Here is a 288,358-nt window from a genome sequence, read left to right as displayed (position 1 = left end):
TTCTGCAGCTCTACAGAGCTGACAGGGGCATGCGGTATCCCTGCAGGGGTGTGCAGTGTCCTTGATTATGCATGGTGCCAGCCCAACCTAGCCCCAGCTGGCGCCTATGGCATCCCAGGGAATACAGAAGATTCCATGTTCCTTTACCATGGGCCTTCTGGGGCACTGTTCCAGGTTAGGGCTAGGGCTAGGGCTAGGGCTAGGGCTAGGGCTAGGGCTAGGGCTAGGGCTAGGGCTAGGGCTAGGGCTAGGGCTAGGGCTAGGGCTAGGGCTAGGGCTAGGGCTAGGGCTAGGGCTAGGGCTAGGGCTAGGGCTAGGGCTAGGGCTAGGGCTAGGATGGTGGCAGCTATTAAGCCTGCAGGTTCAATGAACACAGACTCCAATTCTTCAGAATGGCTCTTTTTATTTTGCAATTCCAGCAACAAACTCCAAATACTGAACAGAGAAAAACAGGTAAACTCATGCACTTTTATACCTTCAGGCAGCCCACTACTACCTCTGATTGGCCCTAAGCAGAGCAATCAGATTGGACCTGAGCGATCTGATTGGACCTTAATAGGTTCCTTTGGTTAGTTCCTTGGCTAGCAGAAGCCCTCATTTGCATCAGTGGCCAAATGCCCACAGACATAATACCAGCGTTGCGTACAGTTGGGGCTGCCCTGCTGCCACCACCCTGGATTACCTGCCCCATGCATAATTGGTCCTATTGGACTAGCTGTCTCAGTCCTTTCCCAGCCTTGTGTCCAAAGCTTCTTTCATCAGAGATGAAGGACATCAAACTTGGTTCTTTCTGGGCTAGTTCAGAAACTTGCATCGGCAAACATCTCAGGAGCATCCAGCAATGTCAAGTCCTGGAAGACAGAGGCCAAAGGAATGCAGCCGGATCAGGTATTTGCAGAGTGGTTGGATTATTGCCTGGCCAGCTGACACAGCCCCTTTGCCTTTCCCTTCTCTGTTACTCTATGGTTTCTTATTTAGCCGACAGAGCACTGACTTGTAAACTCTTTAGCCGATTCAGCATACTTCTGCTGGGGCAATCTCCTTGGCTGCAAGTCCAGCGCACAAAGTTGTCTCTTCAGAGAACGTTATCTGTTTCCCCAATGGTCCCAGTCAGAAGCTGTTTCCGCAACAATAGATCTTGGATCCGGTTCAGCTGCCAGCCAAGGAGTGTTGAAAGCTGAGCCTGATCCATTTCTCTCAGTGCTTTCCAAATCCATCCTTCTTTCGCCTGCTGCTCCAGCAATGTGCAATGACCCTGCGGCAATTCTTTCATGTTTATAGCTCTTACTCCCTTCCCTGCTTTTCAAACAAAGTCAGCAATAAAAATATAGGGTCCCGCCTGTGTTTGGTTCATTGCATGGATGTAAATCAGTGGTTGCAGTTTCTTGACATTGTGGTGTCTCGTAGACTTGAAACCCTCATAAAATACAACAGAGCCTCAGAAATACATACCTCAGGGCTTATGTGCACATTTCATTTCACCTGTTGGTTGCAGTAGCAAAAGGCAGACACTGCTTTCTACTTCCATAAGAACTTAAGGACCGTCTGGCTAGATCACACTGCTGTCTGATCTTGAGAGAGTGCATTTCTTTTATTAAACATGGGCTCTTTGAAATAATACTTCCTTTTGTCTCTTCTGAACTTACTCCTATGATACACTTTGGGAACAGGGTGCTCAGATCTGCACACAGTATTCCAGTTGTGGCTGCCCCAGACATTTATATAAAGTCACTAGGAGTTTATTTTCTTTTCCTCCTGACCTGGATAGCCCAATCTCATAGTGATGTAAAGGCAGGCAATGGCAAACCACCTCTGAATATCTCTTGCCTTGAAAATCCTCACAAATTCCCCCATGGCTTTAAAATTTCCAGAAATTTTACATATCTAATGATTGGTCTACCCCTGATTGGAATAACCAAGACTAGTCTTATCTCATCAGATCTCAGCAGCTAAGCAGGGCTAGCCCTGGTCAGTCTTTGGATCGGAGACTTCCAAGGAAGCCTAGGCTCATGATGTTGAGGCAGGCAGTGGCAAACCACCTCTTACTTCCATTGTAGAAAATCTCCATTTATCATAGAATCATAGAGTTGGAAGGGGCCATACAGGCCATGTAGTCCAACCCCCTGCTCAATGCAGGATCAGCCCAAAGCATCCTAAAGCATCCAAGAAAAGTGTGTATCCAACCTTTGCTTGAAGACTGCCAGTGAGGGGGAGCTCACCACCTCCTTAGGCAGCCTATTCCACTGCTGAACTACTCTGACTGTGAACATTTTTTTCCTGATATCTAGCCTATATCGTTGTACTTGAAGTTTAAACCCATTACTGCATGTCCTCTCCTACCCTTTGCTTCCTGCTCTTTAATCAATTGTCAGCCCATAAGATAAGGTGACCAGATTTTAACATTGGTAGGCCGGGACACCATTGATTAAAAATTTAGTCTACATGGAGCAACAAAAAGTTTCATAGAACCCATAGAATGCAAAAATAGTATTGGAATATTTATATTTTTAAATTCAACATGAGTACAATTTGCCAGGTGCCCCCAGATGTCCCTCCAAAAGTAGGACAATCTGGTCACCTTACCATAAGAGGACCTACCCTTGTCTCTCATGAATGCTCAGTAAGTGGAACTGTAAAGTCTACAATGTATCTTGTCCATTTTCTTGAGACTGAAATTAGGCTGTTATGTCTATAAATTCTTGAATCCACATTAATGCAAGCTGCGCTCTAAGAAAGAGCAGGTCAACTGCCATTATTCCAGGTATTTAGGGCGTCTGCTAATGACCACCATGATGTGTCCCTATCTTCTGAAGCACCATTGGTGACCTCAACAGAGAGGGCCTTCTCGGTTGCAGCACCATATTTCTGGAATGCCTCCCAAGAGAAAGACTCTAAAGGAAACAGTTTTTTCAAGGGATATGGGTTTGTTATTTTTTTGCTGAACTATAACATTGCTGTTGTTGATTAATGTTTAGATGCTGGTGACTGTAATTAATTTTATTGTGTTTTGTTCTCCTGGAGTCTGACAGTTTTTAAAATTTTACAGCTTTTAGGGTTTTGAAGATGTTATCTGTTGGTTTCCCCCACTACTGTTGCTGTTGAGTTTTGGGGTGTTTTTTTTTTACTATAGTATCTCATCTTAAAAAAGCAAGAAAAGAAGAGAAAAGCTTCCCTATGCCTCTCTATGTATTATGGTGGCTTGTAAAAAAAAAAAAAGAAAGAAAGAACAGGGAGACTTTCTCCTCTCCATCCTGCAATTTGGAGCTGAAGATACATTTGGCAAGGGCTACCATGCCATTCCCACTAGAAGAGAGATAAAAATATATATCTGCCTGATTTGGGGGTATGTGGATCCTTCTGTGAGGGGTATAAACCCTTAGAATTCCATCCAGATTGGATGCATGAGAGAAGGACAAGAGTTTAGAGGTGAAAGTGTTTTCCATTGAGACTAAAGGAAATGACAACCAAACCACATACATGCTACTAAAGAGTATTATCCTTCTTTAAAGATTTCAGATCGAACTATTAATAAGCAATTAAGTAAATTCAGACTTTCAAAAACTGTGAACCCCTGTAGCCTGGCCACAAAAAAAAGCAATGCATGCTTTTTTCCAAATAGTACTTTTAGCCCATCAGAATGTACACAAACATAGCTCCATTATTCACATTAATTTACCTTTCTGTTTCATATAAGCAGGGGGAATTTACAGACCTCAAAGAGCTGCGGGTCCCTTAACAAAGTAAACAAACTGTAACTCACTGTTGCATTCTTGCTTTGAACCGAGCACATTAAAAAATATAAAACATCTTTCTTTTTCTTTCTCTTTTAAAAAGACAGGATCCCCAGTTGTTTCTGAGGCTTACAACAGTGAGGTATAGAGAAGTGGTCCAGAGACTGAGCTGAGATCTAGGTGGTTTCCAGATTGAATATCATTTCTGCCATAAACTTCCTTAAACATCTTAGACAATCCAGATACTCTCAGCCTCAGTCTGCCCTCTGTAGAATGGGAATAATAATATTGGCTTACTCCATAGAACTAAACATTTATCAAACTCAAGCAAACCCAAAAGTTCATAAACACAGTGGGGTCCATACAAGTTCGTGGTTCGTGACATCCCCCCGATCCATGACCACCCATAAATCCAGTGAGCTTCCATATTCCAGGTTTGTGCCCACCTATATATACTACCATCAGCACCTCGAAGGAGGGCTTGGATCAAAAATATAGTACAAGATCCATTTGTTGTGACTGGGCTGTACCATTTCAAATAGGAGGTGGGGGACTATTTCCTGATGTACTTCCCAGGAAACAATGAATATTTATTTATATGCCTGCTTTCCTTCTGAGTGTCTCAGGATCCTACATAGGTAACAATAGTATTGTAGAACAAATATGAATGGCAACAAATGCAAATTCTCTTTCTATTTTCTTGCCGCTGGAGTATTATATTAATATGGATTTGGAATTTTTAATGGTATGTATTTGGGAGGAATATTGTCATTGACTGACAATATTGGACATTTACTGAGAGCGGCGGGTGAATGAATGAATGAATGAATGAATGAATGAAGGAAGGAAGGAAGGAAGGAAGGAAGGAAGGAAGGAAGGAAGGAAGGAAGGAAGGAAGGAAGGAAGGAAGGAAGGAAGGAACAAACAAAAAAACAAAAAAACAAACAAATTAACGATCAAAACCAGTCTAAATTCATCTTACGCTACCCACCTGTGGGTATTCTCCCCCCTGCCTAGGCTCAAACTACCCCCAAAGCTGTATGAAATATTTCTGCTTTACAGACTCTTCAGAAAGCCAGGTGACTGTTTCACAGGCATGAGACTGCCACTGAAAAGGCAGATCCTTAGACTAATAATACCATGCCTTGTTTAAGGGGGATACAGACTGAATATCTTCCTGGGAATTCAAAGCTGCCACACAGGGGAGTGCCATCATGTCACTTCCATTTTTAAAAAAATGACATAGGGAAGCTCTAGGAATCACTAGAAAATCTATGGTTTATTCATAGAGTGCTCAGTTATTCGTAGAACTAGCTATATATCTTCTGGTATTTTACTGGAAGAGATGTGGTGCTGCAACTGGTGGCTCTCTCCTCATATTCCCACTCATAGAGCTCCCACCCTACCAAAAACTGATTCATGGCCAGTAGAGACCTCAGGAGTAACATGGTCCCAACAGCCCCAGATAACAAATGGACCGGCACATTGTGCACCATTTGCTGTTTCCAGTTTGCCTAGAAAGTTTGGATCAGCATGCTCATCTATGGCAGGAGATGATCCAGGAAGAAGATTGTCCTGCAGATGGTATGGGATTTAATGTGCATTCTGAAACTTTTGTTACTGGGTTTGATCAAGCCAGCTTTTGAACTCAGTGTTCTGCCATTCCCTTTCTTAATATAGCTGTTACCCCACATGGCTTTCTTCCATGCAGGTCCCACAGTTCTCCAGAATACCTTTTGGGGGTCATCAACAGGGACCCTTTCTTCTAACTTTACTGCCAAAAAGCTGGTTGGATTCAACCTAACGTCTCACAAGCATCAGTCACCCTGTTAGTCTAGATTTAAGATGTTGTCTTGGAGTCACAAAACAAAGCCTTATGCAAGAGGGAGTTTTTAGTTACCTCAACATACGGCAGCATTTTGTTCGTTTCTCCAAGGCTGATTTAATTGCATTGGCCTTTCCAAAATGGATCCCTCCTACACTCATGACATCTTTTGGCACTGGTCTTGTAGGGCTTTTGGGGCAACAGATGGGAAACTGAGCTGGACATAAGTCATTTTAGGATAATTACCCTCTCCAATAAAATTACAGCATATATGTCAGAAACGTAACCTGTTAGTTTATTGCAGCATCCCTAAACTGAAATCCTTATCATACAGGCATAATTCCAATAATTTGAGGTCTTATTCTACTCCCCTCATTAGAGAGAATAAATTATCACAGTAGGTGGGAGTGGAGGAATGAATGCATTCTTAAAAGAATGGAGCAGGAAAAAAACATATGCCCAAGGAGTAATATATCAGACCAGCATGTAGAACATCCAGCCGAGGAACAATTTTAATGAAGGGGTGATTCTGGAATCCATGCTGAACAAGCCCAGAGTAGGAAGGTTCCTATTTCCAGCGCCTTAGGTAATGTAGGAGAATCTGAGTTATACTGTTAACAAACTCCTGGAGACTATAAATCAAGAAAAGAGATGATACAAGAATTTTCATAAGGAGCACAAATGTACACCAGACAGGGAAATCCAGCTGACGCTGGTTGTTTTTTAATTCTACCCACCTCTTAGAAAATTCTGATGCTTTGGTGGAAGCATAACATAAACAGCGGCTTGTGCTGCAACAGCTAAAAAACTGTGATTCTCGTATTATGAGAAAATTCAGCATGTAAGAAGTGTTCTAATACACCTGCTTGCATTGAGCTGAAAAGGCCTTTAGGATTATGCATATGGAATAATTCCACCTGTTTCCTCTCTTTCCTGTCATCCATTGACTGTTGTTATAGCTTCCTTACGTGTGGGACAGCAGTTCCTTATACTGGAGAAATCAGGCCCAAATGATGGCGGCAAAGCTATCAGAGTAGAGTTGAAGCAGAAAATGGAGCTACTTGCTGTTGCCCAGATAATAAACCTGACCTAGAAGTCTATACAGGGGTCATGTCTTACCACGTGACCTGGTCCAATGTATTTCCACTCATGAGATTTTTGACAGCTGGTTCGGCTGCTTCTCATGCAGAACCCTAACTTGGCAACAGCTTGCCAGTGGAAACCACAGGATGAATATTGGACTGATAGTACAGTCATTCAGGACACCCTGTGGATCTCATTTCTGACAACACTGCTGTGAGACTTACCCCTGCTCAGAGCTCTAAGGGTTCCATACTAGATGTAATACAAGGTGTGTGCTTGTATAAAGTGCCACCAAGTAACAGCTGACTTATGGAAACCCAAGCAAGGGGCTTTCAAGGCTAGCAAGAAGTGCAGGGGAGTTGCCATTACCTTCCTCTGTCATCTTCCTTTGGTGGTCTCTCACCAAAGTATCAACCCAGCTTAACTTCCAAGATCTGAAGGTATTGGGCTATGCCACGCCACCTACCCTCCAATACATGATACATGGGGGATCATTTCAGAGGGTAGCCAAGTTAGTCTGCAGTGCAACAGCTATATACAAGACCAGTATCACCATAGAGAGTAGCAAGATGTTCAAAGTACAAGTTTCTGAGAGTCAAAGCTAAGCAGTCAGATCTATGATACATTGGGTATGTCACCCGTGGAGCTGTGGCCATAGGGAACCAGTTAGTAGAGCCTGCATTTTACATTTTGGGTAGGATTGTTTCCATATAGTCTGTGTTCACCAGTTCTGTACTGACTTTCTGTCCCCTTGCACAGGGTAACCTGAGGTGAATGTCTCATCATCATGGGTAATGTCAGAATTCAAACATGAACTAGTGGATCTCTTGACAGAAATATGCAAGGTGTTATGACCGCACCCATCAATCTGCCACCAAGGGGCACTCAGGAAGCTCTCCCACAGCCACCAAGAGACCCGTCAGTCTCCAAACTGGACCTGCCTGTTGCCCCCTAGGATGAGCAGCCTGGGCAGTCTTCAAGCAAAGGTTGGATACACACTTTTCTTGGATGCTTTGGGCTGATCCTGCGTTGATCAGGGGGTTGGACTAGATGGCCTGTGTGGCCCCTTCCAACTCTATGATTCTGTAATTCTGTGATTCTATGTTAAGCCAGTAGACAAGGCAGCTACCAGCCCAGAGGACTCACCAAAGGAGCACCTTCAGAGACCATTGGTAAAGGCCCCAGCAAGCCCTGAATGGCAGCGTCAGAAGAGTCAATCTTCTATGAAGCTCTGTTCCTGTGACACCCAGCTCTTTGAACACTGGCTTGTCTGACATTCCTGCTCTGGCTCTTTGATTCTTTTGGCTTGCAACTCCATTCCTTATTCCGGTTTGTGTTTTGCCTTTGTCCCACTCTCTTTGGTTTTGACTAAGACTCAGCCTGACTCCCTTCCCCAGCCCACATTCCTGTGAACTCTGTCTCTCCTGGTGCCTGACCTCCTGGATTAGACTCTGGACCTTGGGGCATGTCCTCTGTCCAGTACAACTACCTGGTCATGCAGGTGCAGCTTGGCAGAGTTGGAAGGGGCCATACAGGCCATCCAGTCCAACCCCCTGCTCAACGCAGGATCAGCCCAAAGCATCCTAAAGCAAATCCTAAAACAATCTTTCACTAAAATCTTTTTCCATTATTAAATATAGAATTAGTAGGTGGGGTGATGAACAAAAGATATTGAGGAAGAATCAGCATGGTTTCTATAAGAGAAGATCTTGTTTCACTGACCTTTTAGAGTTCTTTGAGGGGGTGAACAAACAGATAGACTTTGTCCAGTAGATTTTGTTTAGCTAGACTTTCAGAAAGCTTTTGAAGTTCCTCATCAAAGGCTCCTGAGTAAATTCAGCAGTTATGGGATAAATACTTTTAAACTTTTTCATTAATGATTTGGAATTGAGAGTAAGCAGTGTAGTCACTATGTTTGCAGATGACAGTAAATTGTTCAGGATGGTGAGAATCAGGGGGGATGATGAGGTGCTCCAGAGGGATCTGTTGAGGTTGAGCAAGTAGATGGCAACATGGCAAATGAGATTCAGTGTAGCCAAGCACAAAGTAATACACATTGGAAACAAAAATCCTAACTGTAAATGTACATTGATAGGGTCCAAAGTGGTAGTATTGACCAGGAGAGAGATCTTGGATTGTAATAAAAGGCAAATGCTAAACTAGGGATTATTAAGAAGAAGATTGAAAACAATCATAATGGCTATGATGCAGCATCCTTTGGAATACTGTGTATACTTCTGCTTACCACATCTCAAAAAGATAGTATAGCATTGGAAAAGGTGCAGAAACGGACAACTAAAATGATTGAAGGGATGAAGAGGTTAGGCCTCTTTTGCCTGGAGAAATGGCAATTTGGGTGTGACAGGTTTACAAAATTATGTATGGAATAGCTATGGTATTTTCTGGCAATATAAGATTTGTGGACACTCAATGAAATTAATGAACACATGGAGTACGCATCCATGAGTGGCTGTTAGCTACAATATATAAATGGACCACTATCTCTGGAGCAGTGATGCTCTTTATTCTTGGTGCTTGGGAGACAATAGTGGGAGGGCTTCAAGAGGTCTTGTACTGCTGGTGGACCTTCTGATGGCACCTGGGTTTGCCCACTGTGTGACACAAAGTATTGGATTCTATAGGCCATATGGCCTGATCCAACACGGCTTCTCTTATGTTTTTTCTTATGTCTCATTTGGAAGCACAAACATTTTCTTGGATTGAGTAGTATGACAATGACAGTGTTATCCAAAGCAGAGTTGCACCCTTATGAACCCATTGAAGTCAGGGGGCTTAGAAGGGTGGGGTTATGATGAGGATGACACTGTACATCTGTTTCTTTGGTTCTCTTTTGCAGTAGTAATAAATGGCTTGAATATTGAATCTGCACCATGAGGGGGTAACATTTTGAAAAAATCTAATTCTGCAGAAGGTGGCAACAATCAGTCTGAATTAGCGACAGTATAAGGAAATGAAAAGTCAAACTGCTGACCACAAGTATTTTACGGTATTTAATTAAAAGTAGATAAGGCAGCAGGAATGAATCACAAATCAGATAAAGGAGACGGCAGTAGATTCTCATATTTAACACAGATTTGACTTGTGGCTGCTTGACAGTATACCCGAACAGGACTATGGTGATCTCTAAATATGAAATTAAAGAGTAATTAAAAGACTGCAGGGGTGAAGAAACAGTATTAACTTTAAGTATGAACTGTGTTATTTCCAATCATAACTTTTAGTCCTTTCAGGAAGGTCATTTTAAGGATTTATGGAACCCTCATCCTGCTCTGAGAAATATTGCCATTATGCACATTTTGTTTCTCCCACCCAAAGTTGTCTCTCTCACCAAATCTCGCTTGAAATCTTGCTTCAAATGACATTCATTAGCAGCGCTAGTCTGAGGTCTTGTCAACTTTGTTCACAGCCTGGATAATTCCTTCATCGACCCTGGACAGCTCCCCCAAGCTGTTGAGAGGCCATCACACCAACAACACAGCGATGGCTGTCAACCTGCACACATTCACTCAGTGATGCAAAGTTGGCTCCCAAGCATCATCAGCTGATGGGTGAAAAGGTATACCACTAGGGCTGTGAAGTGCTAGCTGGGCTCAGGAATCAGAGGGACAGAGTTAATTAAGGCTATGGCTTAAAAGCCATAATGAGGCACACATAGGAGTGACTGATAGAGGGGAGCTAGACAGATACTGGACAGCATCATATGGGACCGGGTTCTGCTAACCACAGCTTCCATGAACACGGAGATAGTGTTTCCAATAAAGAAAGACATTTCAACACAGTATCACCTCTCAGCATCCTTCTTTCTCTCAGCATACTTCCTTGCTTGAGGGAGGGAGGAGTCTTGTTGCTACTTAGTGTAGTGTTTAAGAGTGATGGCCTCTCTAGAGAATTAGGTTTGATTCCCCACTCCTCCTCCACATGCAGCCAGCTGGGTAACCTTGAGCCAGTCACAGTTCTCAGAGTCCCCTCAGCTTCACATACCTCTGGGTAATAGGAGTGTAGTGGATCATCTTAGCTACAATTCGTAAATGTAATATCAGATTATCTGCATCAGGCCTTTACAGTTTGTGATCCGCAAGCAAAATGCAGGCTTTTTACTTGTATAATGGTGATCCACAAGGGATGCAATCAATTTCGTTTTGGTTGTCTCCCTGGGAATGCAAATGCAAATGCAAACGCAAGAGTTGTCATGTACCCAGCAACTGAAAATAAACTGCTTTTATTTTGGAGAATGCAATAGGTGACTTAATGTCCACTGGAAGTCCAACTGAGCTGAAAAGACCTGAAGAATGAAACATTGGAACCTACCTGAAGGTAGACTAGGGCAGAGTCTGCACTTATTTTTATTCCATTGTCAATCCTGTTGAATCCAGATCGCTTTGAACTCGGGTCTTCCTCTTCAACCCCCCCCCCTCCCCATTGAAACAGGAAAGTGTTCTGCACGTGGTTAGGGTAGTTCAGAAGGGAGGGGGGAGCCAAGTCTCTTTCTTTCTTTTCTTGAAGGGGGGGGGGGAAGAGGAGCCAGGCAGGGAGCCTCTTTCTTTTCTTGGATGGGGGGAAGAGGATCGAAAAAGTCAGAGAAGGGAGAAAAAATCCAGGACCAACAGAAGTTGAGAGAAATTAGGGGCTTCTCTTTTAAGGCAAGCTTGTCACATGACGAGGTGTGACCTATCAGAGGTTCTCTACCATGGAGCTTTCTTTCCCAATCCGGATTTGAAAAATATTGAGCATTAAAAGCACTCTAAAATATCGCACAATAAAGGTAGGGTCCCTCTGGATCAATCCTTCTTGCTGCAGAAGGAAAATTTAAATCGCCCAAAATCCAAATGGAAATCGCATTCTGTGTAGAGGGCAGGGACTGAATCGACCTGGGATTGGAATAAAAGCTCTGTACAGTTTATACCTCAGTCACATTTCGGCTTGCTAAGGGCTATGCAAATTTTGTGTGATTGATTCCTGGAGTAACTAAGGCTGACCCTCCTATCATGTCCAAGCACTGCTGGGAGTAGAATCATAGAATCATAGAATCATAGAGTTGGAAGGGGCCATACAGGCCATCTAGTCCAACCCCCTGCTCAACGTAGGATCAGCCCAAAGCATCCTGAAGCATCCAAGAAAAGTGTGTATCCAACCTTTGCTTGAAGACTGCCAGTGAGGGGGAGCTCACCACCTCCTTAGGCAGCCTATTCCACTGCTGAACTACTCTGACTGTGAAATTTTTTTTCCTGATATCTAGCCTATATCGTTGTACTTGTAGTTTAAACCCATTACTGCGTGTTTTTTCCTCTGCAGCCAATGGGAACAGCATCCTGCCTTCCTCTAAGTGACAACCTTTCAAATACTTAAAGAGGGCTATCATGTCCCCTCTTAACCTCCTTTTCTCCAGGCTGAACATTCCCAAGTCCCTCAACCTATCTTCATAGGGCTTGGTCCCTTGGCCCCAGATCATCTTCGTCGCTCGCCTCTGTACCCTTTCAATTTTATCGACGTCCTTCTTGAAGTGAGGCCTCCAGAACTGCACACAGTACTCCAGGTGTGGTCTGACCAGTGCCGTATACAATGGGACTATGACATCTTGTGATTTTGATGTGATGCCCCTGTTGATACAGCCCAAAATGGCATTCGCCTTTTTTACCGCTGCATCACACTGCCTGCTCATGTTTAGCTTACAATTCACAAGTACCCCAAGGTCTTGTTCACACACAGTGTTACCTAGAAGCGTATCCCCCATCCAGTAGGCATGCTTTTCATTTTTCTGACCCAGATGCAGAACTTTACACTTATTTTTATTAAATTGCATCTTGTTCCCATTTGCCCATTTTTCCATTGTGTTCAGATCTTGTTGAACTCTGTCTCTATCTTCTGGAGTATTTGCCAGCCCTCCCAATGTGGTGTCATCTGCAAACTTGATGAGTAGTCCCTCCACTCCCTCATCTAGATCATTAATAAATATGTTAAAAAGTTCCGGACCGAGCACCAAGCCCTAAGGTACTCACCTCTCTCCAGTCTGATGAACCACCATTGACAACAACTCTTTGAATACGGTTCTCTAACCAATTCCCTATCCACCTAACTTTCTGAAAATCCAGATTGCAGTCCTTCAATTTATCCATCAGAACATCATGGGGAACCTTATCAAAAGCTTTACTAAAATCCAAGTAAACGACATCAACCGAATTTCCACAATCCAGCAAACCTGTTACTTGGTCAAAAAAGGAAACCAGATTGGTTTGACAGGACGTGTTGGAGACAAATCCATGCTGACTTCCTTGGATCACCAAATTGTCCTCCAGATGTTTGCAGATCGCTCCCTTTAATATCTGCTCCATTATCTTCCCCACAACAGAGGTCAGACTCACTGGTCTGTAGTTTCCCAGATCATCCTTTCTCCCTTTTTTGAAGATCGGAATAACGTTTGCTCTCTTCCAGTCCTCTGGGACATCTCCAGTCCTTAAAGAGGTCCCAAAGATGATAGACAATGGTTGTGCAAGTTCTCCGGAAAGTTCTTTGAGCACTCTCTAAGAACTGTCCAGATTACAAAGCACCTATCATCTGCCATTGGTACATTTCAGTCTTAACCCATCATGTTGCTTTCATTCTGTTTATTTTGCTTTCATTCTGTTTATTGCTGTTCTCATGGCATGTGCTGTCACTCTGGTTGGTGGCATTAGCTCTTGCATCTCATAAGCCATTGCTTAACCTAGAAGATAATGGCCTATTTGGATGCCTTCTTGCTTAGGTTCTGGCCACTGTGCAAGGTAAATAGTGTGTCTGAGCACCTAAATCCTGCTGTTCTGTCCGAATTGGTGTTTAAAGCTGTGTGTGCATTCAGCTTGTACCAAGTTTTCTCCTTTGGAAGTTTAGGTCTGGGTCAGAAGGATGGTAAAACAAGTGACTAATTGATATTTTAAAAGCTGAGTTGACTTTAAGGGTAAGGGATGGATCTATACTCAAGATGATAGATTCCGTCTAGAAAATGGAGAATTCCTTCCTATAGGATAGTGCCACCAGATCTGGCAGATGCTATCACCATTCGAAATGCCACTTTCCAGGATAGGAGTCTAAACTTTGCTGATTTTAGTGGTTTGAATGAGGTCTTTGTGAGTGCTTGTAAGATCATAGGTAAGTTCCATGTGGGAAATCTATGTCTCACCAGGGCAACCTGTTGTTTAATGCTCCTGAGAAACTGCTTTATATGTTTGTTACTGGATAAGGCTGCCCTTCTCCTGACGTCCATTACTGAATTGAGTGCTGCAACCTACCTCCTTTGGAAGTTGGTCCTGAGACCCTACTTCCAGCCTTCATATTGGAATGCCAGTATCCTTGCAGAACAGTTGTAAGAGATCTAAGGCTTTGACTGTGATCCACTTTTTGAATGTCTGCCATGTGTGGTGGTATATCTGTCTTGTAGATGGCCTTCTTGACTGCCCCATGATGTTGATTGTTTCTTCAGGAAATCCATGGACAGCTAGATCTGGGTTTTCCATCTCCAAGTTGTCAGCTGCAGCAAAGGTCTGGACTGGACAGTAAAGTCCACATTGGCATGGTTAATAGTTGCATTAGGTCAGAGAACCAAGGCCATCTCAGCCAATGTTGGGCTAGGAAAATCACGTTGGCTCCTTCATTCCTAATTATGCTGAACTTCTGGCTGATGAGAGGCAAGGGTGGGAAGGCACAGAGCAGGCCTTGGAGGCTGGCAAGGCTACACTGGGGCAATTTATAGTAAGGGCAAATGGAACCCATGTAAACAAATAATCATGGAGCACCAACATTTTGCCAAACACAGTTAGTAGTTTGGGCAGCATCCTACATGCCTTTGCACCAGAGCTTCTTCTCTTGACCACTTCCTGATTCAACCTTTCTAAGATCTGATTTTCAAGTCAACGTCTCCGTCTTGGCAATGATGAGTAAAGCTCATTCCCATCCATGGTTCGAGCCTTCTCACATTCAGCCAGAAAATATTAAGTGTGCAGAAGACTCCACAACAATGGGGACCAATTACTGCTTTGTCTATCAAGGCCCCATTTATTAACGCAAAATAGCTGCCACTATCCCGCTTCCCCCTGGAGCTGTGTAATTCCAATGGATTTTTCCCCCTATGTAGCATATGGCATAATGCAATATTTCATGCCTGTTGTCTTGCGAAGCCAGCGATAGCTCTTATTAAATCGGGAGCCGAGCTATTGCTTATCACTTGCTGGGATCTGACTCTTTTTTTCTCCCTTTTCTTTTTTTTGCTTATGCCTGACTTTGCCATCTCGCCGCTTGAGAAAGTGCATCGCAACACAATGGACTCTGGGGTAATCGATAAAAAAGCTCTGGAGGTCAGAGTCATTCTTTGACAAACTTTAAGTTCAGGATTAAATATTCTCCAGAAGAAACTGCAGCTGGTATTTAAAAGTCAGGCTGCCCCTGTAGCCCCAAAGTTAGTTATCTGTGTGGCAGTGTCAGCAGATGGTTTAAGGAGGGTCTATACATCAGCAAGAGGTCACGGGGAAGGTCCCAGGTTCAACAGGACCTCAACTGAAAGACTAGAGACCTTGGAGAGCTGCTTCAGGCTGAGCAGTCAACATTATGATGGGCTTTTGGACAGCACTATCATAATGAACGGTGCATGCTGTGTGGTAGACAGCATGCAAAGCTAAACTCAAATGGGTTTAGAAGGGCATAAGTCTGCTTAAGATGGAACCATTAGACACTGAGTGCATTGAGCCCCATAGTAGCTTACCTGACTGTAGCAGGTCTATGGAGTTATAGGCAGAGGTCTTTCCTAACCACATTTGCTTAGAACCACCGTAGACTTCCCCTTGCTAAGTATGACATAGAACTATGGAGTCTACATATTGTCAAGGTTGAATGTTGAACTTTTCAGGTTCACTTTATAGCACCATCACTAGGGGAGGGGGGAATGCACGTAAGAATTCTCCATAGACTGCAGTGATCCAAGTAATTGCCTGGAGCCACCTGACCACTGGTAAAGGGGGCTCCAGAAATTTACTTAATGATCCAGGTTACTGCCATCATTCTGTTCTCCCAAATGTCCTGGCAGAAAAGAAACTCTGGACAATTTCTTAGATTCCATCAACCTATCAGTGGGAAGAGTACAGCTTCCCTTTCTCCTAGCAGTCCCTTTCAGCTTCCAGAAAGGGGATTCTTGGAGCTGTGGGACCTTGCACACTGAAACCTACAACTTCAGGAATTGCTTTAGGATGCTTTGGGCTGATCCTGCATTGAGCAGGGGGTTGGACTAGATGGCCTGTATGGCCCCTTCCAACTCTATGGTTCTATGATTCTGTGATTCTATGAATCCACAGGAGCCCCAGAAGTCCTTGCCAATATTTAATAAATTATGAATGTGAGTAAAGGTGCACTTTTTTCCTTAGCATACATTTGAAACCAACCTATTATTTCATCAGCAAATGTGACCTGTGGGTTCTGTGGGGCAGATTTGGAAATGAAATCTTGAAACACTTAAATATAATAAGACAAATTTACTCTTTACTTTATGTGATATGTTACAACATAACCCATGACTTTGTAATACATTAAACAATGCTCTTTAAGGCCTAACAATTAACACTTCCCTAATAATTAACACTTCTCTTTGGGTGGGTTGTCCCACCCAAAATCCCCATTTTCTTTCCTTCTTGGCTGGCTCAAGAAGATTTTCCTGGCTGGATGTGGCTTCTCAGATGGAGGTTCCTGAAAATTCTCCCACCAAACAACTCAGCCACGTAAAGAACAACTCCAACATTTACAATCCAGATCACAAACCTCCCCCCCCCTTAGTTTCCATCAGTAATTCATACCCACCTTAATTAAAGTGTTAAGAGCCCTTGAGGTTTGTGGTTTCCAGAACAAAGCAACCTCACCTTCCTCCATCTCTCCTTCACTGTCTGCACCCTCCCTAATCATAGGCTCCTCCCTCTTCCTGACATACTAATTAGAATTAGGGGTTACACTAAAATTTTGTCATCTCAACAGCATCCAGAATTTCAGGACTAATGGAAGCTCTGAAGAAAAGCATTGTTTGTTTCCTTGCCCCCCCCCTTCTTGTTTCCTGCTGTTATGGCTTAGAGCGGGTATCTGCTGCAGATCGTAGACTGGCATCTTCTTGTGTCTGGTGTATACTCTTTTGTTAATGGCTTATAGGCAGAACCTGTGAATCTGGGATGGGAAAGGGAGGTGTGGGGTGATGTGAGTTCTGGCTTTGCTCATCTAGGTGGTAACTGGTCCCAGGGGGGCAGCTGGTCATCCTGGGCCTTGGGAGAACTTAAAAGCTATCTAGACTTTCAAGCACTTGATGTCTTAGGATTGTCTAGCTGCACAGAGAATGTCCTAGGTAAGAGCTTGCTTTCTCAAAAGGCAAGTAAAAAGGAGCCACCTGGAGTGTTCCGGTAGTAAACCAATTTTATTGTTTTCCCCTGTTTTGTTTTTAATTAATTAATATCAAATTAAGATATTGCTAGCCCCTTTTTCTAAACCTATATAATAAACTGACTTTTTAAATTTTATACAGCATCTGGTTATTTGCATACACTACCCTGTGGCACTCAGGGAGTCTAGATAGCCAGCTCTGTGACAGAAGTATTAAGAAGTTACATATCACCATGTTGACTAACTGGTGGACCCCACCAAGAAGCCTAGAACATAGTCATCTAATCCAGTGGTCCCCAACCTTTTTATCACCGGGGACTACTCAACGCTTGACAATTTTACTGAGGCCTGGTGTGTGTGTGGGGGGGGGGGGTAGTTTACTCCTCTACTCTCAACTACTGCCCTAACGCTCTGACTCTGGTCACTATGGTAATGTTTAAACATCCCTTCAAAATAAGATACAGACACGCCACAACAATGAACATAAGGAACATTTTATTTTCATGGAAATTTTAACTCATGACAATGACAAATCAATGGGAACCCTGAGCTTGTTTCTCTGCAACGAGATAGTCCCATCTGGGAGTGATGGGAGACAATGACACCCGAAGTGTGTTGTAAAGGGCTGGGGGAGATGAAGTAAAGGGCCGGGGGGGGGGAGAAGGCGTCCTTCGTGGCCCACCTCCAATTAGTCGACGGACCACATGTGGTCTGCGGCCCACAGGTTGGGGATCGCTAATCTAATCTAACAGACCTGGTTCTAACTCACTTAGGCCTAGGATGTAGACCATTAATTTCCCCATAGGTCATTGCATTGGGAGGAATCGCAACTAGTCTCTCTGGCAGCACATTTTCTTTTCTTGCTTTGTATTACAAAGATTCAGAACTACATTCTGAACAAACTAATCCTTTGGAATAGGAGTCTGGGGTGAATTCCCTTGCAAGGGATTGAGGTCTGGAAAGGAGTTAGATTCTAATGTGGATTCTTCTCCTCCTACTGAGTCTATAAGACCAGTTGATTTCCACCTTGTCCTGCTGCTAATAGGATCCTCTGAAATGTCCATATCATTTGTGTTATAAGAAGAGAAAATGTTCCAAAGAAAGGACAGGATATAAAATAGTTTATTATTTAAATCCACAGCTTCTCAATATATCTTGGTGCAAGGTTCAAACAACACCCTTGCCATCTTCTGATTGCATCCTATATTCTGGAACATTGTTTTCAGTTTGGTGCTAGTTGTGTTTAATAAATTTTGATGAACCAATGTTGGAGTGGGCTAATTCATAGGTCCATTCCGCACGACTTCAAAGTAGCAGAAGGCTTGCAGATTGTAAACACTACTAATTTGCAGTTCTGCAAGACGTCGCACACAGTCTGCCACACTCCTGAAACAGGCCCGCAAAAAGCGATTCGTTGTAGCACTTAAAGGGAAATCGAGAAAAGTGGATTCACCATCTGAAAAGCGCTACACTCTGCAACAATCTGCAACACTAGCAAAAAAAGACCTGTGCATTCCCATTGTTGCGGTTCCAGCAAAGTCCCTCCCCCTGGCTCTCTCCTCCGAACTTCTGGCGAAGCGATCGCCATTTTATTTTTCTCGGAGTGAGCAGAAAGCAATGAACCGGTGAGCCTTCATTCACCCAGCGAGGCTTCTCTGGCTACAGTCCCTCCACAGAAGTACTTTAAAGCTCCCCTAAGTCCCCAAGCACAACTCAGCCCCGTTTGCTAGTCCCCTTTATTTTCAGCCAAAAATCACGCCCGTAATGGGGGGGGGGGATTTTTCTTTTCACTGTGGGAACGTGGCAATGATGAATCACCAGCTCACATGCCAGCTAGATGGGTCTCTACGTTAGGAGGAATCAAGGCATATTCGTTGCAACGTGTGTTTTTCTTTTTCTTTTTCTTTTTTTTAAAAACCCTGTTCTTAAAGGGAAAGGGGCTTTTCGGGAGCATGATAACAGCCGCCCATTGGCTGTTCGTTTGATTGACGGCCAGGGGCGGGACAAAGAACAGAAGGAATCACTTCCTTTCTAGTGATTTTTGTGAGACCGGAAACCTGTGGGAAACGATTGAAACGCTACTGGATTCCACTACATAGGCAGGTATGCGTAACACCAAGATTGCACTTTTAAAAATAGCGTTTCTGCTTTCTGGAACCAATTGGCAACATTGGTCCTTGTGCAGAATGGGCCATAGAGTCATATTTAAAATATCCTTTGAATTCACCATAATGCTTTATTACAGACTAGGGGGAAAGCCCATTTGTAAAAATGGGCGAAGCAAGGTAGGGGCAGGCAGGGCGCTTGGGGCTTACCTGGAGGGATGGGCGAAGTGTGTAGGGGCACGGCCGGTGGGTCCGACGGAGGCTAGTGGCATGGGTTGGGCTGGTGTGCGGCGGGTGCTATTTGGGGGGGGAGGTACGGAGACGTGAGGCAGGCAGGCACAAGGCAGGCAGGCGCGGAGTGGTGCATAGTCTCATAGTGGGGGGGGGGCGTGGCGAGGGTTGGCGATGGTGACCAGGCATGCACGGGAATCCGTGCATGCCTGGTGTCATTGGAGATCGTAGCGGCATGTGTGCAGGTGGCAGGGTCTGGCCGTGGTGTTGAACTCACCTTTAAAGATGAAATTGCTATAACCAGGGAATTATTAACCATAGGATAAATGAGCGTGCAATTCGGGAATGTGGCTGGAAAGGCAAAATTGGGTGAAAACACAAAATCTGGCAGTTTAATATGTGAAAAGCGAGGGATATCACTAGTGCTGAAGTGGTCCCTTCACTTCTGATGCAAATAGCAAGGTGTGGTGATTTGTCCTAACAGGGCTAGGATTTTCCCATGCCTTTCAATTTTGGCCATGGAACTCCCACAATCATACTGCAGCTTGTAGCCAATTTTGAGTTTCCTAGTTATATTCTCTGATGATGAGTTATGCCTGTCATTGTGGCATAGTGATTAAAGTGTTAGACGAGGATCTGGGAAACCCAGATTCAACCCCGCCCCCCTTTACCATGGAAACTTGCTGGGTGACCTTAGTCAGTCACATGCTCTAAACCTAACCTACCTCGCAGGGTCATTGTGAGGATAAAATGGAGGAGAGGCAAATGATGAAAACTGCTTTGGGTCCCCAAAGGGAAGAAAGGTGAGATATAAAAAAGTAAATAAATAAAGATGGGCAATTGTTTTATTGTAACAGCAAGCCAAGTGATTTGTTCATTTTGTTGTGCTGCTTAGTTTGGATCTGGGTCATACGGGGCAGATGGAATCTTTGTCCAGGGGCTCATGGTGGCTCTTGGCAGCTCTGACAGTTGCCTGTTTCTTTTACATTCTGCCTTCACCACTCTCCTCTGCAAATCCATAAGGGGCTGTTGGCCTTCTCATCCCTCTTGTAACTTCATAACTCATTAAGCACAACCATAGGCTCCTATTATCCAAAAGCACAATGCACACACACAGAGATACACCAACTGGTTGAGATCATAGTGCCGTTGCTTGGGCTCCAAAATACCTCAAGGGTAATTACAGGCCAGTGAGGTAACCCAAGCGGCTTTGAAGTGAGGAAAGAAAAAGATTAAGGCAGTGGAGAGACTAGCTGGGCATGTATGTTTGTCCTTGGTGACAAAAGACATCAAATGTTGCTTTGGCACAAAGTTGTGCTCTACCCTAAGCCCTCTAGTTTTCCCATACACACACACACAGACGGACAGACGGATGGAAAAATATGTACAGACGGATGGACGGAAAAATATGTACAGAGACACAGACACGCAAAGGCTTAACTGAGCCAGCCACCACAGTCTCCGCCTGCAGATGCTCTGAGAGGAGCTGCCCTGGTTGGTCATGGCCAGCTTCAGGGGTCACTTAGAAATTATGTCAGCTGGGATAGCTTTTCCTGTTCGGCTCTAATGAAACTTTCATGCCTGCTTTGCTTCTCTTTGCCTCGGATTTAGTATGCCTGGCTGCTTGTGACTGTGCTGTCCACTCAAGACGGGAGAGAAGTGTGCTTTCCTTTTTTCCTGACCAGCTAAATAATTTACCCTGGTAACAATTATATAACTCTACAGGCCACATTTCCAAGAGACCCTCTCTCGAGGCAGTTCAAGGAAAGTGCCTCAGACTGAATCTTGTTCACAAAACAGAGTGGCTCCCCCTCCCCTTCTTGAAAAATTATCATTGTTTTTAATAAATGACAAGTTGCAATGACATGTTAGCAGCCACTCATAATGGGCAAAGTCAAACTTGTGTTCTTTAGATGACCGTTTTAAGAAAACTATTAATGAACAGAACACAACACTGTCCTTAATCGTGGCTTTACAGAGACAAAGTGGAGCATTATCAAATGTGGTATATTTATTATGTCAGTGACCAGAGTTTGCCAGAGGGATTGAGGTGAGAATGGCAGTTCACCAACTCTTCTACTTGACTGCAAACGATGGATAGTCGAAGGAGGGAGAGGGAACCCTTATTAATTTTGTCTGGCTTAAATTGTGTACAGGCTACAAGGAGAGGAAACATTCCTCGTAAAAAAAAGTAGAATCAGTGTATGCACAGAGCCTAGCTCTCTGCACACATACTTAAAAGTAAGTCTTACTTAGTTCATTGTGTCAGGCTGCCAAGTAAATCTATAGGACTGAAGCACAGTGAAGTAGAGAGATTATATAAGGCCAACATGCTCAAGAGACAATATTTAATTAAGCCCAACAGGATAGAGCACTGTTGTTAGTGCAATCCTGTCTTTTCGCAAATTAAATAAATGTAGTCTAAGTGACTGGCCCAAGGCCACAAGGAGGATAAGTGTCAGAGCCACAATTGCAGAAACTGAATCCCCCCCCCATTCCAGCAATTTTTGCCCATATGCCTACTTCTATGCCCATCTCCAGTTTGTCAAAATGGCATTAGTGCCATGAGCATGTCTGTGCTGTTTGTGTCCATTGCTGTCACCATCAGAGACACTATCTTGGACTCATTCTCCTGCATCTGCATATTGTGATCTCGTTAGTAACAAGATACATGTATTAATTAGGGAGGTGTTTTATCAGGATAGAAAGCAAATGTCATGCTCTGCACATACAAATCTGAATTCAAAATGAGGGAAACAATATTCTATAAGCAATTTGTAATTTAGAAAATCAGTTTGATTCCTGCTTAGTGAGAATACAATGCTACTTCTAAATGCCTTAATCCATTGTAAGTGAAAACAGGCTGCTGCTTTTGGAATGCTTTCTGCATGTAATGATCCCCTGTCTAGAAAAGAATGTTGCACAGGGAGTGGGGCTAACCTGTATGCCTATAACATGGCTATAATAATGAGGCTTATGGTTCCGTTGTATGCCTTTTACAATGTTGTGAGCCATCCCAAACCCTGTGTTCTAAAAGAGGATATAAATATATAAACTTAATAAATAAACACATAAATGAATAAAAATAGAACAAAAGGTCAATTTGGAGTCAATGGTATAAGCCCTGATAGCACCGGTCAGTTGCTTAGGCTGTGCTAGTCCACCATTCCTAGGTGGGTGGATAGGGATGTTCAATCAGAAATTATCACATATATTCTCTTGAAGTGTGGCCTAATCTGTGGTTATCTAAACCTGCAGATCGGGACTTCGTACACAGAACATTTTCCTGCAAACCTAGGAAGGGGGGGGGGCTTTACCAGACTGATAGGACAAAAAGTCTAAAAGTTTTTAAAGGGTGTGAGTTACTACAGAATAACTTTGACTGCATTTGTCCCTAAATGTCACTCATGCAAGTCAAGCAGCCCCACTGTGGGGTGGAGGTGGGAGGGGAGAGACTGACCATTGTTGTTCTTGATGGCCAGCTGAAAGATGCCTGGGCTGGAAGGAACATTGTAAACAAAGGGCAGAAAACTTAAAAAGAGGAGGTTAAACTCAGATGGTTGGTAGATAGGGAGAAGAGAAGGAGGCAGGAAATGAGGAGAGGTTATAAAGTCTTTCAAGGAAGGGACATGTTACAATCTTTCTGGTTTTCTTATGGCTCAGGCCTCTACATTCTCTGTGGGCTAAGCAGCTATGTGTCCCGGAGGGTTTCTCCCAGCCACATCATAAATGCCCTGGTTACTGGTAGAGAGCTTTCAAATTATGGTGTTGGAGATGAATGCTGCGAATACCATGGATAGCCAAAGTTACCAACAAGATAGTTTTAGAGAAGAGCAAACCAACTATGCATTAGAAGGCAAGATATTATGGCTAAAGCTCACTTACTTTGGACACATCATGCGATCAAACTCATTGGAGAAATCATTAATGCTCAGCATGATCAGTGGTGAAAGGAAACATGGTCGCCAAAGGATCTCCTGGCTCAACATGATCAAAGTGATAGAGGAATGACCATGAGCCAGTTGAAAGAGGCAGTCATTGACAGAAACATGTGGTGAAAACTTTCCTATAGAAGGTCAGACACGACTGAACGGATATCATCATCATCATCATCATCAAGGAAGGGAAAGAGAAAATAGTAGGGGAGATGCCAGCAAGGTTTATTCCACAATTTCTTGTGAGTCCTGCTCGTATTTTCTAATAATTATCCAACCCTAGCAAGGTCAAGTAAATAGAACTATTTCAAAAATTCAAAAGGTTATAAAAGTTTTCTAATCTGATGTTATTCTGTTACTTTGCTGTCTGGTTTCAGTTTTCCAGAAAGTTAGAGGTGGAAGGAATGAAGGCAACAAATGGAAAGAGTGATTTGGCATCAGCAGATATGCTCATGACAGGGATGCATTCAGAAATACCTAGTGGTCTGCCTTACAAGTCTGCTGTAAGGGTTACTGAGATAGTCAAGATCAACTTGATGACATTTTTGTTATTGCTATTTCCACTTTCCACCAGTCATGTGACTATCTTCATGGATCTGATTCTATAGAAGCATGTTACTGTGGGTTTTTCTTTTTTTCTGAGACTGTGCCTGAGGTGGACAGCACTATAAAAGTCAAGTTCCAAGCGCTGAAGTAACATCAACAAGTAAGTGCAAGGTTAAAATTCCTTACTAAGAGAGAGCTTGAGTGACAGGGCAGCCCCAAGCCCTCTGATTGGCCAGCAACAGTTGAGAGGGAATTGATATAGTAGCTGTTTTCTGGAGGGAAAGTATTCTGATTCTGGATCAGAGAGAGAGAACATTCTGACAGAACCTGTCTGTGTCTTAGCTGAACATGTGTTTATTTATTTATGTCTGGATTTGTATCCCACCTCTCATGACTTTTGTTGTCTCGAGGAAGCTAACAATTCAAACCATAAACAATATCCCATAAAACCCCATTAAAACAGCAAAACAGTACGCATAGTGTCCCATAAGATGGCGGAAAACAATCTACCCCAATCCCGAATCCAGCCAGAATGTAACTCAACCCTCAGTTACAATTATAGTCCTGGGATGCTCAGATAGGGTGGGACTCCTGATTGAAACTCCGGACAACATTGCAGTCACACTGCAATATAGATCATGACATTAAAAAAAAAATATGGAGCAGGAAATGAGGAGGGGAGGGTGGGACAATGCTGTGGAGCCTTTCCCCTTCCATACAGGCTTGCCCCTGGTTGCTTACTGATGGGACATGCGACTGAGGTTTCTAAAGTTTTGATGATTTCTCTCATCACAAGTTTAAAATGGCCAAAACTCAACCCAGCTCCTTAACAGCCTCGGGATGCAGGCGACGTCATATAGAGGGGGCTCTAAAAGCCGCCAACATTCAAAGGCTGTCCAGGGACAGATTCCTCCTGCAGAAATGGTCTGTATATGTGAGGTGCCTGGGATACTTTAAAGTAATACAGAGTACATGGAAATGATTCTCCTTTGAATCTTTTCATCTACCTGATTCCTGAATTGAAAACTGAGCAAATATGATTGCAGCAATACAAAATAACAACAAAAATCGAAGTGGCAGATAATTCATGAACCAGGTAGCCATGAAATGGGTATCATTAAAAAATATTTACTATTCATGCAACACCACATGCTTTAATGATGGTGTATTTCTAGTCTCCACTTGACTCTTTCAGCAAGAGCACTCGCTGTATCCGTGGCTTCTTTTTAAAAAATATTAAAAACCATCTAATCTGGGACATCAAAGGTACTTTAAAATGATTCAGGAGGTCAGAAACAAACTGCAAATAAACATTGCCAGGGTTTTTATTTATTTCCCTAAGAATTCTGCCTTCAATCACAGCACCTGCTTTTGCTTGCAGTTTAACATCTCCCTGCTGAAATTATCTTCTAAACCCGTGAAATCATTATACCTGTCGTTCTGCTGAAAAAGAAACATATTTAGCACTCGGCAGCCATACCTAATTTTCCTTGAAAGCAAGGAAGAAACAGCTAGAATTAAGCAAATATGCTCGGTTCCCAGCAGCTTGGTTCTTCTAACTAATTCTCAGGATGGTTTAATAGCGTCTATCCCATAATTTAGATACAGCTTTCTTTATACACCCTCCATCCCTTCAGTGCTTTTACTTAAATACGAAACCTTATTTTTAAAAGGAGGGGGGACTGAAAGGATAAAATTTATTAGCTAAGACATGAAATTCCATGGTGCCTGGTCTAATTAAAGTGTTAACTTTCAATAGAGAGGCTACTGTTTGCTCAGAAGTGATGTAAAGTCATCATCTTTTCCAATAGCGTTTTTGTTTGTATTGCTTCTGGGGAGTTATTTTCATTTGTACGACGCTCAAATCCTCTTCGGCTCAGTGTAAAAAATAGATTAGCACTGTGGTAGCCTTGAAAATCATCTGCCTCAAAAGAAAATTAATAATGCATTGCAGCAGTATATAAATTAGAATAAAAGAAAATGAGAGGGAAGAGGATGCAGTGGTTGGAGGACCAGCCAAGTTCAAACCTATCATCCTTCCTTGGTGTGTGTAACATCTTCCACCTCTGACAGCCCAAAAGGCAGAGGTGAAATGATTTCTGACAAACAGAAGTTGGGCATAGATGTAATACAGGATTTTCAGAGTGGAGATGCAAAGAGATCAGGATCAGGAGAACTGAAAACAGACCATGGTATCGGCAGTACATAGATGTTGACGGCCCCACACAAAGTGCTAAGCAGGCTGCGTAGGAATGGATTTACTATCATTTCCATTTTCCTTCAGATTGACCCTCTGGGAGGTCAGAAGAGCCATTGGGGTGCAAAATGAGTCTGTAAAGTCCCATCAAGTCACAGCCAATGTATGGTCATCTCACATTGATTACTGGTAGAGTTCTAGAACAAGTTCTGGTGTTGATGCTAATCTTTAAGGCTTTACATGGCCTGGGCCCTGAGTACCTGCCTCTCCCAGTATGCCCTCAGAAGAGCTTTACACTCTGCTAATACCAACTTGTTGGTGATCTCTGGCCCCAGAGAAATCTGACTGGCCTCAATCAGAGCCGGGGCCTTTGGGGCCTTTCTGGTGGAATGAGTTGCCATTAGAGATCAGGGCCCTCACAGAACTAACAAAGTTCTGCAGGCCCTGCAAAATGGTACTTTTCCACCTGGTGTATGGTTGAGGTCAGGGCATATGATGAACTATGGGCCTCCCCCTCCCTGTCTGGAACTTTTTCCATGCCCTTCTTTCCATTTTCCATCTCCCATGTCAGTTTCCCTCACTCTTGTGAAATCCACCGAAGCTGTAAACAAAATGATTGGAGAAACATGGGGGCTGTGGAATTGGTGATGAAAGTTGAGAATGTTAAACTGTTATCATTTTAAGCCAGTTTTAATGCTGTTCATATCTTGTGAGCTGCCCTGAGCCTGCTCACAGGGAAGGGCAGCCTAGAGATTGAAATATAAATAAAACAAAAATAGGGTTTCCAAAGCAAGAGATATTTAAAGGCAGTTTTCCATTTCCTGACTGTGCATAGCAACCTTGAACATCTTCAGTGGCCCCCCATCCAAGTACTATGTAGGACTGACCCAGATTCATTTTCCATACCTGATGAGTTCAGGCTAGCCTGGGCTATCCAGGTCAGGGTACTTCCTAAATCAGGTTGATTTTTGGGAGGGGGAAGCCTTGATTGCAGTCATTTAGAGATCATCATTACCTTAAATCTCCAATTTGGATCTCTTCCCCATTATTCCCTGGTTCATGAACAAGATTTATTTATTTTGTTTTGGTGAAAGCTTATAATAGTAATACTATTTGTAACAGTGGGAGCTGTTATTAATAAAATTCTAAGGGCTAAGTGGGTGGATAATGGGTGTGGCCTGTCAGAGGCAGGGCCCAATGGGGATACGCCTTGCACATCCCGATGGGGCCCTGCCTCAGACAGGTCACATCCACTCAGGACTTTGGCCCAATTATTGGGCCAAAGTTCTGACAGGGCCCGCCCACCCAGGGCAATCTGGAGACATTACTGCCAGTCTGCTCCTGACCACCGCAGGGAGAGGAGGTCAGTAGGGCTGCAAAGGGGGATGAGAACAGAGGCTTGGACAGGCTGTGCCAGCCCTTTTCACCACAAAGCTGTCCTAACTGTCATGTCCAACTATAACTTGCCTCAGAACACTGACAGAGCTGGCAGGAGGCTGGTGGGTTCTCTCCCTCCCTCCCCCTTCCCTTCAGGCCTGCTGGGAAGGAGCATCTGACAGCCCCTGACTGATGGGAGGGAGGCATTTCTGAAAGCAACACAGGGGAGTCTGAGGGCATGGGTGTGGGCCTTCCTTTTGAGGGTGGGGAACTTTCCCCTTCTGCCAAACATTTGGCTGACAGGGAGGCCACATAAAAGTCTGATTTTCCCTTCACATATCTGAAGACATGGCTCTGGAAAGCTCATCTGTAACCACTATGCCACAACTCCCAAAGGTCAGTCCTCTCCCACACTCAAGGAACATTCCATCTCAGTGTACCAGTGTAATCTCCAGGTGTATCCTAGTTGCAGCATTTGTCGTGGGGGGTTTGCAGGTGAGGCCCATTTGATGTTATTGATCACTGGCCACAAACACAAGCTTGGTGGAAGAGCTCCATCTTACAGGCCCTGCAGAACTGAACCTTGGGTCTTCCTGTCCCAAAATAAATGTTTTCCTTCTATTGCTTTAAACTTCCCAACTTTATGGCATTAGGTGTGGCTTACTAGTAAGGGATATGATAGCAAGCTATTAGCATAACTGAGAATTTGATGGCCTCTTTCTCCAACCTCCTACCCATTTACCTCCCATCATTCTGTAGCAGTTTTAGCCCAGTGACAACCAGTTTTCCAGTCTATCATGATCATCTTGTATTCTGATTCTGTTTTCTGGTGTGTTTGCTGCCCTTCCCAGTTTAGTGTCATCTGCAAATTTAATTACCCCCTCTATTCCTTCATCCCCCCTTCAAGGATCGCTGCCTTGTTGTGGCAAGGGGGCTTGCGTAGCTCAGTGAAGCTATGAGCTATGCCGTGCAGGGCCACCCAAGACGGACAGGTCATAGCTGAGAGCTCTGACAAAAGGTGATCCACTGGAGAAGGAAATGGCAAACCACTCCAGTATCTTTGCCATGAAAACTCTATGGACAGTTCCAATAGGCATAACGATATGACGCTGGAAGATGAGCCCCTCAGGTCGGAAGGTGTCCAATATGCTACTGGGGATGAGCAGACGGCTAGTACGAGTAGCGCCAGAATGAATGAAGCGGCTGGGCCAAAGCCGAAAGGACGCTCAGTTGTGGAAGTAACTGGTGGCGAAAAGACAGTCCGATGCTGTAAAGATTTTTATTCCATAGGAACCTGGAACGTCAGATCCATGAATCAAGGCAAGCTGGACGTGGTTAAACAAGAAATGAGAAGACTGAACATCGACATTTTAGGAATCAGTGAACTAAAATGGACAGGAATGGGTGAATTTAATTCAGATGACCATCAGGTATACTACTGTGGACAAGAATCTCGCAGAAGAAATGGAGTAGCCTTCATAATCAATAAGAGAGTAGGAAAAGCAGTCTTGGGATACAATCCCCAAAATGACAGAATGATCTCAGTTCGAATCCAAGGCAAACCATTCAACATCACAGTGATCCAGGTCTATGCCCCAACCACTGCTGCTGAAGAGGATGAAGTTGATCAGTTCTATGAAGCCCTACAACACCTTATAGAAGCTACGCCAAAAAATGATGTGCTTATCATCATGGGGGATTGGAATGCTAAAGTAGGAAGCCAAAAGATAACTGGGATAACAGGCAAGTTTGGCCTTGGAGTACAAAATGAAGCAGGGTACAGGCTGGTAGAATTTTGTCAAGAGAATACAATGGTCATAGCAAACACTCTTTTCCAACAACCCAAGAGACGACTCTACACATGGACATCACCAGACGGTCAACACAGAAATCAGATTGACTATGTACTCTGCAGCCAAAGATGGAAAAGTTCTATACAGGCAATAAAAACAAGACCAGGAGCTGATTGTGGTTCAGATCATGAGCTTCTTGTTGCAAAATTTAGGCTTAAATTGAAGAAAGTAGGGAAAAGCACTAGGCCACTCAGGTACGAACTAAATCATATCCCCGACGAATATACAGTAGAGGTGACAAATAGATTTAAGGAATTAGATCTGATAGACAGAGTGCCTGAAGAACTATGGATGGAGGTTCGCGACATTGTACAAGAGGTAGCAACTAAAACCATCCCAAAGAAAAAGAAATGCAAGAAATCAAAATGGCTGTCTGAGGAAGCTTTACAAATAGCTAAGGAGAGAAGGGAAGTGAAAGGCAAGGGAGAAAGAGAAAGATACACCCAATTGAATGCAGAATTCCAGAGAAAAGCTAGAAGAGATAAGAATGCCTTCTTAAATGAACAGTGCAAACAAATAGAAGAAAACAATAGAATGGGGAGGACCAGAGATCTTTTCAAGAAAATTGGAGATATGAAGAGAACGTTTCATGCAAAGATGGGTATGATAAGGGACCAAAATGGTAGGGACCTCACAGAAGCAGAAGAGATTAAGCAAAGGTGGCAAAATTATACAGAAGAACTATACAAGAGCGAGCTTAACATCCCTGATGACCACAGTGGGGTAGTTACTGACCTGGAGCCAGACATCCTGGAATGTGAAGTCAAATGGGCCTTAGGAAGTCTGAGCAACAATAAAGCTAGTGGTGGTGACAGCATTCCAGTTGAACTATTCAAAATCTTAAAGGACGATGCAGTAAAAGTGCTACACTCAATATGCCAGCAAATTTGGAAAACTCAGCAATGGCCACAGGATTGGAAAAGGTCAGTTTACATTCCAATCCCAAAGAAGGGCAATGCCAAAGAATGTTCAAACTACCGCACCATTGCACTCATTTCTCATGCTAGCAAAGTTATGCTCAAAATCCTACAAGCTAGGCTCCAGCAATATGTGGACCGAGAACTTCCAGAAGTACAGGCAGGATTTCGAAGAGGTAGAGGAACTAGAGATCAAATTGCCAACATACGCTGGATCATGGAAAAAGCTAGGGAGTTCCAGAAGAACATCTACTTCTGCTTCATTGACTATGCTAAAGCCTTTGATTGTGTGGAGCACAACAAATTGTGGCAAGTTCTTAAAGAGATGGGAATACCAGAGCATCTTATTTGTCTCTTGAGAAATTTATATGCAGGTCAAGAAGCAACAGTGAGAACTGAACATGGAATCACGGATTGGTTCAAAATTGAGAAAGGAGTTCGGCAAGGCTGTATACTGTCGTCTTGCCTATTTAACTTGTATGCGGAGCACATCATGAGAAAGGCGGGATTAGAGGAGTCACAAATTGGGATCAAGATTGCAGGGAGAAATATCAACAACCTCAGATATGCAGATGATACCACTCTAATGGCAGAAAGTGAAGAGGAACTAAAGAGCCTGTTGATGCGGGTGAAGGAGGAGAGTGCAAAAGTTGGCTTGAAACTCAACATCAAGAAAACAAAGATCATGGCAGCCGGCCCTCTCAATTCCTGGCAAATAGATGGGGAAGAAATGGAGATAGTGACAGATTTTATTTTCCTCGGCTCCAAGATCACTGCAGATGGGGACTGCAGCAAAGAAATTAAAAGACGCTTGCTCCTAGGGAGGAAAGCGCTGGCAAATCTAGACAGCATCCTAAAAAGCAGAGACATCACCCTACCAACAAAAGTGCGTTTAGTCAAGGCTATGGTATTCCCAGTTGCAATGTATGGCTGCGAAAGTTGGACCATAAGGAAGGCCGAGCGTCAAAGAATTGAGGCTTTTGAACTCTGGTGCTGGAGAAGACTCTTGCGAGTCCCTTGGACTGTAAGGCGAACAAACCGGTCAGTCCTAGAGGAGATCAGCCCTGACTGCTCTTTAGAAGGCCAGATCCTGAAGATGAAACTCAAATACTTTGGCCACCTCATGAGAAGGAAGGACTCCCTGGAGAAGAGCCTAATGCTGGGAGTGATCGAGGGCAAAAGAAGAAGGGGACGACAGAGAATGAGGTGGATGGATGGAGTCACTGAAGCAGTAGGTGCAAACTTAAAAGGACTGCAGGGAATGGTAGAGGACAGGAAGGCCTGGAGGATCATTGTCCATGGGGTCGCGATGGGTCGGACACGACTTTGCACATAACAACAACAACAACAACAAAATTCCTTCATCCAACTCATTTATAAATATGTTGAACAACACAGGGCCCAGGACAGATCCCTGAGGCATTCCACTCGTCATTCCTCTCCAAGAAGATGATGAAACATTCACAAGGACCCTTTGGGTGCGATCTATCAACCAGTTCTCAATCCATCTAACAGTATTAGGATCCATACCGCATTTTACCAACTTGTCAATGAAACTTTCATGTGGAACCTTATCAAGGTACTGAAATCAAGTTTAACAGTGTCCACAGCATTCCCCTGATCTAGCAAGGTAGTAACTTTCTCAAAAGAGAGAGAGAGAGAGAGAGAGGGAGGGAGGGAGAGAGAGATAAGGTTAGTCTGTTTTCCAGATGCTAGCCCAGGAACAAATTGCTGCATAAACTGGCCTTCATGACTACCATCTCCAATCACAAATAGTTATTAGGTTAAATAAAGATAACATTGGCCCAGTCTAACAGGTGTATTCTAGAATAGGCCTGTATTCTTGAATACAATTCATGGAGACACTACAAACAAGTATGTACTCAGGTATATTGCAAACATCATATACATTACTTCTCAGTAAGGCTGTGGATATTCTGAGGCAGTGGATATTCTGATCTGATGTTTGGAGGTAGTAATGGAATGCATAAGAGCCAATAAATTGAAACTCATTCCACCCAATATGGTGACCGACAACATGACCATGAGGGAATCAGCCAGATCTTAACATACTATCACCCCTTTTTGAAGAGAAAACCAAAGAAAAAAAATCATCATATAAATATATATAAAAGGTAAAAAATCTAAATGAAACACAAATCTTATGTGTTAATTTTTAAATTTTTTCTCTTGCCCCTTGGAATCATATTTTTGTTTCTTTCCCCTACAATTGAACTGTGGGCAAACTTTCTCTTTAAAAAAGTTATTCAAATTTCATAGAGGTACAAGAATGATAAGAATCCATTCAGGCTCCCCAGTACCAGCTTTGTGCTCAAGATCTCTTCCCTCCCCCCCAACCCCCATACTTCTAGAAAAGAAAAAAGGGGGAAAGTGGGTTGTGCTTGAGGAACTTGATGGAGCCCTAAATGCTACCATGCAATCACGGATCTACCTCAGCACATCTTAGTCCCTACACATAAGGAAGTTTATATCTTTCTGATATGGTTTCCTGTAGTGATACAGAGGACCCTGATTCAGAAGAATCTTTCTTATAGGAATAGAGGACTACCACAGGAAAATGTATTCAGGTAGATTGCTGATAGGTAGTTCTCATCTGACATGGCCAGTCATTGCCTTGTTCAGTTTATAGAATCTGGTGCATACACGATTAATATTCATCTATTCATTCATAACATGTAATATGCTGCCTTAATATTCACACTCACCTAAGTTGTTTAATGCCTACAACAAACTCCTGGAAAAGATCATTCTAAGATTTAAAGTCAGCCATCAGTACTGTTTCTGTTTTTCAGCTGAATCAGGTAAAGCAATGGATGTCTTGAACTGATGTTTAGAGGTGGTAGTAAGAGTAGATGGAAGCCAAAAAAAAAAATGCTCATTGGCCAGCCAGGGATTAAAGACTCAGCTAGTTTGGGGCAGGGTATCACTCTCCTTGAAAGAACAATTAGGTGTTAGATTTGTAGATAAGGCTGACTGTTCCATTGTGGCACATGTTCCCTTTACCCAACTTCAGATGGTGTTCCAACAGAGGCCTTTTCTTGAGATGCAGTATTTAGCCATGATTATCCATGCTATGATCATATCCAGATTGGACTACTATAATGCTGTCTCTGAAGACTGTTTGGAAGTTCCCACTGCAAGTCCCCTGACTGCTGACCAGGAACTCACAGTGCTAAAACAACTGCATTCGTTGGCCACATGATGTGCGGCATGAGTACTTGTCACAACTGTTAATATTTAAAAATGTTAAGGCATAGAATCATAGAGTTGGAAGGGACCATACAGGCCATCTAGTCCAACCCCCTGCTCAACGCAGGATCAGTCCTAAGCAAATAAATAAATCTCCATATCTCATGAGTCACAGTTGATTTTCTGAGGGAAATTGTAGAAAGGAAACTATGTTTGAAGCCAGTGATTTGAAGAACCACAGATAGATAGTCTCCATTCTTTTAGGCCATTGGGAGTCAAGACACAGTGATCGGTTTCTTATTATTGTTACAAGGTTGACAGTACGCTAAAAGTGCTTATATCAAAAATAATTTAAGATAGTAGAATATTTACTGAAAGCACTTAATTGGCTTTGATATTTATTGATGAATGGCAACATTTTCTATAAGCTCCCTCTTAAAAACTGAAGAATTACCAGTCAGAATTCAGGCATTTACCATTGCATTTAAATTGGGGGATTCGTGTGTGCATGTATTAATGACAGGACATTTTGAAGAGCTTTAATTCATAAGGTTGCCATAAATGATCGTACATGATGCATACACGTATAACAATAATCAGCAGGGAGAAAGCCAAATGTTTTAAATTTTGAAACTTAAAAAATTGTAATGGAGAAATATTGATAAAGAACCAAAGCAATCAAGCATGGAACATAGAAAGGAAGACCAGATTTGCTAAACATGGAGGTGAGTGAATATTCCCTCTTATTATTTCTTTCCACATCTGCTTATGTGTGTGTGTTTTCTGTTGTTGTTGTTTTAGATTGGTTTCAGTTCTCTGTTTTTGGCTGCTGTTTTTGCACATTCATTTGTGTTTTCTAAATTTGTACCCAAGCTGTACTATTTTGATATGCAATGTATATGGACAGGCTAAGCATACATATATATGGTATACTTGTAATATACACTGTTGATGTACTAACACAAATTATAGCGAAAGATGTTTAGCTTTTACAGAGGAAAATTAGTGCAAGGAGATAGAAAATAATTAGAAAATAAAGAATCGTGGCTTCATTACCGCAAAGGAAAACCAAAATTGCAATAGGGAAACAGCAGGAATGACAAATTTGAAATCAACCCTAGCTCAACAGGGAAGATTTGCATTCCTTCTTGGCCTCCCCCTCCTTCTTTGCTATAGCTTCCCTTTGCAGGTGTATGGCTGGCTGCGAGTGAGCCCCAGAAATGCTGACTTCGAACCAAAAGCTGGGCACATCAATTATAAATTGTCAAAAGTGGATGAATATGTTGTATTGTAGTGTTGTTAATATTTCAGGAGGATAATTCGAAGACTGCTGTAAACTGTGAATACTCAATTTTTTTCCCTCTGTCCTTTCGAGGAATGCTTTATTCCTCCCCCCCCCTCCACAAAACAAAACAAAACAAAAAATGCTACTGTATCCCTCTGGCTTCATATTCTCTGGCTGTGCTCAGTGGCACTGCATTTCGAGCTGTCAAGCCAAGTGTTTTTCAGACCCCTCATTAACAAAACAGACAAACAATCTCAATATGCATTATCAAAATTAGATCTTTTCGGAACAGTTGACAATTATGTATTATACAGTTACATGCATATAAATCTGGGCCCTGGCTTTGTTAGGCTTCATTGCAGACTTTTAACAAAGTGCTACTGTGACAGCCCCATCCTTTCCCCTCCCTCAGAGACAAGATTTTCCCTCTGTTTTTCTTTCCTTTTATTGACTGAGCCGCCCTAGCAATGTGTTTTCTTCTTCGCTGAAGAACTAAGACTGTCCCGCCCTGTCGCGATATGATATTTTGGCTGTAGGCTCTGCTCAGGAATTTGAGGGAAGGATCAGAAGCCCACCGTAACTCAAATCACTTAAATGGCACTCAAGACATTCTGAAATTAAAAAAAAAACTAGTTATCTGAAACTTATTGGACCTCCACTCAGGATTTGTCATGTGATGGACACCTTTCCGTCTCAAAAATACAAATCATATTTATCTAAATAAATACTTCCTTTTTGTCTCTCATCAACTCCATTGGGTGCCACTGAGTTCTAGCATTAGACAAAAATGAGGTAAAGGGGTAGATCCAGCCAGCTTTCCCACCCAGTCTTGAACAATGATCCTCTTCACTATTATCCTTTTCTGCATTACCCAAAGTTTTTGTCCACAAAGATCCTATGACACCAAAAACAGTAGTTTGATGGTCTTTCCTTTTTCCTAGCAGAAGGGGCCTAGTCAGTAAGCTCAGGCCCAGATAGTGAGACAAGGATGGAGATAGAGTACTGAACTTAAATAGGATTGGAGGTAATCAGGCTTACCTGCACTATTGGCAGGTGTTGAAGCCCCTGCAGCTGTGCTGTGCTTTGTCCAGGATCCTGCAAAGAAGTATAACTCTCATTCAATGGCTCTAGGATGAGGATGAACACAGCTAGTCTGGCAATGAGCCTCTTTTTGAGCCACCTTGGTCTGTGCCATCTGCTGTTGCAGTTTCTATAGAGTGGGAATTGGTCCTGGAAACTATGGGCTTGGGTTGAAGATCTGTTCAGTGGAGGTTCCAAGATGGTGGCCTCTGGTGCTACTGGCATATCATCACCCAGCACCCCTACCATGTTGGGCTAGGGTTGCCAGGTCTGGGATGAGAAATATTTGGAGACTGAGAGTAGAGCCGGAAATGGGCTATGGAGCCCACTCTCCAAAGCAACCATTTTCTCCAAGGCAACTGATCTCTTTAGTCTGATCATGAGCTATAATTCCAGGGGATCCCCAGGTCCCACCTGGGGACTGGCATCCCTATGTTGGGCCCTCCTCAGTCCCTCTGGTCCTCTCAGCCAAAGGTCTTAGTTCCTCAGGATCTTCTGCTGAGGATTTCAATTCTGAATTGCTGAGATGGTCAGATGAGTTCATGACAGGATCTAATGCAATTTCTGTACACCATAATTCATTTTATAACTCTGTATTATTATAACCCCCTTTTTTATATTGAAAAACTCCGAACTCACCTTTTCTCACAGGGGCAGCATTACAACTCTACTCATTCTTTTTCTCAGTCCAAATTGGCCACCCTCTGACCTCATTCTTCTACTTCTCATTATTCCTGAATGCTCCCTGTTCAATATTCTTTCCCTAGACTATTCCTGGCAGTGCTAGCTCCAGGTTGTTAGAGCTTCCAGCCAAGATGGCCACACAAGAGTGTTGTGGCCAGGATGTTGATGGGAGTGCGTTATAGGGACCGTGTCATTCCAATCTTCTTCCAACCATCAACGCTGACTCCCCAATTACTTTTGGGCACAATTCAAGGTGCTTTTTTCTGTCTTGTAAGCCTCTATAAAGCTTAGCAAGCATACCCTATGAACCCCTCCACACACTCTTCTGAGGCCCTGCTTTGGTTGTCACCTCCATTTGAGGCTAGATGGACGGCAACCCAATAAAGGGACTTCTCAATCATGGTGCCAAAACTCCATTCCCAGGGAGATTCATCTCTCTGTGTTTCTCTCGTGCCATCATCAGCCAGCAAATGAAGACTTTCTTGTTTTGTTCAGCTTTTCCTTATTAGTCCTTATTATTGAATTGTTTTAAAGAATTTACATATATCTGTATTTTAAGTTTCTAAAATTTGAAATAGTTTAACTGTTCCAATAAATAGTAGTCATGAGTGGGCTGTCAGAAAGAGGGAGAAGAAGGCAAATTTGTCCTTCCTGCCACTTCAGCCAATGAGATGTGGTGAAGGGAAGAGAGGGAAATTCTGCCCCACCTCCTCCTCAGCACAGTTCCTGACCCGCATGGCTTTCCACAGCTCCATTAATCTGAAAGTGTCCAAAAGTGCTGCTGGGGGGAGGGGGGGAGATCTGCAGTCATCGCACACACAGATCACTAAGTCCAACTGAAAGTATTCAAATTATTTCAACCATGCTTTAGGATGGCTGATTTCATCCTGAAAATTTGAACAGAGTTCTGACTGCTCAGCCACTTTATGATGGAAAAATTTTACCTCAATCCAATATTATTAGATTCAGAAGGATCCTTCAGTGGAAGCAATTGGCTACCTGAAATGGATGGTGTTTCCTCTGAGCTGGATTTCATGATTTGTCATAGAATGGTTATTTTTTAATTTTAAAAATACTGGGTTTTGGTCAGGAGCAAGGAGTTAATTTGGGAATGCAAAGCCAGTATGGAATCGAGAATAAGACAAGTAGAATCTGACAGTTTATTGTAGTTTTTCAAAAGCTCACCGCATACCTGCTAGGATTTTGATCCAGGACAAGAAAGGGATACTGTTCTACCCCAACTCTCCCCCATTCTCCTACGTTGCTACAGGATTATCCTATGTTGCATTCTCCTTTGTTACTACACATGCCATCACTCGCCTCAATCTTATGTCTGTGTAATCCAGTTTACATCTCTCTCTCTCTCTCTCTCTCTCTCTCTCTCTCTCATGGTGCTTGGAGGAATTCATTCTGTTTGTTCAGATTGGCATGCCTTCCAGTTAGTTCAGTAGCTGACTGCCACAGAGTTTAGGATATAACAGTTCATAAATTAGAATTGTGCTGGGGGGGGGAGGATGGAAATTTCCCCATTTCATCCAGGCCTTCAAGCTTTTAATCTAGACTTCCCAACAAAGCTGAGAACTACCCAAATACTGCTCCATTCTGCAGCATTATCTCACCTACCTGGTGGTTCCATCTCTTCTCCAGAGCTGACTTTTTGTGCTCTTGGATGGAGCATCTAATTGCTGCTGGCTTAATGTCAGCCTGGCATGACTTGTGGCCCATGTATGTTTTGATCCAGTTGGTCTGGCTGTGCCACTGCAGCCAAAGATTTCATGGCAGAGTGGCTCAATGGATGTTGGGCTGTCTAAATGGGTTCCTTTTTCCTCAAAGTATTAAATAGTAGGGAGCACACTGGTGGCTGGATTCAAACCTCCCTGGCACTCCTAATTCAGGCCCTGACACATTCCTGGTACTGCAAAGCTGGGTGGAAATAGTGTAGAAAAATGGGGCACTTCCAGAAGAAGGGACGGACAGCTAGTGGGGACATACATTTCATAGGAATATACACATGTGCATTTTGTTGTTGTTTTTTCCTCTTTTTTCATACATTGGATTGGATATAAGCAGCTTCCCCACTATTTAAAAGGAGAGAAGAGGGGTCCCCTTTCACCTCCAAAGAAGACTGTACTGAAGATCATGTGACCTGAATGGACAAAAGCCAGAGCTGGTGGGGGCTGTAGTAAGAACTGGGTGTGATTAAATACTAAAGCTAGCTGGATCCAACCCACTGCCATCGTGAGTCTTTGGACCATGTTTGCATTAGTGCTTTTCACATGTGCTTTATGGTATTTTATATTATGTATGTGTTATATGCAAGTTAGTGCCAATAGATTGAACTGTGGGATACCTTGAAATGTGAAAATCATGAACGCCTGAGACACCAGCCATGGTTCAGAAGCCAGAAACCTAGTCTCTGGCCACAGATGGTCATGACACCCACTTTCCCCATTTTAATTCCTAATCCATCCCGTTCCACAAAAAAAAAAAAAATCTGGGAAGGATTAATGCTCACATTAATGCTGAGTTTAAGATGGGAGCAAATGAAATTGAAAAAAACACAGAAGCCCTGTGAAAAATGACAAAAGAAGCAGAAGCCCTGTAGTTAGTGTCTCAAACTTGGATTCAGGTTCAACTACCTACCCTACTATGGAAGTTCACGGGCTGACTTTGGGCCAATTCATAGAATCATAGAGTTGGAAGTGATCTCCAGGGTCATCTAGTCCAACCCCCTGAAGAATGCAGGAAATTCACAGCTACCTGCTCACCACAGTGACCCCAATTCCATGCCCAAATGATGACCCCCACCAAAAGAAAAGAAAAGAAAACCAGAATCCCTGGCCAGTCTGACCTGGAGGAAATTCACCTCCCGACCCTAAAGTGGCAGTCGGCATTTCCATAGGCATGCAAGAAAGGACACAATCCCTTCTGTCCACCCACTTACAATTTGCCTAATTTCACCAAATCAGCATTTATCTCAGATGGCTATCTAGCCTCTGCTTACAAACTTCCAAAGAAGGAGAACCCATCCCCCCCCCCCAAGGAAACCTGTTCTACTGTTGAACCGCTTTTTCAGAAACTTCTGGATTGTTTAGCTGAAAATTCTTTTGAATTAATTTGATCCCATTTGTTCTGGTCTGACCCTCTTGGGCCACAGAAACAGTTATTATCTCTCATTCCAGCCTTCCTCACACAGCTATTGTGAGGATAAATGGAACAGATGAGAACAGTGTCATAAGTTACATAGGATCCTGACTGGAGAGAAAAATGCAGTATAAATACCTGAATAAATAACAATAACTATATAATATATAAGTATAATGATAAATAATTTAAATAAATATGATCGGAGCTAAGGAAAATGGGCAGAATACCAAGTTCTTCTTTCTTCTTTCACTTGCCCACTAAACCCAGATTGTGCCTCACAAACTTCTGTATTTTCAGACTTTTCTCCAAAACCATGAGAGCTAGCAACTTTCTCTTTTTACATGAAACGAAATATCAGGTAATCAAGATGCAGCAGAAGCAACAGGCGTCCTCATTATTTCTGCCATTCGTACAGTCACATGATCTCTTAGATCACACAGCTATAGCCTCAAGATGTGCCAGCTGTACCTAAGACCAGGAGTGAATTCAAAACGCTTCCCAGATTAATAAATATTTCATATTTCATCATGAAATACCCAAGTCTTTGACAATGTGCCATGAAATATGTTATGTTTGTTACTGTGAAAAAACAATATTTTACCATAAAGCTTTCAGTCCTGGTCGTAACCCTTTAATTTAAGGTTCCTCATTGCCCATAAGGCCATGGGTTTAAAAAGATTTTTAGGAAAACAATTTATGCTGAATTTGGAAGGGGGAAGTACATCAGCAACGTAGCCAAAATAACTTCTTTACCCTGCCTAAATATGCCATATTTTCTTTCTCTAGTTATTATTCTTCAGTTGTCAAAGGAGGGGGGAGCTGCCTTTTCAGCAGTGGCCCAAAACATGTTGGTGCCTGAGGTGGTAATTTAATTAGCTGGTGCAGTTTGCTGGTCTTCAGTTCCACCCCCAAATCTGCTTCCTCAGGTAGGAGAAGAGGAAGAACAGTAGGTTTATATACCCCACTGTTCTCTACACTAAGAAGTCTCAAAGTGGCTTGTAATCACATTTCCTTTCCCCACAACAGGCACCATGTGAGGCTGAGAGAACTGGAACTGGCTCAAGGTCATCCAGAAGGCTTAATGTGAGTCTTCTCTACTTGCCAAGGCATCCAAACTGAATCAGATTGGATCAGATACTCAAACTGAAGTGGCTGTTACGATTCCAGCTAGGACTTATGGAGACTGAGTTGTTTTCTGTTATTCCAGAGGGTCAGACCAGAACCAATGGGTTGAAATTAATTCAAAAGAATTTTCGGCTAAACATCCAGAAGAAGTTCCTGACAGTTTGAGTCGTTCCTCAGTGGAACCATGGGAGGTGGTAGGTTCTCTTTCTTTGGAAGTTTTTAAGCAGAGGCAGAAATGCTGATTTTATGAACTTAGGCAGGTTGTGAGAGGGTGGGCAGGAAGGGATGTGCCAGTGTTTGTCGCTTGTGGCCCTTCCTTGCACACCCAGGGAATTGCTGATTGCCACTGTGGGATGGTAGGTGAATTTCCTCCAGGCCAGTCTGGATTCTGGAGCTTTTTGGAGGTGGGATCACTTGGACATGAAATTGGGGTTACTGTGGTTGGGCAGGTAGTTGCGAGTTTCTGCATTATGCAAGGAGTTGGACTAGATGACCTTGGAGGTACCTTCCAATTCTAGGATTCTTTGATTCTTTGAATTCCCACTCTGCTATCAAGCTTGCTAGGTGACTTGGGGCAAAGCAATCTCTGCCCGAACTGCCACACAGAGTTATGGTGTGGTTAAAACAGAGAAGCGGAGAACCACGTAAGCCGCCTTGAGCTGTTTTGAAGAAGGGTGGGTTTGTTTGTTGGCCACCATTCCTCGTCCTGTTCATGACAGTTTATATCAAACTTTAAAATAAAAGCCCACAATACCCCCTAGCCCACCCAACATTTCCCCCTCCTGTTAGATTCAATAGACCACACCAACCCCATGCCTGGGGGGGGAGGGGTATTGAGAAGAGGGACCCAATTGATATTCCTCTTCATCCCGGCATCAACCAGACACCTGAGGTAGAAAAGCTCTGTTTTATAGGCCGTGCAGAAGTGTGATAATTCCAACAGGGCCCTTAGCTCTTCTGGGATCTCATTCTACCAGGTAGGGGCCAGAACTGAAAAGGCTCTGACCCTGATCGAGGCCAGTGTGTACTTCCAATAGGATGGGGATTAAAATGTGATGAGATACATAATGATTTATCTCAAAACCAAGGATGAACAAATGTTTGCTATTTTCTTTCTTTTCACCTCTGAATACACTGTTGTACAGAACTTCAGTTTCCCTGTTGATTTATGTCTATTGTGTATGCATGTGTTGCTACTAAGTGTATACATATATATAAGTGTGTTTAATGCCCATTTATAGCTCAGTGAATCCCCTTGGAAAATGTGTATATTTTACAGGGGGCAAAATTCCATGCAATGAAACAAAAAATGGCAGAAAATTATAATAAAAATCACTTGCTTTGTTCACACAAGGAACACACGAAATTGAAATGAGGATGAGAAATTCAGACTCCTTCCCCTCTCAAAAGTGCACTCTTGGTTTGCTTCCCCACAAGCTAGCATAATGCTTTTAAACATTAGATCCATGTAAAAAGATCTAGAGGTTGCCGCTTTCGTCTGTCATATATTTTTATGGGCTTTTTCAGAATGCTGTTGTGTTTGACAGAGTAACTGACTACGGCTCGAAATGAAGTGTAAGTCAATTCCATGCTTCCATAATTCACTGCCCAGGATTGTTGAAAAAAAGATTTAGTGATGTCGGTGATAGACAGCAAAGCCTCTTGAAGTTTTCATTTTCACTTAGTGACTGTAATACCTCAAACTTGCTGACCCCCAGGGAACAAAATGGGAAAGGCCTCCAGAACTTCCCTGAAGGTGTTTGCTTGCCACAACATTTGCTTTTATTTCCAATATTTTTAGTAACTAAAGCAAACTGACTTGGGGAGGGGACAGACTGGAAGCAAAGATGTGTCTATTATTATTTTTCACTGTCAATGTATTGGCTTGGGTTTCTGGGCCCTAATAATGGTTTTGTAGCCTACCTACACACTGCTGCCACCTCTGAAAGTCAAGGGATTATGTACTATAAAGTCTAATTTTTGTGTTGTTAGTTGTGAAGTCATGTCCTACCCATCGCGACCCCATGGACAATGATCTTCCAGGCCTTCCTGTCCTCTATCATTCCCCGGAGTCCATTTAAGATCGCAACGACTGCTTCAGTGACTCCAGCCAGCCACCTTGTTCTTTGTTGTCCCCTTCTTCTTTTGCCCTCAATCGCTCCCAACATTAGGCTCTTCTCCAGGGAGTCCTTCCTTCTCATGAGGTGGCCAAAGTATTTGAGTTTCATCTTCAGGATCTGGCCTTCTAAGGAGCAGTCAGGGCTGATCTCCTCTAGGACTGACCGGTTTGTTTGCCTTGCAGTCCAAGGGACTCACAAGAGTCTTCTCCAGCACCAGAGTTCAAAAGCCTCAATTCTTTGATGCTCGGCCTTCCTTATGGTCCAACTTTCACAGCCATACATTGCAACTGGGAAGACCATAGCCTTGACTAGACGAACTTTAGTTGGCAGGGTGATGTCTCTGCTTTTTAGGATGCTGTCTAGATTTGCCATTGCTTTCCTCCCCAGGAGCAAGCGTCTTTTAATTTCCTTGCTGCAGTCCCCATCTGCAGTGATCTTGGAACCCAGGAAAATTTTTAAAAGTCTAATTTAGGGGTTCCCAAAGAGGCCAGTAGAAGGGTCCAGGGGGGCAGTGAGGAATTTGGGAACTGTATGGGAGCAGCAGTCTGTTTTCCTTGAGAGAGACAGTTGGATACTCTCTCTCCTATTTCGACTCTCTGACCCCAGAGGAAAGAGATCAACAATTTGAGGGCTGTCACCCATATTCCAATGCAGGCAAGGCGATGCGCTAGGAGCTTGTGAAGTCTAATTTTTTTTTAGCTTCCTTGACTTGTGTTGTTAACCACACAAGCCTTATTTTAGACTTGGCAGTGCCTTTCCTCACCTTTGTATTTGGGCTTCAATCAGTGTGATTTTAAATAACTTCCAAGTATCTTCTAGCTATTTGACTTTCTTGTGGTTCCTCTTCAGCTTTATCCATCAGCAGAGTGGAATGTAAAGGAGGAGAGGGAGATTTTACCCTCCTCCTACATTTCAGTGCAGCCTCCTGAGACATGTGATTATCTGTCCATTCAAATTCCTCAGGAATCAACTTCTCCAGGGTCAGAAAGGAATGCTGGAAAGGGGGAAGACAGGATCACTGGTTCTAATCTATTACACGGGATTATGAGGGAATAAAGAAACTTGGCACGCTGATGTTTTCAGTGGCAGTCTCATGTCCAGTGTAGTTCGGATTCTGGAGACTGCCAGAGGAGTCACTGCTATGAGGAGTGATTCAGGAAGTTTTAAATGATACTGAGAATTTACCAGAAATGAATGGACAGTTTAACGCTAAAAGGAACATGAACTTTATCTTTAAAGCCTACCATAACTATGATAATATGAAGTTTAACTAATGACATTGTAATGAAAGAAAAAATATTTATTTGATTTTTCCCCCCTTGCCTTTTAGGGACTATTGAAATAAAATGGTAAATCATGCTAGGTAATTATGACTGGCTCATATTGGCTGGCTTACATTAGAACTTTGCCAATGGTTTATTTCACAAGCCAATCTCCTTTTTTACAGGAGTAACAACTTGACCTGGTTTATTTACTGAGACCAAAGAAGCATTCTAATGATAAGGGGGAAATGCCACTGTAGTCAGCTGTAGCCAACATTTCAAAAGCCGAAAAACTGCAGAATATAAATTCAAAATTACTTCAAAAAATTCAAATATGAAGGATTTGAAAAGGGATTTCACCCAAGGTTCTAGGTTAAGAAGGAGGGAGGGATCATACCAATTTCCATTCTGACAAAATTTAATTGGTCCAATCACAATTTCATTTATTTAGGAAACTTATAGGCTACCTTTCTGCCATTTACTACAACTATAAAAATGCTCCGTTAACAAGAGAGCCATGGAAGCAACTGTAAATTTTGTAAAATATTGTATGAACCGAGAAGAGCTATTTTTATACCCCCCATAGTAACCTGGATTACCCTGTTTGTTTGTTTGCTTTATAGTCGGCCCTTCCCCAAGGTGCTCAGAGTGAATTACAACAATTAAAACATATACCAAAATATGCAAAACATGAAGATTAAATTATCTAGGTTTAAAAATTCTAAAAATTAAAACAGAAAACTAAGCTGTCCAAAGCCACCTTCCTCTCAAGGGAAAGAAGGGGCTAGTTATACAATATAACCCTTTGGTTGGATTTAATTAGGTAGATTTTGAAAAGGGGACCAGCAATTATTGATGCTATTTCAGGACCACAACCATTGGCTCTGTGGAACAGCTATGTCTTACAAGCCCTGTGGTAAGGTCCTGCAGAGCTCTGATCTCCTTGGGAAGAGTTTTTCACCCAGCCAGGGGCCTGGGCCTGGGCCTGGTTGAGGCCAATTTGATTTCCTGGGGGCTGGGAATCCTGAACACATTATGTTCACTAGATCTTAATGTTCTTTGAGGGACATTGTGGGAGAGGCAGTCCTGCAGTTACAACTGTCCCAGACCATTAAGAGCTTTTAAAGTTAGAACCAAAATCTTGAACCTGATCCAGTCTTCAATCTGGCGTCATTACAGCTGGGAGAGCACTGGTCATATGTGTACTCTCCACGGGATCGCAATAAGGATCCACGCTGCTACTTTCTGGACTAGCTGAAGTTTCTGGAGCAACATAAAAGGTAGCCTTGCATAGAGTGAGTTACAGTAATCTAGCTGGAGGTGACTGTTGCATGGATCACAGTGGCTAGGTTGGATGTTAACAGGTAGGGCACTAATTCTTGTACCTGGTGAAGATGGTAGGAAGCCTGGTAAGCGACATTTGTGACCTGGGCCACCATAGATAGTGTGGCATCCAGAATCATGACTAGACTCTTGGTTACCAAAACTGTTAGTTGGACCCCATCAAGGGTTGGGAGTTGTACTAACTTACCTGGGGCATGCTGACTGAGCCAGAGGACCTCCATCTTAGCTGGATTTAACTTCAGCCAACTTTGCTTGAGGCTGAGGTAAAAGAGCCAAGATTCTTCAGCACATCTGGACAATTTCTAGCCAGACAACAATTTTTTTTCCTTTAATGGGAAGAACGTTATTAGAAAGCAGGCAAGATTGGTTCAGCCCAATAAAGCTGCAGTCCATTTTGAGAAATGAGGAAGTAACATTAAAAATGGTGTCTCTTTGAGAAAAGAAAACTTTAAAATAAAACAATATTAGCAATTTTGTGCTTTCTCTTATATTTAGACCTTCTTTGGTCTGTTTTCAATTTCCTGCATCACTAAGATCTCTTTTCATTCATCATGGTCATCAACACGTTCGTTATTATTATCATTATTTGATTCCATTATTATTAAGGTATAGATTGTGAGGAAACTATTTTCTCCAATTGTCTGTTACATTCCAAAGTCTACTAATGGTTTTATTATTTTTGATGATCTCAAGCAAGGATCATTTAATCTGTGAAGAATGGAATACGCGGCCTCAGTATATTGTCAGTTATTATCTTCCATTTCCAAATTGAGTGTCTTCAATGTAAAAAAAATAGGTTGATTTAATGGGTTTGTTTAGTGAAGTCTCAGCATCAGAGGAGACTGCAAAGAAACAAAAAAGGTAATGAAATATATCCTAGTTGTATCATTCCATGCTCCCCGCTGCCCCAAGAACCAGGAAGCTTGTACAGGTCAAGTTTCCTCATGAAAATCGGTGTTCTTTCTAGATATTCTTATAGCATTGAAAAAAAACACGCTTGAAGGTAGAACAGGGTCACAGCAGAAAGTTCTGTCCTTGAAAGACACAGACTTTTCTATGTAAATACAAAGCCTATGCATACATGGACAGCTTTATTCAACTGTTTTTCATACATTATATCCACACATACCAGGAGGTCCCCAATCATGCATAAATCCTCCAGATATGTCAAGAACAGGAACAGTGGCAATATTCACATTTTGCTTGCATATCCAACTTTGGTACATGCATACCAACATTAGATTTTTCACTCTTCATATGGGCACCTAGCGCATATGGACTTAACATCTGAAAAGGGCTTTCACAAGGCTGGAAGCCTTCCATTTTCAGGATTCCAAATTACACATAAGGCATTTACATAGGCATTTACAGGGTAAGTATGTTTCTTCTCTGTTGGGACATCTGAAAAATGCAAAAAAAACCCATGTAGCTCCATGTCTTTTAAAATAGCATCTGGCAATTTATTAATGTACACATTGAGTAAGCAAGTTCTCAGACAGTGATAGTCTAAAGGAGTTCTGGTTCCTTTCGAAGTCCACAGCGTGCACCTGAAGCCCACAGACAGCTGAAAAACTCCAGCCTCTGTTTTCTTTGTGAGCTTTATTCCAACCATCGGACTGTTTCCTTCCCTTAATTCTAAGTAAAAGAAGGGTATCTGTAACTGGTAACTAACCACCCTATTGTAGAGTCCAATGCCTTTCAAGAGAAGCAAAATACGTAGACGTCCAATAAGATTAACAAAAGCACGCCAATACCAAGCTATTGCAACCTTTGAGACAAAATTGTAGGTTCCTGCTCAGGTGCTATATTCAAGGAAGTTCAAGGGAAAACAAAGAGTTGTGATAATGCTAGTGACCTCCCTTAGTCTGAGTTCTGCACATCTCATTTAATTTTGCTTCTTCCCACCAGCCCTTTTTGCTGCTTGTGGGTCAGACAGCCTAACCTATAATGAGCTCCCATGGAATAAATCAATCAATGAAATATTATGTTTATGAGATATGGTGGGTTAGAAACAAGGCTCCAGGAACATAGTGGCTTTGCAGAAGTATTGTTAGCTCCTTCCCCTGCCTGAGGTAGCCCCATGTCTTTGCCAGACAGTATTTGCCCCCACTAAGACCATTCCGAACATGAGGCTGCAGGAAAAGCAAAAACAGTTGAACTAAATTCTCCCACACACACACACACTCTTGAGTGATTGGAGCAAGCTCCATCCATGAATCAAAGCCTCCATTTAGGAATCAAAAGCTGGCAAGAGAGTAAAGGAGGGGGGATTATCTGGACCATTCCTCTCTTCTTTCTGCACCTCAGTGGGACCCATGGTATATTGTTCTGGAGGATCACTTGACTCTCAGCAATAGGTTTTAATGGTATGTAGAGGGATGGTGGGAAAATGAGCAGGGGATAACAAAATCTCTTCTACAAACTTATTCCATTCATAGACACAACTCAATGTTCTAAGGTCACACTTCACCTCTCTTAAATGAGCTTAAAACAACCCTCAAAAAACCCTAATGCCATCATTTTTTTAAAAGCTGTTTTTTATATCCCGCTTTTCACTGCCTGCCTACCTTTTCTGTCCCCACAACAGACACCCTGGGAGGTAGGTGGGGCTGAGAGAGCTCTGAAAGAAACTGAGAGAAACTGCTTCTAGCAGGCTTGTGAACAGCCCAAGGACACCCAGCTGGTTGTATGTGGAGGAGTGGGGAATCAAACACAGCTCACCAGCTTAGAAACTGCCACTCTTAACCACTGCACCAAGCTGGATAGCCACTGCATTGGAGACAGCCAGCTCCTTCACTCAATCTCCTCTAATCCCTCTCCTTGCTACAGATCTAATCACACATGGCTTTTGTCCATGCAGGTCCCCTGATGCCCAGTATACTATTTTTGGTGTTCAAAGGGGACATCCCCCTCACCTTCTCACTGGTAAAAAAAGCTGGCTTTTATCTAGCCTAGTGTTCTACACCCCTGGCACTCTGTTCTCACTAGCTTGCACTTGGAAATATTGAAATCCAAAGGAGTGAGGGACTCTGTACAGCACCTAGCACACAGAATCCCCACCTCAGCCTGCCCATGGCTCCTGCAGTCTCACTGATGCTCTGACTGTCAGCATTTAAACTTGCTTGAAATTAGAGCTGGCAACATTATTCTAACATCAAGGCTTTTTTAAAAAAAAAATTCTCCCCGCCTTTCCAAATGTCATTATTATTTAATTTTTCTTCCGATTCATGCCAAGGTCTTAATCTGTATTGCACCGGCAGTGGGAACATTTGAAAGAATCATTTCCCAAGGCACGTTTAATACATTTCCAGTAAATTGTACCTAAACCTGTCCAGCTGGCTGGGTCATTTAGCGAGTGACACACCCTCTCAGTGTTTGTTAGATGCCACCTGAGAGTTACCTCAATGCTTTCAAAACAAAACAAAGCCCAACAAAAAGCTGGATATGATGATGGGATAAAGCTTTGCTAATGTGCAAATGCGATGGGGAATACAATGATAACTGCCCACTGGGGAGCAGAAGGATCTTTTTAAGTTTTGTTATGGGAAAGCTTACAATGCAGGATTAGACAAAGGGGTTTGGAAGATCAGTGCTGAAATTACACCGGCTTTAAAGGGAAGCAGCATTCAAAAGCCACTTGATTATTTAAAACCATCTTTCTTGGCTTTTCAAATAAAAAAAGAACACTAGACGCTAAAGTTTATCAAGAGCTTTTTAGCTGAGCTTGTGGTACCTTTGAAAACCGCTCTTCAAAATGTAAACAACCTAATTGGGGGAGGGGGGGCTATGTTCACTGTAGAAGGAAAGGAGGGTCTTTTTGCTAAATGAGGACTAAAGGATGGCAGGAGCTCGGTTTAGATTAGGGATTTCCAAACAGAGCTCCCTGGAGTTTTGGGGCTCCACAAGAGCTGCACATTTCCCCTAATGGAATTGACCACAACTATTCCCAGCATTGCCACAAAAACAGGGAACTGGGTGCTTCCATTGACCCAGGGACAGCGTTCTCATGTGGATACCATGCCTGGGAAAGGGGACGGAGCCTCGATGCCTACTCCTGCCTCACACTGTCTCCTTTCTCCACTCCCAGTCCTCTTTGGGCTTGGTAGGAAGGCGTGGCCAGCTGACATCACTTCCAGCCCAGTTCTGGGACTCCTCGAAGCCTGGAAAATATTTCAGAGGCTCCTCTATGGACAAAAGGTTGAAAAAAGCTGGTTTAGATATAACACAAAACCATGGTTTATTTAACTATGGCTAATATGTGAAACAAGGACTTAGCCTGCAGGCAATTTTGGGGATCCTGATGTTCCCTGACAAATGTGAGCATCATAATTTTCACTTTCCGCCCTGCTCCCTGCGCAGAGACCAAGCTAGTATCCTGACTTACATTGTACCAAGAGAAATAAGCCAAGATGTGTGTGTTTGTACAATTTACAAAACCAAAGTGAGGTAACTTAGGGTTAATAACCCAACTTCTATCCATGGTTGCAAATTCTGTTTTGACTTACATTGACAGATCATAGCTAGTGGGGTTGGCCTGCCTTAGGACAATCACACAGTTTAATCCAATCTTGTTTTAGATGAGATCTCCAAACCTGTGCAGAAATTAGTGGAGAGTGGAGCAGTGAGAAGAGTCTCTGGCTGAGATGCTTTGGTCTATATGGAGCAACAAAAAGTTTCATAGAACACAAAAATAGTATTGTAATATATATTTTTTTAATTTCAACATAAGTACAATTTGCCAGTTGCCCCCAGATGGCCCTCCAAAAGTGGGACAATCTGGTCATCTTATGCTAGGGGGAATCAAGACAGGCAGAAGGCCCAAAGCCAGGTGCAGTAAGTTTCTAGGAAAGATGGAGGCCAAGGCCTGCGAAGGGAGCAAAATGAGAGAATCCAGGATGGCCTAGTACAAGTAGTAGTCCAGAGGTAGTCAAACTGCGGCCCTCCAAATGTCTATGGACTACAATTCCCACGAGCTGGCAGGGCTCATGGGAATTGTACTCCATGGACATCTGGAGGGCCGCAGTTTGACTACCCCTGTAGTAGTCCAATAGAAGAGGAGGAACACAAGGTCTGAAAGCTAGTAGAAGGAAATTCAGCAGGCAAAGAGGCAGACAGGGATGTAGCTAGGAGCAACAAAAGTGAGGAATCCCATACTGATTTGAATTAACCATTCACATCTTCCCTGCTCTCCTATATGTATTGTGGGTTGTGGCTTCTTAGCTTTTGTTCGTCACCACCATTTAAGTTAGTTTAATAAAATTATTTTCCCAAAAAAATGTTTTAGATGCCATATCTCCAAGCCATAAAATTTATTGTGCCTTTATGTGGAATTATACTGGAGTTGAACATATAAATCAATTTATAAGGTCTAATGACACACAAACGCTTAAAAACGAAAGGTGATGTAGTAAATTCAAATTACCATTACAAATGTAAGCTTTGTAGTCAGTGTGTGACCCGCTAAGGATTATATTTAACTCCCCTGAGAGTGGTTTATCATAAAACTTTATACTTTTATTACAGTGAATTATTAACTCCTCCATGATGTGAGTCATTCCATGCTCTGACTATAGCTTTTTTAATGACACTATAATAGACATCTTGCTAATAGCAGTGGGATTGCTACCTCTGAGGTAAAAAAAGGGGGAAAGAAGAATAAAACTAAAAGGAGAAGAAAAGAAATGGAGGGGACAAATAGCATATTTCCCGAGGGAACAAAAACAACTGTTCATACTAACTGTTTGAGACCGTGGAAGGCTGAACCCGGTACTTTCTACTCTTGTTGTAAAACAATAGCTTAACAGGGTGACATCTGAAAGGAACTAAATTTAAATGTCATACCTTTGGAGGGGGAAAAAGGAGGGTCATTATGAGTTCTTTTGCCTAAGGAATAAAAAAAGGAACAAAAGTTTTTTTCTCCCCGGCACTGAAACCTATCTGAATGATGGCAGAAATTGCTTTCGGAAATTATTCATGGCTAGGCAAGCAATATTGTACTTTAGGAATATGCCCCTAAAGATGGGTGGTAGTTGAGCCAGTATATGAAGACCAGACCCAATCTTCCCTTTTCTGCTCTCAGCTGACTTGCTTTGCATTCCTCTTGGCTATCAACCTTTTCTCTGGGAAGAGTCCTGTGCTTTTAAGAAATGCACAACTACCAGAAATGTACCTTCATTTCTGCATCTTTAATTGACGTCACAATTACCGCCCCCACCCCGCATGCATAGAGACAGAGGAAAGTGCATCAGTTCTTAGCTGCAAACATCAGAAGTGAAATAATGCCACTTAACCCTCTGATGGAATCATTTACTGTACTATTGAAGGAGATAGGACAGACTCAACCTCCAGGTGGTGGCTGGGGTTCTTTTGGAATTAAAACTGATTTCCAGAAGGAAATGATAATTTCCTCTGGAGAAAATCACAGCTTTGAAGGGTAGACTCTAGAATCAGATCCCTCCTGAGCTCCCTCCCCAAACTCCACCATCTCATGCTCAGCTCCAAATCTCCAGGTATTTCCCAACCCAGAGTTGGCAACTCCACTGACTTTCACACTTGTACCCACAGAGGTATCTGGTTTATTACAATTAAAGGTTGACCTTCACTCAGCAACTGCTGTAGAAGCAAGCCATGAGCATAAAGCCTCAGTCTGCCTGAATACAAACCTTGAAAATCCAGGGGTCACTTTGTACTTTCTGAGGCTGTACTCACATGGTAAATGCACACATTGTCCCTGTTCACCAAGTATGGCAGCCATGACTATTGGGTGGATCCCATGTAGCACACACTCCCATTACACACAGTTGGTAGGTTTCTAGAACATGTAATCATAATACCTATAAAGAAAAATATTAAATCAGTGGGTTCAGTGAAGACACGGACACTTCAGCTACAAACAACTGACAACAGAAATCACTAGAACCAGAAAATACTGGACACCGACAATCAAAACGGGGGACATATACATCCAAGGGTACTAAAAGAACTTGCAGATGTAATTCCTGAGCCTTTGTCCATTACTTTTGACAAGTCTTGGAGAACAGGTGAAGTGACAGAAAACTGGAGGTGGGCAAATGTTCCCCCTGTCTTCCAGAAGGGGGATAAGGAGGATCTGAACAACTACTGACCCATCAGCTTGATGCCTATAGCTGGCAAAATTTTAGAACAAATCATCAAACAGTTGGCCCTTGAGCAGCCAGAGCGCACGGCTGTAATTACTAAGAGTCAGCATTGCTTTATTCAGCATACGTCATGTCAGACAAACCTTATCTCTTTTTCTGAGACAGTTACTACCTTGCTAGATCATAAGAATGTTGTGGACATTGTTTATCTTGATTTCAGTAAGGCTTTCGATATGGTTCCCCAATATATTCTTATTGTCAAATGCGGTATGGATCCTATTACTGTTAGGTGGATCAAGAACTGGTTGACAGACCACACCCAAAGGTTCGTCATCTTAGAGAGAAGTGATGAGTAGAGTGCCTCAGGGATCTGTCCTGGGCCCTGTGTTGTTCAACTTATATTCTTAAATAATTAGGATGAAAGAACAAAAGGTGTGCTTATTGAATTGGCTGATGATACTAAACGGGGAGGGGTAACAAACACACCAGAAGACAGAATTAGGATACAGGATTATCTTGACATGCTGGAAAACTGGGCTAAAATGAAGAAGAAGGAAGAAGGAAGAAGAAAAAGAAGGAAGAAGAAGAAGAGTTGGTTCTTATATGCCGCTTTTCTCTATCTGAAGGAGGCTCAAAACATCTTATAGTCGCCTTCCCTTTCCTCTCCCCACAACAAACACCCTGTGAGGTAGGTGAGGCTGAGAGAGTCCTGGTATCAGAACAGTTTTATCTGCTAGGTCATAACAGTTTTATCAGTCCTCTGGTGAGCCCAAGGTCACCCAGCTGGCTGTATACGGGGGAGTGCAGAATCGAACCCGGCATGCCAGATTAGAAGTCCGCACTCCTAACCACTACACCAAGCTGGCTCCTGGAGGGAAAGTGGGCAGCTGAGGGTAATTTGTGTATCATCTCTGATAGACCACACTTGTTTGATGAACTTCTCCCAGTCCTGACAAAAGGCTAACTTTTAGGAGATGAAGGAGAAGAAGGCATAGTTGGAAGGCTTAAGTGAAGTACTGCCAAGACCAAGCAGGCAATGATTCCCAGGTGTTTTAGGAGTATTGCATGTATGAAGCACACAACTGCCAATTTCCTGGGATCAATACTTGTCACAGCAGGTTCTCTTTGTTCTTCATGGGGATCTTTTATTAACAAAGCATTCTATCCCTGTAGCTTGCTGCACTTGCTGCACAGCTGAACACATCAAGTGAGACTCCAAACAAACTTGCTCGTTGAAGATGTCGGGAGATTTAAGGAGAGCCATGGCCCACCGAATGCATTGTAAGACAATATCAATTTTTTGGATGTAAATGTAATGTGGAAAGAGACTCAGGGATTGCTAGCAATTGACTGATGCCACAAAATCTTTATCCCTGAGGACAAGAGGGGCCTAGAGCTATGAATGGCTGAGGTTTGGGAGACAGAAGATAAGGGAACAAAATGTGGGGAAAGCTCTGATCTTTTATGGCTGGAAAAATGGGTTCTCTGGAACCTGCTTCAGTGAACAAAACTCACTTCCACACTTTGCACTGGTCTCTTTGTCCATGAGAGCCTTGAAGCGGTTAAACTTCCTTTTACCTCTGTTGCAGCTCCTTTAAAAGAAATAGACATCTTTAAAAAGGTTGGAAGGTTGGCAGGCCAGTAACGTAAAAGTGTGTGCAATCACTCAGATACAAGTGGCACCAGTAAAAATTGCCTTCATATATCTGCTTATGGTTTATACACTGTGGCAGAAAGGACACTAAAAGGTCAGCAGGAAATGTGCGCATGTGTGTGTGTGTATGGGAAAGCCCAAGCTCGACTTCCAAACTTCTCACGGTCCGACAAGAAGATCAAGATGGGTAGCTGTGCTACTCTGTCTGTAGCAGCAGAAAAGTGCAAGAGTCCAGTAGCATGTTAAAGACTGACAAAATGTGTGGCAGGGTATGAGTTTTTGTGAGATGCTGTTCACGATGTGGCAGGATTGCTTGCAAACGTCAGCATGTGAGCCCAGGTATATTCTTGCTGTAACCTCTTGTTATGACCTCTGGTGACATGACAGATGGTTCTATTCATCTATGGGTGAACGGTGTGAGCTCGTTGTGATTTTTAAAAAAGAAGAAGCTTGCTATCCCTGGATGAATTTGTTTGTGAGGAAGTATGTCACTGTTGCAGTGTCCTGATCATTCACGGGCCCATGGTAGAGTCACAATAGGCAGAAGGGGAAACTGGAGGGAAAAAAAATCTAAGGCAAATGTTTGTCTCAGGGGCTTTGGGGATGCTAGCTCATAGCCAGCAAACAATCTCCCACTCAGTGCTAATGGAGAATGTGACTTCTAAACAGAGGGATCAGCAAATATGCTCTAAATTAATAATGTGCCCTTTTAGTAGCAATTGCCTTGTGAAAATTGCTGGGTATGTTTTTTCCCCCTCCCTCCTGTCTCCCTGCTCCCTTTTTCCCCTGCCCCCCCCCTAGAAGGGACTGAGAAATAAGTGGGTCTCGCTGGAGTTTTTGTTTAAGGCTGACCCCCCTCTTTTATTAACCTTGTAACATTTTTAAGGTAGTTCCTTCCTCCCTATCTCCTCCAGCAAAGTCTCTATTGATCACTGTTTACTGTTATAATCCCTTTCAAATTTATCTTCCATGACTAACACCCCATGTATTGATTAACGCTGACAGATGTCCCTGTATAGTATGTGCTCACAGTGATAGTGTGGCCAGCAAAATATACCTTCTCTCTCTCCCTACACACACACACACACAAATCCTCATTTGCTTTTTATAGCTCTTTAGTTCTCCCCCCCTCTTTTCGTTCTGTGCTCAAAACGGCTAACCTATTTCTCAAAAATACACACAACGGGATTAGCATATCTAAATTTAGGAAACTTTGGTTTGTTATTTCTGAAGAGTTTTGTTTTAATTCAGAGTCCTTTTTTGGACAGGCTTTGTAGGGGGTCAGATTTATGAAGGGGACCAAAAGTCTTAACCTGAGGCCTAAAGGAACAAGAAAGTGAAGGGCTAGATTTGTGTGTGTGTGTGTGTGTGTGTATCTGCGCATGTGCATGCTCCGCATGTATGCGTGCCTGTGCATGAAGGGACAAATTGGATGTCATTGGTGACTAAGGACAAGGTGTCCAAAATCTGGACTGTAAATGGATTCATTTGTCAACCTTGCATTTTTGCTTGCTTGTTGCAATGTTTCTTCTACTTCTTGCTGGCCAGAAATAGAGTTTAAGGTTAATCCTTGTGGTGGCTTATTCTTTTAAAAAAAAAACACACAGCTGCATTTCTATTCTTATTGCCTCAGATGACCTTAGAATTTTCAAAAATATAACAACACCACACAGCACTGTGCCTAGAAACTATTGTATGTGGAGGACGTCAGAAAGGAATTTTTCCTTCAGACAAGCTAGTGGAGGTATTTTTTAAAGACATGATCCTTCTGAAATCTAGCATCTCTAAGGACTCATTTAAATGGAATGCAGGCTGGTGGGCAAGAAGAACTTACCTACATGATGAAGAATTGTCCCAGCACCTCATTTAACCACTGAACCACTACATATGAAATCTTGTAATGTGTGTAATACTGTTGCCACGTGCTTTAGCACTCTGGCATATCACTCACCTGGACTACAGATCTTTGGTGCACATGTATAGCATAAACAAATATTATTTTATTTTATATTTTTATTATTAGATTTATTACCCACTGCTCCCAGCAAGCTGGGTTGTGGCAGGTTACATTTAAAAAACCCACAATAAAATATAACCATATTCAACTAAAACCAATGACCAATTAACCCTCTCCCCACCCCTTTGTTCAACAACACCCCATCCAACACCTCAGGGAAAAGATGCAATGAGAGGAGAGCCTGATGTCCTGGCTGCACTGAGGAAGGGCCCTCGATCTAATTGCCCCCCGGCCTCAACCTAATGCCTGGTGGAAGAGTTGTGTCTTGCAGGCCCTGTGGAAATTTACACGCTCCATCAGGGGCCTGATCACTAATCATGGCATCTCAGGGCTGCGCATTCCTGTTGTGTTGCATATAGGGTGTGATCTCTTGTGTGGTGTTTGGTTCTGGAGGGCAGCCCCAATCACCAGCTGTGGCATCTCAGGGTAGCCCAGTCCAGGTGTGTGTTGTGTGGCAGCAGTGTGGTCTGGGCTGCAGCAGATCTAAAGCGGAGGCCCAAAGCAGCAGTGGTGGAGGGCCTGAGGTGGGCCAAGGTGGCAATGGCTGGAGTGGGCTCTCAAAGTGGTCCAGATCCATGGCAGTAGTGGGCATGATCCAGGTAGCAGTGATTGCAGCAGGCTCTACAGTGAGCAACCAGGGCATTTTGGAGGGCGGCTGCTGCAGTGGTGTGTCTGGTGTGGTCCGAGCGACTGTGACCATGCTCGAGTTCTTGGCAGCAATGTTGGGCTCGGTGTGGTTTGGGGCAGCAGCAGCTGTTTTGGGGCTCTCAGCATAGCCTGGATCCGTGGTGGAGGTTATGGATCTGGAGCGAGCTCCCAATGGTGTCAGCTAGGCTGTGTTCAGAGGTTTCTGGGCTTTTTCTTCCTTTGTTTTCCCTTTGCTATTTTCTAGTCTTTTCCCAATTGTATTTCTTACTGTTTCTTTCCTCCTTCTTTCTTGCTGATACCAGTTGGTCTGGTTTGATGCTTTCATTGCTTGTTGTTTCGGTTCAGTTTCTGATCTTTTTTCTGTTTAAAGTTTTCTTCATGGCTTGGTTTGGAGTTTTGGGCATTTGTTGGTCATTTTTCCATTAATTGGGTCAGATTTCAATATTAATTGGTGGCTTCTTTGGGGGGGGGGTTAGGCTGATCTAATTTGGGGAGCAGTCTGGTTGTTTGACTGCTCCAGCCACCATCTTTTGCTTTGGTGACCACTTCATGCCTCAGATGAAATATTTTCTGCCAAGGGTTGTCCACTCTGGGTTAGGAAATTCCTGGATATTTTCGGGTAGAGCCTAAAGAGTGTGGAAGTGACATCATAGAATTCACCTATCAGTGAAGCTATTTTCTCTGTGGGACCTATGCTCTGTAGTTTGGAGTTTAGTTGTAATCAGGGAGATCTCCAAATTTGACTTGGAGGTTGGCGACCCAAACTATTAGAATCATAGAATCATAGAACCATAGAATCATAGAATCATAGAGTTGGAAGAGGCCATACAGGCCATCAAGTCCAACCCCCTGCTCAACGCAGGATTAGCCCTAAGCATCCTAAAGCATCCAAGAAAAGTGTGTATCCAGCCTGAAGACTGCCAGTGAGGGGGCGCTCACCACCTCCTTAGGCAGCCTATTCCACTGCTGAACTACTCTGACTGTGAAATTTTTTTCCCTGATATCTAGCCTATATCGTTGTACTTATAGTTTAAACCCATTACTGTGCGTCCACTCCTCTACAGCAAACGGAAACAGCATCCTGCCCTCCTCCAAGTGACAACCTTTCAAATACTTAAAGAGGGCTATCATGTCCCCTCTCAACCTCCTTTTCTCCAGGCTGAACATTCCCAAGTCCCTAAACCTATCTTCATAGGGCTTGGTCCCTTGGCCCCAGATCATCTTCGTCGCTCTCCTCTGTACCCTTTCAATTTATCTACATCCTTCTTGAAGTGAGGCCTCCAGAACTGCAAACAGTACTCCAGGTGTGGTCTGACCAGTGCCGTATACAATGGGACTATGACATCTTGTGATTTTGATGTGATGCCCCTGTTGATACAGCCCAAAATGGCATTTGCCTTTTTTACCGCTGCATCACACTGCCTGCTCATGTTTAGTTTACAATCCACAAGTACCCCAAGGTCTCGTTCACACACAGTGTTACCTAGAAGCATATCCCCAATCCAGTAGGCATGCTTTTCATTTTTCTGACCCAGATGCAGAACTTTACACTTATCTTTATTAAATTGCATCTTGTTCTCATTTGCCCATTTTTGTCCTCCCAATTTGGTGTCATCTGCAAACTTGATAAGTAGTCCCTCCACCCCCTCATCTAGATCATTAATAAATATGTTAAAAAGTACCGGGCCGAGCACCGAGCCCTGAGGTACCCTGCTACTCACCTCTCTCCAGTCTGATGAAACACCACTGACAACAATTCTTTGAGTGCGGTTCTCTAACCAATTCCCTATCTACCTAAATATCTGAAAATCCAGATTGCAGTCCTTCAACTTATCCATCAGAACATCATGGGGAACCTTATCAAAAACTTTACTAAAATTCAAGTAAACGACATCATCCAGTCTTTAAAGAAGTCCCGAAGATGATGGACAAGGGTTCTGCAAGTTCTCCAGTAACCACTGGTAACCATTGTAACCACTGGTCAGATTTAGAGAACCAAAGACAGGCAGATATCTTGGAGCAGACTGGCAAGGGGCAGCCTGGCAATCTATAAGAGGAAGAGTTGATCTTCCTCTTTAACAAGTTACTTAGAATCCAGGGAGAGCCATAGATCTCCGAGGCCCATTATGCACGGCCGCCGAAACGGCGATTTCGGGTCACATGGAAAACGCGGAGGGGGAAGACGCGACACATACCGGTTATGTACGGGGCGGGGCGCGACGGCGGCAAAACCCAGAGTAACCGATTATGCACGTGGCGATCCGGGCGCTGCTTCTGGTTGCGCCCCGGTCACCCGGAAGCTGTGCTTTCTTCCGCGTTTCACTGACGCGGCTTTTTCGGCGGCATGCACCGAAGCTGCGGCCGGTTGCAGCCGGCTCCGTGCGTTATCGGTGATTTTAGTCGCCGCCATTTCACCCCGAATGTGCGCTAAAACCCCCGTGCATAATGGGTCTGAGTGGTGCCTGACAAGGGGCCCGGGATTGGCCCTCTAGTCTCACCTGGTTTCTCAGGCCTAAGGGTTGCTGGCTGTTGTGAAATAACAGCTTAATAAGTCTGCTGTTACTCACCCTGGCACTCCCAGAAGAGCAGCAGATCGAGCAAAATAGGGCCTGCTTTGGGGCACATCTAGTTATTAGCTGACACTAATGATACTCCATCCACACAGACAAGCAACCCTGCTATACTTTCCTGTCCTGGTGTGGTACATCCTTTACGGACACTCTCCCAAAGTCTCAACCAACAGGGTTTTTTATGATTATGGACGAGTTAGCAAGGTGCAGAGATTTTAGCTGACTATTGTTGTGCCACAGCTTTGCTTCCTGTTGCAATCTGTGGAGACTGTGTTTTAAAAAGATTCCTGCTTCAATTACGCAAGCTGCCAAATTGCCTTTGTTATTTCTTTCTTTTCTAATACAATATTTGAAAAAGATCACTTTCAATGTTCCTGTGGCTTTTAACAGTCCATTTGTAACATATTTTCCCCCAAGAGTTTTGCCCTCTTTTTTTTGTTGTTGTTCATTCCACTTGTCACAAGTTCATTTTTATTCAGGTGTAATAAGGTGGCAACAACTGCATGAAATCGTTGTTAATCCTCAGTATAAAAAGATTCTTAATAATCACTTGGCATTTATTTGATATACAAGCCCTGTCTTATTAAATCAAACTCTTTAGATTTAATAGGATAGTTTATTGTATTATATAGCTTTGCAGCTGCAGTTCTGCTTGAAGAAGCATCTTTATTATAAACTGCTTGTTGCAAGTCTATAGAAGTTTCCCAAGTAACGATTTAGCGTGCTGCATTTTCTGTAGTCTTTCTCTTTTGCCGGTTTGCATTCATTGTGTTTTTATTGAAACAAAGATATTCACTTTTCTTTAATACAATGTTAAACCAAGGAAGTGAGCAAAAGGGAACATATTAGGGCCACCAGCCTCCTGGTAGGGTCTGGGGATCTCTGGGAACTACAGTTCATCTCCAGACTACAAAGATAAATTACCCCTGAGAAAATGGATGTTTTGGACGGTGCACTCTAGGACATTGTAACCCAGTGGTCCCCAACCTTTTTATCACCGGGGACCACTCAATGCAAGGAAACCACTCACTGGGGACCACTCAACGCCTTTTACTGAGGCCCGGTGTGTGTGGGGGGGTGTAGTTTACTCCTCTACTCTCAACCACTGCCCTAACATTCTCTGATCGCTATGGTAATGTTTAAACATCCCTTCAAAATAAGATACAGACACGCCACAACAATGAACATAAGGAATATTTTATTTTCATGGACATTTTAACTCATGACAATGACAAATCAATGGGAACCCTGAGCTTGTTTCTCTGCAACGAGATAGTCCCATCTGGGAGTGATGGGAGACAATGACACCCAAAGTGTGTTGTAAAGGGCCGGGGGGGTGAAGTAAAGGGCCAGGGGGGGGAGGCGTCCTTCGGGGCCCACCTCCAATTAGTTGAAGGACCACATGTGGTCTGCGGCCCACAGGTTGGGAATCGCTATTGTAACCCACTAATGTCCCTGTCCTCTTCAGAATCCATCCCAAATCTCCAGGAAATTCCCATCCTAGAGCTGGAAACCCACCCCCTTTCCCCCAGGGGGGATTTTATATCCTTCCTCGCAGGACTTCAAGATATCCTGCATGGGAGTTACCCTCACAGGAGACCCCTCGCGCATTTTCCCTCCACCTCTTCATGGCTTTTTGCCTCCTGATGATGTGGCAAGGGTAAACAAGTCAAACTTCTCCAACCATTCCTCAGCTTGTCAATCATAGCAAGCCACCATTGTGGGCCCTTTAAAACATAGAGAAAGATGGTTGCTCACTTCCGCCATTGCAAGCAGGCATGCGGAGTGCTAAGAAGTGCGAAAAGATGGCAGAGGAAAGCAAGAGAGCCAGAAGGTAAGGAATAGCCGGAGGCGCATTATTTTTTATCATTACGCCATTTTGCTGGCATAACACTATTTTTTTCAATGTGTGGAAGAGCCCTAAGAATCTCTGGGGCTTTCCGCACAAGGACCAATGTTGCCAAATGTTTTCAGAATGCAGAAACACTATATTAAATAGTGGAATTTCATCATTCCACATACCTTTAATTTTAGTGGAATATTAAAGTCCCAGTAGCGTTGTATTCATTCCCCACAGGTTTCCGATCTCGTTGGAATCGCAACAAAGGAAGCGAGATTTTTATGCGCTTCTTCCCACCCCAGCTGTCAATCAAACAGAACAGCCAATGGGCTGTTGTGTTCATGCTCCCGAAAAACCCCTTTCCCTTTAAGAACTGTTTTTTTTTTAACGCAAACACACCAGTTGCAACGAATCTGTGTTCAGTCGTTTCGGAAATACCTTTTTTGCTGGCGTAGGAGCTGGCGCTTAATCGTTTACACGCTCCTCAAGTAAACCCCCCCCCCATGGGCATGATTTGTGGCCGAAATTATGGGCAGTGTCGAACACGGGGCTGTATTGTGCTTGGGAACTTTAAAGACACTTGCAGTAGGGAGCTTTGTTTCACTGTTAAGCACTTCTGTGGAGGGACTTTAGCCGGAGAAACCTCGTTTGTTCATTGCTTTCCCCGGTCTAAGGGGAAAAAATGGTGATTGCTTCTCTGGACGTTCGGGGGCGAGAGCAGGGGAGGGACATTCTTTCTACCGTTACATTGAGAATGCCCATGTCTTTCGCTGATGTGTTGCAGCTTGTGCTCAGAAGTGTAGTGTTTTTTTCAGGGGGATTCCACTTTTCCCGAAAAGCGATTTTTGCGGGAGTGTTGCAGGAGTGTTGCAGATTTTGTGCGACGTCATGTGGAACGTTGAATTAGTAGCGTTTACCAAAGGTAAGACTTCTGCTACATTTAAGTCATCCGTAATGGCCATCTGAAAACTCTGTGATAAAACTGACTGGAGTGGCAGTGGGCACATGACAGCCCTATTTTAGTCAGAGCTCGGTGTTGTGTAGACGAGGCAGCAGAGGGCTGAGCATGGGGTTTGGAGCAGGATCCAAGCAGCCCCAAAGGACAGCCAATTAACTGCCAGGTCCCCAACTGCAGGGTCCAATGAGTTTAAATCAATCAGGCTCCACTAATCCAATCAAGGCTCAGCCAAGGGTGTGTCCACCTCTACCCCTGTGTATAAATTTGGGGGCTTGTCCAGGCAAGTCCCCAGTCAGCGTGATTACTTCCAACCTGGATTCACTTTAACAAATAAAGAGCTGAAATGCACGACTGCACCTTGTTTCTTCCCTACTGAACCCACTATACCAACGGTCCCCAACCTTTCTGTGGTCAGGGACTGCCTCCGGGGGTGAGGGGAGAGCCGACGGCCTGGGTGCTGTGCATGCGCAGTTGCCGTGCATGTGCGTTTTCGCCACCAGGGGGCACAAACACGCATGCACGGCACTGCGCATGCGCGTTTGTGTCCCCGGCGTGCCGGTGGCCACGCCTGCCTCTTCCCCTCCCTCTCGCAGCGAGAAGCTAGCTGGGCCTGGTGAGCTTCTTGCTGTGGTGGGGGAGGCAGGCGCGACTGCCGGCAACCCGGTACTGTGGCGTTCGCAGACCGGTACCGGGCCGCAGACCGGGGATTGACGACCCCCACACTATACAACACTTAGCTCTTCAGATGCTGTTCAGGTTTGCACATTTGTCTGTCATAATATTTAGAAGATATTTGAGGTATTTTAAGCCTTAAGAAAGAGCCTCTTGTGGCGCAGGGTGGTAAGGTAGCAGAAATGCAGTCTCAAGCTCTGCCCATGAGGCTGGGAGTTCAATCCCAGCAGCCAGCTCAAGGTTGACTCAGCCTTCCATCTTTCCGAGGTCGGTAAAATGAGTACCCAGCTTGCTGGGGGGGAAACGGTAATGACTGGGGAAGGCACTGGCAAACCACCCCGTGTTGAGTCTGCCATGAAAACGCTAGAGGGCGTCACCCCAAGGGCTTGACAGGGGATACCTTTACCTTTAAGCCTTAAGAAGATATCGGAGGCATTTTTAAAACTCCAAAGCTCTGGAAAAGTTGCTTCCCTCACCATGCTGCTTCACTGGACGCACTCAGTTGACAAAAAAATGGGTTGCCGAAAAGGAAACAGATCTGCAGATATGTAACCCCCATTTAAAAAAAAACTGTTAGGCTAAAATAAGGTCATTGTTTTGTTTTTGAAGAACTTTGTATAACTGCATTTTAAAAAAATAGTCTCTGTCAAGAAACTCTGGCAGTACTGACCTGTCAGCTGTGCAAACTGAGTACATTTGCATGATTTCCTTTGTTTTGCAGTTACTTCTGCAATTATTACTTTTCACCACTCGTTCTAAATTTACTAGCCAGAGGCTATGTAAGGCATTGACGCCCCACCTCCCACAGAATTTGGAATCTGGTTCAGCCTGCTTTTTGGTTTCTGAGACTTTCTTGAACATTGCCCATCTTCAAGCAATAGTCATGAGGGTTAGAAACTTTTTTATAAGTATAAAATTCTGAATCAGAGTGACCATTGCCCACATTTAAGTACTGAAGCCTTTGTCTCTTTTCCCCCTCAGACTGCAGGAACTGAGTCAAGGGGAACATGGTGAAGATGAGGGTGGGGATGGGGGTGGGGGAGAACTGCCCAAGCCATTTCCCCCTTCCAAATTTAAGTTGGCAGAGATCAGAGATCCCAGCAGGGCTGCTTTTTTTGGCTGATATGTTTCTGATAAACTCGGCAGATGGGAGATGAAAGTTCCAAAGCTCTGGCCGCTGTGAAGATTTCCACTGTCAGTAGAATCTGTGAAGATTAGCAACAGCTTGGTAAGGGAGGAATTCATTAGGCTTCTACCCTATATTCACACCCTGTTTTTTTGTGGAACGAGTAGAAGTTATATACCCAAAAGCTTACAAAATTACATGACAGCATCGGTCCTCCTTCAATAAAAGTAGGCTTCTTTCAAAAACTGTTTATCAATGATGTTTTCATCTCACATCCTAGCCCACAATAGGATTGCCTGCACATTATCAAGCAAGAGTCATAAGGCCTCGAAATCTACATTTATGAACCAGACCTCTGATGAAGCTGAAGTATGTATCCGCTATCATATTATGCTTGCTTTATGTTTCCCACCCAATTGTGGAACATGCACATCAAACACAGCTATAATTTGGCATTGTTAACAGTCTTCACTATCATTTGTAGGAAAAAGAATACTAATTGTTATCACAGAACATATATTTCCCTGGTAGTGGCCAGCCAGTGTACAGGATACAATAGTTATGTAGCCAACTCTATGATTCTATGATTCTATGCTCAGGCAAGCTAGATGCAGTGAAAAATTAAACATGCCCAGGACAAAGCACCCCACAAGTAGAAAATGTGCACACTAGACGTTTTGTATTTCTCCGGCAAGACAAGGAAAATGCTCAGCTTACTATCATATTTGTTAAGAAGCTAAAACTTGTTACTCATGTAGCCCAAGACATCCTGTGAGAAAACGTGCAAAAGGCAACATTGTAAGTTTCTCCTTATAAACCCGGCAAACATGTGTGCCTGTTTGCCTGCACATGCCAGCCTATAATTGGATCCTATGAACCATAGCCTGGAAAAATTAACCACGAGGGGTGAACATTTAGATAAGGCCATGGTTCTAATAAAAAGCTGTGAATCCTTTCCTCCTACATTGCTTCTCTAATCTAAACTAGGGTTTCCTAGGAGGTTTTTAGTAAGGAAAAGATCAGGCACCCTCCCTTTGGCTGTCCCCCCCCACCACCACCACACACACTGAGGTCAATAACAGCTAATGTGGGGAAGTGGGAATTAGTTTAGATCAAGGAAACAGCACAAGGGAAAGATTTAAACCCCCCTCCCTTCCATAGTGTTGTGTCCCAGTGTCCCAACACAACCACTCTCCCCTCCACATGGCTGCTTTTGAAATCTGAACTACATGTGAGGGGACCAGATTATGTCTCCCCAAAATAACATATCACATGGGCCACACTATACCATCATACTGTATGATCACTCTTAGCTGTGGTACACACAGAGGAGGGGGTGGGGTGGGGGTGGAAATCGCTTCTTACATTCTCTGAAGTGTAGTAATTGCCATTACCTCACTTGAGCACCTGGCAGCAACTCCCTTACCATTGCAACTGCTTCTCAGAAACAGTTGGCATCAAAACTCTCCCCAGCTGGCCCTAGAATGACATAATGGCCAACACCATGCCTTCCAGCCTGTTGTCATGTGTGGGAGCCATTTGATGAATCCATGTGCTGCTGGTATGCCCTTCCTGTCGAGACCAGATCACATAAACAGCGGAATGAACTAATAAAGCCTTTTCAGGTGGAGGGGGGGTTTACAAGTTTCAGTCTGCAAGCTTTCCCATCAAGACCAGAATCAGCATACCCTGGAAGTGACCGTTGATATCCAGGCCGGATGCCGATAGATAGGGTGCTAGCTGCTGGGCCTGGCATAGATGATAAAACGCCTGGCGGGCAGTCTTTGTGACCTGGACCTCCATAGATAATGAGGAGCCCAGAGTCATTCCCAGACTCTTGACAGTGGCTAAAGTTGTTAGTTGAACTCCTTTTTTATTGTTTTGGGAAGGCTTGGAAGCATTGCAGTCTCTTTTGGAGTACCCCTTTTTCCACATGAGTGGCAAATCATCTTGCATTTGCTAATTATATTTAAAGCTACTTGTGCATGATAAATTGCAGACCATTTTAAATTTTAAGTCACCTTTAGACCTAAATCATAGAATCATAGAATCATAGAGTTGGAAGGGGCCATAAAGGCCATACAGGCCATCTAGTCCAACCCCCTGCTCAACGCAGGATCAGCCCAAAGCATCCTAAAGCAAAAAACATGCTGTTAAGTGTATTACCCGCAGGTTTGCCAAAACAAGCTAGAATTCCCCCCCCCATGCTACCACTGTTGCAAGACTTCAAATGCATCAATGTGCAAACAACAAGAATTGCCTAATATGAACTTACTAGTAATCAAGCCCGCTGCAACTAATACAGCGGGCGCTAGGTTAGGGAGCCCCCAGCAGTCGGGCGGAGCGCGGCTGCCGGGGGCTCCCTGGGTCGGTGGCCTGACACGTCGGGAGGCGCTTTGCGCCTCCCAACGCGTCAGGCCGCCAGCAAAGAAGCAACTGCGAGCCGCGCTCTGCACGGCTCACAGTTGCTTCCTTGTCAGAAGGGTGGGAATCGGCCGGGCCAATCGGCAGGCGCAAAGCGCCTGCCGATTGGCCCGGCCGATGGTCTGTCTGGAGGAAGGGGCCAATCAGGCCCCTTCCTCATCACGGACTAAGCCCCCCCTAACTCCTCCCACAAAGCGCTTAGCACTTTATTTAGTCGGGCGCCGCGGGCGTGTTAGTTAGTTAGGCGGGCACCGCGGGCGTGTTAAGGATGGATCAGGAAAATTAGAAAATTTGCAGTTATGACAAAGTTAACCAATCTAATTAATACAAGTTCTTCAGAAGAATTTCAAGACTGTTGGGACTGTTATATGAGCATTTTGTAATCTCTGTAACCTTTTTCTGTAATTCTTTTCTTATAAGACATTCTTCTCTTTCCTTCCATTCAGGATATAGTATTTTTATAACTTTTTGTCAAACTAATTAATAACAGCACAACCTGATCCTACAGTAGAATTCTTTTGCCAGCACTTTGGAGATGTTCAGTTATACTAATTATCTGGTCTAAAGGATCACACAAATTCCCTTTCTCTGGCATTTTAATGCTAAAGAGTCTCTCTTGCAAGTCGAGCTGGCTTTTCGGAGATAAATTAATATACAGCTGTTCTAATTCTGACCAGACTGCTTTTGCTTTCTGTATTTGCATGACTCTCAAAATATCTCTATTAGTCAGCCCCTTAATTATGGCCCCTCATGCCTTTTATTGTTTGTAACCCAGGACTTTTGTCTTGCCTGCTGGTCATCTCCTGTTCATGGGTCTCTAGTAGCATGTTACAGTCACATCCCTAGCAAGTGGCTCTTCATTCTCTCCTTCCAGATCAGGCAGTTGCCTTCAGTACACCTACCCAGTAGGTAATTTGCTGAGTGATGCAGGAAACTGTGATTTTGTGTTTCTTCTTCTCTTTCCTCTTATTTCACAGCTTGAATACTCACTAAGGGGCTAAAACTCTGTTGGCAGAGTTTAGATATGTGAAGAGATGCAGAGCACCAGGCTGCAAAATAGTTTTATTATGAAGAGAAGCAACTTTGTATAGAAATAGAGAATAGAGTGAGTCCTACATTGTCTCTGAATAACATTCTGTTTATTCTGTCTGTTCTAGAGGCAAACAGGGGGGAAGTGTGCTCAAAGAAGCAAGAAATCTCCAATAAGCCAATCAGGGCACTAGAGGAGAAAATCTGAAAAATAACAGGACATTCCTGATCTAAATATGCTAACTATACATCTCCAATGCCCCCTTGTAGAATAGTCTTCATGTAAGCTACTGAATCATGCACACCACAAACCTTGCATATTCTAACAAATGCAACGCCCCTGTTTTTGGTTCCTTGAAATTTCTTGTTGCACTGTTAGCTGCCTCGGGCCTAAGAATATAAAGTGGGCTATAAATATTTTAAATAAATACAGTGTTTAAAATTTACTATCAAAGGCACAAAAGCATCAAGTCTGGCAGAACGCTGATAAAAATCTGGTTCAAAATAAATCCTAACTTCAAGTATAGGTTAATAGGGTCTAAAGTTGCTGAGACTGAGAGGGAACAAGTCCTTGGGGTCATAGTGGATAGTTCAATGAAAGTGTCAACCCAGTGTGCTGCAGGGGTGGAAAAAGCAAACTCCATGTAAGGGATTATTAGGAAAGGGATGGCAAATGAAATAGCCAATTCTGTAATGCTCCTGAATAGATCTATGGTGTGACCTTATTTGGAATATTGCATACAGTTCTGGGCATAGCTAGACTGGAAAAAATATGGAGGATGGTAGCCAAAATGATTAGGGGATTAGAGTAGCTATGAGGAAAGGCTGAAGTGTCTGTGTCTTCGCCATTTTGAAAAGAGACAACTAAGCAGGGACACGATAGAGATTTATAAAATTATACATGAGGTGGAGAAAGTTGACAAAAAGAACTTTTTCTCCCTTTTGCAAAATACTAGAACTTGAGGGCACCCAATGAAATTAATGAACACTAAGTTCAGGACAAGCAAAAGCAGCTGTATGGGAGGGAAGTATATAAATCAAAATAAGAAGAACAGGAAGCAGAAGAAGAAGAAGAAGCTGCTACTACTTCTACAGAGAGAGTGATTTCACTGCCAGAGAATGACCACAGGAATAAACAGCTTTAAAGGGGGATCCATGGAGGATACGTCTATCAATACGTCTATCAATGGCTACTACCCATGGTGACAAATTCAGAAGCACTAAGCCTCTTAGTCCCAAAGCCAAAAAGCAATATCAGGCAAAAATATAAATAAAAGCAAAAAGCCCCATTGTTGGCTGTCCAGAGAAACTGATTGACCACTGTGTGAGATAGGATGCTGGTCACTGTATCTCAAAAAGGACATTGCAAAGCTGGAAAAAGTATGGAGGATGGCAACCAAAATGATTAGGAGGCTGGAACATCTTCCCTATGAGGAGGGGCTGAAGGGGTTAAGAATAAGACAGCTGATATTGTAGTGCCACTGAGTAGATCTGATCCAGCAGGGCACTTCTTATGTTCTTATGATAAACTACCTCTTCATAAATTTGTCTGGCTTTTATAGCCATCTAAACTAGTAGTTCATCTTCTGTTGGCAAATGGTCTGCGTTAATTTTTCCTGCGAAAATGTCGTTTGCCTATCCTGAATCTGCTGCCATTAACGTCATTGTGTTCTAAAATATTTTTTGTTGAACATTTTATCTATTGTCCCCTGTTTAGTCCCCCCCAAAAAGTACACACACACATTTAAAATGAAAAGAACAAAAAGGAAAGGCCCTTGAAATACTGAGCTAGAGAGAAGGGGGCAGATGGAAGATTCAAAGTGGGGTGGGGGAGACAAGGCAATGGGAAGGAATGGGAAGGGAGGGAGGGAGGGAGGGAGAGAGAAAGAAAGAAAGAAAGAAAGAAAGAAAGAAAGAAAGAAAGAAAGAAAGAAAGAAAGAAAGAAAGAAAGAAAGAAAGAAAGAAAGAAAGAAAGAAAGAAAGGCCCTTAGGTGACTGCCCCAGCCCTTGCAGACAGACAGTATCCCTTCCTCCATCTGAGCTATCCTGGACCAGAGGGCAGACGAGCTCAATGATGAACTCCCCAGAGGGACCTGGCGGGAACAGAGCTTCTGCTTCTGTTGAAGGTTGCAGGAGCCGCACTAGTGGTCTACTGACCCTGATGATATTGATGACAATTAGTCGGCAGAGATTAAAATGGAAATGAGGGGAGGCTTTCGTCTGTCACTTGATCCATCAGCTGTAGCTTGCCCCAGGCAACGGACACATGCTGGGCTTTCTGTTTTGTTGTTATTCCCTTGTTTCAGGCTCAGTTGGTTTTCAGCCTTCGCTTCTTGCCATCACTAAATTCCTCCTCAAAGCCCCCTTCATAAAAGAGAGAGAGAGAGGTTTGTCAAATCCCCCTTGCCCACATATCATGGTTTTCACAGCACCCTTGGCAAGCTTGACAGGACAGCCTGCCTCCTGCAGGTCTGCAGGTTGCAGTCTCACTCCCCTCTCCATGCCACACCTCCAGTCATAATTGACTGCCTTGTAAATTTGTTTTTCTTCATTACATTTTGGAGCGGGAAGAAAACTGTTTCGTGGGCTGAGAAACTCAGGGCCAAGCTAGATGTCACACAAAATTGCAGCAACTGTCATTCGTCCTTCCCCAGCCCCCATATTGTGAAAAGGAGATACCACAGAAGACAGGTAACCAAAAAGGAATTTTATTTGACCCGTGGAAGATCATCAGAAGAAAACCTTGATCTGAAAGGGGCTGCTGCTAGCAAGAGTGAAACTGAACTGCAATTAGAAAGTGAAACTGCCATTGTGGACAGCTGGAATTCCAGCCCTCCTTAGTACTCAAGTGGAGCAGTCAATTGTGTACTTAGGCTGTCACGCATGCGCACACACCGCAACATGTAGTACAGTTTGGCCTGATTCTGGCATTACAATATTCTGCTTTCTTTGCCTTTGCTACTGGTGGAAGAAATGCAGGGTATTATAAGAGCGGGGGTAAGTTACACACCTGCATACAGTGCAGAGGGCTGTGGTTTGACTTCTGGGATGGCAGAATGAACTGTTTGAGTCCAGAATGCAGCTGAAGAGTCACCTTTTAAATGTTTCATTACATCAATCTGTTTTTTTTTTAAACTAGACTAGAACCTTTCCTCCTGCTGTGTTAATTTTCTCTTTGTTTGTATTATTCTGCAAGGAGGGCTGTTTCCCAAAGGCAAGCATCCAGAAGAACTCCATTTCCTCCTAATGTGATATAATCCATTCTGTGCCTAATACATCCACCACCACATTAGAGGGGGAAGAATCTGCCATTTTTATTTCTGTCTTTTGCCTGGCGTGCAGTATTGATATCTTTATGAATATGTGGACGCCTCATACTACAGTGGGGCCTCCGCCGACTTGTGTTGAAGGGTATTCTTCTTATCCAGAGGTTTCAGGTTCATTCTTCCATTAAAAATTCTTAGGTAATTGTAAGAAATTCCTTAGTGATCCCCCAGGCAGTGCTGGATTAAATGGATGTGTGGTTCATCCCAACAAGACAGAGAGAGTGATCTTAGAAGACATTAAATTAGTTTGAACATTGGGGGATGTTACAAAATTGAATTCTGCTTCATATCAAGAAAGAAAATTATTTGCCCAGTCTTCATCATTCGATAGCTTTGTGTGGATGAGGAGTCTTTTTATCTGGCACGTGATCCACCTGCATGACAAGTAGCATAGTCCCACAGCAAGGTTTACTGGGGGTTTTGGCTGTAGAAAAGAATGGGAGGAAGGAAGGAAGGAAGGAAGGAAGGAAGGAAGGAAGGAAGGAAGGAAGGAAGGAAGGAAGGAAGGAAGGAAGGAAGGAAGGAGGGGCACCTTCAGTGTTTTGAGCTGCCCTGAGTCCTCAGGGAAGGGCAACATTGACATTTAAAAATACATTAATTAAATTAAGACTGACAAAATTTGTGGCTTTGTAAGTCATTGCTAACCGTAGCTGAAGAAATAAGCAGTGACTTATATAAGCTCACCCCTTGCCACACATTTTGTTAGTCTTAAGGTGCTAGCAGACTCTTACTCCTTTCTACTGCTACAGACGGACTAATGTGGCAACCCGTCTTGATCCATTTCTTTGGTTGCTTGTGAGAACAGGGCCCCGAGGCAGCTGGTCTCATTCAGTACAAAGCAGCTTCCTGTATCAGTATAGTTTCAATCTTTATTCTAACATGACAAATGCAAGGGAGGGAAAGCAAATGCTTTTCCTAGATCCACTTATTTTTTTAAGGTCAACCATCTGGATCCAGATTTCATTAGAGGTTAAACCTGATTTTAAAACCAATGCGAAACTTTCCACATGATTAAGCTTAAAATTATCTGGGCTTTTTTGCTGCTGCTAATGTACATCTGACTAATCAAGGGGTCAGGAGTGCAAATTTCCAAGCTTGGCTACCAGCCAGGGTTGCAAACAAAAGGCCTCCAAATGGCTATATTGGATGCAGCAATAGAGATTTCTCTGCACAGCCCATGCTCCTTGGCACGGGGCTGTGCCCAGAGCCTTCAATGCCAGCCTAATAACAAAAAAACTTGCCCTAGTTCTAACTATTGCCATTGATGCTACTATTGCACAAGGATCGTGCTCAAAATCCCATCCTGAGAAAACCAGAGCCACCATAAGAAGGATAGCTTGGGATGAAAGGAAAACAATTGTGAATGAGAATACTACCCAGGGAGGGGGGGGGATAAATTATCCTGGTATACTTAATGGCAATCAGCTAGATTCTGACTATATCTGTTTTCATTTATAGCAAAACCACAAGTAGCCAGTACAATGAGTCACTGCAAGAAAAGAAAAGATTTGCCTCCGACCTGACAGCCGGGGGGGGGGGGGGTGGAAGCCTGGGGAGAGCAAGGTTTGGGGAGGAGAAAGGAAGTAACCATTTTCTCCAAGGGAACAGATCTCAAAGCCAAATGAACTGCTTTCTCGTACGTTGTTCTTTTTTTCTCTCTTATCCATCCAAAGATTGGCATCCTTGTCCCCATCTCCTTTTGCTTGAACATCTATTTTATATCTGCCTTCTAAGAGGTTTCCAGGTCCCTAGAAACAACAGCAAATTATGGGGAGTGTGGTTTTAGGGCTAGCCTGAGTTCCTTCTAACATCTAACCCTGCCCATATATGTAACAAAACCAGAGTTACTATCATAAGATGGACATAAGCCATCATATTAATTATAAACATTCAGTGAAGGCGTATTCCAAATGAAGCAGCCTTCTACTGAATCAGGACATTGTTCTGTCCACTCAGGGACCAGTTACTCTGACCGGTAGCAGCAAACAGTCATAGATCTTCTGCAACCCGGCTACCTGGAACCTTTCACAAATATAAGCTAGAATGTCCCACATAGAAACAGCTTTTCGAATCCCAGCCTAGCAACCAGTGGGAGATCAGGCGAAGTGGAGGCATAGGAAGGACAGTGATGGCACAACTGCTGGAAACTCTATGGTAAATACAGATAGCAAAATCATGGAGTTTGGAGACTAACAGGTCTCTCTGGAAATGATGTCAATCCTCTCTAAGAAATGCTGGAAACTCTGTGGTTTTACAATAGATTTTTCCATGACTCTTACGGAGGCGTGATATCATGTCTAGGTTTTCCAAAAGTGACAATACACCATCATGAACAGCCATGTTTAAAAAAAAAAACTCTTGTCTTTTGGCCACTGGAATGTCAGAAAGCAGGCACTTGGAAGCTCTGATAGCTCATGTGCTCTTCCACTGAGATACTAGAGTAGCTCATGATTTGTAACTAGGATACTAGTAAGAATGAACCACTTTGAAAAATGGTACAATGTTCAGATATATTCATCCTGCCAATCTGGGTTATCGCACTAAATCTCCACAGCATTTTACCATATTGGAACCAACTACATATGTGGGCATGTTCTTCCTTGCTTGAGGTCTGCACAGAGACAATGGATAGCCCATTGTTGGGGTGCTCAAACTAAAAGGATCAGCTAGTGGGCTGAGATCATGCAGACCCACTGCCAGTCAGAAGCAGCATGGCTTACGTAAACAAATGCCTATCAGCATATGACAGTTCATTTTCTTGAGGCCCTGTCTCACTTTATGATTCGGTAATTCTTTATTGCAAGTGGCATGGAGAAGACCTGCCAAGCTCCCTTTCCCCTACCTGTTGTGGCAAACAAGACTCCAGTGTTAGGAAAATTTGATATTGGAAGATAGAATTTAGCTAGAAAGAGGGGTAACAGCGGGATCTCCACCACTGTATACCAGGGTTATTCCAATAGAAACTTTTAAAGAATCCAGTCCAAAATAAATGAAAGTGGTTTTATTGAGGGGGAAATTAACAGGTACAAAGCAAGAACAAATGAAAAGCAAGAACAAATGAAACACACACATGAGAAGGAAGGTTAAAGGAAAGCAAGGTTGAACGGGAATAAAGTAAAGGAATAGAGGAGAATTATAGATACCCTCATGATGTGAAGAATTCTTTGGCTCCAATGAGAATGACCAGCATCTCTGTGAAGGAAAGTAGCCTCCACATAAGCAGGTGATATATGCAAGGTGCTAAGAAAACACACAGATTAAAGCTTTTTAAATATACGTTATACTAAGGAAAATAGAGTGGAACAGGAATAGGTTATGGAAGTGGGGGGGAGTGATAGTTATCTATCACAACGTATAGAGGTCCAAGGAAACAGCAGTAAAATGAACAGGAAGAGCAGACAGGCCCACACAAAGGTGATGGTCAAAGGTGGGGTATGTGTGAAGAATCCCAGAGAACACATACATAATGGTTCTAGGTGTTCTAATTAATCGAAAAATTGCATCCTCAGGCTATGGCTGGCTTGATAGCCCCTAAAACAATGCACTGATGTGATTACTTGTGTATGATAAAGAAACTTGAAGGCATGTGATGAGTATCTGGAGTGAGGCCAAATCCCCACCGCCAGATAAATGGAGGAGAACGAGGCGAGGACGCTTCCACTTTAAGATCTGAACTGGGAGTGAAGAGTTGGCTCCTTTGGACACCACCTAGTGGCGGCCGGAAGAACTACAAGGACTTGGTCCAGCTGAGAACCGCCTCTGCACCATCTGGTGGCCAAGCGAAGAACACCTGCCAACTGTATTTTTTTGTGGTTGCCTGGACTGGCCATTCTTCGATATTAGGGGGGGAGGGGTTAGTGGATAGGGATTTTTACCCAGAGAGAAATAGAAGTTAGGGCAAGACCAGTGGTGTTAAAGGAGCGAACTGGAAGGGCTAGAGAGAACCCCTTATAGGCGGGATCTCGCCCCTAGAGTGTAGCTCCTGCCTCGCCAGCTGCTACTTAGATTAGGGTGGACGGGAGGGGAGGGCTGGGTGGGAGTAGTACTAGGGAAGGGCGGGCTAGGGTGGGTTAGTGCAGCTAAGCGGGGGGAAGAAGTATGCAGGAGGTTAGTGGTTTGTTCTCTCTGGGGTGCGGGAACATGGAGAGAGAGGTCCAAATAAGGGGGGGGCTCGCACTGGGGTCGGGATTCCAACGATCACAGGCCAGGGGCGCTATGGCTGGGGGAGGAGGTTGGACAAAAGAAGAGGTGGAAGCACTGGTGTCCCATATAGGACCCGGCCGTGGAGACACGGCCGGCGCCCTGGGTGTGCTCGATCCCCTTCTAACCTCCGTCCCATCCCCAGGAATGTGAGGGTGGAGGCTAGGGTAAAGGGTCCAACATTCGTCTTGTGCAACGCAAGGTCGATTAAGAACAAGGCCTCGACTCTGCAACACTTCATCGCGGAGTTGAAGGCGGACCTTGCTTGCGTGACCGAGACCTGGGTGAGGGAAGGCGAGTCAGCGGCCCTGAAAGAACTAGCCCCACCAGGATACTCGGTCCTTCACCAATCTCGGACCCACAAGAGGGGAGGGGGGGTGGCAATTGTGGTCCGGGAGGTCCTCACCTGCAGGGCTCTCCCAGCGCCAGAAATCAGTGGAGTGGAGTGTGTCGGTATTGGATGGGACTCGGTCGAGAGTGTGGCTATCTGGTTGGTATACCGTCTGCCCAACGCGCCGCCAGATGTCCTGCCCCGCCTGCTGGAGGCGGCGGCCGCCTGGGCGTTGCAGTACCCCAGGCTTCTGATCCTGGGCGACTTCAACGTCCATGCGGACGCGCCCCCTTCATTCCATGGTGGAGACCTGGTGTCATCCATGGCGACACTAGGGCTTTCGCAATTTGTTGCCGGGCCCACCCATCACGCCGGCCACACACTCGACTTGATTTTCGGCGCTGGGATAGAGGTGGATCTGGATACAGCTTTAGCTGTGCCGTGGTCAGACCACTATGCCCTGCGGGCCCGGCTCAGGAAACCACCCCCCCCCCAGTTGGGCGGCGGGCGCATTCTAGCCCGCCCGCGGAGACTTATGGATCCAACTGGATTCCGGAATGCTCTGCGGGACCCGATGCCTCCTGGCGACTCACTAGCGGCTTTGGTGGCGGACTGGCAGTCCCGCCTGACAGCTGCTATAGATGAGATCGCCCCTAAACGTCCTCTCTGCCCTCGACTCAAACGGGCTCCCTGGTACACCGGGGAGCTACGGGAGAAGAAAAGGGAAGTGAGACGACTGGAGCGAGTGTGGCGGAAGACTCGCGACGAAGCTACGAGAACATCTTATCGCACGCTTATGAGGGCGTATGAGATGGCGGTGAAAGTGGCAAAACGTGAATTTTTTGCCACGGAAATCGCGTCCGCAAGCTCTCGCCCGGCCCAATTATTTAGGGTAGTTAGATCCCTTACCGCCCTTGAGGGGCGCCAAAATAATAGCAAATTGGAACTCGGCCGTGAGGCATTTGCGAGCTATTTTGAGGACAAAATCTCGTCTCTCCGCCACGATCTTCCTGCCACAGTTAATACAGTAAATGAACTGGAGGCCTGTTGGCCGCCTTTGGAGGTGACGTTTGATGGCTTCAGATGGCTCTCTTTATCCGAAGTGGACAAGTTGCTAGGCTCAGTTAGGGCGACCACTTGCCCCCTTGACCCCTGTCCATCATGGCTCCTCAAAGGAGGCGGCCAGAAGATAGGAGGCTAGCTCAGGGACATTATCAACCTCTCCCTGGAGTCCGGGGAGTTCCCTGAGCAGCTGAAGGGGGCAGTAGTTCACCCTCTCCTGAAGAAATCTACGCTGGATCCGCGGGACCCTGCCAGCTATCGCCCAGTGTCGCACTTGGCGTTCCTGGGCAAGATGGTTGAAAGGGCCGTAGCAGACCAGCTCCTGGCATTCTTGGAAGAAACTTCGGCATTCGATCCATATCAGTCTGGCTTTCGACCTGGCCACGGGGTGGAGACGGTGCTGGTCGCCCTGTTGGATGACCTCCGTCGCCAGCTGGATAAGGGCAGGTCGGCAGTGCTGGTTCTTCTGGACCTGTCGGCCGCTTTTGACATCGTGGACCACAAGCTGTTGGTCCACCGCCTTGCCGGCACGGGGATACGGGGCACAGCGTTACGCTGGATACGCTCCTTTCTCCAGGACCGGACCCAGAGGGTTGCAGTGGGAGATGAGTTCTCGCGTTCCTATAGACTCCCTTGTGGGGTCCCTCAGGGTGCGGTCCTCTCCCCCACATTATTCAACATCTTTATGCGCCCTCTGGCCCAGCTGGTACGGAGTTTTGGACTGGGTTGTCACCAGTACGCTGATGACACCCAGCTCTACCTCCTCATGGACGGCCGCCCGGACTCCCCCCCGGAACCATTCGCCAGATGTTTGGAAGCAGTGACAGAATGATTCGAGCAGAGTCGCCTGAAACTCAACCCCTCCAAGACGGAGGTCCTGTGGCTGGGACGTAGGGGGCAGGACCAGGAAGCGCGCTTACCCACCCTGGCAGGGACGCAACTCACCATCACGTCCCAGGCCAGGAACTTGGGTGTGGCCATTGATGCCTCCCTGACTTTGGAGGCGCAGGTCAAAAAAGTAGCGGGCCAGGCGTTTTTCCACCTTCGCCAGGCCCGACTATTAGCGCCCTATCTGTCCCCCGAACACTTAGCCACAGTGATCCATGCAACGATCACCTCCAGAATAGATTTCTGTAACTCGCTCTACGCGGGCCTTCCCTTGTCCTTGATTCGGAAACTTCAGCTAGTGCAAAACGCAGCTGCTAGGGTCCTTACTGGCACATCTTGGAGGGCCCACATCCAGCCAGTGCTGAGGCAGCTGCACTGGTTGCCAATTGCTGCCCGGATCCGGTTCAAGGTTCTGGTTCTAACCTTCAAGGCTTTACGCGAGTTGGGACCCACATACCTGAGGGACCGCCTATCGCCCTATGCCCCTCGCAGGGCCTTGCGCTCTGCGGGTGAAAACCTGTTGGTCGTTCCCGGCCCTAGGGAAGCACGCCTGGCCTCTACCAGGGCCAGGGCCTTTTCGGTCCTGGCCCCGACCTGGTGGAATGAGCTCCCGGGAGAGCTGCGGGCCCTGCGGGATCTTTCAACATTCCGCAGGGCCTGCAAGACGGAGCTCTTCCACCAGGTTTATGGTTGAGGCCGGGGCTGATAATAGATCTATGCCTCCCCCGGGGACTCGGGTTCTGGACCCGAAGCAAAACATCATCAGGACCTCCTCTCCACCCGCTAGTAGTGGGAGGGAGGGGGGGGAGTTGAGCTGCCATTCTTGCCATGCCGGCAATATTGGCAATGTTATTATTGTTTTATGGGGTTTTAATGGGGAATTGCGATATTGTTACCCGCCACGAGCCGCAAGGGAGTGGCGGGCTATAAATCTAATAATAATAATAATAATAATAATAATAATAATAATAATAATAACAACACAGAATGCACCCATGATGAGTTCCCAAGTCATAGACAATACTTGTGATTGCTAGTAGAACTAAAGAAGTTAATGTTGATGTTAATGTTAATGTTAGATTTCAGGTCATAATATTGCTAAAATGAGGCAGGATTATAGTGATCGCTAATTGAATTCCATGAGTGTGAGAGGAAGGTGAGATTGGAAGTTGATGTTAGTAGCACCTTTCCCAGAAGTCCTAGTTTGGAGGTCCTAGCCAGTTTGGTGTAGTGGTTAGGAGTGCGGACTTCTAATCTGGCACGCCAGGTTCGAATCTGCGCTCCCCCACATGCAACCAGCTGGGTGACCTTGGGCTCGCCACAGCACTGATAAAACTGTTCTGACCGGGCAGTGATATCAGTGCTCTCTCAGCCTCACCCACCCCACAGGGTGTCTGTTGTGGGGAGAGGAATGGGAAGGCGACTGTAAGCCGCTTTGAGCCTCCTTCAGGTAGGGAAAAGCGGCATATAAGGACCAACTCTTCTTCTTCTTCTTCTTCTTCTTCTTCTTCTTCTTCTTCTTCTTCTTCTTCTTCTTCTTCTTCTTCTTCTTCTTCTTCTTCTTCTTCTTCTTCTTCTTCTTCTTCTTCTTCTTCTTCTTCTTCTTCTTCTTCTTCTATTGTCCCAAAGATATGCATCTCTACTTTGGGTGGAAAGAGGAGTCCATTAGTGAGTCAGCCCCTGAATTCCCACTAATCTAATCTAAAGGGTCCAGAAAGGCTGAAGACCTGGTACCTGACTAGCATTCATGTTTTCTGCTTGGAAACAGATTGTGTATTCTTTTGCATATAGATGTGTTTGCCATCTATTCCAATGCCCATTTCTGCCTGACAGTGCACTGTGAATTTAATATCTGTAGTGTTTTGTGCTGTCTATAAACTACCCCTCAAAGTGAGGAAAAGTCTGGTTACCAACACCAAGTATGCTGCATCATATTTATTTATTAAGAATATTTCTATGCCACCTCTTTAGGGTACTGCTGGAGATGGCTTACAATTAATAACCACAATATAAAAAGAAGCCATTGCATATAAGCAGCAGAAAACCTATCCATAAAACAGGCAGACATTTAAAAACTGGTTAGATAATCCTTTTGTTGTTAGGAGAGGGCAGATGGAGGTCAGGGGAGGGGACATGAGGGAAGTATTACTGTGGTCTTATCTTCTGCTGCATCAAGGATTCCAAGGTTCTTGTTTAGCATTCAGGTTTCAAGATGGCAACCCAGAAAAAGCATGAGCTGCCACCTGCAATAGGGAATTCTTCTCTTGATGGAACATTTGATTAGTTAATTAGTGCCCCTAATAAGGATTATTCCAGTTGACCTTTTATGCTCTTTATCATTTTGAGGACTTTTGGTCTCATTTTAGAACCAGATTACTAAGAGCATTTGGTTCACACCAGGCCATGTATGCAACACCCATCTCTAAGGCACATGTCCAGCACTGCATTCTCTCCCATGCCATGCCTCAACTGCTGCCTGTCCAGACATAAACCAATGAAACAGCCAAGCTCCAAATTCCCTTAAAGGTATTTATAATTACTGTTATTAAAATGCAAGGCTTTCTACAGTTTGCAGCAACCACATCTCTGTTTTACAAGCCTGAGGAGGAGGAAGGCATCCCAATTTCTCCCCTTTGTGTACCCAATTTAATATAGCCTTTTAAACTACTACTCCTATTTCATTGATCTCAGTTTTTACTGGGCAGGTGTCACGTCTTTATATGTCTGAACTGATGCACATCTTCCATGCCAGATCTTAGCACGTGATTGCACATCTACTGAGTCTAAGAAAGAATTCAGTGGAATTCTGAAGAAACATCAACAGAACACCGTCATATTTTCTTATATTGTGAAGAAAAGAAGAAAGCTAACAGTGGTGCTCTGATATCTTGTTTTTAAACCTGTAGATTCAGCACCAGAGCAAGGGACTGGTTCTAGTCAGATGCGGTTCATCATTATGGCAACGAACCTTGGGTCTGAGCATTCAGCATGCCTCTCCCCGCTGCTTGCTTCTGCTTAGATGTGGAACACTTCTGTGTCTCCAACAAACCATAATTCATAATCTCCAAACTGGACAGTATCGCAAACTATATTCTGACATACACACCAGGATTCCAAACCAGGAAGAAACTGCGGTTTGAAATTCTGATTTGTTAATATGAAATCAAGACATGATTTGTTGCTTTGTCTCTCTTAGATAGCATGGTGAGCAATGGTTTAATGTGATGATGGCAGTGTTCAATAAGCAAACTGCACATCAGGAGGAGAAAAGAAGAGTATGCCGCTGCAAGGAATTTGAAGGATTATTCCCCTAATGACATACCGTGACTCTGTTGGAGCAAATGCTAGGTGGGGCATTCCCACAGCACACCTTGAAGCAGCAACATGGTCAGTAGTTCCTTGGAGGGCAAGGTGATCTCAGCAAAAGCAGGAGCAGTTCGGAGTATAAGGGGGGAAAGTGGCTGCAGGATCTGAAACAAAAGCTCACTTTGATGTTCAAAAATCATAGAATCAAAGAATCATAGATTTGGAAGGGACCATACAGGCTATCTAGTCCAACCCCCTGCTCTATGCAGGATCAGCCCTAACCATCCTAAAGCATCCAAGAAAAGTGTGTATCCAGCCTTGAATACTGCCAGTGAGGGGGAGCTCACCACCTCCTTAGGCAGCCTATTCCACTGCTGAACTACTCTGACTGTGAAAATTTTTTTCCTGATATCTAGCCTATATCGTTGTACTTGAAGTTTAAACCCATTACTGCGTGTCCTCTCCTCTGCAGCCAACAGAAACAGCATCCTGCCCTCCTCCAAGTGACAACCTTTCAAATATTTAAAGAGGGCTATCATGTCCCCTCTCAACCTCCTTTTCTCCAGGCTGAACATTCCCAAGTCCCTCAACCTATCTTCATAGGGCTTGGCTAAAATAGCCTGATTGTTTCTGGATAAGTTGTGGCCTGGTGCTAAGGTAGCAGAGCATGGTGGGGTTGGGAGGAATGGGCTATGTAACCAGTGTAGTGTGATGGTTAGAGTACTAGATTGGATTTCCCATGCAATCATGAAGCTCAATAGGTGACTTTGGACCAACCTCTCTCTCTCTCAGCTTACCCTACCTATCACATGGTTATGATGAGGATAAAATGTGGGAGGAAAAAGACCATGTATGCACTTCTGAGTGCATAGAGAGTGATACAAATATAACTGGTGATAGATTACACTCATGCAGGTACCCTCCATTTCTACTTTCCACACAAGCTGCTTTCCACACAAGCAACTCATCCATACAAACCCATCAGACAGGTCTACTGCCCAGGAAGCTATCCCTGAGCTGCTCTGATGGATCTCTTAGGCCTTGTTGAGAATACAGCTTGGAATCCATGCCTTGATTCATGACAAGCTCCAACCAGATTCATTCCCTCCATCATTTTATAGATGAAAAGAGGGACACTCTCATTGCTTGTGATACAGCAAGGATCGCTGCCCGCGCCCCAGTTACTCATTGTTGAGGACGTTTCTCCATATGCTATATTCTGTGTTTATTTAGAAGCCTGCTTTGAACAGGCTTCTAAAGCAAGATAGTGCTAGTGTGCTGGCTATAACCAGTGTCTTTCCTGTTTGAAATTTATGAATGTCTAATAGACTTTAATCTCACAACAGATGTGGTTATGTTATTAATTTATTAATTAATTAAAATATTCAGGACCACCACCCCCTCCTTACCAAACCTCCAAGGCAGGTTCCTACATTTGCAATAGCTGCAACTCAAACATATTCCACAACATTTAATATCTTGATAAGAAGTTATGCAAGTGGAGATCTGAAAGTAAGTTTTATATTAGACTTGTGCAGGTACATGCGTGCTTTTGCATGTGAGTTCCCTAGAATCAAGAGGGATCTTCTTACCCATAGACTGAAGGGGTTAAAACCTGATCTCAAACAAATCTCTATATGCACTGAGAATTTTTTCAAAAATACAGCCCCAACATTTAAAAAATACATATGGAGCAGAGGTTCATCCTTGGCTATTGGCCACAAAGTATAGCTAGAACATTAAGTCTGAGGTAGTGATGCTCTGCAGTCTTGGTGCTTGGGAGGCACCAGTGGGAGTGCTTTTGGAGTTCAGGTCCAGCTGGTAGACCTTCTGATAGCACCTGGGTTTCAGCCACTGTATGTCACAGAGTGTTGGACTGGATAGGCCATTAGCATGATACAACATGGTTTCTCTTAAGTTCTTATTTTCCCAAAAGGCAAAATGAGGACCAAAAAATGGAAACAGTTCTGGAAGAGATTTGTTTGTTTTATACCTCCCAAAGCAATTCAAATTCAGCTAAATAGCACTTAAAATCGAATAAAATACCAATGATAAAATGCATCTAAAAGAAGGTGTGCTGATCAAGCCCTGATCCCAAGCATGAGTGGGAGGTGCTGTGTGGGACATATCTCCTTTTCAGAAGGTCTCAGCAATGGCAATGGGAAAGTGGAGGGATTCTCAGCTGGAAGTATGATAAGGTTCTGACGCTTAGCAACTGGAAGCTGGGGGTAATAGGGGATCATATAGACCCTTTATGCACTGGGAACTTCACTGCCCCAGCTCCCGTGCAGGAGCACAAATCTGGGGCAGATGAGGTACACCAGGCCAAATGCTTCCCCATGTGGGTGCAGGAAGAAGTAGGGCAACCTGCCACAACTAAAACTCCAGCCTGCAGCTTGGCATGAAACCTCCAGTGCATAAACGGTCATAGAGATGCCTACCAAGATATGAAATATGGGAGACTGAATTCTGTCCACACAAAAAACTCCCTCCCTGAGACAAGAGACCCTTATAGGACTTGAGTCCAGGACAAGCAATCCATCTGTCCAGTGAAAGAACCATCCATTGGTCTAGGTGTTCCCCGTCCCAAGTAGCATGGAAAGGAAAGGAGGGGAGGAAATGCTGGTCACATAGAAATGTCACTTCAAGCTTGAACAAGTTTACAGGACTGGCTGTAGAGCTTGTCAGAACACAGTGAGAGAAGCTTACAGCTATAAATCAGGTTCAAGAACTCAGAATATACCACTGAACAAGGGCCCAATCACAGCTGCTTTATAGGGATACACTGCTTCTCTGACAACAGCCATCTAACACCCCACAACTCTCAAAATGCAGCAAAACACATCCTTGCCTTACATTTTTCCCCTTCTTGCCTTATATTTTCAGTGCTGGACCTTGTCCAAAATTTTCTTTCTTTTTCCTTCCGTGCTGAAAAAACTTTCTTCTCAATCCATGTTCTTCTTTGTCAAAACCAGCAGATAAGTGTTTTCTATTGATTTTCCTATTAAGCAGTTCTAGTAAACATTTTTACTAGCCCTGCTAACCTAATACAGATGTTCTGTTTGGATAGAGTGCTGTGAACAGGTGATAAGGTGTCTAAAAGCCACAACTGTGAACCTTAACTAGGGAAGAAGCTCAAGAAGCAGCTCTTAGCAACACAAGAAGAATCCTGCTGGACTGGATAAAGAATGGTTTGCCGCAATGGCTGGCCAAATACCCTTACGAAGTCCTTAATAATGATACCCTCCTGTGTTACTTATTCCCATCATTTGGGGCTCAGAGGCACATATCAGCTTAGATCCACCAGAGATTTCCACAGATGGAAGAGATCTGTCAGTAAATCACGATTTACCTCATTTCTCCCTTCCTGTAGCAACACAAAATGCCCCCTGAAGAACTCCTGGGCAAAAAGGGCACAGTTTGTTGGGGAAATAGTTGGTCTTCAGAGGAAGGAAATTTACTAAATCTCCCCTCCCCATTCTGGTCACAGAAATCTCTCCATTAGATCCAAGCCAATATCTGAACATGGCAGTTGAACTAATTATCATGGTTGGTACCCACTGACAGAGTTATCTACATGGATTGATCCAATCCCCTTTTAGAGGCATATGAGAGTCTAAACATTCCAAAAGTGGGCTTTGTGTTAGACTTCTTGTATTTGTCCTGAACTGACTACAAATCAGCATCATTGGGTAAGGTGACCCCAGGCTTTAATATTTGGAAAAGGGCGGGAAATTTGTATCTACGCTTTCTGTACCAATCATGTTTTTTTTAAGTCTTCCTGTGCTCTTCCTGTCATCTTTTCATTGTTGCTGAGGGAAGTGAAGTTTAAGAGTTTTGTGGCAAATGATTAACAAAGTCTCAAGATACTCTGCATTTGGATTAAGTGAGAACATATTAAAAGAATGACAAGACGTCAACAATTAAAGGCATTATGATACACTCGAGAGTATCACATGGAAACCTGACAAATCTGTAAACCGCTCCTGTGGAGTGGTAAAAATAAAACAGGGGCAGGGTGAGTCCATAATAAAAACTCGGAGGGGCCAATTGGGAGCCGCAAAACGGTTCCCGATTGGCCCATCCGAGTCTCACTCTGGGGCCAAGTGGCCAATTGGGAGCCGTGCACAGATGCGGCATCCCTGCTCTTTTCCCACCGGCGAGGCTGGGACCTTGGCCGGGGAGGGGGGTGGCAGGAAGGCTTTGATGTGCCCTGAAGAGCAGGCCTGCTCTTTTGGGCACGCCAACGCCGGGTCCTCGGGGGGAGGAGGGAGAGGGAGAAAGCCGACACCACTGTGAGAACAGCAGGCCCGATGTGTCAGAGAGGCATTGGGCCTGTTCCTTTCGCCGCACCCGGGGGGGAGAGCGGCAGGGAAGGCTTTGCTGCTCCTATCGCCGTGCTGAAGCCGGCAGATTGGGGGGAGGGGTTGGCTGGGACCCCCTGGCAGAGGGGCCCACAAGCAGCCCTGCGAGCCCCCACCCACCCCACCGGTGCCCATGCTAGCAGCCATTTTATTTAAGATACAATGGGCTTTGCCCCTAGTCCTTCTATAAATCAGTAATAGGCAACTTGTGGTATGAGGGCATAATTAAGCCTCTAATGGTTTCTCACGGCCTCCAGGAGGAGTCAAGAAAAAGCTTAAAGGTTGACAAACTGAAAACCATCACTATAGCTGATAATAGCATTTTTGTCTACACTGTTTTGATTAACTGGTTGGCCACCCAGCACGGGATTAAATCAAAGTTAATGTTGTGGTCCCAGCAATGCTTCTGATTGGCCACTGGAGATTTGATTGGCTTGTCACATTTGTTAAAATGTTGCTTTGGCAGCAGCTACCACCGCATCATAAGAATCTTCACTTTGTGTTGGAAAGCAAGCTGCAGCAGCCATTTTGTTCCTGGCTCCACCTCTTGAAGCAGCCATTTTGTGCCTACACCCACCTCTCTGTAACAGAATTCCAAACATGTTTGCAAGCTCAATAAGGTTATGGACTTGAGATAAGTTGTAAAACTAACAGTTTCTCAGGCTGCTCACTTCGGCAGCAAGTACATTGAAATTGGAAGTAAAAAATTTCACAAGAGGACTTTTGTAGTGCCATAGCCCAAGTTCCCCTGTGACATTCCTGACTGAGTAGGGAATCTGAATGGTGGGAATTTGAATGGTGACTTTTCATAGCCAAATTCCACATGATTTCCTTTCTTTTCTTAAAACTAATTTTAAAAAAATCAGTTTGCAAAAATCAAGAGCAGCATTTGTTCTTCCCAGCATTTCCAAAGGGAGTGGAAATTTGCCAAGTCTACAGTGTCCCCCACAATGTGGAACATGAGAGCTCATGCTGTCTATGAACTCCTGGCATGTCTCATATACCAACCTGAGAATCACTATTTTAGGGTTCTAATCCATTTGGGCCTCAGAACAATGTGAACCAGATCTGCAAGTCAAAACAAGAAAACTGCTGCTTCTAGATTTCTCACACACCACTTGTTCTGAGCTACACCCACCAGACTGCCAATGAACACAGTGACAAGTCCCAGCCTGTGACCGACCAGCAAAGTATCTCTTTCATATGAATGACATGGAGCAAACATTCTCTGAGAAAGATATTAGCAAACACAAAACAGCAGGAAGTACATTATACTATATATATATATTGTTAGAGTTGTTGCTGAATTTTGCATAAAAGTGAAATCTAAAGTGAATTTCCTGTTCAGAGAAAAGTTATGTCAGGCTTCTGAAGACTTGTGAGAGACCTCGGGGAGGGGGCACATATATATCTGTAGTAAATGCATACATTTAAGCTTTTTAAAAAAGAGGTCTAGAAGTACTCGAGGCAAAAACAGCTTAGCAGGAGGCCCCAAACATTATAGGAATCTGTCACTGAAAATAAATGTGATCCACCCTGCCCTTGATTTAAAAACAACAATAAACTGACCATTAGCTATTCAAAACCTGCTTTCAGTGTTAGCCACTTATGAGATACCTTTCCTTCCGTGAGAGCATCCTGATTTTATTATGTCTTTCATCTTCCACTATGGAAGTTAACACTGTACATAGGATATAGAGAAGCTTTGTCATCTGGGCACTGACCGGATCCAGGCCTGATTAACTTCACAAGGTTGCCATTTTGTATGCCTTATATCCATACTGTGGAGTCTTATCTGCTTGTTTTCAGGCTACGAAGAGCACACTGGAAAGTTTGTGGGTATTCAGTAGGACTCTCTATCTACCTGGTAGAGATTACATGATTATTTTTATAACATATTTTGAAAGATGGCAGAATTTTGCCTCTTTCCCCCCAAGTGACCAAGATGTCCCACAAAGGGATGCAGAAATTCACCTCTACCTCGTTAGTTAAATGAATATTCTGGGGATATTGATTGTTACATTCTCCAAGCTAAAGAAAGGATGTGATTGGCATCAATAATCAGAAATAGATCTTCTGAAATGGAGATGTGGGCTTTTCAGAACCTCCCATCATGCCATTGTCTGATGTGTCAGGGAAATCTTTACACTTGAAAGGTAATGACAGTCAGGGCTAGTGTATATATATCTTTGCAAACAAACATATACATATTTTGTTAGGTGAGAAGTCTTATGTAACCTCAGCTTGTGGCTTCTATGCAACAGAACTTGGAATGATTCTTGTTATAATTAAAAGAGAATACAACATTTTTACTTTTCAGTTAACATTGTATCATATAACAAAATCACTGGCCTTAAAGATGTTTGTCCCTGGCTCCAACCTTGTGGAATGAGCTGCAAGATGAAATCCAGGTCCTGACAGAGCTGTCAAAGTTCTACAGGGCCTGCAAAATGACACTCTTCCACCAGGCTTGTAGTTGAGGCCAGGGTTGTCTGAAAACTATATGAGCCTCCCTCCTATTCCTTGCCCCCCACCCCATTTTAGGCCAACCAAGTCTGGTTAGCTCAGCAGAAGGTATTTAAGGTGAGAGGAGCGGTACTGGTTTTAACTGTGTTTTTATTATTGTAAACCATCCTGAGCTTGCAGGGAGGAGCAATGTAGAAATTGCTAAATGTATATTTCCCCTCACCTACCCATCCCCCATGAAATTTGAAATGACTTTTTAACTACTTCAAAAATTCTGCTGGAGACAGATTGGGGCATCCCACTTCCTATGGGGTGATGAATTACCAAGGACCCATTACACAACCCCCTGGCATCAACATTCCACATGGATTTCCTATGTCCAATTTCTCCTCAGAAGTGTAAGAGTTTCCCTATCCAAAATCTTGAACAAAATTTCCCTCATTACTTCTGTTAGGAGTATCAGAATAAGTGTTATATACTAAAAATGCAAAATGAGCCTATGAAAGAGACAAGTGAAACTCTCCCAAAGACCAAGAACCAAGCACACCTGCTCAGTCTAGAGAGCCAAGAGGGGAGTGTGAGAGTACCTTTCACTCACAACACATTTTGGAGTGTGTGTGTACTATACTGTAAACATATCAGAATAGGAAGTAAAGTTATCTTGAAACTGACAGAACTTAAGCTGCTACCTGCTTGTTGTTTTCTGTACAATGTCTCTCCGTTTGAAGACTTGTAACCAAAGTTCCTTACTGTGAGGGAAATTTCCTTAGATCTACGAATATAATTCCCCCTATTAGTCTTTGGGGCACAATTCAAGGCACAGTTTTTGACCTAAAAGTGCTTGAAAAATCTCAGACATTCCATCGCCATCCTTAAGATTAGCTGAGAAGAACCCTCGAATTCAAGCATATCCAACAAACTAAGCCCAGGAAGATGGGGGTCTCTTAGCAGCCAACTGCAAATACAGAACTTGTTTTCCTCAGAATGTCTCAGAAGTCAGTGCTGCAAGATGTCCTTGATTGCATTCCTTTTTGCTCCAGGGGAACTAATCTCTGGAGACGAGCTGTAACAGACTTGTGAATTTTGTACAGGGGGAGATAGTGAGTTCTAGGAGAGCTAAGCAAGAGGGGTAACAAGCAGAATCTTCACCAGTGATTATGAGGGTGTCCCTGCCAGAAAACTCATACGGAGGCCAAATTTGAAATCAAACGAAGAGGATCTTTATTGAAAAACTAGGGACAAAGCCCATTGTACCCAGGAATACAACGGGCACTAGCTGACATGCCTGCCCTGTAGTTTTCCTGGATGCTGACGCACACACACACATCATTCCCCACTGGATCTTGAGATTGAGTGTGTTGGAGGTGATTAAACAGTAGGAGACTCTAATCTCAAGAGCCCAGATTGATCCCCCACTCCTCCTCCATGTGCAGCCAGCTGGGTTGCCAACCTCTAGGTGGGGGCTTGGAGATCATCAGGAATAACAACTGATCTCCAGGCACCAGTTCTTCTGGAGAAGAAAGCTAGGTGGGAAGGAAAGAGAGCAGAGGTCCTGCTGGGTCCCATGGGGCTGATGGGCGGCCTTTACTCCTTCACCCACCCCCCAGACTCTGGAGGCTACACCTCCAAACTTCAAGGAACATTCCTAACCCAGGGGTCACCACCCTCCAGGTGTGACCTGGAGACCTCCTGGGATTGGAGTTCATCTGCAGACTTCCAGAGGAAAATAGCTGTTTTGGAGGGGGAATTCTGCTAATCTCCAGACAACAGAGATCAGTCCCCCTTTAAAAAGGGGGGGACTGCAGCCTTGTGCCCCACAGAGGTCCAGGGATGCCAGCCTCCAGGGGGGACTTGGGGATCCCCCAGAATGATAGACCTTCATCAAACAGCAGAAATAGTTCCCCTGGAGAAACGGGCTGCTTGGAAGGGGGGACTGCAGCCTTGTGCCCCACAGAGGTCCAGGGATGCCAGCCTTCAGGGCTGCTTAGGAGGGGCTTCCCCATGCCCCACTTCTACACCAGGGCAACTCATTGGGGCAGGCTGTACTCCCCCTTCCAGCACCAAACTACTCACTTTGGCTGGCTTGTTTGCTGCTTCTCCTCTCCCTCCCTCCATGCCTAAGCTACTCAGTTGGTCCTCTGCTGCTGCTACTACTGCTACTGCTACTGCTGCTTCTCCTCTCCCTCCCTCCCTCCATGCCTGAGCTAACCACTGGGGCTTCTCCCCCTCCTTCTCCTTCCAGGGCCAACCTACTCACTGGGACCTCTTCTGATGCTGATGCGGCTTCTCTCCCTCCCTCCATGCCTGAGCTACTGTCTGGGAGCTCTTCTGCTGCTGCTGCTTCTACCCCCCTCTCCCTCCACAGCTGAGATACTCACTGCGGCCTCTTCTTCTTCTGCTGCTTCTCCTCTCCCTCCCTCCGCAGCTGACCTACTCACTGGAGCCTCTCTGCTGCTGTTGCTGCTGCTTCTCCCCCCTCCCTCTGGGCCAATCTACTCAGTGGGGCCTCTTCTGCTGCTGCTTTTTTCCCCTCCTCTCCTTCCCTCCATGACATGGCTACTCGCTGGGTTGCCTCATCTGCTCCTGTTGCTACTGCTTCTCCTCTCCATCCCTGCCTGAGCTACTCAGTGGGGCCAGCTCTGTTTCCACCCAGCACATTCCAAGGGCAGCAGGAAGCTGGGGGGCAGAGAGCTGACTCCTTATCAGCCCACCCTGGCTGTAGGCCCCCACCAAACAGGAGCTTAGACACAGGGGAGGGCTATTACTGGCTGAGGGCCAGTGACCTGTCATTGCCAAAAATATATGGTTTACTGATGATAGATTTTAAAAACCTAACAGACTTGCATATGATTTAAGCTAACACAAACCCACAAGAGGAAAGTAAAAGCAAAGATGGCATTGTGTGGGGTACAATGATATGGACGTGAAGAAATGAAAAGGGACATTTTGTGTTTTGGGTGCATGGTTTGGATCCAAGAACAACACATACACACAGCTCTGGCCATATGCATCTATTTAAATACCCAATTTCATGTCGGAAGGCTAAGGCCAGGCATTAGCCCTAAAGCAAAGGATTTAATGTGTTTGCCAGGGTGAGGCAAAGAAATGGAGACCAGATAATGGCTCTGTCATTGCTGAGACAAAAGCCTTTGATTGAATTACCAGCTGCTCCCAGGTCAGGGAGAACACCAATGATTTCTTCAGGATGGACCCTAATGGGTTTCCCAAGTGAAGACAAAAGAGTAACTAGTAAAGATGTCCAGGTGTTTGACTCTCTGGTAATTGAGGAAGGGAGATGGCTGAGGTGGGGATGAATTAATTAAGGAAAAGAATTACCACAGGTGTAAGAAAAGTACTTCAGGCAATCAAAGAAAAGAGCAAACTCACTGTGCCATTATCCCACCAATAAGCCTTATTGACATAGGGTGAGGGAAAGGTCAGTTGGGAAGGCCCCTCATGGTGACAACGTTGCTTTGCGTACTTTAGAATCTTCCCAGAGGGATGCAGCATCCAGCTAGAGAATGTGCATTTTGTTTGTAGTGAGAGTGCAAACATAACCTCTCTTGGTACATTTCTGGCCAAGTGATCATTTGCTAATGAGATGCAGCCAACACTGACCAAAAGGTGGTTTGCGAGCAAACTCCCCCTTTGCCCATGGACCTTCTTGGCTGTACAATGGCATATAATAATGGTACCATTGTTGGGGCAGTGAAACAGTTGCTGATTTGAGGGTCCTGGCAAATTGCTGATCACTCTGCCCCCTGGAAATATCCCTGAACAAATTTCAGCAGCAATTTATTCTGTATGCTGTAGGCTGATCCTGTATTAAGTAGCGGCTTGGACTAGATGGCCCGGATGGCCCCTTCCAACTCTAAGATTCTAACTCTAAACTATTTTTAACAGATCAATTCATATTTCATCTTCGTCATGTATTTCTTGGATTTGTTCCACATCTTGACACTCTGTCACAACCTTCCTCCAACCCTAGACACAGAAAGTAACCTGAAGGCCAGTTGGCTGTCTCTGGAGAGAACAGCGAGTGACTTCAGATGACTCACACTAACTGATGTTAACAGCAGCAGGCCAACCACATGCCCATTAGACCCCTGCCCATCATGGCTTCTAAAAACATCCAACATAAGAATAAGGGTCCCCCTACAGGAGATAATCAACCCTTCTCTCTCAACGGGAGAATTCCCAGAGGGACTAAAAGAGGCAGAGGTACGCCTGCTAGATTCACAAGAGCCCAACAACTATCGACTCATCTCACACCTAACATTCCTGGAGGAAATGGTGGAAAGGGCTATCATGGATCAAATCTCATCATTCCTGGAAGCAGCTTCAGTCCTAGACCCATCTCAGTCAGGTTTCTGACCTAGCCATGGGGTAGAGAAAGCGCTAGTCACCCTGACAGATTACCTCCATTGCCAGCTGGACTGAGGCAGGTCAGCACTGCTGGTACTACTAGATCTCTCAGCAGCATTTGACACAGTCAACCATAAGATTTAGCTTGCGGCCTCACTGTTGTTGGAATACGGGGGACAGCCCATCAGTGGCTGAGCTCCTTCCTCCGGGGTCAAGGCCCTTAGCCTTGATTCAGAAACTGTGGAGTCCTGTGTTCAGTTTTGGGCACCATAGTTGAAGTGGGATGTAGACAAACTGGAGTGTGTCCAGAGGAGGACAACAATGAGGGGTTTGGAGACTAAGATGTATGAGGAAAGGTTGGGGGAGCTTGATCTGTTTAGCCTGGAGAGGAGACGACTGAGAGGGGATCTGATAATCATCTTCAAGTATTTAAAAGGCTGCCATTTAGAGAAAGGAGCAGAGTTGTTCTCTCTTGCCACAGACGGACAGAGGAGATCCAATGGGATGAAATTAATGCAAAAGAAATTCCGTCTAGAAGAAGAAGAAGAGTTGGTTATTATATGTCGCTTTTCTCTACAGGAAGGACTCTCAAAGCAGCTTATAGTCGCCTTCCCTTTCCTCTCCCTGAAACAGACATCCTGTGAGGTAGGTGATAGTGAAAGAGCCCTGATATTACTGCTTGGTCAGAACAGCTTGTATCAGTGCTGTTGCAAGCCCAAGGTCATCCAGTTGGTTGCAGAATCAAACCCAGCTTGCAAGATTAGAAGTCTGGAAGAAGTTCTTGACAGTTAGAGCAGTTTCTCAGTGGAACAGGCTTCCACTCAGGAGGTGGTGGTGCTTCATCTTTGGAAATTCTTAAACAGGCTGCATAGCCATCTGATGGAGAGGCTGATTCTGTGAAGGTTCAAGGGGATGGCAGGTTACAGTGGATGAGCAATAGAATTGTGAGTGTTCTGCATAATGCAGGGGGTTGGACTAGATGACCCAGGAAGTCTCTTCCAACCCTATTATTCTACGATTCTAGGGCCCTAATGGAACTAAAACAGTTTTGCAGGGACTGCAAAAGGGAGCTCTTCCACCAAGCATTTGGTTGAGATCCACCGGAACCAGTAACACCACTGGCCCCTGAACTTCCTTCCTAGGAATCCATGTACCTGAATTGAACCATGGACCTGTTTGATTGTTATCCTGTTGAATAGTTATTCTCTCTTGTTATTATTATTATTACTTTTATTATTATGACTGTATTATGACTGTATTATTACTATTGCTGAAGCAGTAGGTACAAACTTAAATGGACTCTGGGGAATGGTAGAGGACAGGAAGGCCTAGATGATCATTGTCCATGGGGTCGCAATGGGTCGGACACGACCGCACCTAACAACAACAAATTACAATTGCTGTATTTTACTTGGCACAAATCCTTCCTTCTTATCCATGTAGGAACAAATAATACTGCCCGGCAGAGCATGGAATATATTAAGAAATATATTAAGAAATATATTTCTTAATACATAATAATACATAATAAGAAATGTATTTCTTAATACATGTAGTAGCATGTGTGAAAAGTTTCCAGGAGTCTTAGCAGACTATACATGAGTCAGCAGTGTGACTCGGTGGCTAAAAAGGCAAATGGGATTTGGGGCTGATGGTACCGCTTTACTCTGCTCTGGTTCAGGCTCACTTGGAGTACTGTGTTCAGTTTTGGGCACCCCAATTGAAGAGAGATGTTGGCAAACTAGAACGTTTCCAGAGGAGGGCAATAAAGATGGTGAGGGGTTTGGAGACCAAGACGTATGAAGAAAGGTTGGGGGAGCTTGTTCTGTTTAGCCTAGAGAGGAGATGACTGAGAGGGGATCTGATAACCATCAAGTATTTAAATGGGTGCCATATGGAGGATGGAGCAGAATTGTTCTCTCTTGCCCCAGAGGGACAGACCAGAATAAATGGGATGAAATTAATTCAAAAGAAATTCCATCTAATCATCTGGAAGAAGTTCCTGACAGAGTGGTTTCTCACTGGAACAGGCTTCCTCGGGAGGTGGTGAGTTCTCCATCTTTGGAAAATTTTAAACAAAGGCTAGATAGCCATCTGACAAAGAGTCTGATTCTGTGAAGGCTCAAGCGGATGGCAGGGTATGTGAGGGTCCTGCATAGTGCAGGGGGTTGGACTAGATTACCCAGGAGGTCCCTTCCAACTCTATTATTCTATGATTCTTTGAGTTCTACATATTGTTCTTTATGTTCCATGTGAAAGGCCCTGAACCTCAGGGGGGGAGCAGTATACAAATGCAATACGTTAAATTAAATTGTGGATTCAGCCAGTGATAGGAGAATGCTGGAAGTGCTCCTGAACTGCTGAAAGATTTTAACTAATAAGTGAGTGTTAATGTGCCCTTTTGTGGGGAGTGGTCTTATTTGGTTTTGTATCAGGACTCAGTGAATAATGAATTAAATATTCTAAAACAGGTTCCCTCAGCTGGTATACATGGAAAGTATTATCCTTTGCTTAGTATTTGCTTCTGGGTGGAAGGACTAATTGCACTTCCATTCAAAAATCAACCATGGGAATAAGGAATCCTGCTCATTGTATGCAGAACTGCCTGAAGACTTTATCCTTAAAACAAATTACAGCAACTTCTATGCAACTCACACTCAACTGCTAATTCTAACCCTGCAGCTAAACTCTAAAATTAAACTTTAATCTAGGATATAAACAATTTTGTGTTTGTGATCAGTTTTAGAGGGAGTTTTTAATGTTGCTGTTTAACTTTATCTGGGGGATTGAGTTTTTCCTGAAAAACATAAAATGGGAGGGAGGGGGACAGAGTTCATTTTGTGCTACAATGCACCCCTGGATAATATTAAGGTACAACAGATGGAGCAGCTTCTGAGTAGGCATAGAGTATACTTCCTCACCATAGAGTAACTCAGGCATGTTTTCTTGGTCACCTGTGGTGAATGAGCAATGTTTTCATTAAGGTAAAAAAACTTAATGAAAGGGAAGGTAGATATCTATCACATTTTTATTCTGTCATTCCTCTATGAAGCTCAACCCAGCATACATCATCCTTCTGTCCTGAAAAGTAGGCTAAGCTGAGACATAGCACCTGCCCCAAAATTATCCAATAAGCTAATGACAGAGGGGGACTTCAGCCAGAGTCTCATACTCTGTATGTAACAGTGCACTGGTTGCCTATCCAGAAGTGAGCAAGTACATATTATGAGGATTAGTAACTTGTGAAAGTCCAGTCTATAAGACTGGAACAACCGCACATTTCATCATTTATTCAACAGGGCTTTCAAAACAACAGTGTGTGTCTAAATGCTCTTGTGCTTTAGCATCCCCTTCTGTTGAGATCAAGGATGAAAGAAGTTAAGACAATTTTATAATTTAGTATTTTTATCTTTTCAATTTGTTGGTCACTGTTCTCAGCCAAACCAGCTCACGGCAGCTTACAAGTGTAATAAAAATTACAATATTCTAGAACAGAAGTTCTCAACCTTGGGATCCTGACCCCAAGTGGGGTCGCCAGGTTGGTGGCCACGGCGGCGGCAGCAGGTGGCAGCGGCAGGCAGTGGACGGCGGCGGTGGAGCCGTGGCACTGGCTGCCTCCACGCCGCCTCCAGATTGTTGTGCATCTGCGTGTGTGCCTGTGTGCCTACACACATGCATATACACTCTACCCCTGCATGTGCACAAGCCGCCACTGCACATGCGCTCACCGCCACTGCCCCCATTGCGGTTGGTGTCATGGTGTTACAGCATTGAGAACGCTGTTCTAGAACAATAAAACCCCAGCTTAAAAAAAACCCATTGATGGAATTATTTACACAAATTCCTTCCATGACGAGTCTCAAAACCTCTGTGCTGTAACTGAATGAGGGAGGATGCAATAGCTATGATGGAATATCCTCTAAAAGGAAGGGAGGGGGCTACCCAGAGATCTTCAAACCCTAGCCCCAATCAAAAGCCTTGCAGGCCCTTCAGAATTGTGATAGCTCTGACAGGGCCCTCAGGTTGTCTGGAAGCTCATTTCATCAGGTAGGGGCCAGGACTGAAAAGGCCCTGGCCAAGCCCAAGCATACTTCATGAGGGACACGGGTCACTACTTTACATTTAGCTCATGTCCAAACTACTTTCAGTGGTACTTCTTCCTTTTACCACTTACTCTTTTACCTTTTACCACATTGAAGTTTTCACCATTCCACATTCCACTGAATATGACACTTCTACATTACATTCACAATATTAATTCTTTTATTTATTTGTAAAATGCCCCCCAAAAAGAGAGATTGCTCTGGGGATCATAGGGCCTGCACAGACAGAAGCCATTTGTGGTAGGAGTAGGGCTGTCAGTTCTGGGTTGGGAAATTCCTAGAGGGTAGAACTTTGAGGGTAGAACCTGAGGAAATCCAGGTTCAGGGGGGCCTCTGTGGATTACAATACCCTAGAGTCCACACTCCAAAGCAGCCATTTTATGCAAAATGGGACTCAGCTGTCATTCCAGGAGATCTCCAAGGCCCACTTGGAGGATGGCAATTCTAGCCAGGAACTTATTAGTAAGGAAGAGAACTGGATAACATTATGTTGAAAAGCTGGTTAGTGCCAAGTTCTGCCTTTCAGTCCAACAGATATCAAAAGTAGCTTATGAGGATAAAAATAAAATTATAACAATTGAAATACCAATTCACTTCATATTGACTAACTGTTTTTAGCACATGTGACATATTTTCTACTTGGATGGGACTAACTTGAGAAGAACCATCTAACCAAACCCTTTGTTAGGTGGCAGGACAATCCATCTATCACATCCTCATAGGTCAGAAGAAGAGCCATGCTAGATAAAGACAATGTCTGGTCTTCTCTAACTCTGTGTCTTCAAAAGTGGACAGCCAAATGACCATGGGAACATATACCCAGGCCATGGAAACAGCCAATCTGTATCAGCATTTGGCACTCAGTATGTTGCTTCAGCATAAGATTTTCTATTGCTAGCTTTAATGGCCACAAACAGTCTTTTATACATTAACTGGTCTTACTATTAATTTTTAAAGTTTTAAAGCCTGTTCTCATCCTGGCATGTGAAGCTCATGCTTACTTTTAGCTGCCAATGGCATACACAGAAATGGAACAGTTGGTGTATATTGCTCAGTTTGTATGTATGTTCAGAGCAGAGCTGCACCAAACATTTGCTCATGAATGTTTGGCCGAACCCAAAATGCACCTTCATCTTTTTGGATTTGGCCAAATCATTGGACTGTATGACTGTTAAGAGCTTTGGCCAAATCAACTGTTGATGACATGCGCCCCGATGCCTCCCCGGTTGGGGAATCCTCAGTTCATATTTATTGCATATCTTTAAACCGCCCATGGCGCGGCGCTGTGGATTTAATAATCGAATAAGGGCTCTTGGGGAGGAGTTAGGGCGGGCTCTGTCCGGGATAAAAACTTGGAGAAGTGAATCAGGAGCCGCAAAGCGGCTCCTGATTCGCTACTCCGAGTGGCACTCCAGGGCCAAGTGTCCAATTGGGAGGCACGCAAAGCGCGCCTCCCTGTTGGACACTTGGCCCATCTCCCAGATGCCGCGCTGCCAACTCTTCATTCCTCCCGAGCCGCCATCCTTGCCGGATGGCCGCTGGGGAGGAACCATGCCCCAAACCGCTGGGCTCCGGGAAAATGGCTTTCCCTCCACCCAGAGACTGCCCTTGCCCGACGAAGGAACTGCCGACGAGTCCAACCCCCCTCCCCAAACGCCGCCGCCCGCCCATCTCTGCAGCCAATAGACCGCCACCCTCCGTCCCCGCCTGACCTGCCGCGCGCCCTCCGCACCCCCGACCTGATCGTCCGTACGCCTACGCCGCCTGACCGAACCCTTCGCACAACAACACTTGCCATGCGCCGCTTCCCCAGCTCTCCCCGCCACCGCCGGCCCAACGCCCGATGAGTGCCTGCCTACGGCACGCACATTCGACAACGCCAACGCTTGCCGCCATGACTGACGCTCATGATCCGCAGCCGCGATGCCACGCCACATGCCCGGCTGCCTCTGAGGTGGCGCCGATCCACTTTCCACGCTCCTCCTGGCCGCTCCCGGCCCGCCGACAGAGACCGCAGGTACGACTCCTTCCTCCCTTCACACACCCGCCTCCGAGCGTTTGACACTCTGTGTGTGTGGGGGGGCTTCTACGTCCTCACCGCCGCTGCAGCCTGCCTCGCTGGCCCGCCCCACCCCACCCATGCACAAGCCTCTTCAACTCGGCTGGGGGTGGAAAGGAGAGCCCTTCTAGCGCCCATTTTATTCCAAGATAAAATGGGCTTTTAATCTAGTCTTACACATAATGTGGAATGTCAGTTATGGGGCTTGCATTCTGGTCTGTACTGTTTTGAACTGTAAGAGAAGTCATATTATTAATGGACATCTCCCATTTCCCATATATAATAATTTTTGACTGAGAATTTGTGAGCAGGTTCCTGTCTTTTTTACTTTAAGGACAAAACTATGTTTATAACATAGGGTTTCCAGCTCTGGATTGGGAAATTTCTGGAAATTTGGGGATAAAGCATTGGGATGGTAGGAATGGGGAGATGAGGGACCACAGAGAGACACAATGCCACAGAATCCAATCTCCAAATCAGTCAGTTTGTTTAGGGCAACTGATCCAGGGATCATTTGTAATTCCAGGAAATCTCCCAGAGCCTGGGGAAGGAAGAGGAACCTCAGTGAGGTATGAGTGTCTACCTCCAAAGCAGCCATTTTCTCCAAGACAACTGATCTGTAGAGTCTGCAGATGACTCATAATTTTAGATGACCTTCAGGCTCCAGCTGGAGGCCAGCAACCCTATTTCAAAGCACTGTGTTGCTAGTGTGTACAAAGCCACTTGCATGTTGTGAACTACTAAATCAGGGAATCAGCAGTTTCAGGACTTTCTCTTGGATGTGCTAGTGTGGTTCTTTTCATGTGGGAAGTATATGAAATTTTGAGGGCCCACCTGCCATCTGAAGCTGACAGAAATTTGTCACCTCAACTGCCCAACTCATTTTTGCACGAGGAATAGTTTAGACTAAACACAGCTTGACCAATAGCAATTAGCACCTGAAGACTTATGTCCCCTCTTTAGCAGGAGCCAGTTGCAAAACAAACCCTCACACTGTTGATTTGTGAAGACACTCATGCCATCATTGAGGCTCATTCAGATCTGTTACTGAAATGATTTTTAAAAACACAATTAAAGAGCCACATGTAGAGATGTTTTGGGAAATCCATTTGCAAATTCAAAATTTAAGAATCCAAGTGTACAGTTCCCCACATACCTTTGAGGGTCCCTCCCTTTCCTCCCTCTTCCAACTCTTCAGTGTTTCAGCTGTAGCTGTATCCCACTGGGAGCTCTGGTTCTACCACCCGGATCACATTTGCAGTGTTCTGCTAGAGAAGTGGGCAGGCTGCCATACCATTAAAGCAATTATTCCTACTCTCTTCGATATGAAAGCATTAGATTCTGTCCCTTGGAACAGCGTGTCTCGAGGGACTGAAATGCAACAGCTCTATCCACAGAGAGAGAAGAAGGACAGTGAAGGAGAGAATGCTAGAGAAAGGCAGCCGGGACTGCAAAGAGTTAAAAGAGTTCAAAGTGCGTGGAACTGTCTCTTCCAAAGTTGATGCGGCAATTCGCCATCCTGCAGGAACCTGTTCAAGATGCTCTGATAAGTCAGACAGAATTCACGGGAGATTACCATACAGCTCCTGCCAAGCTGTGCTGCAGCACGGGTAATAGATACGCTCCAGCACTAAATCCTAAAAGGCCCCTGCTACATCTGTCAAGCATGCCCTGGAAAAGCACCTTCAGTTCAGATGTTATCACTGTTCTGCCTGCATCAGAAGATTTAGTGTCCACCCTGGAGGTTGCTTTTGCCGCACAGTTTTCAGGGGCAAAACAACAAGGAAGAAAGATGAGAGAGAGAGAGAGAGAGAGAGAGAGAGAGATGGTGACGGGAAGGAGGGAGGACTGGGGAAAAGGCAAATTATTCTTGCTTAAAGCAAATGGAATAAAAGTGAAGTGCTAGCAGACTAAAACAGCTCCCCACTTTCCATCAAGAAAATTCCCAAGCCCCACATTACGATGGTGCTGATGTTCTAAGATGATTAGCTAGGACATCTTTCGATTCCCTAGACTGTGACACCGGGAAGATGATCTTCTGTCGAGTGACTCTTCCTCTCAAAAAGAAGCAAAAACAACAAACCCAGCAGGAGATCAGGAGATGAGAGATGTAAGATGCTAGACCTTGATAATTAACTGGAAAACTGGTCTTGAAATGGCCCGTTTTGTCACGAAGGCAAACTGAGCTGAGGAGGGGAGAGGAGGCAAAGTGAAAAGGTGTGAGTTCAGTTGGAAATGCAGATACAAAGAAGTGTTATCAGGTGTTCAAATGCATCTAACAAAGAAGCTAGATAGATATCTGGAAGTTAAAGATTGCAAGGCTAGGGAACAGCAATTGGACAGGCAGAGGATAGCACCCCCTTTTCTCCATGACCATCTTTTCTGTTGATTTTACTTTGATGGTTGGCAACTGTGTTCCAAATGAAAGCTGTGCTGAAGCCTCTCATATTCCTACCTTCCACATGGCTTCTATACCTGAGGGTATCTTAAGGACACCTTGCTTCAATACAAATCTGCCTGCCAGTTAATATCTTTATCAGGGTTCCATCTGTACATGTTCTCACATTCAGAGGTTTCTGTGATGTGTATATCTCTTGCATGCCTACCTAACCAGTGTGGTCATCTTCCAAGGTTCTGATTTGGTTGCCCTCACCCTCTAAGATTAGTCAAGTGGCAATTCAGGAGAGGGCCTTCTCATTCAAGGTATCAAAACTTTGGAACTCTCTCCCCAGAGAGACTAAACTGTCCTCTTCTGATGCCATCTTCCACCAGGGGTGCAGACTTTTTTGTATCATTTGGCATTCCCTCAGTGATCCCTGCTTCCTACCAAAGGTTTTCATTGTTGCCTTTATATTCTTATATGTTTATTTTATATCTGGGTTTAATTGTATTGATGATGCTTTTATTGGTTTTAATGCTCTTGACACATATTATTATGTATGTTTTTAATTTGTTCGTCACCTTTGTGGCATATATGATGGCAGATAGAGGTATGGCAGACAAGGGTTAATGCCTCAGACTCTGAGAAACTTTGACTGTGGACCAAAGGAGTGAGTGGCTCACAGTGGGTCCCCATTTAAGCCAAAAGGGGCAGAGCTTCTAGCCCAATGAAAAGGGAAATAGCTCTAAAATTGGGAGAGATCCTTGGTCTGTGTATAGAGGAGGATTTAAGGAACTTGTTTATAAATCCCTGCCTTCTAAACCTTAAGGCTCAGTTAAATTCAGGACCCTATGTCTGAGTGTTAAAGCAGAAGCTAAAAAGAAATCCTCTCTCATCATAGTTTTAAAAACCATGTTGGATAGCAAAAACACTTACTTCTGGGCAACAGATGCTCTGGAGTTAGTGCGATTATAAAGTTAGCTCAGTTATTATCATTTGTTCACCTTTATTAATTTGATTTTATTTGTATTTATATATGTTCCTATATGTTCTCGGAATGACAGACTCTCTACCCCCACCACCACCATCACTTTTCATTATTGAGTGTATAGGCTTACTGGTATACATTTTGTATGGTTTTTATATACCAGTTACACAGTATTATATGTAGAATGTGCATGTTAGTTGTGTGTGTGTGTTTGTGTGTGTCAAATTAGTCTAAATAATTGTGCTGAGCAAGAGTTCACAGATGCTATGAAAGTTGTGTAGAAGTCTTTCTTTGCAGCTTTCACAGCCATCTCATAGGCTCTCATAAGCATCCTATGAGATGCTTTTGTCACCTCATCATGAGTCTTCATCCAAACTTTATCTAGCTATCTCAGATCCCATTTCTTTCCATGTCATTTCCTGGAGTACCAGGGGCCTAGCTTAAGGTGGGGTGTCAGGGAATGATCTTAATGATACAACTGACAGCTGGGTATGCCAGTCGTCAACTAGATCATCCAATGAGTCACTAGGAGGTATTGGGTTCTGCAGAGCATTCAGTAAACCTGTTGCATCCATAAGTTTCTGCGGGTGGACATAAATACGCCCCCCACCCATCTATACAAGGAGGAGGTGGGATGCAGAACTAGACCTTCAGGGCATAGTGATCTGACCATGGCACAGTGTTTGCTGATACCAGTTCAACCTCTAACCCCGCACCAAAGATCAAATCCAGGATGTGGCCTGCTTGGTGGTTAGGACTAGTAATAAACTGTGAGAACCACAGCACCACCATGGCTGACATTAGGTCCTGGTTTTGAATAAAGACAGGTTCATCAGCATGGACATGGAAGTCCCTAAAACCAAGATCCAAGGATACTGTAATGCCCAGGCTGCCAGCACCTCCAGGAGACCTGATAGGGTATTTGCTGATACATTAGGCAGATGGTAAACCAGCCAGATAGCTAAGTTCTTGACTATGTCTCACCTCAGACCAATCCACTCAATTCCTGGGATCATTGGAGCACGGAAAGCCCTGATGGAGAAAGCCACCACCCCTCCCAGGACTCCCACCACTCCTGAACCCTCTCACCCATCAAAAAGTCTGATCTACCTTCCTGATCTACCCATCAGAAAGACTGATCTACTTGTCCATGAATCTATCTAATCCCCTTTTAAAACTGTTTATTCCTGTGTCAATCACTACATCCTTTGGCACATTTTAATCACTCTCTGTGTAAAGTAGTTTGTTTTCACTTTTGAGCCATAAACCACTTTGCCCAACTTTGCAGCAGAAATATTATTTTGAAATGTACCAAATAATAACAATAATTCAATAATCTGTGTTGACCAGCACCTGATCCCCTGCAAACCACACTATAAATAAAAGGAATTGTGGTGGTCAGCAGAAGCTATAGAAACCACAGTTAAAAGATTTACATAATTAGTTCCATGCAGTTTGACACACACCAGTTCCGTTTTCTATGAGTGGAACACTGTGGCCACCATTTTGCCTGGGCATGCACATATGTGCAGATGGTGCTTGAAAGACAAAATTATGTAGGATCAAGCAGACTACTAAACTACTCCCAGCACTAGCACTATATCCGTGTATGGCCCTTTTACCAGGTATAGCCACCAAACTATATCCCCTGTTTTCCAGCTGCATCTTTTATCCCTCTGTAACTGGAGCCCTTCACTTACTGGCATCCATCTGGTTCCTTCCATTGGTGTGTTTCAATATCTAATTTAAAAACTCTCTTCCCCATCATTCTCTCTTATGTTGACCATGTTCACTTTCATTTTCATTTTTAAATCCAACCCACAACAAGAAAAATTCTGCAGCTGTATATTCTAGTAAGATCCAGCTTGGTGTAGCCTTTAGGAGCGTGGACTTCTGATCTGGCGAGCCAAGTTTGATTTCGCACTCCCCCACATGCAACTAGCTGAGTGACCTTGGGCTCACCGTGGCACTGATAAAGCTGTTTTGACCAAGAGTAATATCAGGGCTCTCTCAGCCTCACCTACCTCACAGGGTGTCTGTTGTGGGGAGAGGAAAGGGAAGGCGATTGTAAGGCACTTTGAGACTCCTTTGTGTAGAGAAAAGTGGCATATAAGAACCAACTTTTCTTCTTCTTCTTCTTCTTCTTCTTCTTCTTCTTCTAATAAGATGGGAGGGAGTTATCCTACATAGTACTTCAGAAAATAATCATCTTCTGGCCATAAGCACAGTACTAGCCATCATCCCATTCCTTGGGTCATTTTATAAAGCAAAATATTGATATCAGTTTTCTCAATTTTTCCTCCCCTTGAGACACAGCTTGGGGTAGTAGATAAGAGCAGCAGCCTCTAATCTGGAGAACCAGGTTTGATTCCCCACTCCTCCACATGCAACCAACTGGATGTCATAGAATCATAGAGTTGGAAGGGGTCATATGGGCCATCTAGTCCAACCTCCTGCTCAACGTAGGCAATTGTAAGCTGCTTTGAGAAAACCATCTTTTCTTTTTCTGTAACAGATTTAATAGAAGTCTTAATGGTGCTCTTTGGTGAGACTTGTACTACTTAAGGAACTTTCCCACATGTTGGATAATGCATTTCCAATGTACTTCACCAATTGTTTCCAAGTGGACTTGTGAATTATCACTCAAGTACATTTAAAGTGCATTGTCCATGTATGATAGCAATGACCTTAGGGCTCAATAAACATTCTGGTTTCAGCAAGCACCTGCACAACAGTACAAGGTCATGGGCCTTTACTGTACATTGTCCAACCACTGATCCTTCTAGCTTAGTAAAGTCCAGCCCAATGATTAGCTTCAGTTCTTCAGAATCTCATACAGGCAGGCCTTTCCCAGAACCTGATACCTGAACTACTTTAACTGAGGGTGTCAGGATCAGAATCTAGGACATTCTGCATACAAAACAGGGGCAGGCATCCTGCCATTGAGCCACAATTTATTCCGGTTCATCTTCAAGTGTCATCAACCTGTACTACATGTGGAAGAGGCAAAGCTGCCACATTTTCAGTGGTGGCCATGTGCACATCATTGTATCTAGTTCCAGCCTGCATATTTGCAATCAATGCATTTCAGTCTCTAAGAAGCCAAATACAATTTAAAAAAAATAGGATTTCTAACCTTCCACCCTTCGGAAAAGATACATAGACATTATCAGTAAGCAACTCAAACATTTCTCAGTGAGGGGTGGGACAAAGGCATTTTCTACATACACCCCTATGGCCCTTGCATTCATAAGTGATTTCTACATGTTTGCTCGGTTTGCCGCTGACATAAATCTTGAATAGTTCAAAAAAGAAAGGACTTTGACTCTGACCTTCTGCTGTCAAAAACAGCTACTGTCAAGAATAATCTAAAACAGCTTCATAAAGGCTGTTTTAACTGATTAATCTCTGAAGGTCACGCAATCTGTTTAGACTATCACACATTGGTGCCACTCGCGGAATATCTAAAGTTGTCAAGTCCTGGCAAGTTGGAGTTGGGCAGCTGAGCTCTGGAGGGCAGCTATAAATAATTAGCACTGTTAAAAGTGCAGTTAGTTTGGGAAGCTATGCTTTCCATGTCTTCCATGTATGAGCAATGAAGACAAGGATATGTAGCCATCTTCTTATCTCTTGAATAATCTAAAAGCAGTGGCCATAGTAACTATGATTTAACACGGGGATGATGAGCGACAAACGCATGATAATTCTACATATGCTGAGATGCCTCTTTGGGCTATGCAAGACTACCAAGCAGCATCACCATCAACAGTTCCTTAAGGGAAATTGGTACCAAAGAAGCAGCCAGGTGTCAACACAAGCCATTTGACAGCCCTAAGAGACTGAAGTATATGAATCACCATACTACACCCAAAGCAGCTCCCTGCCTCTCTAGCTGCTATGGTAATATTCCAAGAAATGTGTCCCAGAATGCCTCGCAATGTGCAAAAGATTCCTGGCATGCAGTTCCCAGCTTGTACACGTTGCTCATTTTAGTGCATGATTCATGCAGCTTATGCCCCTGTGTTCTCTGTAGCTTTGTGAGGGATTCTTGTGTCGAATTCTTGAGATGGCACACTACCTCCAGCATCATTTGCAGGGCATATTCACAGTGGTGTGTGCAGCATCTCCTGCCACCCTGCACAGGAAGTTGGGACACACTGCTCAGATTGTACACCCACTTCCAGTGCTGGGTGTAGCATTAGATACTAAGTTAAATGGCTTTAAGGGTAATGAAATGTATTTATTTATTTACAATTCCTGCCATTGTGTTCAAGGCAGTTTATATGTAACACCTTCTATATGATATACTCCAAACAAAGGAAAACAGGGACAAAAGGGGAAGGAGGAAATCAAAGGAAACTGAGACACTATCAGACAAATTAATTGTGTTATAACGACCAGATGCAATGACTGCAACAGGATACAGATCTGGCAGGGCCTGGAGCCAACAGTGGTCTGTCCCAGGCAGGCTGACAGAGGGGGTCTACTCTCTAGCAACCTCCCCCCATTTGATGCAGCCCTGAAGAACAGCTGCTGGTAGAGACCAATTCATAGAGGAAACATTAATCAATGGCTACTGTCTGTGATGTCAAAACAAATCCTCCATGTTCAGAGGCAGAATATTTCAGGATACCATTTTACTAGTGGCAATTTATGCTTCAACGTAAGTGGTAAGTCCTCCAGGAAGTAGCATGTGGCATGTATAAAAGTAGCATGTATAAAAGGTTCCCCTTTGGTTCCATATGTTGACACCATTCTTTGTTGTCCATTTCAACTGGGATAGATTCTAAAAGTCATTCCTCAATTAGAGTGTGCACATGTTGCTGAAGCTGTCAGTTCCTTTAGTCTATTTACCTCTTCCCACCACTCTGCATTACTGATGTATACAATAACAAAACACTGCAGAAAACCAACTTTGATTTGGGGGTACTTCCATTAATACATTTTTCTGCACTATTTACTGATATGCACCTGCATACTGGTTTTGCTAGAATGTTATCAATGTGAATGTGTGTATTGGTAATGAATGTGAGGGAGAAAAGAAGTATTTATCCACAGCACTCTCTACAAAAGTTTTAGAAATATTTATTTTACTAGCAGTAAAGCCCACTGTCCAAAAATGCAATGGGCTTTAGGATGTCCGCACTTCCTTTCAATACTCACTCTAATCTGCCAAGATATGTGGGGGGCATTGAGAGGGATTATGGGCTGCCTAACAAGTGATCATGACAACTGCAGGGCTGTCAGAGTCACCTGTAATGTGGGGTGGGGGCAGCCCCTTTAAAGGCTCCCAACCTTGGCTGGGAGTCTTTAAAGGCTGCTGGATCCCCACCCGGGTTACAGTTCATTGTGATAGATCCCACCGCTGTCATGATCAGCTGTAATGGGGCAGTGTGCTCCCTTTAAAAACTTCCAGGCATGGGCAGTTATCTGCCTGGAGGTTTTGGAAAGTTCAACACATCATCAGAAGTATATAACATAGTTCACCTTCCTTGCTAACACTCAAGATGTATTACAGAGCAATCGACAGTATAAAACAAATAACAAACAGTGCAATAGGAATAGTTTTATAGAATTAGACAACAATGCAAAAAAAACTATTTAAGGCAAGGTATTCTATAAAATCTCTTTTTTATAAAACTGTCTTGAACATTATGGTTTTGTGGATTCACAGAACAGTGGAAACCTTCTTGAAAATGGAATGTTCTTGGCACTCCAATCCCATTTGGAAATACAACCAATTTTTAAAAATTACACTTTACCTCACCTTTCCTCCAATAAGTTCATGGCAGCTACATAGAAGACCTCTCCTCCATTTTTTACCTCACAATGGCCTTTTAAATCAAGATCTTCTCACACCTGGGCCAACACTACCCAGTGTTCCATACTGGAATACAAAATAATTTATAATTCCAAAATCCAGTGAGAACTTTATCTGATGAGTGTTTCATAAGTATACTCAGCTGCAGATGAGCATGCAAAGAGATGGAATGAGAGGAAGAGATCTGGAGCCTGATAGAACACTGGATCAGTTTTGAGGTACAACTGATTTTCAATTCCAGGTCCAGGGAAACTAGATTTCCCACTTTGATGGGAGAATTTTCACCCCACCAGTTCTGTCCACCACCACTCAGTCAGATGCAGCAGAGGAAATGCTGGGTGACTGGCACCACACCAGTTGCATGATGCTACTTCCAGCATTACCCAGAAGTGACATCATGACACCCAGTGATGCTCTATGCTCAAACCCCAAGCACTATAAAATTGTCCCAGAACAATTACATCACTTCCATGTCATAAAAGAAATAATGTCATGGCATTGGTTTAACACTCCAAAAAGTAACAACACCCCCTTCAGTCTCTCACAGGCTGCTAATCATGGGTCAGCAACCCTATCCAGGACTTTATCAACCCCAAGAAAAGGGCAGGAATGTACAAGAATAACAAACAAACTGACATGGGAATAGCCCAGTCAGGAAGCCCATGACTGGACTGACAGGCTGAGGCCCCTGTAACATTATCCCCCCCCCCAAGTAATTTAGTCATTAAACTTTTTGTATTTAGAGGCCCTTCATAATCAGAATTATATTTGATTACATCTGTGCATAAATTCATCTCTGAGTAGTTGCCTAGACATGACTTGGAACTACATATAGCCAGACCAAATCACAAGAAAAGGTTGGGCTGTTTGGAAGAGGGGGCCATGCTGTGGGGAATAAAATTGTTCCTCCTCCCACTCTATACCCTGATCAACTCCCCTAAGAGAGCATCGGGCTACACTGTTCAGGAGGAGCATTCCCTTTTGAATCCTATTTGGTCTTCACAGCAGCTTTGTTGCCATCTTGCCATTTGAGCACATCATGTGACAGGAAGAGGTCCCAATCCTTCCCCAAAGCTTTCTTCCACTCATGAAGGTCTTCCCTCTGGACATCGGCAGTGAGCGCATATCAGCACTAACCTCATCTTGTACTTTCAGCAGAAGTGTTATTTGTGTAGATTTTTTTCCAAGGAAAACTAAAATGGCATAAAAGCTGAAACAGCATTTAGGAAAGGGGGTGGATAATACCGCTGCCACCCTGGCATATTAACGACATTAAAAGCTTTTGTCTGCATGACAGCCAAATGAACATATACCCTTGTGGACGGGAACAGTTATATTGTAATGGCTTACAACAATACCCCCCCTGTGAGGAAAGACTGTCGTTTTTAGAACTATTTGATTCACTTAATATATACAGGCTGATGCAAACTGTATATTAAAAAACATGTAAAATAGCTTCAATAAATTTCAAAGTGAACTGCTGATTTCTCTCCCCTCCTCCTCCTCCTCCTTTTTTTTTTAAACTTGTCTTTATGAAAGACTGGTTTTAAAAAATGAGCTATGTTAATGACACGTGTAAGCTTGGTGCATACAAAATATTTTTTCCCTTCTCTCTTTTTTTTAATGGCCCGCAGAATACATTTTAGCATCCGTACAATGCTTCACAAGCTTAACGCTGCTCAGTTGCTATGAATCATCATTGCTAATATATTCACAACAGACGCGGACCAACTGCTGCTATCAAAGGACCTGCTTGAATAACTGTAATAACTGGAAAATTATTTTGATAGCCTGAAACAATCTTATATATCACAGAACTTTATTAAAATAATATCAAATCAAATTAGCCTGTATCCCCATAATGAATTAAGTAACAGGTTATGCTGATATTAATCTTGGCTAGCTTGCAGGCATTGTAGCAGGAACACTTAATAAGTTGGTCCCCGTTGCTCGGAACGGGAAGAAATCCTCAAATACCCTGCGCTTATTCAGAGCACACACACACACACACACAAAACATCAAAAGGCTCTCTCTAAATAATGTGCCCATTTTGTGCCTTTGGTAAAATTATTCATAAGGCACAAAAAAAAAAAATCTTTGGCAAATCTCCTGAGAATTCTGATTAGCTGTTGACCTGTAGAGGAAGCTGTTTTTCATAATCCCCTAAACACTGTCTAATTCTTGCCTCAATCAGCTCTGGAAATGCTGGATTTACCTTAAAATAATGTGATAATATTTCCTTATCATCTTTAAGTGAAACAGGCAGTTACAAGATGGTTCTGTCTCTTATTTTGCAACATCCCATAGCCTGGCTCAGATTTAAGCCCCCCGATCTTTGATCCACAGGCAATTTATGGATGTGCTGGTATGCGGTGTAGGCAGAGCATGTTTGCCTGTGATGTTGTATATGTTTAATGAAAAATTTCTTGCGGGGGGACAATATCACAGAATAATGTCCCCTCCCTCCCCTGCGCTCCTTTATTTATTAATCATAAGCTCGAGGCGGCTTACAACTGCAAGAAGAAATTATCAATATAAAAACAAGTTCAGAAGCCTTAATCAAACAAAAGGCAAGATTTCTTTCTCTCTCTCTCTCTCTCTCTCTCTCTCTCTCTCTCACTCACTCACTCTCACTCTCACTCTCACTCTCACTCTCTTTTTTAAGGTATGACATGATGAGTGTTGCATGGCACTCATATCCATGTAAGAGAAGATGTGGTGGCCAAACTGTAGTAGGGGAACAGCAGGGGCCATTCCGCACCAGGATCTATGTAGCAAATTGGTTGCGGAACAAAAAAACGCCATTTTAAATAGTGGAATTCGTCGTTATGCATACCTGCCTTTGTAGTGGAATCCAGTTGTGTTTCTATCGTTTCCCACAGGTTTCCAGTCTCGGCAAAAATCGCTAGCCAGGAAGTGATATTGCCAAGCTTTGTCCCACCCCTGGCCGTCAATCAAACGAGCAGCCAATGAGCGGCCATTATCACGCTCCCGAAAAGCCCTTTTCCCTTTAAGGAAGGTTTAAAAAAAACCACGTTGCAACGAATCTGCGTTGATTCGTTGCAACGGAGAGACCCATCTAGCTAGCAGGTGATGTTTGAGCTTCCGTTTCATCGTTGCCACACTCCCCCCGAGTGAAAAAAAACATAACCACCACCACCCCCCGCACGGGAGCGATTTTCGGCCGAAAATAGAGTGAAAAATAAAGAGAAAATAAACCAGCAAACGGGGCTGTGTGGTGCTTGGTGCTTGGTGACTTAAAACAGCTCTGGGGAGGGACTGCATCTGGGGAAGCCTCGCTGGGTAAATGAAGGCTCGCTGGTGCGTTGATCTCCGCTCGCTCCGAGAAAAAAAAATGGTGATCGCTTCGCTGGAAGATCACAGGACAGAGCCAGGGGGAGGGACTTTGCAGAAACCGCAACAATGGTAACGCACAGAACTTTCCCGCTAGTGTTGCAGATTGGTTGCAAGAGTGTAGCGTTTTCCAGAGGGTGAATCCACTTTTTGGGATTTCCCTGAAAGCGGTACAGCAAAGCGCTTTTTGCACATCGGTTTCAGGAGTGTTGCAGATTGTCAACGACGTTGTGCATAACAGCAAATCAGTAGCGATTTCAATTTGCAACCATTGTGCAATTTTGAACGAGTGCGGAATGGCCCCAGGAGTTTAAGCTTTTAGGATTATCCCACCCCCCCAAAAAAAATTGTTTTAGAAAGCTTCAGCAAGATGCAAATTGATGGGACTTGGTGGGTGAGACTTGTGGACTTCTCTAACACCCCCTGCCTTTCTTGTGATATAGAAAGCTCTAAAAATGTGGCATGCAACTTCCAGGGGGGGGTGATATGGAACTGATAGACTCATTCAAGAACAGTAAGTCTTTTGGGAGGCAGGAGACATGGTAGAGAAGCTGACAACTTACAGTATTGAATGAGACCACTCGAAATTTGGCAGAAGAAAGAATAGTGTGCAATTGCTACATAGTGTTCTGGTTTATCAATTCAGATGAAAGCAACACTGAAATAGAGGTAATTGTGGCACATGAGCAGGTGGGGCCTCTCTTTATCATGCAGGTATGGTTAGTGAGAATGGGCCTTCCAGGTATACTCCTTTAATGGATAGAACCTGGGATTTTAAGCAGCTCAGAAAGCAAGAAAGAGTCATGCAAAATGGCATTGCGATAAAGTATTCACAAAAACAGTGTGGTACACGCTGGAGGCCGCTGTAGTGATACAGAGGTGTCGGTCTTCCACTGTGTTGTGTCCGCACCACCTCTAGTCACTTTATGAATCAAAGTGGAGCTTTATCATCCTTTCCGTCAGGGTCTCAAGGGGAGGGGGGGAAGTCACTTGATAAAGTAAAACAAAGTCTGTGTAGCAAAGCCACTAACACAGACTAGATGACCATACAGCTAAAGAGGTTCACTATTTATTATTTTACCCCAGCTCATCCCAAAGGATCGTGGTGGATTACGGCAGTTCTATGCAAAATATTGTCCCCAAACAGTTCATAAGCTGCATTATTAAAAATTTAAAATGTGGTCTGGAAAAAGAAAGAGGGGGGGAAACGGAGAGCTACCGATGCTGCTACTTCTTCCGTTAACAGTGATAGTAATGATAAGAATATAATGTATGGTATAATAAGAAAGCAATAATGATGATGATGTTATACTTTAAAGAGAATTGATAGGTGAGAGTAGCCGCGAATGTAAACCTTTCTCATGTCTGAATGGACAGAAAAATATTAGTGAGACAAAAACTATGAAATAATCAAGAAGAGTGTGGGCAGTAAATACTGCAGCAGGAATCATGCCCTTCGTGCTTACTTCCCATTGAATCTTTTCTTTTTTAAACAAACAAATTTTGTTCCTCCTAAAGACAGCCAATAGCACTGTGAGGTAAGTTAAAGGTATCCCCTGTGCAAGCACTGAGTCATGTCTGACCCTTGGGGTGACGCCCTCCAGCGTTTTCATGGCAGACTCAATACGGGGTGATTTGCCAGTGCCTTCCCCAGTCATTACCGTTTACCCCCCAGCAAGCTGGGTACTCATTTTACCGACCTCGGAAGGATGGAAGGCTGAGTCAACCTTCAGCTGGCTGCTGGGATTGAACTCCCAAGCCTCATGGGCAAAGCTTTCAGACGGCTGCCTTACCACTCTGCGCCACAAGAGGCTCATACCCTGTGAGGTAGGCTGGGCTAAAAAATAGTGAGTTTAACCATCTGAGAAGATATTCAAATCTGCATTTTCCCTATATACACCCAAAATTCTAGTTATGGACAGCAGGACTGTATCTACTGCTGTATTATCTTTTAATTCAAGGGCAAGTTAAGGTCTTAACATCTGTAGTCCTCCAGAGCATCCAAGAATTCCAGGGGCTATGGATGGAATCATAGAAGAATTTCCTTTATTGATCTCCAATCCAAGTCCTAAAGAATATGACAGATTAAACTAAGGTTATCTGTAGGGACACTGTAGCTAATACATCAAGTAATAGCCCAACAGCTTTTTAATTCAGCTGGGATTTGTCAGAGGAAAAGGGAAACAGTTTGGGATGAATGGTTTAAAAACAAGAAGAGGGGGTTCACAAATGGAGATCATGTAGAGCTAATTCACACAGTTCCATATATGGTCAGAAAAGCACCACAAGGGCCGATTCTGCACGGGTGGAAAAGGCCAAGAGGCCAGTCATATGGAAGCAGGGTTAATCCCCACTTCCAGATGATGCAGCCACTGGGTAGGCCTCCTCCCAGGACTGCCATGGATTGGGCCCTCAGTTGCCCCCGCTAAGGAAACACGGATTCCCTTAGCCCAAGGTGGGGGCCAACAGGGCTTGTCCCACGTCAGGCCTATGTAGACAAAGAAGAACTAGAACTTCCAGGCCCGGCTCCTCCCTGCCCTACAGTGGCCCAGAGGGGGCAAACAATGCCCTGCCTGGTTGGTTTCACAGCGTTTCACTGTGTCATGGGTCAGAATGGGGGTTTTTATTATTATTTTGCAGGAAGGAGGGTTTGCATTCCATGCAATCCCACTTTTCTGCAAAATTAAAATACCCCACAGCACTCCCTGTATCTAGGAGTTAGATTTTTTCCTATAATTATAAGCGTTTTCAGCAATTTATGAGACTTAACTCAAGGTACATGAAGACTCTATAAATGGAAAAGGATATTGCTACTGGTGAAAGAGTCATTTTGAAAACAGGCCACAAGTATCTGGACCCTGTTTTGGCATATTACTTATAATTAGTTATAATTTGAGTTTGGAAAAATAAAATAAAATTATCGGACACTTCAACATTAGTATTTGAAAGTTTCATTTTTGGAATCTTTATTGGATATTAAAACATACATAAAAACACATTTTGGAAGCCACACATCAATCTTTTCTATTTTCTCTGGATGTGGCAATCAACTAGCCTTCTCTATGTTTCCCGGGGGAGGGGGGAACACAGAAACACCACAGCACCGGTGGCCCGACATAGAATGGGCCAAGGTGACTTCTTGAGCATGGTGGCAGGCAAAATTATGACTTCTTTGGCATATCAGGATCATAATTCACTTTAGCCTGGAATAGCTGTGCATGGAATCTGAAGGAATAGGAAACCATGTAGTAAGAACCAGTGTGGGATAATCGGTTGTGTCAGACTGGAATCTGTGTGACCTTGCCAACTTCTAGGTAAAGTAGAAGTATCCCAGAATTAAAACTCATCTCCAGGCTACATTTCCCCCTTTGGAAGAAATGGCAGCTTTTGTGAGTGAATTTAATTGCATTATATCCCACTGAGGCCACTGTGCTCCCTAAACCTTACCACCCCTGAGTTTCACCCTCAGTCTCCAGAGGTTTCTCAGCCCAGAGGTGGCAAGCTAAGATCAAAGAGACTCATGCTCAAACCCCACATTGCCATGAACGCTCACTGGCAACCCAAAAATGAACCATACCTTTTCTGCACCTCAGTGTTGTCATTGTTTCCTGGTGAATTGAATCCCCAGCTGATGCTCAGACTGTGTGGCACCATTTCCACAAAAGGGCATTAATAATGTTTTCTTGCATTCAGATCCAGCCATCCCCATGTATTCCACACTTCCTTTGAAAAGGGGTTGTGCAGCCCAGTCATACACTGCCAGCAACAGAACCTCCTCTTTTTTTCTTTTATTTTCTTATTTTCTTTTTTTCCCTTTTTTGCACATATTCAGTAACATTATAACACCATAACATTGTTTGTTTAAAAGGCTGGGTGTATTTGGGGGTTATTTCTAAGGTCCTCTTCTTAGTCACTAGTTAGGAAACTGGTTGGCAATTGTCAGACTGGATGCACCAATAACTATGTCCTCATGTACTTCTTCAGGGATGGAAGCTCCCTTCTTTTGTATATTCAGTGATATTGTAACATCATAGCATTGTGGTTAAAAGTGCAGGATGTATTGTGAGGAACAGCATGGTTGCCGCTATTTCAGAGGCCTGTAAATGAAATTTGTAGGGTCTTTTTATATTCTATATTCTATATCATGTAATCGCTTTCTTTCCTTTGAATAAATAAAATGTATATATATAAAAAAGGAAATGGTTGGTGCTCATTGACCTGGCTGCACCATTTCCATAATTGTGAAGCATGCTAAATGTGTCCTCAAGGATGGAACCTCCTTTTTTAATATATAGTAGTGATATAACATCTCAGCATTGTTTTTAAATAAAGAAAACACACTGGGAGTAATAGGGGAAGAGAAGTGTGGGGGGGTACATGGCAGCAAAACTTACTCATCAAAAAAATGAAATGAATGGAATTTTGTGGAGGGTAATTTCATGGAGAAGGCTACATGAAACCTCACGGCCTGCTTTGGCCCAACAGTATAATGTTGCTAATTTTTAAATGTGATGTGGGAGGGGGGAGGAATATGTGTGGAAACACAATAAGCTTCATGTTTTTTTTAAAAAATTAATGGATTGCTCGAGGGACAACCAGGGGGGTGGGAGGGTAGTAGGCAGGGTGACCATCTTACACTGATGACACAAAATGGCAGCATGGTAGGAAATCGAAATGGAACATAGAATTTCCTCACTAGAAAACCACAAGTTAATATTCGAAAGGAGAGGAAACATTGCTGTAAAGGAGGATTCAGAAACCACTGTGACATGGCAAGAACTCACCAATCACCTTCCGGCACTATTTGAGTGCCCCCACCTGCAAGTCTGATTTTTTTTTAATTACCAAGATTGTGTTTTAACACAAAACTGTTACAATACACACAAGGGGTTTTAAAATGGGCTGTATCATCATGCCATTCTAAACACACAAACGCAGACTGTCCCCAATCTCACTGAAACCAACAAAACCAAATGTAGTCAGGGTTGCCATTTCATTATTTTGGAATCACATTGTAACACAAATTGACTAGAAAAGAAAAGAAAAGGCTGTGCGGGTATATGACAGAACTGACGCTCGGGGTAGGGAGGGTAGGGGCAATGCCCCAACTTGGGAGAGCCCAGATTTTCTACAGATGCACTATGCAGGCCAAACATAGGCTCCATTGAAGCCTGGGGCAAAAGATGGAACACGGATTGGCCATGGGGCAACTGAGGGTCTGAGTTGTGCCAGTCCTGGGACCACCTCATTATGAACCGGGAATTTGGCACAATCCCAAAAAAGCAGTGAGGCAGGTTGAATCCCTCATGTAGAAATGGTGTGTGTGTGTGTTGTGATCCAACAACATTTTTGATTGCATGATTAGGCCCAGGAGTGGCAGCGATCTTTAAAAAAAACATTCAAATAAATAAATGAAAACAATGTAATTGTGTACTCTGTGTACTAATCTGTAGCTTGAGAATGTTGCTTAAAATGTAGGCTTGCTTGTTTTAATTTCACCCCTTTCTGTTCTTTTGTTATGTATTACAGTCAGCCCTTATTAATTCACTCTTCTTTCTTTTTTTTTCCTAGAGAATTAGAGAACCTTATGAATTACTGAGGAAAATATTAAAGGATTGTGTCTCCCAGTCGGTGCTTTGCTTGTCTTTTCCATGTAGCTTATGCAGCTTCAATGACAACAATATTTCCTCCTCTGCATTATAACCACCGTACTGTGTACATAATGTACATCATTTTTGTGATAAGTGCCGTGTAGGAAAAGGGGGAAAAATATATTCATCCGGAGTCTAATTATAGTGTAACAACAGTGCGGCAGTTCCCTCCGTGAGGATGGCGGAGCCCAGGGTGAATCAGAATTTCAGCCTATTTGAGTGAGTTCAAAATTAAGTAAAATGAGTTTAGCCATCGCTGTTTCTCTAATAATACTTAGCACTTAACAGTTTTCATCTTCAAAGCACTTTACAAACATTAACTAATTAACTATTAATTGGCAAATTCTAAGAGGTCCGTAGGTGAGGGGAGAGCCAGAAAAGCCCCAGAAGTAAAGATGTTCCATTTATCTGCAAATTGCCTAATCATCAGAGAATCGTTGAAATTAGAAATGGAAGAGACCCAAAGGTCACTCTGTCCACCTTGTTACCATGACAGGATTCCCCCCCCCCCAATATATTTTTCCTAGTGCTTTGTCTAGTTTAATTATGCATCATCCACGTGGTTGGGCTTCTGCCGCCTCCCAAGAGGGATCTGATTAGACAAGCTGGGTTGTCTCTCTCAGGGCCTATATATTTATTTATTTGAAAGATTTATACCTCACCTCTCAATCCTGGGCTTCCAAAGCAGCTTCTAGAGAACATGCATCAAAACACCATTCATTAAAATTGTACTAGAATTTTTATAAACATAAAACAATAAAAATTCCAGCTCATGAGGACAGAAAAATATTAACTGGAGATCTAGTAAAAAAGAAAAGTCTTGGCCTGACATTTGAAACTGGCAAGATCAGGTGCCAGATGAATTTATTTTATTTATTTAGCAAACATACATGCTGCCTCTTGAGAGACCTATTGTGAACACACCCACTGCAAGAAACCCACCCACTGTTTCACAGATGGAGGGCTTCCACAGAAAAGGCCCTCCCTAACTAGATGTTGAAGAGCCTCTTGTAGCGCAGAGTGGTAAGGCAGCAGACATGCAGTCTGAAAGCTCTGCCCATGAGGTTGGGAGTTCGATCCCAGCAGCCGGCTCAAGGTTGACTCAGCCTTCCATCCTTCCGAGGTCGGTAAAATGAGTACCCAGCTTGCTGGGGGGTAAACGGTAATGACTGGGGAAGGCACTGGCAAACCACCCCGTATTGAGTCTGCCATGAAAACGCTAGAGGGCATCACCCTGGGGGTCAGACATGACTCGGTGCTTGCACAGGGGATACCTTTACCTTTTTTTAACTAGATGTTACTAACTGCACAGGTTCCCAGTAGGGTTGCCACCGGTGTCTGGCAGTCTCCCCAGCATACGGGTGAGACTGTCTACTTGCTCACCCCACTTTCACTGGGCCCTGAGCCCATAACAGCAGGAAGGGGTGAGGCACTGTTCTCCGTGGTCTCTCTGCCAATTGCCCCAGCTTCCAGGGCAGGAGCACCGATGGGGCATAGGACTTCATGGCAGTGACTCAGCTCGCCGCCACCCATCCGATTTGGCATCATCCACCACAGTGTTTCCTACTCAGCAGGAGGGGGCCTTGGCCTGCCATTAGCCATTGCATCTTTGGGTTTGTGGGTTGGCCTCTTCACCCTCCAGGGATGGGAGAGTCATGTCCAGGATCCTGGGCAGGGACCCCCAGGAGGGCAGGCTGCCTGGGAGCATCCAGATGCAACACCCCTGGGCACTCTGTGGGGTCATCGAACAAGCAGGACATGTAGTCAGCATTGATGTGCTGCTGGCTGTCCTGGTGTTGGATGGTAGACCTGAAAGGAAGTAGAGACATGCCACCTTAGCCAGTTTGGTGTAGTGGTCAGGTGTGCGGACTTCTAATCTGGCATGCCGGGTTCAGTTCTACACTCCCCCACATGCAGCCAGCTGGGTGACCTTGGGCTCACCACAGCACTGATAAAGCTGTTCTGACCGAACAGTGATATCAGGGCTCTCTCAGCCTCATCCACCTCACAGGGTGTCTGTTGTGGGGAGAGGAAAGGGAAGGCGACTGTAAGCCGCTTTGAGCCGCCTTTGGGTAGAGAAAAGCAGCATATAAGAACGAACTCCTCCTCCCCCTTCTTCTTCTTCTTCTTCTTCTTCTTCTTCTTCTTCTTCTTCTTCTTCTTCTTCTTCTTCTTCTTCTTCTTCTTCTTCTTCTTCTTCTTCTTCTCCTTCGTGGGTTATGGTTCTTCATCATGTGGAGCCAGACTAGGGGCATGTGGTCAGCTATGAGAGTGATGAGGTTGTTCATAAGATAATTTTATAGGGTGCCCATGGCCCACGGCCCACTTGATCACTAAGGTTTCTTTTTCTACTGTGGCGTATTGTCTCTCTGCTTCTTTCTGACTGATGAATATTACCAGGTGTTCTTGTCCATCAGTCAATTGGGACAGAACTGCTCCCAACCCAGTATCTGAGGTGTCTGTTTGCAGGAGGAAAGTCCATTCAGAAGCACAGCTGTCTAGCTTGGGCACCAGTAAGATGGGGCTTCACCAGTCACTATAGGAGGGTTCAACGATCCCATCTTAAACATTTTCTTGACCTCCTCATTCACCTCTTCCCAGCGTTTACTAGGTAAGGGTCACCAGGGAGTACATACCACAGTTCCCAGCAGGGTGTGGATTTTGTGTGTCGGCAGAAAGGTATCTCCCAGAGTAGATGAGAACAGCTTTGGAATTGTCACTTAGAGGAGGGCAGGATGCTGTTTCTGTTGGCTGCAGAGAAAAGGACGTGCAGTAATGGGTTTAAACTACAAGTACAACGATATAGGCTAGATATCGGGGGGGGGGATTCATAGTCAGAGTAGTTCAGCAGTGGAATAGGCTGCCTAAGGAGGTGGTGACCTCCCCCTCACTGGCAGTCTTCAAACAAAGGTTGGATACACACTTTTCTTGGATGCTTTAGGATGCTTTGGGCTGATTCTGCGTTGAGCAGGGAGTTGGACTAGATGGCCTGTATGGCCCCTTCCAACTCAATGATTCTGTGATTCTGTGATTCTGGAATCCGCATCAGGAGCCACTGCATCTCAACTTTCTGCGCAAGTGCTAAGGCATTGTTGAACTGGGGGACCTCACTGTCATCTTCTGAGCTCTCCTGCCACAGCATCTCCCCATCCCCCAACTCCTTGGGATCCCTTGCCAGGTGGCAGTCATTCTCTCCATCCCCGTGTGATGTGTAACTGCAGTCATGACAAATGCCATTCTCTGCACTGTACCACATACATTAGGGTCCCCATAACCAGACAATTTTTAAAGGGGTCTTGCCATGGATCACTTTGGTGGGATGCCAGTGCGTTGTGGTTTACAAAGACATTGTCTCCTGTTTTGAAGATGTAGGGGTTGGGCCTTCTTGTCATAATAGGACTTTTGTACTTCTTGCACCCCACTCAGATTAGCTCATGCCACCTCACAGATATTGGTCAAGCAGTCTTGCAATTATTTCATATACTTTGTTGGTGAGCAGCCAGGAAACAGAGGCTTGGCCACCCACTGTTTGCAGGCCACTTCTAGTATTCACTTTGGCTTACGGCCATACAGCAGCTTGAAAAGGGCAAAGCCAGTGGACACTTGGAGGGTTTCTTGATTCATGAACAGGAAGTCCATGTCCAGATCACAGTTGCCCAGGAGGTCATGTGCCACCTTCTGCAGCATCGTCTTGAGGGTTCTTAGACAACTGGTACAGAAGTTTGGGCTGGGCTGTCGTCAATAAGCAGATGACACCCAGCTCTTCCTCCTGATGGATGGCTGCCCTGACTCTCCCCCAGAAACATTAGTCAGCTACCTGGAAACAGTGACAAGATGGCTCAAGCAGAATCGTGTGAAGCTCAGTCCTTCAAAGACGGAGGTCCTGTGGCTGGGTAAGAAGGGCCCATATGAGGAAGCATGCCTGCCCACCCTGGATGGTGTAGAGCTTTCTATGGCTCACTCCACTAGGAACCTAGGCGTGATCCTGGATGCTTCCTGCACAATAGAAGCCCAGGTCACAAAGGTAGCTCATCTGGCATTTTACCATCTCCGCCAAGCCAAGCTACAAGCACCCTACCTGGCCCCAGAACACCTAGCCACAGTGATCCACGCAACAGTCACCTTCAGACTGGATTTCTGTAACTCGCTCTACACAGGCCTGCCCTTAGCCTTGACCCGGAAACTACAGCTGGTCCAAAACACAATGGCCACAATCCCCACAGCAACACGGTGGAGATCCTACATCCTGCCCATCCTCCATCAACTGCAATGATTGCCAGTTGAATTCCGGATCAGGCTAAAGTTTCTGGTAATTAACTTCAAGGCCATATGCGGTCAGGGCCCAGTGTTCCTGAGGGATCGCCTCCCTGCCTATGCCTCCAAAAGAGATCTACGCTCTGCCACCACCAACCAGCTAATGGTCCCTTGCCCTAAGGAAGTCTGCCTGGCCTCAACCAGGGCCAGAGCCTTCTCTGTCCTGGACCAACCTGGTGGCATGAGCTCCCAAAAGAAATCAGGGCCCTGACGAAGATAAAGCAGTTCCACAGGTCCTGCCAAAGGGAGCTCCTCCACCAGGCATTTGGCTGAGGCCAGGCACAATCAGCCAACAACTTCAGGAGGGCCCCTACCCCCTCTCCCTCTCCCCCTCCCTCCCCCCAGAAATCCACCAAGACTCCTGGACCTGTTGTATTATTATTGTTTATACGGTTATACGGTTACTCTGTTATTATCAGTTAATGATATTAATGTTATAATTAGTTATATGTAATGTTTCCTGTATAGTTTTCAGTTCTATGTAAACCACGCTGAGCCTTCGGGAAGGATGGTATATAAATGTGAATAAAATAAATAAATAATTTTATACCCCTGTTGTAAGAATGTGAAACAAGCAACACTTCTCTGCTTAAATTTTAATTATTTGGAGTGCTTTTCTGCATCAGGTAGAAGTGGCACAGAGAAGCAATGTGGGTGCCAACCCAAACATTTTATTTTGATTCTTTCAGTTCTGAAATGGTGAGTTATTTCCTGTAGGCAGATGGATGGATGCAGCCTACAGCACCTTGCTTGCTGGAGAAAACGGTGAGCATTTGGTTTGATCAGCCGCTGGCATGGTAATGTGCCAGTTTCTGTTGAAATAGGCTCCTGACTATTCATTTTTTTCTGGCTCCTGACTAACTCATGACCTACTGCTTTGCTTTTCAGGGAGGAGAAAACTATGAGGAGTTTGTCCCAACCCCTCCAAAACTGACAGGACAATGCTGAGAATTCTTGTCTGTCAAACCTATTCACAGTCTCTCACGCTAATATAAGTAAACCTTCTGCTCTTAATCTGAGCACCTTCCTGATTTACAGGTGCTATGTTGGAAATGAGCCCCTCTTTTCCCATTCAGAGCCCCAGTAGTGTGACAGTATCCCATGGGCAACTTCAGACCTTTTAAGATGGGGGAGAACTTTCCTTGTTTTCATTTGGTGTCTCATTGGGCATGCAAATTCTCATTCCTTTCTTTCCTTTTTTCACTCACTTTCTCATATTTCTAACCTGCCATTTCTTTATTTCTTTCCATTTTCCCCTTTCATCACCATACATTTTTGTTAGATCTAGGGAAAAGTTGTGGATTAATGTTGTACGTAAGATAAGCTATTATGATGGCATTTTTATTGTGTCATTTAAAAAGCAATACATATTTGTCAATGGTGATTAATACCTGTAAAATCCAGGAATAATTTTTAGAAGATCTATATAGATAACATAGTGAAGTAACTTGGTCACAAGGCACTGTATAGGGAAGACATTTTAAAATTATATTTGAGATTATTAGACTGTAACACAAAGATATTTGAATCATTCAAAAAACCACCATTTCCAGCTAGAATTTGGAACAACCAGTAACCTCAGTTCCTTTAAAACAATCTCCAGATTCTTGATTCCTGCTTTTCTTGACCTGAGATATTTGAACAGCTCTTTGGACTCACGGCCTACACCAGACACGATCATAGACAAGACCTTTTAATGGAAGCTTGTAAAACCTTTCATTAGCTTTTATTGGGTCATAACGTAATTAAAGTGACCCGACCTGACCTCTTAGAGGAGCGCCTTGGGTCAAGTATATTTACTTCTGTCTACATGAATTTAAGACTTTAAATACTCTACTGTCTACTCATCCCAATAAAAACTGGCCAGAAGTGAACTGTTATCTTAGACTTATGTTGGGTTGTTCCTTTGCCAGCTGGTTTCCTTTATACATTAAATCACCAGGGCTTATTTAAAAGTTGAAGTTATAAAGCTCTTGGATTAGAGTGGAGAACTGTCCAAAACCTCAACCCAACCTCTCCATGTTTGGATGAGTTTGGCCCAACCTATCATGTTCTCTTGCCCCCGTAGCTGCACCGTTAAATCACTGCTGGAACATAAACAGTCTGACAGTTTTGGCTTCGTCCACTGAAGGAAGAGGCCAAGCACTCTGCTGGGAGGTAGATTCCATCAGAATCATGGAGTCTTTCCTTACTACAGCCTTCCTGTTTGGCTCTGACCAGGTCTTTAAGGAAGCTTTTCAAAGACAAAAAGCCACAGATTTGGACCACGTGAATGCAAAGTGAGATGCGAGAGCACATGGCCTTGGAGGCTCCTTGGTGCTATTCCTGGAAATAAGCCAAACCAAGGATATAAGTCACTGGCTTTAACATTAAGTTTCTGTATGCCACTCAAGTTGCTGGCTTTGACCTTTAAAGTCCATATTGATTTGGGTCCCAGAAAGCTTATTCATAGATTGCACTTATATCCTGCATTTATTCTACAGAATTAAAGCTGGCATATATATATTGCTTCCATCCAGGTACTGATCATATCCAGCAAAGATTTTCTGTCTTTAGGTCATAATCTGGGACCATGTCTAAAAGCAGTGTGGTTTTGGGGTGATGGTGTACTTAAGGAAAAGACAGATTCAAGTCCCCTTCAGCCAGCCTTGGATATCATGAGCTAGTTCCTGTCTCTCAGGTTAACCTACCTAAATGGTTCTTGTCACAATAAAATACAGGATGAGGCAAAACTATGAATCCAGTTTATAGTTTCTTGGAGCAAGGGCTAAAATTTGAGTCAGATGAATAGATTAGTGTCATGTATCACATGATCCTTCCAACCATCTCAAGAAGACATTCATCTGTATGTGTTGACTAGGGCCTAGTCTGCACACAATAGATAATGCACTTTCAATGCACTTTAGAAGTAGATTTTCCTGTTCTGCACTGGAAAATCCAGCTGCCAAAGCACATTGAAAGTGCATTATCCTTTGTGTGCAGACTAGGCCTAGGTCTCAAGAACTGCTTGGAACAAGTGTAACAGGGTCGTGCCAGGAGAAAAAGAATGAGCTTTCTTATATGAGGGGACTCTGAGCCAAAAAAACACTGATCAGCTGCACCCCGGCAAGTCTTAGCATAAGAAGTATGTAATACATTTCCTTGTCTCTTCTCAATATAGAGGAAATAATGAATGCAGTGTTCTCTTACACTGCTCATTTGTTTTATATGAAGTTTCTAGGGAGATGTATGGTGGGTGGATCATGGAGTGTCCAACTTGGATCTCGGAGACTAAAGTTGGAATCCCATTCCCTACTGTACCCGTGAAACTTGGTGGATAATCTAGGGTTAGTTACTTGGTCTCAGTTTAATCTCACAGAGTGATTGTTGTGAAGATAAAATGGAGGAGGGGAGAACAAAGTTATGAGCCCACCTTGGGATACCCATTAGAGAGAAAAGGCAAGGCATAAATAAATGGCATTTCATTTTAAGATAGTTTGTGACCAGCACACTTATAAAACCACCTATTCCCATATATGTGCCTAGTTAGGGTTGCCTCTACTTTGGGTCTGGAGATCTTCTAGAATTTGAACTAATCTCCGGACAACAAAGATCAGTTCCCTTGGTGAAAAATGGCTGCCTTGGAGGATGGATTCTGTAATGTTACGCCCCACTGAGAACCCTCCCTTTCCCTACTTCACCCGGCTCTACCCCCCAAATCTCCAACAGTTTGCCAACCCATAGTTGGCAGCCCTGCTTCTGCCACAATCTCTCTTCTTACCACAGTAATTGCAGCACATAACCATTGTATGAAGTTTGTCATCCACCCCAAATTAAGGTTAATTTTCTTCAGAATAGCTGCATAGTGTCAGTTCACTCAGCAGTAAAATGGGGATAATAATACCGGTCTACACCCACTAATGTTTAGCCGATTAAGGAGAATTAGAGTGACCACCAGGAGGCCTGTGCATTGTTCATTCACACATGCATTTGTGCAGGCCTACCTTTATACTTGTGTATTTGTGTATGTGAAATGGACTCTGGAATCTCTGGTGGGATTAAAAGTTTATTAACACTAATAGAAAACAGACAGTGCACTTAAATTTCCCAAGCAGTTTTGCTTAAGAAAGCTCAGCAGTTTCCTCAGCATGCCTTTCAACTCCTCCAAATTGTCTCAAATTAGGCTAATATATTCCAAAAAAGAACTCAGATTCTTTACGCTGGAACAACCTGGTTCTGAAAAGTGTAGGAAATTATTCCAAAGTCCTCTTGCTTCCAAGAAAGGAAGGAAAGGCTTTGCGCTCTGTGAGCACTAACAGGCTGAAGATCCCTGGCCCTCATGTGGTTCACCTGGCAGTAACCATTTCAGCCCTGGCCCCTGCCTGATGGAATGAGCTCCCAGAAGAGCTGACAGAACTTCTCCACTTCTACGTGGCCTGCAAGACGAAGCTCTTCCACCAAGCATTTGGTTGAGGCCAGGATATGGAAGATCTGGCCCCTCCTCAAGTGCCTTTAGTGCCTTGACATCTGTCCTTACATTCTTCTGGGCCCCTACAGCGTATGGTAGTCCTTAACAGCTTGATGGGTAGGGATGATTAGGGTGTGCGGGAAGATACTGTTATATCTAGAAGTGGCAGCATAGAAATCATCAAATAACTAAATAATACAGGCACTTCCTTCTCTTTTGCTTATTTTATTTGATCCAGAAAGAGAAGGGTAAAATTAAGTAATTCCATATATAGTGCTCTGAACTTTTCTGGCTCGGGGTAGGCGATGGTCAAGACACAATGAAGCAACTACATGTACACACAATTTAAATAGCCATAAATTTAAAATAAAAGAGCCTCTTGTGGCACAGAGTGGTAAGGCAGCTGTCTGAAAGCTTTGCCCATGAGGCTGGGAGTTCAATCCCAGCAGCCGGCTCAAGGTTGACTCAGCCTTCCATCCTTCCAAGGTCGGTAAAATGAGTACCCAGCTTGCTCTTGCTGGGGGGTAAACGGTAATGACTGGGGAAGGCACTGGCAAACCACCCCGTATTGAGTCTGCCATGAAAACGCTAGAGGGCATCACCCCAAGGGTCAGACATGACGGTGCTTGCACAGGGGATACCTTTACCTTTACATTTAAAATAAAAGTAAAAACCAACAAAAAGTCCATAAGCTTGGAAAAATCTATGTTTGGAAGATGCCAGTCTCATGACTGCCAACTGGGCCCTGAATCTTGTTGTTCAACAAACCTTTTAAAAGTACAAATATTATAGAAGAGGGCCCAGGGGCCTAGCACACAGGTACTATGGTCAGTTTTCCCACATCTGCAGCTCTCCCTTTGATTCTTTACTATTTAAATTCCACCACACCTAGATTCAAGTCTAGTAGTGCCGCTGTGACCAATAAGAATTTTGGGGAATATGTTTTTGAGAGTCAAAGCTACCTTCATCAGATATCAAGAGAGTTTTGACTCTCAAAAGGTTATACCCTAAAAAAATTGTTGGTATCTAAGAAGTCCCTGGACTCAAATCTTGCAGTTCTATTCCAGACCACGATGGCTACCCTGTGAAATTAAATTCATTCACAGAATATCTTCCTATTTGTAGGTCTGTATTTAATGATGATTAGAGCTGCGCTGAATACTTTCCCTTTTCAGTTTTGGATATAAACTAGTCACTTCCAGACAACTTTTGATAGGTACTTTTCCTTGGCCATTCCTAATCAGGTGGCTGATTCTAAATGATCAATAGTCATGTAAAGAACAAGACAGCATTGGCAGCAAGATACAACATGTTGTTATTGTTGTTGTTGTTGTTGTTATGTGCAAAGTCGTGTCCGACCCATCGCGACCCCATGGACAATGATCCTCCAGGCCTTCCTGTCCTCTACCATTCCCCGGAGTCCATTTAATTTTGCACCTACTGCTTCAGTGACTCCATCCAGCCACCTCATTCTCTGTCGTCCCCTTCTTCTTTTGCCCTCGATCGCTCCCAGCATTAGGCTCTTCTCCAAGGAGTCCTTCCTTCTCATGAGGTGGCCAAAGTATTTGAGTTTCATCTTCAGGATCTGGCCTTCTAAAGAGCAGTCAGGGTTGATCTCCTCTAGGACTGACCGGTTTGTTCGCCTTGCAGTCCAAGGGACTCGCAAGAGTCTTCTCCAGCACCAGAGTTCAAAAGCCTCAATTCTTTGACGCTCGGCCTTCCTTATGGTCCAACTTTCGCAGCCATACATTGCAACTGGGAAGACCATAGCCTTGACTAAACGCACTTTTGTTGGCAGGGTGATGTCTCTGCTTTTTAGGATGCTGTCTAGATTTGCCATAGCTTTCCTCCCCAGGAGCAAGCGTCTTTTAATTTCTTTGCTGCAGTCCCCATCTGCAGTGATCTTGGAGCCCAGGAAAATAAAATCTGTCACTATCTCCATTTCTTCCCCATCTATTTGCCAGGAAAGATACAACATAACCAATCTCATTTTCCTATGACTCTATGTCTGTGCCTCTGAGAGCAAGTGAGGCCAGCTTCAATAAACAAGCAAACATTTTCTCAAAGTGGACCACTGAAAATGTCTGAGAAGAGAGTCGGTTTTTGGCAACACTGAAAATATCCACAGAAAATTGTGAGTCATTTCAGCTCTGCTCTAAATGAGACAGACATCTGTCAGCAAAAATGTCACACTCCCATTGTTAGAGCTGTGCTGAATAGCGGACCATAAAGGGCACTATTTTTACATGCTAAGGATAATTGCCTTGTAACTCTTCTGCAAACCCAAGCCCAGCCCTTTTCAAGGAAAGATGAGTCATGAGAAAAGGAATGGGTCAATGGCCCGTCCTCAAGGTCAGGAGCCTACAAACACCTGCTTGTTCTCACATAACACCTGCTCTGAGGAACAACAAAACAGGTAGGGCTTTTTTGACCTAAGGAGACTCACAACCCTCATTCACAATTTTAGTAAAAAGGCAATGAAAGGAAGGTTTTTCTCTGACAGGCCCTGAAAGGTCAAGTTTCCTTCCCCCTCCCCAACATTGTACTTCTGAAAAGACTAATTGGGGCCTTCAAGAATCCCAGGTGTCCCTACAGTGTTTGTGCTCTGGCACTAATTGAAAGCTAACGAAATGACGCCAAGAGAAAAGTTGGTCCTTTGCAAAGAAACCAATAGCCCTTCTTCATCTGCCTCCTTTTTTACATCTTTCTATTGTGGCTCCCTCCACCAAAGGAATGAAATAATACATAGATCAATAGACTTCCTTTCATTCTTTCTTTCTGTCACACACATACACACACAGGGACACAAATAAATACTTTAAATTTTGTTGAAATGTCATTTTCAGATGTGTTTTTTAAAGTATTATCTATGTAGGACCATCAAATAGATGCTGTTTTACAGAGCAGAAGAAAGATCCTGAAATTTCAAATAAGGGAAACAACAAAGGAGAGGAGTGGCAATGGAAAGAAGAATGTGTTCATTCTAGTTAACTTTGCTTAGAATTTGTTTCAGTAGGAAGTTGTGAAAAAGGCTTCACAAAAGAGGTAGGTTTCCAGGAGGCATGTGAAAAAAAATTGATAGATGCCTCATATGGGTGCCTTGGAGTCAATTCTGGGCAAAAGGGACAAGAAGAGAGAAAGGGTGCAATCATTTAAAGAAGTAAAGGAGAATGGTGGAGCTGAAGGAGGGACATTCAAAGCCAAGGGGCATCAGGTCGATTCTGGTGGGTCGCCATGTTGGTCTTAAGTAGCACAACAAAAATTGCGTCCAATAGCACCTGTAAGACTAACAAAGATTTAGTCAAGGTGTGAGCTTTTGTGTGCATGCACATTTCCTCAGACAAAATGGAACTCTTATGCACTTGAAAGCTCATGCCTTGAACAAATCTTTGTTGGTCTATTGCACTCAAAAAAGGAGTATCAGGATTCTAAATTGGGACCAGTCAGCCACACTAATTTTCACATTGCCACAATCTTTTTCAGTGGATTCTGTTGCAGAAGCCAGCTTTATGATCAAGGTAGATTATCTTAACCAATCAACTGGCATGAAGGGAGTGTCAGTGGCTTCTGATACAGGCCTAAGCTTCCTTCAGAACTCTCTGACCAAAACTAGTCCTGAGAATACAATGCCACATTGACTGCAGTTATTCTTGGAGGGTACCTTACCAGAAGGGTGATTGGTTGGAATCTACAGACAGGCTCTTTCAAAATTTGCAACTCTCTCACCTTGAAGATCAAACTGCACGAGTGCATCCTTCTCTCACAGAAGTGAAAGGTTGTAAGCACTGGGTTTAAGATACTGGTTTCATTGATTAGAAGCCCCTTTAAATGCATTGCACAAGGGAGCCTTTGCCTCTTTTTGTTCCACCATTCAGTTTTATCCTCAACACAAACTCAGTCACAGGTTCTCCTCTTTCCTCACCTGGGAAAAGCAGGGAAGGTCCTAAAATCAAAAGTGCTTTTGGGAGGGTGCACTAATTGGCTTTCATTGGGAGTAGTATACAGTTTATATTGCTCGACTATTCCTGATATTGTAAAACAAAAAAAATGAAATTCAGTGAAGGGGGGAGGCATGGGGATTTAACTCTCTGCTAAAATAGGTACACAACGGTACATACAGCCTGAAGAATCTCAACTTCCAGTTTCAAAAATAGGCCCACTGTGAAATTGACCAATAAAGAATGACCTATCCTGCTGCACAATGTGGGTGACAGTGGAGAGTTGCCTCTGAGGGGTTGGAAAAAAGAGCAGAGTGGGGAAAATCTGAGGGAATAACTATGCTTTTGAATTAACTTTAGTTTGGGGGCAAAGAAAGGAGAAACATTGTGGCAAAAGCACCTTTAAAAAAAAACCCAGAGAAACAATGAATGGAATGCAGATACTTATCCTGGATGCTTTAGGCTGATCCTGCACTGAGCAGGGGGTTGGACTAGATGGTCTGTATGGTCCCTTCCAATTCTATGATTCTATCCTTCTTGATATATCCAACATTGCTCTTTCCTTAACATGCCAAACTGCCAACCGGCTGGTGTGGGGAGAATGCCCAGTCTCTTTAATAGAGGTGTATTATGCAGAGGTTGCAGCTTTTCATGGCATGGAGCTAAATAACATCATCTGATAATTTCTGCAGATCAAACACATTAAAGGAACAGCTGGAGAGACCAGTTTAAAAGTTGGTGACACAAATGCACACTGTGTTAAAATATAAAAAGAAGTTTTAATATAAAATATTTAAGCTGCTTCTCCCCCCGCCATCATTTCCATATTTGCAAGAACGACTGCCTTTGTATTCCCCTTAATTATGTTGCACGGTGGTTCAGCATATTTCTAGAGATGCTTAGAGGATGCTGGCAGTCCTGATGTGAAATGCTGTTGACCTCTGCTTCACCCATTGTAACAGGCAACTATCACCTGCCACTCAGTCCTGTCCTACCTGGTTATGCTCAAGGCAGATCAACAGTTTGCCTAATGTGGTGCTAACTGCCACTTGCAGAGGGAGATGGCGGAAGGTTTAAGGATGCGGAGAATTGGGAGCGACAGTACAACTCCTCCACAAAAAAGCTGATTCACAGCAACCTCACTGCCACTGTGTATTCAAAGAGAGAGAGAGCTGTGCATTACAAGGAAAGTTGTCTGGAGAACATCCAGTCCTTATTTTTTAATTCCTGTTAAGACCACTTGTAGCTTGAGTCACAAGCTAACTCATCCTGAAACAAAATTCAAGATGAGTTTAAAGAGTCTTATTTTCCTAAAATAGGGATTTCAAAGGATACTCATGGGCTAATTGTTGGGACTTGGCACAGAAGTAGGGTCAGTTTTGAAATGTACTTACTACTTTTTGAGATCCCAGTGCCAGCCTGACATGACATCAGTTTACTGGCACCACAGGGCTCGAACTGATAGCAGTTCATGTGTTCTGGGAACCACAGGCAAGAGGCGAATTGTAGGTAGTACTTTCTGAGATGACCTCAAGTCAGACTCAGAATCCTCTACTTTTAGCAGTCAGCTGATCCATGAAAATTAATCATGGACCAAATTTAGAGTCCAGGGGTGCCTTTAAGACCAACACAATTTTATTCAAGGTATGAGCTTTCATGTACATGCACCATAACTGAGGAAGTGTGAGTGCACATGAAAGCTCATACCCTGAATAAAACCTTGTTGGTCTTAAAGGCGCCCCTAAATTTGTTCTGCTGCTTCAGATCCACACAGCTTCCCACTTGAATCTATAATCATGGGCCACTTCCTGCAAGATACTCTTAGGCCTCTATCCCGACTGAACCAAAAAGGTTCCCCTATTGTGATCACAAAGCCACTTAACCCAGCCAGTGAAACGTAATGCAAGTGAGTGATATTAACAGAGGTGAGTTCAAGACAGGGGAGAAAAATATCCCTGTGGCCTGCTCTCAGCCATTTCCCTTGCCTTTGCCCTTTCACACTGAAAAGTATGCAATGACTGTTTTATATAGACAACAGTCTAGCCTCTCCCAGGTGTCTCCATTTTACTCAGACTTGCAGATCAAGTCTTTGACATGTCTCAGCTGGCCCATCTCACCAGACATGTCGATCAATTAATGAAAAATCCCCCCACCCCACCTTATGCCCTTCCTAGAACCTTTTTAGCCTCTGGTAGATTTCCTTTGTCCAAGATACTTCCAGCCTCATTGTGCTGCATTTTACAGGGTAATTGTACAGGGTGTATGTCTTCCGAGATATAATAACATAGCAAAACCACGCCAGGAAAGGAGCAGTTCTGTACTACTATATCTCTTCCTATTAGCTCTTGTCGGATATCTGTAGCCCCAAAATTTGGACAGTTAGTTCTGATTGACATATAAAATTCTCCCCCTCTGCCCTCTTTGTCTCCTGGGTCTACAATACCCTGGCTAAGATTAGCAGCTTGTGGCTTTCAAAAATTCACATAGAGTGGCAGCTCTATTTGACTCGTACATTTTAGTGGATCAGGGGACTGATGGAGTCGGGTAAGGTTTGGTCCAAGTTTGGAGGTGGGCAGATTTTGATGGGTCCGATGGTTGAAACTGGAAGAACTTGGCATGTCCAGGAGCAAAATTTTATGGATTAAGGGATGGGCAGAAAAATGTTTCTTCCACCACCACACTACTCAAAATACTGGGCTTGCTAACCAAGTAGAAGAAGAAGAAGAAGAAGAGTTGGTTCTTATATGCCACATTTCCCTACCCGAAGGAGGTACAAAGCGGCTTACAGTCGCCTTCCCATTCCTCTCCCCACAACAGACACCCTGTGGGGTGGGTGAAGCTGAGAGAGCGCTGATATCACTGCCTGGTCAGAACAGCTTTATCAGTGCCATGGCGAGCCCAAGGTCACCCAGCTGGCTGCATGTGGGGGAGCGCAGAATCGAACCTGGCATGCCAGATTAGAAGTCCGCACTCCTAACCACTACACCTAACTGGTAGTCAAAACACTATGGTGAGACACCTCCTGACAGCCCCCCCCCCATTGTTGCCCTTGGCCATTCCAAGGGGCAACAGGACAATGGCTTTTTTAATTTAAAAAGTTGTGGTATCTGCATTGTGACATTACCAGACGTGACATCAGATAAATTTAGGAAGCTCTTGAAGCTCTTTTCTTGAAGCTCTTTTCTGGAAGTGACATCATGGTGCAGATGATGATGCCCCCTTGTCCAAAGCCCCTCAAACCTCTTTCCAGTTGCTGAGCCTAAAAATATCCACACTAAGTTAATGGGGAAATACTGAAATGGTCAATAAAATACTTGATGGTTGGCAGCCCTAGCCCCTTCTTCTCCAGCTTTGTCATTTCTCCATTTCCTTCCTGAGAACAGGCCAAACTGTTACTGGCCCTGGGCCGAGGTTTTTCTTAGAGTCTAACAAGACGTTTCCCCCACAGCAGATGCAGGAACTACCTTTTAAAAATGAAGGAGAGCCCAGCTGAGCTATGTAGAGGGAGGAGAGCTTTCTACTATTTACCTTTTCTTGACTTGAAGCTGTACTGGGGGGTGGGGATTATTTCCCCATTTCTGGCTTCTCCATGTTCTGATGGTGAGGGCTGTTTGTAGATGGTATATGCTGGTGGGGTCTCCTTCACTGGATGTTTTAGGAAGAGATTGGATGAGCACCTGACAGGTGTGTGTGTGTTTTAAGGTCCCTCAGAGGCTGGGGGGGGGGGGGAACTAGATGGGCCTTTGTGGTCTCAACCAGCTCTGTTTGATTCTGCTTAAGTATCCTCATTCTTTCTGATCACTTTTCTCATTCACATCTAGAGCCAAAACACATTCCTTGCCTGCCCTGCCCCATGTTACCAACATATACATGTCTCCCACCCCCAGATTCTGTTGCCCAGCTAACTGCTGTTTTCCTTCCAGAAACTGGCTTCCCATTTTACAGTTAGAATGTTCATGGTGTCACAGCAGTTCAGCCAATCACTAGCAAGCTTGTTGTGCAGTAGACCTGTGCTTCTCAACCTGACAAAGTATTGGAAATAATATGGGGTAAAAACCCTGACTCTGAGCTCCTTGGAGAGAAATATGACAGACAATTGACCAGATGGACAAGCACATCCTCCATTAGTTGATGTAGTCATCTTGGAAAGTGCTATTCGGCTTTTTGTTGCAAGCAGAGAGCCACTTCCAGAGCTGTCCCTTTGGCTTCACTCTGTCAGTTAGGAAGGGCCCATGCTGCTTGTGGGAATATGTCCCTCAAGCTGATGGCTGTGCAAGAGATGCTTTAGAACCAGGTCTTTGAGATACTTCCCTCTCCTTTATTTCAGAAAGAAAGAAAGAAAGAAAGAAAGAAAGAAAGAAAGAAAGAAAGAAAGAAAGAAAGAAAGAAAGAAAGAAAGAAAGAAAGAAAGAAAGAAAGAAAGAAAGAAATCTTTTCAATATACATTCCATGTGAAACGAATCAACTTGGGTTATCTGACACCCAAAGCTTTTGACTTATAGACAGAGATAACAAGAGCTGTAACGGAATAGGCCAGTTCATCTCAGCTAAAATCACAGCATAATGAGGGCTCTAGTGGATAAAGATGCTGTTTTGTCCTCTGCTTATGACATTTGTAAGGCGTCAGCCTTCTGGGTTTCTTTAAGATAGTATTAAATTAGGAATGAAAATGTTTTTGCACAAATCCATTGCCTGTTCAGAGTGAAAGAGGAGTGTTGTACTGGTAGTGCAGTAATATTACACCAACGTGGGAATCAGATGTAGAATGATGTACGCTGTGTGAGTAAAATGCCACCAAGTCGCAGCCAGCATAAGCTGAGCCTATAGGGTTTTCAAGGCAAGAGACTAACAGAGGTGGTTTGACATTGCCTTCCTCTACAAAGCAACTCTGGACTGCCTTGTTGAAGTAACAGGGCCACTCAGCCAGAGAACAACATGAACCGAGGTACCAAAAAGACAAAAAGACAGTGTTGTGGCAAGCCCAAGATCACCCAGCCAGCTGCATGTGGAGAAGGAGCATGGAATCAAACCCAGTTTGTCAGATTAGAAGTCCACACTCCTAACCACTACACCAACTGGCTCTCTACACCAAGCTGAATGGGTGGGAGTTCATTATTTTTTTTTAATGGTAAACATTTATCAGGGTATATGACCATATATGGTTATGTTGATCTCCCTCCCTCCCAAAATGGCTAATGATGGGCCTGGAGGGGGTGGGGAAGGGGAAAGAGCCTGGGTGTGTGTGTACACAGCTATGCTTCCCAACCAGATTCTGCATGATTGCTCCACTTCTGGGGGTTTCGAAGCCTGGAAAATGTTTCAAGGGTTTCTCGTTGGTAAAAAAGTTGAGAAAGGCTGAGCTAAGTTTGCTCAGGGGCTTAGTAGGAACAGCAGTCCAGGCCCTATAATATTGTTACAGTAATATGTCACACTGTAATATGATTTTTCTACATAATGACTTATGAGCGGGAACACCTCTGTATGAATTTGCGGGTTTTAGTAGCAACTATTCTAAATTCAATCAATAAATGGTTTTCTGGGAGAGGTAAAACTGGGAGCCAGTATAGAAATTATTGTCAGTGCTTTTCAGAAATATAGGACTGGTTGAAATCCAAAGACAGAATATGGATGCACAGTGAACAGGGTACCTGGAGACTTTGGGGGTGGGCGGGATTTGGGGTGGGGGGAACCACAGAGGAGTACAATGCTATGGAATCTGCCGTTCAAAGCAGCCATTTTGTCCAAGGGAACTGATCTCTTTCACCTGAAGATAAGCTGTTAAACTAGGGGGTCCCTAGGTCCCACCTGGAGGCTGGCATCCCTGACATGAAACAGCACTCCACCTGGCATGCTGCTCTCTCTAAGTCTCCTAGCAAGTTGTTCTTTGCACACTCTCCCAGAACTTCTTACCAAAGGGATAAAATCGCTTTTTAATCTGAACTGTGCCCTATCTTTTCAGCTGCAGGAAGTGCTAAACAAAAGCTTTGCCCAAAGACCTGTTTTTGTGAGGTTCTGTGTCTCATATGTCCATGTTACTTCTTCAGATCCCTCCAGCCATTGGTTCTGCTCATAACTCATTTTCATACACAACAGGTATCATTGCTCATTTCCAGTATCTGGAGTCTCAAAGGGAAAGTGGAGTTTATTTGCTTTGTCTGGTTTTAATAGCATTGTCATTTCTTTGCTTGCTTAATGATAGCTTCAGCAGAAATCTATAGAATGCCTTTAAAAAAAAAACCAACATGTTAAAAAATATATATGTCTATATGTCTTGGCTAAACCAACAGGCATTTTCCATATTTAATAATTTGATTTTTGAAGTCTAGCCATATCAAAGAGCAAAATATTCAATATTGTTAATTCAGTTTTGCAAAATATATTCTTAATTTAAAAATGATTTTGCTCCTAGTGGTAGTATAGTAATAAAGTAGTTATTGACCAGCTCTTATTGATTGTGCAGCCCTCGGGCAAAGTACAGTGACCTTCCTCACACTCTTATTGCTTACACTTTCCCTGGCCTTCTTCATCTACACTCGCTCAATAATATTATTATGAATGTATATTTTTAGCAAAAACTCTTCGTTATGAGGTTAGGGCTTTGTAGTGATTTTGCTTTTTGTGTCATTTTCTATTATCTATAGCCAAGCTGCAGGAGACATTCCTAGGGCAGGGGAGTATAGCCTCCAACGTAAAATCTAGACACTTCAGTGAAATCCACAGGAACACACCTGTCATTTAAGATGAAAGACAAGTTTCTAGTCATCTGTAAAACTGCAATTAAAACCCTTCTGCCTCCATTTCCCATCAGTACTGGATTAAGACCTTAAACCAGGCTTTCTCACTCCAGGTTTCGTGAAACCCTGGGGTTTCTTGACAACCCTGGAACGGTGTCCTGAATAGACAGGAGTTAATTATTTTTAATATATTTTAAAATTTTGTTAAATATTTATCAGGTGATATGACCGTATATGGCCATGTCAACCCACCCACACTATCCTAAAATGGCCAATGATGGGCCTGGACGGGGTGGGAAGGGGAGGGGCCCTGTGGGTGTATACACAGCTATGCTTCCTAACCATATTCTGCACAATAGTGCCACTTCTGGGGTTTCTCGAAACCTGAAGAATGTTTCAGGGGTTTTTCAATGGTAAAAAAGTTGAGAAAGGCTGGCTTAAACTGTTGATACTATTGGGGTTACCTAGCAATGGCCACTGGGGTTTCTTAAAGTTACAGGTTTAGCTTCTGTTATTGGGAAGGTTCCCTTCACGTGATTTGGATTTTTTTTTTAAGATTTCAAATTATTCTGTAAATGTAGGCTGTTGATCTGTCTTGTCTATTCATGGCTCTAGTCTCTGGTAAATTGATCCTGCTTACTTTCTGATGGCAGGCTAGCCTTGGCCATCCCAGTCAGGGCACAGTAAGAATATTTACCTAAACTACAGGATGTTTTTTTGATTATGTAGATGTAGTGCTTTGAATGCTCTGAAATATGATCATCACTCATATCCACGGCTGCTAACTCTTGCACCCGTCTCTTTGCTTGCAGCTAAGGACTAGATTAGCCTGTCTCATTTCCCTATTTCACGTTGAGGCATTGTGGGATTTTTCCTCCTTAAACTACATGTTATTGGCTCCTCTGAACAAAAGGTTGCATCGTTCCTCCCTCCTAACTATCCAAAAGTGGGTCTCCAACATACCTGTAGGCCTTGCCATACTGCAGTTGATACATACCTATGATGATGATGATGCCGGCTGGTATTTGTATGGAAAACGGACTGCTGAACACTCACAGATGATTTTGCCTGAGTGACACTATGAAGAAATAATTGTGTTGCATTGTTGTTACTGGCCACGGAGGGATCCTGGCTGATGATATTACATGTTTAATAAAACAGTGTCGAATTTTGATTGCATCGTTTGAGCGCAGTCTTTTATCCTGTCGCCAGCTGGCTGATAACAAAAGCTTATTTTTGTTTAAAAGACGTTTTAATTCCCAGTCTCTGGATGTCCCTCTTTCTTTCCCCAAACAAGAAGGGGCAGGGAGTGCCAGAGCAGCAGTACGAAGTGAGCAGGTCAATTTATTGGGGTACTTTTCAGTCTGTATTCCACAGTTCTTTGGAAGCTCAATGAGGAGATCATCAGCAATAGTAGATGAGTTTTCCTGGAGGAAACCTTGCACACTGGTATCACTCCCCCCCCCCACTCTCCCCCCCCCCACTCCCCAAATTTGTTTGTCAGGAAAAGATGCCTGCCAAATGAGGTGGTGGGCTCAGAATGAGGTGTTGGGCTGAGCTGGTAGAATCCTGGACTGGACAGCGTCAGATTGTGGGTGGGAAGGGACATAGCATTTTTTAAAATCTCCATTAACAAATAAAAGCTCCTTACATGTTATAATCCAGTGCATAACAGGACAATTGTATGATGATGCTATTACTCCAGCATCTGCTGCATGGTATCGCAGGACCATAAGAACACCTGAACAACACTAAAGTCCAGATTCAGGAGGAAAAATGTTTATTATGCTTAAATCCCAGTGGAATTTGACTAACTATTTTTGGATCAGGCACTCACCACATAACCCTGCAGAAATTTCTCTTCTTTGGTCTAAGAGGAAGTTAAAGCAGAAGTCTTACGCATGCCTCCCAGGAAGTAAGTCCTATTGAATTCCTTGGAATATTGAAGTAATTCTGCCAAGAATCCAACTGCAAGGGATACTTTATGCAATGTGTTCAGGGAAACTGAATTGAGAAAGATAACATCAGAGCACAGAAGAAATGATGCCAGCATAGACCAACAGCAGCACAGGTGCACTGAATGCATGGGGAGTGAGAGCAGGTGTGAGAGCATTGGCCAGCCCCCTGTCTCCACACAGTCACCTGGTCATCTGCAGGGTGCAATCACATGGGAGATGTAGCTGCATGAAGGCTCCTTTCCTGCAATCAGTGAAATTCAGAAAGTAGCATTTTTTATCACGGGAAGGGTATGTACACCCAGCCAATTCCTCCACCTGGCTGCACCCTGCAGACAACCAGATGATCACATGGAGGCAGAGTGTGAAGCCGGCCTTCTTGCGCCTGCTCTCCCTCCAAACATGTTCTGTCAAGACACTGGTGCTTTGGTTTGTACAGAGCTATAAAGAGGACATTTAAACCACTTTCTTTGGTATTTTCATTTAATTTCTTGGGTTCTTCTCCCAGCTAAAAAGATTCTGTAAATATTAGCAGGGAGTGGGGAAGGAATCCAAAGTGGGAGAAGAATCCTTCTGCTTTCCTTTGTATAATGAAAAGTTGTTTGTGGTCGGCAGAGTTTTGTGGTCAAAGAGGACTCTGGGAGCTGTTCTTTGTAGCTGAGTTATAACAGAAAGTTAATGTGGTTACCCTTTGTTAAAAATATTTAGTAAGGCAAATGGAACACTCTAGAATCTTTATTTTGGTAGCATTTTAGTAAGGAGACCTGAAGACACAGATGGGATGGATGGATTGATTTGATTGTTAGACCACCCACCTGGCAAGCCAGATGTGGTAGGGCAGGGGTAGTCAACCTGTGGTCCTCCAGATGTCCATGGACTACAATTCCCATGAGCCAGCTGCCTGCAAATGCTGGCAGGGGCTCATGGGAATTGTAGTCCATAGACATCTGGAGGACCACAGGTTGACCACCCCTTTGGTAGGGCATGGGCTGAAGCAAATATGTTTGTATGAAGAGTCTCTTCCTTGCAGTGGGCCTTGAATAGGAGTCTCAACAGCTGAACTGCACCCCTCAGTATAAATTAGCTGAGCCCATTGGTTGTCTTCAGCTTCCAGAAAGTCAACCAGTGGGCTCAGCTATTTTATACTGAGGGGTGCAGTTCTGCTGCTGAGACTCCTATTCAAGGCCCACTGCAAGGCAGAGAGTCTACATACAAACAGCCTTTCAGTGGCCCCAGAGAAGGAAGGGGAGGACCTACTTCAGCTGGTTTCCCTCAAGATCTCGGTGGGTCCAGCTGTCTGAATTGGACTCCTCCACTCTTGCCTTTTCCTCCAAACACGTAGGTTTTTCAGTAGCAAGGAAATTACATTGTGCGATATTTTGATCTTATATCCTACAATTCTCAAACAGCCTAGACACGTGTGTGCGTGTGTGTGTGTTTCTGAAGGCAAATAGGAGGCCCACTTGACTGTTGAAACTGAAAAAAGTTGACTTTTGGAATATTCTTTTTGTTCATTACTTTATATCCTGCCTTTTCTTGTGGTTCAAAGTGGGCAAGCAGAGTTACAGACAGAGGTCCATTAAAGAAGGGTGTGAGACTGTATAAGTTAGCCTATGTACATAGTGGCTTGTTCTTTGAGCATTGTTTCTCAATGCGCTGGTGACCATAGCATATGAGCACATCTCAGCTGGTAAAAACGAGGCAGTAGATGCTACAGCCATTGGGCTAACCTGTCCTCCCCACCCATTTGCAGGGCAATGAGGCTTCCTACAGCTGGTTGACTGAGCTGCTTCTTCCTCAAGTGCCTGGGTGCAATAATCAGCAGTTCCTAGTGGAGTCAGATAAGGTAGGTTGGGAAGCAGAGGCAGAAAAACAATGTGGGAAAAGAAGCTACACAGAATTAACTGCAGTTTCTAAGAAGTCGTAAAAATCATGGAAGAAGCCTGAGGTGGAAACTCTTTGCTTCCTCAGCAACCCATCCTGTTTTTGAAAGAGCCTTTTGGTGCTGGTGATTAGATTTTTTTTTAATAATGAAAGATCCTGATGACAGATCCTTCACCTCTTGTCTCATTTAAACTTCAGGCAATCAGCTGAGGGACACCTCAACAGAAGAGAAAGGAGGAAGTGGTGGTATCAACAGCTTGACCAGAATCTGAGGCATATTTCAGTACAGGATTAATTCATATACTAACATCATATCATTCCAAATAAAGAGCATCCTCCACCTCCCCTGCACATTGCTACATGAGTCTCTGTTCTGAGTATACCTCCTCATGTTGGAAATTAATGTTGCTACTTCTCTGCACCGAAAGGGATTGAAGAAAATAATCACACCATGACGCCACAACATTTCTGTCTCCCTGCCAAAAAAGAAATGATTGCAAGACCAGAGCAGTGAATCATTCAGAGACACAGGGAACAGCCTCCTTTGTGGGGTGGGCTGACAAAGCCTTTTAATTATTTAATTAAGCCCTTGCTTGCAGCATGCCAGCCATTCTCTTGCGGCCAACCAGTGTGCCCCTGCACACAGTTAAGGAATTAGCGCTTCATCCCAATGAGAAATAGAGATATGTGGATCACATTGGCACGATTTCCCCAGTAATACATTTCAAATCCTGCAAGTGGAAATACGCATCTTGTGCATTGTAGGGGGAAATTTGCATTTCTAATTCCATTTTGGCTCTAATTTGCGTTCAGCTTTACCCCCCCCCCTTTTTTCATTTACATTTTATTTCTCCCATCTGAATGGCTCCAAAGGGCTTATAAGGTGATGGAAAACACAGATATGCTCGTCAGGGAGCTATGTATGTGCAGCGTTGCATGTGTATGTGAGCGCGTGTGTTTGTTGATATACTCTCTTAAAACCCTGATCTGTTTTCTGCTTTCAGTTAGAGAGGGTAGCGGTAGCCTTTAGCGGCTGTGTCAGTTTGGTCCATATTATTATGTCCAGATGTGCCAGCTGTAGCTGAGCATTATCTCTTTGATAGTGCTAAGCACTTTACAGTGGGTCATGGAGGTGCAGCTCTCAACCAATAGATCTAATTGCAATCCTTTTATGTTCTCCATGATTGCAGGTTTCTCCCGTATTGCAAACAAATAGTAATCAACTAAACCTGCTACCTCTAGGCAGCGGTGTTACGATATGAAATATTAACTATTCCGTAAGGATGGTTTTTTTAAAAAAATGGTTATTGTTATTTATCTGTTCTTCTCGGAAGGGAACAAAAAGAAATGCACTGTTTTGCTAAATGCCAAGGGAGGGTTAGGGAATCGGGAGATTGCATGCGGCAGAATAAGAATCTTTTTGCTCTCTTCCATGAAATGAAGAATTGTTTGTGGGTGACATAGTTTATGTGGTCAAATACAGTGTAAATATTGTGTGCCTCTTTGACTCGAGCAACACTGTATAAGCCATGTCGCCAATAATTCCCACCTCCAAATCTACATTTTTATGACACTGTTATGCTAATACAAACCAAACTTATCTCATGCCCTGTGTCTAATGCAACCTACAAATTAACCCATTTGTATTCCAGGGGATCGAGCAGCCTCCCCACCATGCACAAACATACACTCACACCTAATTCACCCAGCCTTCAAGCCAAGAAATATAGGAGAGAAGAATCCTAAATATTCCACAGAAAAGGTGCAGTAGACCTGAAAGTAAATAAAAGGAGGAGGGAATTAAGGTCAGCCCCAGTCCTACCATTAAGTAAAATGAGGCAAGACACTTCATGCTGCAGATCTGGGGCCGGTGTTGGAAAAAATAGGAAATGCTTGCTTATATGTAATATCCACAGTCCAGTTTGTCCCCCGTACAAGGTAACTGCAAACACACAGCACAGCACAAACCTCAGAGCATAAGAGCGGGTGTGCAATGGGAGGGAAGGGTCAGTAGCAAGGAAAATCCTGGGTAGGACTGAAGGAAGTGACTGGATTACCTGCTGGATTTTGACAGGGGTAGTGGGAAGCATTTGTATTGAACACATGCAATTGCTTTGGAGCCTTCACTGTGACTCAAAATTCCTGCCCCAACAAAAGATCACTTTGGTGAGGCTCATAATGAATATTATGATGCAGATTTATGTCTGCATTGGGTACATATGTGGAAGACTGTGTGGCTATGCTGGTTTCTTGCTAATCAAGGGGAAAGGATGGGAATAGGTTTTTGTATGGATGCCGCCACTCAACCATCTTTCTGTCAATAGTAAAGAAGTTTGTACTATTTCTCGCCAGCCTTTCTCCTTGTCCTCTCTTCTTTCACCTGGGTAAAAGATACTGAGACAACTCCATTCTGTCTTCCAGGGATTCATTCCAGAGATTTCAGTAACTGTGTTCACATACTTCATGAGAATATGGAGGGGGAGTAGTCATCATTCCTGCTATCATTCCTACTATCCATGTGCCATGTGTATAATTGTACACGCAATCCATGTGGATGAAAATAACTGCAAATAGTAGCCTCTCTAACTTTGTGAATAGGTATATATAACTTTGCCCACACCTTCAGCAGACTCCCAGATGGCCAGAGATACCACCACTGTCCTGTTTTCCCTCTTCCACACATTGAGTGTATTTATGATTTTGTGTGTGTGAACACAGTGCACCAGGATTTTTTCCTTGTAGAAGCCATGAAGGAAAAACCAACACTGTTGGCTGAAAAGGCGGGGAAACTGTGATGGGCAGGTCTCATTAGCACCATTAAGCTCCATCACACAACTGGGCTTCTGGCTAATATCAGCAATTTAAACAGATTTCATGGAGATGACTGTGAAATGGCAAATGAATCTACAGCCATGTGCTAAAGGAAATAAGGGAGAGATAGGGGATAAGGTATGACTTTGCAATTAGGGGTGATAAATGAGCACTGGGGAAATCTTACCAATGATTTGAATTTCACACTTTTGGGGGACTGGTGACTGGATGGTCTTAGATTCTGATTGTGGTATTCAAATGCCTAGAACTTTGCATGGAAATAAAAGGAGCTCTTTGTCTCATAATACTCCTATATCCTATTCTCACACTAAGGATCACTACTCCCACTTTACACCATAGCACAGGTAGGGTTGCCTGCCAGCTGGCTGCCAGAGTGGTGACGGGCAACAGGAACTGGGAACAGGAGATCTCTGGCTCCCAGCAGGTAACTGGCAGGAGAAGATATTCCTTGAACAATGAATCTTCCAGTACTGCTAAAGTCACTTTCTTGTCCTTCACATTTAGGCTAGGATGGCAGCTTCTTTCCTCTTTCTCCTCTGAGCAAAGGAGAAGGCAGCACACTCACTCAAGCAACTTTGCTTTGGAGGGGCAAACTACACAGCACCTGCACCTGTTTGTATCTACTGCTTTTCCTTCTCCAGATGCTTGTGCACTCACACACCCTTGCTCCGTACAGGGAAAGCACATGCTGTTAACTCGCTCCCCTTGCATCAAAGCTACAACTTGCATCACAGAGGTAAATGTACTTTTGGGGTGGTGCTTGTGGATTTATTTATGAAAGCAGTAGACGAAATGTTCCTAATCCAATGACACTGTTTCTTTTTTTTAAGTTTTTGGAATTTTTATGCAGACCAATTGGCTTCCAACAATCTACAAGAGAAAAGGCCAATCATAGGGGAGGGCAAGGGAAAACAGGACCCCTTTACAAGAAGATAAGGACTGTCCCCAGCAAACAGGATCTATTGGAATGTGTAATCTATCAGCATCTGCAAAACAAAAATGCCACCTTTGATTTCTTTGACCAAAGCATTACCACTAGATATTAGATGTTTATTAGAACCAGTCAATGAAGCATTATAAAACAAAGACCTCCATTGTGGAAAATAGAATACCTTCAAGTTTATTGTTGTTTTTATGTTGAACATATATAGCAGTGGTTCTCAACCTGGGGGTCGGGACCCCTTTGGGGGTTGAACAACCATTTCACAGGGGTTACGGCAGGTCGAGCAGGTTGGGGGGGGGGGTCCGGCACTGTTGCAGCTTCTCCTGAAGGTGCCCGCCAATTTATATACAATTTATAACCAATTTATATACAATCATGAACAATGGATCTTCACGCCATTGGTCACTTTCGGTTTGATTTCTGTGAAAGGACACTTGCATAATTTTATGGTTGGGGGTCACCACAACATGAAGAACTGTATTAAAGGGCCGCGGCACTGGGAAGGTTGAGAACCGCTGTTCTATAGGTTTATTTTCCCAATCAGTTCATACACTAGAAGACCTTCTCAGAAAAGCTCCTGTCAGCATAATACCTCAGGAAAGCCAGCTGGCTGGCTGGTCGAACAGCCATTCTTGATTCCCTCTGGAAAAAAATTGATCAGCTAATGTTTCCTCAGTAAGATTATTTTAAAGAACATCAAAAGGTCCTCATGGTCCTGCATCCAGTCTTCTAAAGGGGACATTTCTCCAGCTAAAAAAGGGCGGAGTACGGAAGCATGAGATGAAGCACCCTTGGCTTTTTGAAATCTCTATGAATGTCATGCACAATTAACAAGTACAAAGTTGTTCAAGGCATAAATTACCCTCTGTATATTCATACGGAAAACTAATATAACAAAGAGTACTTTCTCATTTCCGTTCTAACCTGTTCTTTTCCACTGCTTTTTGGATTCTGTCTAAAGAGAGGTAGGAACAGATGTTTTATGCAGCATTTGAATCCATTTATGAATGGTACAAGAATTGCTGTTTGAGTTTCAAACCATGCCACATATCCCAATGCTGTGAATTCTTTTTTAATGGAGCTTCCTCCCAAATAATCCAATAAATGAAGAGATTCTCTCTCTCACCAAGACATGCCATGAACCGCACTCTGCATCCCAACACGTGACATGTTTGTTCTTTGTGACAGAACACCTGACTGAAACAAATTCCACAGTTTATTTGGAGCGGTGTGCAGTTTTCACTCAACTGTTCTGATGGCTTTATTCCACTGAGGTGGGATGAATAATCTGATTGGTTAAATTTCTAGAATAACCTGAAATTATGTTTCTTTAGTTTTGACTGATTTTTCTGCCCACAGTACTATTTTTCAAATTACGCAATTAAACCACAGTGCTTCGTATTTTTGGATTAGGGTTAAAAAGTCTGTGGCAGTTTTTAAAGTGTTTGATAGGCTTCCTTCATTTGCTCTGTGGTGCCTATTCAGAAACTGGTATCATGTTCTAAAGATATATTGCTATATTGGCATGTAAAGTATTAAAAATAAAAGGGGGTTCCCAACCACTTCCTTTCACATTAGGAAGGAGGCAATTCCACATTGAACAGAAAAATCACTTTGAACATTATTTCAAAAGCCACACACAAAACCAAACTGGAAAAAAAACAGAAGGAAAATGGATTACCCATCATGCATATGAGGAGAAGAAGAAGAAGAAGAAGAAGAAGAAGAAGAAGAAGAAGAAGAAGAAGAAGAAGAAGAAGAAGAAGAAGAAGAAGAAGAAGAAGAAGAAGAAGAAGAAGAGTTAGTTCTTATATGCCACTTTTCTCTACCCGAAGGAGTCTCAAAGTGGCTTACAGTTGCCTTCCCTTTCCCCACAACAGAGAGAACCCTGATATTACTGCTTGGTCAGAAAAGCTTTATCAATGCTATGGTGAGCTCAAGGTCACCCAGGGGAGCACAGAATCGAACCTGGCTCGCCAGATTAGAAGTCCGCATTCCTAACCACTACACCAAACTGGCTCTGTGTAGCAGTGAAACTGTCCTAAACAGCCTGTGTGAAATAGCTTGATGTCCCCTCAGTGTTCAGTGTGCTTGATTCTCTCTCTCTCATCTACAGGTAAGTGAATTCACTACTTGTCAAACATCTCACCATTAGGAAGTGGTGATCACAAGACCAAATGAGGTTCTAATTCATTGACTAGTGCTTTGGCTGTTTGGTTGACTGTCAAGTGGACAGAGGAATGTTGCTGCTAAGAACTTAGTTTTGCTTCTTTTTTGGCTAACCCTATTTTATTTATTTTTTTAAGAACGTGATTGGAAGATAGTTACTTGAATCAAAGAGAAACCTTGACTTTTTTCCCCCTGTTGGCAAGCTGGATCATGTGTTCCTTACAACTGAGCATTTTTAGAAGGGTCTGACTGTCTGGGTTAATTGTTTAATGCTTTTAGTTAGAATTAAACTTTGCACCTGCTCTGACAGTGATAAATTAAATGTGCTCTTTTTCCAATACCGCTGCCCTCTTTAAGTAGAGACCAAAGAGTGTATCTTTCCCTTTTCTTTCCCAGCGTTTAAATCTGTGCTATACTTGAGTGTAAACCGGCATAATCTGTCACCGTAGCTAGCGCCAATTAAATTGATTGCGTTGGACTGAACTTCAAGACCTCTAATGTAAGCGCTAAGGGAAAAAATGGGCTGTTTTCAGCCCATTTCCCCATGTGGCACTTAGACATAGCTCGACAGTGGAAGGCTTTCAAGGTTCAAAAGGGTTTATTTTCAAAAGAAAATGGGCATTGATCAGTCGCATTTAAAGGCAAAGATAATTCCCAAGCTTGAAGGGTTGGTTTTGTGTTTAAGGTCTAAATCTCTTTCTTTAACCTTGGGGGGCCAGTGTAACATAAAAGCAACAAAGATTACAAAGGAGTTGCTTGCATCAAAGATGCAGTGGCATCCTTCAAAGAAGGAACGGCCTGGTCCACAACCCACCAGGGCCCTGGTCAGCCTTTGACATGTTGGTTTTACCACCTGTGACAACAATCCCAGTGTTTGTTTGTCACTTTGGTGTTATCTCGGCAAACGTTTAAGGTGAAAATGCCAGGCAGAGTGTCTCAACTTGCTTACACCGAGCGAAAGTCAACTGTGCCGATTGGAAAGTAAACACTTGAAAGGTCAAGGCGCCGGAGACAAGATAGACAGACCTGTTTCTCTGTCAACCAAACACAGTCAATGAGAACAGAACCTCGTACCACAGTAACAGTGATGAGTCAGGAATTGGACAGAGGGGATCCTGAGAGGTCTATAGCATTCCTTCAGTTATGTGAGCTGTCGCTGTTGAATTCATAAATAGGAACAATTTTGAATTTCTCATCCCTGCCGTTCCTACTTTAACATCCCTGTTGTGATTTTGAAACTCCCTTGTTTCAAAACACGTAATTATTTGTTATTATTTCTTTCCATGTCATCTTCTGTTTTCCTCACATCATATTTTGTACACGTTTTCCAGTATCATTTGTGCCGCAATAAAAGCTGCATCATCTCTTAGATGTATATTATTTATATCTATAAATTATTATTTGTGCACATTGAAATGTACAATATGCCTACACAATGCAAACGAATCTACAAAAACTATAACAAAAAGCAGAGAACAATTTTGAAAAAAAAACGAAGGGGAAAATTCTTTTCTGGGTATAAATTTGATTTAAGCAAATATTTTTTTAGCTGGTGTAGTGGTTAAGAGCAGCAGAGTCTAATCTAAGCAATGATTCCCCACTACCCACATGCAGCCAGCCTTTGAGCCACTCAAGTTCTCTCAGAGCTCTCTCATACTCATCTACATCACAAGGTGCCTGTTGTGGGGAGAGGGAGGGAAGGTAGTTGTAAGCCACTTTGAGACTCCTTAAGGTAAAGAGGTATGAGCCTCTTGTGGCACAGAGTGGTAAGGCAGCGACACACTGTCTGAAGCTGTCTGCCCATGAGGCTGGGGGTTCAATCCCAGCAGCCGGCTCAAGGTTGACTCAGCCTTCCATCCTTCCGAGGTCGGTAATATGAGTACCCAGCTTGCTGGGGGGTAAACGGTAATGACTGGGGAAGGCACTGGCAAACCACCCCGTATTGAGTCTGCCATGAAAACGCTGGAGGGCGTCACCCCAAGGGTCAGACATGACCCGATGCTTGCACAGGGGATACCTTTAAAGGTAAAGTAAAGGTAAAGGTATCCCCTGTGCAAGCACCGAGTCATGTCTGACCCTTGGGGTGACGCCCTCCAGCATTTTCATGGCAGACTCAATACGGGGTGGTTTGCCAGTGCCTTCCCCAGTCATTACCGTTTACCCCCCAACAAGCTGGGCACTCATTTTACCGACCTCGGAAGGATGGAAGGCTGTCAACCTTGAGCCGGCTGCTGGGACTGAACTCCCAGCCTCATGGGCAAAGCTTTCAGACGGCTGCCTTACCACTCTGCGCCACAAGAGGCTCTTGGGGATACCTTTACCTTTACCTTTTTAAGGTAAAGAGAAGGGGAAGGCACTGGCAAAGCACTCTGTATTGAGTCTGCCATGAAAACGCTAGAGGGCGTCACCCCAAGGGTCAGACATGACTCGGTGCTTGCACAGGGGATACCTTTACCTTTACCTTTTAAGGTAAATAGAAGTAAAGTATTAACAACAATATTTCTACTTGTGGTGAAATACCAGGATTTTTTTTAAAAAACCTTCATTTCAATTGAAAGTGCCCCAAGACTCCTTACTGTAAAACATCACAATTTGGTAAAGATTACTCAGCAACCAAAACACAGGAGCTTTTTTCAGCCTGCACCCATGTATATAAAACAAACTTGATAATAATCTTGTATACAGTCCTTTGGCCAGCTGCACAGGCTGTGCATTGGGTTACAATAGGAAATAAGAGTGACAGAGCCTTCTTAGTGACAGCACTAAGAGTTTGAAAGTCCTTCCGTGGTAATATTTATTTGCAAATTTTACATCCCATATTTTTGCCTTTATTTTGAAAATCTTTCCAAAAATAATACCTGGCTGGCAGCTTGGACAACACTCTGACTTAAAATTTGCCCTGATTGGCATTCAGTGGGTATATGACCCTAACGGGGAGAGGGCCTCCCCCTCTGAGGGCCAATCATGTGTCTTCCCACTCCCCTCCTTCCTGTCCTCCTCCTTTTCCATGCCATTTCCAGGCACTTGGCAGTGAGGAGGAAGAGCTGACCCAATTCCGTGGCAGAATGGTAAACCAGGACGTGGGGGGGGGGGGAGGCTGGCTGGCCTCACTCCATGGTGCCATGGTTGTAGCATTATCCCTGGCAGCTGGCTTACCTGGCCATACTCCAAGGCCTCCTAATCACAGGGAGTAGGAACAGGCTGGGCAGTATTTTTCAAGGCCTCCTGGTTACCTTCCAGTGTTCTCCAGGAGAACTGAGGCCTGGAGATTAGTTGTAATCCTGAAGATTTCTAGGCCCCCACCTGGAGGTTGGCAACCCAGCTGGATGCACATGGAGGAGGAGTAGGGAATCAAAACTGGCTCCTGAGATTAGAGTTTTCCCCACTCTTTAACCACTAGACCACACTGCCTCCCAAGATCGGGGGGCAGCACTTAGGAAGAGCACAGTGCAGGCATGCATGTTAGAACCCTTTGCCTTCCTTGGTACAACAGGCTTTGCCTCTGGTAAATAAATTAGACTCTTTTGTTCATATCTCCACTTCCCCCTAAATTCTGTTTGATAAATGGTAATTCCTCTCTGATTTTATTTCATCTTTTCGATGCCACATTCTAGTTCTTATTAGTGATGGGCTCTCTTGCCATGGTGGTTGTCCCTTGCCTGGTACTAAACATTATATTTTATTGTTATTATATTGATAATATAATAGATTTTTTTCTGGATAAAGGTAAAGGTAAAGGTATCCCCTGTGCAAGCACCGAGTCATGTCTGACCCTTGGGGTGACGCCCTCCAGCGTTTTCATGGCAGACTCAATACGGGGTGGTTTGCCAGTGCCTTCCCCAGTCATTACCGTTTACCCCCCAGCAAGCTGGGTACTCATTTTACCGACCTCGGAAGGATGGAAGGCTGAGTCAACCTTGAGCCGGCTGCTGGGATTGAACTCCCAGCCTCATGGGCAAAGCTTTCAGACGGCTGCCTTACCACTCTGCACCACAAGAGGCTCATTTTTTCTGGATAGATGGGATATAAATCTTCAAAATATGAAAATAACTACCTGTGGCAAAGCTTAATACAATCTAATGACCATGTAAAGTAGTGTTTATCAGTCACTCCTTCTTGCTACCTTCAGTAGCTAACCTCCAGATGGGGCCTAGAGATATCCTGGAATTACTACTGACCTTCAGGTAACAGAGATCAGCTCCCCTGTACCAAGTAGATATTTGGGAGGGTGGAATCTCTGGCATTATACCCCACTGATGAAGTCTCTCCCCTACCCAACCCCCACTCTTCCCAGGTATCACCCCCAAAATCTCCAAGTATTTCTCAACCGGGAACTGGGAAGTCTATTCCTATTTCAAGCAAGCTACAGAATCAGGAGGTTGATTGAGTACCAGAAGTCAGCCATACATGGGTGTCTTGGTAGGTCATGAGTTGGGTAATGCAAATGTAGTAGTAGTTTAACAAATGATGTTGACTGAGCCCCCCCCCCCCCAGCTATAACAGGTCCACTTTCTTTCCCACCGCTTTTGCCGAGAGCAGCTAATTCTCCTTGTTCTTCAGACTTTGTGGGGGAGGGGGGAGGCCAGACCTAGTTTGGTGAAATCCTGCTGATTTAGGATTGGCACCTACAGAGGACCTCAGTGGGGTAAAATGGAGGCCAGCATCCCTAGTTAGAATCATAGAATCATAGAATCATAGAGTTGGAAGGGGCCATACAGGCCATCTAGTCCAACCCCCTGCTCAACACAGGATCAGCCCTAAGCATCCTAAAGCATCCAAGAGAAGTGTGTATCCAACCTTTGCTTGAAGACTGCCAGTGATTAAGCTAGTCCTGGCCTAATAATGAATCTCATGCCTGAAGTGGTCCAAGGCAGTATAGTGGCACCTTCCAGGCGCACCAAACGAACTGCAAAATGCTGTGAGGAAATACAATCCTTATTCTGAAATACTGGCAAGACCCTCTGTCCCTGCAGCCCTGGTTTCTTCATTCCTTGCAATACAACTGAAACAGTTTCTGCACCAGCGATATCGCTCAGATCTGCATTTTTAAAGGGCTAACTTGTCCATCCATTTCCATATTAAAATATCCCCATCCAGGCACAAACTCAAATCACCCTCTCATTCATTGCATGGTTAAGAAATTCCGGATTACAGCAATTTCATTTTTGAAGGTGGCATCTAATTCGGGGTTGCCCAATGGAGAAATGCTTGCATTGGGGGTTGTCTTGTGGCTGCCATTTTTAGTTGTTTGTGCACACCCCTTTCTTCATCACCATTCTCACTCCCCCTTCCTTACTCCCCCTCCCTCCCCATGTTCCAAAAATCTGATTTAAAAAGAATTAAATAGTGGTTGCAATACAATGCTTTTTATAACTATTTTAAAAAGCAGCAGTCTGGTTCATTATGCTGCAGCAGAACTGTAACACAATAACCTACACTTAAAAAAAATCACATCCAGTATACTTGGAGAAAGGGGGAGAAGATTGAGGGCACAGAATGGTGGAATCAAGGGGTCCAAGGAAAAGAAAGGTGCAAGCAGGCACCATTTTGCAAACAAAAAAAATGGAAAAGCGGAAGGGAGCAGAGTATCATGGGAGGCTGCCTCCTTCCAGCTCTCAAAATAGAAAACATATGGTGAATTTCAGCCTGGGAAATGGGAGGAGGAAATTCCAAATTTGGAAAGCCAACTTGCAGCACCCAATGGAAATTCAAAGCAAGGCTGAAATAAGGTATGTCTCAAATGCGGAAACGGTCTGAGTGAAGTCAAAGCATTTTCCCTTTGGGATAAAGGGAAAGTGGTGCTTGGGGAAAGAAAAACAGCCCTGGGGGAGACAACGCAGCTGAGTGGTAGAGACCAGACTTCAGTTATACAGGCTCCCAGCTTCTGTCCTTAGTATCTTCTGTTAAAACAATCTCAGGTATCAGGTGATAGGAAAGGCATTTCTTTGCCACAAACTCTACAGAGCTGCTGACAGTCCAATTATATATTGACTTACGTGTAACTGGGATAGGATATCTTTATATATTCCACCCTTTATATATTCTCCTTTCTTCATAAAGCGAAATATGGGACTGCAAATATTCATCTCCACCAGGACACAAAAACACAGCACAAAGAGCCTGAGCCAGTCCCAAGTGGCCTTAAAGCTAACCAACTCCTGAAAGGATTTTGGCAATTCAGTTTTTCATTTACCAGAATCCTCACAGCTCACGCCAAGAAATGCTTCCAAGGCTCTGTCAAGTCCATTTGGCTATAGAAAATGTCTTTTTTCTAGGGGGAAAAAAGAGAGACATTAAAAAAAAAACAAAGGGAGAAAACCAATGGTAGATACTATTTTAGGGCTCAGTTCAAATAAATCAATGTTTCTGCTTTTTTTTTTTAAAAAAAATCTTTTAACTAAAATGAAGTACAAAAAAAGGGAAACGAAAAAACACCACCTTGTATCCCCTCCCTGTTCTGATATATACATTCAAAACAAAAACCCCCTACCATATATCTAAGAAAATAATTTTGTCCCACATGGCTGTTGATTTTCAAATAAAGCCAAACTCAATTGCAAGGTATCGCACACACTTTCCCGTGGCAGCTGTGTGGACAGAGGACAGATTTATGCAGAATAATATTAATAGGCCCAGGGAAGGTGTCCAGTTTTTAATTAGAAAAGGGCACTGCACAGACATTGGCTGAGGATGAAATATACAGGGAGAGAGGTATGCCAAACTATGCCTTATTGATTCATGTAGCAAAGAGAAAGAGAGAGAGAGAGAGAGAAGCCAACCTGCTAACTGGCTGATGCAGAGGGAGCCAAGGGCCAATTAAAAAAAAACATGGCTTATTGTTACTTTCACATGAGTGTGTTTGTGGGGCAAAATCAAGCTTAGCTGACAGAAAGGGAGAGAGGAAACTATAGGCTTGCCCGGTCCTGCTGCCACCCCTCTTCTCTAGCTTAACAAGAAGGGAGGGATACTGAGGTTTTTTCCATCAACGTAAGCAGCCCAACTCCCACCCATCAGTCGCTCATCAGCAGCCTGCTACCCGGCAGAAGGAGAATGAGGGAGAACTAAATCCATCTGTTGGGCTGCCTGGCCCAGATATCCTGGAGCTTCTCCACTCTCTCATTCCACCCAGCAGCCCAAAACCATGGTGAGTGAGGAGGACAGAGAATGAGGCTGCCAGGTCCCCCCTGGCCACTGGTGGAGGATGGGGGGGGGGGGGGAGTTGCCAGATACAGATTGGGAAACTCCTGAAGATTAGAGGATGGAGCCTGGGGAAGACAGAGTTGTCTATGTCTATGCACAATGCCATAGAGGCAACGCTCCAAAGCAGGCTTTCTCAAGCAGGGTTTTGTGAAACCCTGAGGTTTCTTGGTAGCCCTGGAAGGGTTTCCTGAAAGAGTGGATGTTAATTATATACATATTTAAAATTTGTTAAACATTTATCGGGTGATATGACCATATCTGATCATGTCAACCAACCCCCCCCCCCCGGGCAATGATGGGTCTGGAGGGGGGGGGGTAGGAAGGGAAGGGGCCTTGAGTGGGTGCGTACATGGCTGTGCCTCCCATCCATATTCTGCATGATTACACCATTTCTGGGATTTCTTAAAATCTGCAGAATGTTTCAGGGAGTTCTCAATGGTAAAAAAAGTTGAGAAAGGCTGCTCCAAAGCAACTGATCTCTTTAGTCTGCAGATGAGCTGTAATTCCAGGGGCTATTATGCATTTACTGTTTTTCCCCCCCCCTCCACAGCCAGTTTGGCAACCCTTTTAAATCATCCTTTTAAAAAAATGTTTTTAAAACATGCTAATTTATGCATACTGCATTGATTTTTTGAGCACCGATTATGCATTTGAAAGGGGAGACTTCCTCCGTTGTGCTGCAATGTCACCTGACTACCACTCTGGCAAATGATGCTGGCAGGGCCTCATGGGAATTGTATTTCATGGACATTGAGACTTTAGAACAAGGAATTTCCATGGAGACACACAAACTTTTGAATGCCCAAACTAATACCTTTACCCCTCTGCGGCATACTGTTCCTCGTAGAGAATGCGCAGAATGGACCACAGCAGACCACCTGTCCCGATGCAAAATTAAAGCCCCCAACCATACCACCCCCTCCCCCATGAAGTTTTTTTTTTAATCATATGCAAAAATAACAACAAAGTCTTTTGGGTCAGATTTTAGCAAGGTTTCCTGCCATGCATAATACACCCAGGTCCAACTTGGAGGCTGGCATCCCTAAATGAGGCCATTCCCACCAGCCTACCTGACCCAACTGTCACTCTGTTTTTCATACACAGCCACCCATTCTGCAGCAGCATGAAGGCCAGACTGCGAGCCCCTTATTTGGGCCTGCTTTCACCCATCCTGTTCACACTGATTAGCCACCTGGGCTTGGTTGTAAGTAACATTGTCTGAAAATGTGCTATAGGGCTGACAACTCTGAGTTGAGAAATTCCTAGAGATCAGAAGGAGGAGCCTAGGATGGGTGGAATTTGGGGATGGGAGTGAGTGACCTCAGCAGGGCAGAGAGCCCACCTTCTAGAGCAGCCATTTTCTTCATGGGGATTTATCTGTAAGCCCACATGGAGGTTGGTAACCCAGTGATCAGCAGGTACAGGTTGTAATGATGCACCAGAGTCAAGTCAAATGCTGTGGACTGCACAGAAGCAAAAGCAGCACCTATACATAAAATGCTGCTCATTTTCAAAGTCAACCAATCATCTGTGTAGAGTTTCAGATGATGAACTCACGCAAGTGGACATTGTGAGCAGGCCAAGTGCAAGTTCTGAGCACGTGCATTTTACACAGTTCATATGAATTACTCTGGTATCCCGCTCCCCTGTTGGGAACACAGAGCCATTCAGCCAGCAAGCTGCTTGGTGGATCTGAACTTGGATGTGCCCGTTTTCTTGACGATTCCTGCTTTCTCATACAATTTGATGTCTTTCTCTCAGCAGCCACCGGCATACTGTTACTTACCTACTGGCACTGCCTCCTCCCATTTTCAAAATCACACTATAAAAAGGGGGAGGAGGAAATTCAGTGTGAGATCTTGGGGTTGAGACTTACTATTTAATGTTTCTATATTCCTTCAGTATCTGCCCATGATCAATTCTCGCAATCTCATCTGACCGTTCAACTGCACCAGCACAAAATGCAGGTGAATGGAAAGTGATTCAATCCTTCTTAAAAAAAATCAGTCAGTTGAATGAACCAATCAACCAGGTGATAAAGGGAACGATTTTGTTTGTGGGCTGGGCAAGAGTGGCTATCTGCTGCAATAGTCCAACGGAGCCTGCCCAAATGGAAAGAAGCTTAGCATGGTGCTCTCCTCAACAAACTTGGCCAGGGAACATCAAGGCAATCTGAGCAGGAGCTTCTCATGCGTGAAGTTGTGGGAGTTCAAACCAAATATATTCACCTGGCAAGCATGTTCGGCGTGAAGTTCTCAGCATGCCTAATCAGCATCCTTAGAAACAAGAGAGGATGTAATTGCAGTATCATTCTTGCCTTGTTATGAGCATCTCAGCACCCTCTGGCCAGCCACTCTTAGAAAGAGAAAACCGGACAACGGGAACAGCAAGGCAGTTTTTTATTGTTTGACTATCGGTCTCAAAACCTGAGAAATTTGTCACCTGGCTAATTGTGCGCTAAATGAAGGGACTCGCCTGGAGATATGTCTGTTACCTTCCGCCCGCCAAGATGAGAAAGCGGTTTCAGAGGCTTTCTGCTTTCTTTTTCTGCATGTGTGTTTGAGAGAGGAAGGGAGAGAGGGAAACTGGCTTTTCTCAAGGTACAAAAGAAGGCAAACGCTGAACTGAGATAACCCAGCATTTGCAGCCCACACGCAAGACTACTTGGCAAGGTCACCCAGCACTGCAACCCTACAGCAGAGATCAAGGGGATACAGTGAAGAGGAAAAAAACAAGCTGGGAGCTGATAACATCAGCCGAACTCACCAGCTGAAAAAAGGCTTGCGTGGTGGTTGAGAATGAGAGTGGTAGACGTCATCTGGGGGGGGGGGGGGGGGAAAGAAGGCCAAGAGGCCAGCATTGCCAAAAAAATGTTAGGTACATGCAAAAAGCAACAGCTATTTTGAAAAAGTACATGTTGCATCAACATGACCTCCTAATCTGGGTATGGCTGGAATAGAAATGACTGGATTAACCGTTCAGACTCTCGGAGATCAGGGGAAAGGATCACTGACCCAAGAAGATTCTGCACTGAGAAACTCATTTCTTCTTATTCAAGCATTCCCCTCCCCCCACTCCTAGATTCAAGATGCAGCATGTTGAGGACATGAAAGTGCATTAAAGTAGCCTTTTTCGAGCAACAGAACAAGGTTTCCTAAACTATGTGGGAGTAAGAAGGTAGGCTCCTCATGGCAGCTATAGCCCAACACCAACTATGGGCACTGAGCAGGATTCTAGATTGTGCAAGCTATATGTGTCTATTTAATACAGTTTATACTTTTAGTTCACTTAAGGTCCCAGAGCACTTATTGCAGGCCCAGTTTATCCACGTAGCACCTTGTCTGGGCCCCATGCTTCTAGGTGCCCCACATAGCACCTTCCCCCCATGGATCAGGGCCACAGCCTCTCCCCCACACACACAGTTTGGCTGCACCCACCACAATTGAGCCCTGCAAACCCTTAAACTGGCTCTGCTGCTATGGGCCCCACCAATTCTTAAACTTGTTGTCGTTAGGTGCGAAGTCATGTCCGACCCATCGTGACCCCATGGTCAATGATCCTCCAGGCCTTCCAGTTCTCTACCGTTCCCTGGAGTCCATTTAAGTTCGCACCGACTGCTTCAGTGATTTTTAAACTACTCCTGATTTATTGGGGCAGAATTTACCACTATGATCCAGCTTCCCATGCAAGGTTAGAAATTCCCCCTCTGCTGCTGTCAAAAGGGAATAGTGAATACACCGACTGCTCTCCCCCAGGCTTCTTCTTGAACACCGTTGACCTCCTTCTCCTCCACCCCCCTTTTTTTAGGAAGGGGGGTAGGAAGGGGATCTTATTATTGTGCCACCATGCTGTGACATTTTAAAGTCTTTTAATGGGAGTTTTAATGGGGATTTAAGACACTGTAACCCGCCACGAGCCATTTGGGAGTGGCGGGAAATAATAATAATAATAATAATAATAATAATAATAATAATAATAATAATAATAATAATAATAATAATAATAAAAGTCTGTTCAACACTGTGCCATCTTCTCTGACTGGCAATAGTTCTCCAGGCTTTATGAGTGCCCTACTTCCCAAGATTCTTTAACCATGAGAACCACAAGGGCTATGAATCCTAGCTGATAAAAGGATGGACCTAGAGTTCCTCACTTTTCTCTCTCCTGAAATCTTCAGACAACATCATTTCCCCTGGGGGAAAATGGCTTGTTTACTCTATGGCATTACAACCCAGTGGCTGAATGGCTTGAGCAGAGTCGTCTGAAACTCAACCCCTCCAAGATAGAGGTCCTGTGGCTGGGAAATAGGAGGCCAAACATGAAGTGCGCTTATCCATCCTAGCAGGGACGCAACTTACAACCCCAGACGAGGAATTTGGAAGCGACCATAGATGCCTCATTATGCTTAGAGGCACAGATCAAGAGGGTAGCCTGCCAAGCATTTTTCTACCTTTGCCAGGCTCAACTACTAGTGCCCTACCTGTCCTCTGAACACCTGGCCATGGTGATCTATGTGAAGGTCACATCCAGAATAGATTCCAGTAACTCGCTCTATGTGGGCCTGCCCGTGTCCTTGACCTGGAAATTGCAGCTGGTGCAAAATGCGGCTGCTAGGGTCCTCACAGGAACACCTTGGAGGGCCCACATCCAGCCTGTTTTGAGGCAGCTGCATTCATTGCCAGTTGCTGCCTGGATCTAGTTGAAGGTTTTGGTTTTCACCTTTAAGGCCCTTTGCAGTCAGGGACCCACATATTTGAGGGACCATCTGTCTCCCTATACCCCATGTAGGGCCTTGTGCTCTGTGGGTACTAACTTGTTGGTTGGTCCCAGCCCTAGAGAAGCTCGCTTGGCCTCAACCTGGTGAAATGAGCTCCCGGAAGAGCTGCGGGTCCTGCAGGAGCTTTCTTCATTCTGCAGGTCCTGCAAGATGGAGCTCTTCCGCCAGGCTTATGGTTGAGGCTGGGGTCCGAGTGGAAGATCTGATTGCCCCCTGCTTTTGCCGCTAATGCAGCCGCATGCCAGGGTCATCTATTGGCAGCAGTTTATGGCTCCCTCTTGCCACACTTCCTCTTTTGGATGTTATCATGGGGGGATGGGTAGTTGATTTATATCGCCATGTTCCTTATTCATATGTTGTAATTTTTATGTCCCGCTTTTTGATATTTGTAATGGGGTTTTATTAATGGACTATTTGTAACCTGCCACAAGCCTGCTCCAGGAGTGGTGGGAAATAAAAATCTAAATGATGATGATGATGATAGATGACCCTGGAGGTCCCTTCCAACTCTATGATTCTCAGAAGGGAATTAAAAGTATATATAAAAGAGGCATCACAACTATCATTTGGCCAAACAAGAATAATTTGATTATTCTTTGAGCCTCTTGTGGCACAGAATGGTAAGGCAGCAGACATGCAGTCTGAAAGCTCTGCCCATGAGGCTGGGAGTTCAATCCCAGCAGCCGGCTCAAGGTTGACTCAGCCTTCCATCCTTCCGAGGTCGGTAAAATGAGTACCCAGCTTGCTGCTGGGGGGTAAATGGTAATATGACTGGGGAAGACACTGGCAAACCACCCCATATTGAGTCTGCCATGAAAACGCTAGAGGGCATCACCCCAAGGGTCAGGCATGACCCGGTGCTTGCACAGGGGATACCTTTACCTTTACCTTAATCACTACTGCATTCTTTCTGGGGTGAGTGGAGGGGAAGCAGCTTTCCTCCTTTCCAGTTAAAACTTTCTTGGAGGATTGTTTTCAGCTGTAAGCCTCTGGGATGTATAGAGATCTCAACTGCCTGAAGGACTGTGTTGTCGCAACCAAAAATGCTGAATGATAGAAGTTGCTGGAGTCATGCTCACCTTTCCCAATGTACCCAAGACATGACCTTTCACTGGTAATGTGCCGAATATGCCCATGCAAAGTTCTGAGCATCCTTGTGGTGCAGAGGGCAGCCGTCTTGCAGGATGTCGTGAGCGCTTCATTGGGCAACAGAGCTTATTTTAATATGCACTTCAGCCACTCCAACTCTCCAAGGGGTCAGTCGCTGGTGAACAATCCCCTTAAGGCTTGAGAGTACATACTGTCTCTTAGCAAGAGGCTGAAAGCTCAAATAAATACAGAGCAAGTGAAAATGGACAGAAGTTTTGTTTCAAGGCCTCAGTTTGAATGAAGAAGAATGCTCTGCGAGGTCTGAAACAGCAGCCTTGACTTAGCATAGCTGTTGCTGAAGGGTGGGGTGAGCAGATTTTTTTCCATTCCATTCTTCTCCCCATCCCCGGAGTTTTCCTCCCTGCAGCATTTCACTTTCTTGGAAATTCAGATTAACTGGAAGAGCACCTAAATTAATTGCAAAATCTGAGCATGCATTATGACAGTTTCAGGAGGGTCACCTTTTGGTCAGCAGATTCCCAGGGTCTGAGCTTCCAAGTCAAATCTCCCTCCACCAGATACAAGTTGGAATAGAGATGTCTTATTGCCCAGTCAGAAGGTGGGAGGGGTACTGGAAAAAAGGGAGGCAGGATGCAAAGCAAAACATTAGTCTCATGGGCATGTCCCACCTCCCTACAATTAATTGATGCCCTCCTGTGCATTAAGAACACACCACAAAACATAAAACCAGTCTTGATGTGACCTTATTATGGGTGATCTCTTTTAAGTTGTGTTGGATCAGTGCATAAAAATACTACTAGCCATTATAACTACAGGAATTTACTTTGGACCAGAAGAGCTGAATAACTACTGTCCAGTCTCCAATGTATCAACCTTGAGTAAGGTGACTGAACAAGCAATCACTGGCTGCCTTCATAGATTCCTGAAGGAAGCAGATAGTTTAGATCCATTCCAATCTGCTTTCAGGCCTCGTGACAGGACAGAAATGGCCTTGGTTGCCCTGGTAGATGACATGCACAGGGGAGCACAACCCTGTTAATTGTCCTTGTCCTCTAAGTAGCTTTTGAGAACACAGGTCATATTATCTTTCTAGATCACATTTCAGGACTGGGGCTGGGAGGCAGTGTTCTGCAGTGGTTCTGGTCCTACTGGAGGGTACTTCTCAGAGGGTGCTAGGGGATTGCTGCTCTGCCCCTTGGTCTTTGGCCCATGGACTTTCCCCCAAAGTTCTATTCTGCCCCCCAATATTTGTGTAAAGCGACTGGAAGAGGTAATCCTTGGGCTCAGTCGCCCCGATATGCAGATGACACTCAGCTCTATCTCATGCTGTCAACAGATCCCAGGGAGGCTGTAACTTCCCCACCAACTCCTCGAGGAGCCAGGCTTGGCCTGTCAGCAAAAACAGTCCATTGATCAAGCAAAATAGACTTCATGATACTTCTTGTTGAAACTGATTTGTTAGGTACATACAGATCAATATATTTCCCAGTCATCCCACCTCGGAACCACCTCGACTTGAAAAAGGCAGGTTCACTACTTTCCCAAGAGAACAAATGGCTCAGTTACACTCAGGTGCCACTTTCAGCACTGAAGGCTGAGCTACAGATAACTTCAGCTTCTTCCATCTCCCAGTGCCATCCTCACAAAATCACACAATGCAGAGGAGCACAGGAATGTATCCTTTCCAGACCAGAGCAACAAAGCCCTTGCCACCACACACACACACACACACACACACACTGAACCCATGGTGGGATGCTGCTTTACTAGAAGATCCTGACCGAGGATTCAGAAACAATGACTGGTTAGCCAGCTGTGGCACTTCCAGAGCAGAAAAGATCTTGCCACTATGGTGCATGCCCTGGTAAGATATAGAAGATTTCTGCACTGTGCAATGGGGCTGCTACTGAAAACTGGAAGCTACCGTTGGTTCAGAATAATGTGACCTGAATGTTGCATGGTGTAAGTTGTAAGCAGCATACCACTTCTATCTAGACTGGTTCCATCTAGACTGGTTTCCAATTCACTTCCAGACTCAATTCAGGATGCTGGTATTGACCTTTGAAGCCCTTTAGAGCCCAAGACCAATGTATCTGAAGTACTGCCTTCCTCCATATGAACATGCCTCCATTGCATCCTGAAGACCTGCATAATTTCACTTTAGTCCTGAAATGGGTAGCAGAAGGATTCCTCTTTCTTCATTTTCTCAAAAGAATGCCATATAGTCACCATGGCCATGGAAGCCTTGCCTCCTGCTGCACCAGTAATAAATAGGTGCACTTGCATGCTCCCTCAAACATAGAGCAAAGTAGTGATTTTTTTCATCTGAAGACTGCTGCTTCTCAGTTGCCAGAGATGACACTGAGCAGTCATATTTCAAGAGAACCAGCAGTATTTTCCTTATTCATATTCTTCACCTTCTATAAGCCTACTGATATTGTAGAGATGTTTCATGCTACATATAAAAGTCTGCTTGACACTTGAGTCCACCAATGGGAAATGTTGGCATAAATAGGTACTCTAATGAGAAATGGTAGAATTTTGGAGACAGTAAGTTGATAGTGGTTCAAGATAGACACCAAAGGCCTGGACTTGGAAACTAGTAGTATAACTCAGACGATGAATTGGTGGGGATTGCCAGATTCTTTATGTGTCCCCATAGTTCCTCATGAGCCCTCATTGTGTCACTCCATAAATTAGTAAAATGGTAATACTCCATGCGAGTCATGAAAGCAGCACAACTGGAGATGCCCACAAACAAAGCAGGGGCAGATCACTTTTCAATTAATAAATGAAATGTATTATGAGCTTATCTGTGATTTCTGTACCTACATGGCCAGCATTCTTCAATCTAGTGCATGTTCCCCAATGCCTTTGGAGCTACAGATCACAAAATGGCAACTTGGTGGGTAGAGGAAGTAAAAAAAATGAAAGCTGATTTGAATGGATCAAGGTTGCCATGTGCTAGCTGGCACTCCAGTGGTGATAGCTTTACTCTGCCCTGGTTCGACCTCACTTGGAATACTATGTTCAGTTTTGGGCACCCCAAATGAAGAAGGGTGTAGATAAACTGGAGAGTTTCCAGAGGTGGGCAACAAAGATGGTGAGGGGTTTGGAGACCAAAAAGTATGAGGAAAAGTTGGGGGAGCTTGGTCTGTTTAGCCTGGAGAGGAGATGACTGAGAGGGGATCTGATAACCATCTTCAAGTATTTAAAAGGTTGCCATGTAGAGGATGGAGCAGAGTTGTTCTCTCTTGCCTCAGAGGGACTGACCAGAACCAATGGGATGAAATTAATTCAAAAGAAATTCTGTCTAAACATCCAGAAGAAGTTCCTGATAGTTCAAATGGTTTCTCAGTGGAACAGGCTTCCTTGGGAGGTGGTGGGTTTTCCATCTTTGGACATTTTTTGACAGAGGCTGATTCTGTCAAAGGCTGATTCTGATTCTCTGATTTTTTGACAGAGGGCTGATTCTGTGAAGGTTCAAGGGGTTGGCAGGTTACAGTGGATAAGCAATAGGGTTGTGAGTGTCCTGAATAGTGCAGGGGGTTAGACTAGATGACCCATGAGGTCCCTTCCAATATTATTCTATGATTCTATGATTTTATGATCCTAGCTGCTGCAGTGAAGGATACAGAATTACAGTATTGTTAGAGGAAGGGTGCAAAGCAGCTTTAATGATTTGGAGAGTGACCAGTCACTCCTAAGGAGTGTTCCTGGATTTCCACTGACTGTGAGGGATCCTCTGCCACCAGATCTTGTTTCTCACCACCACTCTAGTAGCTAGGAGGTAGGGGGTGGATAACCATCAGGCAATGGTGTGATATAACTTCCAGGGAAAACCCAAAAATGACATCACTTCACTATAGGAATAGCTGAAAATGCTAGAAGGAAGGAAGGAAGGAAGGAAGGAAGGAAGGAAGGAAGGAAGGAAGGAAGGAAGGAAGGAAGGAAGGAAGGAAGAAAGAAAGAAAGAAAGAAAGAAAGAAAGAAAGAAAGAAAGAAAGAAAGAAAGAAAGAAAGAAAGAAAGAAAGAAAGAAAGAAAGAAAGAAAGAAAGAAAGAAAGAAAGAAAGAAAGAAAGAAAGAAAGAAAGAAAGAAAGAAATGATTGGTGGAGCTTACATCAGACAATAAATATGCCTAGGATCGTTCCTTCCATAGTTGATCATGCTAGGTAATGTCCCATTTCAAATCTACATGCAAATAAGGGAATTAATTTAAGTAAATGAGCGGTGGTCATTGTTTTTCCTGCTTTTGAAGAAGTGGTAATTTCACTTAAAGCCATCTGTCTGAGCCCATGTGGTGCAAATTACATCAGGGGTTTAGGTTACCACCTTGCTGCCAAATCTAGCTTTGCTAATAATTCCCAGAACTGACAGCCACCTATTTCCTCAAAATGTCAGGTTGAAGCCATTTCTTGTTTCCTTCTCAGGTTTTCAGGGGGCAAAGGGATGGCCCAGGATGAAGTTATTTCCATGCATGCCTCATAAGTAATAGCTGCAAGAGACCAGTATGGAGAGCACTGATGCACTGAGGAAAGATTCATGTGGTGTTTGCCATGAATATCAGGGCTGTCTCCAGGATCTGGGAGGGCCTCCAGTGATTTCCCCCCACATACAGACCCAAACTAAAAGAGGGATTCCTTCATTACAAGAACTTGCTGCTCACTCCAACAATCCTTTACCTCATCATCTCCAGAGCATTAGGACAGCAGTGGAATCAGCTTATACCAGAAATGAATAGGGAGGGACCATGGCTCAATTGACTGCGTGCTTATTTGGCATGAAGAAGGTCTCAGATAAGTTCTAGATGTAGAGAAAGAGGATGTATTTTTACATCTTTGATTGCCCTGCGTTCAGGTGGTTATCTTTTCAGTTCAACTGTATTTGTTCATATATCCAGTACTTGCTTATTTTCTTAGAAACAAACCTTCTCTTTTTTCCTGAAATTGAGCCCAGTTCAGTCTGTCTGTAGTAGGAATATGAAAGGGTTAGGGCAGCTGTTAAGCCCCACTCTCCTAGAAAGCTCATGTAAGAGAAATTGGTCAGAGGAAGAACCCAAGTGGGAGCTAAAGTCTTTTAGGATAGTGGTCCCCAACCACCGGGCTGCGGCCCGGTGCCAGGCCGCGAAAGCTCTGGCACCCGGCCGCAGCTTCCTCTCCCTGCCCCCCCCCCCGCAGTAAAAAACTTCCCAGGCCACAAGCTTGCGGCCCGGGAAGCAACTTACTGCGAGAGGGGGGGAGAGGGAAGCAGGGCTCCGCACGCGCATTGCGCATACGCGGCTGGACCGCGCATTGCACATATGCGGCTGGGCCATGCGTGAGCATGTGCGCGCATGCGCCATGCGTGGCCGAAATCGCGCATTCGTGGCACTTTCTCACATGTGTGCATGCGGGAAAGTGCCACGCACGAGCTAGTTCCACGCATGCGTGGCATGTGTGGCCGGGCAATTGGCCTCCCTGCTGCTGCCGGTCTCCAGTCTCAAAAAGGTTGGGGACCACTGTTTTAGGAGACTGAGGTTGAGAAGCACCTAGGTGCAGATACTCAGACCAGACAAAATGTCTGCGGGGGGGGGGGGAGGACATCTAGCTATGACTGCTATGGGCTGGAAACTGCAGTTGGCTGATTGCCTTCCCCATTCCCCAGTGGCACAGAAAGAGACACCGGCAAGGTCTGTCACAGCACACATGAGACTGTGCTTCTCTTGAACTCACCTGCTGTAATATAGGCTATAATAAACATTATATATATATATAATATACATCTTTAAACAGCCCCGCAGCGCGGAGCACCGCAGACTGAATAATGGAGTAAGGGCTGTGTGGGAGGAGTTAGGGCCGGCCCTGTCCAGGATAAAAACTCAGAGGGGCCAATCAGGAGCCGCTTCGCGGCTCCTGATTGGCTCCTCCGTGTCCATCCTGCCCCAAGCAGCCAATTGGCTGCTTCACACACCCAGGGAATCTGCCCGGCTGCTCCACACAGCCACGGGTGAGGGGTGGGCCGTGCCGCCTTCTCCCGGCCGCCAGAGCGGCCTCCAGAGAGCTACGGGTGGGGAGAAGGCTCCAGAGAGCCACGGGTGGGGGGTAGGCCTTCTCCCAAGCCATCTAGCGCCCATTTCATTTGCATGTGAAATGGGCTTTAAATCTAGTTATGTATATAATAGGCTATAATAAACAATTTCACAATAAATGTAACTAAAAGTGTCTTATCTCTTCTTTTAATAGAACAACCAAAACGGCCTCCAGATTAAAACCGTTTTCAAGTGAGTTTTCATCAGTGGTTGTTTTTCAACTTTGCTAGTGAAGTCCTTCGAGAGGATCAATTCTTCTAGGCAGAATTTAAATAATATATATATGGGCTTTGGCTCACAGTGTCTTTCGACTAAACTTCCCTGTACCTGTATACTGATGAAAACTCACTTGAAAACGGTTTTAATCTGGAGGCCGTTTTGGTTGTTCAGGTAAAAGAAGAGATAAGACACTTTTAGTTACATTTATTGTGAAATTGTTTATTATAGCCTAGGATAGGTTCTTTCTTCTGTTATTATACTCAATTCGATCCGTCCTTTTTTCGTGGTGTACTCTCACGTGGTGGCTGGCAGGGGCAGGGGGCTATTTAATTTGCAAGGGAACTTCGTAAAGGGCTACTGCTCCAGAACACCTGGGGTGCCAAGCGCCAGAAGCACCTCCAGAATTGTTGACATCACTAGGCTCAAAGTCCCTCAATAGTAATAATTCTTGGGGGTCAATTCACCCCTTGCCACCTTAAACTCCGCCTCTGGCCTCAAGGGGTGGACCAATGCCCATTCTAGGTGTTCCCACAGAGTGTATTTTGAGAAGCATGCTACATTCTGTCCAGAATTGTGTTGCAATGGAATTTTGGAATTTTCCTAGCCTAGTTAAAACTATTTACTTTAGTGATTTTGTTACCAAAAGATGCAGTAAACAACATGCTGGAAGATCCCGGTCTGTGTCTTCTCAGTGTGTTTTGAACGGAGGTTGCTGCCACACAGGACCATGGTGGATCAGGACCATGGTGCACGAGAAACTGGAACACACATACTCCAGGAGTGTTATTAGGCATCAGCGAGAAAATGACAGGTGCATTTTTGTTACTAGTAGTGGGGTCTGCTATGAATAGAGGGGGCTAGGCAACAACATCCCTCCTAGTTCTTCAGCTAGAGGAATTTCTGATCTCTCCACACAAAAGGGAAATGTGGGTCTGGGTCATCTGATTCTGCTCGTCATGACGTGTGGTTTCAAGGCATCTGGCCAGTGGTGCTCCTGTAACTTTGAGCATCATCCATTCCAAGATTGCAGGAAGAGAAATGGGAAAGACGAACAACCAACTGTGCCTTCTGCCTGGGGTTCATAACAACCAGGCAATGGCTTGCATTCAATTTGGGCAAAGCACAATTGGCACTAATCAGAGATGGCCTCCAACCCATGGTTTGAAGGCAGTTCATCCCAGTTTTGAGGCAATCCCAGTTAGCAATCACCATTACTTGCTCTGTCAAGCTATGATTATGCAAACCAAGAAAGAGAAGAGTGAATTCTTCTCTCAGCAAACACGTTTGCTGGATCGTGGAAATTCAGTTGATGTCGTTTACTTGGATTTTAGTAAAGCTTTTGATAAGGTTCCCCATGATGTTCTGATGGATAAATTGAAGGACTGCAATCTGGATTTTCAGATAGTTAGGTGGTTAGGGAATTGGTTAGAGAACCGCACTCAAAGAGTTGTTGTCAATGGTGTTTCATCAGACTGGAGAGAGGTGAGTAGCGGGGTACCTGAGGGCTCGGTGATCAGTCCGGTACTTTTTATCATATTTATTAATGATCTAGATGAGGGGGTGGAGGGACTAATCATCAAGTTTGCAGATGACACCAAATTGGAAGGACTGGCAAATACTCCAGAAGATAGAGACAGAGTTCAACGAGATCTGAACACAATGGAAAAATGGGCAAATGAGAACAAGATGCAATTTAATAAAGATAAGTGTAAAGTTCTGCATCTGGGTCAGAAAAATGAAAAGCATGCCTACTGGATGGGGGATACGCTTCTAGGTAACACTGTGTGTGAACGAGACCTTGGGGTACTTGTGGATTGTAAACTAAACATGAGCAGGCAGTGTGATGCAGCGGTAAAAAAGGCAAATGCCATTTTGGGCTGTATAAACAGGGGTATCACATCAAAATCACAAGATGTCATAGTCCCATTGTATGCGGCACTGGTCAGACCACACCTGGAGTACTGTGTGCAGTTCTGGAGGCCTCACTTCAAGAAGGACGTAGATAAAATTGAAAGGGTACAGAGGACAGTGACGAGGATGATCTGGGGCCAAGGGACCAAGCCCTATGAAGATAGGTTGAGGGACTTGGGAATGTTCATCCTGGAGAAAAGGAGGTTGAGAGGGGACATGGTAGCCCTCTTTAAGTATTTGAAAGGTTGTCACTTGGAGGAGGGCAGGATGCTGTTTCCGTTGACTGCAGAGGAGAGGACAAGCAGTAATGGGTTTAAATTACAAATACAACGATATAGGCTAGATATCCGGAAAAAAAAATTCATAGTCAGAGTAGTTGAACAGTGGAATAGGCTGCCTAAGGAGATGATGAGCTCCTCCTTACTGGCAGTCTTCCAGCAAAGGTTGGATACACACTTTTCTTGGATGCTTTAGGATGCTTAGGGCTGATCCTGCGTTGAGCAGGGGGTTGGACTAGATGGCCTGTATGGCCCCTTCCAACTTTATGATTCTGTGATTCTAATTCACATAACATAGATGGCAGGACAAAAGGAGAGAGAGGAGGGCACAGAGAAGGGTGGAACTGGCACAAAGAGTGGAACTGGTCCTTCAAACCAGAGGATCTCTTCCTTTATTTATTATTATTAAGAAAAAAAATATGAGGGAAAGTGATGGCTGTATAGAGCCTCAGACTCTGCAAGTGTTTGGCACGGAGGAAGGCTTCTCTGACTGTTGTTGTGTTAGCACAGTTTTTTCCCACCTCCTCCAGTCAGCCAGACAGGTGATCCCATGAAACCAAGGATTAAATCCTATTTACTCAGCATGGCACAATTCTGCGCAAAATCAGATTTTTGCAATGTAATGACATTTCTGACGGCAAGTGAGGGCAACCACAAATGGAGAACATACATATTTATCTTGAAAATTCTGTGCCCCTCCCACAAAAAGAGAAGGGTATTTTTTAATACACGGATGGAGAAAGTTCACATAAAAAAAAACTAAGCAGTTTAAGGTCTGTTCTAATGGAAGCACATGAGCCCTGCCAGGAAAAAACAACAACAACCCACTGCATGAAAATCGGATACTGGTGATCCTCCTATATTTAGCATATGGTTCTGAAGAGCAAAGGTTCGTTTCCACATCAACTTGAAACTCTTGCGTCTTCACTCTGCAGATTGTTCTAAGGGGCAAATACGTGAATCGTATTCTCATTCCGCATTCCTACTCTCCCTTCCTTTTCTCCAGGAACCCTCCATTTGTTTTCTTTTTCATCACATGCCTCCTCCCCCTCCCCCCCGCCTCACCTCATCCATTTGAATCAGTATTGCTTGCCCCATTTTACCATGGGCAGGAAACCATATAAATGTAACATCCTCCCGGGAGGTGAAATAAACATAAACATCTGCTCTGTGAATTCCCATGCCGTGCAGAGTGTGCGTGGCATTAGAATGGACCCCAGGCTGCAAGGCTGCAAGGAGGAGAGCCAGCCTCCATGCACAAACACGCACACACAAATGGAGAGACGAGACATTCTGCTTCCTTGGACTCGCTATCCAAAATATTGGGTCGCCATTTTTATTTCTGTGCCCCGTAAAACAACCCACTTACGTTCTAGCAGCCCCATCCAATTTGCCTTAATTAGTGGTGAAATCAACGTTTTCTTTGATATACAAATCTTCACAGCTAAAAGCTAGCTGGGAGTTTTAACCTGTGCTATTTCTTACAGAATTTTAGAGGGAGGGACTCAAGCACAGAGGGTGGTTTTTTGGAACAGAGAATTAGTTCATATTGTCCTTAACACAGCCTTTCTCAACCAGGGTTTCAAGATGGCCCCAGGCAAGTTTCCCCAGCTGGTGGGAGTTAATTAATTTTTAATATATATTTTTAAATACAAAATTATCAGATGCTATGACTATACATGGCAGGCTTTCTCAACCAGGGTTTCGTGAAACCATGAGGTTTCTTGACAGCCCTGGAAGGGTTTCCCAAATGGGTGGGAATATATTTTTCAAATTTGTTAGATATTTATCAAGCGATATGACCATAAATGGTTAGGTTGTCCTAGCCACAAGAGACAAACACTGGCACATCTCTTCTTACCCACCAAGTCACAATCTGCCTAAGTTCATAAAATCAGATCAGGGGAACTGATCTCTGTAGCTTGGAGATAGTAATAATTCTTGGAGAACTCTTGGTCCTGTCTGGGAGAAGTCCAAGCCCCATACTGCCAGACAGCTCCCTTGCATCTGAGGAAGTTATGTCTGAGAAAGTAAGACCAGACTCACAGAAGTTTGTGCTGGAATAATTTTTAAGTCCTTTAAGGAGCCAGGGGACTTCTGTTTAATTTTTCTGTAACAGACCATCACCGCTACCTCTTTGGAATGGTAATCTGCCAAAAGAGTTAAAGAAGCTTCATTGTCCTTTGTAGTTCTGAAGGGGTACAAATGCTTTGTATTAAATTAGCCTTCAGCTGACAGTTGCTGAGATATCTGAAGATGATTTCTTTATCTATTCTGATGTTATCATTTTTACTATGTACGTGATCATGCATGTTTATATTTTTGCCACCATGTAACCATCGTTTGATTGTCATTGTAAATCGCTTTGAGCGGCTGGAAAGCCAATTTAGCAATGTTTAAAAGAAATAAATTTCTTAGCCTAACCTCCCTCACAAGGCTGTTAATGAGGACAAATGTGAGGGAGAAAATAAATATGCATATCTCTGTGAGGGCCTTGCAAGAAGATTGCAATGAAAATGACCTAAATACATAACACTCTAGAGCAGGGGTAGTCAACCTGTGGTCCTCCAGATGTCCGTGGACTACAATTCCCATGAGCCCCTGCCAGCATATGCTGGCAGGGGCTCATGGGAATTGTAGTCCACGGACATCTGGAGGACCACAGGTTGACTACCCCTGCTCTAGACCACTTGGTTCAGAAACCTCAAAACATCACTCAAATAACATTACTTAATTTAAATGAATCAAAAACAACCCCATACCTGTAATATGCAGCTATTAAAATCCATCCCAAGCTAGAAGGCTTTGCTGAAATTGGTCATACTCAAGCTTTGGTAAAGTTCCAGGGAGGAAATTCCTCAAAAGCTATAATAGTTTGCATAAACTCATGGTGATTTCTCACGGAATGAATATGAACCAATCCCTAACTTCAAGAAATCTCACTCACTCAATGCCGTGCCTAAACATTTAGTGGACATTCTCTGCATGTTTTATATTATTATTCTCCATCGTTATGAGATCTTGAAACTTGCTTTTAAAGTAGAAAAGTCCAGCAGTTCCACAGCAGATACTATCTGAGTGGCAGTTATCCTTAAATTTACTACCGCCATGCAAGCAGCAGGGTTCCCCGTGAGCTGGGTTAGATTCTAAAGACTGTTTGTACTAAGAGCCAAACTATACATCACATCTACCATATTATCGCTGCCAGGGCCTGAGCCCACATGCGGCTGTTAGTTCCCCTTGGGAACTCAGTTTCAGAGTGCTGCAGGAGGGCAACACAAAGGGGAGGGTTGCCTGCATGTTGTCGTCCCCCCAACACACACACACACACACACACACACTCCGGGCACCATTTCCCTGACTACTGCGGATTCTCAATGGCTAAAAAAACATCCCCTGGAGACATTCCATGTTGGGAAAACAGCACAGGGGAGAAAGCAGCAGTTCTTCTTCCCCCTCCTCCATGGTTCTGGGGGGCTCAACTGAGAACAAGAAAGTTACAAAAGAAAAAGAAGAAAAGCAGCAAAGCATAAAAGTGCTATGGAATGACTTCACCGGTGGAAAACTTGGATTTCTCACTCACAGTAAAGAGCTAGGGATGCCAGTCCCCAGGCGGGATCTGGGGAACCCCTAGAATTACAGCTCATCTCCAGAGTAGAGAGATCAAGTTCTCTGGGAGAAGATGGCTACTTTGGAAGGTGGACTCCATAGCATCATACTCCACTGAGGTCCCTCCAAAACCCCAAATCCCATCTACTCCCAGCTCCACCCCCAAAGTCTCCATGTATTTCCCAACTCAGAGCTGGTACCCCTATAAAGGACATTTCCAAGGAGCCAACTGATGCCTAAATAATTATATCTTGTCAAGACCAATGCTATGAGTTGTGGGGGCATCCCCAAAATGGGGGCACTTATGACATTTTGCAGAAATTGTATCCAGGATAAATATTGGAAGTAGGGGTGAGCATGGGAAAGAAAATCCGGACTGCTTCAGGTTCGTAAGAAGCCACCTCAGACCAGTGTAGCCTCGACCAAAGCACCTCAGATGTCTCTGAAGTGCTTTGGCCATTGAAATCGCCCTGGGCCTCTCATTCGCCTGCCCTGAAGGAAGGAGAGCGAGAGCCCCACTCTTGCCTGCTCCCTGCCCGGGCCACTGCCACTGCTGCCACACACTTACCTGTGGCTGGCTGGTCCCCCAACCCCTGTCTGGATTCGGAGGGAAGCGCTCCATGGCTGCCACCTCCCCCCCCCCCGTGCACCACAAAGTAAGTGCATCATGGGGGCAGGCCCTCTCCGGTCCCCAGCAGGATGCTTCCCCCCCCCCCACGGCACACTTACTTTTCACCAATTTATTTAGGTGATATGACCATATATAGTCACATCAACCGCCCCGCCCCCTCCCAAAATAGCCAATGATCGACCTGGAGGGGGTTGGAAGGGGAGGAGACCTGAGTGAGCGTGTACACAGTTCTGCTTCCCAACCATATTCTGCGTGATCATTCCACTTCTAAGATTTCTTGAAGCCTGAAGAATGCTTCAGGGTTTTCTCAACTTATACAAAGGTTGAGAAAGGCTGCTTTGGACATACAAATTAGAATCCACATTTCTCAGGTGGAGTCTTGAACTGATAGGGCAAGCTAATGAAAAGTAACTAGGGTTGCCCACATCTGGGTTGGGAAACACCTGGGGACTTTGGGGTGGAGCTGGGAGTAGGCAGGATTTAGGGTGGGAAGGGACCTCCATGGAATATAATGCTTTGGAATCTACCCTCCAAAGCAGCCATCTTCTCCAGGGGAACTGATCTCTTTAGTCTGGAGATGAGCTGTAATTCCAGGGGATCGGCATTGCTAAAAGTAATGACTTCTGAATCTGGTCCTTGATTCTAGCTCAGTGACTAAAAAGGTATTACCTTGTTTGCCTGCATCTCTGCGCCACGACCTCTTTCTCAAGCAGCTAAGGAACTTGAGGTTCTCCTGAGCAACCCTCTGTTGTTGGGGAAAATATATTGTAAAATTTAGTGCATGGTTTTAAACTTCTACAGAAACATTTTGGCTGTCTTCACTAAGGTTTCCATGAAGCTTTCAATGGAAGTGTATGAACAACACCTATTCAGAGGTGAATGGGATAAATTGCAAAACATTAATTTACTGTTGGCATAATTGCAGGGTTTCAGCTGCTCTCCTCAAATTTTTTAGTGCTTGGGGCCAGATTCCCACCCCCACTCCCACCCCGATACACACATTCCTTAAAAAAAATAATCTCACAAAGCATCCTTTGTTGTAAAAAGGTATTACTGTAGCACCCTGTTGGAGCGGAATATGAAAGTCTGGTAATGCTTATATCAGCTAGGACTTCTTTTGTGAAACTGGCAAAAAATGTAAACACATGTTTAAATAGTTGTCATTTCCCCTCCCATTGTTAAAACAGTTTAATTAGAGTAAAATGATATTGCAATTGATTGTTTTAAATAGAAAATGCTAGCAGCAGTGCTTTTTTTTTAAATTTCACTGTCACACAGAGACTTCCAAAATCTCTCACCCAAGCAGTCACAGCTTAGCAGTTCGCAAACAATTTTGAATATAGACGGACAAAATTGACTGGATTTGTCCCCTTCTCAGTGCCTCTTTCGCTCACAAACCACCATTTTAAAGTCACATGATATAAACAAAAACCCAAGCAAACTTGCCCTCAACTTTTAGGGGGAGGGAAGAGAAGAGGAAGGAAGGAAATTAGCCCAACTCATCTTTGCTGCACCATGTCAAAAATTAAAGAGTAAACAAAGGTCCCCCAATTCCCTTGATTGCATTAATCATTCAAATGACGTATTAGCATTCCTCAGACTTGGCTGTTGCGCTTCCAAATTAACACCTCCAGGTTCAAGGGAATAGAAATTAACTGAATTATCTGGCAGCCCCAGATGTCCTGGCGTGTTCTTCCCTCTCGCTGATTTAATATGCCTGAAGAACAGTTATGATGCAGAAAAACTGCTAATGGTCAAGAAATAATTTATGACATGTGTAACGGATAGGCCCGGCTGTCTTCCGCATACAAAAGCTGCCAAGAGTTTGGTCAGACAACAGACACAATTTGTGTGTCTTGGAAACTTTATTGCCAATATGTGGTGACCTACATTTGCTGACTTTTCTCCAGAGCCATCTACCTCACATCCCCAGTCCTTTGGGTCTCGGAGAGTGGCAAATGCAATCAACAGAGACATCTGGAGAAGCAAGAAGATCTAACTGCCGTTTCTGCTCCTCAGGGGGTTTCGCAAACCCAGTTGTCTCCCAGTCTAGCTTTCTCATTCACTGTGGGATCCAGAACCAAGCACTGGATAGCCCAGGCAAGCCCAATCCTTTCAGATTTCAGAAGCTAAGCAGGGTTGGCCCTGGCTAGCACTTGGAAAGGTGACCTCCAAGGAATACCAGAGTTGTGACATGAGGCAGGCAATGGTAAACCACCTCCAAACATCTCTTGCCTGGCTGGTAAACATTACAGGCATCAATCTGGAAGAAGCAGGCCCTCACAAACATACAGGACTTGTGATTTGCTATCACCCAGTCAGAATTTCCATTCCCAAGATGAATTGTTGCTCCTTGTTGGTCTGCCATCTACAGTGCATACTAGTCTCTAGATAGGATGGGTGAGACTTGTCTTGGCAGTAGTACATGTGAAAAGGATCTCTGGGTCTTAGTAGACCAGATGCTGAACACAAGTCAGCAGTGTGACTCGGTACCTAGAAAGCAAATGGAATTTTGGACTGTATGACAGGAAGTATAGTATCCAGATCATGTGAGATAATTTTACCACTTTACTCTGCTTTGTTTAGCCTGGAGAGAAGACGACTGAGAGGTGACATGATAACCTTCTTCAAATACTTGAAAGGCTATCATATAGAAGATGGAGCACAGTTGTTTTCTATTGCCCCAGATGGGCAGACCAGAACCAATGGGTTGAAAGTAATTCAAAAGAATTTTCAGCTAAACATCCGGAAGAAGTTCTTGACAATTAGAGCGGTTCCTCAGTGGAACAGGCTTCCTTGGGAGGTGGTGGGTCCTCCTTCTTTGGAAGTTTTTAAGCAGAGGCTAGATAGTCATCTGACAGAAATGCTGATTTTATGAACTTAGGCAGCTTGTGAGTGGGTGGGCAGGAAGGGATGTCCCAGTGTTTGTCTCTTGTGACCCTTCATTTCATACCCAGGGAACTGTGGAATGGTAGGTGAATTTCCTCCAGGCCTGGCTGGATTCTGGAGATTTTTGGTGGGATCACTTCGGCATGAAATTGGGGTCACTGTGGATGGGTAGGTAGTTGTGAGTTTCTGCATTGTGCAGGTGTGTGGACTAGATGACCCTGGATGTCCCTTCCAACTATATGATTCTATGTTTTCTTCATTTCTAGTTACATGATTTCAGCCACTTCATTATCCTTTGAAATTATGACAAAGAAAATACATCTCATCGACCTTATTCAGTCTTTATATGAACCAAAATAGACCCCTCAAGAAAGGCTTTAGGATTTTTTTGTCTATAATTCCATAACTCCAAATTAAAGAGAATAAAAAGTTGCTAAAAAGTTGCTACATAGGTGCATCCAACTAATTCAGCATCCTGTTTTCTACAAAGGCTAAACAAATGTTTTTGAGAAACCAACAGATCCCACCCAAAGGGATACATTTGTCCCCTCTACAGATCTTTAGTAATAAACAGCCTTTGTATATGAGATTACGTTCCAGCTTTGAACCACCAGCACTTTTCCCACTACTCCCTCTAATGCCCCCCCCCAAGACCCTAAGAAACTCACTCTAGCAACCACCGGGCCATGTTTTACTTGATCAACCTATATATGCAATGAAGAAAAATACCAATTGATGTACAACATGGAGGATTCTGTTTCCAGAGTCAGACCATGGTTTACAAACTACAAAGAAAACTGTAGCAAGGGCAGGGGTGACCATTAGGGACGGCTGGCCTGCAACCTCCAGGTTGGGAAGCAGTGCCTTAGAGATCCTTAATTCACCCCCCCCCAAAAAAAGAAATAATAATAAAATAAAAAAAAACTAATACTACAAAGCCATATTTTCCAGCCACCTCTCCAAAAGCATTTATGAAAAGCCTTCCTCGGAGCAATAATGGAAACAGGATGCCCTCGCTTTTCACTGTGCATGAAGCAGTGGTTTGCTTTCGCATCACCTGAGCCACTCTTGACAAGTATCCGTGTACTGCACACACTGCAGAAACATATCCCTTTGCCTAAACAAAAAACTGCTCCCTGTATCCTAAAGAAACATGGCATCTGGTACTGGGCACCGGCAACCCACAGCAGAGGACAACAAACCGACTGGCCCGCACCACAATTTCATTAACCCTGGACTGTAAAACATCAACATTGCATCCCGCCCAGATTTCTACCCCAGCCTCAACACCTGGGAAAGTTGTCGGTACAAATCCTCCATTTCCTTGGCGTGTGGTGGGCACAAGGAGAGGGAAGGGAAGCGGGAGATGAGGTCTGTTGCCAAAAGCATCACCTGGGTACAACGGCAGCAAAATAACAGGCAGAACAGGAGCTAATTTTTCATGCCTCGGTGGCAAGCACAACGTTTGCTGTTTATTAAATGACAGTCACCGCGGTGACTCTTCCTCACACATCAAGCCCAGAAGTGTATGCTGTTGCTTTAACAAAAAGAGAGAGAGGGGGACCGAAATGATGCCAAGCTAGTCACCGTAATGCTCCCTTGGCATAATTAGATGCATACCCGGGGTTGTATTTGCATATGATATTCAGGGCATGATTTTTTTATTGTTCTTAATCAGAGCCGAATGTCAACAAAATAAATGAAGTTGCGAGTGGAAGTGAAATTTTTATCACATCGGGGATGTGCCTTTTCTCCCATTTATCACAGTCCATATTGAGAGAGTGAAATTTTTTTGAAAATGTGGTAATCAATGGAAGAGCTCCATATGGCAGGGATCAAAGGTGTTACATAGTGTGTGGTTCTGCTTTATTGCCAGCCAGTACTGTTAATTGGACAACAAGATCAGAGGCAATATTAAAATCCAATTAAATTGATATGAACAGATTGCCAAGTGATGTACACTAATGTATAATTGAGTATCAAGCAAATGCGAGTCCCCGTCTTCTGCTTCTACCTCCTGAATAAATGATAGAGCCATAGAGGACAGAAACAAGTTTGCACATTAGCTCCACAGCTCTGGGCTTTCATTTGTTACTTTCAGAGTTGATGACTTTAGTTTCCCCATTTGCCAACCTTAAAGGCATACTCACACCTCTCTGTTTCCCCTCCTAATTTTTTCCATTCCAGCATGAGTCCCACCCACCCCAATTCCCTTCCTCCCTCTTTCTCTTTCTTTCTCTCTTTTTCTTTTTCCACCCTCCTGCCCCCCTCCTTGGAAAAGAAGTGACACATATGTCTCTCAACTGGCGGTCAATGAATGGGTCCAGCAGTTTATAGAATCATAGCATTGGTAGGGATATCTAGTCCAACTCCCTGCACAATGCAGGAACTCACAACTACCTGCCTACTCACAGTGACCCCAATTTAATGCCCAAGTGATACCCCCACACACACCTAAAATCTCCAGAATCCAGCCTGGCCTGGAGGAAATTCACCTACCATCCCACAGTGGTGATCCCCAGTTCCCTGGATACACAAAGAAGGGCCACAAGAGACAAACACCAGCACATCTCTTCCTGCCCAGTTCAGTCTGTGTTTAAGCAACAAGTCTCACTGCCTGAGGAAGGAGGCCAGAACTGGCTACTCTATAAGACCAGGATGCAACTGGCCTCTTGAGTCATCTGATTTCTGCCAGACAGGTGGCTGCAATACCACTCTCTGGCTATCAGCTGTGGGGGCACTCTGGGGAAAGCAGAGATTGTGTCAGGAGTTCCCTTGGTGTGGCTATTAATGTCATTTTTCACTGTCATATACTTATCTCAGTTTGTAATGCATGGCTGTTATGTTATGTTTTTATTTTCATATTTTTGGTTTTTAATCTTTATTTCAAGTAATCCAATGGCCTTGGACATCCTGGACTAGAAAAGTAGCGTATGCATTCATACGACTACTAATTATTGTTGTTCCCATTGTTGTTATTGCTATATTTTTTTAAAATCTGCCTGAAAGCTACCATGGTAACACATGGAGTATACCACCACCTGAGTCACACAGCCAGAGTGCCCAGTTTGAGTTACTCACTGAGCAGTCCAATGCAGAGTGACTTCAGTTTACGCCAAGTTGAATCTATTTAGAGAGTCCAGTCAATATTTAGAATTGTTTAACAGCCAGTCTCACTCTCATGGCAACTCTAGTTCTATGAGAGGATATTCTGATACCACCCAGGGAACGTTCATCACCATCTCCAGACTACAAGTCTTTTGAACAGTCCATGATAACTAAACAGAATTTGAGCTAATCTAAATGTATCCTGCACTGATACTCATGTAAAATGACATCCCTTCCAAGTAACAGATTCTTGGGCGTAAGGCTCTCTTCTCTAATCCCTTCTCATCCTTTTACTTGAACTCTCTGCATAGGCACCACCATCCTGACTATGTTCTAATCCCAGATATATCCACTGAGTTCAACAAAGGCGGTATATACTGACTGAACCTCATTTGGTAGGCATATCCCCATTCACTATAGATCTCTCTGGTCTTGGAGAGGAGCAGGACCCAATACAGTCAGGATACTTGAACACCCACCTTGTTCGGCACGTGGTTTGTTCACTAGTTGTGGACAGGGAGTCATTTTTTTTCATTGAGAGTAAAACTGCTTATGAACATAGATTCAAGTGTGTAGCCATGTTGGTCTTAAGCTGCAGAACCAAGTTTGAGTCCTAAAGATGCCACTGGACTTAAATTCTGTTCCGCTCATAAACAATTTAAGCCTGTTTATCAGGTTACTTATCATGTATTTGAACAATTTTTAAAATTATTATTATTATTATTATTTGACTTCTATACCTCCCCTCCCAGCCAGACAACTTGGGATGGTTCACAACAATAAACGTACGATTAAAACCAAACCAGAAAGAACAAACAACTCCAATCAACCTCCCCCCCCCCACACACACACACCATACAATTGTTGGAAACGCTGCCTCCCACCAAAGGAGGGGTGGTTTGAGGGGGGAGCCCAACGGATGTTCTGACACCCAGCCTCAACAAAATACCTGGTGGAAGAGCTCCATCTTGCGGGCCCTACGGAACTGCGAGAGCTCCAACAAGGTTCTCAGCTCTTCGGAGAGCTCATTCCACCAGGTCGGAGTCAGGACCGAAAAGGCCCTCACCCTGGTTGAAGCCAGGCAGACCTCTCTTAGGACATGGACCACTAGCCTGTTTAGATTCACAGAGCGTAATGCCCTGCAGGGGCATAAGGAGATAGGTGGTCCCTTGGGTACAGTACAGTCAGTATTTCACATATGCACGTACCCAGCTCATTGATTGCTCTGCTTTCCTGCCCTCTCTGTTCCCTGTATGCTTCATGTCACACAGGGTCCATAGGACACCTGAACCTTGGCACCACTGCTGCAGCAGGCCTCCTCATTGCCATTATCATCAATGCTGCAATCATCGTGTAGGGACTTTTCAAGGCCACCCCAAAAGGGATGCCTTTCATGGACCCATTATGCACAGCGGCAGCTACACTGGGCAGCCGCTGTGTGTTCTGTGTATGTGCAGGGGTGGGGATCCCCCGGTGTATGTGGATGCCTTGGCATAGTGCGCGCACACGCACTGTGCACCCCGGCTGGGAAATCCGGGATGCTGCCTGGGAGTGGCAGCGGTCGGGGAGGAGTGGGGAGGGGCCAGGCCCCCACTGCATGCTGGTGGATAGTGGCATGCCCCCCTCCCACCATGGTGGGGGCGGGGGGCGCCCCTGCCAGCTCCACGGGTCTGCGGAGCTCACAGGGGCACGCAGAGAATTGGCCTTATGCTCTGCGGGGGCTAACCTATTGGTCATTCCCGGTCCCAAGGAAGCTCGCCTGGCCTTCACCAGGGCCAGGGCCTTTTCGGTCCTGGCCCCAACCTGGTGGAATGAGCTCCCGGAAGAGTTGCAGGCCCTACAGGAATTGTCATCATTCCGCAGGGCCTGCAAGACGGAGCTCTTCCGCCAGGCTTTTGGTTGAGGCCGGGCAGCAAGAAGATCTAGCCCCCCTCACAAATGTGGCAGTTGTATCTGTCATCTGCCCCCTCCCTTTCCCTTCTTAGGGGGTGTGGAATTGGGTTAGCTATATTGAATTTTGCTGCCATTCTTGTTGTAACTTTTGTATTTATTGTATTATGTTTTATTGTGCTTTTATTGTTTTAGGGGATTGGTTTTATGTCACCCGCCTCGAGCCTCCAGGGGGAGGCAGGATATAAATTTAATAATAATAATAATAATAATAATAATAATAATAATAATAATAATAATAATAATAAGGGGAACAAACAGAAGACTACAGCAGAGTATGGTAACAGAGGTGAATGTCTACCTTGATTTCAATAGAAGCCCCACAAAATGTCAGTGAAGGTGTATATGCAGCTGTCTGGCCAATATAATAGGCTAGACAGAACAAGGAAGGCAGCTGTAGCCTCTGCCTCTATCTGTCCTAATTTGTTGTGCCTGTTTCCGTGTGTGCTCTGATAGGTGCAAAGTTCACCTGTTCCTGGTTGGATGGCATCCCTGACATACACTTACCTGCTGGGTAACTCTCTTCTATTGCTTCCTGTCCCTTTATTTGGGAAAATGAAACAGATAGCCAGGCACCAGAATATCTGTCAGACTGGAAGATTCCCAACTGCTCCCAGGTGTTGGGAAAAATTATGTGAGTTGAATGGACATTCAGATCACATCTTGATTTGTAAAGTCCTCATTTCGTATTCCCCCTTAGCAATAGGATTCTGCCTAAGGGCTCTTGCCTGTAGCTGGTCCAAGCAAAACGTTCCACTGTTTTATTTTTTGGTAGCATTTCCTCTGTTAAACTATATAAATTCCCAGAAATGCATATTTAAATTGACCAGATGTGCTCAATGTAAATAATATGGTCCTTTAATATTGGTTTCCTTGATGTTTTCTGTTTTAAACTGCTGCATCTCCCTCCGTGGCACATTCACAGTCTTCTTATGATGCCCTTGCCCTGGAGCAGTTAAGCAGCTAATAAATAAATAAATAAATAAAGGGGGGAGGGAATCCAAAGGTCTCCTTGCATAACGTTATGGAAGGCAACATAAAATGATTTACAGGCGCAGGAAATATAATTTGGCAGCGAAGAAATTCCTTTGGCGGCTAATGGAATTAATTCAGCACATCACATCTCAGTTTTTAAAACTCAGGGCAGAGCGCACATATGCACACACACACACAAAAAGAGGGCAGGGGAACTCAACTGTTAAGGAAAAAATAACAATAGCACCAAGGACAGCCTGGGAGGGTTGATGAGTGTACATTTAACTGCTAACCAAAAACACTTTCATTCAGCAATGGAATCTTAATCCAAAACCTCACTCCAGCAGCGGCCAACAATATTACGCAGCCAAAGGAATTTATTTCGGAATTACATGGGATAAACGGGCTGTCCACAGAGTGCTGAAGCTGTACTAATAATAGCATTATTGTTATTCGCTTTAGCAGTCGTGCAGGAATTCTGAGCCCCTGACTTTCTAGACCAGGGGTAGTCAAACTGCAGCCCTCCAGATGTCCATGGACTACAATTCCCACGAGCCCCTGCCAGCATTCGCTGGCAGGGGCTCATGGGAATTGTAGTCCATGGACATCTGGAGGGCTGCAGTTTGACTACCCCTGTTCTAGACAGCTGAAATTCCATCTCCTTCCATGGGATCATCTTGGATTTCTCCTCCTTGTTGCTTCGACTCCAAAATCTCTGTTCCTGTTTGGCTTTTATGCAAACTGGGCCCAGGGTTTGTTATACTGGAACAATTTGGAACAAGGGGCTGCAACAACAGCCTACCCCCTCCCATCTGTTCCCCACAAGGTATAAAGTACTGGTAGCCCATTGAGGGGGGGGAGGGGAGAGACTTTTTATTTGCCATGGGAGGGATAATTGTTCTATTCCGTCTCTTTGGAGCTTTATTGTGGGGATTTTTATTTATTTATTTAATTATATTACTACATCACCCTCCCGTGAGGCTCAGGGCAGTTTACATAAAACATGGAGGGTATACATTGAATCACGGTGCCATAATAACAATAATCATAATTGTGGGTTCCAAGTCAACAGCAGGTTTACAACAGTTTATCATATAATGATAACTTTTATAACCTCAAACATAAGCCCATAGGTAGGTCAGTTTGGATTCAGATCATTGTGGGGGTGTTTGGGGGACCAGAGGATGTGGTTTGGTCAGACTGGGGGGAGGGCAGCGCATGATGTTTGGCCTGTCTGTATCAACCAAATGCCTGGTGAAGGAGCTCCCTTTTACAGGCCCTACAGAATTGTGGGAGTTCAGGATCTCTTCAGGAAGCTCATTTCACCAGGGGAAAGCTCTGACCCTGGTTGAGGTTCAATGTGCTTCTTTGAGGCCAGGGATCCTCAGCCAGTTGGTGCTGGCAGAGCACAGGGATCTTTTGGGAGTATAAGCAGGGAGATGGTCTCTCAGGTACACTGGGCCCAGACCATGAATGGCCTTGAAGGTGACTACCAAAACCTTAAGCCTGATCTGGAATTCAACTGGGAGCCAGTGTACTTGTGGGACTGCCCTCCATGGATGTGTGTCCTCCATGGTGTATTTGTGAACATCCTGGCCACAGCATTCTGGACCAGTTGCAGTTTCCGGATCAAGGTTAAGGGAAGACCTGTGTAGAGCAAGTTGCAGAAGTCTAGTCTAGAGGTGACCATTGCATGGATCACAGTGGCTAGGTGTTCTGGGGCCAAGAAGAAGAAAAAGAAGAGAACGCGGCTGCCGGGGGCCACCAGGATTAGTAATCTTGGGAACAGTAATGTCCAGGCAGCCACAGCCTCCAGCAGGGCTGGCAGGGCATCTGGTGGAGCATTGGACACCCAGTAAACCAGCCAGATGGCAACACTCTCCGTTGAGCCTTACCCAAGGCCAATACATTTCTCTTTTTTCACTTTCCAAAGTAGCCATTTTCTTAGGGGGATTGGTTTTTGTTGTCTAGAGACGAGTGGCAATTCTGAGAGATCACCAGGTTGGGAGCTCCACTGGGTGCAACTTCTTCCTGAAACCTTCCATTCCCATCTTGACTGGGGAATACACATGAGGCATTCAGGCATATGAGCAATGGATGTTATGCACCCTTCTTGCTCACTTTTCATAAAAACCCCTTTAAAAGACTTTTTATCCCATCTGAAATTATCATGGTTTCAGTTTGCACAGGTATCAATCCACCCATCTAGGTGCCATCCAGTAGATGTCTCTCAGCTATATTCCTAATCCCAAATCCAACACATTGTTCTTCCTTCACCATTTTGAATCTGTGTGAACCAAGAAATCTACAAAATAATAAATTAGCATATTGGTCCAAAGAGTTCAGCATTGCCTACTCTGATTGGCCTTCACCAGAATTTCCAGTAGGCCAAACAAGACAAATTCTATAGGAATGCTTCTGTGAATACCTAGTGGTTTTTTTCCATTAAGCACTACACATGTGTGGGTTAAGAATATGGCATGAGGAGAGGAGAGTTGAGCCTCCCTACCTTACTACTTCCTTGACTTGTAAAGGCCCCTCTGAACTTTTTGTTTTGCCTTGGGGGAAAAACACGCAGGAATTCACCAGTTCCTTAGAAAACACCTCCATGAATGGAAAGATGTGACTAAATTGTATGGAAAAAGCGAACTATTCAAAGTAAAACTCCCTCATTTGAATGGAGGAAATGACTGCTGAGTATTTATTCATTTATTTCTTGCCAGAAAACAAGAACGTGATAGCCCTCGGCACCTCTTTGGGAAAAAACTTTCCATAACACTAGAACTACTACCCAAAAAGTGTGGGCACGCTGTTGCATATTTCACAGTTCAGGAATCAACAGCAAGAAGGCTCTGGCAGGATCACAGACAGGGTTGCTAGATCCTACCAGCCACCATCAAGGAGTGGGGTTGTCAGGTTGAAGTCAGGAAACTGGTAATTTGGTGATGGAGCCAGGGGAGATTAGGGATCTCGATGACATACAATACCATAAAGTCCACCCTCCAAAGTGTCCATTTTCTCCATAGAAATGTATCTATGTAGTCTGAAGAAGAGCTGTAATTCTGGGGAATTCCCAAATCCTACCTGGCAACTGGCATATCTAATCTAGGTATGTGCACAGAAAAAATATTTGGTTCTTTTTTGGATTTGGCCTGAATCGAATTGGCTGAATCCAAAACACACAAATCACCAATCACTGATTTGGCTGGATACATCTTAATCTATGAAGTACCGGGGTGGGGTTCTGTGTATGTGCCTACCCAGCCTTCCCAGGCAGCAGAAAACTGGTTATCCACCTCTGTCTGAGAGGACTGCAGGGGAGACATTTAAAGAGAGCACCAAGCAGCTAATCATGACAGATCAACTGTTTGGCATGGTCCCGTCCCCTCCCCACCATCCCAGGCAATGGAGAACATCACCTCTGTCTGAGAAAGCTAGAAGGTTGCATTTAAAGGATGTACCAAGCAGCTGGTCTGTCATGGTCAGCTGCTTGGTACACCCTTTAAATGCCTCCCCAGGCAATTGATTCAACACTGCTTGAGAAGACTGGGCAGGAGGCATTTAAAGGGCACACTATGCAGCTGATCATGACAGATCAACTGTCTGGCATGCTCTCTCCTCCCCCTTATGCTTTCTAGGCTGCCAAGAGCACAGGGAGAGGAAAGAAGTTTAAACTGGCCAAATCATGTTCGAATTGCCAAATCACAATCTGGCTACCACTGATTTGGCCAGTTAAAAGTACAGGGATGAATGATTCAGCTCAGATAGGTCCAAAAGTACCTAAATCACCATTGATTCAGGACCTTTTCAGCTTATCCAAACTAATAATCCATCCCTAATCTAATCTAAGGTCATAAACAAGCTATTAACAGAAGAGCTGGTTTATGAAAAGTAAACTGTTTGAACAACCAAAACAAGCTATTTGAATTGGACATGAAAGCACATAATTAGCCCAATTTAGGGGAATTTTCTCCCATCTAGGTGCACTAACCAATACATGAGCTTCTCTAAACTGTACCATTGTTAGTTTCTGGATAATTTTAAACAACACTCCAAGAAAGAATACACTCCAGCAGTCTAGGTAGGTTGCCTACTCCAGGTGGTAAAAATAAGTGAAAAAACATTTGTGCTTCAAATGATTTTTTGATTATTTTTACTTTCACCGATTGGCCAACTTGTTTGGTTGCTTATCTCCAGGTGGTAGTTGAAAATCTCCTAGGATTACAATTGATTTACAGGTGACAGATGTCAGTTTTGCTAAAGAAAATGGCTGCTTTGGAAGGTGGACTCTGTGGCATTACAATCCATTTTAAACCCTCCCCACCCCAATCCTCACCATCTTAAGGTTCCTCCCCCTCCCCATATCCTCAGGTATTTCAGAACCCAGAGCTGGCAACTCTAAATCTAGCTCTAAACAAAAGCATGATTGTGGCCAACTCCAAGATTTTTACAAATTCACCTTATCCCATCCATGAAAGACAGAGAAACTACACAAAAAAATCTCTATATGCTTTACCAACCTCACTGATTCTTGTTCTTCCATTTCAAAACTCTGCTCCAACTTTGCATTATCCTGGTTAGGTATACTTTCATTAAACGTTAATAATAATATCATTTGCAATCAAGCTTTGAATGGTTAGATCACAGCAAGCCATTGTGCAGCACAGTTTAGGAAGCTGAAGTGTTCTTTCAAAAAGCACTTTGCTAATCAGTTTGCAAAGGCCCAAGCTATGCTGCTGCTGCTGCCAACTGCATCACAAAGTTCAGGTGTCTCCTGAAGTGAAGTCTGAAGCTCCCTTATACCAAATCAAGCCATTAGCCTGTCTAGCCCACTCTGACTGGCAGCAGCTCTCCAAGGTCTTCAGTTAAGATCTTCTTCCAAGAGTCTTTTAAATGGAGATGCAATAGATTAATCTTGGGGATTTCTGCATGCAAGCCATGTGTTCTACCACTGAACTATGAGTTTTCCCTCATATACTTGGAAGCATGCTCCTCTCTCATTATTGTATTGTACCAGTGAACTTCATAGCTGAATTATGATTTGTTCCTGGTTTTCCCAGTACAGTCCAATACTTTGTCTGCATAAGAACACAAGAAGAGCCTGCTGGATCAGACCAGTGGTTGATCTAGTTCAGTTTCACATAGTAGCAAACCATTCGCCCTGTAAGGCAAAAAAAACAGGCCCTAGAGGCCAAGGCCCTCCTTTGCTGCTGCTTCCTAGCACTAATATTCAGGGGGTTGGACTAGATGGCCTGTATGGCCCCTTCCAACTCTATGATTCTGTGATTCTGTGATTCTGTGGGTCTGCTGTCTCCATTGTCTTCCAGCTCTGCAGTATCCTTTGAGATATGTCTGGTGACCAGAATCACTCACAAATGAGGCCACACCATGACTTTATATTAGGGTGTTACAATACTGGTCATTTTATTTTCAATCCCTTTCCTAATAATTTCCGCAATGGAGTTTGCCTTTTTCACCACTGCTGCACACTGGATTGACATTTGCATTGAGTTATCTGCTATGACCCCAAGACCTCTTTTCATCTCAATCTCAATCAGCTCATACCACATTAGATGGGATGTTTGGTTCCAACATGCACCACCTTACACTTGAACTCCCATTTGCCATGCTGTTGTTCACTCACCCAATTTGGAAAGATTCTCCTGGAGCTCTTCACAGCCTGCCTTGGTTTTCACTATTCTGAATAACTTGGTATCATCTGCAAATCTGGCCATCCCCATTTCCAAATCATAACAAGTTAAATAGCACCCATCCCAATAGCAATCCCTGTGGGACCCCCCTGCTCACTTCACCATTGTGTGAACCATCCATTCAGTCCTACTCTTTGCTTCCTTCCATTTACCCAATTTTTAGTCCATAAGAGAACCAATTCCATGACTGCTAAACTCAGGAGTCTAGGATGAGATACCTTGTCAGAAGCCTATTAGAAGTCCATGTATAAAATATTTACACCCTTATCCACATACTTGTTAACCTTTTATTTACCAAACCCAAGCCTCAGCATTCTCTAAACCAGTGATGCCTAGATTAGAGATCAGTGAGAGCTTTATATAGAGGCAGATTACAGTGAGGGTTTCTCCTAGTTCAAAAGGAAGGAGAGGGAGGTCCTTGACCACCAAAAAAGGCTGTGGTAGGGATCATGTGGAGTGAAGGCCATAGTAGGAAAGAGAATTGGATGAAACTGGTAGAAAAATCTGGCTGGATCCAACCCATTAATTGCACTGAGCCTTCTAAAGTGCAATTTAATAACAATAAATTTAAAAAAATAAAAATAAACCACTAGTTTTTGGATACTAAAAAGCTAATCTAAGAACTCAGACCAGCACTCCGTCTGAAAGCCTAACATACTTTGCAAATAATTTATATAACACGTTCATTTATTCAAAATATATCAGAGATGCTTGATAACTCAGATTTAAATCTTGCAAATGGGCCAAGCGCAGAAAATATATCTATTGTTCAACTTCATGGCACAGCTGTACAGACCACCTCAATGTGTATATGGAGGGAGGGGCGTTGTTTTAAGATCATTTAGGTATCTTACTATGCACGGCCTGCTGTTCTTGGCAGTAGCAAAAAACTATGGACTTCAAGGCCCGGCAGTAGATGAGTCCTTCTCTTTTTGATTTTCCAAATGTTGCTCCCGAAACATCAATTACTTTTCCCGAAGTAAAAATTAACCTATATATTTTAGAACTTACGATCCTTCTCTTAACATTCTCAAATACTGAAAATACGGACCTGAAAGAGCATGATAGGGAAAGGTGTATCACTTTTCCTTTGTCTAACATTAGAATTGGTCTGAAATAGAATTGAAGGCCTACGTATTCTTCCTGGTGACACCCATCCACCATATCCCCCCCCCCCCGTCTTGAATGGCAATTAGGAAAAGGTTAACAGAGTGTCTTTCTCCAAGGAATCCTCTTCCTCTTTTCAAAATAACAGCGTTAGCAAAAGAAAATCCCAGATTAGGCTAACAGGTGGAAGTATGGTGAAGCCCTGGGAGATGCTGTTGGAAGTGGGGAGATTGGGAGAATCATCCCAGCGGGAGACTAATACTCATCATTCGGAACTGCAGCTGAGACCCATTTGACTGACAGGCAGCCGGGAGCTGAAAGAGCAGCTCATATCCCACAACTGCTGGCATGCAGACTTGAAAGAGATTTATTTCAGGATAATTAGCTGGGAGTATTAAAGTGGCAGGAAGGATGTGCAATTACTGTTTAGCAAATAGAATGTAAAAGACTGAAAAGGGTGAAGAAAGGACCCCCAACGCAACTTTGGTCCTTAAAATGTTACCACTCATGAGTTACCACAAAGGTGTCAGAGGCCCCATCCTTCTCTGGATCTCACCAAGGCCATGCAGTCACAGACACAGAGGATTTGAGCAGCAACAGATGGATGTGGAGGTGAGTAGCACAAACCCCAAAGATCAAAGCAAGAGTCACCGTCTAGACTGGACCAGGGGCAAAATGAAGCAGAGGCAAGGTGCAGAAAGGCAGGAGGTAGCCCAGAGAATTATGGCTTCATGTGGCAAGGAGGCTGTCAGGTTAGAATCATAGAATCGTAGAGTTGGAAGGCACCTCTAGGGTCATCTGGTCCAACCTCCTGCACAGTACAGGAACTCACAACTCACAAGGAAATCCTGGAGAGTAGGAGGACATGAAAGATGGAGAAATAGGACTCATCAGTCAAATCCTGTATTCCTATGCGTTTCATAGAATCATAGATTTGGAAGTGACCATACAGGCCATCTAGTCCAACCCCCTGCCAACTTGGTGTAGCGATTATGAGTGCAGACTTCTAATCTAGCGAGCCAGGTTTGATTCCCCACTCCCTCACATGCAGCCAGCTGGGTGACCTTGAGCACAGCACTGATAAAGCTGTTCTGACCGAGCAGTAATAGCAGAGCTCTCTCAGCCTCACCCACCTCACAGGGTTTCTGTTGTGGGGAGAGGAAAGGCAAGATTAATGTAAGCCACTGAGACTCCTTCTGGTAGAGGAAAGCAACATATTATAAGAAATAACTCTTCTTCATTATCATCAATGCAGGATAAGCCTAAAGTATCCAGAATAAGTATCTGTCCAGTCACTGCTTGAAAACTGCCAGTGAGAGGGAGCTCACCACCTTCCTAGGAAGTCAATTCCACTGCTGAACAACTCTGACTGTGAAAAAAATTATCCTGATATCTAGCCGATATCGCCAGTGCAGCCATAACCCAATCACATGCACACATGTTGGTAGAGTTGCCAGCTCTGGGTTGGGAAATACCTGGACACTTTGGGGGTACAGCTGGGAATGGGAGGGATTTGGAGTAAGGAGAGGCCTCGGTGGAATCTGATGCTAAGGAGTCCACCCTCCAAATCAGCCATTTTCTCCAGGTGAACTGATCTCTTTAGTCTGGAGATGAGCTATAATTCCAGAGCACCCCCAGATCCCACCTGGGAAGTGACATCCCTACTTGTTAGCTTCCATACAACATCCATAGCAAATGATCACCTTGTAATGAGTAGGAGTGCCAACTAGTTGTCCCACAGTGCCACCAAATTTCTTCATTCTTGTAGGTAACAAAAATCTATAATTACAATGACATTTAAAGGACCTCTGGGTCTCTCTCGTGTGACATATGTGAATGTGAGATCATGTGCAATGTGAGGAGAAAGAGAAGCCTTACGATTATGGAGGAGCATTCTGGGCCATGTGGGTTGCATGTACATTACGAACCAGATTAAGCAAAAACGGCTGCATGGCTCCTCTGAATATGCCTCTGTTCATCTTTTCCTTTCCAATCCAGAACTCTTTGGAACAGCTTCAAATGTTGAATAGCAATTGAATATGGCAATTTTCAGACTAATTCAATCTCTCTCTGCATCAACCCAAATAAATCTTGCTCAATTATGTCCATGAATACTCTCTATTGCTGGCATCACATATATCTCTTGGTTCAAAGCACCCAGAACCAGAAATCATCAGAGGTCTTCAGCTGTCTATGAGACTACAAGTTGTTGCTGAAGGTAAAACTTGCTGCACTAAGGAATGGTTTTTCATATCTCATCCCTGATATTCAGACTTGAAAATCCCTTCTTCTCCCTTGTTGCCCTGTTTCACCCTTGTTAGCCAAAAAGGGCCAGATTGTAATGTAAATGCTGGTCTTTTGACCTCCTAATTTATGTTCTTGTTGCTTTTAATTTTAAATATAGATGCAGATAGGGACTGATATATGCATGCAGTCATTTTAAAAGCTTGTTTTAATGTTTTTATTGTTTGCCATCTCGGTAAACGTAAGCTGGGTGGGAAGTTTGCATAAAATATATTTTAAATAAAATAAATGAATGTATCACCCCACTCAAATTAAACTGAAAATTTTAAAACTTTTACTTATAGTCAGAAAGGGAATCTTAATTGGCCCTTTTAACAGAGATGTTGCTACCCATAGAGAGAGAGTCAAAGGTCAGACGGAAACTCCCAGAGTCCCTTTAGCCTTGGCTCCAAAGAAGCCTCAGGATGCTTCCCCCTTATATGAGACAGAAGGCTCGTTTTCTCCTGCGCTTCCCCCTTATAACAGGAAGTAGAATGTGTCCCACCATGGCCTCTGTCATTGTGGGAAGAAGAAGCTGCCTTATAGTAATTCATACTGAGGTCAATATTATCTGCTCTGACTAGCAGTGACTCTTCAGGGCCTCAGACAGAGGTTTTTCAGATCTCCTAGAACTTGTTTTCAGCGGACATGCTGAGGATTGAAACTGATATGCACACCAAGTAGATTGTGAAGCCATCGTATACACTAGACTGTCATCTGCACACTGTCAGCCAATGTCTGAAACTAGATAGCAAAGTTTTTGCAAAGCCATCTGGGAGCCGGAGTTTGACATAATTTTGAGATGGCCAACATGAACGTCACCAAATTTAGAGAGAGCTGATTTTTTGTACCCCACTTTTTACTACCCAAAGGAGTCTTAAAAGTGACGTATAATCACCTTCCCTTCCTCTCCCCACAACAGATACCCTGTGATCTAATAATTTTTAACTAAATAGAACCACCTGGTACAGAGGTGATATACCTCTGAATGCCAAATGTCAAGGAAACACAATGGTGAAGGGATTCTGCTTTCATGCCCTTCCACTGTGTGAATGCAGACACTCTGTGAGGTAAGTGATCCTGAGAGAGCTCTGAGAGAACTGTGACTGATCCAGAGTCACCCAGCAGGCTGCACATGGAAGAGTGGGGAATCAAACCTGGTTCTCCAGATGAGAATCTGCTGCCCTTAACCACTATATCAGCTGTTTTTTTACAGGCTTATAATTGATGCATGTAATTGATGCATGAGTTACCCAGGTATCTGGGGCTATGTTTATTCCCTTCAAGACCTGTATAATTGTGCACACACGCCAGCTGCAACGACTTGGCCAAACACCATGTTGAATATCACTGACTTACATAGTTGCCAAAACTAACTGAAATACTGCTCATTTTAAACAGAGAACAAATCACCAGAACTATATTATGGAATGTTCCACGTGAGAGAAAACCATCACTGAGAAAAAACTGAGGTTAACTTTTCAAACATCTTCTTTGCAAAAATCAAATCATGAGATCTCTCTAAGGCAAGTTGAGGCCCTATCGGATACAGCAAGGCTTAAGTATTCTCAACTATCTCTAGATAGCAACTACTGTTGGGAAGATTCACTTCATGCTTAATTCTAAAGTTGCATCCTGTTATTCAAATTTACTGATTCTGGTCCTTGTGGATCTGAGTGACCAGCTTTAAAAAAAGGCCAGCGAGGGCGCTTTTTAAGAGTCTTAGCAAACTCAGCGATAAGTGCTGATGTCAAGAATGTGAATATCTGATTATCTGAAAGCTTGTAGAAGTGACCACTTATAAATGAATATAATCCTACATATATTTTATGACTGTCCAAAACCAAAATTTATCTACTTTAAGGCTATAAATCTAGGGAATGCTGTGGGTTAAATTTAGGTTACTGACAATACTCACCAATGTATTTCTAAATTCATTTTCGCCACATTCATTTGGGATTGTCAATATCCACATGTGAATTCCCTCAAATGCTGGGTGTTCATTGTTATTCAAGGGCTGTCAACCACAAAGAATGTCTTTGTCTGAAGTTAAAGGGAAAGGATTCCACTACACATTACAAAGTTCTCAGGTTCATGAGGGGGACAACAGAAGGACTTTGTATCACTTCTGTGAGAGGTTTTGTGCCTCCCAGGTGCACACTAGCTCTTTTCGGCTGGCAACCAGAGCATGCAGGGGAAAATGGCTGTAGAGCCCTCGCCCCACACACACTACACTGCTTTGCATTCTTAAACTGCCCCATGGAGCTGCTATTGGGTCCATAGTAAAAAATGCATGTAGCCACTTTGATAATCTGATTTTTACAATGGAGTCAAAAGAGATTGCAAAGAGCTTGTAAGTTTCTAGGAGGGGCAAAACTTCTTTGTGATTCAAAGATTCAAAGTCCTTGCTGGACTACCACATTGCAGAGGTTGTGTCTGAAGACCCCACAATGTATCCTGCATAGTGGGCACATGAGCTACAGGTTCTCCTCAGCTGGGGCACATGGCAAGGGTGCTTAAATAGTAAAGAACTGTGAATTACTGGGAGATGGGTGTCCAGGCCTTGGGACAACCTGATGGAATTGCAGTACTTCTAGGAATGATTTGGTGGGCACAATTTAGGAGACTATCATATTGTGGTAAAAATACAAGGAGTATCCTGAGAACAATGAACTCTATCACAGTGCCCATGACTATAATAGTGCCCATCAATGTGTCTGCTTATTCTTTTCCAAACCCAGCAGTGAAGCCTTTCTTTTCACCATCTTGCTGGAGTAGGAAGTGCTTCAGAAAGGTTCAGGAGGCATCTCTATCCAGAAAAAGACGTATATATTTCCCTGTATAAATGCATCGATATCAGTATAAGTGGGGTGTCTTTACTTTCATGGATAAGCAACTTTTCTTTCTAGACCTGTACGTAGAATACATTTAAGATACCATTTATGAAACATAAATTCTTATTTATTTCATTGATCATTCATTGTTACTATGCATTTCAAAGGTCCCTGAACTGGGTTATATACCGAAATGGGTACAACTATTCATGTTGTCTTTGTTTCCTTATATTGTCCCATTTGGTTCCATCTTAGTTTAGAAAGTGCCCATGCATTAAAGTACTTGTCATGTCAGCCTTCTTGTCAATCTTCGCATCAGCTACAAGACTCGTTTCTTGCTTTTATTGGGGGAAGGTATAAGCATTGCTAATCCCAGTAGCTTCTTGATGTTGCTGTATGGCTCCTTATAGGACCTAGGATGAGTGGTCTGCTGGAGTTGAGGAAATATCAAAGTAGCAACAAAAGTCTAAACGACAAAATGTGTCATGCATCTTACACCTAACTGTCCACCATGGAAACTGGAGCAGCATGATGAACTATGAGTTCTGCCTGGAAGAGCTAGGCAGTTCACATAGGGGCCTATGCAGAGGGCACAGTATGTTGAGAAGCCACCAGGTGCCTGCAGAAGCTAGCAGTACACTACCGCCACAAGAGACAAACACTGGCACATCCCCTCCTGCCCACCCTCTCACAAGCTGCCTAAGTTCATAAAATCAGCCTTTCTGCCAGATGACTATCTAGCCTCTGCTTAAAAACTTCCAAAGAAGGAGAACCCACCACCTCCCAAGGAAGCCTGTTCCACTGAGGAACCGCTCTAACTGTCAGGAACTTCTTCCGGGTGTTTAGATGAATATTCTTTTGAATTAATTGGTTCATGCTGAGTGACTATTGTTATGAACAATGGAATGACTCTATACCAGGGCCTGTCCAAGCCATTCAGTCACTCATGGTCCCTCCTTCCTGTGTTGCAACTGCGGTCCAGGATGGTGTCCAGAGGCAACTCCAGCCTCTTCACTCTGCTCTGAACCCTAATAGTAGAAAGGCAAAAAAGCCCTTCTCTTGTTTGATGCCCAACTGACTTCCCAGTTCACTTGGGTAGTGAATTGTCTATGTTATATATGCAAGCTATATAAGTAAAAAAAAAGTAACAATACAACCTAATCATAAAGTGGCTGGATGATATGAGCTCATGTAATCATGTAATTTTGTACCATGATTTGCTTCCAAAGTGCAACAGCCCAAGGCTTCTGCATGTTTGGAGTGTGTTCAAACCCTCCATGTAAGACAGTTGGTGTGATATTGTATTTAGAGCATCAGATTAGGTCTACAGAGGACGGGTCTCAATTCCCACTCGGCAATGAGGCTCAAAGAGGAAGCCTCATGGGGTCACTCTCTTTCAGCCTGGCCTAGTTTACCGGGTTGCTGTAAGGATAAAAGGGAGAAGAAGAGGCGACTATTTGCTGCTCTCAAATCCTTGTGGGAAGTGTAAGATGGAAGTGGCATGAATCAGGGGCAAATACTGGTTGTTAGGCGGCCACAGCTACGGAGAGGAGAATTTGGCATCTAGTTGGCCACTTTGGGAAACACGATACTAGACGACATGCATTTGTGACCTGATCCAGCAGGGCTACTTTTGTGTCCTTATGATTCATCTGTCAGTAACTCTTAAATTAGTCCGGTGGCACCTTTAAGACCAACAAAGTTTTATTCAAGGTATCAGTTTCTGCAAATTCAGTGTTGATCTTAAAGATGCCACTGGACTCTAAATTTGTCCTGCTGCTTCAGACCAGACTTGAATCGATCTTAAATTCCTATTCCCACTCCATCCATCCTTTAAATAAATTGATGATTTAACAATAACAACAGCAGCAGTCCCCAAATACTGTGATGGTTAATGGAGCTCACAAGTGCAAAGGCAGGATTTTTCAGTGGAAAGTTTTGCTGAGAGCCTGGCAAAAGTCATCAGTGGTTAAGGCTCCAATGAAACAAGAGACTTACTCATCCTTGATGCTGGGGAGGGAGGGGGGATGAATGCTGGAATGAATGTCGCCCTCTTTGTAAACAAAGAAGGTGATTTTGTTTCAAAAGCAACCATTTTTCTCCTACAGTGTTCTTTCGGCGCTTCAATACACTTGAGCATGATCCGTGTCCCACCCCCCTCTTGCCACCGTTAAGAGCGCCAGAAGAATATGAAAACGTATGTCCGTGCTCATGGCTAGTTTTCTTCCATAAGCTCGGGCCATCGAAAGAAAACAGAACATTCAGTCCAGGTGTTCCTGCTTGGCACTATAATGGATGCAAATTGATATGATCGGAAGGTAAAGGATATTAACATCCTCAGACCTGCCACGGGCACACCACTGGAGAAAGCAGCAGAAGAGAGTGAGCAGAGCAGTCCCGGATTATTCTCTATCCGGGATATCTCACAACAAGAGTCCTTATTACGGGACTGGACTGCTAGGCAGGTGTTCTTACATCTTACAAGAGAATAAATAAAGAGTTGAATGGGTGGACAAGATGGACCGCTTGTGTTATTGATTTAGCACGGCCAGCTGACAGGGAACCGCGTGCCCTCTTTTATTTATTTCCACAAGGTACATCTTTTCTCCAAACTGAATCATCTTTGATTTTGATGGGGGGAAGAAGGGGGGGAAGAAAAGCAGGATTTTTTTATGAAACTGAATCACATCTATGCCCAGCTGTCAGGCTGGCCGGCCCTCTCTACCCACACCGGAGAGCTTTTGTGCCACCGAAATGAAGACGAGGACGATGCTGCGAACGCAATTTTTGATCATCCCTGTTTAAATACACCGAGTGTCAATCAAATGAAGTTTGAAGTACATTATAATTACAAAATATATCCCTGGTATATAATCAGCATTGTTTGTTATAGTGGATTGAACTGCGAGTACCGGTCTGGAGATATATGCGCAAAGAAAATACACTGTAAATTTCCAAAAGGGTAAATGTATATAGGAAGATCATTATATATACAGCATGATTTCATTTCAGGGACACTCTGAGCATCTGGATATTTAGATATCCATCTAAAGGGGTGAGCAAAGAACACAGACAGAAATTCACGTAGGTGTACATGGAGAGATATACTGTCAGTTCAGATAACTGTAGAAACTTCAGTTAAGTGTAAATAATGGGGCACTGTTAAGAAGAGAGGAAGCCTGGATAGTGGTTTATATAGTGAGTTTTCAAAGGCAGGGTGGTATATAAATATCAAAATAAATAAAATAAGTAAATATTCCTTTCTACCTTTCCTGAAAATGTTGTCACTTTGGGGATGCAGGGGTAGTCAACCTGTGGTCCTCCAGATGTTCATGGACTAGAATTCCCACGAGCCCCTGTCAGCGTGTGCTGTTTTATGTAAACCGCCCTGAGCCTCCGGGGAGGGCGGTATATAAATATAATAAATAAAATAAAATAAATACCCCTCCCTTAAAGTACAACAAGATTTCCAGGGTATATAAGCTTCTGAGTGTCAAGCTCCCTAAGTCAGATACTTGATGAAGGGGTGGAGTTTTGGCTTTCCAATCTTATATCCTAGAAAATGTTTTGGTTTTTAATATGCTACTGGACTCAAATCTTTCTCATCTACTACAAACCAATAGGGCTACCCATCTGAAACCATCAATAAAATTAATTTCCTTTGGAGTACATGTGACTACTTTTTTCATAAATGGCTTCATTTACAAAATGAGGAGGCCTTAAAATGGCACAGAAGCAACTACACTGTCAGGCCTCCTTCGAGTTTCAAAGAAGCAGAGAGCCGGCCTGGTGCAGTGGTTAGGAGCATGGACTTCTATTCTGGTGAGCCAGGTTTGATTCCCTGCTCTACCACATGCAGCCAGCTGGGTGTCCTTGGGCTCACCACAGAGCTGATAAAGCAGTAATATCAGGGCTCTCTCAACGCCTAATAGGAACCAGTAGTTCTCCATCTTCTTCTTCAGACATTATTTAGAAGAAAATAGTGAACACAAGCAGGAGTTTCCCTTGCTAGAATGGGAAAATGAAGCTACAAACTACCCTCACAACCCCTCCCTCCATTTCAAATCTTGGCATGTGCCAGGTCCCCATCTTCCTGGGGCGGGGGGGCCAACCTGATCAGACAAATTAGGAACCTAAACATTGAGCTGCAATATATATATATATATATATACATACACACATATATACATACACACATATATATACACATACATACACACATATACATACACATACATACACACATACAAAAATATTTATTATTATAAGGTATACATAATAAAAATTAAAACACTGATAACATCTCCATTATATAATGTATAATGCAATCAATAGCCACACATGGAATATATGACAAAGTAAGACCAAATGCATTTTCACCCTAAGGGTCTTCCTCACTGGTCAAGTAATTTACAATGCACTTATATAATAAAATAACATTAGGGCTTGCTGGGTGGTTAAAAAAAATCCCTACGGTGATGCTCTAACTAATCTGTTTGTATATAAAGTTGTCTAATATGGACCCTACACTTTGAAATATTATTCAAAAGACCACAATTCTCAAAAGTGCATTAACATATTAGTTGGAACATCACCTTGTAAATATGTTCCATGTGTTACTATTAATTATATAGTATATAATGGAGATTTTATCAATGTCTTAATTTTATGTGCACCTGAATATAATAAATATTTGTATTTTAAACATTTTTTCTACAGCTCAACATTTAGGATCCTTGGCCAAATTTCCCAGCTACAATGTACACTAACTCCCAGACATTATTTATTTATTTATAATATGATTTCTAGATCGCCACTACCAGCAAACTGGCTGACAGCAGTTTACAACTTATATATAAAACATCATGCATAAAATCTTATAACAATAAAATCCCCAAATTTTACCCCAATAGAATCATAGAATCATAGAGTTGGAAGGGGCCATACAGGCCATCTAGTCCAACCCCCTGCTCAACGCAGGATCAGCCCTAAGCATCCTAAAGCATCCAAGAAAAGTGTGTATCCAACCTTTGCTTGAAGACTGCCAGTGAGGGGGAGTTCACCACATAAACATAACAATAAAATATAATAAAACACAATAAGACAAGATGGCAGTATAACTGAAAGATCTCCCCAGCCTTCAATACAGTTGATTCGGTGGGCCGGAGTGGCTAGAGGTATGTATAAAGCAGGATAGATCGAGTACCGAAGAACCGGGGGGTGGGGGGAATTGAAATTCCCCGGTACTCATCACGCCCAGCCGCAACCAAATGCCTGGTGGAAGAACTCTGTTTTGCAGGCCCTGTGAAACCTCAAGAGCTCCAACAGGGCCCACAGATCTTCAGGGAGCTCATTCTACCAGGTAGGGGCCAGTACTGAAAAGGCCCTGGCTCTGATCGAGGCTAGACACACTTCCCAGGGACCTGGGACCATCAGCAAATTCATACCCGCAGAACAAAGTGCCCTGCGGGGGGCATAAGGAGGTAAGTGGTCCTGCAGGTAAGTAGGAACCAACGCAAAAACCAAATGTCAAAACCAAAACCTTGAACTTGATCCGGAAACAGACCGGTAACCAATGCAGTAGCCTTGACAGAGGCTGGACATGGGCCCTCCAAGATGATCTAGTGAGGACCCTAGCAGCTGCATTCTGTACCAGCTGTAATTTCCAGATCAAAGCCAAGGGTAGGCCTGCGTAGAGCGAGTTACAGAAGTCTAACCTGGAAGTGACCATTGCATGGATCACCATAGCCAAGTATTCTGAGGACAGGTAGGGCACTAATAGCCATGCCTGGTGCAGATAGAAAAACGTTGTCTGGGATACCTTTGTGATCTGAGCCTCTATGGTAAGGGTGATCCAAGATCACCCCCAAATTCCTGGCCAGCAGTGCAGGTGTCAGTTGCATGTCATCCAGGCAGAGTAATCGCACTTCCAACTCCTGCCCTCTTCTCCCCAAGCACAGGACTTGGAGGGGTTGAATTTCAGGCGACTCTTCCTGATCCATCTATTCACTGCTTCCAAATAACTGGCAAATCTGGGGGGAGATCCAGCCGGCTGTCCATTAGGAGATAGAACTGGGTATCATCAGCATACTGATGACACCCTAGCCCATAACTATGGACTAGCTGGGCCAGAGAGTGCATATCGATATTAAATAGTGTCGAGGAGAGTATCGCCCCCTGAGGCACCCCACAAGAGAGTACACAGGGATCTGAGAACCTCTCCACCACTCCTCTACGAGGTCAGCCATTTTAAAGCGACACCTCCTATTGCTGTGTCAGCAAGATGGCAAACCAAAAGCTCATGATCGACCACATCAAATGATCTAATAACATGAGAATGGCCAACCCGCCTTGGTCCAGCTGGCAACAGAAGTCATCCACCAAGGCAAACAGTACAGTCTCCACCAGATGGAAGTCAGATTGGTATGGATCCAGGGCAAGGTCAAAACAATAAAACAACTGCCAGCAGATGAGCTGTGAAAAACCACTGAACAATTAATGCAGAAGTTAAAAACAGGTCAAAGAAATATTTTCTAGCCAAAGCATAAATGTACAAAACAGGTTAGGAAAGCATAACATGGCAAGATCATGAAAACCGGCACACAGGACCTCGACATACACAGGCAACATTAGATTCACATTGACATCACCCCATTGGCTAGAAATCTCAAATCCAAACTGCCTTTCAGCATCCTGATGCATCTACTACAATCAACCACATTGCATGATAGGACAGCAGGAAGTGTAACAAAAGATAGGTATAAGAACAGTCTTTGCCCAAAATTCCCTGCCTCATATTTCTCATATGTACAATGTCTCCATAAGATTTAGGATGTAGAAAGGATCCATTTTTGGAATTATGGGAGTTTTTAAGGCAGTGTCTTCCTCTTCATTCCCTCACCCCTTGCTTTGAGGCTCTATGGATTTTTGAGAGGAATTAGAAGGATTGCTGTAGTAATCACTGATCCTAAGTTTGGTGGGTTATGACTTCTGCCTGAGGTGGGTTAGACCCAGAACACATTAAATTCCACGATTCAAGAAAAAATGGGTTCCCCTGAGTTTTGGTAATGGGTGAGAGCTCTATGACCATTTACCCACTGGAAGTTTCATGCCAAGCTGCAGGCTGGAGTTTTATTCATGGCAGGCTGCCCCACCTCTTCCTGCACCCACATGGGGGAGCATTTGGCCTGGTGCACCTCATTCGCCCCCGATTTGTGCTTCTGCACGGAAGCAAGGGCAGTAAAGTTCCCAGTGCATAAACGGTCTATGTGTGGGCTCAGCTGCATCTGGCTCCCTGGCGCCCTCCTGCATGGGGGGGTGGGGGGGTTGTATATTAATAATCAAGTGACAGTTCAATAGACTTGACATAAACTTGTATTTTAAAACAGCGGTCCGCAAGCTTCTGCTTTCCGCGGACCGCTGCAGCGAAGTGGAGGGAGAGGGCGGCCCGGGGGCCCGCGCACGCGCGCAGCCCCAGTGCAAATGCGCATGCGTGGACTGCCACGCATGCGCGTTTGCGCCCGGATGGGGCGCAAACGAGCGTGCGTGGCAGTCCGCACATGCGTGTTTGCGCCGCCGCCATGCTGGCGGCTGCGGCTTCCCCTCCCAGCCCCTCCGGGCTGCAAGCAAATCGGCCCCTAAAGCGGCCGATTAGCTTGCAGCTCGGCAAGCTTCTCTTCCCTCCTCTCCCGAAGCGAGAAGCTTGCCGGGCAGCGAGCTAATCGGCCGCTTTGGCGGCCGATTTGCTCGCAGGCTGGCGAGCTTCTTGCTTCGGGGGGGGGAGGGAAGAAGGAGCCGCGGCCCGGCACCGAGGCCTTCACAGCCCGACGCCGGGCCGCGGCCCGCAGGTTGGGGACCACTGTTTTAAAAGTAGTAGTACAGAAAGTACAGTACAGAAAGAACAGAGGATCACAAAACATTTGGCAAAGAAGACTACACAATAATAAATACAGTTGTAAGAATCTCTCCTTGCAATTTCAAAAGACATATCTTATGTGTAGCTGTCCAGTAAGGAGAGACCTACAGGGCTGTACAATGTGGATAGAGGAGGAGCAATCTCTGAAAAGTGGGGGGAAAGGGGCTGGAGGAAATCCAGCAGAATGATTATGCTTTTGAATTACCTTTACCTTGGGAGCCAAACAAGGGAGAAAAAGAACACAACAGCATTCTCAAAAAACCCAGAGAAATAGTAAAGAGAAAGAAAACTGAACTCTAAAGGGAGTAAAATCAATGCAGAACCAAAAATAAACCTGACACACATGTGCAGGGAAAGTAGGGTGAAAAGCAAAATGAAAAAAATCCCAACAGGAATGCACATTGAAACCGAAGGAAAACACCAGTGCATAAAAGCCCACCGTTGATCTACTAACCTGTATATGTAACCAATCACTAAATTGACCTGCTATATCAGAAGAGTGAAGAGTACAGAAGCCAGCCTAACATCTGTCCCAGACAAATTAGTAGATCAAAGATAGAATTATTAGGTGTTTAGAGAGACAAAATCTGCTAGTAGGGGAATCACCATGGCTTCTGCAAAGGGAAGTCCTACTTTACTCAGGAAATACTACTTTACTCAGAGAAGGAATTTGCTGCCAAAGAATGTAATTAGAGATGCCAGATCACTGCTGGGGCTGGAGGAACCCCTGTTTTGGCACCTCCACCCATTTTTAGGGGTTTAATGAAGTGGGGGAATCTCTCCATCCCTCCTATCTGAAACTTGCAGAACAGCATTTGTGGTTTCTGCACAGATGCCGCCTACCACCATTGCGTGTGCCTGCTTCCCTCACACTCCTAAAACTCATGGAGCCTGTGCAGACACCACATAACGGATCCCTCAACACACTCAAAACCTGAGTGGCTGGCTGCCAGCTTTGCAAGTTTCATGTCGGGGGAGTGGACATGTTTGACCGTGGCAGATGGTGTCTGCGAGTTTCAGGTACAGGGGACTGGGCATGGCATGACATGGCATATGCTCTGGTTTGGGGCATTGCCTCTGATGTGCAACGATATAGGCTAGATATCAGGGGGGGAAATGTTCACAGTCAGAGTAGTTCAGCAGTGGAATAGGCTGCCTAAGGAGGTGGTGAGCTCCCCCTCACTGGCAGTCTTCAAGCAAAGGTTGGATACACACTTTTCTTGGATGCTTTAGGAAGCTTTGGGCTGATCCTGCATTGAGCAGGGGGTTGGACTAGATGGCCTGTATGGCCCCTTCCAACTCTATAGTTCTATGATTCTACGATTCTATGTGCGATTATAATTTCTCAGCATGCCGGGGAGCTTCTGCCTATGCCCCCAGCTTCTCCCACCAGCCCACTTCTATCTGGAAACCCTGGATGTAATGATGACCATGGGAATAAACAGCTTTAAAAGGAGATTAGATAAATTCATGAAGAATATGTCTATCAATGGCTCCTAGACATGGTAACTGAGGGAAGCCTCCACATTCAGAGGCACTAAATCTCTCCATCCCAGAGCCATGAGGCAACATCTATGCTCTGTTACTGGCCCTCCAGAGGAAATGGCTGAGATGGGATTCTGGCCTAGATATACCACTGGTCTGATCGGGCAAGGATCTCCTTATGTTTTATTAGATCTAGAGCAGCAGCCATTTTATTTTGTCATTGGGAGAACTGCTGTGCTCAATTACATTTGCTGCACTCTGCAGTCTTCCATCTGCATTTTTTATGAAGTTTGCAGAAGCAACTGTAATAATTATTTAATATATATGCACAAAGAAAAATGGTCCTCTCAAAAACGTTTAGTCATCTCAGTTTACCACAGACAATGGCAATTTCATAATAGCTATGTTCAGAAAAATCACTGCCCTTATTTGCCATTTGGGGACACATTTTCCACCTCTGTGAATATGAGTAGCTGGAGTTGTCATCGTTCAGGTTTCAGATCACCCTTGGCCAGGACTCAAGAAATTAAATATTACCTTGAGCGGATGTGGATGCATTTTGTCTCTTTAATGCACACGTGTGTGAATGCATACCCGTAACCACCAAATTGCCATATGGCACACAACTTGACACTGAACATGCCCAGTCTGGTGGCATACATTTTGAACATTTTATTAAAAAACTATAATTTTCTGAGGATACAGGACAAAAAGTACAAGTACCATCTGCTTCTTAGTGCATACAGGTTCAGCCAATGCAGATACTAAGTGGTAGAGAACAGCCTTCATCGATATGTAAAATTCTGGTTGTGGCTGGGGGGAATGTTCAATAGCGGTCCTTGATGAGAGAATGGGGGCAGTACAGGTGTGGAATAATACCCCTATCTTCCTCTGCAAAACACTAGAAGGTGGATCCCAGTTTTTGTAGTATCAAGCAGCAACTGGCTTATTAAGTCCCTGCTGGGCCACCGTACATGGTCGATGATCTGCATTCAGTTTGGTGGGTCATAAGTGTTGCAGGCCTGGTTTATGTGCTACAGGCCTCATAAACCTCGCCCTGAATTGTCCCTGAGAAGCACTGCAGTGAACTTCCATTTCATTAATATGAAAATATGCCCTCGCTCTAGGCGCTGCCAAAGTGAGCCATTCTCTCATGTATGTTGTCACTCTGGTCTAATAAAATGTGAAAGTCTAATTGTATTAGCAATTTCCCTTCCGATTATATTAATATGCATCATGCTAGTATCCATTTGCTCTAATGCGACATGAAAGGCAGTAATGCGATTACTTTGCTTTATGATTATGGCGAAAAGGTGTGGCCCCTATTTAGGCATGCACTTATTTATTTCTTGTGATCCTGGCACAACAGATGAAATCATTTATTGCATGGTTTCACCTGCACAACTTGCAGCCCATCATACTGAGCAAACACTGGTCATCAGTCACCCAGTCTGGTCCACAAGCAGATCATTAAGTTTCCTTTTTATGCTTCCTACATGAAAGGAGAAGGGGTGTCAAGCACCAGGAAGGCCAGGATATAGTGCAACTGAAAGACCAAAGACACCAAGCAACTCTGTACTGCCACTGGAGAAAGCCCGTAGCATCAGCGCTGACCTCCATATTAGAGTCCTCTGCTCCTAACCACTACACCACACTGGAAGGCCAGTGTGGTGTAGTGGTTAGGAGCAGTGGACTCTAATATGGAGAATCAGGTTTGATTCTCTACGCCTCCACATGCAGCCAGCTGGTTAACCTTGGGCTAATCACAGGTCTCTTAGGAATCATCTCACACAGCAGTTCTATCAGAGCTCTCTCAATCCTACCTACCTCACAGAGACTGTTCCTGCACTGGGAATTAGTGCCACTTGTCTGGTGGCAGGGCAAATTCCTGATTCTACTTGACATCAGCCGTGAATCGGAGCTGTCCCAGGCATGGCCAAACTCAGGCCCTCTGTTGCCCTGTGGCAGCACTGGAGCCTCGGTTGGGCAGGCCTTTGGAAGAGGGGAACAGTGGGGCCATTCTGTCCCAGCACACTCATAAAGCTGCTCTGACCAAGCAGGAATATCAGGGCTCTCAGCCCCACCTACCTCACAGGGGGTCTGGTGTGGGGAAAGGAAAGGGAAGGCAACTGTAAACCGCTTTGAGACTCCTTTGGGTAAAGATAAGCAGCATATAAGAACCAACTCTTCTTCTCCTACTATTTGAATGAAACTACATGCCAAAAGTTCAAATCCTTTCACTTTTAAAAAAAAGATCCCTTTGACTTTTTAAAAGAGAAGAGATCCCTTTTTAAAAGAGATCCCTATTTTTTAAAAGATCCGCTTTAATAACATTACTTTAGTAATGTTTAGTAATGTCTAGTAATGTTTAATAATGTCAAGTATTCATTGTCAAGCATCAAAAAGTTACCCCAGTGAAATTCTCTGATAATATGCTGATGCATTCTGTTTTAATTTTGAAGAATAAGAAGAGTTGGTTTTTATACCCCATTTTTCAGTGCTGGAAGGAGTCTCAAAGGCCTATTATGCACGGCCGCTGAAACGGCGGCAAGGAGAACGTGGAGGAGGAAGAAGCAAAGCAAACCGCTTACGCACGGGACGGAATGCAACGGCAGGAAAACCCAGAGTATCCGATTATGCACGCGGCTACTTCGGAGCTGCTCCTGGTTGCACCCTGGTCCCGGGAAGCTCCACTTTCTTCCACATCTCGCTAACGCGGCTTTTTCAGCAGCATACATTGACTCTGTGCCTGGTTGCCGCCTGCAGCGTGCATAATTGGTGATTTTAGCCGCCGCCATTTCCACCGAATGCAGACCTTCCACTCCGTGCATAATGGACTTCCAATTGCCTTTCCTTCCTCTCCCCACAATAGACACCCTGTGAGGTAGGTGAGGCTGAGAGAGCCCTGAGACTACTGCTTGGTCAGAACAGCTCTATCAGTGCTGTGGTAAGCCCAAGGTCACCCAGCTGGCTGCAGGGGGAGGAGCAGTGAATCAGACCCGGTTTGCCAGATTAGAAGTCACTGTTAACCACTACACCAAGCTGGCTTGATTATAAAATCTGCTGCAAATCCCCTCCTTCCCCTTCCCAAAGATGAAATTATGCCCAGCACAACAAATATACCCCTTGGGTCCCTGTGTTCACCAGTGTGCCTCCTTTCTACCTGCTCTAACCTTGCCGATGCAACAGTCACCTCTAGGTTAAACCACTGTAATGGACTCTATGGAGGGCTGCTTTTGACAGCACTTCAGAAGCTTCAGTCAATCCAGAATGCAGCTGCTGGATTACTGATTGGCCACCACCACCAGTCTGCACATTTACTTCAGCATCTGCACTGGCTTCCCATCAGCTTCTGGTAGCAATTCAGAGTGCTGCTTTCACCCTAAATGGCCTGGGATGTCTTACCTGCCTGCCTGCCTCTCCCAGGATGACCCTCTCAAACCTCCTTACATCATCACAGGTGGGTTTCATACACATCAGCTGCCTGTCAACCACTGAGGCGAGGGCATTTCCGGTGGCTGCCCCCTCTCTCCGGAACCAGCTCCCTGGGGAGGTTTCTGCCCAACAGGGCCTTCCCGCATTCCATAGGGCACACAAGGCTGCTTTGTTTCAGGAGGACTCCGGTGAGCGTTACAAACCACGGGATTGGCCAGTTGTTTTAATCCTCCAGAGGAGTTTGTCAAGTTGATGTTTTAATTGGTTTTTATTGTTTTATAGTTATTGTACTATATTTATTAATGATTGCTTTTTAAATGTGGTGCGCCATCCTCAATCCCCTGTGGAGAGAGGGCACAGGGTATTAAATTAATTAATGTACCCATCTCGCACGGCTTTCCGTAATGCTCCAGGCCACCCACTGAATGCCCCTGTAAGTGTGTACCCTGTTCTATTTGGGGCAGCAGCCGAGTCAATACCAACAGGGACCCTCCGCTGATCTGAGCTAATGTGGTGGACTATCATAGAGAAGGCAAGTTGGAGAGGTGCATCTTCCTGGTCTCCCCTCTATAATTACACTAATAATTAAAACCATGCACATGCAGAATGCTAATGAACAGCATCTTGTCCCATATGAACCCTGTTGCGCTCTTAGACGGTGCGAGGGAAGCCATTCTTCACGTGCCCATCCCCCCTTCAGAGGCTAGACTGGCGCATGCAGGAGACCAAACCTTTGCTGTTGAGGTGGAGAAGAAGAAGAAGAATGGCATTTCTCGATAATGAAATCAAACAAGGAAAAGCAGCAACGACAATGGGAGAAATGTGTGCCTGTCGTGTCTAATCCATCCCCCTGGTGTATGCTGAGAAAGACGATGGTGACGAAAATAAATACTCGCTTCTTGTGTGCAGCCCTCAACTCCAGGTGGATCGTGAAATCTCAACGAAAAGCAGTGATTTTTTCCTTGATTGCTGCTTTTTCACTCTGAGCAGTGAAGCCGATGCTTTGCGCCCCAGAGACAGGTGTATCGTTTTCTATTCATATGCGGGGGGCTGGATTTCCCATTCCCTGGCTCGAGTGACATTGGAGATGCATGCGATCACACCGGACGCTGCCCCTCTGCCCTTGTTCTCCTTCCAGACAAAGGCAGGCCTGTGTGAAGTCCACCGCCGCAAAGCTGTCACCGAGCCCCTGCAAAAAGCGGACCCCCCAAAAGGCAGCTCAAAGACTTCCTGTTCCTTGTGATTTATCATCATCGCTGACCCCCCTCCCCCGCCTTGCAATAAGAATGAAATAGTAATATGATACGCTAATGCCGATAATTAAAGAGAGTTTAAGCCAGAGTGCCAGACTGAACTGTTGTGTGTGGGGAGCTGAAATGGTTGTTTGATGTGCAAGTCAATGATTGAATTATTCAAAGTGAATGATTCTCGATATGATAATTTCATATTTTACCTAACTGATTTTGATTTATTAGGCCAGGGGCTTGTAAGCACATGCTGCAGTTAGAGACTCTGGCCGGCAGTTCCTCTCTCCAGCCAGGCTTTTTCGATTTGGACATTAATATCTCCATTACAGCTGGAAGTGACAATGAACTATCATAACCCAAAGGGTTTTTTCCTTCTCCCATCCCTCTAGAGGTTATTACTTGGCGAGACCAAGCACTTTACAGTTCCTAGTGTCAAAGGAGGGAGTGATTTGTCTTTGGCCTTTGGGTTCTTGATATATGTTGAAGCACACCTAGGTCTTCTTTAGGGGCTGACAGTCTCAAATAATCTGATCTGTTTAAGACAGGCTTCCTTTGCCAGGACTATAGTGTGGGCTAGTAAGTGAGGGATGTGTTTTAGAATAGAAACAAACCACAGGGTGACCTGCCCAGGCTGTTTGCTGACCCCATGCTGAGCACTACCTGATAGAGTCACTGGGTCCTCTCTGGCCACTGGCAGGGGGTGGGAGAGTAGGGCATTTGGACATTTGGCCGTGGAGCCTGGGACGGGTGAGGGTTGAGGATGGGAGGAACAGAGCCAACTTGGTGGAGTGGTTAAAAGCAGCAGCCCCTCATTTGTAGAGCCAGGTTTGATTGCCCACTCCTGCACATGCAACCAACTGAGTGACCTTGGACAAGTCACAGTCCTGTTAGAACTGTTCTCAGAGAGCAGATCAGTCAGAGCTCTTTCAGCCCAGGCTACCTCACATTGGTGAGAGGAAGGGAAGCAATTTTATACTGGTTTGAGACTCCTTTGGATAGTGAAAAGCAGGGTATGAAAACCAACTCTTCTTTAGTGGGGTATAATGCCATAAAGTCAACTCTGCAAAGCATCCATTTTCTGCAAGGGAACTGATCTCTGTGGTCTAGAGCTGAGTTGTGACTTCAGGGGATCCCCAGGTCCTTCCTGAAGGTTGGCATCCCTATTACCATTCAATGTATGGATGCATGCGCACACATATCACCCATTCAAGTGCGCATGCACAAACACATACCCATTTCTTAGCCATTCCAGACAAAAGGCTGACTGGAGGTTTACAAAACCTTTAGTGGATTGCTATAGGATGTTGCCGGCCTGAATTTGGACAGATGAGTTGAAAGCTGTGAAGGAAGATGGACTGTACACACAAAAGCTTGCATCAACATGCATTCCCCACCCAGCTCCTGCCATGCATGCAATCAGTGTTGGTCTGAAGCTGCAATTGTGGCTACCCATACGGATGTCCTGTTCCATCACTGCTGGTAATGTCAATCATAGAATCATAGAATCATAGAGTTGGAAGGGGCCATACAGGCCATCTAGTCCAACCCCCTGCTCGATGCAGGATCAACCCTAAGCATCCTAAAGCATCCAAGAAAAGTGTGTATCCAACCTTTGCTTGAAGACTGCCAGTGAGGGGGAGCGCACCACCTCCTTAGGCAGCCTATTCCACAGCTGAACTACTCTGACTGTGAAAAAAATTTTCCTGATATCTAGCCTATATCGTTGTACTTGAAGTTTAAACCCATTACTGCGTGTCCTCTCCTCTGCAGCCAACAGAAACAGCATCCTGCCCTCCTCCAAGTGACAACCTTTCAAATACTTAAAGAGGGCTATCATGTCCCCTCTCAACCTCCTTTTCTCCAGGCTGAACATTCCCAAGTCCCTCAACCTATCTTCATAGGGCTTGGTCCCTTGGCCCCAGATCATCTTCGTCGCTCTCCTCTGTACCCTTGGCTTTGAAAGGCAAAGCAAGGGATAAATCAGGTCCCCACCAACATCCCGCTCCACACAGACCATTGGATGGGGTCAAAATTCTGACTAGATGACTGGTTCTTGTTGGGTGACCAACTTCCAGCTAAGGCCAGGAGATATCCTGGAGTCACAAGTGTTCTCCAGAGGACAGAGATATGCTCATTCTGCACTTGTTGGATAATGCACTTTCCATGTGTTTTTGCAGCTGGATTTTCCTGTGCAGAACAGGAAAATCTTCTTCTAAAGTGCATCTAAAGTGCATTGAAAGTGCATTAACCAACAAGTGCAGAGAAAACAGCTGTTTCAGAAGGTGGCTTCTATGTCATCACATCTCTGATGTCCTCTCGCCCCCTCTTCAGATCCCACCTCCCCAGACTCCACCCCCAAATCTCCACAAATTTCCCTATCAATGTTGAAGCTGCTAAAAAATACCAATAATATCCCTGACCTGCATAGCCCAGGCTAACCTGACCTTGCCAGAAACTAAGCAGGATCAGCTTAGGAGACTACCAAGGAAGTCCACGGTCGCTATACAGGGATACACAATGACAAGCCACCTCTGAACACTTCTTGCCTTGAACACCCTATGGGGTTGCCATGCTGTGATTTGATCCTCTCCCTCCCCCCCCCCCCCAAAAAAAAGTTGAGCAAGCTTTACATTAGTGGAAACCAGCAACTGGGGGGGGAGCAACATAAATAAGGTAAAGTTTGATTGTTTGTGTCTTCCATCACAAAAACAAGGCAAAAGCAGGCTATTCTGAACCGAAAGCAAGCCTGAAATGTCATGAGACTCTTGCGTTCCTTTCCCTTCTGCCCCCTTGCCTCTTTCTCGCTGGACTTTTTGACAACATGCTTAAGTTAGTTTCACATCAGATTTGTCGCCTGAGCTTCCCAAAGTTAGGGAAATTAGTATTGTGTGTGCAGTTTGATTTAATTAGCAATTGGGGAAATAGGTCTGGCATGTTTCAGGGAGGCTTGGGGAAATTGTCAATTAGCATTCTGTTAATTGGTGTCTGCTGTCCTTGCTTTTAGTTTTTAACCCCTTTTACCTTGTTCCCACTTCCAGGGTAGAAAAAAATCTGGCTGCTTATTATTCTTTAAGTAAAGGATTAATTGCTTCAACTCCTGCCTGTGCATAATGTCCCTTTTTCCCTCTCCCAGTGTGGTGAGATTTGCAAGCATCGCTAGAACAGACACTCATTTCTTTCAAGAGCAGCCCTCCTGCCATTTATTTGAGATGTGTCGGGAGAGTGCTTCCACTGAGCATCCAATGACCTCTTGCTTTAAGGCACGTTCTTTGGGGTTTTGTCGTTTTCAACTTCCAGTACTCTCAGAGAACTTTCGATAATATTTTTTCCCTTGCAACCTCATAAGAAATATCATTGTTTTTGTTGGTTTATAGGACTCAGTTAAAGATTTGCAGCTTCCTTCCATGAAAGTTTAACAGTTTCTTTGGATTCCCTTCAGACTTCCTCAGTGTCGTTCTTCTGCCATGCAGACTGGACAGCAGGAGCCCACTGGGAAATTAAAGGGCCTTGGAGCAAGCTGAACTAATAGATGGCAACAGGAACAATGGTGTCAGCTCACCCTCTGAAGGAATAGGAGATTTAATGCTGGTCACTGTTGTCACTGGTCATGTCCAAGCCAAGAGGCCTCTACAGCACTGGGAGTGCCACTGGGGCTTTATTTGCTTTAGACTGTCAAGATCTGTCCAGGGAGTTAGCCTGCTAGAACTTTTCCAGAAAGTTAAAAGGCTAGTTTGTCCAGCCTTCGGTGTGAACCAGAACCTCCATGTGGGGTCCTATTTGTGTAGAAGTTCAGTTCACATTATTTTCTTCCCCTCAAAAACATATGAAGGGATTCATGGTAACTTGGCCTCCAAACCACTGATGTCCACATGGTAGACCTAGCTATCAGTGAAGACTATTTTTGTTGTGTAAGGGAGGAGTTGGTTCTGCTTCTATTTCAGCACTCACTTCTACTCATCAACAGAATGTAAGAACTGTTGCACACGCTCTAACAAAGCTAATGCCTTCAAAAATAATGGTTAATCCACACACTATTCAGTGTGAACAAAATCTATCCTGAAATTCCTTCGATGATCAGAGAGCTCAGTACTGCCAGTGGGACTGTAAAATGAGCTTATCTTCAGGAACTTATCAGCGTTTTGCAGTAAGGTGATTCCAGGCTGTTCTCTCAATCTCTAGATTTGTGTTTTCATTCTGTACCGAAAGGAATAGGCCTTGACTGTCTGCTAGAACTCTTTGTTCCTGTCAATGGGCAGTAGAACCAGAAGGAATCGATGGATGCCAACCACTAAATATTGACAAGGATTGTGAAGGACACCTTTCCTTGGAGTAGGACTTGAGTCAGCAGAATGTTGTGTTTTGTTTGTTTATTTAACCCCCAAATATGAATGTGTGAAGCTGCCTTATACAGAAGCAGGATTAAAATAATATTATAATACAGTAATAGCTCAGGCCATGGACAAATAATAATAATGGTAAGGCAAGTTCAAACCATATGTGGTTCTTTAATCCCGTTGCATCAAAATTTAATACGATGAATGAACTGAATCCTGGTAAAGCCAGTTTTGTTGTTACTTCATCAGCATAGAACTTTTACACTCCATTGATATAAGTTCCTTAACCAAAAGAACACAAGCTCTCCCAATCATATAGCTTCCACTGTCTCTAGCCTATTCACTGAGACTGTCCAAGGCAAAGCCATAATTCATTCTCAATATATTACAATCTAGGTGATCAATAATTTCAACACCGCAATATCCTATGGCATGTAGATACCTCCTGACCAGGACCAGAACAGACAACACTAAACTTTAAGGACTGAGTTTGGCAGGCAATGGCTATTGAAGGCACATGGGAGCTGCTTTGAATTAAACCGGGACCTTCTGCAAGCAAAGCACACACTCCACCTGTGAGCTATAGCCTTCCCCTTGTAAAGGGAGCTTCTTCAAGCCAGAGTGAATGCACCAGCCTCAGGATATAGTACCTTAAAACTCCCACCGTTATCCCCTGCTCTACTTTTTTAATGATAGTGCAATGACTCTCTTAGTTAAAATACTGGGTGAAACTTTTTAAATAATTAATGTATATGTTCCTTGCTTATTACAAAATTCTGGTTAGCATTTGATAAATACATCGAAAATGTGGTGATCAGCTATCCAACAGGACAGATTTTTCTTATGGGTGACATGAATGCAGGAATCAGTGCCAGTAATGCAGATCTTCTGAAATCTACATTTGGAGAAGACTTGCTCTCCTCTAAACTCTGTAGCAGTAGAATATCCCAAGGTATCAACATTGCTGTCATCTGTTTGTTGTTGTTTCAAACAGACACAGGGCTGTGACCTGTCGTGATGCTTGTAGTTCTGAGGTCCAAACCATACATTACATGCAAGCAGAAGGGGATGATTAACCTTTTGTGGCTCTCACCTTGCCCTAAATCACCCCACCTAAGTAGCTGTGCTTCCATAGCATCAATGGAAGGTGTTGGGCCAATAAACTTTCCATTAGTAAAAGAGAAGTAGCATTTAGGCTCTACGGATATCTTGAATGCATGTGTTAAGTGTTGTTGCATTGATTCCAACTTATGGTAACCCTATGAATTAATGACCTCCAAAACATTCTCTCATTTAACAGCCTTGCTCAGGTCATGCAAACCGAGAGCCATGGCTTTCTTGGTTGAATCAATCTATCTCATGTTGGATCTTATTCTTTTCCTGCATTATTGTCTTTTGCAGTGACTCTTGTCTTCTCATAGACCGTTTATGCACTGGGAACTTCCAGCTCTTGTGCAGGAACAAGAATCGGGGGCAGATGAGGCACACTGGGCCAAATGCTCCCTCATGTGGGTGCAGGAATAGGTGGGGCAACCTGCCACAACTAAAACTGCAGCCTGCAGCCCGGCATGAAAACTCCAGTGCATAAATGGTCATAATGTGGCCAAAGTGTGATAGCCTCAGTTTGATCATTTCAGCTTCTCGGGAGAGTACAGGTTTGATTTGATCAAGAAACCACTTATTTGTCTTTTGGAAGATCCATGGTATCTACAGAACTCTCCCCACCACGACATTTCAAATGAATCCATCAGCTTTCTTCCTGTCCATTGTCTTAATTGTCCCAAGGATGTCTTACCCCCCAGACACAAAAAAAGAAAAGTGGTTTAAAGCAGCTTTGATTCAGAAAACATCTTTGATTCGGTCACTGCAGCAAGGGAGTTAACTGTGACTTTTAAACATGTTTTTGTTCAAAGAGACCCTGACACTCAACATTCCAAACCTCAAATGGATTGGATGGCACAGGGAAAAAAATCCAACCTGAGAATGCCCCCTGTTTCGCTTTTAATCATCACTAACTCCATTTTGTCTGTAATAAATTAATAGGAACTGAAAATAGCAGCAAAATGATCTCGTTCTGGTCCCCGACGGATGCCTGCCCAGATCGCGAAACCTACGGCACTCTTTGGCACAATTAGCTGTCTTTGCTCAAGAGAGGTTCCTGCCTGGGAGGCTGGGATACTGGAGGTCAAAACTGAAGGGTATTGGCAAGGTCCAGTGTGGGAAAACACCGACTGCTCTCCACAACCCTGGTCCTTCCCAACACTATTAGCCATTCCTTCTGATGAGCACCAAGACAGAGTGCAATTCTGAAAACAGAAACTTGTCAAGAAAACTGTTATTAAGCAGGGAGAAAAGATTAATGTTTTTATTATTATTTCAGCCAAGGGACGAAAAAGGAAAGCTTAATACCAACTTTGTATGCCAACAAGACACAGAAGGGGCAACGTTTCAATTCCAGGCTTGTCTCCGTCATTTACGCTGTTTTGTCCAGCCATGGAAAAGAGGGTTAGAATATATTAGAGCAGGATGGGAATATTAATTAATTGTTAATTATTATTAATTTAAACCCAGGGCCTGCAGAGTGTCTGATTGGGATTAATGTGTTGCATGTAAATAGCCTTGCCAGAGTCAACAGAATATTTGTATGCATAGAAATTTAAGTGTGAGCCAATGCATCTGTAAGGGCCAGTGATTTCTACGGCATGATGCTTTCACAGAACAATAAGACACATCCAGAATTATGCCTATCGTGATATATTGTAACTCACCCTGAACCCCTGGGATAGGTGGTTGTCTCCAGCCATGTTCCCAAAGAAAGAAGGAAAGAAGCACAAAAACGAATCCAACATGGCTTTATCCTGAAAATCCTGAATCGTTTTTAGAGTCTAAATTTGATCTGCTGCTTCAGACCAACATGGCTATGCACTTGAGCCTGAATCATGACACACCATGTTGGCTACCAACTAGTGAGCCAGGGACCCACATGTCAGGTGAACACTGACCTCCATCCTAGCTATACCAACACCAGGTTCCTCATTTTGGTTTGCTTAAGTTATTGAGGGGTGGAGATATAAAGCAAAGAAAGATGTCCTGTGCTGACTTGTATGAGGGGTACAAATAAAGACATAGGTGGGGGGGTCAGGGGCAAGCCCACTTGCTGAGTTCCTGACTGCCATATGTTTGAGATCCCATCTTATGACTTTTCACAGTCAGAGTAGTTCAGCAGTGGAATAGGCTGCCTAAGGAGGTGGTGAGCTCCCCCTCACTGGCAGTCTTCAAACAAAGGTTGGATACACACTTTTCTTGGATGCTTTAGGATGCTTTGGGCTGATCCTGTGTAGAGCAGGGGGTTGGACTAGATGGCCTGTATGGCCCCTTCCAACTCTATGATTCTATGATTCATATGGGATACTCCCAAATGCACATCTGCACCCTATTCCAATCTCCATTTTTGCAAGGTGTAGCCTGCATATACAGAACCTGGGATACATTCACACATCTATGGAAAAGGCATGTCATTTTGCTACAGTAATAATTCATAACTGGATGTTCCTGAGTAGATAGACATTTTTGTATATTTTTATTTTTACAAAGGAAATAGATTAACAAAAAAGAAATGAATCAAAAGGGGACTGAAACGGGGAATTAAGTGTATCAAATGAAGAGCATAACCTACTTTTTCTGTATCAATAATGTAGATTATTGTATTGTATTATCTTAATCTTGGAAAATAAAACAAAAATTTTGCTTAAAAAAACAAAAAACAAAAAACAAAAAAGAAATAATTATACATATCAAATTAAGTATTGTTATACATGGTGTTATATAATTTTAAAATAAGCAACAAATAATTTTAATAAGCAACAAAATTCTCCCAGTCTCCTCCTCATCTAAATCAACAATAATTAATATGTGACAGTTTACCACAGTTTACCAGTATATTCTTTTCATTCTTACAACTTACTCCATTGAATATCATTTTACCTCTACATATCCACTTTAGCATGTTATCATTTAAAATATAATCAAAATGTATGTCATGTGTTTAAAATATAATCAAAATGTATGTCATGTGTTTAAAAGGAAATCATAATGCAAAACAAAAGCAATGAGATCACTCCCTGACACCCTTTCAACCCCCGGGCTAAGCTGGCCCCTGGTATACCAGGGAGCTACATGCAAAGAAACAGGAGCTGAGATGGCTACAACGGGTTTGGAGGAAGAATTGGGATGAAGTGTCAAGAACATATTATAGGACACTTATGAAAACCCATGAGAAGGCAGTGAAAGTCATGAAGAAAAATACTCCATTGCATTTGCTATTTCATGCCCAACACAATTGTTTAGGGTCATTTGGTCTCTCGCCTTCTTGAAGAAGGGCATAAAATAAGAGTAAATTGGTCATTAGCTGTGAGGCTTTTGTGTTGCTTTTTTGTGCAAAAAGTCTTGGTGCTCCACAACGACTGGCTGGTTCTGAGGCATGGGCTTTGGTGTCACCAGTATAGAGATGAAACCCAGCTATATCTGTTGATGAGTGGCTGGCTGGATACACCCTTAGATTCAGCAGCCAGATGTCTAGAGGTGGTGATGAAATGGCTCCAGCACAGCCATATGATGCTCAACCTTGAGAAGACGGAGGTCCTGTAGCTGGAGAGGAAAGGTCTGGCTGAGGAAGCATGTCTTGATGGAGTGCAACTGACAATTTCATGCATGTCAAGAATCTGGGAGTTATATTTGATGCCTCCCTAAAAATGGAGGCTCAGAACATGAAGGTAGCATTCCGGGTGTTTTTCCATCTTAGCCAATTAAAGCCACAAGTACCTATCTGACCCCAGAAAACCTAGTCATAGTTATCCATGCAATGGTCACCTCCAGACTAGATTACTGTAACTCACTCTATGCAGAAGTACCCCTGGCCTTGACCTAGAACTTGCAACTGGTACATAATGCAGCCACTTGGGTCCTTACTAGGACACCATAAAGATTCCATAAATGACCTAAACTCCAGAAGCTGCATTGGTTGCCAGTTGAACTACATATCAAGTTCAAGGTGGTGATTTGAAGCTTCAAGGCTTTATGCAGTCTGATCCCTTTATATCTAAGTGACTGCCAGTATGCCCCCATAAGGACCTTAAGATCATCTAGTACTAACATGCTGGTGGTCCCCAGCCTGAGGGAAGTGTGTTTGGCCTCAACCAGGGCCAGGGCCTTTTTGTCTGTGGCCCCAGGCTGCTGGAATGAATTGATGGATAAGACCCAGCCCCTAATGGAACTATTCAAGTTCTTCAGGGCCTACAAAATGGCAGTCTTCTACCAGCCATTTCTCTGAGTACTAGTTGAAGAAGAAGAAACAGCGTTGGTTCCTATATGCCACTTTTCTTTACCAGAAGGAGTCTCAAAGTATCTTATAATCATCTTCCCTTTTATCTCCCCACAACAGACACTCCATAAGGTAATTGAGACAGAGAGCTCTGACAGAACTGCTCTGTGAGGACAGCTCTATCAGGACTGTGATGAGCCCAAGGTCATCCAGCTGGCTGCATGTGAGGGGATGGGGAATCAAACTCACCTCACCAGATTAGAAGTCCACACTCCTAACCACTACATCAAGCTATCTCTAGCTGGCAAAAAAATCTACAGGCTTCCCTCCATTCATCACTGTCATTCCCTTTACTGCAGTGGTCCCCAACCTGCGGGCTGCGGCCCGGTGCCGGGCCACGAAGGCCATGGCGCCGGGCCGCAGCTCCCTCTCCCTGCCCCCCCACAGTAAAAAACTTCCCGGGCCACAAGCTTGCAGCCCGGGAAGCTTCTAACTGCGGAAGGGCGGGGAGAGGGAATCAGGGCCACGCCACGCACTGCGCATGTGTGGCCGAATTGCGCATGTGCGGAACTTTGCGCATGTGCGCATGCACGGCACGTTTGCGCATGTGCACGTGCACAAATGTGCGCGCGTGCGCGATTTTGGCCGCGCATGTGTGCATGCGCAGTGCGGCCCGCACATGCATGATGCGCGGGCACGGCCCGCACACGCATGATGCGCGAGCACGGCCCGCACATGCGCAATGCACGGGCATGGCCCGCACATGCGCGATGCGCGGGCACTGCCCGCACATGCACGATGCACGGGCATGGCCCGCACATGCGCGATGCGCGGGCACGGCCCGCACATGCGCGATGCGCGGGTGGGGCAGTTGCCCTGCCGGTCCCCAGCCTCAAAAAGGTTGGGAACCACTGCTCCACTGAATTAGAACCAGAATAACAGCCATACCATCTACAAAATGGACTAAGAGGAAGTCCAACAAAACCACTAGTAAATACAATAGAGAACTGAATACTTTTAATGGTATTTTAACTGTGAATCTATGAACCACTCCAAATCTGCTTGTGGGATGGGGCAGTATATAAAACTAATAATAAATAAAATAAGTTATTTTTATTCAGCTTCTAATTCTTTATAAAAATTAGACATTATTTTAAGTTGTTTCTCTTTTTAGATGTGGAAAATGCATTTGATAATATAATCTGGAGGTTTTTTATTGAATGTACTTATGAACTTTGGCCCAGAATTTTTCAATTGGATACAAGGCAACCAAAATAAATAATAAATGGGAAACTAACAGAAACAATTTCAGTTGTAAAAGGAACATGCCAGAGATGTCCTTTGTCACCTGTATTATTTGTTTTAAGAATTGAAATTTTAGCCACAAAGAGCAGACAAGGAATAAAAATGGATAACATAGAATTTAAACTGAAAAGTTATGCAGACAATATGATATTAACAGTTTTGGACCCACAAAAATTGCTGCAGTATGTAATAGACCACATTGAAAAATTCAGATCCTTTTGTTGATATAAAATAGCAGGAAAAAATTAATGATAATAAAATTCCTACCACAACAAGAAGAAAATATTGTTGTACAGCATGCACCTTGGCTACTAATCTTATTAAATATCTGGGGAGAAATGTAACCAGGAAAAACTGTAACATTTTTAAAAACAATCACCAGAAAGACCTGAAAATGGATTTATCTAGATTTTAAAAAGTTAAAAAGTTTTAAAATCTCCTAGCTGGACAAAATTTCAGCAATAAAAATGAATGTATTGCTACAATTCAACTGGACTCCTGTTTTCTTTTGCTGCTATAGGTATCACTATCCATCCAGAGGAAATATCTCATTCTTATTTTCCCAATCCATATGGAAAAAAAGATTCTGAAGTGGGTTGTGCCATCTGCAATGCATCTTTCCCTCCCCCAACATAACTGTGCCAAGTCTCCAAGTGAAGACTGTGGAGTAGACTGCAGAAGAAGAAGAAGAGAAAAAGAAGAAGCCTTATTTGAAATCTTCCCACATCCTAATTCAGTTGCTCGATTCTAATTCCACAATTTTGGTTGGTTCCAATGGAAAGAGCTCCAATTGACCACCAAAAAAGATTGTGCAGTGGTGGCATCATAGGACCTGCATGGAACAAAAACATGTGACAGGGCCTGTAATGAAGAGGAGAATAGATTGAGTAGAAAAGATGGCTTGATCTAACCCCTTGCTTGTTGTTCTCTGTAGCACAGGACTCATTTCCTTCTGCTTGGTCAATATATAGAGCCGGTTGATGATTGATAAATTCACAATCACTTAGTGGTTCATTAATTTCCTAGTTTATTTATTCATTTCTTATATTTATAATACACAATTTGGGGGGGGGGTCTTCAAAATTGCTTACCAGAATTGTCTACCACATTTTTATCTTCCATTTCATCCAACAATCTCAGAATGCTGTACATAATTTTCCCTTCCTCCAATGTAACCTTAAAATAGTCATATGTGTTGGATTTGGCCTTCAAGAAAACCTTTAGGAAGACAGGCAAGTGGGTTCACAGGAAACATCAGGCCCACCAGGTGAGGGTTAAGTCATCCACAGCCCAATCCCAGGCAGTGCTTCCATTGCAAGTTCATTGCAATGGTCTTAGACAGGGAAAGCTCTGCATAAGATTGCACCACCAAAGAACTTCATGTTGAGGAGTCAATGTCCCCATTCCTCAACTGATACTCTAACCATTACCCAATTAAATATTAGTGACAAGATACAAAGTAGCTTTTGTATCTCTGTGGCAATTTGGCAGTTGATAACCCAATCCAGGAGGCAAGACCAGAATCAGAATCACATAAAGCTGGAAGAGGTGTTACATGTGGCAGGACCCTGCCCTACAGACTGGCACACTGTCTTCCACAAGCATTGACACTCCTCCATAGTCTAGGCTTGTGCCAAAGCCACTGTTAAAATCTGCCAAGACCTTGCTGGACAAGACTCCATCTTGGCAAACCCCTCCCCCTAAGTTTGTCCTTCACTACAGGTTAGGAATGACAGATTCAGCCAATCTCCATCTCTCCCCCACCCATTGTATTGCTGATTAAGTGACTTTGCACCTATAGACAATTCCATCCTGTGTTCACCTGGTCTCAGTCACATATACCCCTCCCCCAAAACATATATAAACAGTGGCTTTGCCAAGCCTAATTGTGTCTTCTGATTTGGATCCATTCAGAACACCCTACACACTGGCCGTAGGTTGGACAGCAATTTTTCATCTGCACCAGGCACAGATACTATTATTTTATTTATTATTATTTATTATTTATTTAGATTTCTATACTGCCCATTTCTTTGCAGCTCTGGGCTGCATTGAACATTATATAATACAAATTACATGGAACGATATATAGACTGTAATATCAACTTTCAAATAAGGCATCAAAACATTGCAAAACCATATTATAATATAAATAACAATTAACAGGAACATGGGAGGGTTGGTTCTTTCAGTCATGGTTTGGTTCTTTCAGTCTGGGGGTTCAGCAGCTGTTCTAAGTCAGTCGGCCTCGAGTGAATGCCTGTCCTTGCAACACCTGTCCTTACCTGTCCTTGCAACACCTGGCCACTGGGATCCAGTGCTACAGCCACTTCCAGGTTAGACTTCTGTAACTCACTTAGTAAGGACCTGCGCAGGCCTACCTTTGTCTTTGACCTGGAAAATGCAACTGGTGCACAATGCGGCTGCGCAGGTCCTTACTAAGTTATCTTGGAGGACCGATGTCCAGCTGCTGCTGAGGCAGCTGTATTGGTTGCCAGTTTGCTTCTGGATCAAGTTCAAGGTACTGGTTCTGACCTTTAAGGCTATAGGTGGCTTGGGCCCTACCTACTTACAGGGCCTGCAGGATGGAGCTCTTCTGCCAGGTGTTTGGTTGAGGCTGGGTTGAGATCGAGCCCCCCCCCCCCCCGTTCCTGTGCTCAATATTAGACTGGGTCCGGATGTTGAAGACCTATCCCCTGTTTTTTTCATCACCAACTTTCTCCAGTCGTAATCCGTACTGGCAACAAGGGCTCTGAGTCATTGGAGGAGAAGTTTATATTTTTATATTGGTACCGCCATGTTATCTGTTATGTACTGTGGGAGTTGTTAACAATTGTATTGTTACAATGTTTTTAGGATTTGGATCATGTTGTTTTATGATACATTTTATTGTGAACCACCACGAGCCAGCTTGCTGGAAGCAGCAGTATAAAAATCCAATAAATAAATAAGTCCAACAAAGAAGTCTTCATATTCCATCTACAAACTGCCCTCACTATCAGAAATGAGTTCAGGGTTTGGGGACACCTCATGAGACGGAAGGACTCCCTGGAGAAGAGCCTAATGCTGGGAGTGATCGAGGGCAAAAGAAGAAGGGGACGACAGAGAGTGAGGCGGCTGGATGGAGTCACTGAAGCAGGAGGTGCAAACTTAAATGGACTCCGGAGAATGGTAGAGGAAAGGAAGGCCTGGAGGATCATTGTCCATGGGGTCGTGATAGGTCGGACATGACTTCGCACCTAACAACAACAACAACAACAACAACAACAACAACAAAGTGCCCAGGGCTCCCTCTCCACCTTTAACCATGACCCGGACCCCAACTCTTGCCTTCCTTCCAACGTACCTACATCCCCACCTGGCTGTGTGTCTTTTCATTGACTATATGTCCTTTCCCAATGGTACTGTCAGGAGTGCTGCTATTTTACACCACCTGCACATCCTTCCCTGGTAGAATTCCTTTCCCTGGGGACTCTGTGGTAGTGTGCTATACCAGAAACCCTGGGCCTTGGCAGCTACCCACTCTTGAACTATACTGACGCTGGTTCTGGCAGGAGGAATCGGGGTCCGACAGTACAAATATTAGCACCCAGCATCAGCCCTTCCCTTGAGCTGCCTTCATGATCCCTGCAGAGCCAGTCTTGCACAAGGACTCCACTGAAAAAAATGGTGCACTAAAACTGGTATGAGATACTATGGAAACTGAGCCACAAGTGCCTCATTTGCACATCCAAGCCAGTTCAGCAGTCCATGTTGAAATCAACATGTGAAGAGGTCCTTTGTGCTTCCAAAGAGCTCCTCGCCCAGTTTTCCACATATTTCTGCAGTTCTCAGGATGCAAGGCTGAAATATGCCTGAAATATGCCACGTATCTACATGCGGCTGGGCTGTCATTAGCGTCTCTCCCCACCCACCACCAACCCCACCCTTCACGATTGCCCTTCAAGCAAACCATTAGGGAGAAACGCAAGTGGGTTCACCTGAAAGATCAGGCCTGCCAGGTGAATGGCAAAAAAAACCTTGGGAGCAAACATTCTCAAGGCTGTTTATGCACGGACTTGGCAGCAGGCCAGCAGCAGAATGAGGCGAGCCTAGAAAATTATTCAAAATGCAATTAAAATGCATCCTTCTGAATAGCTACATTTCGGTCTGGTAACACAAAGCTAGCATCTTTTCACATGTTGCTTCATACCCTGCCAAGCCAAGAACCCCACCCTCCCCCCCACCCCCCAATCAGGGCATATGAAAAAGATATCCCACCAAATTCCGGCCCAAGGAATATCCAACTTGGTGGCTTGACTAAATGGTGCAAAATGAAGAATCTATTCTGCTTCAATGGCACTGGTATTCATTCTTGATGTATGATATAAGGAACAGCTTTCCTTGCTTTTATCTTCATAAGGCCTAGAAACTTAAGCAGTAAACTACAAAGATGAGATTCTCACATTTGCATGTAAAAATGTAAATACTTGCACTTGGATAATGACAGTGGAACAGAGTTTTTGGAGTTCTACCAATACACTGCTAGTTGGTACTCTTGGCAAAAATATTTCAACCTGGCCTGCATGACACGCAGTCCACCTAACTCAAAATAAACCACCAGTTGACCTCTTGCTTGTGCTGCCAGCTCGGATATCCTAATAGTCTCTTTTCTCCTCCCCTACAGAAATTATTTGTTTCTATTATCTGCCTATCCACTGAGGAAGATCTACTATAGGGGTGCAGGTCCCTAAGTGGGACCTGGGAATCTTCCAGGATTAGCAGTCATCTCCATAGCAAAGAGATCAAGCAGTTCCCCTGGAGAAAATGGCTTCTTTGGAGGCTGGAATCCATGGCATTATACAACACTGAGATCCTGCTCTGCTCCAAATCCTGCCTACTTCTGACATCACCCCAAAGTGTCCAGATATTTCCCAACCCAAAAGTAGCAACCCTACCCTACTACCTTTTGCCCTGGAACCTTTGAACGTGGCAGCAGTTGGTTGGGGTATATTGAAGGGGTGACATTAAAGGCTGAATTATATCTCATGGGGGAGATCCATGATATGATCTCTTGGTGCATATATTTTATGTTTAGAAGTAGATAAGGTAATACAGAACAAGAGGAGGGATGTTAACCCTTCCCCCCCCCCACCACCACCATTTTCCTGACCAAAATCACACAACGCCTATGAACTGCTACTGAGCAAAAATCGGACACCTGGCTGGGGTGATTTGTGTCACAAGCAGCATAGTAAAAAGGGTTAAACCTTTCCCTTCACACACACAAGCAAAATGTAATCTTGGACTTCAGCCCTCAAGATGCTGTTTAGGTCCATCAGGTCTCGTTGTTGCCTTGTGTAACCTAAGATTATAGACTAAAAATATACACCACTCCCTTGTGGCTGAATATTGAATGGGTAAAATTCATAGTCAGGGAAGCTTGTCTGCTGTCAGTGATCTCATTCCAAGGTTCCTTACAACAGAGCTTGATATCCACAACCCTGGAACATCATGACTTTCCTCTTTTTTTACATATAAATATATATTTTACCTCACATGTGCAAGTCAGTGGTGAACATTAGAACATTAGAATACCAAGCTTTCCTGCCAGCAGTCCATTCTTTCACAGGCACAACGACTTCCAATTTAAGTAAGAATTAGCAGGTCTCACCAGCTGCTTAGTAGGTGCAGAATCCTAGACTTTCAATAATTTCACTGCTTGGAGAACAAGATGTACTGTGCCCAAGAAAAGGCACAAATTCTTGGCATCAAACCACAAAATCATACACTCCAGTTGTACCTATTTTCCTTCAATAGGCTTTTCCAGGCATTTGGGGGTGGATGACGTGGTATCTTGTTCAGCACATTAAATAAGGATCTACTCTAAGGTGACCAGATTGTCCCACTTTTGAAGGGACATCTGGGGGCACCTGGCAAACTGTACTTATGTTGAAATTAAAATATATATATATTACAATACTATTTTTGCATTCTATGAAAATTTTTGTTGCTCCATATAGACCAAATTTTTAATGAAGACCCCCCCCTCCGTCACCTTAATCTAATCCTCATGACATTGCTCGACATGAGCACACATACAGTAATATCAGACTAAATGAGTAAATGAGAGCCAGTTTGGTGTAATGATTAGGAGTGCGGACTTCTAATCTGGTGAGCCAGGTTCAATTCTGCACTCCCCCACATGTAGCCAGCTGGGTGACCTTGGGCTCGCCAAGGCACTGATAAAGCTGTTCTGACAGAGTAGTGATATCAGGGCTGTCTCAGCCTCAACCACCCCACAGGGTGTCTGTTGTGGAGAGAAGAAAGGGAAGGTGACTGTAAGCCGCTTTAAGATTCCTTCGGGTAGAGAAAAGTGGCATATAAGAACCAACTCTTCTTGTTCTTCTAAAATTATACAACTGGTTTAATTTGCATACTTGATAGTAATTTGAGGTCAGAATATGTTTTGTTTCATCTAAAGTTTCTCTCATCCTCTCCCTCCCTTCTCCCTATGTGTGTGTGTGTGTGGAGAGAGAGAGAGAGAGAGCGTAATGCTCCCTAAGCATTAGTGAGACCCAAAGCAAGATGGTATCACTGATGTATTGAGCTCTAAAGATTTCCAGATCTGCCTGAAAATCTTTAACAGGGTAATGAAAAATGTTAGCCTTTTTTAAAGGGATATTTATACATAATTAGAAACCACCAATTAAAATGGTGAATTGTCAGAATGGCCCTCCACTAATACCATCTTTGCAATAATTATCTCGCTGGAACCTCAGATGTTGTATTATTTTCCATTGGATTTACAATTAATCTTGTAGAAACAATAAATCCTCTCAGAGTGAGGGGATGGTAGTATTATTAAATGCTCAGCTCTTGAAAGTTCGGCACCATTGTTAACTAATTAGCTTGTGCAGCCTTCTTGTTGTAATCTAAGGGTAGACTGAAGCTGTTCCTGGACGTAGAAGAGAGAACAGCAACCAGGAAGAATTCCAAAATTTAGTGTGGGCCCTTGAGAAGTTCCAGTTGTTCATACTAAGGCAGGAGAGGAGGGTGGGGTGATTCTAGACTTATTAGAGTGTGCCTTGGGAAATGATTAGGGCTGAGTTTGCCAGCCTCTGGCCCTTCCTCAGACACTGGGTTGGGATATATCTAGAAACTGGGAAGGTGGAGGAAGGTGGGGTTTGGGGAGGGGAGGGACCTCAGGAGGGTATAATGCCATAGAGTCCACCCTCCAAAGCAGCCATTTTCTCCAAGGGAACTGATATTGGTTGTCTGGAGATCAACTGTAACAGCGGAAGTTTTCCAGATGCCACCTGGAGGTTGGGAACCCTACTCGAACAGGTCCTCACATATGGCTAACAAACCAAGAAGAGGTGGCTGGTTGGGAAAGGGCCTGGCCCCAGTAATTCTTGTCTTAGTCCTTCTAGATCATACTTCTCTCCAGTGAATTCTACATGGTGCTGACTGCCTTTGAAAAGTGTGCAGTGCATTTCTATACTGTTCCCTTTGAAATGTTCCCAGTGCATTGGTATACTGCTGTTCTACCAAAGCACTCAAGGCAATGGACACTTTAAAATAATGGCTTACACTCTGATAGATAAGGTACAAAACGGAGGAAAGGATGGAGAGTAGGGAAAAGAAAATAAATCCTGTTGCCGATTCCCAAATAATGTTAGAAAAGAGCAAGAATGTCTGTTGACAGACTCTGTTATGAACACTATATTGGAGGCCACACAGAAGGTGCACAACCAAACAGTTACTTGATCTTAACCATGAAGAGACAACTCGAGGGAACCTCAACCTGCAGTAGCTGCTAGTAAGAACCAAGCTAAACTGAAAGTAAAACTGCTCTTACAAATTACATAAATCCCAGCATACCTAGTATGGCAAATCAGGAAGGCCAATACACTAGAGCAGGGGTAGTCAACCTGTGGTCCTCCAGATATCCATGGACTACAATTCCCATGAGCCCCTGCCAGAAAATGCAAATGCTGACAGGGGCTCATGGGAATTGTAGTCCATGGACACCTGGAGGACCACAGGTTGACTACCCCTGCACTAGAGCAGTGCTTCTTAATTTTTTTCCACTCAGGACCCCTTCTCATCTGAATTTTTTTTTTACGTGACCCCAAGGATATAGTTGGTATACCAATCAAACATTTTTTAGTAAACTCGAGTTTTAAACCCGTGTCACTTGATAAGTCGGCAATTTCTTCTTGAACATTTATTGGCAAATGACTGAAATTTTTTATTTCAATTGAGTATGGTTTATGAACCCAACTTAGTTTTTTAGAATCAAAATTCGAAGGGAAGTATTTTTGAAACTGCTTCGCCAGGCTTTTCAGATGATCAATTATAACTCTTACAATTAAATCTATGGGAGGTTAATTTTCAGTTAGAAAACTGCACTCCCTTGTTGAGTACCGCAGGGGACAATACCCTGCCCCCACATTATTTAGCATCTATATAAGCCTCTGGCCCACCTGGTCTGGAGTTTTGGGATGGGTTGTCACCAGTATGCCGATGACACCCAGCTTTATTTCCTGATTTACGGACAGAGAGACTCCCCCCTGGAAACATTTGCCAGATGTTTGGGAGTAGTCTCTGGATGGCTCAGGCAGAGTTGCCTGAAACTCAACCCCTCCAAGATGGTTGGGTGGACGGGGGCAGGACCAGGAAGAGTGTTTACCCTTCCTGGATAAGGTGCAGCTTACAGCGGTACCATCCACCAGGAATCTAGGGGTGATCTTTGACGCCTCCCTTTCTATGGAGGCTAGGATCACAAAGATAGCCCAAGTGGCATTTTACCATCTTTGCCAAGCGAGGCTACTAGCACCCTACCTGTCCCCAAAACACTGGCCACCGTGATCTATGCAACAGTCACTTCCAGAATAGACTTTTGTGACTCTCTCTATGCTGACCTTCCCTTATCTCTGACTCAGAAATTGCAGTTGGTCCAGAATGCAACTGTTAGGGTCCTCATGAGATCAGTACAGAAACTCAAGGAAATCTGAGGCTGTGAATAAATGGTTTCAAATCCATATATTGTTCAATCATTTATTTTCCAAAACTTTAGTTTTCAAATAACTTTGGCAATCAAAATGGGATCCTAGGTATTTCATTCACCTGCTTTTCCTTCTTCTTCAGTGATTCACCTGCTTTTCCTTCTTCTTCAGTTTTCCAAAATCACATGTATAGGATATCACATTGCCATATGCTCATCCATTATGGGGTCGTTCTCAGACGTGATTTCATATAAGGAAACTATGGTTCATTATTGTAGGGTCCTCATGAGGTCATCTAGGAAGGCCCATACCCAGCCAGTGCTGAGGCAGCTGCACTGGTTACCTGTTAGCTTCCTAATCAGGTTTATGGTTCTAGTTCTTACCTTTAAGGCCATCCATGGCCTGGGCTCCACATATCTGAGGGACTACTTGTCTCCTTATGACTCTGTTGGTGTTCCCCAAGAGGTATGCCTAGCCTCAACCAGGAACAGGGCCTTTTTGGTCCTAGCCCCAGCCTGGTGGAATGAGCTCTCAGAAGTGCTGAGGGCCCTGAGGGAACTATCTCCGTTCCGTGGGGCCTATAAGATGCAACTCATCTGCCAGGCATTTGGTTAAGTCCAGGCTAAGAAGATCGGGCCTCTCCTCATGTAGTCCCATTTGCCGGTCATCTGGGCATGAGTTACACCCCAAGTCAGTGGTTAGGGGATGTGAGTAGCTGTGGTCAGATGTTCAAATAAGGGAGGGGATTGAATTAGTTTTAATTGCCAGTGGTATGGGATTATATATTTCTTCAGTTTTTATGTAGTTTTTATCATTTAATTGTAAACTGCCATGAGCCAGTAAAGTCCAGGAGTGGCAAACAACAAATACAATAAATAAATAAATCATCTGTAGCTGTAAACGTTTCTAAGAAACCATTTTTCATACTATTCTTCCATATGTTAACTTTTTAAGTAAAACTTTCAATTTTATCTTTTAACATAAATATGTTACAATTCTTTTTAACCTGAAGGAACACATTTAAATCATTGAGTTTTTTGAAAATATCCAACAAGTAACAGTTTTGAAAGCCATACGTCATTATGAAAAAAAATCAACAAAATTGTTCTTTTGCTCCATTAAAAATATAACAACATCTTTCAATTTCAATAATCTGTTTAAACTCTGCCCCCTTGAGAGCCACGTTACCTCTGCATATAGTAGTAAGCTTTTATAACTGGAGTCCATGTCTTTGCAAAGCTTTGAAAACAAACTACTGTTAAGGGCATGGCTTTTACTGAAGTTAATAGTTTTGATATCATGAAGCACAACATCTAACTCTGGTGATATTTTTCTGGCTACATGTCCCTACCAATGGATCATGCAATGAGTAAAAGTGATATCATAGAATCATAGAGTTGAAAGGGTCCATACAGGCCATCTAGTCGAACCCCCTGCTCAACGCAGGATTAGCCCAAACCATCTTAAAGCATCCAAGAAAAGTGTGTATCCAACCTTTGCTTGAAGACTGCCAGTGAGGGGGAGCTCACCACCTCCTTAGGCAGCCTATTCCACTGCTGAACTACTCTTAACTGTGAAAATTTTTTTCCTGATATCTAGCCTATATTGTTGTACTTGTAGTTTAAAACCATTACTGCATGTCCTTTCCTCTGCAGCCAATGGGAACAGCATCCTGCCCTCCTCCAAGTAACAACCTTTCAAATATTTAAAGAGGGCTACCATGCCTCCTTTCAACCTCCTTTTCTCCAGGTTGAACATTCCCAAGTCCCTCAACCTATCTTCATAGGACTTGGTCCCTTGGCCCCAGATTATCCTCGTCACTCTCCTCTGTACCCTTTCAATTTTATCTACGTCCTTCTTGATCTGAGGCCTCCAGAACTACACTCAGTACTCCAGGTGTGGTCTGACCAGTGCCGTATACAATGGGACTATGACATCTTGTGATTTTGATGTGATGCCCCTGTTGATACAGCCCAAAATGGCATTTGCCTTTTTTACCGCTGCACCATACTGGCTGCTCATGTTTAGCTTACAATCCCAGATGCAGAACTTTACACTTATCTTTATTAAACTGCAGCTTGTTCTCATTCTCATTTGCTCATTTTTCCATTGTGTTCAGATCTCGTTGAACTCTGTGGGCCATTTCGCACGGCTTCAAAATAGCACAATGGTTGCTAATTGGAAATGCTACTAATTTGCCATAACCCACGACGTCATAGACAATCTGCAACAATCCTGAAACCGACCCGCAAAAAGCGCTTCGTTGTAGCGCTTTCAGGGGAATCCAGAAAAGTGGATTCACCCTCCGGATAGCGATACACTCCTGCAACCAATCTGCAACAATAGTGCTAAAGACCTGTGCGTTACCATTGTTGCGGGTTCTTCAAAGTCCCTACTCCTGAGCCTGTCCTCCAAACTTCCAGCGAAGCGATCGCCATTTTTTTTTCTCCGAGCGAGCGGGGATAAACGCACCAGCGAGCCTCTTTCTGTTTAGAGGCTTCCCTGGCTTCAGTCCTTCACCTTTAGTCACTAAGCACAAACCACATAAAAGCCCGTTTGCTGAAATAAAGTCCCTTTATTTTTTACACATTAATTCAGCCGAAAATCGGGCCCGTGAGAGGGGGGGGGATTTTTTTTTTATCACTTGAGGCAGCGTGCCAACGATCATACAATCAAACGACAGCTCACATTAGGCAGCTGGATGGGTCTCTCCGTTGTAACGAATCTACCTAGATTCGTTGCTATGGGTCTGTTTTTTTTTTTTAAACCTATCTTAAAGGGAAAGGGGCTGTTTGGGAGCATGCTAACGGCTGCCCATTGGCTGCTTGACGGCCAGGGGCGGGACGAGCTTGGCAATAGCGCTTCCTTTCTAGCGATTTCTGCCGAGACCGGAAGCCTGTGGGAAACGCTAAAAAACGCAACTGATTCCACTACAAAGGCAGGTATGCATAACGACGAATTCCACTATTTTAAATGGCGATTTTTCATTCTGCAAACAATTTGCAACAAAGATCCCCGTGCGAAAAGGCCCTGTCTTTATCTTCTGGAGTATTTGCCAGTCCTCCCAATTTGGTGTCATCTGCAAACTTGTTGAGTAGTCCCTCCACCCCAAGTTGGTCTGACAATATCTGTTGGAGACAAATCCATGCTGACTTCCTTGGATCACCAAATTGTTTGCAGATTGCTCCCTTTAATATCTGCTCCATTATCTTCCCCACAACAGAGGTCAGCCTCACAGGTCTGTAGTTTCCCAGAGGTGGCAGTAGCCAAGAGATAGTGTCTGGGTGGCAGGTTGACATGGACCGAGATGTTGTCAAGAAGCATTTAGCTGCACTGGATGAGTTCAAATCCCCTGGGCCGGATGAAATGCACCCGAGAGTGCTCAAAGAACTTTCCAGAGAACTTGCACAACCCTTGTCCATCATCTTCAGGACCTCTTTAAGGACTGGAGATGTCCCGGAGGACTGGAAGAGAGCAAACATTATTCCGATCTTCAAAAAAGGGAGGAAGGATGACCTGGGAAACTGAAATCTATTCTGGAGCCATAATGGATATGTTCATTACCACCAGCTTTAACTTTTACTACAAATCCAACATTTATGCACATCATTGCTCCAGCACTATTTCAATCAATCAATCAATCAATCAATCAATCAATCAATCTTTATTAATGGCATGAAATCAGCACTGTCTCTACAGATCCAACGTAATTTTTCCATTGTAAACCTTCAATTGTGAAAAATCATTGACTAAGATATATATTTTCCCCTCTTGTGTGCCCTTCCAAAGAGCAACAAAACAATAATAAGCGCGCCTCCCCATTGCCTCCTTGGCCGCCATTGCCTCCAGCCACCACCAAGGGAGCACCCGCCAGCCGCACATAGCGCGGCTGGCGGGTGCTCCCTGCCCGGTGGCCTGACGCCTCCCGACGCGTCAGCCTGCCGGCCAACGGAGACCCCGGACCTTCCTTCACCTTCACGACGGTCGCGCCGGCCCCAGCAGAACACCGGCAGAAGAAAAATGGAGCTGCAGGGACCGGCAGAAGCGGCGCAAGCGGGGCTGCCAGCGGAGACACCGGAGGCAGCGACGGAGCCGGCAGTCGCGCCGGAGCTCGGCCCCACGGCACAGGCCGTGGCAGAAGGCCGGCCAACAGAGCTGCAATCGGCGCAGGAAGCGGCGCCGCGATCCGCACCACAGGCCCCGTGATTGCCGGGGGCGGAAGGCCGCGGCGACGGGGGGGGCGCAGAGCTCATGGCTAGCGCCCGCTGTATTCACACTACAGCAGGCTTATTTTCTAGTCTTAAAGCAACAACTGTGCCATGTTAGAAATAGCAGTTGTTTCATCTAACTGAATTGAAAACTTTGTGCTGCCCTTAAGCATGGTAATAAGCTGCTGGAAGGGGTCATAACTAATTTCAAAATTCTTTTGAAAAGAGTATCATTCAATAAAGTAATTTTATGAATTTTATTCCCGTACTTTTTTCCTGTTAACTATTTCTGACATTTTAATAGCACCAGGTAACACGAGATCTTCTCCTATCATGTAGGGCTTTTAAGTTTTTGCAATTAAATAAAAAGTTTCATGAGATGCAAGTAAATACTTTTCATTGACAGTAACACAATTCTCAAAACATTGTTTTTCTTTTTCTGAAGATTTTAAAAGTCGTTAAAATTTTTCCTTTGGTTTATTGCATTACGCTACATGCTTGGTATTAAGATGTCATTTTAGTTTGCCTTGTTTCATGCTCTCTGCAGCCAAAACTTCATTATAAATTAAGCAAAGACACCATAATTATTATTAGAAGTAAATCCATACTGCAAAAATGATTTGACATTTCTTTTTCTTGTCAATTTAGATGTACTACAACATAGTAACGAAGACTCTGCTGCATTATCAGCATTTTTACCTCTTCAGTTTAAATTTAGCCACTTATCCATAACTGGAAAATATTTTTGTCCTAAAACATAAATATTGTTAATAATTTCTCAAATAAATACTAGCTTTGGTTTATGAAATTACATTTGTTTGTACTTAATTCATGATATTCCCTACCTCCTTAATCCTCTAACAATTCACTAGCTGTTTAGAAGCCCACCCTGATCTCCTCCGCATCAGGTATCTCTGGGTGTGGCTTAATTCTGAAACAGTGGACAGTCAAAATTTAAGTTCCACTATTTTGATCAATCTGTCATGAACAGTCTGTGGTAGCTTCTGTACCTGGTGTGTGTGGGAAAGCATTCTTCCATTCAACACACACGTTATGTGTTCCTGTGCATGGGGAGAGGGATGGCAGAACCCGAAGCAGCCCCCAACCACTGATTCATACACAACTTGCCCTGGATCCAGTCAGGCAAAACACACCCACTCAGCCGCCAAAGCCACCTGCTCTTGACCAGGCAGTGTGGTTCCTCATCTCAGGTGAAGCTAGAGGGGCAGAACATGCTACTGCATCTGGGTCCTTTCATCACCCGAAATGCTCACATGTGCTCTCTGGCAGGTTGCGTGTCACTCAGTTCAGGGGCTTCTCTGGAAAGGCAGCCCATGGGGCCTCTAGAACCACGGGACCCATAACAAGTACTACATAGCTCAATTGGTACTGGCTGGAAGTCACCAGGATTTGTGACCCCCCACATTCAGTTACATGACCCCATATAGGGTCACAACCCACAGTTTAAGAAGCTTTGCACTAGAAAAACAGTTTAGGAGAAGGGTAACAATTGAGCAAAAGAACAGCTAACAGTTGGACCACCCAGGCTGGAAGAAAAGTTGTCATTGCCCTGCCTCTTCCTAGAGATGCCAGGCCCACTTACCACTTCCCTCTGACTCATGCAGATGGAATAGCTACAAGTGCTGAGGGATCTTCAGTAGTTTTGGATATTTACTAGGCTCCAAGTGGGCCCTGGTGTTCTCCCAGAATTACAACCAGTCTCCAGGCTATATGGGTCAGTTTTCCCTGGATGAAATAGCAGCTTTGGAGGATGGGCTGCATGGCATCCCTTCTTTACTCCCTTCTCCAAATTCTGCCCTACCCAGGCACCACCCCAAATGTCCAGAGGTTTCCCAGCTCCAAAGCTGACAACTCTATTTTCAGACGGCAGAATTAGGCATTTTTGGTCAGTTGAATGTTCTGGCTTCCCATTGTTTTGTTTTGTTTGGGTTTTTTGGGGGGAGGGGCAGAATTATCAGTTTATGGACTATTTAGCTGTTATTTTTAATGTATTGATGTTTTATATGTTTATGGGCTATAAATAAATCTGTTGCCATTTCCAAGCCAGCCTTTTGGCATATTCATCCCCAGTAAGCAAACTGCTAAAACAATTTTTAAAAATTATATTCAAAAGAACACAATACAGTTTATTTTAGTTATTTTTTTAAAACCTCCATGAAGGACTCAAGATACCTAACAATTACAGAGCAAAAATAAAAACATATTTATAATAAAGCAAAGAGTTGTTGCCAGATGCTGTATCCTACCACTCTGCTGAAGTAGGTCCAGAATGTTTTATCAGGGCAAGGCACATACTGTCAGCATAAGGAGAACTTCACTGATGCAAGAGTTTGTTTTACTGACAATGAAGTTTCTTGCCTTCGTGGAAGACTCTTGTGCCAATGGCATGTCCTGCCTTTAGTTGAGCATGTTACTTTAGGGTTGACAATCTCCCAGGGCAGAACCCCAGCTACTGTTTCCTGCCACCACCCTGAGTGCTATCAGAAGAGAAGTAAATAGGCATTAGTTGACAGCATGACATAATTTCCAAGATGGCCCTGAAGAATTTGTCTAGGAATTGGTCAACATACTATGGTAAAACCATAGAGTTGTCAACAATTCCTAGAAAGGAGAATCAGCCCATTCCTAGAGAGATGTGACATTGCTTCTAGGTTTTTTCCAGAACTGATTTCACACTGTCATCCAGAGGCCACACACACCGGTCTCCCACTAGTTGCAAGATCAGACATGCAAGCCCTATGTGTGAAAACAACAGATTCCATTTTGCACTTGTACTTCCCAACGATAAGACACAGATTTTATTTAAAAATCTCACAATTCAGATTTTGGTGAATTTTATCAATATGTTATTTAATTTAATATATTCAGGCCTTTAGTATAAATAAAATAAAAATATTTTGCATTTTTGCGATATACTTGCAGTTACACTGCATCATGGGTTTTCTACTCTACAGCGGAATTAAAATTGTTCTCATTGATACATTTTTCTACTCCTTTAAAATTCAGTTGATCAAACATTGCAAAAATAATAATGGTTTGATTATAAAAGGGCTAAAATACCACTGAACTACAGATGGTTAGGCAAAGGAGAGTCAAATATTTTAAGAATGTAGCTATTGTGAGAAAACACAATATTTATATGTTAATATGACTTGTAAATTGGTTAGTTGAAAGTGTCATGGACTTTTTGACTCATGTTTGACTCATGATTCAAAAGTGAGAGAACTGCTATCTATGGCATAACAATCTGAGGATGTCTTAAATCTTTGTTTCTGTTTATTGCAGAGGGCACAAGTCCTCTTTATGAATTTAGTACACACATCATGGAGAAGGGGGATCACATTTGACCTCCATGAGTTCAACTGAACATGTGCATGAAACCCCATGTATGGTTGCCAGTTGCAGGTTGGGAAATTCCTAGAGATTTGAGCATGGAGCCATTCTCTCCAGGGGAATTGATCTCCATAGTTTAGTGATCAGTTGTAAATCCAGGAGACCACCAGGCCCCACCTGGAGGTTAGCACTGAAATCTGTGTATATGCAATTAGGCTATAGATTTCAGGGTACTTTTAAATGATAAATAGTATGGATTATTATTTCTGAATTTTGATAGCTAGCTTGGTGTAGTGGTTAGGATTGTGGACTTCTAAACTAGCGAGCTGGGTTTGATTCCCTGCTCCTCCTCCACATGCAGCCAGCTGGGCTAACCATAGCACTGGGCTAACCATAGCACTGTTCTGACCAAGCAGTAATATCAGGGCTCTCTCAGCCTCACCTACCTCACAGGGTTTCTGTTGTGGAGAGAGGAAAGGGAAGGCGAATGTAAGCCACTTTGAGACTCCTTCTGGTAGAGAAAAGTGGCATATAAGAACCAACACTTCTTCTTGTTACCAATCCATTTGTATGACTAGCAATATCAATCATTAATATCACTAATAATATGTTCATCATTTTTTCACAGCATAAGTTGGTTACTGTTAGTCAAGAATGGCAGAGATATGAGACCCTACTAGAATCATAGAATTGGAAGGGACCTCATGGGTCATCTAGTCCAACCCCCTGCACTATGCAGGACACTCAGAACCCTGTCGCTCATCCAGTGTAACCTGCCACCCCCTTAAGCCTTCACAGAATCAGCCTCTCTGTCAGATGGCTATCCAGCCTCTGTTTAAAAATGTCCAAAGATAGAGAACCCACCACCTCCCAAGGAAGCCTGTTCCACTGAGAAACTGCTCTAACTGTCAGGAACTTCTTCTGGATGTTTAGACTGAATTTCTTTTGAATTAATTTCATCCCATTTGTTCTGGTCCGTCCCTCTGGGGCAAGATAGAACAACTCTGTTCCATCCTCTATATGGCAGCCTTTTAAATACTTGAAGATGGTTATCAAATCCCCTCTCAGTTGTCTCCTCTCCAGGTTAAACAGACCAAGCTCCCCCAACCTTTCTTCATACGTCTTGGTCTCCAAACCCCTCACCATCTTTGTTACCCTTATCTAGACACGCTCCAGTTTGTCTACATCCCTCTTCAACTGGGGTGCCCAAAGCTGAACACAGTACTGCAAGTGAGGCCGAACCAAAGCATAATAAAGCGGTACCATCATCTACCATGATCTGGACACAACACTCCATTTGATACAGCCCAAAATCCCATTTGCCTTTTTAGCCAAGTCACGCTGTTGACTCATGTTCAAACTAAGATTCCTAGATCCTTTTCACACTTGCTACTGTCAAGAGCCTCTTGTGGCACAGGGTGCTAAGGCAGCTGACATGCTGTCTGAAGCTCTGACCATGAGGCTGGGAGTTAGATCCCAGCAGCCAGCTCAAGGTTGACTCAGCCTTCCACCCTTCTGAGGTCAGTAAAATGAGTTTGCTGGGGGGTAAAAGGGTAATGACTGGGGAAGGGAATGGCAAACCACCCTGTACTGAGTCTGCCAAGAAAATGCTAGAAGGCATCACCCCAAGGGTCAGACATGACTCAGTGCTTGCACAGGGGGTACCTTTACCTTTACTGCCAAGACAAGTCTCCCCCATCCTATATTGGCGTATTTGGGCACTGATATAGGGCACTATCCCCTTCAAGGATCGCTGCCTTGTCATGGCGAAGGGGCTTGCATAGCTCAGTGAAGCTATGAGCTATGCAGGGCCACCCAAGATGGACAGGTTATAGCAGAGAGCTCTGACAAAAGGTGATCCATTGGAGAAGGGAATGGCAAACCACTCCAGTATATTTGCCATGAAAACTCTACGATGCAGTAAAAGTGCTACACTCAATATGCCAGCAAATTTGGAAAACTCATCAGTGGTACAGGATTGAAAAAGGTCAGTTTACATTCCAATCCCAAAGAAGGGAAATGCCAAAGAATGTTCAAACTACCGCACCATTGCACTAATTTCTCATGCTAGCAAAGTTATGCTCAAAATCCTACAAGCTAGGCTCCAGCAATATGTGGACTGAGAACTTCCAGAAGTGCAGGCAGGATTTCGCAGAGGAACTAGAGATCAAATTGCCAACATACGCTGGATCATGGAGAAAGCTACAGAGTTCCAGAAGAACATTTACTTCTGCTTCATTAACTATGCTAAAGCCTTTGATTTTGTGGAGCACAACAAATTGTGGCAAGTTCTTAAAGAGGTGGGAATACCAGAGCATCTTATCTGTCTCTTTTATTGTGAACCACCACGAGCCAGCTTGCTGGTAGCAGCGGTATAAAAATCCAATAAATAAATAAATAAATAAGTCCAACAAAGAAGTCTTCATATTCCATCTACAAACCGCCCTCACCATCAGAAATGAATTCAAGGTTTGGGGACACCTCATGAGAAGGCAGGACTCCCTGGGGAAGAGCCTAATGCTGGGAGCGATTGAGGGCAAAAGAAGAAGGGGATGACAGAGAATGAGGTGGCTGGATGGAGTCACTGAAGGACTCCGTGCGAGCTTAAATGGACTCTGGGGAATGGTAGAGGACAGGAAGGCCTGGAGGATCATTGTCCATGGGGTCGAGATGGGTCAGACATGACTTCGCAACTAACAACAACAACAACAACAACATAGGGCACTATCTACTCCTTTCCACATACACAGTGCATTATTATTGTTGTTGTTGTTGTTGTTGCTGTTAATTGTATTTATAGCTCCATAGAGCCTACGGACCATCATACTTGGCTAAAATTTCACCACATGTGTTGCCTATTTTCTTAAAAAGCAAGTCTGTTTGCATCTCTGATAAAAGGATCCAACAGCACTTATTATGAACACAGCCAGGGGCATGGGCTGTGGGAAGAGTGGGTTGCTAGATTCTTCTATGGAGAAACAGTGCATGAATCAGTCATCCACCCAGTCAAAAGTATGACATACTCACTTCATGTACAGTTTAATCCATGGTCAGGAAGAGGGGTGTGGCTCCCTTTTTACAACATGTAGATTCCATCTGGCCTCATAAACATCTGGCCCAGGCTACAGAGTTCTGGATTAGGTCACAGAGACTCCTGTTAACATGTTATAAGCTGTCTTGAGTTTATAAACTAGTGTGGGGTATAAACTGAAATTATTAAATCTGCTTAAGTGATTTGCAGATCTCAGCCTTAGAGGCGTAATCAGCAACCTATACAAGCCATTGCATTTGGAAATAAAAGATTCTAAGGCACAGAATACAAAGTTTAATCAACATCAGGAATGACACCAAACGATCAATAGCAGCAATTTCTTGCCCACTTAAAAAGCATTATTGTAGGGTTATATTTTTCCATTTGTTTTATGTGTGTGTTTTTTTTTATTTTAGCTGTAAGTGGGGCTATTGGAGGCAACCACGGACATGTTCCGATATGAGTTAATTAGAATTCTTGTATGGTTTTCTTCTGTTAATTATAGCCTAATTTGATTGCTTAATAGCTCTGCTTTTCATAATGTTTAGCACCTGTTGTAAATTGCACAAGATAAATTGTCTTCCACCTTCTACCCTGTTTACCACCAACTTCTACCTTATCCCTTTCATAGCCTGGAGAGGCCTTTTCTGTTCTCCTTTTTGCCCAGTGAACAAAGAAAGAGCTCCTTCATGGTGGTTCTTGACCAAAAAAAGAAGAAGAAGAAGGTGATTTCCACTTAAATACTTTTTTTATCCCACAAAATCCAGCAAGGTTCCTTTAAAATAATAAGAATAATGAGAAAAATTGCAGACACTCTAAAAATCATGCTGGTGTTGACCCACAGTATAATGCTGACTTTCATTTATGGGTCACCTCTTTTACATCCCCCCCTCCCTCCCTCCCTCCCTCCCATTTTATCCAGGAGATGGGAGGCAAGGGAAAGGTAGCACAAATGTTGTGTTTTTTCCCTATTCTTGCTCCTCTTTTACAGGATTATTAGACAGAAGTGGAAGGCTAGCATTATTAATTGATTTCTCCCATGCATTGTACAGTGATACAATTTTTCAAGGCTGCACATAATTGTATTCTTTCTACCGGCGTTCCATGTGCCGTCCTTGTCATGTTGTCATTGAAGGCTGATCCCAACCTTCTGTAATTGGAGATGTTCTAGTTTTGGACAAAGGTGTGGGGGGCAGCTCAGGGGACCGGAGCTGACATTTACTTCATCAATTTATTTTTATTGTCCCTCCATTTATTGCTGCTGTAACAGCCCTTTAATAGTTATATCTCCTCCCTGTAGGGTATTCTGGTATTTGAAATTTTTTCCTTAACTCATTTGTTCTCCTAAATAACAGTAAAGTGCATTTCAGGCTAACCTTTTTAGACTTCCCATCTCTTCTCCTCTCTTTGGCTCCTTGAAGCCATTGCGGCTTTAAACTTTTTACAGTGTTGTCAGCCCGAAAGGCCAATGCCGTCGGGTCTGTTTTGCCGCTGGAGTAACCGCCGAATTGCAGGGGGGGGGGGAAACTTCAGAACATTTCTACCACGGGCTGCCCAAACTCATAGAGAAAGCTACACTTCTCATTCAAAAGCTGGCCATCCTTTTAATGTGGGGGAGAGTCAGGTGAGCAAGGTGAAGAGGGAATACAGTTAGTAATGGCACTGAGATGCCTTCTTTTACAATCACCACTCAAATATAGGATGGTAATTAAATCTTTATGACTGACAGTGTAAGTGACTTGCCTCACTCTGCATTTGTGTCCTTCAGTACTTTCCTTTCAAGAGGGGAAAACGGTACAATCCACAGTCTCTTCTCAATGCCAGTAGGCTAGCCTGATACTCACAAGAGGTTCTGGAGGTGGTGTTAGGATCTCTCTCACATGGCGTGCCTTTGTGCAAACATCTGCTAATGCTGCCACACATCTGCAGGGGTTTTAAAAGAAAAAAAAACTTGCACATTCTGCCTGCATGGGTGGGGGGGGGGGGTTATTGATGACTACCACAAACCCATGAAGCTACCTCCTACTGAATCTGGGACCTTTGGCATGCAAGGGAGATGTTCTTCCACTGGACCACAGCCTTCCCCTCATATGTGTACTTGTGGTCATGTATGCATCATGGAGTCATCATGCCCAGCAATCAAGTTTTTATTGTAAAGCAGCGTCATCCCATCATTCTGTTCTTTTCTGTGGTTTCCCACCCATTGTTGACAGATGCTCCGATTTCCAAGTGCCACACTGGAAGTGGTGTGATGGGAAAGACCTGAAAGTTAAGTGGCAGAAGGCACTGTTGATCAGCAAAGAAAGGAACAGGGATCATGTGCATAGCAAAGGGCATTGTTGGGCAGAGTCCTAAGTCTACCTAAGGCTGCATGGGTGAAGGTGCTGAGTGGTTAACATGGGCCAAAGACGCTGGCTTTGTCCCAGCCTCACCTCAGTTGCTGATCAGTATTAAGATGACATCTACATTACCTTTCCCTCTATGTACACGAACACATACAAGTGCATCCTTACTGAGAATCATTTTTGTCCCATTTGGTTCAAATATTTAGATACCACATTGTACATCAGAACAGTCCAAGGAGTAAATCTGGTTGTTCTTTTCTTGCTCCTGAAGCTGATTTTTGCAAACTCATGATAAATGTATCTTTTATTTCTTTTTTGTAGTGCAGCCAATGAGGCAGGGTTTTCTTGGGGGAGGATGTCAACTGGGAAGAGGCTTTCAAAACACCAAGCTACTTCAGTTCCGGGGGGGGGGAGGAATGGAGCACCCATAAATTTTTCTAAGGAAGGCTCAAACACACTTGGAGATATGTTTTTCAGACAGAATATTGCTGCAGAAGAGCTGGGGGGGGGGTTACCCCACTTTTCACTACTCAAAGGAGTCCCAAAGCAGTTTGACAGGCAGGTGGGTATTAACAACCCAAGGAAGATGCTCACACTTTGTTTATGTTTTGGCATAACTGGCCACAGCTTTACTTCAGCCGAAGAGTGTTGGCTTGGCATAGGGAGGAGTCCAGTGACATGGTAAGCTGTCCACACCCTTTCCTGTTACCCACCCCTAGTAGCCCACCAAGGAATTCCCCCCCCATCCATCCGGAAGCATGGGCTCCTTGGCTATTAGGGTCCCTACCAAGGGAAGTGTCCTACTCAACGTATTGCTGGGGGTGCACATCCACCATTGGTCCACCTTGGGCCACCTGGCTGCATAAACCCCAAGCCTTTACCCACAAGCATTAGGCCATTCATGCCCAGCTGCCTTTTATGGAGGCCCCAACCTGGGAGTCCAAGATACAGGCCAGTCCTCCCAAAAACCCGGGCTTCCCCTATGCCACCCCGCTAGCTGTGATGATAAAAGAACCCCATTTTTCACTACTCAAAGGAGTCCCAAAGCAGTTTATAAACACTTGTCCTTCCTCTCCCCACAACAAACACCCTGTGAGGTAGGTGGGGCTGAGAGAACTTCAACAGAACTACTCTGCAAGAACAGCTCTAAAAGAACTCTGACTAGCCCAAGGTTATTCAGCTGGCTGCATAAGGAGGAGTGGAGGGATCAAACCCAGTTCTCCAAATTAGAGAATGCCAGTCTTAACCACTACATCATGCCTCCCTTCCCCCTTAACAGCCTTCCCTTCAAAACTGGCTCTATGGCTATACTTGAAAATATGAACAAACAAAGATCTTTTTAAACGATCCACAGAACTAAATGTAACATGTAGTTCTAGCCGTGGTTACAGAACATACGGAAGACAGATGAGGAATGTGTTTTTCAGCACACAATTCTGTCTTAGCAAAAGGGGGAAAAAAACAGGGATAAACTATACCTATAATAACAGGGTTCCCTTTCTGGAAAGAGAGGATAATAGTACCAGTTACAATTTCTATAACACTTTTGAGTGTTTAAAGTGCTTCACATATATCATCTTGTTGTATTCCTCAAACACGTTACTGTTGTTTACAAGAGTATTATTATCTTGTTGCCAGAGGACAGCTAAAGCATGGAGGACCGACGAGCATGCCGCACCTAGGGTTTGACAATTCAGACAGGACACCAAAACTTCCTTAATGCAAGCCATAGCTTGCAGATCAGTTCCATACCCTCGCAAACCCTGGTTCATCAATTAACACAGCCATACTTTAACTTCTTGAACCGGGGTCTGGCATAATTCCTGAATGGAACCCAAATCGTAGGAAAGCCCTCAGTTTCACTGAAAATCTTCACAAGTGTTGAGGTCTGAACCTGATGGGATACAGAAGGCACAGGATTGCCAGCTGTCAGAATCTGACCTAAAGTTTCAGGATTTTAACCTGGGAGTAAACAAGGAAGTGAAGCTGGTCCTGGAGCAAATCAAGGTGAGTGATCACAGTGGTGCTACAACCAGGGGGCACAAACTTCTCAGTTTCCCGGGGGGAGGGAGGCAGCGTAGATGACATTCCCACTGTCGGGGAAAACCTCTTGGTCTCCCTCTTCCTCTCACTGATCCACTGTGGGCTGTGGGGAGGGGGGCTTAATGGCACTGTGCCAGCAGCACAACATTATTTCAGCAAATATCTCAATAGGATGTCCTGTTGTTGGTATCATTATCATCTTCATACTTTATTCAGTCAAGTGGCCAGCAAAACCAAATGCACACCAAAAAAGCCCAGTTATCTGTATCTTTTCTTGTTCCCTGTAAACCGCCCTGAGCCTTCGGGGAGGGCAGTATATAAATATAATAAATAAAATAAAATAAATTTGAAATCAAGCACACATAAAAAAGCATAATATTAACAAATGATTCCACCCGAAGCCAGAGGACTCCGCATTCTGCTAGCAGTATAACAAAACTTTGCCACCAAATATGAGATGCCGGAAACTTAGGCCCATTCCGCACAAGGATCAATGTGGCAAATTGCTTCCAGAAAGAAATAACGGAATTTAAAATAGTGGAATTCGGCGTAACGCATACCTGCCTTTCTAGTGGAATCCAGTTGCGTTTCAATAGTTTCCCACAGGTTTCCGGTCTCGCCAAAAATCACTAGAAAGGAAGCGATTTTTTCTGTTCTTTGTCCCGCCCCTGGCCGTCAGTCAAATGAGCAGCCAATGGGCAGTTGTTACCATGCTCCGGAAAAGCCCCTTTCCCTTTAAGAACAGGTTTTTTTAAAAAAGAAAAACACATGTTGCAACGAATATGCCTTGATTCCTTGCTTCCTCCTAACGTAGAGACCCATCTAGCTAGCAGCTGGCATGTGAGCTGCCGATTCATCGTTGCCATGCTCCCCAGAGTAAAAAAAAAATCCCCCCCCCATGCACGGGCACAATTTTCGGCCGAAAATAAAGGGAACTTGCAAACGGGGCTGTGTTGTGCTTGGTGACTTGAGGAGAGCTTTAAAGCAGCTCTGTGGAGGGACTGCAGCCGGAGAAGCCTCGCTGGCTCGTTGCTCTCCGTTCACTCCGAGAAAAAAAAATGGCGATCGCTTCGCTGGAAGTTCAGAGGAGAGAGCCAGGGGGAGGGACTTTGCTGAAACCGCAACAATGGTAATGCACAGAACTTTTTTGAAACTGTTGCAGACTGTTTGCAAGAGTGTAGTGCTTTCCAGAGGGTGAATCCACTTTTGGGGATTTCCCTGGAAGCGCTACAACGAAGCGCTTTTCGCGGGTCTGTTTCAGGAGTGTGGCAGATTGTGTGCGACGTCATGCATAACTGTAAATTAGTAGCGCTTACAATTTGCCACATTCCTGCTACATTTAACTTGTGCGGAATGGGCCTTAATCTTCAAGTATGGAGGTAACTAATAGGTCATTAGGGTAATTAGAATAACTGAAATGTCCAAACTGCGAAGTCAACAGGAGCAAAATTGGACAATTCCTGAGATCTCCATAGAGTTCACACTAAAATAAAATGTGAGAAACTGTCTCAATTTCGTTAGCAATGCATTTGGGCAAAACTCTATTGTAAAACCATAGAGATTTGTCCAAATCACAGAATGTCCCATCAATATCATACCAGTGTGCTGACATCACTTACAGTATTCACCAAAATGATGTTGCACTACAGAAATGTCTTTATCTTGCAAAGACACAACAATTACCTTTCTGGTATACAAGATGAAACAGGTATCTTAGGGCCTATTTGAACCAAATTTGTCAATTCCAGTAGTAGCTGTTGCTGTTGGCTTCCTCGTTTCCCAATCAGGAGATCAACTACATTCTGAAGCGGTGAAAGTTTAATTTTCTGCTCACTTGCAACAGCTAATATCAGAACCCAATGCAATTGTACAAGAAACCCCAAGTTAGTTGTGCAAAAGCCCACAACATACATGCTACAATCTTCTCAATATTTCATATACTGACCGTGTAAACGGTTGTTGGTATTATCAGTGATTTCATAAAAGGTTATCCTGTACAGTTCCTCAAAAGTGGGGTTCAGACCCAGAATCAAGACACTTTGGGTGCTTTGTGTGCCTAGGACATTTGGTATTCTCCACATCTAAGTCTTTTACTGTCATCATAGTCTTTGGCCAGAACTCTTCCAAGTTGTTCTGCCATTGCCTTACATTATCCTTGGCAGAAGCAAAACAAAAGAAGTTCTGCTTGATGGAACTGTGGGTTTGTTTTTTAAAGAACTGTATTTCACTTCTCTAAATGGCTTAACACAAGCGACAATAAAATAGGATGGAAACCTCTGCAAGTTTGGGACAGACCCATCTGCTATGTTTCCATGTTCTCTTCTTTCTTCAGATGACACAACCTCAAGGAACTCAACCAATTCCCTATAATTAGAAGCAACTGACTGCAAAGTAATAGTCTTGTGGGGCAAAATTACCTCAGATTTAGGTTCTCTTTCCCCTGCTGCTAAGGTGTTTGGGTGAAGTTTTCACAAAGATCAGGTCAGCTATTTCTCCCAGAAATGTTCAACACATACCAACATTTTCTGTCAAATCTTGCACTTCCAATTTTCCCATCTGTGCTATACTGTGACCATACAGAGGTCTTTACTCCTCTTTCTTTGAGGGGCAGCAATATTTCATGCTACCTCACAGCACTGGACATGACATCTGTTAAAAATAGTATATCTGTTTGTGGTTCATAAAATTATTTCTCCATGTAAATAGCTTCTCTAGGTATGCAAAAGCAAATTGAAATTTGTTCCTTTGTGGTGATGTCTTATCTAAAATTCCACCATAGTAAGAGCGGCTTTCCCTGCCTGGCATGATTTAAGACAGTGGTTTAAGACCTTTTTATCACCGGGGACCACTCAACGCTTGACAATTTTACTGAGGCCTGGGGGGGGGGTAGTTTACTCCTCTACTCTCAACCACTGCCCTGACGCTCTCTGATCGCTATGGTAATGTTTAAACATCCCTTCAAAATAAGATACAGATATGCCACAACAATGAACATAAGGAACATTTTATTTTCATGGAAATTTTAACTCATGACAATGACAAATCAATGGGAACCCTGAGCTTGTTTCTCTGCAACGAGATAATCCCATCTGGGAATGATGGGAGACAATGACACCCAAAGTGTGTTGTAAAGGGCCGGGGGGGATGAAGTAAAGGGCCGGTGGGGGGGGAGAGGCGTCCTTCGGGGCCCACCTCCAATTAGTCGAAGGACCACATGTGGTCTGCGGCCCACAGGTTGGGGATCGCTAATTTAAGATGCTGGTGCTGGCATTTAAAGCATATGGTTAGGGACCAACATAGCTGAAGGACCAACTACTCTTTTATGAACCTATGTGACAACTGCAGTCATTGTCATAAACCCTCATTCAGATCTGATCATCACCTTCTGAGAGGAGGCAAGAGCAGCCAGAAGGAGCTTCTCAGTAGTGATACCAAAACTCTGAAGCTCTCTTCTTATAGAGCTTCACCTGTCCTCTTCTGTTGACACCTCCTGTTAGTGGGTAAGGACTTTCTGTTTCTCTTGGCATTCCCTTCAATTATGTCTTTTTCATCCCCAGAGTTTTAAGGTAAAGGTAAAGGTATCCCCTGTGCAAGCACCGAGTCATGTCTGACCCTTGGGGTGACGCCCTCCAGCGTTTTCTTGGCAGACTCAATACGGGGTGGTTTGCCAGTGCCTTCCCCAGTCATGACCGTTTACCCCCCAGCAAGCTGGGTACTCATTTTACCGACCTCGGAAGGATGGAAGGCTGAGTCAACCTTGAGCCGGCTGCTGGGATTGAACTCCCAGCCTCATGAGCAAAGCTTTCAGACGGCTGCCTTACCACTCTGCGCCACAAGAGGCTCTTTTAGCTGTTTTTTAAAAAAAAATTTGTATTTATTCTTTGGTTTTAAATCGTTTTCATGATATATTTGTGTGCTGGTTTTAATGGCTTTTAAAATGAGATTTTAATTTGTAGGTTTTAATCTGTTAGCCACCTTTGTGGCCCTATAAGGGCAGAAAGGCACAATAAAAATCTTGCTAATTGTAATAATGCCGTAATAATAAGCCATGAGTGTACGCTAGAACATATGCCTTATATATAGAGGTTCTCAGGTTCAACTTCTCCTTAAAGTGTCTCAAGTGCCTTGGCTAGGAGAGTATCATACCTGAGGATCAAAGCTAACAAGAAGCTTGAACATCCATAAATGGGTCTACAGCTCAGTTTTATTCAGAACTCCTATTTGCCCCATGGAAGGAAACATATAGAAACAACCCATTCTCTGGGCACCAAGCCTGATCTGTTGATACTTGCTGTTACTAGTGTGTATCTAACTATTGATGTTGGCAGGTTCCCACTTCTCATAGTAGCCTACCAAGTCCTCTAAAGTTTTGTTTATGGGGCGGAGTCAACAGAGCCTCAAGTACAACACGGTGAGTTCTGTAGCCATGGAAGGGGGAATCAGTAGAAATGAACAGAACTATTGCCAGTCTGAGTTGACAGTAATGCATGAGATGGGCCAGCAGTCTCTAAGGCAACTTACTTATGTTCAAAACTGAAGCATAACAAATTTAGGAATGTCCTGAACACCTTCTCTGTTGTGACGCCCACCTTGTGGAATGGTCTGCCTGAGGAGGTCAGAAACACTCTCATGCTACTGGCTTTTTGCAAACTAAGTAAAACCGAAGCATTCAAAAGAGCTTTTCTATGCAGATAACAGAGGAGAACTGTACATAATTATCCCCAAAGTTACTCAGGTAAATTATCAGGGGCTGTCTTCTAAACTACAATGTACAGTTTGCTGCAAGTTGCATCCTACTATGTAGCTTTGTTTCATTTAATGCGTCTTGTTGAGCCTCTGACTTCAGTTCTGTTTTTCTATTTCTGGTTGGTTCTTCAACCCAAATCCCATTTCATTGTTTATTAAACGTCCCATCCTGATGCTTTTATTGATGCACTCTGCATGATCCGCCTTCAATCCCAGCAAAAACGTTGGACTATAAATAACGTAAATAACGAAAGAACCATGTTTTGTTATCCTCTCTCTCTTTTTTTAACTGCAATGTCAACCTGGCTCTTATCTTCTTTTCAAAACTTACGAGGCAGCAATGACATCCACTGGAGAAGCTTCTTCCTATGCTTGGCTGAAGCTTCTTGCAAAGTAAATCTCAGTGGGCAACTCCTCACCACCCCCACCCTCTTGATTGCCATGTGATTAGTTTGTTCAAGTGATAGCTGTCCTTCCCAGAGACACTCATTGTGTCTTCCGCCTCCCTGCACAGTTCTTAAGCATTCAAATGACCCATTTTATTTCTTCCTCCAGACACAGAACCCCTTCCCATTACACATATACAAACACACATAAAACAGCCCCTCCCTTCCGCTCGCCCATTAAATGCACTTAATGGACATCATCATAAAATCAGAGACCAGTAGCACCTTTAAGACCAACAAAGATTTCTTCAAGGCGTGAGCTTTCGAGTGCTTGCACACGAAAGTTCACGCCTTGAAGAGATCTGTGTTGGTCTTAAAGGTGCTACTGGACTCTGGTTTTATTGTGCTACTTCAGACCAACACGGCTACTCATTTTAATCTAGACATCATCGTGTGAGTTTTCTTCCTCCCCCCGCCCCATAATCCCATCTTCTCTTTCCTTCCCCTCCTTCTCTCCTTTCTCTGGGTCACAACTACTGAAGGATTTTATGTTATGTCTGACATTGTTTGTTGTGCCTCCCACAAGACTTTAAAGGCTTCCAAAGATTGAAAGACAGTGGCATAAATGTCAGGGAAATGCCTCCGCTGTGTCAGATCTAATTAGGCCCTCATGCTTGCAGGACCAAGCTGGTCACGATAAACCTCCAAGTGTGCTCACTCTTTTTCTCTCCCTCCGTCTCTTAGCACACCCACCCAAAGACTGGCAAAGTAAAGACGCCATTAATACTACATAGACCTTATGGAAACCAGCTTGGCTCACACCCAGTCTGGATTCATCATCAAGCTTGGTACACTTCAGAAAAGGTGGTTCGCAATTCTTTTTCTGCATGATGATTTGAAATACACTTCATTTTTCGACAGAATACATGCATTACATTGGTTCTCAGCACCTCTGCCACCAAACGCACTTGTAACTGGTTTTTAAAGTGGGTGATGATAATGCTGATTTGCAATTGCATTTAAACACTTCTCCATTTTACAATGCATTATATACACTGAAAAGTGTGCATTTACACTTTTCAAGGTGGTTCAAGCCCCCTTGGACCGAAGAAGATGAAGAAGAGCTGTTTTTTTGTACCCATTTTTTATTACCCCAAGGAGTCTCAAAGCAGCTTACAAACACCTTCCCTTCCTCTTCCCACAACAGACACCTTGCGAGGTAATAATGTCAGCACTCTCTCAGCCTCACCTACTCTGTGAGACCTCTGGAGACCTCACTTCAAAAAGGATCTGGACCAAATTGAGAAGATGCAGACAAAATTGAGACGGTGCAGAAGAGAGCAATGAGTATGATCCAGGACCTGAGGCCCAACCCTATAGGAAAGGTTGAGGGACCTGGGAATGTTCAGCCTGGAAAAGAGGAGGTTGAGAGGGGACAGGATTGCTGTCTGTAAGTATTTGAAAGATTGTCACTTGGAGAAGGGCAGGGAGCAGTTCCTGTTGGCAGCAGAGGTTAGGCCCCACAGTAAACTATGTGTAGAACAGTACTGGCTAGATATCAGGTAAAAAAAAATTCAGTCAGAGTAGTTCAGCAGTGGAATAGGCTGCTTAGGGAGGTGGTGAGCTCCCGCTCACTGGCAGTCTTTAAGCAGTGACTGGACAGATACTTATCAAGAATGCTTTAGATTGATTCTGCATTGGACTAGATGACCTGTATGTTCCCTTCTAACTCTATGATTCTATGAAATAGTAATGAGACATGTTTAGTTCAGATTGCATTTCAGCCATGCCATCTTTGACACCTTCCATATTATGGAGGTGAAGGCCATAAATGAAAGGTAAGGTAGAAATGGGTTTGTGCATGTGTGCATTAAACTCTGTTGGCAGAGTTTAAATCTGCAAAGGACTAGAGCTCCAGGTGCTTAAAAATTAAAATAGAATGGTTTTATTAAGAAGTGAAACAACTTTGCAAGTAAGAGAAGAGAAGAGGAGTCCTATCTGTCTAATTATGCTTCTGGAGGCAATCAGGGAGGAAGTGTTCTCAGAGAGAAGGAAGTCTCCAATTGAGCCAATCAGGACACAGGAGGAGATTATTTGAAAAATACCAAGAAGTTCCTAGCCTTAATATGCTAACTACATATCTCTGATGCCCCCAATGGGATATTCTTCATATATGCTTTTGAATCTTTCATTTTCCAACAGTTTTCATCCAACCTGCGGAGAAAGACATATGGGAAGTACTTCTTCTAGCCAAGCTTCAGCTGATATTAATTATTCAAGAAACTAAAGAAAATCAAAATAGACTCTTCACTTGTCATATATCTGCAAAGGGGCCAGACCCTGGGATACTTAGTCCATTCCAGATAAATTGACTGTGCTCTCAGGAAAGAAACACAGCCAAAAGCCTGTGCTTGATTTTATTTATTACACTGTTTTTCCTCATCTTCGGTTTCTACAAACCCAAAAAGCAGCCAATAACGTCAATAAGTAAGTTGAGCCATGACAAGTTTTAGAAAAGTAGAAGCAATGAAAACTATAGCCAGTTTTTTTTTTAAGCAAATACAGTAATAAAGAGAGCTGAGGCCAGGAGAAGAGCAAAAGCAGCAGTGAGTAGGTCTACTTGACAAAGAAGTCCTTTATCTGGTGCAGGAATGCCAGCAGAGAGGAAGCACGAGGAGCTTCTCATGAAAGGGAGTTCCACAGTTTCAGTGTCACTTCCCAAGCAGATATCACTACACAATAAAGAAACACGAAGGGCTTCTGAGAAAGAGCCTGACATGCAGGTTCTGAGAAAAGTGAGTTTCTGCCATGTGAACTGACATCTGTAAGAATAACAGTCATGACTTTGGCAGTGGTGTGGTCAGTAACACCATTACGAAAGACAAAGTGGCATCCCATCTTACTTTCTTTTGGACCACATTATTGCTCAGGATGATGGCCTTTTTATTTATTTGTTCGTTTGTTTTTATGCCACCACTCTTCCAGTGGTCTCGCTGCGGTTTACACAAGATAAAACAGTAAAAATACAATAAAACCCCATAAACACCCCTTACAACAATGGAAGGAGGGAGGGAGGGAGAGAGAGAGAGAGAGAGAGACCTATACTCATCCTTACTAGTATCCCTCCCCTCCCCCCCCCCACGTCGTTCAGCCAGAGGGCCATGCCTTCTTCCGCTGGGAGTGAGGGGCCAGATCTAAAAGGCATTGAGGAGGGATCCTCTGATGGAAACATTGGGACTACACCTCAACCATACCCCTGGCAGAAGAGCTCCATTTTGCAGACCTTGCAAAAAGTTGACAATTCCAGCAGGGCCATTAGCTCTTCTGGGAGCTCGTTCCATCAGGTTGGGGCCAGGACCGAAAAGGCCCTGGCCAGTGTTGAGGCCTGGAGGACGGCCCAGGACAACCAGTAAATTCATGCCCACAGAACAGGTATATTTCAGGTCTACACCATCCCAATATGGTGCCCACAGAGATCTTGGCACCTTCCAGTGTTAGGGAGGAGTTTGGGAGGCAGGGGCATGGTAATGTGCCATCTAGTGATGACAGGACACCACTGCTGGGGAAAACAGGAAGTGACATCATGCCTTTCGAGACCATGTTAGGTGGGTAGCTGTGTTGGTCTGCAATGGAAGAGCAAGAGTTGAGGCCAGTGGCATCTTAAATATCAAGAAGATTTCTAGAATATAAGCCTTTGAAAGTCTAAGGGCCATTCGTCTCTGGGAACCACCAGAAACCTGGGAACCTTAGCAATGCATTTCCATTATAGGGGGCTGTTTCACCATTTGAAAAGTCTCACAGGAGAGAGGGGGATAAGTAAGGCTGCTAAGGCCTGATGCAAGCAGAGAATCCTTTACCTTTAGGTCCCATTTCTTCCCACCATGGTGGTGTCTACATACAAAGAGATCCTAGCACTTCCTAGAGCTACTCAGAAATGGCAAAGGGCACCTATAAGAATTCCCAGGAACCTGAAGGTAAGAATTTCCTGTTACCAACTTCTATTTCCCAAAGAAAAGAGTCAGTTATGGCTTTCCTCCACCTCAGTGGAGCAGGAGGAGCTACAGAAGAACGCAGGAGGTATCATATTTGTGCCTACTGAGATCACCCCATTCAGAAACAGCTGCCTCTGTCACAGGAGGATGCTTTGGCTTGCAAGCTCTCAAGATTTTTATGACTGGGCTCGCAACACCATGGCTGACATGCAGTGATTGGCCTCCCGTGGCAGCCATTTTGCAGTGATGCCCAGTACCTTTCCTCAATTTTCCAGAAGCAACATTAAGCTCAACCAGACTGGAAACCGATGCACTAAGCCAAACACATCAGTCCAGCCTGGCTGTCCATCAGGAGCTTAACAAACATTCTCTGCCTTTTTGAGATTGCCATATCATGTCTTGTCACGGACAATCCACCAGTCACAATTTATTTATTTATTATTTATTTATTTGTTAAATTTATAAAATGCCATTACCTTTGGGCTCACGGCAGTTTACAGAAAAAAATAGATTAAAATAAAATCCCATAATTCCCATAGTAAAACTATTAAAACCAGTTAATATCATATCAATCAATATCAAGGCGGCAAGCAAAAAAATTCAAAACTGGACTGTGTTCAGGCTGATGAGGTCACAAATGCTGCGTGACTGCTTTTTTAAAAAACAAAATTACATTTATTTTAATGTATTTTTATTTATTTATTTATTTATTTATATTTATTTATTTATATTTTTATATTTATATACCGCTGCTCTCAAATGTCTCATGGTGGTTTACAGAGATTCATAAGAACCATAAAATCCCATAAAAAACCATTAAAATGTAATTAAAATGCAATATCACGATGGCGGATAATAAATATGTAAACCACCACCACCACCCTGTCCATTAAAGGTCTATTACTCTCTATCTGGGAACGAGGGACTTAGTTGATTTCAGCTAGAGATCCATAGCTGGGAACCGCCCTGGCCTCAACCATATGCCTGGTGGAAGAGCTCCATCTTGCAGGCCCTGAAGAAAACTACAAATCCCACAGGGCCTGTAGCTCTTCCAGGAGTTTGTTCCACCAGGTTGGGGCTAGGGCTGAAAAAGTTCTGGCCCTGGTCGAGGCCAGGCATATGTAAATTCATACCCACACAGTGAAGAGCCCTGCGGGGGGCATAAGCAGATAAGTGGTCCCGCAGATAAGCCGGACCCAGGCTGCATATAGGAGCCCTCTTTGTGTACTAAAGAATCCATCTAGGAAGTCCCAGGCAGTGAAAGCAGACAGGGCTTCTGCACTGATACACACAGTGGTTTTTCTGTGGCAAATCATGTAACAAAACAAACCATCTTTCAAAAACAGAAAGCACAGGCCAACCAATGTTAAGCACCATGCATTTCAGATGATACTTTAAGGTTTAAATGGCATGTTAATCATGTGTATTACCACCAACTTCACCCCCACTCTGTTTTTTTTTAATGTAGAGGTTCAACTGCATAGTCTTTTTATTAAATGCCGCCTGTCCTCTAGCTCCCAATGTTCCTAGTTGAGGTGGCTGCCCACTTCCTCCACCAGCTGCCCTAAGGGGAGGAGAGAGAAGAGCTGGGGAGGAGTCCTAGGCCCTGGGCCCATTCATTCTAGCTCTGGTGACCCCTCCTGGAAAAAAACTGCCCCTTAAAAGACACTCTAAATAAGGTCATTGTTTTATCTTCTTGATATAAACACCTCAGATACTTTTTGAGAGTATGAGGTTTTTTTTAAGAAAATAGTTTTATGTACTAGATGTGCCTGTTGAGATGACACATTTTTATGCTTCAGATTTTCAAGACGGGAGTAATGGGCCTGTGATGAGACCACTGTTGTAGTTGCTCTTGTCATTATTATGTATAACAAAAGCAGCCTAACCAAATACTCTTAAGCAATGTTCTCTCTTGTTTTGCAGTTGAATATATGGAAGATTGATACCACATTTTTCTATCCCACTCTTCCTCCAATGAATTTAGCAGGAGACTAGTCAGCTCCTCCCCAACAATTCAATATGGTAAATTAGACTGAGAATGACTAACCACACTATCTTATACTGGATTAGACCCTCAATCCATCAAGGTCAATAGTGTCTACACACTGGCAGCACATCTCCAGGATCTCAGGCTGAGGTAGATCATATCACCTACTGCCCAATCCCTTTTATCTGGAAATACAGGGGATTGGATCTGGGACCTTCTGCATGCCAAGCAGAGGCTCTTTGACTAACCCACAGCCCCTCCCCAAGGTCACCTAGTGAACTTCATAGCTACGTGGAGCTCTGAAAGCTCACATTGGTCCGGTCTAGGATCTACAGTTCAGTGGAAATTGCTACACTATGATTATCCACCTCCCAGATTTTCACAATGTATGTTGATACATAGATATCCGAAAAGTCCAACACTCAAACCAATACCCGAGAAATCCAACAAACTGGGCACAAATAGAACAGAGACACAAGGTCACAGGTCTCCATCACCCTGTAAAAAGGACAATTGTACATGTATCCAGGCATGGATCCATGATATGACTGCTTGTGTCCTCAAAGTTGGCCATAGAGCTTTGCTAGTTTAAGACATGCCTCACATGTTATTTGACACCCTTTCCTATATTTCAAAGAGGAACTCATTCTGAGGCTAAAGTAGTGAGTATTTCTATAACTGCGATTTAAATGAATGAATCAATTAACCCACTCACAAAATAAATCAACAGTCCTATTGCCTAGGTGGCATTTCTCACACATGTTGGCCCCACCCAAAGAGGACTTAAAAGCTGGGTTGTGAGGATGCTGATTATAAGTTCTTTGACAGAAATAATTACAGGAACTGCCTGCTGACATGGAATCAATGTTTGTTTCTTCAGCTCTTGACCCTACACAGAACAATTCTGCTCTCCCCCCCCCACCCCCGGATCCCACCAATGTGTCGTTCCCACCCCCTAACCATCCAAAATTGAAGCACAGTTGGGCTCAGCTGGGTGCCAGGAAATGTGTAAACGTTCATGGCTTTAGGCTGTTTTGCCAGAAGTCTGTGCTGTGTCTGGGTTTGAACTGTCCCTCTTTGTGTACTAAAGAATCCATCTAGGAAGTCCCAGGCAGTGAAAGCAGACAGGGCTTCTGCACTGATACATGCAGTGGTTTTTCTTAGGCAAATCATGTAACAAAACAAACCATCATCTTTCAAAAACAGAAAGCACAGGCCAACCGATGTTAAGCACCATGCATTTCAAATGGTACTTTAAGGTTTAAATGACATGTTAATCATGTGTATTACCACCTACTTCACCACCACTGTTTTTTTTTTAATGTAGAGGTTCTACTGCATAGTCTTTTAAATTCTGTAATACACCTTGAGTCTCAGCAAGAAAGATGGATTATAAATAAAGGGAATAAAGAAAGATGTGGTTTGCTTTCCATTTATTTATTTATTTATGGCCTGCGTATCTCATCTTTTGTTCTTCACTGTAGAATTCCAGAGAAGCCTCATCTCCTAGTTCTAAGCTAAGTAACATGTGCTTCTCAGCCATAGCCCAGGTTGCATTTAATTGCAGCTCTTGACACACAAGCATAATCCCGACATTTCAGTGCTATTTGGGATGGCTACAGAGAGCTCCATTTCTAAGCCAGCACCATCATAGGCCTGGGTAATGCAAATGAACACTTCATACTTTTTGATGTGGAAACAAATCCACTGGTGCACTTCCTGAAACGGAAATGACTACAGACATGACATCTGTTTGTCCCACCCCAGGGAGCGTGCCAGTAGATGGAAAGGAATATGAGTGGGGCCGCTGGCCAGGCCCAACACTGAGCCTCACTCACTGAGCTCAACGTTGAGCCCTGCTGTCCATCTTGCATGGCCAGGCCCATTGTCAGGAGAGTGGGGCTGGGCGCAGAAGATGGGAAACAGAGGCAGTGGTGGCACAGCAAGTGGGGCTCAGCACTAGTCCTGCCCAGCCACTGCTGCCTCTACTGCCCATTTTCCGTGCCCAGCCCCATGCTCCAGTAATATCAGGACTCTCCCAGCCTCACCTACCTCACAGAGGGGCCTGTTGTGGGGAAAGGGAAGGGAAGGTGATTGTAAGCCTCTTTGAGACTCCTCTTGGTAGAGAAAAGCAGCATATAAAAACCAATTCTTTTTCTGTCTGCCCAAAGGAAATCAAGCTGTTTACAGAGAAAAGACAGTAAAAACACCACCACCACGATGACAGCCATCCAGGAAAGCTGGCCGTAGCCCTCTCTTCACAGACCACTTACCTTCTTTTGGCCACCCTGGCCATTTCACTTTCTTCCCTGAACTGCTATGCTTCATGCTGAGGAGAGCATGGAAAGGCAGAGAGGAAAGTTCTGACACTCCCTCTAGAAACACGAGAGCTGGCTAACATTCAAGAGTATTGGGTAGAGGCAGCCCTATAGGCTCTGAGTTACTCTGATTATTTAAAAGTTTGTGTTTATGTATGTAATAATAACATAGCAGGAAGAAGAGAAATTGGTGTGACTAGCCCAAGGTCATCCAGCTAGCTGCAAGTGGCAGACCAGGTAATCAAACTCATCTCTCCAGATTAGAGGCCACTGCTCTTAACCAAGCTGGCATATTAGGATGTGTGGGTATCAGTTCACATAATACTGTGACCCCACAGCTTCCCCAGACTGTGGCTTACTAGGAGGGAATCCAAAGCCAACATCCTGGGTTTCTGGAGGGAAGAAAACTTCTGTTCCATTTGAAAAGTCAAAGTTTCTGTGCCCTCAGAACAAAACGACGGCTGTCTTTTCCCCATCCATAGTTCACATTTTTGAGAGAAATAATTGCCACTGAAATTGACATCTGTTTTTGCATCAGTTGCATATCAATGGCGTAAAAATTGCATAAATGGCATATAAATAGCGTAAAATGGCATATAATATAAACATGGCAGAACAAATGCTGTTGAGGCGCTTTGAAAGAAATAAAGAAAGATGAGAAGTTTGTCATTGAAATGGAGAAAAAGAAATGTGCAACCATATAAGCCTGATCATAACCAGCCAATCCCACCTCCAGCATGCTTGAACCCACATAAAGCCCACACCCCCACGCCATTCCTGCCTCCAAAGTTCTAGAGGGGAACTTTGTGTTTAGCAGAGTTTAATATGCAAGAAAACTTTGTAAATGCAAACAGAGAGGAAGTGTGCTCAATGGATCAGGAAGTCTCCAACTCAGATAATCAGGATATAGGAGGAAAGTATATGGAAAACACCAGGAAGTTCCTATCTAAAAATGCTAACTTCCCTTCTCCTCTGATGCCCTCGCTGATGCCTTCATATTACGTTCAATCATGCACATTATAAATCTTGCATACTCCAACACTTTGCAGGGGGGAAACCAAGTAGGCTCTCTTTCTCCTCCTCCTTCTCCACCACCACCACCATGTCTGGATCTACCACACAGTATTTTTTCTTTTTGCCGGTCAATTGCCTTCAGAACCAATTTGGTTAGAAAGCAAGAACCAAAGCTATACCTGCATGGAAATGACATCTGCACATCACGGATAGAAGAAGAGCTGTTTTTATGCCCCGCTTTTCACTGCCTGAAGGAGTCTCAAAGTGGCTTATAGTCGCCTTCCCTTTCCTCCCCCACAACAGACACGTTGGCATGTGATGAGGACTGTGATGAGCCCAAGGTCATCCAGCTGGCTGCATGTAGAGGAGCAGGGAGCCACTGCTCTTAACCACTATACCATGCTTGCTTTAGACAGCTCACCAGATTTAAACTTAGAACTCTTTCAACATCCTCTTCTCCTCCATTTGTGTAATTTAACATCCTGTTTTGCCTGGGCTAAGTGCAAATGAAATGCCAGGCAAGCAACATGGCAGGTGAACATATTTGTGCAATGTTCCATGCTCTTAGGGTGGAATTATTGCATGGCCGTGCCGCGCTTGCCCACCCTATGAATCCCTGGTGTTCGGGCAAGGTGACCCAGTTTAGAGAAGATGCCAGAGGCATACAACACGACACAGGTAAGTTTCCCTAGCTCTCCTCGTGTCCTGTTTAAATCCGGCCTCGGAAAAAGGACGTTGAGTGCTGTACGAATGCTAAGTATTCTTCATATGAAAGAGAAACGGGACTCTCGAGCCCTGCTTTGCCAGCTTATGCAAGGAGCAGCTTCAATCAGCCAGCCTTGCTCCGTGAGGTCAAACTTTGCTCCCTGTCTTTTATTTTAAAAGATTAATTGCTTACTTCAGAATTAATCTGCTCCACTGTTCTGTGGGAAAAAAGGGGGCATCCATACCTTTTGGAAGGCTCGATACTCTGAAATTTGGAGAAGAAAATAATCGCATTTCTCTGGATCTTGGCTGGCGGGGCAGGGGAGGGGGAGATGCTGATTAATGCTGAGTCCTGCTTGTCAGAAATCAATACTATGAACCCTTAGGAAACAATGCAATGTATGGGAGGGGGTTGTGTGTGTGTTTTGGGGGGTTTAGGGTTTTTCTTTCTTTTTTTTTTCGTAGTTTCCTTTGTGGCACTGGAATTCATTTTCTTCTCTGTGCAGAGAAAAGCCGGACTGCACACATGTATATCCCACCTCGCCCGGTCATAAATACACAGGCGGCTGGGTGCCCCCCTGCTGTGCTGGTGGAGAATGACCCCCAAGGCTGTAATTCAAGGTTCAGCTACTGTAGCAATGCAAAGACGCTATTTTGTTCATGTAAATGAGGTCGTTCTGTGAGGGAAGAAGCCTTACATACAAAAGGAAAACCCATTGAAAATCATGCTGCGCCTTGTGTCCTCGCCTCTGTTTATTTATCTTGATTTTATGCTCTCCTTTTCCAGCGGTTCAGAGTGAGTTAGATCATTATATAGATACACACACTGTGTGAATACGAGTGTGTATATACACACAGTCTGGGATGCAAACGCCATGTGTCACTTCAATAATTTAAAGAAATATATATCCTTTTTCCAACACAGACTTAAAATGTACACCTTCCTGTCCCATCTCAATGTCTTTCCTAGATACAGACTGTGAAATCCTACGGAGAATTGACATCTGTGAGCTTAAACTTGAAATAACTCTGAGTAGGATTGCACTGTAAGAACCACACCAGACATGATACATCCAGCCTCTCTCTTTAAATAGAGGTCTACTCCAATCATATGGAAGGATAGTCCTGTTTTAAGAGTGAAGGGAGCATACGGGTGATGTGTCCGGAATTCTCTCCTGGGCTTGGCTTAGCACTCCATAGTTTATTCCATATGCACATACAGAAGAAGAAGAGCTGGTGTTTATACCCCATTTTTCACCAGCCAAAGGAGTGTCAAAGTGGCTTACAATCGCCTTCCCTTCTTCTCCCACAACCGATACCCTGTGAGGTATGTGGTGCTGAAAAATCTCTGGCAGAACTAACCCAAAGTCACCCAGCTGGCTACATGTGGGAAATCAAACCCAGTTCTCCAGATTGGAGGCTGCTGTTCTTAACCACTATACCAAACTGCCCTCATTTGGGTTCCAATATCAAAAGTGAACCTTGGGACAGCCTCACATTTAAAGAGACAGAATCATCATGATCACTTTTTATTTTTATTATTTTAATATTATTTTATTATTATTATATTTATTATTATTGCATTATTTATATATTATTTATTATTGCATTTTAACAAAAGCACTACTTGCCCTCCAACTCGTCACAACTTCAATCCCGCCTCCTTCCCTACTTTCAGCAGATAGGATTGCCTGATTTTTTTTTTTATTGCCAAGATGCCTGGAGTAATGTGGAGGTGTTTACACAGCTTGCCCTGGCGATCTCTCTCAAAAACCACTACCCCTTTCAGAGTGGCTGAAAGCATTCCCCTCCAAATATCCTGTACTTGAACTGTGATTTGTAAAAAATTACCTTTTAAACATGTGTAAACATGTAAGCGCGGATGCGATCACTAAAATACAAAGGGCTTGAAGAGCCTTATGCACCTTTGAATCTTCGTTCATGCGTTTATACATGTAAATTTATTTTTAAAGGAAAGGGTTAAGTCGGAGGCTCCAGAACATCATGACATTTGATTGGTTCCCCAGCTTGATTGACAGAGCAAGGCAGGATGAATCACTACACAAAACAAGTGCCTAGCTCTCCCCTCCAGCCAAACCAGAAACTGAAGACTATAGCAGGAAAAAAAAAGACTGTGTGCAAAACAGAGGTAAGACGCTTTTTTTAATGCCCATTCAGTGGGCATTACGCTAAGTTGGGGCATGGTGCGGAAATGCCCTGAGTGTCCTTTGAGAACTCCATTTGTTAGGAAGTGGCATTGCTTGCCACTGAATGTGTGCACCCACATTCTGCCTCCATCTATTCCTGCCAGCCTTTCAGGTGTTGGGTGTGGGTGGGTTAAAGTGAGGCTTATCAGGAGGTCTCCTACTATAACAGGAGGCCTAGCAATCCGATATTGTTAGCTGGCCGGCAGTGGCGATTTATAAACCCAATATATAAACAAACAAACAAATAAGCTATCAGGCGACTATAACTGCTCACAGGAACACAGGCCCTAGTTATTTTAGATACTCCAGCTTCATGAAATTTAGGAGACAGCCACATGGTTTGTCCATATTTTTAACACCGAATGGGGGGGGGGGGGAAGCCAGGGAAGAGGCAAGGTTTGGAGTGGGAATCACATACACACAAACCACACAGCCTCCCTTTTCAAAAATCTACCCCCACTGAATTTCTTTTTTTTAATGGCAAAGGGATTCCATTAAACACATTTGCACATAAAGTATAGGTAGCTACTTAGTAAATAACACATTTCAAAATTCTATAGCTGTTCAGTGTTATAAATAGAACAGACACTCAAGAATGTTGTACTGCATTATCTTTTCCAAATGTTTATTGGACAGCTTTAACAGGAGTGGTTTGATCCTCACCTTTATTTTTATGTTCAGTCCCTCTATTTTACTTTTTCAAAGGTTTTCTTCCTCCTTAGTTTTCCTTCTAATTTATATTGTTTTTAGTCATTACAGATGTGAAAATTGTGTTTCTACCAACTTCTCTGCTGCTAACAGGAAGAGATTTCCACACCCAGGTCAATTCATGCTCGATATAAACCAGTATTTATAATTTGCAAATATTCTTTCTTTTTAAGGAATATTTTTCAGTGAAGATTGTAATTATAAATTTTAATTGTGATGCTACATTGGATTTTATTGTCTTTACCTAGTTGCTTACAGTACCTTCTCTCTTCTGTCCTAATAATTTCTGTTAACCCCTGAGCAGCAGCCCAGCAATGGAAGTCTTATTTCAGTATGCGGAAGTCAAAATCTCACCGCCCATAACAGCAAGCATTGCAAACACTAAAGACAGCTTTTAAAAACCTTTTGACCATGGAGGAACTCCTGAAATATTTTTCAGGCCTCAAGGAGCCCCAAAACCAGACCAGAAGTTAGAAAGAAGTCTTCAAATTGTGGCCAACTGATCACTCCTCATGAGTGGTAGACCATTTACATTGTATGCCAAAAGCCCCAAATTCAATTTTCATAATCTTCAGTTTAGAGGAGCAGGTCGTAGTTAATATGAAAACCCTTCCTTAGAGGCCCTGAAGAGTTGCTGCTGCCAATCAGAATTTATAGTACTGACCTTTATAAACCAGTGGTCATGGCAGCTTCATATAACCCAGTGGTCCCCAACCTGTGGGCCGCGGCCCGGCGCCGGGCCGCAAAGGCCATGGCGCCGGGCCGCGGCTCCCTCTCCCCGCCCCCCCCGCAGTAAAAAACTTCCCAGGCCGCAAGCTTGCGGCCCGGGAAGCTTCTTACTGCGGGGAGGGCGGGGAGAGGGAATCAGGGCCCGCGCGGCCCGCGGGTGCGGCCCGATCCACGGGTGCGGCCCGCGGGCGCGGCCGGGAGCGGCTCGTGGGCGCGGCCCGATTTGCGGGCGTGGCCGGGCGCGGCTCGCGGGCGCGGGCCGATTAGCGGGCGTGGCCGGGCGCGGCCCGATCCGCGGGTGCGGCCCGCGGCCGTGGCCGGGCGCGGCTCGCGGGCGCGGCCCGATCCGCGGGTGCGGCCCGCGGGCGCGGCCGGGCGCGGCCCGATCTGCGGGCGCGGCCGGGCGCGGCTCGTGGGCGTGGCCCGCGCGGTCCCTGCGGGCGCGGCCCAATGCCCTGCCGGTCCCCAGCCTAATAAAGGTTGGGGACCATTGATATAACCCATGTGGGTTAGTCAACCTGTGGTTATGTCCGGGGTATTAGCGTTTGCTGGCAGGGGCTCATGGGAATTGTAGTCCATGAACATCTGGAGGACCACAGGTTGACTACCCCTGATATAACCCACTTAAACCCTGCCTCTACCACAAATTCACCAGGCATCTTCTGGCAAGCCATTCTTTCTCATTCCATTACAAGAATAACAGTAAAGGCCTGTCAAAGGTTCAGTGAGATAATGCGGACTTTCACATTGCCTATATAAACACTTCAGGGTGCTGGTTGACAACATGGTTTTTTTTAAACCATTTCAAACACAACCACGTATACCTTGTTTACAATGCATCGTTGAGTCTCTTTTTCCTGGAAACCCCCCCCCCTTTTTTTCAAGTGTCCAGAACAGGTGCTACAGAGCAGTGTTTGAAAGCGCTGCCTTTTGATTTTCTTTTGCCATGTGTTCCTTTCCTCCTCAATTTCTAGTTTTCAGAAATCAGATACCAATTTTCAATATAACTCTGTATCGTGGTAAAACTGTACATTGCAGAAGCTGGAACCATTAAAGAGTGTTGCCAGAAAAAGTACCACGGTTCGAAAATAGAAACAGAAATTGGCATACAATTCATAAACCGTGGCCAATGCTGTTAAAAAGCCTCTGTTCCCACACAGATTGATGCAGAGTCAGGGCAGCAACTGGGTTAAAATGAAAATATGAAAGTTCCCAATGTATGTAATGTGCAATGATACTACGTAATTTCCAAGAACTGCTCCCATGTCCACCTGTTTTCAAGTCCTTTATTAAGCGGAAGAACAACTGGTGGGAGGTGACGTTGTACCTGGCTTTTATCTACCCTACGGTGTTTCAAAGCAGCTTATAATCGCCTTCCCTTCCCCTCCCTACAACAGGCATCTTGTGAGGTAGGTGAGACTGAGAGGGTTCTGAGAGAACTGTAACTGACCCAAGGTCACCCAGCAGGCTTCATGTGGAGTGGGGAATTAAGTCCAGGTCTCCAGATTAGAAGCCGCCACTCTTAACCACGACACCAAGGTGGATTTTAAATTTCAGTCCAATTCTATGCATGTTTACTGGGAAGTAAATCCCACTGTGGTTAGAGTACTCAAGAAGGAGTGTTCAGGATCTCACAGTTAATTTTATGCTTTTTTAAAATATACCTTGGCAAAGCCATTACATTCCAGCAAATGTGTCCTGTGCTTAAATTTGAAAAATTATTCCTCTTCCCATAGCTATCCCAAGTGCCCTAGAAGATTTCCCAAAGCTGGCTCGGACTTTGAAAATAGATATATAGATAACCATTTCCCCTCGTTTGCATTTGGATGGCTGGGAGTGACAGGCGCGTCGTGCTCTGTGATGTCACAAAGAGAGGTATCGTCCGCCCCGCTCCTGACCATCTTTCACTCCAGAGGACTCGCCTGCCTTCTTCACAGACAAATTGATTTGCAAAGGTTCAGGGCTGGCAGCAAGACCTGCTTTGCATGCAAAATGCTCCCCTGTGACACAATAATAATATACAGGGGGGGGGGGGGCGGACACAAAAAAGCCCTTGGCCTGGCAAACAGAGCAACCCAGCAGGAACTGGCCGGTTGAAAGTCCAAACTCCACGCACACACACACACCCCTCACCCCAGTCTGGTTTGAAAGGTCACTCTGTGTCTGGGAAAATGGTCTCAGGATACAATCCTTTATTAAAGGTCACTATTTTTCCCCCAACGGCACTTAACATACACTTGCACACAAAGTGAGACTGGACGGCAGAGAAGAGGACCGGAGAGCTGTATATTATGCTCACAAACTATCTATCATGCGGTCATTCGCTACAAAGGCATAGTACAGCAGTGCTGAAGCTTTGTGGGATCTTCCAACGCAGTTGTTGTTGTTGTTGTTTTAAAAAAAGGCACTTCATTCCTCGCAAGACAAACCTACTGTGTTCAGTTAATTTCTGTTGTTTACCTGCCTGAAGATGTAGGATTGCACTTTCTTCTAGTTTTTTTCCCCCTCAGCCTCATGCGCAGGCTTGGGAAGAACATGGGTACATGTGGATGGTTTATGAGTAGGACAAAGCTATGCCAAGTATGACCTTTGGTAGGCAATCTCCCACCACCAAAGAGCCCTCGCCTCTCAGGCTGGCAGGACAAATGGGGCCGGGAGAGGTGGGAAAAATCAGGCTACTTACCAACATCATCCAATGCTCTAGGAACTTTATAGCAGGGGTAGTCAAACTGCTGCCCTCCAGATGTCCATGGACTACAATTCCCATGAGCCCTTGCCAGAATTCACTGGCAGGAGCTCATGGGAATTGTAGTCCATGGACATCTGGAGGGCCGCAGTTTGACTACCTTTGTTCTATAGTAATACTGTAGCATTTCTAGAGCATTGACGGGTGTGCTGGCATCACATCTGATTTTTTGCCCAGACTTTACTTCAGCATGTCATCCAATGTCATTTCTGTCCCTTACCCTGTCCCCAGAGTTCCCCAGTGATGCTTGGGCAGCTGCCTGGCATCCCTAGCAAAACTAAATTTAATTTTATTTATTTGATGCTTTTTTAGGCCATCTTCCCAGCAGATCAGGGGGGTTCCCAAAGCAGTGCACATACAAACATTAAAATATTTTGAGCTCTGAAAAACAATATTTAATGTTATGAAATAATTCAATAAAACACATACGCATATTTATTTAAATGAGGGCTACTTTTATGGCCACTGCTGTAAACAACAAATCCATGCTAGCTCCAGTGACAGCTCTTACACTAAAACTGGGGATGGCATATTTGTGGTTTGTTTCCTGCTCCCCTACAGCAAGCCTCAGCCAATGAGTAGGACTGGAGAATGGTCACCTCTAGACTGGACTTCTGCAACTCGCTCTATGCAGGCCTATCCTTATCCTTAATCTGGAAACTACAATTGGTGCAGAACACCGTAGCCAGGATTCTCACTAAGACATCATTTAGATCATTCATCCGGCCAGTACTCCAAGAACTCAGCTGGCTCCCGGTTGAATTCTGGATTAAGTTTAGGATTTTGGTAATCACCTTTAATGCGGTCTGGGCCCAGTGTATCTGAGAGACCACCGCCCTGCCTATACCCCCAGAAGAGCTCTATGCTCCGCCACTTCCAACTGGCTGCAGATCCCTGGCCCTAAAGAGGCACGTCGGACCTCAACAAGGTCCTTTTAAGTCCTGGCCCCCACCTGGTAGAATGAGCTCCCTGAAGAGATCAGGGTCCTGCCGGAACTTCCACAATTCCGCAGGGCCTACAAAAGAGCTCTTCCACCAGGCATCTGCTTGAGGCTGACTGACCCATAACATCTACAGGGCCCATTATGCACGGCCGCCGAAACGGCGATTTCGGGTCACATGGAAAACGCGGAGGGGGAAGACGCGACGCATACCGGTTATACACGGGGCGGGGCGCGACGGCGGCAAAACCCAGAGTAACCGATTATGCACGCGCCGATCCGGGCGCCGCTTCTGGTTGCGCCCCGCTCACCCGGAAGCTGCGCTTTCTTCCGCGTTTCACTGACGCGGCTTTTTCGGCGGCATGCACCGAAGCTGCAGCCGGTTGCAGCCGGCTCCGTGCGTTATCCGTGATTTTAGTCGCCGCCATTCCACCCCGAATGTGCGCTAAAACCCCCGTGCATAATGGGTCCAGGTGTGTCCCCCCCCCCCCCGACTGAGAGGTCAAACCTTCCAAGGGAGTGTCAAAGTTGTTGTTGTTGAAATACTTTTCTAGTTCTAGTTGGTATGTTATTGTTGTTATATTGTTATATTGATACTGATACTGTTTTCTGTAAACCGCCCAGAGCCGTAGGGAAGGGTGGTATAAAAATCTAGATAGATAGATAGATAGATAGATAGATAGATAGATAGATAGATAGATAGATAGATAGATAGATAGATAGATAGATAGATAGATAGATAGATAGATAGATAGATAGATAGATAGATAGATAGATAGATAGATAGATAGATAGATAGATAGATAGATAGATAGATAGATAGATAATCACATCAGCCCTATTAATAATGTGTAGCCACCAGATGTTGACAATTGGTGTAACCATAGGGAAAGGAGGGCAGAAAGGGGCAGGAGAGAAGCCCAGGATTTGGATATAATGTTGTTTATTATCCATCCAGCCTCAACCGTAGGCCCGGCGGAAGAGCTCCGTCTTACAGGCCCTGCGGAACTCAGTTCCAACAGGGCCCTGGCCTCACTAGGGAGCTTATTCCACCAGGCAGAATTGAATTCATGTCCAACCATGAGCCCCGTCAGTCCCATTGCCACTTGCTGGAATGGCAGAAATCCTGGCTAGTCACCTGGACATGGTATATATGGTATATATGGACATGGACATGGACATGGACATGGTATATATGGACATGGTATATATGGTATATATGGTATATATGGACATGGTATATATGGTATATATGGTGATGTCACTTTGGAGTTCATACCAGAAGGGAAGCAGCCGCATCAATGCAACAGTAGTAGTCCACAAACACACACACACACTTTCTGGGCTAGGGGGACGGACTGGCAACTCTACTCTGGGCCTTTGTTCATAGATACAGCTGAGATCGTTCAAGAAAAGTAAAAACAGAAAATCCTTCAGATTGTAAAGGAAGCAAAATATACAAGAATGAAAATTGTTTTAGAAAAAAACAAGGTGAAGGAAATCTATTTCACCACTGTAAGAATTAACTCTGATTGCATTTCTAATATTTTTTCCTCCAGAATCCTTGAATACCTTTGATAGTTTATATTGTACTTTATCTGGTTTGGAGTTAAGGGTTAGTTCCTTTGTAATGTCTCCAGCACCTCTCAACGTCTATTGATTGTGCTCTCATTAAAACAGCCAGATCATAAATAAAAAGCAGGCGAGAGGCGGGGGCTGCAGAGAAGGAGAGCCCCTTTGTGTCCTGCAAGGTGATCTGAAAATAAAATTGAAAGCAGTGAGAGGAAAGAAAGAAGGGAAATGAAAATGTAAGGTGGAAGTGAAACTCTGTTTTAAAACAGGCAGGCAGGCTTTGTGTGGTTGAGTGGAGCAAAATGCTCAAAAAGTGAGTTCCATGAGATTTACTCCCAAGTAAGTGTGCAGAGGGGTGCTACTTGCATTCATATTTACTGAAAGCATTTAACAGAGAAGGACTGTGGCTCAGTGGTGGAGAGTCTGCTTGGCATGCAGAAGGTCCTGGGCAGCAGATGTGAAAGACCTCTGCCTGAGACCTTGGAGTGGCTGTGCTTTGAATGTCTGTAGCAGGGGTAGTCAAACTGCAGCCCTCCAGATGTCCGTGGACTACAATTCCCATGAGCCCCTGCTGGTGTTTGCTGGCACGGGCTCATGGGAAATGTAGTCCATTGATATTTAGAGGGCCGCAGTTTGACTACCCTTGGTCTGTAGGTACTCAATTCAGAATAGCTAGGAGCCTCAGTGGTCGTTAAGCACAGGTTTCTTGTTTTGGTTTTGGTTTAAGCACAGGTTTCTTGTTTTGGAGAGATACTAAGCAAATTGGCAAAAGGTATGTCTTATTGGAGCAGTGTCAGTTGGTACTAGTGTAGGCTTTTGAATTTGGCAAATTCCATCAAGCAAAACAGGAAGATTCAAAAATCTCTCAAGCACATGAGCAATGACTGTGAAAAAGTTACAGATTTAACACTAGGGTGTTTTGCAAACATCTGAAGGTCTCATGGGGTGGGACTTTCTTGTTTCCCCTTCTTACTGCAGCCAGTTAAGCCCCGAAATATTGCTCCTGGGGCTCAACAGACCCTCAAGAGCATAACAGTGGGTAAAGAATTGTTCTGCAATTGGAGGGGAAACAGGAAGAAATCAACACCCCCTCCCTCTTCTGGAAGCTTTTGAAATTGCACGATGGGAGACAAAACTTTGTAACAGAAACAATCCATAGCTCCCCTTCACCCCTTAAATTTTAAGTTTAAAATTACAGAGAAAACAGGTGGATGGGAAAGGCAAAAGATGAAAGTTGGCAACATTCAGTTACGTGTTTTAATACTTGTCCAGGTGAGGCATAATCCTTAGTTGGCAGCTTGAACCTCAGTTATCACACAGGTATCCCCCCTCTTACTCTGTAACTTAAACCCACTATCCAGATTTGGAATTCTTCTATGGCTTGTTTCCCAGCACAATTTCCCCTTCTGCTATGCTTTGTTTAACTCAGCCCTGTGCCATAGGATAAATTGTTGTTGTTGCTAGTTGTGAAGACCCCATGGACAATGATCCTCCAGGCCTTCCTCTCCTCTACCATTCCCCGGAGTCCATTTAAGCTCTCACCGGCTGCTTCAGTGACTCCATCCAGCCACCTCATTCTCTGTCATCAACTTCTTTTGCCCTCATTCGCTCCCAGCATTGGGCTCTTCTCCAGGAAGTCCTTCCTTCTCATGAGGTGGCCAAAGTATTTGAGTTTCATCTTCAGGATTTGGCCTTCTAAAGAGCAGTCAGGATTGATCTCCTCTAAGACTGACCGGTTTGTTCGCCTTGCAGTCCAAGGGACTCACAAGAGTCTTCTCCAGCATCAGAGTTCAAAAGCTTCAATTCTTTGACGTTCGGCCTTCCATATGGTCCAGCTTTCACAGCCATACATTGCAACATAGTATAGATATGGAGGCCAATATGGCTGGGTCACACAAGGAGACCCTGGGAGGACAGAAAGGGTGGCACTTACCAAAACAGTGGTACCCAAGGATGCAACACCACTTCCAGAAGTGACATCACCACCTCACAAGATACTCAAGGATTTGTCTGAAACTCTATGAGTAAATCCTGGAGCATCGTGCAGTGTAGGGACATCAGTTTTGGCTATGTAGATGGGAGTGACATCACGTCACTGGAAAGTCATCACTTTGCATTCCCACTTATTGCCAGAGATGGGGAAGCACAAGCAGTAGGCAAAGGACAATTCTATATGAGGTTCTTGTAGGTCACCTGACCTCATACTTGGGTCACATAAAGTACCTGAAGGTCAGCTGCCAACACTGACAGTACCAACGGTATTTGTTCCTCCTGGAGATTAACACAAGTGTTTCCTGCAATCATCCAAATGATCACAAAGCAAGCGTACCTTGGTGTAGTGGTTAGGAGCACCGACTTCTAATCTGGTGAGTCAGGTTTGTTCCTCCCGCACATGCAGCCAGCTGGGTGACCTTGGGCTAGTCACAACACTGATAAAGCTGTTCTGACCAAGCAGTAATATCAGGGCTCTCTCAGCCTCACCTCCCTCACAGTGTGTCTGTTGTGGGGAGAGGAAAGGGAAGAAGATTGTAAGCTGCTTTGTGACTCCTTCGGGTAGAGAAAAGCAGCATATAAGAACCAACTCTTCTTTTTTCATCAAACATTACAAGGAGCCAAAATGTGTGCTGCTGCCCCATCCCCCCAACAAAGAGCTCCACGAAACTTAGCAGTTTGCATACTCCTACACTAACCTAAAATGGTCCAATAAAATATTTCCCTGTTTTTTAAATCTGCTTTTATATGTCCAGAGACCCACATGGGCACTTAGGAAGGAGTCACCTGAAAATGAAGACACAATTCGTTTTCTAAAGGAATCCTCTGATGCCATTACAAGCCAAGCAGTAAACACAATCAGGATTGGGAGCACAGCTTGCCGTAACCCTCAGTCAGTTTCTGTCTCAAATAGGAGTTCTGGGATTTGGAGGCCGCAGGTCAGACAGCAAAAGAGCCAACCATTACAGCGCACAGCCTGCATCCAGGTTCTCCTCTCTCCTGAGGCAACCGCCCGTCTTAACACCAAGCACAACTGTCCCTCAAAGCCATTACAAGAAAGAGAGGCTGGAGCTGAGCTGTAAACATAAATGCCTGTCGGAATTTAGACTTATGGCCCCCAAATGCAGGTGTTCAGAGTCAGAGCACAGGCAGGGGAGATGCTTGCAGACAGAATGGAGAGGACTCATCTGTCTTCACAAATGAAGCTGTTCAGGGCAGCCAAGTCAAAGTTTAGAAGGAGGTTGCGGATTCACGCGATCAAGAGAGGCTCTGACCTTCTTTGTTGCCACCTGCCTTATTTCTGGTCCCATCATCTTTTCAATCAGCCCATTACCCAGAGGCAAACTTGGGTTTGCCATTCAGTGTACAATCAACAAGGGGTTGCAGTCAATCCCCAGCTCTAGCATGAGTGTAGCTGTTCATACACATTCATCAGAGTTACAGATTAGATTCTTTGGCATATGCTTATTCAGTGAAAGCCAGAGATGAGCAAAAAGTGACTTCACTTTGTTTCAGGATCCCTTTCCCCACAAAAGGCTTCCGTTTTTGGATGATTTTTTGCATCCCTTGGAAATGCATTTTTGTCAGTTCTGTCCTGCTCTTCTCAACCTCATTTCTTTTCTTCCTTCTTTGCCCTCTCGGCCTGGTTTGTCCATGTTGCTGTTTTATGCTATCAGGCGTGGTATAAACAAAACATTCAACAGGGGATTTTTATTTAAATGCATCAAATGTTCTGCTTTTGAAGAGGCTCTCAAAAGAATATAGTAGTGCATGCAGCCCTATCTAAAACATCTCAGGGTGAAGACAGACATGACATTCTACAAATAGTGGGATCAGTTTGATAGAACCTCTGGTGTTCTGAAGCACAAGATCATTTGTCTCTCCTGGGGCAAACTTGGATGCAAATTCAACGAGTTTCTGGAGTTGCTCAGCTAAAAACATTGGCTGTGAAGAATGGTTAGCACCCAACAATCCCCCCTCATCCTAATCCATTTTGCATTTTTTAAAATGTGATTGAGGTGGTCTAAGATGAAATAGGGACATATTTAATAGACATGCTGTTTTAAAATAAGAAGATAAAGGGTCCAACTGATGCATAAGGGCAAAGTTGATTTTAATGGCTGGAATGTATGACTGCCATGCCAAGAGCAAAGCCAGGCACACACCTGTGAAGAGTCTTTCGTGCCCGTGCTTGGTAATCTGTGCCTGTCTTCACTCTAAGACAGGCAAATGAGGATGCTTTTAGCCTCACCAGTATACAACCCCTTTCATACATCAAGCCTGCTTAATTCTGTTTGTGAGCACCAACCTTCAGGATGACACCTAAGTGTGTCACATAAAGTCCAGTACTTCACACAGAGTTGGCCAGCACCTTACAAGAACCAAAGGACACTAGTGAATGAGGGTTGCTGAGCCTCTTCCAATGTGCATGCAGCCTATGGCTGACATGCCAAGTTTCATAGGGCTTAATACTTGGCATATCTGGTTCAAAGGTCTGGGAAATTCTTCTTCTTTGCAAGGATGTCTTCTTTTGGGGGGGGGGCAAGATACAGCATTATCAAATGTCCACTGTGCATTTCCATTCCTTTGCCATGCCAAAATGGCTGGGTCATGCACCTGCCCTTGGTTATAGCAGTAATTACAATGATTTTTGACAGCCTTACGAGCATCTCTGGCAGTGGGCTGTCATGGAAATGGTCCAGTTTTGCCCGCTCAGAGATCTGCTATTGATTCCAGGAAGGGAAGACATTGATAAGAATGGGGCGACTAAGGATGGGGCCAAGTTAACAAAGGCAATGAGCAGGACATTATGCTAAGTGCTGGATCTCTAACCTCATGCAGAAATTTTTCATGGCAGCAATCAATAGATCCTTAGGCCACCGTGACATAACCTTGTGATGTCTCCACAAGGCAAGCTCAAAAGGCAGGAGGGTAGAGGACTGAGGTGGGAACTAAAAGGAAGAAGGAAATAGAGCTGAAAATCTCTGATGGGTAGATTAATGAGTTAAAACTCTTGAGTAATTGGTGAGAACCAATTTGTACCAGAAAAGGAGCATTTTAATTGGGGGAGGCACAGAGTTCAGGGCAGAGCAATTTATTTCTTGAGGCCATTTTGCATATTACAATGATAATTTTAAAAAGAAGCCATTAAAGATGCGTCCACCAAACGGTTTTAGATTAGGAGGAGGAAGTTGCGAAATTTTCGGGTTTCTTTAATATTGCACAGAAGTGTCCATGCCAAGGTGCTGAGATGTGCCAAGTGATTTAGACTTGAGTGGTTCATTTGTTATAAGGCAGATTATTAAACAACTAACCCTTGTTTCATTGGCTGACAGCTCTTTGAAAACGTACCCTATGCACACGCACACAATCACACGCACAAACACAGAGCTCTTTACAACAAAAGCAAAGTGACCGGTAATTATTCTTTGGCCTTGGCTGCTTTTAAAATTCTTCCGCTGGAGCATCTTGCTAGCACAGCTGGAGCACCCTGAAGACCCTAACACAGAAAAGCAGCAGCCGCTCAGTGAGAAAAGGGAAAAAAAATCCAAGAACAACTCTGATACCAAGAAGACCAAATATGGCAAAGCATTTGGGTACCATCTTGGATGGATCCCAGCATCAGAATAATGAGGAGAGAGAGAGATGTCAACTTGGTATCATCACAATTCAGCTCACTTAAAAAAAAAAAAAAGCTTTCTAAAATTGTGACAGGTGAGAAGGGAAACGGAGAGTAAAGAATATCTTGAGATTTCTCTCATCCTGGTTTGCTAAAGCATCAGGACAGTTTTCCCTTCTCTGCTTTAAAGTATCCCTTTAAGCCACTTATTGCAGTTTATAGGATGAGACCAACACTCTACTCTGTGTGTTGTGGGGTGGGGGTGGGAAGTACAGAAGATCAGATAAAAGGGATCTTGAAAAAGAAACTGGATAATCTGTGACTGGAGATACTTGCTGGTAAGAAGGGACTAAGAAAGGAACATCTTATGCTTTGGCAGAAACTATGAGGGCAGGTTCAGTTCAGGCAACAGGAGAAGTATTTTCCAAACCAACAAAATCAAAAGTATTGTTTTTTATATACATACTTGTTTTTGAATTGGATTTTTAAGATGCCGCTCTATAAACAGTCCTGGGGCAACTAACAGCATTACAGCATTAAAATCCTTAACAGTATTGCACTCCCTTATATATTTGGGAAACAGCCTCTTGGGAGGAGACTGTCCAGGGCCCTGTCCGTCCAGGTCCACTCTGATTGGCCCTCCCCCTCCAGCTCCCTCCCTCCTTGCCTGCTAGAAGCCTTGTGGCTGCAGCCTCCATTGTCACCAATGAGGAGAGAGGCAGCGACAGGGCTTTGTGGCCCGCAGGTACACTCCAGCTGGGAGGGAGCCGGGGGGGGGGGAGAGTTTGCAGTCTCCCTATGGGCTGCAAAGCCCTATCACCACCAGCGGGGGGGTTCCACTCCTTTTAGCCCAGGAAGTGCTCTTGCTTGCCGGGCCAAAGGGAGCCACCCGCGGCGCCACCACTGGCTGGGGGGGAGTGGGCTTTCCACTCCCTTTTGCCTGGCTTGTGGGCCAAAAGGAGCTGCGGCCACCCTTTCACGCCCTGCTTCCTGCCGCCACTTTCAAAGCCCATTTTTAAAATGGGCTTTGATACTAGTATATATTATATAAAATCATTAGTAATTAAAATTAATCATCTTAACAACTTGCCCCATCATTATACCCAAAAGTCTGGGATCCCAAAAACTGAGACTCAGATTTCATAACCAGGATCAGATGGAGAGAATGAGACAAAGGAGGAAGGGGGCCATTCTGATGACAAAGAGTGCTGACCTTAATCTTTCAACCATGTGCCTGGTGCAAGGGCACTATTTTATATTTTGTTTACATTTATATAACACCCTCCCTTGCGGCTCAGGGTGGTTTATACTGGAACTTTCAGGAGTACAGTATAACGTCTTGGCTTGAAATGTATAATCTTTTAATAGTAAGAACTTGTATCAACTTTCATAACGCAACTGTCATAATGAATAACGTATAATAGTATAGAACATTTGGTTTTGTTGCTTCCATTTGACTTGCAGGCAGGCATTTCTTGGTCTAAAAGGAGACACACACTCCAATAACATTTTGACAAAACAGGCCACATCTTTTATTTATTAAGCAAACAATTCCAAACATTGTGTTGGCCAGCAAGGAGAGAGGGAGCCTTGACCTTGGTCCTTTAGATCTTAAGTATCCTAGTCCCCTCTGGATTTCAGTAAAGCTTTTGATAAGGTTCCACATGATATTCTTGTGGACAAGTTGGTAAAATGCAGCATGGATCCTAATTCTGTAGCAAACACAACTGAAGACAGAATCAGAATACAGGATGATCTTGATAGGCTCGAAAAGTGGACTAAACTGAATAAAATGAAGTTCAATAGGGACAAATGTAAAGTACTGCAAACACACCAATATATGATGGGGGAGACTTGTCTTGGCAGTAGCATGTGCGGAAAGGATCTAGGAGTCTTAGTAGACCATACATTGAACATGAGTCAACAGTTTGACTCAGTGGCTAAAAAGGCAAATGGGATTTTGGGCTATATCAAATGGAGTATTGTGCCCAGATCATGGGAGGTGATTGTACCACTTTACTCTGCTCTGTTTTCACCTCACTTGAAGTCCTGTGTTCAGTTTTGGTCATCCCGGTTGAAGAGGGATGTGAACAAATGGGAGTGTGTCCAGAGGAGGGCAACAAAGATGGTGAGGGGTATGGAGAACAAGACATATGAAGAAAAGTTGGGGGAGCTTAGTCTGTTTAGCCTGGAGAGGAGATGACTGAGAGGGGATTTGATAACCATCTTCAAATATTTAAAAGGCTGCCATATAGAGGATGGAGCAGAGTTGTTCTCTCTTGCCCCGGAGGGACGGACCAGAACCAATGGGATGAAAGGAATTCAAAAGAAATTCCGTCTAAATATCAGGAAGAAATTCCTGACAGTTAGAGTGGCTTCTCAGTGGAACAGGCTTCCTTGGGAGGTGGTGGGTTCTCCATCTTTGGAAATTTTTAAACAGAGGCTGGATAACCATCTGATGGAGAGGCTGATTCTGTGAAAGCTTAAGGGGGTGGCAGGTTACAGGGGATGAGCAATAGGATTGTGAGTGCCCTGCACAGTGCAGGGGGTTGGACTAGATGACTCATGAGGTACCTTCCAACTCTATGATTCTATGATTCTATCATTCTATGATCAAGGTCAGTCTAGTTTCCCTGGGGCGAGGGATCACCAGCTTCTTGACATTAGTGGAACATAGTGCTCTCTGTGGGGCATAGGGAGATTGGCTGTTTCTCAGGTACTCAGGACCCAGACAGTGTATGTCCTTGAAGGTGATTACCAGAACCGTAAACTTGATTCTGAGGCCGCTGTTGGAGAGCAGGCGAGTTGTTGGCCTTCCAAGTTGTTCCTGTTTTGCAGGCCCTTCAGAACTTTGGTAGTTCCATAAGAGCCTAGATCTCTGCTGTCAGCTCATTCCACCAGACTGGACCGAGGACTGAAAAGGTCCTGGCTCTGGTTGAGACCAAGCGCACTTCTCTAGGGCTGGGGACCACCAGCAGGTTGGAATTTGCTGAGCGAAGTGCTCTTCAGGGTACATACTTGAAGAAGCAGTCATACAGATATTCAGGTCCCAGATCACATAAGGCCTTGAAGGTTAAAACCAGCACCTTAAACCTGATCCAGAACTTGACCTGCAGCCAGTACAACTGCTAGAGAACAGGTCAAATGTGGGGTCCTTGTAAGAACCTGGAGAACTGCATTATGGACCAGTTGTAACTTCCAGGTCAAGTGAATAGTCATGTCTTGCTGCTGTCTGAAGAGAGTTTTTCACAAGAGCAGAAGACATGCCTTGACCTCCTGGTTCAAAGGACAGGACTTCTGTCAGGGAGCTGAAGCAAATATTCATAAACATTTGAAAAGGCAGTATCATTCCCAGTTTTGCTAAGTAATGTTTTTGGATGAGAAATTTCAAATAAAATTTACACTTTAAAAAATGCTTTCAAAATTCTTCATGAGTGCAATAGGATACTTCCACACAAATAGAAGGAGCCTAAGAAAGCCAAGGTGGCTCCATAAGCAGTTGTCAAACGAGTTGAGGAATAAAAAAGAGTAATTTAGGAAATGGAAGGAAGGCCTTATTACCACACTTAATCATTTTTCACACTCGTTCAACTCTTTTGTTTCATCAGTATATATGTTTTAGCTTAACGTGTGTCTAGAGACCTTTTATTTTGTTTTTAATAACAATCCTTTTTATTGATTCCTAATAACTGCCTCTGCCTAAGATTTTTGGCCAGACACTCCACCATACATAGTGGTGGAGAAATCTTGACCATTACCCCTCTCTCAAGGCTTTGTCTCCTAGAATTGCTAATTCCCCCATCATGAATTTAGGACACAGGTCTATTTCAGGTAACAAATTCAAATCAATCTCTTTTGGACTCTCAATTCTAATGTCACTTTTTATGGGTATTCCACAATGGAGGGAGCAATTATGTGGGAAAGGCACTCCAATAGTATCAAGCAGGCTTTCTGGAGATTATGTTTGTTGCTACATGGTAAGGAGTAGTAGTAGTAGTTTATTATTATGGTCATAGACAGTCACACGCAGTAAGGAAATGAAGAGGTTGACTGTGTCTGTAGCCCATGCTCTGTTGTGGTCTTCCCTGGGGTTACTAAGATACAAGAGATCGTCCAGGAAGCCAAAGGAACAGTGGCAGCAGTTGCTGTTATTCCCATGCCCAGGAGGGATAAGTTGATGTTTGGAATACAATCTGGTCCGTGACTTCTCTGCATAATGTCTGTGACTTGCCCAAGGTGCCAGGGATGGAAAAAGAAAACCTACAGCAGCAGCAGCAGTCTTGAAATATATTAGTGCTCTTTGTTATGGAAGTGGCCAGAGGGAAAGAGAGGAAAGTGAGTTGTGGGGCTATAAATTTCTGTTCCCAAAATTTCACTTAAAAAAAGGAAAAAATTAGAAGAGCTGTTTTTTTGTACCCCACTTTTTACTACCCAACGGAGTCTCAAAGAAGCTTACAATCTCCTTCCATACTTCTCCCCACAACGGACACCCTGTGAGGTAGGTACTGAGAGAGTTCTGAGAGAACTGTGACTGGCCCAAGCTCCACATGATTCCCCACTCCTCGACATGCAGCCAACTGAGTGACCTTAGGCCAGGCATAGTTCTTTCAGAGCTCTCTCAGTCTCACCTATCTCACAGGGTATCTGTTGTGCGGAGAGGAAGGGTAGGCAACTGTTAGCCACCTTAAGGCTTCTTCAGGTAGTAAAAAGCGGGGCACCAAAAAAAGCTCTTCTCTCTCATATTGAAGTGGGGTGATATGACCATCCTTGGAATTGCAGAGAGTGGGAGGAAAGGAAAGCACACTTTCCTCCCCAGCCACCTGGTGCAGTAACCCGGGTCGAGTCTGCACAGGGCTTTTTATCCTCTCTCAGCTCTAATAAATCCCTCCCCTCTGCACTGTATTCAATTTCCATTTTGATTTTGGGTGCTTTGAATTTTTCCTCTGCAGAATATATGATTGATCTGTAGTGAGCCTACCTTTCCCCCAAAATATCCAGGAGTGGATATAAGTCACAATATTTGAAGACCCGGCTTTTAAAGCCACCAGTATAAGTGTAGATCTACTGCTTTTTTCAAATTAACTTCCTGCTCTCTGCCTCAAATGCTGACGTAGCAAAGCAGTCGTCCCTGATTGGCCATTTCAAAGACTTCCTGGTCACCTTTTGCAAGGCTTCCCTCCCAAGACTTATATTTTACTTGTTTTAAAGTGACTGCGCTCCAAAAGCCCACACTTTTCTCAGTAGAGATTTTCCTGTTGGGTTTATTTCCCCCTCCTCATTTACTGTGAGGCTGCTGTCTCCAATCCTCCCCGCCCCCCAAATCAGGAAAAGAAGAGCCTCCTGCTGCGCTTGGCTCCCCTCCCCACTCTGAGCTTCCCCAATCAAGCGCACAACACTTCGTTTCAATTCGGGGGGGGGGGACCCAGGTTCAAATCGATCTGAATTCAGCAGTATCAACAATGGAAAAAACAAAGTAAGTGCAGAACCAGCCCAGAACTCTGATGCTAGAAGGAAGGTGCCCGATAATGCTGGGGCAACTGCAAGCAGTTGTGAGGGGAGGGAGCGTGGTAAGTAGTTGTGAGTTCATGTATTGTGCAGGGGGGTGGACTAGATGACCCTGGAGATCCCTTCAAACTCTATGATTCTATGTTTTAAACCACAGCTCCTGTTATTTTGTTTTGTTTTTAAGAAATACATCTGGAAATATAATCACAGAATTGCACAAAATACCGTTGTCCCCATAATACCAATGAGGATCAGAGCCTGGAAGAAAGTGACTTCTCTGGGGTCACTGACGGTGAGGGGGCAGCCATACATGTTTAAACATGTCTATCCTATTTGCATATAAATTGGGGGTCTGATTTTCACATCAAAAAGAGCTCTGGTGTGAGGGGAGATGAACCCTCCTCCCCTTTCCTGCCTGACCTCTCTGCACTCCATTACTTTTTCATGTGTTCATTCCTAGTTTTCAGGATGTAGCACAGGGGAAAGTAGCATTGTGAAAGTAGAAGGCAGAACAGAGAAGAGTTCCATTCCTCTCACTCATATGCCCTTTCAGATTTTAAAGTTCGTCCACACCATCTCCTGTTTCGTATATGAATAAGACTTTTAAAACTCCGACTTCTCCCCTCCTAACTAGTTTTGGCCCATAGAAGACTGAGTGAAGAAGAAGAAGAAGAAGAGTTGGCTTTCATCCCCCACTTTTCACTGCCCAAAGGAGTCCCATGACAGTGAGCCCATGACAGAAGGAAAACTTGAATGGGGAACTCCCTGCTCACTAGAACAGCTGCCAGACATAAAACTGACAGAGCGTTGCAAAGACCAGCAAGATTCCCACACACCTGTAGCTTGTCAATGAAGGCTGCTTTCAGAATAATTAAAAGCAAATTTGGGGCTTTCTGCTGTGGGGGCTCTTTTGGGGGAAGCTAAAAGAGTTACAAGAGAGAGAGGAAGTTTTTCAAGGTGAGCAGGGCCAAACATCCTGCTTTTGTAAGGCACTGCTTCCATGTTCCAGATGGGAAAATTGAGTCTGAGAGAGGAAAAAGTAACTCATCCATGGCTGCACAAGAAATTCATGGCTAAGAGGCACATTTGACACTGTGGGGATGGTAGGCTAGATCGGTGTTCCCCAACCACTGGGCTGCGGCCCAGTACTGGGCCGTGGAGCCCTCAGTACCGGCGGAGGGGAGGGAGGTGCGGGCGGCTGATCGCCCCCGGCACAGTGAGCGCCGCGCTGCAGGGGGGGGGAGAGGTGCTGGTGCCGGCACTTCCCTCCCCCCCTGGTCCTCCCTCTCTCTCCCCTCCAATCCCAGGCTCAAAGAATTTGGGGACCCCTGGTCTAGATGACACAATATCTAGGGGTTTTCCTGCTTCCTTGCAGCAAGAGACACCTATCTACTACATTCTTATTCCATACTTAGTTCTCCCTCCCTTTCCATATTATCCTGTCCCCTCAAAGGTAGTTGTGTGGTGAAGCTGGCATTAGCATCCCAATGGATGGGCAGAAGTGGGCAGGGCAGAGATCTCCTTAGCAAGAGGATAGCTCTAGATGGGAAGTCACTATCTATTGCTGAGGATGCCAGGTTCCACAGACTGCTCCAAGATGCCTTTCCCTGGTGCATAATTCCTGCTTGCAGCAAATTGGGCAAGAACATGGTGCCCTCCCAGCCTAGGGCTGCCAGGGAGCATGCGTGCATGAGAAAGAGAGAGAGGACTTTGAAGTTTAAAAGAGAGAAACTTTACTGAAAGGTTTTACCAATGGATTCTCCATGGAGGCGCAAGGTCACAAGAGTAGTGCGGCTGGCCTTCTACCACCTATGCCAAGCCAAGCTACTAGTGCCCTACATGGCACCAGAACACCTAGCCACGGTGATCCATGCGATGGTCACCTCTAGACTGGATTTCTGCAACTCACTCTACGCAGGACTACCCTTATCCTTGACCCAAAAAGTGCAATTGGTGCAGAACGCAGCAGCCAGGATTCTCACCAATACACTATGGAGATCTCATATCCAGCCTATACTTCAATAACTCAACTGGCTCCCAATTGAATTCTGGATCAGGCTTAAGGTTTTGGTTCTTACCTTCGAGGCCATACGTGGTCTGGGTCCAGTGTACCTGAGAGACCATCTCTCCGCCTATACCCCCAAAAGAGCATTACGCTCCGCCACCGCCACCAACTGGCTAGTAGTCCCTGGCCCCAAACAAGCATGTCGGTCCTCAACCAAGGCCAGAGCTTTTTCCGTCCTGGCCCGGCCTGAACTCCCACAGTTCCACAGGGCCTGCAAAAGGGAGCTCCTCCACTAGGCATTTGCCTGAGACCGACCACAGGTCCCCCTCAGACATCCCCTCCATGGCCTAAACCAGTCTGACCTCTCTAGGGGTTTTAGCTAAGTTTCTGTTCTTGTTATATTATTGTTGTTGGGATCACTGAAGTTGTGTTGTTTAGAACCACTGTTGGATTGTTGTTGTTGTATTTGACTATGTTGTATGTTGATTCGTTCCATATATCCCCCTGTGATGTTGTATGTAAACCTCCCTGAGCCATATGGATGGGCGGTATAGATATCAAATAAATATATCATATTCACCTGCTTCAGTACAAAAGTTTAAAGTTACAAAAGCAGCACATTGCAAGCCTCTATGGTTAGGCTGTAGGCTGACTACATCCCAGACATCAGCAGATGGAGAGAGCTGAGAGTTTTACTGGCTGGTGCTCCTTGTTTCTGTAAAGCACACTGTTCTGCTCTTCCTGAAGAAAGAGGAAATGGTGGCAGCCCAGCTTAAACCAAGAAATCTGTAGAGCACAAGGCTCAGAATCACCTGCAACCTCACCCATGACCACTTGAAGCCACTAGTGAGCACACAGGCACAACTCAGCTGTTTAAACAGCTTAACAACAGCCCTTCAGAGCTGACTTTATCACATTACTTGCTGATTACAATTCCAACACCTTGTCAGGTCTAGCTGACGTTGAAGCCTTAGTGTAGTGGTTAAGAGCAGCAGCTTCTAATCTAGCAAGCTGAGTTTGATTCCCCAAACTTCCACAAGCAGTCAGCTGGGTGGCCTTGGCCTCATCACAGCCCTGTTAAAAGCTTTTCTCACAGAGCATTTTCTCTCATAGCCCTTGCTGATGCACCTATGTCATAGGATATCTGTTGTGGGGAGAGGTGATTGTAAGCCTTTTTGGGATCCGGTAGTGAAAAGCGGGGTATAAAAAACAAGGTTGGTTGTTTTCTGGTATGATATTGGTTTTGTTAGGCTTGCAATAGCATGCTTGGCTTCAGTTGATTTGCCTGGGATTCTTGCATTTCATGCAGAAAGTGCCAGGTCCAGTGACAGGCTTAGGAAATATGGGATGTGAAATACCTCCCTTTGCCTGAGTCCCGACCCCAGAAACCCACCCCTAATCCATGTAGACCCCACACATGAGCCTTGTGAACATGAACATCTACTGGGTTCCTCCTATTGGGGAAAAAACATCAGAAATGCCCAAAGGAAAAGCTCTGGAGAGATGTAGCTGATTTTTGATTGGGCAGCTGCTTTTAAACATGGTTCTGAATGTTTTAAAATTTATTAAGCCTATTGATGAAGCTTTATTGAATGTCTATGTATCCTGTACCTAATGTACACCATCTTGAACCACATTTTGGGAGGGCAGTATAGAAATTTAATAATTAATAATAAGAATACAGTGACCCCCCATATACATCATGCATGTATGTGCATGCAACTGTTTGTAAGAAAGATCCAACACACATTCAATTGAAACCAGGGACAAGTATCTAGATTAATGTGGGGTTTGTGTTAAACATGATCAGCTGTACATGCATTGAATATTACTTGAGAAATAATGCACATTTTTTTAAAAAGTAAAAGGTAAAGGTATCCCCTGTGCAAGCACCGAGTCATGTCTGACCCTTGGGGTGACGCCCTCCAGCGTTTTCATGGCAGACTCAACATGGGGTGGTTTGCCAGTGCCTTCCCCAGTCATTACCATTACCCCCCAGCAAGCTGGGTACTCATTTTACCGACCTCGGAAGGATGGAAGGCTGAGTCAACCTTGAGCCGGCTGCTGGGATCGAACTCCCAGCCTCATGGGCAGAGCTTTCAGATGGCTGCCTTACCACTCTGCGCCACAAGAGGCTCTTTAAAAAAGTAAGTGGGCACAGATTTTATGTGCACTCACAGTAACGTGTAAACAGGAATAGCATGAGGCACCTTCACGTGTGGCCATGAAAAGGGAAACAGGGCTCTTTTTTGACCTCCCAAGAAAGGCTGTGCTAGGGGTGGAGAAAAGCCCTGTGGGAGCTGCAGTAAGGAGGGGAACTTGGAGAGATGGAGTGAAAAAGTTGGCTGAGTCAGGGGTAGTCAACCTGTGGTTGTCCAGATGTTCATGGACTACAATTCCCATGAGCCCCTGCCAGCATTTGCTGGCAGGGGCTCATGGGAATTGTAGTCCATGAACATCTGGACAACCACAGGTTGACTACCCCTGGGCTAAGTCCAACCCGTTTGTTCCTGTGTGGTTCGCTAATGCAAAAGCCTGTTTTTGCCTCCACTAAAGTGCCTCTTTTCAAAGTTAGCAGGGCTGCAGCTGATGGGCCTCCCTGGATAGAGTTCCACAAGTATGAAAAGAAACCCAAATACATTCCAGATGTGGTCTGTTTGCCAATAAGGGCAATTAATGCACTTTCCTAATGAATTCTGAAAGCAAATGTGGGTTTTCCAGTTGCAGTTTTCCAGGACCTGTCCAATGGGAAAGGGTTCTTTCCAGCAAGGGTCCCCCTTTGAAACAAAGGACATCTGGCAACCCTGATTCCCAAGGCATTCATAAACTCCGTGGTCATGCTGTATTTGTTTTATTTTTAAAAAACGGCTTCTCAGGCTGCTGAAAATTAGCTTGTGGGTCTCATATTCAGCAGTGCATTAAAAAGCCCGGGGAATACACTTGGACAGAGAAAGATAACATGAGAAAGCGGAGGTTGAAACCAGAGGTAAGAATATAGGGCAGCGCTAACTAACAGTTGCTCTTTCTTTGAGTCATGCTGAAGCCAGGAAGCATTTGGCTGATGTTATGGACAGATGAACGTTGAAGACTTTGATGTAATCCTAGACCTCAGGCACGAAACTCTGCTTGACCTTTTCCGTTGGGTTCTTTTATGCAATGCTACTGGACATTTAGTCACAAGAAAGGAAACGGGGAAAGGATATCAGTTCAACCATATGTCAACTCTGGGATGTCAGGGAAAGAATGACAGGGAAAGAAAACCTTAGATGTGCAACGAGCAAGTGGTTAAAATACAAAAAGAACTCAGAGGGATTCTTACCTTCACTGTAGGGGGCTACCAGTTCAAATCCCAAACAGGTCAAATCTGAACCCGGGGGGGGGGGGGGGGAGGAACAAACTGTTATTCAAAAAGCTGAAATAACGGACTGCATGTCTGTGACATGACTGCATTTTAGTAGACGTTTCATAAAATATTGATTTTAAATGGTTGGTTCCTCACAAAATCCCTACTAGACTTTGTGCCTGCTGAGGCAGCTGGCCAATTGGGTTGCAGAAACCGTAAAGTTAACAACAAACGTTGGGATAATTCAGCGGCCCTGAGCAAGCACAAAAAAGCAATTATCCTTGCCAATCAGTTTGAAAGCATTTATATACTTATCCTGATTAACATCCTGCCTTATTTTGAGGGCTCTGGGTGGACTAAGAGTTGTTGTTGCTGGTCCTTTGAGAGTCAGCATGGGGCAGAGGTTCAAGCATAGGACCTTTGCCACGTGGGGAATGAGGTCTGGGCTGGCGCTCTTCTGGTTGTGAGGCTAATCCCCGCTTCCAGGTGATGTCAGCCCAAGCCTATCCCAGGTCTGTCCCAATTGAGGCCCTCCATTGCCCCATGGCAAGGGAACGTGGATCTTATTCCTTTTTTGCCCTCGGCGGCCACGGGGCCTATGACAGGAGAGGCCCGACTCCTTCCCTGACCACAGAATCCTGGGAGGGGAAAAAAATGCCCCACTCTCACCAACTGGGACTTTTTCCCCATTGTAATGCAATCACGCCTTATTAAAAAACATAAACAAACGGCCTTGCCGCCATGGAGTGCTGAGGACTCTCCACCCAGCCTATTACACAGGATGGAGAAGAGGAGAACAATGTAAACCACTTTGGGTTCCGATTGGAGAGAAAAGTAGTTGAGAGTGGCAGCTTCTAATCTGGTGAGCCATGCTTGATTCTTTGCTCCGTCACATGCAGCCAGCTGGGTGACTTTGGGCTAGTGACAGTCCTGATAGAGCTGTTGTCAGAGCAGTTCTGTCAGAGCTCTCTCAGCTCCACTTACCTCATGGGGGGGGGTCTGTTGTGGGGAGAGGAAGAGAAGGCCACTTTGAAACTCCTGGTAGTGAAAAGCAGGGTGTAAACAACTTTTTTCTTCTTCTTCTTCTAAATAAAGTGAATAAAATAAATAAAGCGGAAGAACATGCAAATCTTTAAAGGTTGTAACTGTTTTGCAGGGAGGCATCTGCTTCCCATGGCTCTACCATCTAAGTTAAGACTGGGGGTTTCAGGGGAGGGGCTTCTGAGGCCTCTGCTCCAACTGTAAAAGGCTCTTCTTAGAAAATACATCCAGGCTGTGTTGGCCTGAAGCAATAGAACCAAGTTTGAGTCCAGTGGCACCTTTAAGATCAACAGAAGTTTATTTTGAGGTTAAAGCTTTCATGTGCAGGACAAAGTATGCATGCACACAAAAGCTGATGCCCAGAAATAAACTTTGCAGGTCTTAAAGATGCTGCTGGACTCAAATTTTGAAAATGTGGGTACCTCTTTAGCAGAGGGTGCATAGAGGCTAAAAAAGAAGTGGTGGCCTGAAAGGGCATTGGTCCAAGTCTCCTCTCAGCCACAAACCCATTAGCTAACCTTGGCAAGTCCCTCAGCCTTAGTCGCAATTTGCAGTGTGTGGATAACATTGTTGCCCCACCTTGCAATGCTGTTGCAATGACTGTACTGTAAAAAGACTCTGTGTGGTGTTGTGGTTACTCCAACACTAAGGAGGCCTTGTTTCAAATTCTAACTCAACTGCAACGTTCATCTTGAGACATCATCCCTCTCCCTTCCCACAGGAGACCTGGAGAACAGAGCACCAGAAGGTGTTGCAGTGTGATTGTCCACTGACCAGCAAGCAGCCACAGGACACACACCACATACCAGCCTTTCTCCCCCCTTGAAGAAACATGGCCTGGTGGTGCTTCTTCATATGGTGGTGCTTCTTAATCAAAAGATGACCCAGGTGTTTCCCTTGACTACTCATAGATCTAGTCAACCATCACCTTGCAAAATGGGGATCCTCCATCTTCTGGCAGTACTTGCTGACCATGGAAGAATAAGGGCACCCACTCTGACTTACAACTGTGTGAACCACTGAAGCAAACAATATGCCAAGGGGCAGATTATAGAGTTGGAAGGGGCCATACAGGCCATCTAGTCCAACCCCCTGCTCAACGCAGGATCAGCCCTAAGCATCCTAAAGATGAAGATGCCCAGTTTCTCCTCCATTTCCTTCAGCATCCCCTTGGTCCCTGGGGTGAAGTTGTGAGTCAGAAGACTCTCATCCTCTATGCTCAGTCCCAAAACTCAGGCTCTTCCTCCTGCTGCTGCTGTTGCTGCTGCTGAGTCACAACAGCTGGAGGAGGGACAACTTGTGCACCAGATCCCTACCCAGTGTCAGCATTCACCTGAAGCACCTCTGCTGGTGGAGCTCCAGGGGTAGCCTTGATGGCCTTGCAAGGCCCTTCTTAGCCCTTCATCTAGGGCAGTGGTCCCCAACCTTTTATCACTGGGGACCAGTCAACGCTTGACAATTTACCTGAGGCCCAGGGGGGGGGATTGTCTTTTGCCGAGGGACGTCGCTGCCGCCGCCTGAGCCCCTGCTCCACTTGCTTTCCCGCTGGTGCCCCTGACTTCCCGGCTCCCACTGGGGGTGCTGCCAGCAGCATCTGCGCAGTGCCACACCGAGGGGGTGCCCCAGCCATGTTGGCCGCTGGGGAACTCCAATGGTGAGCCGGTGGCAGAGTGGCAGGGCAGCCCCCGAGGCAGCAGCTGGGGAGGAGGACAAGAAGGAGCTGCAGCCCAGTACCGACTGATCCACGGACCGGGACTGGTCTCCGAACCGCGGGTTGGGGTCCACCGCTCTAGGGCACTCCCCCTCTAAATGCTCATTCTGTTCCCATGGACTACATTACCAAAGAAAGCCACGCTGTACACTAGGCAACACTGCACTTGGAGTCTGAGCACTAACCCAGGGGTAGTCAACCTGTGGTCCTCCAGATGTTCATGGACTACAATTCCCATGAGCTCCTGCCAGCAAATGCTGGCAGGAGCTCATGGGAATTGTAGTCCATGTACATCTGGAGGACCACCGATTGACTACCCCTGCACTAACCCACTGGCTCTTTAACCCGATGCACTCATCTGCTGCTCTTTAGTAGTACTTTTCATTCAATTCTTTTCAAAAATCTGCTTCTTACTTCTTTCTAGTCTAAAAGCTGACTATATTTTGTGATGCAAATATCAAATTTGTTTTTTAAATTTTCAGTCTCTCTTTTATTTATATTCCTTTATTTATTTTCTTTTAGCTAAGGGCCCTGAAGCAGTTCTGTGGATTCCACAAGGCCTGTAAGATGCAGCTCTTCCACCAAGCGTTCAGTTGAGGCCAGAGCGGAGACCAGAGTTACCAATCTGAGGATCCCACTCTACCTCCTTGTGATCAGGGCCTCCCAAGTTAACATCACCCAGGATCACCCTGGGAGCAGCGGGGTTGTGGATCCAGGAGAAAACAAGAATTCGGTTACACCACAATCATTTGTAATTGTAATGAGGGGTTTTATGTGTTTTAGTCTGTAATTTTTATTGGTTTTATAATTTGTAAACTGCCACTAGGCAGCTGGGAGTGGCAAACTGAAAACTGAATATAAAATAAATAAATAAGTATAATGTTATATTCATATTCGTTAACAGCCACTCTTGGACCCTGCTGGCTCGTGGTGGTTTACAATAAAAATTTAAAGCCCACATAAAATACATAACAATACAATGTAAAATAATACAATGGTGGCAAAAACCAATATATAAGCCTCCCCCTCCCACCCATCCATACCCTGTAGGAACAGCCACCACCACAGTCGTGGGGGGCATCTTCTGGCCATGTCTGGTCTATGGGGCCTGTACCAGGAGGGACCCACTCTTCCTAACCTGGGCTGAATCTGCACAGAGCTTTTATTCCAAATCCATGTCAGTTCAATCCCTGCCATCTAGACTGAATGCAATTTCCATTTTGATTTTGGGTGATTTAAATGTTTCATCTGCAACAAGCATGATTGATCTGGAGTGTGTTCCCCCGCAATATCCTGGAGTGGATATAACCCTCGATATTTGAAAAATTGGCATAAGTAAGCCAGCAGCTGTCTGCTTTCCTTGAAATAACTTGCTGCTGAGCCTCCAACACTGTAGAAAAGCCGTGAGTGGCCAAGGCATCAGTTCCTGGTTAGGGGAAGCCCTAACTTCTCTCAGCAGAGATTTTCCTCTTGGATTTATTCCCCCTCCTCTGCTGTCTCCAATCCTCTCCCCCACGCATTCAAGAAAAGAAAGAAAGAGGAGGGGGAATAAATCCACTTGGGTCCCCCAAATGCCACAAAACCACTCCCCCAAAACCACAACTCGAAAATACTTTCTAAATAACTACAATCAACTGTAAAACCAAGAACAGAAGAATGCAAAAAGACAATGTTTGTAAAACAGTAACAACATGGAAAATCCCCTCCTCCAGAAGCACAAACCCTTAAAAAATTAGAAACAGAGAAAATGGAAAGCAGCTAATAATTATAAGGGACGCCGAGAGAACACAACAGCACAAGTCTTTTAACCTTTTTAAAAACAGAGCAAAGAAAAAAAGACAAGAATTTTGATACTGAAGGGAAGCTGCGATAAGACTTGGCCAAGGTATCATGAGATCACACCCCTTTTTTGCTGCATCTGCTTTGGCTGAGATAATCCACTTGTCAAAAAGATCTAGTTTTGTCCCAAACGCTACAAATGATTTCCCAGACTGGGGTGGTAAGTTTCTGACTCTTTCTCTGAAGTTATCAGGCAATGACTTGAACATGCTGTATATTTCCCATCTTAAATCTTCATATTTTACTGCTTTGTCTGAGGGAAAACATTCCTAAACTTCTGCCACCTCACCTTTATGAGGCCAAATAGGTGTTTCATGAATCATGTAGCAGGAATATTCCAATTGGGGGCAGCTTTCTCAAAAGTAGCCAAAGAGACATAGAGAACATCTCTGACCACATGTGAAGAAAAATTCTTAGGTATTATTACTCAGACGGTTTAGACTCTGTACATCTTTTCTAGCTGTTTTTCACACCACATGTCCGCATATTTCAGCTTATCCCTCTCAGCTTATCCCTCTCAGCAGCGCCTTGTAATGTGGCAAACTAGATTTGATTTCCAGCTCCTCCGGATGCTGAGTGACCTTGGGCCAGGTGTATGACCTTGGGCTAATCAGAGTCCTGTTAGAAATTCTCAGAGCCATTTTTCTCAGAGCTATCTCAGTCTCACCTACCTCAAAGGGTGTTTGTTCTGAGGAGAGGTTTTTGCCACCAGTATTGTTTTACATTGTATTGTTATGTATTATAAGCCACTCTGAGACTTCTTTAGGCAGTGAAAAGCAGGGTATAAAAACCAACTCTCCTTCTACTGGGAAGGTGCAACTGGGAAACAGTGTCTCCCCTCTCCACATGTCCCCATGGCCTCATGGTGCTTCTGTGCCCCCTCTACAGTTTCACCATCTTCCATGCCATTGGTCTCAAATTTGGTTTCTTATGATGGTCTTGGAAAGATTGCAGCAAGGCCAAGGTGGTATCCATATGGAAAGGGAAAGTCTACTTCTTCCCAGTCCCACCCACATACTCAGAGCCATACCACACAAAGACCAATGTTGCTAAGTGTTTGCAGTATGCAGAAACACTATATTTAATAGTGGAATTTCATCATTCCGCATACCTTCAATTCTAGTGGAATATTGAAATCCCAGTAGCGGTCTATTCATTCCCCACAGGTTTCGGGTCTCGCCGGAATTTCAACAAAGGAGGCGATATTTTTCCGCCCTTCTTCCCACCCCTGCCCGTCAATCAAACAAAACAGCCAATGGACTGTTGTGTTCGTGATCCCGAAAAGCCCCTTTCCCTTTAAAAGCTGTTCTTTAAAAACCCGAAAACACCAGCAGCAACGAATATTTTTTCATTCATTGTCTCAGAAAGACCTTTTTTGCTGGCATAGGAGCTGGCGCTTAATCGTTTACATGCTTTTCAATTTAAAAAAATCCCCCCCGATGGGCACGATTTGTGGCCGAAATTACGGGCAGTGTCGAACAGGGGGCTGTCTTGTGCTCAGAAACTTTAAAGACAATTGCAGAAGGGAGCTTTGTTTTACTGTTAAGCACTTTTGTGGAGGGACTTTAGCTGGAGAAGCCTCGCTTATTCATTGCTTTCGGCGGTTTATGGGGGGGAAATGGGCGGGACATTCTTTCTACCGCTATTTTGAGAATGCGGCTTGTTCTCAGAATTGTAGCGTTTTGGGGGGGGGATCCACTTTTCTGGATTTTCCCCTAAGCGCTATAAGATTCCGATTGTTGCTGGAATTAGATGGGAGTTTTGCAGTTTGTTTATAACGTCATGCAGAACATTAAATCAATAGCATTTAGAAAAGGTAAGACTTCGGCTACATTTAAGTAGTGCGGAATGGCCCTTGGTATTTTCCCTGCTGCAGTTGCCTGTGATAGTTACCCCCAAAGCATTCTTCCTTTCTCAGATTGCAAATTGCAAACCTCACATGACTTACTCATGAGTAAACAATCCCAGGGCAGAGGCTTTTCCTGGCTACCCTGGGTTCCAGAGGGATAGCAGGAAGCTGTTTGTTTGGGCCTCCCACACCACCCCCTACAGAAGACATCAGAAAGTAGCTTGCTCCCCACCTCCCATATGGTCTCCAATCTGAAAGAGGCCAGGAGATCAGGGCAACTTACTGGCAGCAGGGTATGCTCTGAGGCTGGCTCCTTTTACAGTCAGCAAACTTC

The sequence above is a fragment of the Paroedura picta genome, chromosome 1, assembly GCF_049243985.1.
Source record: "Paroedura picta isolate Pp20150507F chromosome 1, Ppicta_v3.0, whole genome shotgun sequence".
Classification (NCBI taxonomy): Eukaryota; Metazoa; Chordata; class Lepidosauria; order Squamata; family Gekkonidae; genus Paroedura; species Paroedura picta.
The sequence above is the reverse complement of the archived record's forward strand: the minus strand, read 5'-3'. Positions refer to the sequence as shown.